A 288358-nucleotide genomic window follows, 5' to 3' on the forward strand; every position below is an offset into this window, starting at 1 on the left:
ATGTCGTTCACACTAAGATTTTATAATGGGTCATATGCGGTTCTAAGGGGTCACGCATGTGTTCTAACACATGTGTGACCCCTTAGGACCACATATGACCCCTAAGGACACTATGTGATCCTAAGGGGTATGTCGTACACACTAGGATGTTATAAAGGGTCATATGTGGTCCTAAAAGGTCACACATTTGTAAACACATGTGTAACCCCTTAGGACCACATATGACCCCTTAGGACACTATGTAATGGACTAAGGGGTATGTCGTGACCCCTTAGTCCATTACACTATGTCGTACACATATGACTCCTTAGGGTCCACTATGTGATCTTCTATGGTCCTAAGTGGACGTATAGTGTCATCAGGGGCATATGTGGTCTTAAGGGGTCGTAAGGGGTCATGTTGTGTGTGTAATAGGATGTGAAAAGGGGTCACATTGTAGAGGATTTATTTTGTCTAATTTGTTTAAATTTGTTATCAAAGTTTTATAATGTTTTTTTAAATTTAAATTTATTAATTTTTCTAATATTTTAATTTATTATATTTAGATTTGTATCATTTTTCTAATTTTATTTTTTTTGCTAATGTTTTTCTAAGTTCTAATTTACTACCTTAGTTTTCTAAGTTTTTCATAACATTTTTTTAAAAAGTTGAAAAAAAAATACATATACAGTTATGTAATTTTAAAAGCAAATTGACAAATTTAAATCAAAACATTAAATTTTCAAACATTTTTCTAAAATGATGAAAAACAATAAATATACAATTATTTAATTAAAATAAATAAATTAACAAACAAATTATTTATTAATTTTTAAATAAATTTAATAAGAAAAACACATTATTAAACAAAAAAAGGGTTATTTTGTGCACCTGAAATAATGTAGGTCGAAAGCTGAAAGGTGAGACGTGCTCGCTGCTGCAGACAGGGCATGGTGATGTGGTGCTAACCTTGGGTTTTCTCTAACCCCCTCTGTACACAGAAAAATACAAGTTTGAAAATGACAGTTTAACTGTCGTTTTCAATTTTTTATAGAAGTTTGAAAAAAAAACAATTTAAAAAAAGGGTTCGATCAAACCCTAGGGGGGGCTCGCTTGAACACCCCTAGTTCATTCGAACCCCACCCCCCCCCCCCAACAAAATTCTCCACCTTCGCCATTTTCCTTCATTGGCAAAAGTGGGAACCATTAGTGTGGGATAGCCCAGTAGTGGCCACTATCACTATCAATCCTAGGAACAAACATTGTGTCACTGCGACCCGCAGATCAAAGGTTACACTACAAGGAGTACCTTCTCATACACCCCCTCAAACAAGAAACTTCATTGTTGTTGATAAATTAAAGAAGACTCCAGTGCAAATCTCTCTCTTTGAATTGCTTCGCATATCACCAAGTTGGGAAACATAGCTACTTCCTCTCGGGTTGCTTTCACGAAACGGGATGTCCCCGCAGAAAGAATCATACACAATGATCCTTTACATATAGTAGCATATATTCATAAGAAAAGAATTAGAAGGGTATTGATTGATGGAGGGGAAAGGTTGAACATATGCACCCTCAAATTGCTTCAAGCACTAGGCTACTCTCATCTTCACATAGACCCTACAAAGAAGATCAACATAAAGGCATATGGTGATGAGGAACATTCTTTAAAAGGGGTAGTCATATTGTCGGTACAAGTTGGACTTGTCACCACCAATGTTATTTTCCAAGTATTAGACAAGGAACTGGGATATAATATGCTATTGGGTTGTCCATGGATACATGTCATGCAGGGTGTACCCTCCACATTCCATCAATGCATCAAGTTTCCATTCAATAGAATTGAAATTATACATGAAGACCTAGATCCTTTTCAGTACTGCAACTACTTGAGAGCAAGTATAGACAACCAAGTCCCAATCAATTAGGAATCCAAAATTACTCCACAGCTGGGTTCCCTAGCATTATCAGATACAGAGAATTTTGTACCATGCATACCCATTGCACATCCATTGCAAATCAAGGATTAGGGGTGTGGATAATATTCTATTGTTGGACCATCATCAACAAGACCATTATCTTTGTCTCCTAGAACTTTTGGGAGACCCTCGTCTAATCTCAAAAAGCAAGATAAAGAAAAATATATTGTCAAATATTTAGACTCTTTCTCATTTGTTAGATGGGAAGATATACAAGATGAATCCCTAGAGGAAGATGTGAATGTTTGGATATACAAGGATGAATAATACTACCATGTTATCAAACTTCCCTTAGACCTATATGGAAATGGATTCACAATGTTACAAAGGCATGGCTATAATAGAACAACAAGATTGGGGTCAAATGCTCAAGGCATCATGGAACCCATCTTACCCATAAACAACCCAAAAAACCAAGGTTTGGAATACATCCATATAGTAAAAAGTCTGAAAAAATAGTTGCTCCAGTAATTATGAACATGCCACCAACAATATCACAACAGTCAACCTGTGAAATCAGAATTATTGATGATGTTACACTAGGGAACTTGTCAACAACTGTATGTCCACCATATTCACATACCAATACAGTGACAAAGACATGCATAGCACCTACCAATGACAACAACACATGGATTGCTTCTTCCTGCACAAGCATAAGACCACCAAATGAGATCAACACTTGGTTGGTATCATCTTCAACTACAAGTACATCAGCATATACTAACATAGAACCAACAAATGTCACAATAACAAGGCCAGAGTCAGTCATCCAATGAATGAATAATATGTTAATAAGAAAAGTTAGATCATCAATTCATGCGAATATTCCATGCATCATCAATACCGCAGAGTTCCCTCTAACCCAAATTGAGGAGGAACAATATGATGATAGATTAGACATATACACCTACGTAGAAACAATCATAGACTTACATGACTACAAATTCCTATCTCTCCATGGCAGTAGCACAAGAGATGTGGACAAATATTATGATCATTGCCACCAATAGATGATGGCATTGTTTACAAAGATATAGGAATAGACCCAAATTCCTTCACAAACCAATTGTTTGCATGATAACAATAAGCCCAAATTTTGATGATAAAAGAGTTTTGTGCCTCATTTACTCGCATTTAATAGACTGGGGAAAAGAAGAGCAACCACAACTAGATTGTTTTGAGAATGGTGAAGCTATAGTAGAGTTCTTGGGTGCCAGAGATGGATTCCCACTTGATGACCACAAGGAAATATTTTCCATAGATCTAGATAAAATGACATACTTGGGAGAGGCAACCTCCTCCTCTATTCTAGATGAATTAAAAGAAACAAAGAATATGACAAGAGGAAGACTGGATGATCTTCCCCTAGATCAAGGGCAATTAACACTCATTGTGGAAGAAACTGAAGAAATCAACATAGGAAATGTCGAGAATGTACATAAAATTCACCTGGTAGAACCTATAAATCCTCTGTAGAAGGAGAAATTCATTTAGTTTTTCAAACAAAGGGCTATCAACTTTGCATGGTCCTATGCCGATATGCTAGGATTGGACCTTGAATGTGTTTTACACCATCTACCATTATTACTAGGAACAAAGCCCTACAAGTAAAAGTTAAGAAAGATGCATCCAAAAATAGCCCTACTAGTCAAAATTGAACTACATAAATTGTTAGATGTGGGTTTCATAAGGCCCATAGACTATGCAGAGTGGATCTCGAACCTTGTCCTAGTAACCAAGCACACTAGGGGCATTAGAATCTGCATTGACTTCAGAGATCTAAACAAGGCTTGTGCCAAAGACGATTTTCCAATTCTAAATATTGATATGATTGTAGATCTTACAGCGAGAAATGAAATACTTTCACTCATGGATGATTTCTTTGGTTATAATCAAATTGGGATTGCAACAAAATACCAAGCAAAGATAGCATTTGCATGTCCTTGGGGAACATATAGTTGGAACACCATGCCATTTGGTTTAAAGAATGCAAGTGCAACATATCAACAAGTTATGATAGCATTGTTCCATGACATGATACATGATATCATGGAGGATTATGTTGATGATATCTTAGCCAATTCAAAAACCAGAGAAGATCACCTGGAAGTTCTAGCCAAAATATTTGATAGCTTAGAACAATACAAAGTAATGCTTAATCCTAAAAAATGTGTATTTTGTGTTACAGCTGGAAAGCTCTTGGGCTTCATTATGTCAAACAGAGGCATTGAAGTAGATCCTGCAAAGGTGAAAGCCATCTTAGAAATTCCAGCACCAACAACACTCAAACAATTAAGAAGTCTACAAGGGAGACTCCAATCTATAGGACACTTCATAGAACAATTGGCATATAAGTGCCACCCTTTCAAACACCTTTTAAAGAAAGGTGTAACATTCAAATGGTCAGAATAATGTCAGGAGGCATTTCAAGATTTGAAAAACTATCTATTGACAACACTGGTATTAGTGCCACCAATCCATGGAAAATAACTATTCTTGTAAATATCTACCACAAATGTTGCTTTGTGTGCTCTCTTAGCACAACATGATGATCAATGGAAAGGGAGAGAAATCTACTAAATCAATAGAACCCTTGTAGGATATGACTTGAATTATACTCCTATTGAGCGTGCATGCTTAGTAGTGATCTTTGGTTTCCGAAAACTCAGACACTATATGATCAGTCATAAGATCTATCTCATTGCTCGGTTTGATCCACTTAAGTATTTATTAAGTAGAGTTGCATTAACCAAAAGACTAGCAAAATGGGTTATGATCCTAAGTGATTTCAACATTGAGTATGTTGATAGAAAAGTCATCAAAGGACAGATTATAACATACTAGTTAGCAGAGGCTCCAATACAAGACAACCAACCAATGTTGATAGACTTTCCTGATGAGTCTATCTTCACAATTACAACATCCAACAATTGAAAACTATACTTTGATGGATCACATACCAATCATGGAGCAAGAGCCGGAATCCTTTTTATAACCCCTCAAGGTGACTTTATTCCCAAGTCATTTAGAATCAGCTTCCCACGTACCAACAATATAGTTGAGTATGAAGCACCAATCATAGGACTCCAGACTACCATAACATGAAAAATCAAGAAATTACAAGTCTATGTGTTAGATTTTGTGAGAAGCGAGAACTGATCCAAGATCCGATGTCGGTCGTAGATCACATGTAGGTCCCTAAGCAACAGATGATAGAAGATCAAAATAGTTGAATAAAGATAATTCTAATATGAGAGAAAAAATAGAGACATAAGAGAATTTTGGAGAAGACTCTCACCGAGCAATCACTGAACTTGTGAAGGTGAGAGTATAGTGCTTATTATATAGAAAAATAATAGCATATACAACCAAGAGCTGCATTAACTTCCATCTCCATAAAAAGTGGGAGGTTTTACCTTCTTGATAAATGCCAAAACATGTGGCATAACCTCATTACATGAAGACAAGAAAGGAGTTGAGAAAGTTGGCACATAAGGCCAAAAGAGGGTGATAAACCCAACTACCCCATAACCCACTTAGGAAATGACAAAATAGTGGTTATGAGAGGTTTCACTACAAGCCAAAAGAGGGAACTCAACTACCCATGTGAGGTGGAGAGTTACAAATGTAGCTGAAGTATTTCTACATGTGTCCTCATATTAACCACTCCTAATAACCTAAGTAAGCTTAAATAATATATGTGTAGGAAAAATAAATACCTCCTAACATAAGGAAAATAAAAAAACATAAACTAATAAATGGATGGTGAACATGAGGTGTTCTTCTGCTGCAAGTGAACCATTGTGGATGAATGTAAGCGAACCAAGGGGATAGAGTGATGGTGGTGTGATGGTTTGAATATGAGACAATAAGGGATCAAGAAGTGGAGTATATGGGATGGGAGGATCTTGACTTGGATGAAGGGATGATAAGGGATTTTGAGATGGAGGAGGCGAAATGGTAGGATCTTGATTTAGATCAATAATTATGTCAACATGCTCTGAAACAAGATCTTGGCATGATAGGATTAATGAAAATGGGGATATGGAAGATAAATAGATAGTCTCTTCAAATAGAATGGATGGAAGGATGGGAGCTTTTTCAACAAGAGTAGATGAAGTGGATTGAAGCATCGTAGGCTCTTCACCTAAGTTAGATGGAGTGGATGGAAGGATGGGAGACTCTTCAACAAGGGTAGATGGAGTGGATGGAAGGATGAGAGGTTCCTTGACTGGGGTAGATGGAGTGGATGGAAGGATGGGAAGTTCTTCAACTGGATTAGATGGAGTGGATGGAAGGATGGGAAGTTCTTCAACTAGGATAGACAAAGTGGATGGAAAGATGGGAGGTTCTTCAACTAGGATAAATGAAGTGGATGGAAGGATGAAATTTTTATTGGATTGAGTTGGAATGATGGTAGGAGTAGGAGATGGGGATTATGGTTGTATAATATCAATGGATGATATGGTTTTGATAGTGGGAGGTCGGTGAGGAATGATAAGTGTGGGAGGTGAAAGGGAAGTTGCAAAAATGAAGGAGGGAATGGAGAGTGTTGGGTTGAGATAAGATAGAGTGGATGATAGTGGATTAAGGTAGGATGGGTCAAACAAAGGTTCTTTGATGTATGGTGGAGTGGAGGATGGTAGGTTGAGATAAGACAAAGTGTTAAGATTGGAGGGAGGCTTGAGGTAAGATGAAGGATTAGGATTAGATGGAGGATTGAGGTAGGATGGAGGATTAGGATTGGATGGAGGCTTGAGTTAGAATGGAGGATTAAGATTAGATGGAGGATTGATATAGGATGGGGATTAGGATTGGATGGATTGAGGTATAATGGAGTGGATGATGAAGGATTGAGGTATGATGGAGGAATAAGATTAGATGAAAGATTTAGGTAGGATGGAGGATTAGGATTGGATGGAATATTTAGGTAAGATGGAGTGGATGATGGAGGATTGAGGTGTGATAGAGGGTTAGGATTGGATGGAAGACTTAGATAGAATGTATTAGCAACAATTGAGGAAGACTGAGAAGGGGGGGTGAATCATCCTTCACCAGAATATAAAACTTATTCATAAAAGGTAGATCTGATAAACTTTAGTTATAACAAGGATAAGAAAATTGAAATCACAACACACAACACCAAGATTTTGATGTGGAAAACCCGATTAAGGGAAGAACCACGGTGGGAACCTACCCACAGTAAGATGATACTCTGCAATAGTATGTGAAAATATTACAATGGGGAATGCACATGCATTCAGGCACACTGCCTAGAGATCACCGCTCAAAATATAATGGCCCAGAAGGCTACAACCCTCAAGGAATTCTCACTGACTTACAACAAAATTCAGACTACAATTCGGAAGAAATGACCTCAAAGAATAGCGTCTCCAAATGCCTGATTACAGTTCCGGTTAAGCACAGATGTCTATCCTGCAGCACCAATCTCTCCTCAAACACAACACTGAAGGATGAATCACTTGTTTTCATATAAACCTCTCTCTTCTAATGTAGACATAACCTCAGTCACCAAATTACATGACAATATCACATATATATACAATTCATCAACCTTGATAACAAGGTTGGCTAAACCCTCAACCCTCAATTACAAAATTACAACGCATGATAAAAAGATCAACCACCAGACCAATATAATGGTTTACATAGCATAACATGGTCCTAAAAAAATTCCCAAACACTCAACTCCACCTAAAATCACGCCAAGATCAACCACAACACGCTACACCGTGAGGAAAACCGCATAACATAAAAATCATCACTAGTTCATAGAGACCACCAAACACTTGCACAACGATCAATGCATATCATCAAAACAAATAGGAAATGACTGGGAAACACTAGAAAGCATGTTACAATCATCAGGAACAACTACACCAACACCACTTATCAAATCTTCATCAGTCAACATCTGAAACTCAAGAATACTCAAACAACAACAACTGTCACGAGGAGAGATAACTTGCGGAGCACCAAATCATGATCCATCTGAAATGAAGATACAAAAGACCATCCCAAGAAATATTCCAAAATCTCAGCACGAGAACTGATCACACCAAAATATATCGGAGGATATACCAAGCTCTGCAAAATAGTGATCAACAAAACATCACCACAAACCAGATCATAAGATCTTCCTAATTTGCAATCACCTGAGAAATACACAGGAATATATTGATATTAATGACAATAAAATATCCTAGCAGCAACAATGAACAACAATATCCAACAATCTCCCCCTTTGGCATTGATGCCATCATATGAATGTGAAAAACAGTCAATGCAAAGAAAGAAGATATCTCTAGCAAACTCCCCCTAAGACCAGGACATATAAAACAATTTTTCACATGATCTCTCTCCCCCTTTGACAACAATACCAAATATATCAAAACAAAAAACCAAACTCACTCTCCCTCAAAATATGAAACATGAATCTCTCTCCCCAAAACATAGAGTACTCCAGCAGAGGAGCAACACCAATTCACCAATCCGGATAAAAGGATAAGACTATGAAGTCCATAGAATTGATGCAACTCAATGCATCTAGTTCTCATTAGGAGGGGTGGATGCCCCTAACTTATTTCTCAAGTAGATAAACGTATTTGCATGCAAAGGCTTAGTGAAGATATCAACTATTTGTTCCTTTGTATATACATACTCTAGCTTCACCTTCTCTTCACTGACTTGCTCTCTCAAGTAATGATATTTGATTGACACATGCTTAGTCTTTGAATGTTGCACTGAATTCTTTGACATCTTGATAGGACTGGAATTATCACAGTATATAACAACAGGCTCATCATAAATAACTATGATATCCTTCAACATTTGCTTCATCCAAACTACCTGAGTGCAATTACTAGCAAGAGTAATGTACTCAACTTCAGCAGTAGATAAGGACATTGAATCTTGTTTCTTACTAGCCCATGAAACCAACTTCTTACCCAAAAAGAATTCTCCACTGGTAGTGCTCTTCCGGTCATCAACATCACCAATTGAATCTGCATCAATGTAGGCTTATAGCATGAAATCATCATTCCTCGGATATCATAAACCATAATCCATAGTTCCCTTCAAGTATCTAAATATCCTCTTCACAACAGTGACATGACTCTCTTTCAGATTAGCTTGATATCTACTAGCCATGCACACATCATGCATAATGCTTGACCTAGTCTAAGTAAGATAAAACAATCCACCAACCATAGAACTATACAAAATTTGATTAGCTTTAAGAGATTCATCATTCTTAGAATATTTACAACTAGTCACCATAGGAGTTCCAACTGGTTTGGAGTCATCTAACCCAAACATTTTCAGTGATTCCTTCACATACTTAGTTTGAGATATAAATATACCTTTTCCAGTCTGTGAAATCTGCAAACCTAAGAAGAATTTTATCTCACCGATCATAGACATCTTGAATTCTTTCTGCATATCATAGACAAACTTCTTGTTCAAGTCATCATCACCTCCAAAGATAATATCATCAACAAGGACTTCCACAATCAGGATGTTATCATTTTCTATCTTAAAGTATAGATTACTATCAGTAGAACCTTTACTATATCCTAATTTCAACAAATATTTATTTAATCTAGCATATCGGGCTCTAGGGGCTTGTTTCAATCCATAAAGATCTTTCTTTAGTTTGCATACCATTTTTGCATCATTTGATAGTGAAAATCCATCGGTTTTCTCAATGTAGACTTCTTCCTCAAGATCATCATTCAAAAAGGAAGAATCGACATCCATCTGATATACCTTGAAATCTTTATAAGCAGCATAAGCAAGCAACAATCTAATAGCTTCAAGTCTGGCTACCGGAGAAAAGTGTCCTCATAATCAATTCCTTCTTGCTGTAAATATCCTTTGCAAACCATTTTAGCTTTATTTCTAACAACTTTACCAGCTTCATTCAATTTGTTCCTCAATACCCATTTAGTACCAATAACGTTCTTATCTTTAGGTGTAGGCACAAGTTCCCAGGTATTATTCTTTTCAATCTGATCTAGTTCTTCTTCCATAGCTCTCATCCAATTTTCATCTTTGCAAGATTTAACATCTTTAGGTTCAACTTTAGAAATCAAACATAGTTCTTCAGCAACTAACCTTCTTCTAGTCATCACACCCTTATTCTTATCACTAATAATCTAATTTTTCAGAATGATTTAATCTTACATACCTCAGAGTTTTCTGATTGTTCTGATTATTAGGTTCCTGCACTTCTTCACCGACAACAGCAATATTCGAATTAACTGTCTCTACCAGATCATTCTTCTTAGGCTCTCCAATCTGAATAGGCGTTAAAACAATATGTTGTCCATCATCATAGCCACATGCTCTAATCTCTTTTCCAAGGTTCTCATCCACCTTCACATTTGCACTCTCCACTATCATCCCCAATCTCTTGTTGTAGCACCGGTAGGCTTTTTTCTTTGTAGAATATCCCAAGAAAATTCCTTCATCACTTATAGAATCAAACTTCCCTATGTCCTCATCTCTCTTGATATAACATTTCTAACCAAATACTTTGAAATATCTCATAGTAGGAACATGACCAAACCAAAGCGCATAAGGGGTCTTACTAGTATCACCTTTGATGTGAAATTTATTGAATGTGTAAACAACAGTGCTAATAGATTCTTTCTAGTAGATCTTCGGAATATTTCCTTCAATCATCATAGTCCTTGCAGCATCCAAGACAATTTTGTTCTTCCTCTCAAAAACTCCATTCCACTGAGGGGTTCTAGGAGCAGATGATTGTCTTCTAATCCCATGCTTCTCACATAATGAATTGAACTCACTGGAATAGAAATATCCACCTCTATCAGATTTCAGACACTTCACCTTCAATCTAGACTCAGTCTCAACCTTTACTTTGAATATCTTGAACTTGTCCAATGCTTGTGATTTCTCCTTCAAAAAGACAACCCACATTATCCTAGAATAATCATCAATTAGTAGCATAAAATATCTATCACCCTGCACACTTCTAACATTTGTAGGTCCACATAGGTCAATATGCACAAGATCTAGCAATCTATCTGATGTATACTGTTTTATTTTGAAAGAAATCCTTGTTTTCTTACCCAACTGACATTCATTACATATCGAATTAGCAAGTTTAAAAAACTTAGGCAGATCTCTAACAGCATGTGTAGAACTTCTCTTAATCATTGAATCAAAATTTACATAACACATTCTCCTATGCCACAACCAACTCTCATCTATCTGAGCAATCAAACAACTTTTTTCACTAGCATTCAAATGAAAAATGTTACCTTCAATCTTAGTTCCAGATGTAATTTCTATGTCAGAGGCATTTAAGATCTTGAATTTTCTATCCTTGAATTATAGATCATAACCTTTATCAACCATCTGCCCAACACTCAAAAGATTATGCTTCAAACCTTCAACATACAAGACATCATCAGTGTTATGCTTACCATCAAAATAAATAGAACCTCTCCCATGGATCACACAGGCTTTATCATCTCCAAATCTAACTATTCCACCATCATATATTTCCATGCTCACAAATTTTCTTTTATCACTGGTCATATGATGTGAACAACCATTGTCAATTACCCATTCATCTTTCTCTTCAACTTTAGCAGCTAAAGTTATCTCCTCAATAGTACAACTAGTGGAATCAACAGGTACAGGTCCATCTTCCTTAATGGCAAGAAATAAAACTTCATCTCCTTCTGATTCTTCATCTTTAATACCTTCATCAGCAGCATAGTAATAGTTCTTCTTATTCCTTTGCTTTTGGTTAGGCTTGTAAGGCTTGTCATACTTCACATGCTTTTCATATCTATCATTCCTATCATGCTTATCAAACTTATCATGTATGTCATACTTAGTCATTCTCTCTGGGCATCTAGAAGAAAAATGTCTTATCTTATAACAAGAGAAACATTTCAAATGCAACTTTACATCATACTTACTGGCTCATTTAGCAATCTCTGGGCAATAAGTGCTTCAAGTTCATCCAGCTCCCTTTCTTGCTCTTCCATCTCTCTTCTCTCTCTTCCATATCTAGATACTCTGTACTCATCAGGATCATATTTCTGGTTACCAGATACAAATGTAGATGCTCTAAATGATGTTTCATACTTTCCATGTGATTCTCCAAACTCACTTAGCTCAAATGCAACAAGATTTCCAACTAGCATATCTCTTGTCATTGTAGTCACACTCTGAATCTCATCAATAGCAGCAACCTTATGTTTATAAGCAGGAGGGAAGGATCTCATCACCTTAGCAACAATTTGATCTTCCTCAATGGTTCCACTAGCAAATCTGATACCTAGGACAAGATCATTCACCTTAGCCATGAAAGAGTGCATGTTCTCATCATCTCCCATCTTCAACATCTCATACTTTCCTTTCAAAATCTGCAACTTAGCAACCTTCACCTATTTATCACCTTCATACAGAATCTCAATCTTCACCCAAATTTCATGTGCGGTCTGTAGTCCCATTACTTTTGTCATTTCTGAGTCAGTCAGGGCACTAAGCAATGCTTCCTTCACTCTAATATTATGTTTAGCTTCCTTGATCTCATCAGGAGTAGACAGTCGATTCAGAGGAATAATATAAGCATTCTTTGTAATCTTTCAATAATCTTCACCAAGACATTTCAATTGCACTTCCATTCAGTCCTTCCTTATACCATAGTTACTCCCATCAAATCTTGAACTATAATTCTTAAAGATAACACTTTGAGTTGCCATCCCAGATCTCCTCAAGTGATTAAGCTTTTATCAGAGGATCTAGCTCTGATACCAATTGTTAGCAGCAACCAAGGAGGAAGACTGTGAGGGGGGTGAATCAGTCTTCACCAGAATATAAAACTTAATCATAAAATGTAGATATGATAAACTTTAGTTATAACAAGGATAAGAAAATTGAAATCACAAGACACAACACCAAGATTTTGATGTGGAAAACTCGATTAAGGGAAAAACAATAGTGGGAACCTACCACAGTAAGATGATACTTTGCAGTAGTATGTGAAAATATTACAATGGGGAATGCACATGCATTCAGGCACACTGCCTAGAGCTCACTGCTCAAAAGATAATGGCCTAGAATGCTACAACCCTCAAGGAAGTCTCACAGACTTACAACAATATTCAGACTACAATCTGGAAGAAATGACCTAAAAGAATGGCATCTCCAAATGCCTAATTACAGTTCCGATTAAGCACAGATGTCTGTCTTGCAACACCAATCTCTCCTCAAACACAACACTGAAGGATGAATAATTTGTTCACACATAAACCTCCCTTGGATAATGTAGACATAACCTTGATCACCAAATTACATGACAATATCACCTATATATACAATTCATCAACCTTGATAACAAGGTCGGCTAAACCCTCAACCCTCAATTACAAAATTACAATACACGATACAAAGATCGACCACCAAACCAATATAATGGTTTACATAGCATAACATGCTCCTAAATGAAATTTGCAAACACTCAACTCCACCAGAAATCACGCCAAGATCAACTGCAACACGCTACACCACCAGGAAAACCACATAACACAAAAAATCATCACTGGTTCATAGAAACCACCAAAAACTCACACAATGATCAATTTGGATCATAAAAAAAAATCGGACACGACTGGGAAACACTAGCAAGCATGCTAGAATCATCAAGAATAGCTGCACCAACACCACTTATTAAATATTCATCGATCAATGTTTGAAACTCAAGAATACTCAAACAACAACAACTATCATGAAGAAAGATAACTTGTGCAACGCCAAATCATGATCCATCTAAAATGAAGATACACAAGACCATCCCAAGCAATATCCCAAAATCTCAACACAAGATCTGATCACACCGAAATATACTCGAGGATATACCAAGCTCTACAAAACAGTGATCAACAAAACAACACCACAAACCAGACCATAAGATCTTCCCAATTTGCAATCACTAGAGCAATACACAAGAATATGTTGACATCAATGACAACAACATATCCTAGCAACAACAATTATCAACAATATCCAATAGGATGGAGGATTAGGATTGGATGAAAGATTTAGGTAAGATGGTGTGGATGATGGAGGATTTAGGTAAGATGGAAGATTAGGATTGGATGGAATATTTAGGTAGGATGGAGGATTCGGATTGGATGGAAGATTTAGGTAAGATGGTGTGGATGATAGAGGATTTATTTAGGATGGATGATTAGGATTACGGATTGTGTAGTGGATTTGGGGATAATGAGAGTGTATTTGGATTAGAAATGTAGGTGGTAATGTTGTTATGAAAAGATGGAGTTTGGGATACGATCATGGGAGAGGATGGATATATGGGTGTTGCATATGAGGGATACATGGATGTGATATATGAGGGAGTTGTGGGTGGAAGACTCAATGGATTTACCTTGTCAAAGGTCATGTGATAAAGATTATAAGTGGATGCACATGGAGGAATGGTAGGGTAGTTTGGATGAACAGTTGGATTTTGGTACCTGACACTTGGTGCAAGCTTTCTAAGGAGGGGGGCATCAAGGTTTTCAATTTCATATTCATTTTGATCAACAAGACTCTCATCATTACTAAAATGAGATGAAGTGGAAGAAAATGAAGGATGACCAAACTCATCATAATAAAATTATGACATGATGATTATTTGATGAGTTGGAGAGATGAAAGATGAAAATGGACAATAGACTAAAGCTCAGAATAGGATGAATGACAAGCTCAAACTAAGATGGGAACTGACTTTGAGCAAGTTGGAAAGAGGATGAAGTTTGATGTTTGATTTTGGATGTTTGATGTTCAGATTGATTGTCTTAGGAAGAAGGTAATGATGATGGATTAAAAATGATAATTATGACGATGCAAGATTGGACTTCAAACGACTGATTTTTGACTTTTTTTTTGGCAAAAGATTGTTTGTGACACAAACATATCAAGCACACAAGTATGGTAAATGCATTAATAATCATGTACTTCCTAGGATAGCAAAGGACAATAGTTGTTGAATCCCACTTCAAAAATTAATCCATACCTACACTTATTCATATTGGATATCATAAAAGTATGGTGACATTGGCTCCACTCCATGGCACACACTTCTTGAGTACATCAAACTTTGAATTCCCAAATATCCAAAAAATCTCAAAGAACTTGATATCTCAATAATGAACTGTGAGATTGTGGGTGGCTTCAAAGGTCCGACCCCTTGTGCCAACAAATAGAAGGTTTTTTAGAAACTGAAACAGATTTGGTTCATAGTGGAGGAAATTCTGGGGTAATCTAGTGGTTATACATGCAATGGCTAGCTCATTTAAAAGATATCCAAGCCCTTAGAACACTTGTTTTTATGCATTTGCCACAAACACTAGGGGATTTTGACTTTCATCGGGATCACAAAGGCATTTGCATGTAGATACTGAGGAAAACCATCAGTATAACATAGCGGCACCAGTTGATTATGGCTTTCACCAAAATCAAGAATATTTGTATAGTGGACTGAAATAAAGTACCACTTGGGTCGTTCCCTCTCACCCAGCCTTATCGGCTACTTGGGAGGCAGACCCTTCTACCTAAAAAGTAAAGATCGAGTGATGTTAACAGTTTTCTCTTGCACCTAGGACCACGAGAGCCAAGGGAGAGGATAGTGTGTATTAACAGTAGGTCCACTCTACATGCGCAAGCATGCCAAACACCAAAGACATTGATTCATTTTAAGCACCAATTCAAAGTTTTTTTACTCTGAAAAAAAGCAAACACTCTCCTAATCTACCTCTGCAAATAAGTAGTTAGTAGTTTGAGGTATTATTTATGTCTTTGACCAATAGAAACACCTTTGTTGCACTCCAATTTGCCACATGCTATAATGTATACTTATGCGAAACAATGTATGTACTAATGTGAAATTTTGCATATACTAATGTGAAACACTATCTATACTTATGCAAAACATTGTCTATACTTACGTCAAATATTGTATATACCTATGTGAAATACTTATATGTGGACAAAAAAAATGACAAATCTGAGCATGCCAATAGAGAGGTTAGTTTTTCATATATTATAACTAGAAATATAAATGCGATCTCGTGAGCATGTTGTATTTTTGTATGTATGCTAGGACTCGTTATTGGTATTGAAAATATTTGATTTTTTTCTTTTGGTTGGTTAATCAGTTGATTTGCTCACAAGGCCCTAACATGTTGTTTTTGTAACCGTTTGAATTCTACTATTTGTCGAGATCCTACACTCTTAATCTTAAGATGACAATCCATATGGTTAAAAAATTGCAAACTTATCTACTTGCTTCATTTATTAAAATTTCTTAAAACTAGAAGCAAATTAGCATCGAAAATTGATAGGTGACCCTAGAAATAACAAAACCAACTTATAAAGATTATGAGAAACACAAAATAGGCTTATGAAAAACTCCAACTGGACGTATGCAAAATTCTAACAAAGCTTATGTGAAATTCTAATCATACAAATGCAGAATTCTGACAAGACTTATGCAAAAAACTGTCAGAACTCATGCAAAAATCCTTAGTTGATCCTACAAATGAAATTCTCCATGTCTCCAAATGCCAAAACCTACAATTCAAAAGTAATATAAAGCAACACCAAAAGATTAAACCGACTCATGAAATGGGTCCCACTAGATGTGCCATTAATGTATGCAGAAAACTGTGATTGTAAACTAAAGAGACTAAAAATATGAACTAAACAATCAACAAACACGAATTTGAACCACAATCATGATTAGGACGTTAATAAAGAAGAAAACTATATAAATAAAATATAAGCAATTAAACTACAAACTCTAGATTGTCCTTCGACCTGATAACTTCCCCTGATTTGATGTTTGCTTGTTGAATGATAGATACTCGATCATGCTCCATGATAGTGAATGCAAGGTGGAAAATAAGCAAGATGTGATACAAAATGCTAAGCTAAATGGATGTGGATGAGTAAAAGATGAGAAAATATTTCAGCATTATGAAATTATGAAAATGGAAATGGGTGAACAATTATGCATTGTGGAAGTATAAAAATGAAAGTGGATGAACAATGAAGGAAAATGAGGGGTTTAAATAGGCTAGAGGGAGATATGGAGAGGGATGAGAGGAAGAAACATGTTCTTGAGAAGGGCATGTGTCATGGATGCAAATGACATGTGTCCTTAAGAAGAACATGTTGCATTTGAAGGAATGGACACATGCCTATTTGGGAGTGAAACACCCAATTTGGAAGGTTCTATTCCAAAAGATATTATAAAATAGGTATATTCTCATGATTTAGGAAATTTGGGATATTTTCCCAAATTTTGGGCAATCAAATTCCCTTCCAAAATCAAGATATTTTCATGACTTAGGATATTTGGGATATTTTCCCCAAATTTTAGGAAATGGTTCCTCCAAAAAATGAGGATATTTCCATGGTTTAAGATATTAGGGATATTTTCCCCAAATTTAGGAAATGGTTTCTCCAAAAATGATGATATTTTCATGGTCGAAGATATTTGGGATATTTTCCCAAAATTTTAGGAAATGGTTCCTCCAAAAATGAGGATATTTCTATGGCTTAAAATATTTGTGATATTTTCCCCAAATTTTAGGAAATGCACATATATGGTGAGGGATAAGGGATAGGGTTGACTAAACCTGTGGTTAATTAGGCGGGTTAGGCTAGAGGAAGAGTTAGATGAGGGTTGAAGTTAGGAGACATGTGAGGAAATAGAATTAATTAATTTAATTACTTAATTCTATGAAGGAATATTAGGAGAAAAGGACAAAAGTGAATTAAATAATTAAATTAGGCATTTGATTTATTTAAATAGAAGAAAAAGGTCATATTTAATTAAATGATTTATGATTGTCAAATAATTAATTAAAGGAGGACTATAGCATAATTAATAAGATTAATTAGCTAGAAGGAGGGAACACCAATTAATTAAATAATGTATAATTATTTAATTAAAGACACACTCAAGATAGCTAAATTCAATTAATTATAATCAAGTTTAGGTGTCTACAAAGATACTTAAAAAAGGTTTGAAAACATGGATAAGTATCACTAGCCCAAAATGGTTGTTGAGGAGGAATTAGACCGTAGGTAGAAGATCTCGAGGAAACAAAATACCAAATTAATGTAGCAAATGGATGGCCAAATAGGACATTAATTTATAAAATGTTGTATCACTAATGAAGAGATTAAAAAATGGTGTTAGAAAAATTTAGGCCTGCTATGTGGATAAAACAAATTGATCAAAAAAATGCGCACTATGTCAAAGAATTCAACCTCACATGGCAGCATGATGAAAAAGCGTATTTGAGGGTTATAATTAAGGGAAAGTCTAAAATATTTTAATCACACAATTGAGAACCATTTCTCATTATCTTAGATGTGAAAATATGAGAAATGGGTATATGGGTAGTCCTCAATGGATTGGGAAGAAAGAACTTGCATTTTTGTAGCAAAGGGGTGGTTGAAATTGAATGGCACTTCATCATGGAGTGTGCAATGTATGAGGATATCCATATTCAATTATAAAACAACTTAAAAATAGATATTTTAAATGAACTATTTGAGGAAGCAAGACTTCACAAAATGACAAGTTTCTTGATCAATATTAATATTGAAATATAAGAGAAAACATCAAAAGGATTTGAAAATTTGTTATTTTGTTGTCTTTCAATTCCTTAAACTACTCAATATCATAGACATCATTAAAATTCCCCATTCATTCATTTCATGGACTTGACATCACTGTGTGCATCATTCCATTGATGGTAACTAAACACTTTTTGGTATCATGATAATCCCACCATGCCCATGTACATTGCATATGCCCAATAATTAATTTTGTTGTTTTGCCTTCTTCACACACGACACAAAACTAGCCATTTACGACATTGTCTATGGTGATTTCATGAATTTCAATGACTTTGATGATACATTTCACCATTAATAAGAACACAAATACCTCATGGAAAGCCTAAAACTAAGGTTGTAAATAATTTTGAATTTCTCTATGTCTATTCATTTACTTGACTTCACATTGTAAATGTATATTAAGCTAATAACATAAATTTGCATGTATCAAGGTAAAACCTTATTTGTTTATCACTCATTCTATGTCTACCTTTCACAAGGATTCTAGTTTCTCTATAACCCTTATTTATTTAGTTTTTTCTATTCTGAATCAATGTTTTATTGTGTAAATTGTTAGATTTGTGTGAATATTGTCATTGGTGTCAAACCATGTGATCCAGTTAGGACCAGATGTAGCATGATGAGAAGTAGTGGAAGAAAAGTATGTATGTGATGTTGAGAAACAGTGTGACAGAAAGGTATGTATGTGATATTGTGCAGCAAGGCATATATGGTTTACAAGAGTAATTTCTAGAAGATTAACAATGTTGTCAAAGTCATGGTTGAATCAAGTGTTAGTATTAGTTGTGACTGTTGAATTGCTATAAGGATATTTGTATTGCAACATAAGCTTTGAATCTTATGCTCTGAAAGTTGTGGTATTCATATTTTGGAGATGGAAGTTGATATGCTTGGAACTCATGTCTATGTGTCCAGTAGACCTTTGTTTTGCTCCGGTAATTGAAGTGTGTGTTTTGGTAATAAAAAAGGAAGTGTGTAGAAGATCAGTGAAGGCTAACTTAGTTATCTATTTTTAGTTAAGGCATGTTTGAATAGCGTGTTGATCTGAGCAATGCATTATTGTATAAATATTTTATGCCTGACCAACATATCGTCTCGGTGTATGTTCTTGCCACTGATACATATACATACACATGTATATTGTGATTCAGTGAGCGTAATGTAAGGGAGAGAGAAGAGTGAGCAGTAAAGTGTGATGTGGGAAGTGTGGGTGTAAGAGCGAAGGTCTATGCAACTGTGGATAGTGTGAGTATAGTGACAATGTTACAAAAATCCCTTACTAGATCTACTACAAGCAGTTGTATTGATAGGTTGGAGAAAGTGTTGTGGAGATCCCTACTGGATTTGTTGGAAGTTGTTTTTTTGCTACCTGAGCTTATCTTGGAACTGACTTCATGCATTTGGAGATGCAATTTTCCTCAGTTCACTTATTTCTATTGCAATGAGCATTTTGGCAATAAGTCATATTGTAATCCATAGTAAGTTGTGTTGTTATCAGGCAATGAGCCAGCTGATAGTGAACCACCCTTTTGTAAACATTATGTGACTAGTTATATTATCCTAAGAGTTAACCCTCTTTGTGGTTTTTCCCATTTAGGTTTTCCACGTATAAACATCTGGTATCTATCTTGTGATTATGTTTTGCATTTATTTTTGCATTTGTTGATTCATGTTGATGAGATTAATTGCTAAGGTTAAAATTTGTGAAAAATTTTAATTGTTGTGGGAATAGTGATTCACCCCCCCCCCCCCCTCTTAGTATTCTGGGCCATTCAACCATTCAACATAAATAAATATAAATGGAAAGATATGGTGAATTTAAGTTCATTTGTATAATTTATTTAATTATCTATTAAGCATATCTTTAAATGTTTAGTTATACCTTATTCACATATACACACTCAAGTATATAATCAATTTATATATCAATTCCATTCACCTACTCTCAAATAGTCATTTGTCACCTAAATTTAGTTAGTATCCAATCATAAAATAAGTGTGTGGATGTGACAAGTGTATGGATGTGAGGAGCAACCTCGCAATTGTGAACTTTCTCCTATCCAAATTCAAATTCAAATTTCACAAACTAGCCCCCTTTTTACCCTTCTACCTTAAGTCAATTAAACACACTCTTGGCATGATTTGATGTTATATGCTAACATTGCCAGAGAAACTTGATATATTTGTTCTAATCATTGAACAATTGGGTAAGTGCACCAAGTTGTGGTACCAAAAAGGTGCCACTTTTTATCTTTTCATAAAAATGCGTCATTGGCATGAAAAGGTCGTCCAAACCTATGGGTTGGATGCCCAAGGCAAATCCAACCCAAAGGGTTGGTATTCTCCCAAGCAAACCATTTGGCGAGTGCCAAATATGGTGCTCGCCAAGTGCACAATTTTGAATTTTCACATTTGGCGCACGCCAAATTTGACGCTCACCAAATGCAAAATTTTGAATTTTCACATTTGGCGCTCACCAAATGTGAAAAGTAATTTTTTTGCATTTGGCATGCACCAAATGTTTTGCATTGTCTAATGTGAAGGTTTTGTGAGTGTGTAGATTTTCCAATTTGGGCACAAGTTATATCCACCCCCAAAGGAGAATATATACATAAAATATAACATTTAAGTATAGCTCTATAGGACTTATAATGTAGATTCTAGTTTTTATAGGATCGTATAAAATTTCAGACTTAGTCAAATTTTAGTAATCAACATGTTCCTAGTAGCATTCTTTAGCTATGTATCTCACTCCCTTTATCTTCCCCAAATTATAGACCTATCTCTTTCCCTCTCTTGTCTCTCTCACTTCTCTATCCTTGACTCTCTTCCTCTCTCTTCTCTCTCACCCTCTTATTGTTTCTCTCCCCTCCCACTCCTTTCTCTTGGTCACTACCTATCCCTTTTATCCTCTCTCTCCCCATATCTAGAGTTGTCCGTTCGTCCCTATTCACCTCACTGCCTCTCCCTCCCTATATTATTACCCACCTTTCTTTCCCCCTCTAGGTTTCTCACTTATCTAATTGTCCATCCTCTAGTTCTCTCCCTCCTTCTCCACCTTTCTCTCCCTTCTCCTTACCTCTATCTATTTATGCACTCTCTCCCTCTCTTCTCTCTCTCTCTCTCTCCAAACCTATCTATCTCTTCATTCTCTAGGTCTCTCACTTCCTCCATCTCTACCTCTCCATCCATCTCCTCTTACTCATCTCTTTGTTCTTCTATCTCTTCTATTCTCCCTCCCTCCCCTCTCTAGGTCTCTACCTTCCTTTCTTCCTCTCTCCCTCTCTGTCTCCCTCTCCCACTCTCTCATATTTTATCTTCCTCTCTTATTCTCAATATTCATTGTCTAGGTCATTACCTCTCCATCCCACCCTCTCTCCCCTCTCTAGGTTTCTCCCTCCCTCCCTCTCCACCTATCTACCTTTGCATATAGGTCTTGTTACTCACCTCTCTTTATCCCCCTCTATCTATCTCACTCCTCTCTTGCCATCTAGGTCTCTCACCTATATATATGCCCCCTCTATAGTTCTCTTTGTCCCTCTCTACCTCTCTCTCCCTCCCCCTTAACCCTATCCCTTTATGAACTCCCTGCTTTTCTCTTCCTCCCCTAACCTCTTTATCTCCGCCTTCCATAGGTCTCTCCCTCCCTCCATGTCTACCTTTCCATCCATCCCCTCTTACTCCTCTCTTTGTTCTTCTATCTCTTCTCTTCTCCCTCCCTCCCCTTTCTAGGTATCTCCCTTCATTTCTTCCCCTCTCCCTCTCTACCTCCCCATCCATACATACCCCCATATATATCTCACTCCCCCACTTTTTAATTCTCTCTTCCTCTTTTATTCTCTCTCTACATTCTAGGTCATCGACTCTCTCTCACCTCTCTAGGTTTATCACTGCCTTCTTCTCCACCTATCTACCTCTGCATAATGTCTCATTACTCACCTCTCTCCCCCCCCCCTCTATCTATCTCATTCCTATATCTTGTCATCTAGGTCTGTCATCTCTCTTTCCCAATATAGTTCTCTCACCTATCTATTTGTTCCCTCTCTAGTTCTATCCCTCTCTCTTCCCCTCTATCTCCCTCCCCCTTTACCCCTATTTATTTTTTAACTCTCTCCTCCTCTTCTCTCTTTCCCCCCACCTCTCTATATTCTCCTTCCCTGGGTCTTGTAGTCCCTCTATGTCTACCTCTCCCTCAATCCCCTCATACTCTTCTCTCTCTTTATTCTTTCATCTCTCCTCTTATCTCTCCCTCCCATTTATAGGCATCTTCATTCTTTTCTTATCCTCTCCCTCTCTATCTCTCTCTCTCTCTCCCTCCTTATCCCCATCTCTCTCTCTCCCTTCCCTACTAATTCTTATTCTCTCTTTACCATCTACATCATTAGCTTTCCATCACACCCTCTCTACCCCTCTCTAGGTTTCTCCCTCATTCCCTCTCCACCTCTCTACATCTCCATCCATATCTCATTACCAACCTCTCTTTATCCCCCTCTATATATCTCAACCATCTCTCTCTCATCCTATCTAGGTCTCTCACGCCTCTCTCCCCCTCTAGGTGTCTTATATCTCTATATAACCCATCTAGGTATGTGCATGAGCATGGTGGGCCATATGACCCCTTAGGAAACCATTGCTATCTATCTTAGGACACCATATGACCTCTTAGGACAACATATGGTGTCGTTACAAGGCATATGGTGTCGTTACAAGGCATATGGTGTGCTAAGGGGTCATATAATGTCTTTACGGATCATATGGTGTCCTAAGGGGTCATATGGTGTTCTATGACCGCTTAGGATACCATATGATCTCTTAGAACACCATATAAGCCCTAACAACACCATATGGTGTCCTAAGGGATCATATGGTGTCCTAATGGTTCATATGGTTTCCTAAGGGGTCATTTGGTGTTTTATGACCCCTAATGACACCATATGACCCCTAATGACACCATATGACCCATAACGACACCATATAGTGTCTTAAGGGGTCATATGGTGTTCTATGACCCCTTATGATGCCATATGGTGTCAATAAGGGTCATATGGTGTCCTAAGGGGTCATATAGTGTCGTTAGGGGTCATATGGTGTCCTAAGCGGTCATATGGTGCCCTAATGGGTTATAGAATACCATATGACCCCTTAGGACACCGTATGGTCCCTAATGACACCATATGACCCCTTAGGACACCATATGAACCCTAACGACACTATATTGTGTCTTGAGGGGTCATATGGTTTCACAAGTGGTCATGTCAGGTACTAGGATATTAAAAAGGGTCATATGGTCTCCAAGGGGGTCATAGAACACCATATGACCCCTTAGGACACCATATGGTGTCATTAGGAGTCATATAGTGTCCTAAGGGATGATATGGTGTTCTAAGGGATCATATGATATCCTTAGGGGTCATAAACACCAAATGCACGCTTAGGACACCATATTACCCCTTATGACACCATATGACCCCTAACCCCCTAGGAGACCATATGACCCCTTTTAACAACTTAGTACATGAGATGACTACTTGTAACACCATATGACCCCTCAAGACACAATATGGTGTCGTTAGGGGTCATATGGTGTCCTAAGGGGTCATATAGTGTCATTATGGATCATATGGTGTCCTAAGGGGTCATATAATATTCTATGACCCATTAGGGCACCATATGACCCCTTAGGGCACCATATGACCCCTAATGACAACATATGGTGTCCTAAAGGGTCATATGGTATTCTATGACCCTTTAGGATACCATATGATCTCTTAGAACACCATATGAGCCCTAACAACACCATATGGTATCCTAAGGGGCCATAGAACACCTTATGGCCCCTTAGGACACCATATGACCCCTTAGGAAATCATATGACCCCTTAGGACACCATATGGTGACGTTAGGGATTATATGGTGTCCTAAGGGGTCATATAATACCATACAATCCCTTAGGATACCATATGACCCCTTAAGACACCATATGACATGTCCTAAGGAGTCATATGGTGTCTCAAGGGGTCATAGAACACCATATGACCCCTAAGGATACCATATGACCCCTTAGGACACCATATGGTGTCATTAGGGGTCATATGGTTTCCTAAGGGGTCATAAAACACCATATGACCCCTTAGGACACAATATGGCCCCTAGCGACACCATATGACCCCTAATGACACCATATGACCCCTCAAGACACCATATGGTGGTCTTAGGGGTCATATGGTGTCCTAAGGGGTCATATGGTATTCTATGACTCATTAGGATGCCATATGACCCCTTAGGACAACATATGACCACTAACGACACCATATGGTGTCGTTAGGCGTTATATGGTGTCATAAGGGATCATATGGTGTTTTATGACCCCTTGGGATACCATATGACCCCTAAGACCACCATATGGTATCTTGAGGGGTCATATGGTGTCATTAGGTGTCATATTGTGTCCTAAGGGGTCATATGGTGTTCTATGACCCCTTAGGACACCATATGACCCCTGACGAAACCATATGGTGTCCTAATGAGTCATATGGTGTTGTTAGGGGTCATATGGTATTCTATGACCCCTTGAGACACCATATGACTCCTTAGGACATTTCATATGGTATCCTAAGGGTTCATATGGTGTCCTAAGGGGTCATATGGTATTCTATGACCCCTTAGGACACCATATAACCCCTAACATCACCATATGGTGTCCTAAGGGATCATATGGTGTCCTAAGGGATCATATGGTGTTCTAAGGGGTCATAAGGTGTTCTATGACCCCTTAGGACACCATATGACCCCTAATACCACCATATGGTGTCCTGAGGGGTCATATGGTGTCATTAGGGGTCATGTTAAGGGGTCATATGGTGTTCTATGACCCCTTAGGACACCATATGACCCCTTAGGACACCATATGGTGTCCTAAGGGGTCATATGGCATCCTTAGGGGTCATATCATGTTCTAATACCCCTTGAGACACCATATGACCCCTTAGGACATGTCATATGGTGTCCTAAGGGGTCATGTGGTATTCTATGACCCCTTACGACACCATATGACCCCTAACATCACCATATGGTGTTGTAAGGGGTCATATGATTTCCTAAGGAGTCATTTGGTGTCCTATGGGGTCATATGGTATTTTATGACCCCTTAAGACACCATATGACCCCTAATGACAACATATGGTGTCCTAAGGGGTCATATGGTGTTCTCTAACCCCTTGGGATACCATATGAGCCCTCAGAACACCATATAACCCCTAAAAACACCATATGGTGTCTTAAGGGGTCATATGGTGTTCTATGTCCCTTGAGGACACCATATGACCCCATATGACACCACATGACCCCTCGCGACACCATATGGTGTCCTAAGGGGTCATAGACCACCATATGACTCTTTAAGACACCATATGACCCCTAACAACATCAGATGACCCCTTAGGACACCATATAACCCCTAACAACACCATATGACCCCTTAGGACACCATATAGTGTCCTTAGGGGTCATATGGTGTCCTAAGGGGTCAGATGGTGTGCTAAGGGGTCATAGAACACCATATAACCCTTTGGGACACCGTATAATCTCTTAAGACACCATATGACTCCTAATGACACCTTAGGGATCATATGGTGTCCTAATGGGTCATAGAATACCATATGACCCCTTAGGACACTAGAACACCCTAACGACACCATATGGCATGTCCTAAGGGGTCATATGGTGTTTTAAGTGGTCATAAGGACACCATATGACCCTTAAGGACACCATATGACCCTTAAGGCCACCATATTACCCCTTAGGACACCATATGGTGTTGTTAGGGGTCATATGGTGTCCTAAGGGGTCATAGAACACCATATGCCCCCTTAGAACACAATATGATCCCTAACAACACCATATGACACCTAACGACACCATATGACCCCTTAGGATACTATATGGTGGTCTTAGGGGTCATATGGTATCCTAAGGGGTCATAGAAGACCATATGTCCCCTTATGACACCATATGACCCCTTATGACACCATATGACCCCTAACAACACTATATGGTGTCGTTAGGGGTCATATGGTGTCCTAAGGGTTCATATGGCATCCTAAGGGTTCATATGGTGTCCTAAGGGGTCATATGGTATTCTATGACCCCTTAGGACACCATATAACCCCTAACATCACCATATGGTGTCCTAAGGGATCATATGATTCCCTAAGGGGTCATATGGTGTCCTAAGGGGTCATAACGCATTCTATGACCCCTTAGGACACTGTATGACCCCTAATACCACCATATGGTGTCCTAAGGGGTCATATGGTGTCCTTAGGGGTCATATGGTTTCGTTAGGGGTCATATTGTGTCCTAAGGGGTCATATGGTGTTCTAGCCCTTAGGGTTCACATGGCATTCTATGACCCCTTGAGACACCATATGACCCCTTAGGACATGTCATGTGGTGTCCTAAGGGGTCATATGGTATTCTATGACCCCTTACAACACCATATGACCCCTAACATCACCATATGGTGTCGTAAGGGGTCATATGATTTCCTAAGGAGTTATTTGGTGTCCTACGGGATCATATGGTAGTTTATGACCCCTTAGGACACCATATGACCCCTAATGACAACATATGGTGTCCTAAGGGGTTATATGGTGTTCTCTAACCCCTTGGGACACCATATGAGCCCTCGGGACACCATATGACCCCTAAAAACACCATATGGTGTCTTAAGGGGTCATATGGTGTTCTATGTCCCTTTAGGACACCATATGACCCCATACAACACCATATGACCCCTCACGACACCATATGGTGTCCTAAGGGGTCATAGACCATCATATGACTCTTTAGGAAACCATATGCCCCTTAACAACATCATATGACCCCTTAAGACACCATATGGTGTTGTTCGGGTTCATATGTTGTCCTAAGGGGTTATAGAACACCATATGACCCCTTAGGACACCGTATAACCCCTAACAACACCATATGATCCCTTAGGACACCATATAGTGTCCTTAGGGGTCATATGGTGTCCTAAGGGGTCAGATGGTGTGCTAAGGGGTCATAGAACACCATATAACCCCTTAGGACATCATATAATCCTTTAAGACACCATATGACCCCTAACGACGCCTTAAGAGTCATACGTTGTCCTAATGGGTCATAGAATACCATATGACCCCTTAGGATACCATATGACCCCTAACGACACCATATGACATGTCCTAAGGGGTCACATGTTGTCTTAATTGGTCATAGAATACCATATGACCCCTAAGGATACCATATGACCCATAAGGACACCATATGACCCCTTAGGACACCATATGGTGTTCTTAGGGGCCATGTCCTAAGGGGTCATAGAACACCATATGACCCCTTAGAACATAATATGACCCCTAACAACACCATATAACACCTAATGACACCATATGACCCCTTAGGATACTATATGGTGGTCTTAGGGGTCATATGGTATCCCAAGGGGTCATAGAACACCATATGGCCCCTTATGACACCATATGACCCCTTAGGACACCATATGACCCCTAACGACACTATATGGTGTCTTTAGGGGTCATATAGTGTCCTAAGGGTTCATATGGCATCCTAATGGGTCATAGAATACCATATGACCCCTTGGGACACCACACGACCCCTTAGGACACCATATAACCCCTAATGACACCATATGGTATCTTAAGGGGTCATATGGTGTCTTGAGGGGTCATATGGTGTTCTATGACCCCCTAGGATACCATATAACCCCTTTTAACATCTTAGTACATGACATGAGCACTTGTGACACCATATGATCCCTCAAGACACAATATGGTGTCGTTGGAAGTCATATGGTGTCCAAAGGGGTCATATGGTGTCGTTAGAGATCATATGGTGTCCTAAGGGATCATATGGTATTCTATGACCTATTAGGACATAATATGACACCATATGACCCCTAACAACACCATAACGTGTCGTTAGGGGTCATATGGTGTCCTAAGGGGTCATATGGTGTTGTTAGGGGTCATATGGTGTTCTATGACCCCTTAGGACACCATATAACCCCTAACAACACCATATGATGTCCTAAGGGGCCATTTGGTGTCATTAGGGGTCATCTGGTGTCGTTAGGGGTCATATGGTGTCCTAAGATGTCATATAGTGTTCTATGACCCCTTAGCACACCATATAACCCCTTAGGACACCATATGGTGTCGTGAGGGGTCATATGGTATCGTATGGGGTCATATGGTGTCCTAAGAGGACATAGAACACTATATGACCCCTTAGGACACCATATGGTGTTTTCAGGGGTCATATGGTGTCTTAAGGGTTCATGTGGTGTCCCAAGGGGTCATAGAACATCATATGATCCCTTAGGACACCATATATTGTCATTAGGGCTCATATGGTGTCCTAAGGGATCATAACACACCATATGACCCCTTAGGACACCATATGGCATCATTAGGGATTATATGGTGTTGTATGGGGTCATATGATGTCCTAAGGGGTTATAGAACACCGTATAACCCCTTAGGACACTATATGAGCCCTTAGAAAATCATATGACCCCTTAGGACACTATATGGTGATGTTAGGGGTCATAGGACACCATCTGACCTCGTAGGACACCATTTGGTGTTGTTATGGGTCATATGGTGTTCTAAGGGGTTATCGAACACCATATTGATGAATACTAAGAAGGGGGGGTGAATTAGTATACCAAAAAATGCTGAATACAAACTCTTAAACAATTTAACAGATAACCGGTACAACAGATTTACTAATAAACCGGTTAAGATAAATGCAAACCAAATAGAAAATAAAGCATTCACCCACAAGAGAACAATCACCATAACACAAGATGTTTTGACATGGAAACCCAAATGGGAAAAACCAAGGTGAGCAGAATCTTACAAGTAACTATCTGCAGAATAGAAACCAGACCGATTAAGGTCAGACCGGTTAAGGTCATACAATGTTCTTCACTAGAACAAATCCTGTTAGGAATCTAGATCTTTGATAGGAGATAAGTCTTGTTAAATACTACCTTGTGAGAGGATTTCAGATTCACAGTTGTGAACCACCTTGTTAGAGGATTTACAGAGGCTTTGCTAGGCCTACCCGGTTAGGGGTTTTAGACTTGTCGAATATGTGAGTAATCAACAAGTGAGTGGTCTAGATACTAGCACAGTATGCTTGGTTAGATCCATGATAACTCATTGTTAATGCATTTTATCATTACTTCAGTCTTCAATATCTCCACACTCCTACTCTTCATACAGACCTAATCTTCTCTTCTGTGATCGCACATACAAAAACCTCATCAACATCTAAAACCCTAGACATGATGTCCTTATAAAGGAGTCTGATTTCATGTCGGTCCAATAGGATTAAATTACAAGTTCCTAGGTTCAGTGCATCGAGACACATTTGGTAACATGACACAAAATCACCGCCAAAGTGTCGGTGGATGATAACTCATCACAGAAATACCGGTTAATAGCTCATCACAGAGTAATACTGGTTCATACAATTTTATCGATTACTGGTTGTCAAAATGGAGACTGGAAAAATGTTAACTACCGCTTTGGAACCACTTGAGATTCTTGAACCGCTTGAGGTCTTCATACTGCTTCAGGTCTTCAGTCAATTTGTGACCAGTAAACATGTTCTGCAAAACACTGATAGTCTAAAGACTATAATACATAATACCGGTTGGAACAATTACTGGTTGAGCATAACTCATACATAAAGAAAGTGATGACAAAACAAGTGTGTGTCCATCAATGACAATCACAACATCATCAAAATGCCAACAATCTCCCCCTTTGGCATTGATGGCAACACAGGAAAATTTTGACATCTAAGTGTGTTAACAACATAAATATGCCATAATCAAAATTACTCCCCCTAAGCATATACACTATCCCCCCCCCCCCCCCCCCCATCCCCCCTTTTTTTGTAGAAAATACAATGTATACTACTCCCTTGAAGAGGTAACATGAAAGTATACATGAAATGGTAACATTCACCAAAATTTTAAATACTACTCCCCCTTTGCCAACAATGACAAAGTACTACAAAATAACCCTTGTTTCCTTATATATTAAAAAATACAGTAAATGTTTATGACAATAAGGAGTGAAACTTATCAAAAATAGATTTAAAATCTTGCATAAAAGTCTTCATGGCTAATGACCATGACTCAAGTAATGAGGTAGCAACCACACTTTATGTTTGCATTTGAGATACTTGTTCTTCCATGGCATCAATGGTACTCATCTCTTAAGTTACCGTTAAGGCTTCCAGATTGAGAAATCACTTTTAAAGTATTTGCAGTCTGGGTAATAAGACCAGTTGAAGTTCCTGCAAATCTCTTGTCCGATTGCTAATCTCCAATTCTATCCTGGCAGACTGAAGTTGATACTGGTGAACTGTTTGCCCATATGTAGTGAAAGAATCATATGGTGACTTGAAGTTGCTTATGTACGTCTGCAGATCTGATTGGAGTTTATCCTTTTGTGTGAGCACATTATCGCAAAATAGATGGGGTTGGCTGATTTTTCTCAACAGTAGTTTTCCCTCATCCATAGCATCTCTTATATCCTTCCGTTGTTTCTGAAGTTGAGATCGGAGCTCATTCAGTTTCTTGACTAAGGCAGTGTTTAGTGCCTTTTGATGCTTCTTCTGTGCATTTGCTTCAGCAACTTCTTCCAGGCATTCTACCTGGTCCTCTACAATAATACATAGAAGTTTCAGTTTGGCCAGAGAGGAATTGGTACTGGGGAGGTTAGTACCTGGAATCAAACTGGTGAGGGTGTCAACCACAGTTTGAATGACATCATGTTCCTTTTTCCTCCTCAATGTTTCCAATCTTTCTTGTGCAAGCTTTATGCGTTGCAACAACTCTGATTCATCTGCAGATTGGAGGTCGATAGGTCTGGTGGTGTCAACTGATTTGTCTTGACCACCGGTTGCCTTTGGAGTCTCCGCTTGTTTGGCTTTCTCTTTTTCCTCCTTCTCTGCAACTCTTTTCTTTTCTGCTTCTTCTTTCCTTAGTTCTTCCTTCATCTTATCTTCTTCCTTCTTCTTCTTTTCTTCCTCCTTTTTCTTCTTCTCCTATTCTTCTCTTCTTTTCTCTTCTCCTATTCTTTCATCTTCTCCTCTTCTTTCCTCTTCTCCTCTTCTTCTTTCTTTTTCTCTTCCTCTTTCTCCGCTTTCTCCTTATCAGCCTTTTCCTTGTCCAGTTTCTCCTTTTCTACTTGTTCTTTATCTTGCTTCTCCTTCTCTGTGTTTTCTTTATCCGGTTTCTCCTTCTCTGTGTCCAAAGTGACATCTTTAACATCCAATGCATCAACATCAATAGTGTCAACCTGTTCTGTAACTCTTTCTCCTTCACCATCAAATACCTCATCCGGTTTCGTTGAGGATAGGTTACGGTCTTGTTCGGCCTTCTTGTTGGCCTCAGACACTTGATGTAACCGGACAACAACTTTGGCATGTAAATGAGTGTCCTTTTCCACTTTAGAGGTTCTGCCTTCTAGCAGCCTGAGTCTTCTTCTCATGAAGAAGAGACCTTTATGCGTGTCCATTATCTCAAATAATTCGGAATTGGAGGCTTTCAGGAAAGTACTGAGCAAATACTTTTTCCCTTATTTCCTGTTCTTTCTCAATGGCAATGCACCATTTATTGTCCAAAGAATTGTATAAAGAATCAGGTGTCACTGATCTAATTTCAGATGGCGACCGGTCATTCATACACAGATATTTTATCGTTTCCTGTTCTACTTCTTCCTTCTCATTATCAGAAAAATCATCAAAATATTGTTTCAAGTCATCAAGCACCTTTCTCTTAATATTCTTTAAAGTCCTTTGAAAATGTGTTAGAGGCTTGTACGAAGAGATCTCTATATTTATCGATGTTGATGATGCAGGTGCAGTACCGGTAGACTTAGCCTTCTTGCTTGATTGTCGGGTTTTCTTAGGCTGCACTTTCGGTTCGGTATCCTCGGACTCCGGTGAGTTGTTTTTGGTCTTCCACTTCCTCTCAAATACTTGAGTGGGTGCAACTTCCGGTTTCTTCTTGGCAGGTGACCGCTTGGTCACTTTTGGGCTGGCTAAGGTAATCGGTGTTGATACCGATGGCACTGCCTTTCCCTTTTTCACTGAAGGTTCTTCAACCGGTGTTACCCTTTCCAAGTAGGTGACGATTCACTTTTTCTTCGCATCAAGAGGTGAGGCAAGCAGGGTGGAGGCATACCCATCTAACATGTCATACATCACCTCATATCCCATAGGTTCTACTTCTTCCTTTCTAGGCTCTACCGCTTCCATTATACATTCATCTACTTTTATGGTAAAGTAGATGTCCTCTTCATATTTCTTAACAATATCTCTAGATATCCTCATCCTCTGACTCATCTTATGCTTGAATTCATCAAAGTATTTATTCAAGACCTTAGGATATCCGATTCCCACCACTTGGAGACTTTCTCTAATTTGTTTAGTAACCGGTTGGTTAGCAGACCATTTAATATCACCAACTCCTGGGAAATAGCCTTAGAAGGAGAAAAATAGGCCGACCAAAAGTTGTCCAAATCTGAACCTCAGAGCATTGTCCTGTTTGATGGACTTCATGTTCCGTAGAAGTTGTTTTTGCAAATAGGTACACAAATCAAATGAGGCGTGTTCTTGAATCATTCTATAGGCGACATTCACTATAGCAGCGGGGACAAAGTTTATTCTGCTGGCATAAAACACCTGGTAGCCAATCACCATGCAGACATACTTGACCAAATCATCTTTGATGGGATTGACAGTCATTCCCCATTGATTGCTCAGAGAACCGGTTAGCTTAGTCATTTCAGTCTTGATGACCTTCCTTAAGGCTGGCACCTCACCAATGTTGCAGAAACCAGTGACGACATGAATTGCTTCAAGTGTTATGTCATGTGTCCTCTCGAGATACATTTTGTCGCCATGTACTCTGCTCAGGATGATGCAGATGAGTTCTTCAATGAACTCTTCAAGAAAATAAACAACATTATGTAGTTTCTTCCTCTCTATGATGTTGTATTCCGGTTTGATTTTCTTGTCATCCCCACAAAATAGACCTAGCTGGGAATGAATCGCTAGGGATCCTAGGTCTTCCAATTTACAGTCAATATACCCTGAAATATCTTCTTCAACAAGGACTTCGACAGGTATTTGGGACAGGGCATTGTATTTCATTTTCCTTTGAATAAATTCAGCTGAGTCCATAGGTACACTAGAACTGGAGTGCGATGCAGAAGCCATGATTAACAAGAATTTTGAGAAATACCTTCACAATTTCAAAATTTAGGGTTTACCATTGCATATCACACCGCACCACTTCGGTTTCTTGATTACCGCTTAGTGTTCTTCACTGATAGGTTGAAAATATTCTGGATTCTTCTACAAGATTTGAATTCTCTCTAAATCGCAAGTCGACTTGCCTTTTGTCTTTCTGCTCTTGAAAATTTCTTCGCTCGTAAACTGATAAGTGAAAATGATGTTAAGAATCCCTTTTAAACAAATTATTCACCTGCCATAATAAATGCTCCACCACTAGGGTACAAACCCTAATTTTGCCTTTTACTGCTTCAAAAACTTCTACCGTTTGATAGGTAACATTTACCGATTTGGGTCTTTACCGATATAAACTGGGGGTTCAAAACATTTCACCTATTTGTTCCCCCTAATCTTTTCTGAAGCTTAGTTTGTTGGTTCAGAGACTTCCACGCTAGGTGCAGAAACCGGTTCATCTTGTGATACTTCTTCAGATTTCTTTTTCCAAGTTTTATTCATTCCCGCTTGAACGGTTTCAACATCAATCTTCCCTTCTGGAGTGATCGGTATATCATCTGATAGGTTCTTTCTCATTCTGTAGGTTCTGGCAGTGTGTCCTAGTTTGTTGCAATGATAACATACCATTCTAGGTGTTCTCCATGGTCCATTATTCAGACTACCATTCTTCCTTCTACATGTTGTAGCAGTGTGACCGCTACCATGGCAGACTAAACAATTTGCTCTCCAACCAGTTGCCGCTTGATAGCCACTTGACCGATGGTCATAAGTATTATACTGGTTGGGATTCCGGTTCATAGAGGGTTCTAGAACAACTCCTTGAGTTCTTTGAGGATATCTCCCAGTGTTGTGCACAACATACCTGCATTGAAATGCTCTATGCCCAAACTTGTTGCATGCATAACAATTTCCATTGAATCTATTGGATCTAGGCTTATTGTTTAGAATAATAGGAAAATTATTGTAGGCCTTATTTCTACACACATTAGGAGTATGTCCTTCTTTGAGACAATTAAAGCAAACAGGTTTGAACTTTGGCTTACCTTTATCCTTTGATGTTTGTTGCTTCTTTGATGCTACATCTTTTGTTCCAGAGGTCTCACCTTCCTCATAACCGAAGAAACCAAGTCCAGTGGTATTCTTTACCGATTTTGCTTCATCAAGCTTTTGCTCTAGCTTAATAGTACTCTGATTGAATTTGGCAAGTATTTCCTTTGACTCAGTGAGTTCCTTGGAAATAACAGCATTGGATTCCTTCAAGGTTGCATTCTTAGAAATAGCCATGTTTAGTTCACCTTGCATTTCTTCTTTTTCCACTTTACTCTCTTGGAGATGAGCGCTAAGGGCACTGATTTCTTGCTTCAGCTTGGAGATCTCATGATCTTTGTCTTTTACCAGATCTTCAGCTTTCCTTCGGTTCTCAATCTCTTGACACATTCTGATAGTCGGTCCTTCCAGTTCCCTTCTCAGGTTGGCATTAGATTCATTCAGTTTTTCAACTTCTTCAACTAGGGCATCCATGTCTGCTTCATCAGAAGAACTATTTTCAGTAAGTTTCATTAGTTTCTCAGCATGCTCTCTTCTTTTTGCCAGAGAGGCTTTATTCTTGACTTTGAGTTCATCATATGCTCTCTTAGTTTGAGTGAGATGATGAGTAAGTTCCCTCACAGTGTATTCCCCCATATTTCCTTCCAAGTGGTTAGACTTATAGAAAGGTTTGCTCTAATACCAATTGATGAATACTAAGAGGGGGGGGTGAATTAGTATACCAAAAAATGCTGAATACAAACTCCTAAACAATTTAACAGATAACCAGTACAACAGATTTACTAATAAATTGGTTAAGATAAATGTAAACCAAATAGCAAATAAAGCATTCACCCACAAGAGCACAATCATCATAACACAAGATGTTTTGACGTGGAAACCCAAATGGGAAAAACCACGGTGAGAAAAAACTCACAAGTAACTATCTGTAGAATAGAAACCAGGCAGGTTAAGGTCATACAACGTTCTTCACCAGAACAAATCTTGTTAGGAATCTAGATCTCTGTTAGGAGATAAGTCCTGTTAAAGACTACCTTGTGAGAGGATTTCAGATTCACATTTGTGAACCACCTTGTTAGAGGATTTACAAAGGCTTTGCTAGGCCTACCCGGTTAGGGGTTTTAGACTTGTCGAAGATGTGAGTAATCAACAAGTGAGTGATCTAGATACTAGCACAGTATGCTTGGTTAGATCCATGATAGCTCATTGTTAATGCATTTCAGCATTACTTCAGTCTTCAATATCTCCACACTCCTACTCTTCATACAGACCTAATCTTCTCTTCTGTGATCGCACATACAAAAACCTCATCAACATCTTAAACCCTAGACATGATGTCCCTATAAAGGAGTTTGATTTCATGTCGATCCAATAGGATTAAATTACAAGTTCCTAGGTTCAGTGCATCTAAATAGATTTGGTAACATGACACAAAATCCCCGCCAAAGTGTCGGTGGATGATAACTCATCATAGAAATACCGGTTGATAACTCATCATAGAGTAATACCGGTTCATACAATTTTACCGATTACCGGTTGTCAAAATGAAGACTGGAAAAATGTTAACTACTGCTTTGTTCCTTCGTACTACTTGAGATTCTTGAACCGCTTGAGGTCTTCATACCGCTTGAGGTCTTCAGTCAATTTGTGGCTGGTAAATGTGTTCTACAAAACATCGATAGTCTAACGACTATAATACATAATATCGGTTGTAGCAATTACCAGTTGAGCATAGCTCATACATAAAGAAAATGATGACAAAACAAGTGTGTGTCCATCAATGACAATCACAACATCATCAAAATGCCAACACATATGACCCCATAGGACAACATATAACCTCTAACGACACCATATGACCCCTTAGGACACCATATGGTGTCATTAGGGGTCATATGATGTCCTAAGGGGTCATAAAATACCATATGACCCCTTAGAACATTATATGACCCCTTAGGAAACCATATGACCCCTTTGGACACCATATGATTTTGTTAGGGGTCATATGGTGTTCTAAGGGGTCATAAAACACCATATGACCCTTTAGGACACCATATGGTGTCATTAGGGGTCATATGATGTCTTAAAGGGGTCATAGAAGACCATATTTCCCATTAGGACACCATATGACCCCTTACGATACCATATGGTGTCATTAGGTGTAAAATGGTGTCCTAAGGAGTCATAGAATACCATATGACACCATATGACCCCTAACGACACCATATAACCCCTTGGGACACCATATGACCCATAACGATACCATATGACCCCTTAGGACATGATATGGTGTTGTTATGGGTCATATGGTGTCGTAAGGGGTCATATGGTGTCGTAAGGGGTCATATGGTATCCTGAGTATCAATACGACCACTACCCTCAACCCTATCTACCCTAAACAAAGTTCCATCGATCTTCTACCCCCATACCATAAACCTTATATCCTACAACCTATTATCTAAATCCTATACAGGGTAGGGAGAAAAAGGAGGGGAGAGGGAAGAATAAAGAGAAAGAGAGATCTAGGAAGAAAGGGAGAGGTGGGTAGGGAGTGGCTGAGAGACCTAGAGAGGGAAGAGTAGATAGGTGAGGGAGAGAGAATAAAATAAGAGAGATAAGTGCACAAAGAGAGAAAGAGGGGCATGGAGGTGGAAATGAAAGAATTAGAGGAGATAGATATAGAGGTGAGAGATCTAGAGCCTAGGTAGAGAGAGGTGAGAGACCTAGGGTGGAAAGATAGAGGTGAAGGAGATACAGGGGGATTAAGAGACAAAGAGGGAGATGTAGATATGTAAAGATGGAGGGAAGGACAAAAATCAGTACGGAAAAAGAGGTTAGGAGGGAGAGGTATTCATTAAGAGAACACAGAGAGAGTGGAGAGAAACAATAAGAAGAGGAGAGATGGAGGGAGGGAAGGATAGATATGGAGATAAGGAGGGAAGGTGAGAGAGAGAGGGAGAGAGTATAGGAGAGACCTAGAGAGGGGAGAGAGAAAAAATAGAGATAAAAAAGGGGGAGTAATAGATCTAGATTTTTTGGTAGATAAAGAGGTGATGAGAGAGATAAGAGAAGGAGAGAGTTCATAAAGGGAGATGGGTAAGGTGTGATGGAGAGAGAGAGAGATGGAGAGGAATGGAGAGAACTAGAAAGGGGATAAATAGAGAGATGAGATATGTAGAGCATGAGAGAGAGATTAAATACCTAGATGGGAGAGATAGAGGAGAGATAGATAGAGGGGCTTAAAGATAGGTGCCTAATGAGATATTAATGGATAAGTATAGAGGTGGAGAGGGAATGAGGGAGAAACCTAGAAATTCGAGAGAGGGAGGTAGAGAGAGTATGAGGGAGAGGTGACAACCTAGACAATGGAGAGAGGGAATAGATAGAATAGAAAAGAGATGACTAAGAGGGGATGGATGGAGAGGTAGACATGGAGGGATTCAGAGACCTAAGGAATGAGGAGATAGATAGGTTTGGAGAGAAATAATAGAGGGAGAGATTTCATAAATGGATAGGGGTAAGGGAGAGGGAGAGAAATATGGAGATGGGGGGAGAGAACTAGAGGGTGGACAATTAATTAGGCGAGACACCTAGAGGGGGGAGAGAGGTGGGTAATAATATAGGGAGGGAGAGGTAGTGAGGTGAATAGGGAGGGAGGAAGAGACATAGATATGGGGAGAGAGAAGATAGAAGGGATATGTAGTGATCAAGAGAATGGAGAGGGAGGGGAGTGAAATAATAAGAGAATGAGAGAGAAGAGAGAGGGAGGGAGTCAAGGATAGATATGGGGTTAAGGAAGGAATGAAAGGCAAAGAAGTTGGGTTTACCTAGAGAGGGGAGAGAGAAGTGAGAGAGACAAGAGAGGGATAGAGATAGGTCTAGAGTTTGGGGACGATTAAGAGAGTGAGATACATAGCTAAAGAATGCTAATAGGAACACGTTGATTACTGAAATTTGACTAAGTTTGAAATTTTATATGATCCTCTTAAAACTAGAATCTACATTATAAGTCCTATAGAGTTGAAACCACTCTCAAACATCCTTTGAGGGTGGATATAAATTATGCTCAGATTGGAAAATCTACACACTCACAAAACATTCACTTTGGACAATGCAAAACATTTGGCGCTCGCCAAATGGTTTGGATTGGAAACCACCAACCCTTTGGGTTGGATTGTACTTGGGCATCCAACCCAAAGGGTTGGACGACCATTTCAGGCCTTAGACGTGTTTTTATCAGAAGATTAAAAAATTTCACATATTTTTGGTCGTGCTCTCCATCAAGTTTGCACGTGTTTCAATGAAACTAAAAAAAAACACCACAAAAACCTCAATCTCTCTCTTAGCTATCCAAGCATGTAATTTTTTTTGCATTTTGATTTCATTAAGGCTTTCATCCATAATTTCTTTTGTTAGTGTTTCCATTTTTTGTCAAAAACCAACATGCACTATTTTGGGTATAGTTTTTTACACGTTCATTGGATTTTGAAGAAAATTATATTTTTAGAAACTAGACTCCATTCTACACAATTCAAAAAAAAAGTTTTTATTTTTGATTAGTTATCAAAGATTTTAGGGGGGGGCCGCTCAAATTTCTATTTTTTAGGATGTGTCCACTTCAAAAATTAGTAAAAAATCATATACTCGTTAAAAAATTAGCTGAAAAATCTGGCATAAACTACAGGGTGTTAGCTAATTTCTCACCGAAGCGATTTAAAAAAAAAATTTAGCGGGGCCACAACAAACGCTATGTTATATTTTTTGCATAAAAATAAGACCACTTTTTGTGGCCCCCTTTTTGAAGCCCTTAATCTCCACCATTTAAAAAAAAAATTAGTAGTTTAGAAACTAGACTCGAAGCACTCTGACTCTTGTTCTCGTCGCATCTTCAAATTTGGAGTGTAACTATCTTCAATTTGTCATTGAAGTTCAGACTTTGCTGATTTCAAAAAAAAGAAAAAAAGTGGCATCTTAAGACCCCCTTTTGGTACCACAACTTGGTGCACATACCCAATTATAACACATAATCATTTGAAATTCAATAGTTCATTCATTCTAGAGAATAATTAATAGCAACACACTTTGATTTGGTGCAATAAGAAGAGAATATACATCATAAGAACTTGCCTATTATTTTTTATAGTGTTCTGATCCTGGCATAATGGGTTCATAGCGTAGACATATGATAACTTGACAAGGCTTTTCTAAATATTGTAAAATAGAAAATTACATATGATACAAAGTTCTACGTTAGAACCTTATAAATTGTCAAGGCAACCCTGGAGCATGGGGACACAATCACGATTGCAAATATATCCCAAAACCATGAACTTGTTTTCTAACAAAGTAGAGATCTAACATAGAATTTTAAAGTAATTACATTGATAGAGAGGTATTGCTTCTAGGTATAATATTATAATTTTTTTAGAATCTCTCTACTGTTTTATAATTTGGTCATTGTAAATTGTCAAATTATCAATCTTTAATTATAACTAATTGTGAGATTATGCTTGAAGCAACCAAGATCAAAGAGACAAAAAGATAGCAGAATAACAAGAGACAATCAAATATGACAAGAATAAACTGTATTCCTATCAAGATGCAAAAGAGATCCACTGGATCATCACAAGAGCCTGCTTATAAAGGCAAGGCTAAGAGACAAGAGAGAACACAATGATGACATGTGGCTCAATGAGCTACAAGGGTAGGTAGGGGTAAGTAGGAGAAATAGTAAAATATTCCACATGAGGTGGATCACCCACCAAAGGTGGAATTATCATCCCACAATAAGTGGATATGATCAAGTAACAACAATATCACACCATAAAAGTCAGAAATTCTCCTAGATACACACTCCCAATGTATGCACATCTCCCCAAGTGTCTCATATGCAAACTAAAATGTTATGCATGTACCTAAGTAAACTTAAGTAAAGTGTAATTATATCCAAGATGAATAAATAATTACACCCACTAATTGACCTAGTTTAGTTTGTACTTTTTGGTATGCATTTGATTAGATTAGGTTAGATTTCATATGTGACTATTATATGAGCAATGGGAGGCTACATGATCAACATCAAATCTAACCCGCCTGGATCAGATAATTTCACATGACTCATTCCCTCATCTTGGACTACAAACACACACACATCATAAAAATAACGAAAAAAATAATTAAAGAGAAAAATGTTTAACATTTTATTATTTTTTTAGCCCATTATATTTTGTGTAGGTTGATTAATTATTTTTGTAAAATAAGATTTGAAGATCATTTTTTACAAGGCTACTTACAATCTTCATTCAATATACTTATTAAAATATCATCAAAAGATATTAAAACCAATTGTCTCTTTTGACCATTAAATACAAGATTCTCTATGAATTAGAAAGTAGTTGATGCACTAATCACCTTGAATGGCATGACCAAAAACTTTGTGTGTTCAATGAGGCATCTTAGAAGAATTACCTTGTGTACACATTCCTTGCAAACAAATATATGATGGTGGTTTGATCTCAAATCAATCTTTCATAATTAAAGGGCAATAATGATATGCTCACAACCATTTTCTAATACAAGCGCATAATGGAGCTCTCCACCTGATAGTTTTCTCGAGGACACATTAATGAATAATACACTATGTTGATTTAGAAGCATTTGAACATCAACATAAAGACTATGTTGGTTACCATAAAGTAAGATAGTATGCATGCCCTTCATCATTAAGCATCTTGTTGTCCAAGCAAATTTTCCCTTGCAAACAATCCTCTTTTATGTGACTACTCCAAAAATTCCATTAGAAACACCACCTTGAAAACCATTTCTTCTTCTTTCACCTTTCCTTCGTGGTTTTCTCCTTGCTTTTTCAAAGTAAACTTAATATTTTTAAAATTATTTATGTAGAAGGTCACCCATGGAATACAATCCTTGTACATGCATGACTATGTCAATTTTCACCTTAATATTTCTAGATTGATTGTTTTGTAGGTCACTCATAGAATATAGTCCTTGTACTTTCATAATCTTGTCAATTTTCACCTTAATATTTCCATATTGACTATTTTGGAAAAGGTCGCTCATGGAATGTAGTCCTTGGACATATACAACCATCAATATTTACCACATAAAATTTGGCTAAATTAATTTGTCTAATTATCCAAGTGAATGGTATGATGAATTTATTAGAAACAATGATATTAAACTCGTTAAATATTTTAACCTTCATATATTTCTCAATATCATTCCTTTGTATTTATTTAGTTAAAACACCAAGTGATGATTTTGCATTGCACTTCATGTCTCTCTAGTTACTACCTAAATTCCATACTCTTTTGGGAGCAGGCATTTAAATTATTTAACCTTTCTAGTGTTGCTTTCCCTATTGGTAACAAGTCAACCGTGATATAGTATGAAGAAACATATCTCTAATAACAAGGTTTTGGCCCTACCAAAAACCCATTTATCTTAATAAAAAACATATTTCTAATAACATAAATATAGTTATTGTAAATGTTTTTGGTTTTGATTGTGTATAATTTTTACATCATTTCGGATCACACTCTATGATCCATCATCAAGATGATAGAATTCTCAAGAATAAATGATAGGATTGTGGAAAATTAATACATTCAACATAAATATAGTCAAATTTCTTACCTCTCTCTCCTAAATTAGAGATCTTGTCATCATCATAAACCTTATTATGGCTAAAAAAATTAATAATAGAATTAAACATGGTACTTCCTCCAAAGACTCAATCATCATCATAATTATTTCGGGTATCAATCTCATACATTTATAATTCAATCTTCTGAAGATTGATGGATACTTCTTGGAAAGGAACATCTTTGTAACATATGTTTCCAAAAAGTGATATATGTTCCTGCTTAACTTCATCAAGGTCAACCATTTTTTGATATTCAATCTTGGAAATAAATAAGGCATTATTTTCTAAACTAAGATCCATACCTTCCATTTGTTTCTTCTTACTTTCCTATAGCTTCGATTGTTCTTCTTTATTTGGTTCATGTTCCATTACTTTAGATAATGGTTAATTGTGTATTCTTTATTGTTGTTATTGGGTCTAGAATAAATTGACTCACCATTGTGATTATTGGAAGAATTCATATTGTTGTTCTTTTTCTAAAGCATCATGCTTGTGCCATCATTTCAAGAACATCATCAAACTTCCTTTCTACCATATTGGCTCCCAAAGAGCTCATTCCGACATACATTAAAGATATAAAGAATCCTACCATGATTCATGAGCTAGTAAGAAAATTAGCTCTAATGCAATTGTAATAAACCCAACAAATATTTTGTGCAAATATATTTTAGATTTGAATATTTTAATAGAACTTGCAAAAATCCATGTTTTCTTAAATGTAAAACCCAAATTTTATTTTATGATTTTTACACTAACAATGATAAGGTGTATATTTACGAACGAGCCAAAAAATGAAAGATTGATTTTATAAATTTTAAATTTTGATTTACAGTGGGCTCTAAAATACATAAAAATGTATAGTAACTATAATAATAACAACAATTAAAAGTGCAATACTTAAAACCACTCCGAACTACAAGTCATACAAACTCATTGAAGTTGAGATTCATCACCATAAAAGTTAATTCGTTTTTTTTTGAATGAGATCATCCTATAGCACCAAAGAGGTTTCTTCTTTTGATCCTATAATTTTTTTTTTCCCTCCAATTTCTAACAAACCCAAGCATTTTTGTCCTCGAATATAAATTTTTTAACACAAGTGCTTACAATAGATTTTCCAAAAGTTTCTATGTAAATTACATAATCCTTCCCACTAAATGCATTACAACAACTAATATTAGATCCCCTAAAAGAAATGCTACAACTAGTATTAGATCCCCTAAAAGAAATGCTAAGATTATACAAGGACAAATCACAGTGGAGGATGCTACCACCACATTAATAAAAGCATGGTCATCTTCCACAGCTGGTACCGTGAGTACATGTGAAATTTGTTTGAGTAAATTAAAATTTATTCATTAAGCTTAAGTTCTACTTAAGTATTAGTTGTCATAATTTGATATTTTATAAGTGCATAGGTATTTGTATTTAGGTAGTTGGATGCTACCTACTCCTTACCTACCCTCTCACCTGCATATATTGTTTGATATCTCAATGCAATTTCATCTCTGATGAATTCTCTCTCTCCATTGTAAAGATTTATAAGAGGTTGATCACTACAACATGGTATCAAGCCATCTTCCAGGAACTCCTTCCGCTCTTGAGAATTTTCATCAGTTGAGACATGTATGCCCCTAATTAATTCCAGATCTAGTACTTTCTTGTGATTTTTCGATTACCGACGTTTTGAATTTTTTTTTGAAAATTTTCTATTTTGTCTACGGGATTTTGATATTCTTTTGCTATGCATCGATTCTTCTTTATGGTCTAAGATCTTATCATCATGTGTGGTTTTTGTTTGAGAAAAAATTATCACATTGGTAGCGGACTGTGTTGATTGGTGCTTGACAAAGTATTGTTGATGGGTTCATGGGTTTCCTTATGCTGATTATTGAAATCGGTCTCCATTATCAATCGGTGTTCCTTTGAAGCAATACATATAATTTGGCATTGCATCAATTTATATTTGGCTGCGTCCTCTCTGTAGCATGTTGTTTTTGTGTTTTCCCTTGCCCTTCATGGTGGTTTTGTTTCGCATATTGCCACTTCATTGGCATTCCATGTTTATAGCTAGATTAGGATGTGTTGGTTGTTATCGGTGCTTTGCTGGGCGAATTCAACATTCATCACCTTGGTCGAGGCTGACTTATTATTTGAGACAGGTTTTTCTTTATTTGACAATTGTTCTTTGAATCGCTAGCTTTATTGCAAGGTAACCAATATACCTTTCATTGGCAGATCAATGCATACATTATTTTCCATTGTTGGTAGCGGGTGACATTATTTGCAGGCCTGTTTGCAGTGGCTAGGCTCTCAGACTCTGGCGGCTTTTTGTTTGAAGCACATCTCTATTGCACATAATATCGGATTAGCCCCTTCATTTTGTGTAGGCATATCCTGGATTAATCCACTAATTAAACAACACTACCGCATTTATATTTGATTTCTAAGGGCTCTCATCATTAAGCTGCACAAGAAAAGAGGTGTAATGCATAGGTTGATTTTTGAAGGGGTCTGTCCCATAGGCTAGGGTCTGTCCCATAGACTATACTTAGCCTCGTATTCTTCTTCCACAAAGTTTTGTTGGCGAGTCTATATCATTTTTTGGTTGGCGGGTGGTATTAGTGAGTTTGGTAGAGCATTATTTGCACGAGGCTGGTGTTCATATTCTCCTTTGCTCCATGTGAAGCTTAGCCAGATTTTGGTATTTGATCAGGCCAACGTAATTTTTATCGCCCCTTTGTTGAATGGGAGATCCTTATGTGATAGGGCTCCTTCATCCTTTGTGCAGGGTCGTATATCTTCATTGGCATTAAGGATTTATTTTGATTGATTGTTTATTACCTTGTTGGTCGTCTTACTGTGGCCGATTTGGCATTGATCTCCATTTGGCATCCCATATTGAGTGATCGACTCATACATCTTCATCCACAATTACCACAATTATTAATCAGAGGTCGTAACATTCTGTTTGGACACAGACTTTATTGCTGATCAGACAGGCATTTTCACTCATTGATCGGTATGGTCGATCGAGTTTTGTATTTGCAAGCAATTTGAGTTGTGGTTGTCTTGAGATCCGATCCTTGTGCTTGAGATCTAAGCTACATTCACATTTTATGTGATCACATCTAACATTGCATAGTAGATATTCGTTGTGTTCTTTGAAGGTGTTGTGTGTTTTTGCCTTGACTGCACACTGGGGTCGAGGATTCCTCTACGGTCTGATCTCCCACTATCGACAGTCTTTAACTATTGCAGAGTTGGCATATGCTTGCACATGATTAGCTTTGGTCGGCTCACAGGCAATTCCTTGTTATCGATTTTTCTTGGTGGGCCTATTTTTTGCGATATTGGTTGATGACAGGGGCACTTTGACAGGTTCGTGGTGTGAGATGAAGGCTTATTCCTCTCTTTGGCTAGGCTCCATTGGAGGCGGATTGTGGTATTTCAATAGAGTTTATTGATTGGAGGAATCTACAAATATTTAATCGTTTCCTAAAGTCTATGAACAAATATTTGGAGCTAGGGTTTTGTGGTGGTATTTAACCCGCATGCCCTGCACATCTGACTTCCTTGTAGTTCATATTGTTTGGAGGTTCCTACATTTATAGTGAGTTAAGCTCACACTTTGAGTCCCCTCCCATGCACACTTGGAATTGTGACCTTTTTTCTAGTTTGATTGGGGTTTGTATGGTTTTACGAGGCTTTATGATTGTGTTTGGTTGTTGGAGGTCACTCATTTCAGTACTACTCCAACTCAAACGTGCTTAATTATGGAGTTTCTTTCAAGATTAAATCCACTTAGCTTGTAACCTCATTTGCCAACATATTTCCTTAAGAGCCCCAATTTTTTTGAAGTAAATTAGGTTTTTTGTTTTCTTGCCTTATAGGCTATATTATAGAGTTTTTTTTTTAGTGATGATACTCTCTTTGGCATTTTCTTTAAGAATCATAGGTTATGGGTTTTTATTTTATTTTGGAAGGGAATTATCAACATTGGCATGATTTTATAGTCACTCATCTCAATGAGCATGATTTAATGCCTTATTTGTACAATCATGTTCCTATTCCTGGCACACCTTGTAAGATTAGTATTTGGAAAGGCTTTAGGGCTCAATTTTTTAGAGTTATTTTTTATCATGTTCAATATGACATTTTGGAGTCATTTATTCATTTTGAGTGCGCACATGTTCTTTGGGATTCACATTCAAGAGTTACATGGTGATCATGACAATGTCATCTCTCGTTGATCCTCTTTCCAACTCCAATGTGCCTCTTTGTTCTTCAGAGCAATTAATCCATGCTTGTGATCCTTTGGAGGATTTGAAAACTTCAAATGAGGTTATAGATGCTTTTGAGGATCCTGATTCTTAGTCAAAGGTAGTTGATCTACCTTCACTAGAGACTTCCATCATTCTTGATTTGTAGGATTATCATTGTCTACCTAATTGGGATTCCTATTTGTCAGATATAGGTTCATTGTTTGTGGAGTCTCACATTTCAAATTTGAAGGAGGTACTTGAGGATTTATCTCTCATATTTGATGATGTTCATAATGCAACTTTTATCATATTTTATTTGTCTTTGTTTCCAATGGTTCCTTGTTTGTCACCTTTTATTATGATTAGTCATGTACTTGATTGGTTCGTGGAATCTTCATCCAAGGTCTTGGTGACACATGAAAACATTTAAGAGACATCATCATCCTACATTTGGATTCCACTTCCTAATTCCTATCCAAAATGAGAAGCATACTTGCATTTGTACTTGGTTTATATCTTCCCAAAGGGAGAAATGTTGTTTGTAGGCATTGGACTATGATTTGTCTCCAAGCACTCACAACTTCTGTAAGACATTGTTCATTATGGGGAGGCTACATCATCTCCTTCTTTCCTTCCTATAGGGGGATAATTGATTTTATATACATGATGTATGTAGTCCTTGGGGGGTGTGATAGAGACCTCCATCCATGCATCTTGTTTTTTTTCTCTCTTTTATAGAGGAATTTTCTCTCATGTCACTCCTTTTCTCCATTTGTCAGAGATTGCATTTCATTGTACATGGGTACCTAAAATGGTTTTGTAGTTGAGACCCATACTAAATCTTGCTCATTTTGCATAATAAGCTTCTCCCTAAGTTGTACTTGAGGAGGTCTGTTGGAGTAAATTAATATTTACTCATTATGAAAGTAAGTTCTAGCTAGGTTTTAATTGTCATAATTTGATATTTCCTAAGTGCATAGGTACTTGTACTTGGGTAGTTGGATTTTACCTACCCTCGCACCTATTTGGTTCTCGCATCCTAGCTCTTGCCTATTTAAGAAAGGCTCTTCTAAATTGTCTAATATCTCAATAAAATTTCATCTTCTGGTGAATTATCTTTCTCTCCATTATGAAGGTTTATAGTTGTTTGTAGGTCTTGGGAAGTCAATCACTACAAAAAAATTATGTCCTTCATATTTAAAAATTGTTTCTTAATGGGAGAGATCCTTTTGGAGTAGTTGTGACATAAAATCTAGCCATTAATAGCCTCTTGGGTCATGCAAGGGGTAGGTCAAAGGGAACACCACTACAAGTAGGAATATCAAATTTTTAGGTCAAGGATACCTCAAGTCTCATTCTATTTGTTCAAGGTTATAGTTCAAGAGTATAGCATACTAGGTACACTAACACAGGAGTGTCGAATGCCACAAATAAGATCCAATGATGGAAGTGTGTGTGGATTTCCTAAGCCTTCCAGAGCGTACAGAGTATGTCACATGATTGATATGAGGCTAGACAACACTCAAATGGGTCCTCACCTATCCATATCTAATTTGCATCATCTTCAAGAATCCAAAGTGAAAACACGCATTAAAATTAGACTTGGACCTAAAGGAAATCAACATTGATTGTTGTAGTGTTTAGAGCTGATATATAGACACTTGGAGAATCTTTGGAAAGCAACATCAGTAGCTACGAAGTAGTTAGGTAATAATAGTTATGGGAGGTAGATCTAGGTCAATTCTTTTTTTAGCATTTTCTTTGTAATAAGCCAATGGTGGACTACACACTAGCATGTGGAGCCAATTAGCCAAATGTGTTGATCATGTGAAGGCCTGCAAGCATGCAATTTTTTGCATTAGATAATAAAAAATCATACTTTCATTTGCATTCAATTTCTTGTTGTGTTTTGTGTGTAATTTGGCTACAAGTTTGGACAATCCATTCTAGACTCTCCAAACTTGATTGCATCAAGTGGTACTAGAGTGAGCTTTGAATCCTAAGGAGGTGCACATTCTTGAAGATCATTAGTGTCGTGAGACCATCAATTGGAGGGAGGTTGGAGGTGTTGTCAACCAATCATTGAAGCAAGCCGGTTAGAATCTCAAACCAGATCCTTGAATTGAGGTAGTCACACCCAACTTGAAAGAAATATGTTGCCAAGAATAAAGTCGGTAGTGGCCAATATTATTGGGAGTGTAGAAGAGATGATGAACATAATGAGAACCATGAAGAATCAATTGGATTCCATGGAAAAGGATCAAAGGAAGGGCATAAATGCAAGAGTGATGATGAGGAGATGAGGGTTCAAGACCAAGATGAGGATAACTAATTGAAGAAGAAGAGTCGTATTAGGTCAAACAGATGAAGACAATTACTAGGATCGAAAAGAGTCCAAGGATCAAGATCCCTAGTTATATTTAACTTCAATATATTATCATGTGTTCACATCCCATAAAACACTCATCATAATATATTCTATACACTCAAAATATATTCCAAGATGATAGTCATGCATTCTGGACTATTTATCAAAGACAGTAGGATGGAAACAAATACACAATTATTTTATATATACAATAGTTTATAACAAACATGTACAAAGTCATTGGATTGATCAAGTTCAATAACAAAGTACAATAAAATAAAATATGGTAATATTTCGAAGCATTTTACCAATAATAAAACAACATCAAATTATTAGCATGTATTGAGAACTTCATAGAGAAACATTAGGTCTAATGTTTCCTTTATTTTAATCCAAGGATGAATATTTTAATTAAATATTTGATTTTTCTAAAATGATGATGATTTGCATAGACCCATGTCTTAGGAGATGAAACTCAACAAGGTGATTGATACCTCCTAATGGTGGCTAAAAATTGTTGTTTTATAGGAAAACCATGGTGTTCTTCAAATGGGTTATTATTTGTATACCCCCTTAGAGTAAATAATGAAAACCTTTTTCAAAGTTCCCAAAATTATCACCCCTTAGCCATTTGTCCATACTAGTTAAAAAATGCATTCAAAAAATAATAAACAACCAATACAAATTGTGATATTTGTCACATTGTTCAATGAAATTGACAAGTTTTCTATAAGTGCATACCGCACCTTCACTAGAATAAAGTAATCTTATCCTTTTCCTATTATATATTTTTTCAGCATTTTAAACAACAATATTAGAAAGTTATTACCACCCTTATACTCAAGGATGATGATTTATTCAAGTAAATTTCTATCTATAACTATTTGACTATAATTATGAGAATTTTAATTGACAAACATCTTGGAAACCTAAAAATTAAATGGATCAAACTCATTACTATTGGGGATTTTCTCATCAAGCGAAATCTATATTGTTATATCGTGAAAATGTATTAGTATAGATTTGAAATCTAATGAATGCTTTTAGAAATGGTTTTAATTTTTGAATTCTTTTTTAAGTTGTTTCTCCCCCTATAAAAATATGACATGTCCCCATGTTTTCTCCTAAAATCTTTTAGCTCGTTTAAATATTTTATTTTCTATATGTGAAATTAGTCAAATTAGGACCTATAGATTACGAGCTCATAATATACTTAAAATTGACACATATAAGAAATCACGATCTCAATTTTAAATAGACATACCAAAAATAGACACAAAACCTGATGCAGGAGCATCCCTATTTCTTGGCAATCTTGCATCAACCGAAAACTTTTGTTTTTTGTTTTGCAGTTTCAACATTTCTTTCCACATTTTCTTGCATTTTCTCACCGGATCTTGCAAAGCTAGATTTTTCTTGTGAACGTGATTATCTTCCTTATTCCTGAGCCATGAGATGTTTGGATCTTTTTCCAACAAGTTATTGCTTCCAGTTTCGAGATAGTTTTCTGGCTTAGAACACCGGAGCTGCTTGGACCCATTTTGCTATTGGTGAATCTTGCGAATCCTTTATGTAGCTTGTGGAGCCCCATTTCAATGATTCCAATGTTCCTTGGCATTTGGCCGATCTTCCCTTTGATCTGCACTTCTTCCTTTGGATTTTCCGGAGGATTCTCTTTGGTGGAGGCCAACCTGATGGTTTTACACATTTGATCTTGTTCTTCAGCATTTGATCCCTCTTGGGGTGATGTGGATCTCTCTTGAGCATATATATCAATGTAATTTAAGATCATAATTTATTCCTGAGAATATAGAAGACATATGTTAAGATTTAGAGGTCCAGGATTGATCAATTCTGTAATTGAGGATGTATATAGCTGTCTAGTGAGCCAAATATTGAATCCCAAATGTTACCGATTATTTGTAATCAATTTTCATGATCTAATTCATTCAGTTATGCATTGCCTCCATAATCTTGTCTTATTTTCATTGTGTTTACTCTTGCTGCACAGTCCAATTATATCTCATTGAGGTCCCTCCTAACTGTGATTGCACCAACTTGTATTAGAGAGAGATTTTGATATGGAGATTGCGTTGTCCTAAAGATTTTGTTGTAGGGTGGAAGACTGTGGATCTAACCTGTAGCTGCAGAGGATTGGCGTGAAGATGGCGCAAAGAGGAAATAGGAATGGTGGAGCGTATGGGAATGTAGACCCTGCTGTGATGGAAATATTGAGAGGAGTTGCAACTCGATTAGAAGTTGTTGAGACATCCTAGAAAAAAGGTTGATATATTGAAGATATGAGTGATGATGAAGAAGAAGAAGCATCGACAAAACAAGTAGCAAAACCACCAATGATCAATCCAGATGAAGAGGGGTTCTTAAGGGTTTTGAGTAGGGCAAACAATAAACCACATTTTACCCCACCAGAGTATAATGGAAAGTTGGATTCAGATGAATTATTGAATTGGATCTCGGAGATGGAGAAGTACTCTGATTTTGAGAACACCACAAAAGAAAGAAAGATGAAATATGCTTGTACTCGGTTGAAAGGCCATGCATCTCTTTGGTGCCTGAATATTCATAGGTTGATAGACAAAGAAGAGGTACAAAGAAGATCAAATCATGGGAACAAATGGTTGCTAAGTTGAAATTGAAGTTTGTGTTGGTTGATTACCAATTAAATATGTTCCGAAAGTTGCAAAACTTGAAGCAGAAAGAGTCTAGTGTGAAGGAGTATACCGAAGCATTCTCGAAGATGAATATCCAATCTGGACATGTCGATGATGAGGTTGAACAAGTTGTGAGGTATTTGGATGGATTGTGGATGTCTATACAAGATGAAATCAATTTGATTAAGTTGCAAAGTGTTGAAAAAGCTTACCAATATGCCTTGAAAGCAGAACATAAGTTTAACAAAAGACGAGAAAAGACAGCGAAGTAGAGGTGGAAGGTTTTCTAGAAGAAGATTTCAAGGAGGCAGAGGATATTCTGGAGGAATAGGAACCTGTATAGATCAAAACAAGGAGAAGGAAGTAAGAAAATATGGTAGTTCATACCGAAAGGATGACATAAATTTCTATCAGAGAAGAGAACCTAATAGTTACTGGAATGAGGGTTTTGGAAAAGATGACAGAAGACAAGATAAGAGAATGTTTAGAGGAACTTTCTCTAAGTGTGGAGAAGAAGGACAACGTGCTTTTGAATGTAAGAAGACATAGAACATTGGGAGAACAACCTTGGTGGAAGAAAGCCCCACTAGATCAGCTAACAAATCGGAAGATGGAGAACCTTTGGTGATGAGGAGAGGTTTATGTCATACCGAAGAGGATGAAGAACTCTTGCAGAGGATAAATTTGTTCAAGACTAGATGTAAAGTACCCAGTAAGTGTTGTAAAGTAGATATTGATAGTGGTTGTTTGGATAATCTTATTTTAGAAGAACTGGTGAATAAATTAAAGTTGGAAAGATTGAAACACCCTAAGCCTTATCAAATAGCCTAGATTCAGGATGATCATAAGTTGTTAGTGAGTGAGCAATGCTTGGTAAAATTGAAAATTGGAAATTATCATGATGAAGTTTTGTGTGATATTATGCCTATGGATATTTGTCACCTTTTGTTGGGTAGACCTTGGCAGTTTGATAGACATGAAATACACGATGGGAGAAAGAACATATACACTATTGTAGAAAATGGGATAAAACAAACCTTGTTACCCTTGGAGGATCCCTTAAATAGTGAAGTTTGTACGAATGCTAGAATCTGTTTGGTGGATAGAATGAGACATGAGAATGTGTGTTTTACCTTAGTTACTAAGAAGATTGATAACCCGAAGCATTAAGAACAACCTGAGGAGATAAAAGAATTGTTGACGGAGTATGAAGACATCATTTTAGATAATGTACCTTATGGATTGCCACCTATGAGGAGCATCAGTCATTGCATGGACCTGATTCCCGGAGCTAGTTTGCCTAACAAAGGTGCACATCGGATGAAACCAATAGAGAATGAGGAACTGAATAGACAAGTGCAGAAATTATTGAAGAAAAGTTTGATCATAGAAATTTTGAGTCCATGTGTAGTAATTGTTTTAGCACCTAAGAAGAATGGAGAATGGAGGATGTGTACCGATTCTAGAGCAATAAACACGACCATAGTGAAGAACCAGTTTCCTTTACCTAGGATGGATGACATAATGGATTGCTTGAGTGGAGCCAAACACTACAAAAAGATAGACTTGAAGAGTGGATATCATCATATTAGAATCAGAGAAGGAGATGAGTGGAAGACAACATTCAAGACAAATGAGGGATTGTATGAATGGTTGGTGATGCCTTTTGGGTTGACTAATGCACCAAGTACTTTCATGAGATTGATGAATGAGGTTTTGAAGAAATTCTTGGGTAAGTTTGTTATTGTATATTTGGATGACATTCTAATTTTCAGTAAGACAAAAGATGAGCATTTCTTGCATTTAAGACAAGTTTTGCAAAGATTGAGAGAGAAGTTGTTGATAAATATTAAGAAGTGTAGTTTTATGAAGGAAGAGTTGGTCTATTTGGGATTTGTGATATCTAGAGATGGATTGAAGATGGACCTTGAGAAAGGTAAGAGCAATAATTGAATGGCCTACACTAAAAAGCATTGGAGAGGTAAGATCATTTCATGGATTGGCTAGTTTCTACCAGAAGTTTATCAGAAATTTCAGTTCAATTTGTAGGCCTATGATTGAGACAATGAGAGGGGATAAGAAGGAATTGAAGTGGACAACCAGAGCAAATAAGAGCTTTGAATTGTTGAAATAGAAGGTGACTGAGTAGCCTGTGTTAGCTTTGCCATGGTGGGAATGAGACCCACAATATTATGATACTGTGATCAAGAGTATAATAATATTACAAGGGGAATGCAAATGCATTCAAGCACACTGCCTAGAGCTCACTACTCAATTACAAAGAAGAGGGCTACAACCCTAGAGGACTCATTGTCCTACAAAAGATTACAAATGATAATTGATTGAATGAACTGATGGATAACATCTACAAATGCTAAAATGCAGTTCTAGTTAAGCACACATAGTCTCATGCCACTGTTTTAACACACTGCTCTTCTCTATCACATACTAGAGCACAAATCTCTCAACCACACACGTGAAATTGCATGCAATCTCTCATACATGCTTCCTTCATCATCACTTACTTACCAAATGATCATATCAATCAAACTAAAATTTCCACTCCATCAAATTAGATCTATTCCATGTCGGCCTAAAAACCGCATAACATGCAACATGAAATGTGTTACCCAAGTTGACTCAATCCGATCCAAAAACAACTAAGCAGACCAAAACAAGATGTCCACATGCTTCTTGTATGTTAGCTCATTGAACTTGAACACACAAGCAACCATCAAAATTACTCCACATGATGCACACAACCAATCTTCACACGCTACTACACCAAAATACTGTTATACCAGAAATACCATCTACCGGATCTTCTAACCAACACCAAATTTAACATCGGAGGTCACAATCCTAGAAAAAGGTAAATTACATATCCACAATACATCTCCCAAATTCACAAGGCAAAATACTCAGCCAGAATAATCCGCTAACCACCAAACTTCACACTCTATCGGATACATTGTTCTTCTTACCGGACCTCACTGGACCTCAATCAATTCATTCAAACGAATGACTTATGAACTGCATATTGGATGTTTGACTCAAGTTGTCAATTTCCATCAATGACAACATTTGATCATTAGTGCAATGTCTCTTGCCAACAATCTCCCCCTTTGGTATTGATGGCAACACTTAGTGAAAAATGACAAAGTGTCGGATCACAACCAAAATCAAACTGCTAGACTCAAAAGAATCAAAGAATCAAGAATCTCCCCCTAGGATCAACATTTTTCACTCATCTATTCTCCCCCTTTGACATCAATGACAAAGGTAGAGTTCTGAAAATAAAAAATTCTATTTACACACCGTCCTTATATATTCACAAAAAATTGAAGATATCAACATAAAAATTCTTCAATGAGTTCAAGTGGTTGTCCCAGCCTTTCTACAGATTCTTCAATACAAATATGAACCCACTAAGAAAATAAGTGTGTGCCTTTGTTGTCTTTATATCATTTAGATCACCACTAGCCAGAGCATCTTGAGCATCTTTGAAAGCACTCTTCATAATGTTCAGATTAGGAGTAATAAGACTCCTAACTTCACTAACTCTCCCAATTATTTTCTCCCCGTCATGGTTCAGGCTTCTGATTTTATCAAGTAGAGATGTTACCTGATTCTCGTGACTAATCAGTGATGCTATTAGGGAATCAACTGACTGAGATATGTGCTCAAGTTTATTCTCATGCACCTTGGACTTTTGCTCAATATCTGCAGTGAACTAGTTCAGAGATAGACATGATTTGTACAAGTTTCCACCCATGGACAATGCATCTTGCATGATCTTCATATATTCTCCTAATGTTTATTTATCTTTGGTAATCATTCTTTTCAAGTTTTGAAGCCTTTTTGCATTAAATTCATTTAGGACTTTTTCTTTAGGTGAGCTTTCAAAAGACAACATGTTTGTCTAGAGAATTAATCAAACCCTTTAATCGCCCGGATGGAGTATCTGAAATATCCTTTTGAAATGAGGGCATCAATTTCTCAAAAACACCAGTTGCCAAGTTTAGAAACATATTATCCTCAACATGGAACTTCAAAAGATCTTTGTTGGCTTTGGCTTTAGCAAATGATGCAAGTTAAAGCTTTTGAATTGAGGATCAAGAATCTAGGTTGATAGGACCTTGAATGAATTCTGGATCATCAATGAATGTCTTTCCCTTTGCTTCCTCTGCAATGTTTGATGTTTCAGTCTTGACTTCAACCTTGATCTCCACTTTTTATTTTTTCTGCATTCTTCTCTGTGACTAGAGGGTCAACTGCAATAGCTGGAGGATTCTCAACCTTTTCTTCTCCTTCCTCTAATTTCTCTATGTCATGTTCTCTAACTTCTCCTTGCACACTGAATTATGCATGCTTAGAAGTGTCATCTACTATCTTCACGACTTCCAGATTGACTTGTGAAGTTATATTTTGTTCTTCTGAATGAAGACCTTTCTGCCCTTTAGCTTTATTTACATCATATCGGTTGTCTGACAAAACTTTTGTCAAAATATTTTTAGTCTCCTTGAAAAATTCATCAGTCTTCCCTAGCATGATTTTTTTTACCCTGTGTTTGCTCCTGAATTTGTTCTTTGTTAGTTTCAACAACCTATCTATCTCCTTTGTAGTAATGACTGAACATAAGTTGACCAACACATATTTGTTTAGTCTCTCATCTTCCTTACTAGTTGTTTGTCTTTTGGAATCCAAAATGTCATACAAGCTCTTGGGTATGACTGACATTAGTTCAATCAATGCTTTACTATACACATTAAGATATTCTACAGTTGCCTCTTCTAGAGTTCTCTTACCACAGTCATTAAAATTGTCATACCACTCAGATAGTGGTGTCAAAATATCATTCTTAACAACTTCATTTACAATTTGTTCTAATGTCATAGGATGAACAATAGTAAATTTTCCTTGTTTCAAAGCTTCATCAAACTCAAATGCCTTAGATTTCTTACCAGATCTTGTTTTACCTATAGGCTTCTCCTTTGAGATCTTGGTAAATTTAGGAGTTTGGGCCTTCACTTCCTTCACGGCTTCATCATATTTTGTCTCTTCTTCATCCATAGTTCCAAATCTTATTGTCTTCCTCTTATTTTCACCATCGGATGACTTAATTGGAAATTTAGGTTGGCTTGTTGACTCTGTAAGACCGAAGGAGGGACCTATGCTTTTGACTTGCCTTGGATTAGGCTTAGATGCTTCCTCTTTTGCTTTCTTCTTCACAGACTGCTCCTTAAAGAGAATATTTTCTTCTCTATCTTTCTAGATAGCTTTCTTAGATAATTTGGTTCAAACCAATAAGAAGGAAGCGGTTAGTGATATGCCACAACTCGCTAAACCTTCTAATGTTGTGTGTAAAGATTGTAAGATGGGAAAACAAACTAGAGCAAGCTTTATATCAAAGGAATTATCCAATACTAGACCTCTTGAGATGATACACATTGATTTGTGTGGTCCTACAAGAACTGCAAGCTTGCAAGGTGATAAATATGTCATGCTTTTGATTGATGATTATTCACGCATGACTTGAAATACATTTTTAAAAGAAAAACCAAAAGCACTTGAGAATTTGAAATCCTTTAAGGCTCTAGTTGAAAATGAAATAGGTCTTAAAATTAAATGTTTACATTCAGATAATGGAGGTGAGTTTACTTCTAATGATTTTATCAATTTTTGTGATAAAAATGGTATTATAAGAAAGTATTTAGTAGTTAGGATGCCTCAACAAAATGGTGTTGTTGAGTGGAAAAATAGATCAGTCCAAGAGATGGCTTGATGTATGATGAATGATTCAAAAGTGAGTGACATTTTTTGGAGAGAATTAATTCATACTGTTGTCTACATTTAGAATAGAGGAATGATTAGAGCAAAGCACAATAAAGCACCATATAAACTGTGGAAAGGTAAGGCTGCTACAGTTAAGTATTTTAGAGTTTTTGGTAGTCCTTGTTACATCAAAATAGATAAAGACAATCTAGGTAAGTTTGATCCTAGAGTGGACAAAGGCATCTTTTTGGGTTATTCATCTAAAAGAAAAGATTATAGATGCTTCAATAAGAGATTACATAGAATTGTTGAAAGTTTTAAAGGTAAAATTCATGAAAATACTAATACTTGTAACAAGAATGAAAATGATGAAAACGGGAATCAAAAAGATGAAATGGAAGATGTTGTTCAACCTTCTTCATCTCATGTACAAGTTGGGATAGCTAGTAGTAGTGCTAAGAATAATTTAGAAAGTGTTCAACCAAAGGCAACAAATACGTCTTCTTCAAGTATTCAGCGTGGGATGGCAGATACTCTTTCTAAAAATGAATATGCAATTGATCATGGTAAGACCACCTCTAAGAATCCTTGCAAATTAATAATTTAGAAAGTATTCAACTAGAGGCATCAAATACGTCTTCTTTAAGTATTCGACGTGGGATAGTAGATATTCTTTCTAAAAATGAATCTGAAATTGATCATGGTAAGACCACATCTAAGACTCATTCTAAATTTTAGAATAATTTAGAAAGTGTTCAACTAGAGGCATCAAATAAGTCTTATTCGAGTATTCAACACGAGATAGAAAATATTATTTCTAAAAATGAATATGAAATTGATCATGGTAAGATCACATCCAAGAGTCCTTCTAAATTTGTTCAGAAAAATCATCTAATCAAATATTGCCTGAGAACAAAACTAGAGTTACAAGGAGAAATGCAAATTATTATGAGGATGGAGATATCTTTTTGTTGTCTATGATTAAAACAAAGAGTTTTCAAGAAGCAACTAAAGATAAATATTGGGTGGCAACTCTGAAAGAGGAGCTTGACCAAATACATAAAAGTGAAACATAGGAACTTGTACCCAGACCTAAAGATAAGAATGTGATAGGCAAAAAAATGGGTCTAGAAAAACAAATTGAATGAAGATGGCCAAGTAGTAAGTGCAAAGGTTACACTCAAGTGGAAGGTATTGATTTTGATGAAACCTTTTCTCATTTGCATGTCTTGAAGCAATTAGAATATTCTTAGCTTTTGGTTCTTTCAAAGGTTTTAAGATTTTTCAAATGGATGTCAAATATGCTTTTCTTACAAGTAATTTTAATGAAGAAGTTTATATAGAAAAAACTGATGGTTTGTTTTGTCAAAGAATCATGACTATCTTTGTAAGTTGTAAAAGGTCCTTTATGGCCTTAAGCAAGCCCCACATGCTTGGTATACCAGGCTTGATAAATATCTACAACAACAAGGATTTGTAAGAGAAATGGTGGACATAAACCTTTATGTTAAAGAAGAAGGTAAACACATATTGGTTGTATTGGTTTATGTTGCTGATTTAATTTTTGGTAGAAATTGTGTAGATATGTGCAAAGTTGTCGTTGCTAATATGAAGAAGGATTTCAAAATGCCAATGTTGGGTGAGTTGTCCTTCTTTCTTGGCTTACAAATTTCATCAATTTGAAAAAGGTATCTTTTTTCTCTCAAACCAAGTACGCTAGAGAGATGTTGAAGAGGTTTGGGATGGAAGATTGCAATCTTGTAAGTACACTTATAGTAACAGGATGCAAGCTTAGCAAAGATGATGAGTCTCCCAATGTAAATCAAACTTATTACAGGTCTATGGTAGGAAGTTTTTTATATGTTACAACTACTAGACCTGACATTATGCAAGTTGTTGGTTATGTTTCCAGATTTCAGACCACTCCAAAGGACACTCATGTTCAACCTGTAAAGAGGATCTTCAAGTATCTTAAGGTTACTATGGATTTTGGTTTATGGTATCCTAGAGGTAATGAATTTATACTTGCTACTTATATTAATACAGATTGGGGAGGTTCAATTGATGATAGAAAAAATACCAGTGGTGGTGCTTTCTTTCTTGGTAGCTGTCTTGTTTCATGGCTAAGTAAAAAACAAGTTTCTATTTCATTATCTACAACTGAAGTGGAGTTTATTGTAGCTTTATCTTGTTGTATGTAAGTGCTTCGGATGAAACAAACTTTGAAGGACATAAAGGTGGACTATGATAATCCTATTTCTATCTTTTGTGAAAATATGAGTACCATTAATATTTCTAAGAATTTAGTCATGCACTCTAGGACTAAGCATATTCCCATTAAATATCATTTTTTGAGAGGACAAGTTACTAATAAACAAGTTAAGTTAGAGCATGTGTCTTCTAAAGAATGAATTTTAGATTTGTTTACCAAGACACTACCAAAGGAGACATTTGAATTTTTGAGACAAAAGCTAGGAGTAATTTCACTCCATCATTGATTTGCATATTGTACTTGAGGGGGGTGTTTATTGTCATATTTTATGCCCCATTTTGAGTTAGGAAGATTATTTTTAGGTATGTGGATCTTGTTATGTCATTGATGTCAAAGCGAAAGTAATCAAATAGGGGGAGCATCTTTTGTTTGTTTTAGCGCCTTTTTTTGGGTTCAAATCGGTTCAGTTTGGGTTGCTATCAATGAAAAAGTGGGCGATTGTTGAGAATTTTGTCATTGATATCAAAGGACATTGGTCAAGGTTGAATGAAGTGTTGAATTGCTTTCTTGTTGGCATAAGCTACTTGTGTGCCTGCCTCTCCCACCTGCTTGCTAGTCATCTTAAGGTGTTTACTTATTTATTTTGGGTGTACACTTCTTCAACATGACTTCATTTTGTATAGAGTAATATTTTATATGCTTAGTGGCCATTATGGAGGACTTTTTGAATCCTTAAGTTTGTATTGGGCTCAAAAAAATATTGTTTGGTGTGTTTCAAATTGTATCTAAGAGCTTTTTACACAAATCTACGACTTTATGTCACGTATCTGAGACTATCTAACGCTTATCTAAGACATATTGTCACATTTATGGTTATACAAAACTATGTATTTGAACATTGTTAATGCACATTTGGACATTATTATCGTGTATCTAGATCTTTATAATGTGTTTGTGGCACATATTATTGTGTATCTGGTATCTTTTCGCATATTCGGTAACAAAGGTTGAAAAATCTTGTTGCCTGATTCATTAGAATTCTGAGTGAATCAACAATCAGTTAACCATTGTTGCCTTTCCATTTTCAATGAATTCAAACCTTCATTCGTCCAAAAACATCAAAAGATTAAAGCATTTCCAAAGTCAAATATGTTGTCTAGTTGTCCTTACTATTTTGCAATCAAACTTTGTTATGACTTGGTGGTTTCCCTCTTAGATTTATCATCTAGGGTGCCATTATAGTCTCTTAAGTTAGGATACCTTACCTTGTAATTTATCATCCCCTAGGAAATCATATCTTGCTTGAGCTATCTATTTGTGGCTATCTATTATAGTCCTAATCTTATCATTATTTGGAACCCCATTTTAAGACCTTTGTAAGGTAAAGTCCCAAATTTGGGTTATTGTCATATCTGTTATCCATCCATCAACCTTGGTCATCACCCAAGTAAAATATTATCATTTATATGGTTGAAACCAGAGCCTAAAGACTTAGAAGAGAAGCCAAGAAAGCTCCAAGATCTCAAGACATAAATACTTACACTTTTGATGAAGAAGAATTTTATAATACTGGGACTTTTGAAAACTTAGTAGCGTACAAGATTAAGATGTTGAGTCATTAAAATCAGTAGAAATTCAAGATGATTTGTCCAACTCAAAGTTCAACAAGTTGTTTGAGACAAATTTACGTAAGAACCCACAATATTATTTCATAATGCTTTCCCAAGAGGGTGCAAATTTGTCTCCCTATTTTGATGTATCTCAACTTATGGAGGACAACCTAGATGGTGTTGGTACTAGCAGAAATAGAAATAGAGATATCCCTGTTTCAGAGTCACCTTCATTTATTTTGCAAAATCTGGATATTCCTATCCACACACACACTTGATAAACCCATGAGAAATCTCATACCAATGACATTCATGGATGAATAACTAATAACTAGCAATAAAATATAAAGGAAAATCTCTTTTTGCTTCTACAAGTGTTCGATCAAGGAGACGACTTCTAGATTTAGGAGCTTCTCATCATATGGCTTCTTCATAGTACATGTTGTCTTCTCTCGATCCTTTTCTTATGCCACCTATTTTTATGGATAAAAATACATATATAAATGTATTGGGAAAGGATCTAATGATATAAAATATAAGACTTTAAATAGTCTATAGTGTGTACCTCATTTATCCAATAATTTTCTTTCCATCTATCAAATTACTCATGGTGGAGTGGGCAATACTATAAAATTCACTCATGATTTAGTTCTAATCAGAGATTTGGAGAGTGGGGAAACTATTACTATTGTGGTGGTTGATCATGCATCTTGGTTATACACCATTTTCATATTTTGTTCATGATGATGGCTTTGACCCTTTGGGAGATGATCACATTTTTAGTGTGGATATTTATTTTGAGGAGAATTTTGGCTGCTTGAACTTGGGAATTCTCACAAGTGATATAGTTCTTGAACCTTGCATTTTATCTCCTCCATTTAATATTGATACTTCAATGTTTAGAGTTATTCATCAAAAGCTACCAATAATTCTTTGCAATAGGACATACACAATCTTTCAAATACAACTTTGTGGGATGACATCTTGATAGGTGTTTTAGATTTATTTGTGGAGTCTCGTATTGTAGATTTTGAGACACTATTGAGTGTATACGTTTTCTCTTTGATGAGGATGATTCTTCTTCAATTGTTGTGAGGGAATACTTTGAATCTCTTGTTCATTCTCTACATGATCATTCCTCACAATTTGATATGAATGTGGATACTTTGGAACAATATTTGGAGGAGGTCTCTTTGTTTTTAGAGAAGATACTTGAGTCCTTGGATTGTGTTTAAATTAGTTTCTAGTACATTCTAGATTGTTATATTTAAAAATATGGCGTAGAACACTTTATTTGATTGTGTTAGCCTTCAATATTGACATGGAGAACATTGAGAAGAGTTCAGAGACACCTTTCTTTTAAATATTTCTTCCTATCTATTCCTTTTAAGAATCAGAGGATCTCCATGCACACACCTTTGGTATTGTTTCTTCCTAAGGGGAGGATTTTTTTAATGATCATGGACCATCTTCTACGTCCAGTTTCAAGCAACTACTATTGGCTTTAGACATTATGGGCAGGAGGGTGGGGGCTACTTAGTCCTTCCACTTATTTTCTCTCTCTGTTTATGGGGGATGTACTTCCTTATTATGGAAGGGGACTTATTATTTGGGTGATTTTTTATGTACATGGGTAACTAACATGGCTTCATTTGTTGGAACAAATAATCTTATCACCCACCTAAGTTGTGCTTAAAGGGGGTGTTAGTGTAGATTTTTATTTTTCTAGTGGGATATTTATTTTACCTTAATCCTAGGTTTTTGGTATGCTTTTATTAGGTTAATAAAGTGATCTTAACTAGGACATGATGTCAAGGTGTCCTCTTCATTATAAAAAGAATAAGGGTAGTGGAAACAATCTCCAAACAATAATCTAATCAGGAGAGGGTTGCAAAACTTGTTTCTTCAAATCTTGAAACTATTATAGTTTAGATGCACATTCATTTACAACTAATAAAAAAATCAACACCACAACACACAAATTTGTGTGGGAAAGACCTTCTAGAAAAAATCCCACACACCAAAGCACAATCTAATTGTAATATCAACAACACTATTAATTATTGTAAAGCGGAAAAATCGAACCCTAGTCGTTCTCCCCTCCCCAACTCCGAGGAGAGAGAAGGGAGAGTCACTAGGGTTGATGGTTTTCACTTAGGAGGGACTTTACATTCAAAAGAGGGGTTGAAACCCACAAGATCCAATCCCACGCAATGCAAGATTGGATTCTATATGAGTTTCAAGGGTTGTGATAGCAAGGATACCCTCTTTTGTAAAGAATGTAGATAGAAAGATTGAACTATGAATGCATGTAGAAGCAAGAAAGATTCACTTATAAATAGAGATAGGGATATGATATGAAGCTGCGGACCTGGAATTAGCAGTAAAATGTCGAGACGGCGCTGTCCTGCAAATTTGAGCAAAAGTTGACGGGACGATGGCGCCCGGTGTGCACACGGTCCTCCGAAAAATCCGTGAAACGAAGGGGGATCTGTTTGTCTCTGCACAAGGATTCCAGATCTTCAATTTCAGCCGCGTACCTGCAACCTACACACAGAAAAGTGCAGACGATTAGGGGGTTAGGGATTAGGGGTTTGCCCTTAGGTCAAACCCCGGTTTTGGAATTAACCAAGAAATGAGAAATGCTTGTAAATGTAATGTAAAACAAGTACTAATACCTTGTTGTAAGGATGTTTGTATCCTTATATGCGAAGGTATAGATGTTGTTGTATGTTGTATGTTGTAGTATGTAATGTGTTGTGAGTGATATCCTCTTCAATGGTTGAATCCTTGTCTTGAATGCAACACTTAGCCTTGAATGGAGACTTAGAATGATCAATTGCTTGAAGGAATGCTTGAATGCTTGAATATCATTTTCGCGTCTTGTACACATATGTCCTTCCTCCTTTCAAATGGGAGAGGAAATGTAGTTTATATACTTGCCAATTAGGGTTAAAAGACTGATTTTCCCGACCTTAGGCCGACCAAGAAATGTTATTTTCCAAATTGCAAACAAAAAGGCCCGAAGTCCCATAGGAGACCGGGCCCAAAAATAGGGCCAGGGCCCAGGGCGCCATGGTCCTGGGGGACCAGGGCACTGGGCGCCCTGGTCCTGAAGGACCAGGGCGCTGGGCGCTCTGGTCCCACCTCTCGGGACAACAGGGTGCAAGGAGGATCAGGCCAGGGTGCTGGAAAAATGCAGTTTTTGATGTCATGAGCAAGTTTCGGGGTCTCCATTCAGGTTCAGTGTTGCGTCGCCATCGTGAAGACCCAAATGCGGTCGAAATTGCAAGTGTTGCAATTTTAGGACTCTACAATTATAAAATAATAACATAGTCTATGCTATTTTAGTTGTCTTCATAGTATAATATAAATTTTGAGTGATTCTTGCAACATAATAACGTCTTCAAGATCTCATACAAAATGATCTATAATATGATGTATATATAAACCTTTAAGATAGGTGCCCAAGATTTCCATGTGTCATCTCCATAGTCTCTGCATGCATGCAAATTAAAACTAACACCATGCACAAGTCCAAATTAACTTATAAAGCAACCTACCAATCATAGAGAAACATGACATAATTTTCAAGGAATGAGCTCCATATTTTATGCAAATAATAAGTCACCTTGACATGAATAGAATCCCACTAGAGAAAACAATGTAAACTACTAATTTTAAATTCTCTTTAACTCATAGTCAATCTAAGTGGTTTTCATAGTTCCATTTTACCAACATTCCCAAATTCAACCAAGTGATATTTCCAAAAGAAATGTTGCATGTTACTGTAATCACATAAATCTGTCCACTTAATTAAATGAATATTTAATATTTATTTGATTATTTAACCATCAATTAATAATTAATTAAATTAATATTTAATTAATTCATCTTAACCCTCTTCTCCTATTAATTAAATAAATTAATCAATTTATTTGATTTAATTCACTTAACCAAATTCAGACCATTAATTAAATAAATAAATCATATTTATTTAATTAAATCTTCTCTCACATTTAAATAAATTAATATTTATTTAAATTCCCCCAAAATCCCACCTCTCACATTTAAATAAATTAACATTTATTTAAATCACGTTTATCCTCTACCCACTTGCATTTTCCTACAAATGCAAGTTGCACAATTATTTTAAATAAATAATTTATTTAAATCACCTTTATCCTCCACCCACTTGTATTTTCCTACAAAAGCAAGTTGCACAACTATTTTAAATAAATTATTTATTTAAAATCCTATTTATCCTCACCCACTTGAAACCTTTAATGGTTTCCCTTAAAGTCTTCAAACTTGATGGCTTCCTTCTATAGTCTTCTTAAGCCTTTAATGGTTTCCCTTAAAGTCTTCAAACTTGATGGCTTTAAAGTCTTCAAACTTAATGGCTTCCCTTAAAGTCTTCTTAAGACTTTAATGGTTTTCTTTAAAGTCTTCAAGCCTTTAATGGTTTCCCTCAAAGTCTTCAAGCATTTTAATGCTTTATCTTCCTTTTTCTCATTTAAATAAATTAATATTTATTTGAATATTTATCCAAATGCAAATTACACCATTTAATTGAAATAAATGATTTTATTTTAATTGAAAATACCAAAATTTCTCCCACTTGCATTTTCCTACAAAATCCACTTGCATGCCTAAACCCTTTCTAGATTCTTCTAAACCTTTCCTAATTAACCTAATCCATCCCCTAAATATTGTCACATTCCTAAGCAAATTGAAGTCACTTCTCAAAGACTCCAAAGTTTTTGAAAATCAATTAATGCTCTATGTGTTCAACAAATTAACCTCTAAAGTCTTCCAAACCACTTATGGCTCTTACATGACCATTAATGGTTAATTCCACTTGCACCCATGGTTAAGGACTTTGACCCCTAACTTAACCCTCATGTAACCCATGTGTCTATTCAAAGCATTTATTTCTTTGACTAGGGTAACCATCATGTCCCCTCAAGCATTTAATGCTCCTTATCTCTCCTCTCAAGTCTCCTCATGGTGACACTTGTCAACATGGGATTGGGTTGAAAGTCTCACATGGATTGAATATCTTTCAATCCTAACCCTTGTTAAGATTACTCAATCTTAACCCTTCATTTCCCCATTTCTTCTATAAATAGAACCCTTCTCCTCAAGCAAAAAAAGAAGCATTAGAGTATTGTTGTTATACTGGCATTAGCATAGAGCTTTTTCATAGCATCACTATCTACTCTTGCATAGTATTTGCTTATCATATTCAACCATCTTGAATCTCCATATGGCATCCATGGCTAGTGCTAAAAGCTGAGAGCTACACTCATTTGGGACTTGGAGAGGAGAGGAACAAGGGAGGAGCAACTATGAGCATCTTGATTAGCTATTTTATTCTATGTTTATATGCTTTCTATTTCATGCTTAATATCTCTCTTGATATGCCTGTTTAGGATAATCTTTTGTTGCTAACACTAACATTTGTTTCTTGTGCTCTTGTGTGTGTTGCCATCAAACAGATTTTCTAATCCTTTTTGCAGAGCATCAGTTACTATGACACACTTCTAAGATATTTTCATGAACTCACCTCTCCAAATCAGCACCCAAGTGACAAGTCGCTCATTCTCATGTTCTTCACCTCACATGAAGGAAGACAACTTGCAATCAGGTTACACAATGTGTTGTGGTAACTTGGAAACATCACTTAGGATTTAATCAATAAAATATGCAATGAAGGTACTAATAAATTAATTAAATAATATTGCAACTCTCTAAGGTTAATACACCTTAACCTCAACATTATCTTACTTGCTAAAGACCTTACAAAAATCAACGTGACATTGTTTAGGCCCCAAGGCCCATAGAACTATCACACCATCTGAACTTATCTATTCTCACTGGCTTTGTTAGTGCATCCACAACATTCAACAAGGTGTCAATATTTTCTAACTTCACCTTTGTGAAACTACACCTCAATGTGCTTTGTTTTGGCATGGAAAGTAGGATTCTTTGCCAAGGAAATGCCACTCTAGTTGTCACAATAGATAGTAATTTGTATTGCATCAAAAAAAATACAAAAACACAATCTCTTAAGCCAAATTGATTCCTTACAAACATTAGCAACGAATATGTACTCTTCTTTTGTAGTGGACAATTTGAATACATCTTGTCATTTACTTATCCAAATAATAGCACCACCAAAATTGTGAGCACATATCCACATGTGGATCTTTAGTTGTTAATTTTACTTGACCAATATGAATCCACATATCCACAAATACTCATAGAATGATAAGGTGTAGTAAGATAACCATGAAAATATAGGGAATACCTGGACACTCTCTTCACTGCATCCCAGTGCACTCGTCTAAGACTAGTCATAAACTAAGGATTCCCACTTCTTGGGAAATGTATATTCTTGTGTAGACCATAGCATACATCAAGTTGCCAATAACACTCACATAAGGACCACTAGTGATGTTATCTTAGTAAGGATTTTGGACAATCCTCCACAAAAAATTTAGTCCCCTATACCACTAGAACAACCATTTGTCTACTAGTTGTCATGTTGAATCTCTCCAACACAAAATTAACATACTTTCTTTAGTTGATCCGAAGCTTTTTGTTAGCTCTATCTCTTTTGATCTCCATTCCTAGAATATACCTTGTTGCACCTAGATCTTTCATCTCAAACTATGCTAACAATTGAGACTTCAAATATGAAATCATACTTTTAATATTCCCAATGAAAAACATATTATCCACATGTAGGACAATAATGATAATGTGATCATTATAAAATTTATAATAGATAGAATGGTTAGATTTATATCTTAAAAATCCCAAAGACAACACATAGGTGTTGAGATTTTGGTACCACATTCTTGGAGACTGCTTCAGACCATATAAATATTTATTTAACTTGCATACTAGATTCTCTTTACCTTCCTCAATTAAATTCTATGGATTTGACATGTAGATTTCTTCCTCAAAACCACCATGAGAGAATGTTGTTTTCACATCCATTTGCTCGACTTCCAAGTCATAACCTATTGCAAGTGATAATAGGAATTAAATAGATGTCATCTCATCTACAAGAGAGAATATATTACCATAATATATTCCCTTCAACTTGGAAACCCCTTAACAACCAATCATACCTTGTGTTCTCAAGACTTCCATTTGGACCTAGTTTATTCTCAAACACCTATTTAAAACCAATATGTTTTTCTCCTTTAGGCAAAGATTCCAGATCCCACGTAGCATTATTATTCAATGTAACCATTTCTTCATTCATTCATTTGATCTAAGAATCTACATTGTACATGCCCATAGCCTCTCTAATAGTCCTAGACTCGTTAGTGTTAGCAATCAAAGAAAATATGCAAATAGAATCCATCAAGAAATAACCAAACCTTTCTAGTTGCTAAAAAACATGCGTAGATCTCCTCAAAGGTTAAGATTCTTGTTCTTCTTCATAACTCTTAGAGTTTCTAAAGATCTCCTCATCAATAGGTCCAATAGGAGTTCATAGTTCATCTTTCTTAAGAGTAGGTGTAACTTGAACTACCTCCTTTTGTTTCTCTTCTTTCTTTGGTTGCAAATCAGTAATGGAAGGTTTTATCTCTTGAAAGATCACACTTCTACTACATATCACCTTCTCTACAACTAGATATCAAAGCTTGTAACCCTTCATATTAACACCATAGTTGATGAAGATAGACTTAACTACCTTATTTTATAATTTATATATTTTCTCATTATGCACATCAGTATATACCTCACAACCAAAGAATTTGAGATATCTCATCAAGGGAATCATACCGGACCATTCTTCCATACACATCTTTTCAAGTAGCACCAAAGTAGGAGATCTATTAATTAGATAACATGCAATGGCTACAACTTCAGCCCATAACTTTTGTTCAAGGCTAACAGCACTCATTATACTCTACCCTCTCCATCAATATTCTATTCATCCTCTCCATAACTCTAATTTATTATGCAATGGATGGAGTTGTCTTGTGTGTCTCAATCCCATGGTCCTTATAGAACCTATCGAATTCTACTGAACAAACCTCTTCAACGTTATTAGTTCTCAAGAACTTAATTTTTCTACTAGTCTAGTTTACAACCAAGAATTTTAAAATTCCTTAAATTGAATGAAAAATTCAAATTTACTTCTAAAGAAATACACAAATGTCCTTATATTATATGAATCTATGAAAGAGACAAAGTACATAGATCTAGATAACAAAGGAACATTAACAGAACCAAACACTTGTAGAATGAATATAGTCCAAAAATTCACAAGGCTTATGAGAATTAGAGTAGAAAGATGCACAATGTTGTTATTCACACACACACACACACACACACACACACTCACACATATAATGTTTGTAAAAGTCAAACTCAAGATTGCAATCATCAAGGCCTTCAACAAGGCTCTTATTTTTCAGGGCTGTAAGATCATTTTCACCAATTTGACCAAGTGTTTGGTGCCACAAAATTGTTCTATTAGCAAAAAAATTCATTTCCAAAGCATTGGTACCCTTAGGTACTCAAAAAGAAATACCATTAAATGTAGAAAACAATAGTATTCTTTTTAGGTTGATTTGATGGTGAAGATGAAGAATCCAAAGCCCTTTTCTTGGGCTTCATAAAAACACTATTTCATTGAATCATGCATGCATCCATCTTACAAGGTGGCAATATAAACACCCTTAGCAAGCACCATATAACCTCTTGTCATCTTGCATCCACTACTTGAGAAAACAACCTACACACCAACATTGCTCAACTTGCTCATTAAAATAGGGTTTTATGCCAAATCATAAATGTGCAACACACCATCAATGTCTTTCACTCTACCATCAAGGAATCAAATCTTGACTCTTCCATGGCCAACAATCTTCAGGTGAGATTCATCACCCAAATACACCCTCCCACCATCATACTCTTCATACTTTGAGAACCAATCAATATGAGAGGTCATGTGGAAAGAGGTACTTGAGTCAATCAACCACACATATTCGATCCACATGTTGCCAAGGCTATGAAAAAAACATCACAGACATCCTAAGAGGATTTTTTTGAATTAGAATCAGAGGCATCCTTATTTTTTATTTTTCTTCTCCTCTTTACATTCTTTCTGAAAATGACCAGATCTACCACAGTTTTTACATTTTACCATGGAATTTTTACCAAGAGACTTAGATATCCTTAGAGACTTGGATTTACCCTTCTTGTTCTTTCTCTTGCATTTCTCCATTTGTCTACCATGAGAAACTAGGGCCTCCTTAGCCATATCAAAATATTTCCTTCACATCTCTTCTAATAACAATAAAGAAACCACATAATTCATCTCAGAAGTAGTTGTTGCGCTTCCAATGACCCTAACAAGGAGGTCCCATGAGTTGGGCAAAAAAAATAACAAAACAATGCATTTATATTGATCGCCAATTTTCATTCTAACAAAATTTAGTTGGACCACCAACATATTAACGCATTTAGGTGATCCACAATTGATTTTTCTTCCTATATCCTAGAGAATGTAACTTATTTCTTAATAATAGGTTATTTTCCAAGTATTTTCCTTGATAAATATCAAGCTTATTTCAAAGGTCATCTATAGTCTTCTCTTCGTGTACATTAAAAAGCAAAGAGTTAGCTAGATAGAGTCTTATCGGACCCTTGACTTTCTAATCCATTATATCCCATACATCTTGAGTTGTATTTTGAGGTTTTATTGAAGAAATCATAGCCCATAGATCTCTATCTATGAGCATATCCTCCATCTTGAGTTTCCATAACTCAAAATTGCTGCCATTAAACTTCTCCATCTCAATTCTACTATATGTGCTTTCTAGCTTATTCTTGAAATAAGATTATTAAAAAATCTTTTGCAAATCTCCCATTGAAACTAAGACTAGTACAAAAACCCTTTCACCCCAACAACAAATACAAACTTGGATAATCTTTTATACTAGATGAAAAGAAGTTAGGAAATGAAAATAACCTCCAAACACTAATATATTTAGGAGAGGGTTGCAAAACTTCTTTGTTCAAATATTTAAACTATCATAGTTTAGATGCACATTCATTAGAAACAAATGAAATAGAAAACAACAAAAGACACAAATTTATGTGGGAAAACCCTTTCAGGAAAAAACCCACATACAAAAGCAAAAATTAATTGTATTATTAGCATAAAAACTAGTTGCAATAAAATAATAGAGTCTATGCTCTTTTAGGTTTCTTCATAGTGTAATATGTAAATCTAGAGTAATTCCAACACCACAACAATGTCTTAAAAGTCTCATACAAAAAGGTCTACAATATCATGCGTTTATAAACCTCTAAGATAAGCATTGCCATGTGTCATCTCCACAATATTTGCATGCAAATTGAAACTGATAACATTTTCAAGTCCAAAATAACCTATAAAGCAACCTACCAATCACACAACATGAAACAACATGCAAGGCGTCCAACTCCATATTTTATGCAAATCGTATGTCACCTTGACATGCATGGCATCCCACTAGAGAAAATAATGAAAATTTTAAATTTTAAATTCCCTTGACTTGTAATCACTCCTAGTAGTTGTCATGGTCCTATTTTAGCAACATTCTTAAATCCCGCCAAGTGATACCTCCAAAAGTAATGTCGCATGTCACCATGTTGCAAATTTGAGAGGATTTCACAAACTCACCTCTCCATATTAGTTCTCAATTGACAAGTGGATCATTATCGTACTCTTCACCTTGCATTTAGGAAGCCAACTCTCAATTGGGTCCCACAAAGTGTTGTAGTAACTTATCAATGTATCACTTAGGATTTAATTAATAAAATATGCATGAAAAGGACTTATTTAAATTAATTAAATAATATTGGACTCTCTAAGGTTGAGACACCTTAATGGTTGGAGCATTCACTAATTTTAGACTACTTGGTGGTCACAACCTATTGGTTAGTTTTGTCACTTCCATTCTAGATCCCTAGTTCTATATAAACCTACTACCTAGGTTGTATTTGACATTCTTTTATATACATTGTGATGTTATTTCATTGGTTGGAATTCATGTAATCATGATTCTAAATATTTTCTTTGAGCTCCTAATGCAATCTTGTCATCTTGACATTTGCACATCTCTTGGAATGACGGGTTTGTAATTGCTTTATTTCATTTACAATTGTAGGAGTTGATGATAAAACCACAAGATCCAAGAATCATTTGCAAGAAAAACACTTGTCACACAAAAGAGACCAAGCAAGGATAATATGCTTTATGACAACCTAAGAGTTTTGTATTTTTGCACACACAATATTGGAGATACAAATAAAATGAATAAATAAATCCTTATAAAAGGATGAATGAAACCCTACATGCAAAACCCTAAAGACTAGATTAAATTAGCATGCACCAAGTGCCACAATCATAATGAATGAGACAACACAAGCTATTATTAGCCCAAATAAATTAAAGGAAAAATGACCTAAGTTTAGCTTAAGTGAAAAATAATTAAAGGACCTCATTGACAAATAATTAGATAAAGTGTCCTAATTATTCCAACACCCCCACTTAATATTAACTTAGGGAGTAGCTAAAAGCTAAAGATGAATGCAAAATGCATGCATGAATGAGTCCCAACAACAAAGGTTTGATTAGGTACTCATGTACAAACCAATGGAAAGCAATGCAACTCTCACAATAAGATAAAAGGAGAAAAAGACTGTGGGAGAAAAATCCTCTCGAAAAGAGAAAAAAAGTATATGTGACTAGCATGAAGGACTCAAGATGTCCCCTCAAGTGTTGAATTTTTCACATATATACAATCAAGTCGGGGGATAGAAAGGAAGAGACGATGTATCCCCCCCATAAGAGAGAAGATCCAATGCCAAAGATGAATGTTCGAGGATGAATATTGATGAAGATCCAAGAGTAGCAAACCACATTCCTCCCCTTAAAAGAAAAATCAAATGGAAAGGGTAGAAGAAACTCCATGAAAGGAGATAGAATGAATAGTCTCATGATGTGTGACATGGAAGAATTCTCAATTTTCCATCTATTTGAATGAAAATATGTCAAATCAGCTGAACCAAATCCAAACTATTGTGAAGATACATGACGAAGAACCTTTGAAGGCACTCAAAATGGGTTGATGAAAATGGTCAAACTTTCATTAAAGAGTAATCAAATATCCTCAATCATGTCCCCAATGTCTAGAGTGTGCATGATGTATCAAACGACCCTTCAATATTTGTCAAGTACTCATCCCAGTCTGCTGAAATTGGAAGGGAACAATCAACTTGTTGAATTGAATAGATCTCTGAAGAAGTAGGAGGTGGAGGAAGAACAACACAAGTCTCAAGAACCATTGTGTATGATTGAAGTACACATAGGTTAAAGTGACCAAAATTCTTGTTAGATTTTTTATCTAGTCTTGATGCATGAGAGATAGGATTAGTCAACGAAACTACATTCTCAATGGGAGCAAAATAAGAGAACTCATATAACTGTGATGCATGATGAACACTGCCAACTGCAAAAATCTCTCTACTATTCAAATATTTGACAAGCACTTAATTAGGGGTGAACTCAGTTGTCTTACCTATCCCACAATGAGTAATCTAGCAGATGGAAAGAAGGTTGGAAGATTAATAAGGGACACAAAGAACATTATTGAATGTGCAACCATCAACCTCAATAGAATGACTCCCATTAACATGTAATTGTTATTAGCCATGAAAAATTAAGGAAATGAATGATGCTCAAAAGAAGAGAACATTCCCTCTAATGATTCCATATGATTTGAGGCTCCCGAATCAAGAATCCACCCAAAGGATTGATGTGTGGATGTGAAGAGAGAATAAACTTTCATCTTTCCTTCACCACATGCCATAGATAAAGACCCAAAATGTCCAAATCCTAAAGTGGTAGAAGAAGATGTACTAGATGAAGGTGATTGAATATTGTGCTTCTATAGAAGATGCATCAACTCATCAATATTCTTTGCATGAGAATTATGCTTATCATGTCTTAATTTGGTGCATTAAGCACACTAAGGCTAGTCCTTCTTGGATAAAGATCTCTTGTAAGAGGTGGAATAATATGAATTATGTGCATGTGACTCTAAAGCCAGAGGTGGTTGAGTCGACCATGTACCCCTATTATTTTAGTTCTTCTTTTGTTTCATTGTAGATGTAGGAGTTTGAGCAACCAAGGCCTGAGATTTGAAACCAAAAATTGAATCAACTTGTGACAAATTGGCTTGATCCCATGTCAGGCGTTCATAAAACACCTTGAATGAAGACATAGTGAATATGGTACCCAAAGCATCCATGGTGGAATAAAAATGGGAAGTAAACAACTTAAATTGGCATCAAGGCTTGGACATAATTAGGAAGATACACTCCTTTTCAATCTTCTTCTTGCCACAACCCTGTAATTATTATTTGATGGATTTGAACTTCTCAAGAAAGTCCTCAATATATGGGAACTTGAATCAGACACTAATGGTGTCAAATCTATCTCAAGTTGAAGTACATGAAACTCATTAATACCCCTAAACATCTACTCAAATTGAGTCACATAGTCATATGAATTGAAGAGGGGAAAATATAAGCTAACGATCAACCACATAAACCAAAGGAAACACAATACAAATCATTCAAACAAAACAAATAACCATTATACCTCAAATTTCTCTTCTTCCTCTAATTGAGATAGAAGTGGATGTGCACCCTATGCTCCACTTGAGTTTCTCCTTGGTGAAGGATATATGGATTTCTCTCCACTACACAACAAGATCGGATTGATTCAAATGATAATTGTGGATGGGATGAATTATATAAGGTAATAATTTGGCATTATGGGGGTATGGAAATTGATTTTGAAGCTCAAATGGACAACATAAGATGGCATGAAATATGGATATGATTATGAAGGGTGGATACTCCAATTTATAGATGGGAGAGGTTCAAAATGGAGGGCCAGAATTGGATGGAGATGAAGGGCTAGGATTGAAAGAAAGTGGGAGAGGATTGAGAGGACAAAGTATAAGATCCAAGAGATTTTCCATAAAGACATTTCTTGTCTCCACACTTATCAAGTACATGGGGAAGAGTTCCCCAAGTACATTGGGAAGAGAAAAGGGAATATAAAATTCCTTGGGGGAGGAGAAAGGAATTAAAAATTCCAAAATAGAAGATTGTGTGGGAAGAATATATGGAGAAAGGAATTAAAAATTCCAAAATAGAAGATTGTGTGGGAAGAATAAAATGAGAAAGGAATTAAAAATTCCTTGGGGAAAGGAGGCATGGGAATGTGTAAGGATTTGACATTCCTTGGAAGAGGCCAAGGTGGTACATTTAAGGTTTTGAGGGTGAGCTGAGAAAGGGTATTTATGGCAAGAGGTTACTCATCCCTATTTAAGGTGATTAGGAGGACAAATTAGGTGGCTTAATGAGGGATTAGAGTGCAAGTGGGAAAGTTAGGAGGATGTGACATGAGGAGGGAGAATGAGTGGAGGAATATTAAATTGCAGGAAATGATAATAATGATTAGAATATGATTAATTAGGCTAGATGACATGATTAGAAAAGGGTAATTTGTAGGAATCACATGATTGTCTTAGTTAATTGAAATTAATTAACTAATAAAGATTTAGAATAAATAATGGATATTGCAAATAATTTTTAGAAGAAAAGGGGATAATTAATTTTTAATAAATTAATTATAAGGATATAGTGATAAAATTAATTCAATTAGATTTAATTAATTTTGGGAAGAGGGGGACCAACACAATTAAATTAATTAATGATGTAGAAATGTTTAAATTAATTTAATAATAATTTTAATTTTAGACGTCTACAAGAGTTATGCAAGAATCAATATGGAACCGGAGTTTGTCTAAAACATGTATACCAATCAAACCCATATCCTCATCCATCTTATCCCTACGCTAAATGATCTCAAACTCACGAGTTAAATTGGGCTAGCTCTCATATAAAGAAGACCATAAACCCCTAGACCTATGCAATTTGGTCATTTTGGTCTTCCAACTATGATATTTATGGGGTGTGAGTATCTCAATAGAGAGTTCTGCCATTGAATTTTGTTTTTAGATTAGGCTAGGGTTAGGGCAATATATAAATTTGAAAGATGATGATTATGCCCTTGATAACAAGAAAAACAACCCCTTTTGCACTTGTATAAGTTGAGAAATCACAAAATCAAGAAATAAAAAAAATTGAGATCACTGATTACTTGGTGAATATTCTAGAAAAAATTACTACATATCTAGATAGAGGACTCTAAGAGCTTTTTGATGATATTCAGTTTTTCAAAAAATGGTGTCCAAATGTGCAAGCTATGGCCCTAAAAGTGCATAACTAAATGCTGAGTTTGGAGGCCTAGTATGGAGAATTGATACAAAATTTGACAGATCCACCTAAATTTGGATTGCTACTAGAACCAAATTTCTAGCGATATCTCATTTATTCATTTTTAACCTCATATGCTCAAGTTATGGTAAAAAAACCATAGGTAGGTTTTTAGGGCAAAAAAGGCTAAAAATAGTTGCAAACAAAATTAGTTAAGGGGTGCTAAAAATAGAGAAACTCCCAAATTTAGCCAAATCCACCAAAAATTGCTAATGTTAGCATGTGATCAAACCTGCATGTACGCCCTCCTCTTTGACCTTGTTTTTTTATTTATAAAAAAATACTTACCCTTAAAATTCCTCACACCCACACAAGACTTAATGAATTTTTTATGAAGAACAAAAATAACAATTGGAAAATAATTTGAACTTGCGATGAATTTTTTGAAACACTTTGGGGTACATACCATACGATTATACATATTCGAATGCACAAAGCATAAATATGTACCCTAAAAAAATCATTTTTTTCAATTGTTCCATATTTCACAATTTCACAGGTGATTTTAGGGCGTTTGAGACTTCTAAGTGTGATGGTGACCTCAATTTTTCTCCAAGGTGCCCATATTTTTCAACTACCCCTAGATGTTTTCCTAGATTTTTTCGCCCTTAGCTAAATTGACCCAAAAATTCAACTACTTTGATTTTGACAAAACAATAGTCAATCTTAGGGTTTTAATATGCTATGAACATGATGGAAACCTTTGTTTGAGCCCGATGTGTATAAAAAAATAACTCAAGGTTGGATCCCTCAAGCATGTGGACAAGAACTTAATAGATTTGCTTTGATACCATGTAGGAGTTGATGATACTACTCCATGAGCCAAGAATCATTTGCAAGAAAAACACTTGTTACACAAAAGAGACCAAGGAAAGATAATATGCTTTATGACAACTTGAGAAATTTGTATTATTACACACATAATATTGGAGATACAATAATAACTAATGAATGAATTCGTATAAATGATGAATGAAACCCTAGATGCAAAACCCTAAAGGCTATATTAATTTAGCATACGCCAAGTGTCACAATCATAATGAATGAGACAACTTAAGCTATTATTAGCCCAAATAAATAAAAGGAAAAAAACCCTAAGTTTAGCTGAGGTGAAAAAGTAATTAAAGGATCTAATTGATAAATAATTAGATAAAGTGTCCTATAATTACTCTAGTAACAATTTTATAGCTTATCTATCTTATATAATGATCTTGATTACACACCTATTTCAAATTTTTAACAATTTTTTATTTTCAAAAAATAAATATTTACAACATTTGAAAACCCTAGGCATAATGGGGAGTTATGTTCACACTTGAAGTTTATTGTTCATTCTTTGAGATCCATTTTCCATAGGTGAGATATGGCTTCATAGAGGAAAAGTGTCTTACATCTTCTTGTCTTCCTTTGTTCTTATTGGTCTCTTGATTCTATTGGAAGTTATATGAGTGTCCCCTAGAGTTTTTGGAAAATCACCAATCCTCCTTGTTAAATGAGGGTTTCTTTCTTTGACCATTTTGTAAATCCTCCTATCACCACGCTTGCTCAGAGCTATGCCATTCTTAGATTTAGACTGACAATCTTCTCTATATCCATCATTCTATAGCCCTTTGCTTTCTTGTCGACCCGGGAAATTCAGGCGCTACAAAATTCACTTACGTGTCATTATTTTAGTTTTTTTTTATAGTAAATTTATTATTTCTCATGAAGACAAGAATATTAATGCATTTATTAGATGCAATTTCTTTAACTTATTTAGCAAATCATTAATAGAATTACAAAATTTGAGCATAAATCTTATAGTCTCTAATTAAATTTCTTATTTAATAATTTAAAATGTTATTTATCTATTTTCCTATTACTAAATGTTGGAAATAATTAAGCACAAATGAAATTATTATTTAAAATTTAATATATATTTGAGTTAGATTCTTGTGATAAATTTTCAAGTGTATCAATAATGTAAGTTTTTCAAATATTAATTCGAGGTTCAAATTTGTACTCTATTAATGTTTTGTTGTTGTTTGAGTGACATGAACACTATTAGGGCCATAACGATAGTCCTTTTGTATTGTGAAGAGGTGATGCAAATTAATATAAAAGTTAATTATTCCTTTAATGAAATCCTCTTCTATAAAATGATATTGTTAATTTTTAATTTTTTCTAGAAAAAGCATTTACACTAAATACAATTATGCACTAAAGATACTTGATTATATGTTTGCAAAAAATGTTTGACTTATTGAAATAGTATTCTATTATCTAATACAATTTTATTGGTTTGATGCAATAAACAACTAGGAAGAATTTAAGTCATCTATGACTAATGACTTACAATAACTACACCAATACACTATATATGCATTATAATGGCCACTAACCTTCAACTACAATTTTAGCTATAAAATGATTGCACGAACCAAATACAATGTAGTTAAGCATATTTCTTATTATCTAAAAATGATGCCACGATGACTTATATTTGGAGTTTTTAAAGTTCACAATTGATCATATTCTAACAACTTTACTATTCTGCTTGACAAAAATAATTACTATTTCACAATCTTTATCTCTACTAAATGCACAATCTTATCAATGATGAAATCAAACACAATGCATCTCTTATTTGTTCTTACTAGTATAGTAATGCATCCATTAGATGCAATTTCTTTTACTTATTCATCCATATTATGTGTATGCGGGAAAAGTGGGCTGATAAAACTCAATATGTGAAAATATGACAAATGACTTATCCACACACACACACATGACTTCTTGATGCAAGCTATGGAGTAATAATGTATTACTCAGCTTCCCAAGGTGGATCCCATGGTTCTCTATCTCACAATGTCCCTCAAACCAATATTTTTGCTCTCAGATCTCTGAGCAAAATGGTTTAGGGATGGCAAATGCAAGAACGAGGGATGCTTTGATAATTTTTAGAATGAAAGGTATGCTAAGCTATGCATGATCTTAAAATGCAATAAAATAAATGATAAGATGACAAGATTAGTATGAATACTATCCTAACATGATATATTAGTCTATGATTGAGCTAAATGATAAAGAAAATATTTTAAACATGCATATTTAGACTAATTCTTGATTCAAAGAGGCTAAAATGATGAGCATAAAATGATATGAAGGCTTGAATGTATTTGAGCATAAGTGTGATACTACAAATTTGAAGGATGATTTAAAATGGAGGAATGAGAGCTCTATTTATAGCACAAACAGGGCAATGGATGGTCAGGATTGAAAGATTCAATCAAGGGTTGAGTTTGAAAGTTGGGGATCCATGTTTGCAATTTGCACCAATGAAATGGTGACAAATGTCAACATAGGGTTGGGTTGAGAGAAGGGGTTGGAGGCATTAAAGGCCTGAGAAGACCTCATGGCTATCTAGAGGGTAAGGGTCAAGTCTAAGTTAGGATTACCCAATGGATTAAGAGTTAATCCAAGGATAAACCTTTGTGCAAATGATTAAGAGATAATCATGGTCAAAGCATTAAAGTCATGATGAGACCCTTGGGTTGGATGAAGGTTGAGTTAAAACAAATGTTTTAACCATGTAAGAGGGTTTGAGTTAACCATTAATGGTTATTGAAGACTTTTGGGGGATTTAGTGGTTGAAGGTTGGAAGCCTTTAATGGCTATCAAAGACTTTGAGGTTTGAGAAGTGACTTCCCTTTGCTTAGGGATGTGACAAAGTTTAGAAGATGGGTTAGGCTAATTAGAAGTGATTAGAAGATTCTAGAAGGGATTAGAAAGGGGTTTAGGATTTTGCAAGTGGATGGAGGGATAATAGGATTTAATTGAAATAAAGTAATTTAATTCAATTTGGTTGCAATTTGGAGAAATTAAATAAATTAGATTTATTCAATTTAGGATAACTATTTAATTAAATTTGAATTTAATTATAAGTGGATAGGGGAGATTTAATTGAATAAAATGATTTATTCATTAAATGGGTATAGTGAATTTAATTTAAATAAATTGAGTAATTTACTTAATTAAATAGAAGAATGTGGACAATTTAATTAAATTGGATTTAATTAAATAGAGAAATGAACATAAAATATTCATTTAGGAATATGGTCATTTTTATACGTCTACAATATGTAATTAAAACAATGAACAATAATTCTATAGTGTATTATTACTTTTCTTATTTAAATATTTTAAAAATATCATTCATCAATTTTTGTAGTAATTCATGTTAGAAATATTCAGTTTTAAAAGAAATTATTATTAAAATTTTATTACATTTTCAATGCATTATGTTGGTTGAAATTTTTGTACACTTGGGGAAATATACAAAATTGTGGTTTCAACCATAGTGTGCGAGTAAAACTCTCCTAATTAAGGGAAGGCTCCCCCTATCTATCTACAACTTAAAATTAAAATAGGATGGGACATCAATCTTTCTTCTTCTTTCAAGAAATGCAATATCCTTTTCTCTTCACAAAACAATGATAGCAATTTAATATAAAACAACAATAACAACTTGTGAAATGAAATGAGAGAAAGAAAATGAAGTTTCCTGAAAGCTAAACGACTTCAGTCACTTCCTTCGAGATGGGACAACAATATCAAGCTCAAAGTCTTGAATATGTGAAGTCCTATCTACCCTTTTCTACACTAACGCTATCAAGAACAAATTATAACATCACAAAGATTGAAATATCTTATTCTTTTCTACATAAAACAGTAGGAACTAGTACGAGCTCAAAAAATCATAGCTATTTCTTACAAAATCTGCTTTTAAACTCTCTTAAGAACAAGTGCAAGCACAAAGTCTTCAGCTTATCTCAAAAGAATATTTACTCTAATTTATATTAACCTCCAATACTTGTAACACAAAGGCTGCAAATCAAATTCGACTAAGCTCTTAAAGAAACACTTGCAATAAAAATAAAATAGAGCACAAACTCAAGAATGTAGCACAAAGACTCAAAACTTGAGCAATTTTCTTCTATTTCTTTCAATTCTTGAATTCACACATGAAAGCTCAAAGATTTCTTTGTTGTAAATTTGGCAGAGTTTTTGCTTTCTTTCTAAAAGATAAAGATTACAATAGACCCCTCAAGTATTTATAGAAGAGAAGTCTTGAAAAAAAGGTGGGAGGATCCTAACTAACTTGAGAGATTCTCTCAACCACCAAGACTTATTCAATAACTAACTATGACTTATTCCAACTACAGTCCTAACTGACACAACTTGTAGTTGATTTACATGTAATTACAAAAGTGCAAGTAAAGACTTGAGTTGCAATTTACAAAAAGTTTTTAAATGTAACTTGTCAGAAGAAAAACCACAACTAAGAGATTACAATTCTGAAAAAATACAACTAAGTGTTGAAAAACACTTAAGTTGCAGCATGTGAAGACATGAATCCTTTGAACTTCTGGATGATCATTCATAGCTCAACAAGATTCGGTTCGTGGGTGTTCTTGGAAACAACCATGGTCTTCACAATGGTGTTATGGCATCAAAGGAGCATATAGTCATTGTTCTCCAAAGTGGACTGGATTTCGTGCAAAAAGATTTGATATTTCCTCAAAACCTGAATTGAGGCAACTGAAAAATTGTTTGCTCCTCCACTCATTATGAATCTTCATCTGTAAATCTGCAAGCACTTCTTCTTCTGGTATCAACTCTCCATTCTGACTCATGACATTGCAAGAGGCCTTCTCACAGTGGGAAACAACACTTTGGAATACTTCAACTCACAATCTTATTGTATCATCAATCTCCTCAATGAGAGATTTGAGAACAAGGGCTTTATTCTCTAGAAGTTCTTCAATTCCAAGTACATGACCCTAGAAGGAATAATGACATGCTCTTGAAAAACACTCAATTGTTGTCGAGGCATTGCACGCCAAATTGTCAAACTAACTTCTACCCTTTCCAAATTTTGTTTGAAATTCTTAGAGGTATGATTCAATTTTTTCTTCAATGGTCTCCAACTTAGACATTATTTGGAAAATGTCTTTCAGCACTTGTGCACACAGATCATGAAGTTGATCCACCCAAGAATCCAATGCTTGTAATTTCTGAGCAACTCTTTCAACTCCCCAAATTGATTCTTGTGAACAAGAATAACTTGTAGGATTACTCCCTTCACCAGCAGGTTTTGTAATTTTATGAACAACTGCAACAAGTTGCCTATTCGCCTCTTCTAGCTTGTCTTTCTTTGCTAGAAGTTCATCGTACCGCTGAACTAGTGAGGCTACTGATTGTTGAGCATCATGTTTGACCACTTCATGCGTTTGTTTACCCAATTCTATCCTTGTAACCCTATAATAAACAACTTGCATTTCCTCACGTGGCTTATCCACAAGGGGCTCAACAATTTCTTTTACTTTCATATTGTTGCTGTCAATAGTTACTCTTGAGATTGACTTGGATTTTTTAGCAACCTTGGGCCTAGACTGCTTTAGTTGCTGATAATGGAAGACATTGGGAGAGATTTCCTACTTCTTCCTCCTTGGGGTAAAAGAACTAAGCCATAGAGGTAAAACAACTAGTTCTCCTCTAGTAGTTGCTGAAGGTGAAGGAGAAGCAGTTTTTGTTTGAACAATAGTGGTCACCCTGGGAGGAGTATCTATTTGGATGGCGACCATGGTTTTCTTAGTAACCAAAGGAAATTAAGATTGCCTCATAAATTCTTCAAATCCGAAAGTAGAGGTATCAATCTTTGACAAATGGATTCATGTAGGAGTATCCTCAAGAATTTCCAACAAACTCGCTTGTTGATGATCAAGAGGTGGCTCAACTGCTGAAATATGAACGATATTCTGAGGAGACTCTTCCACTATTATGTCAGGAGGAGATAGAGGCATCTCCATGGAAAATGAGGGGGGAATCTCATGAGGTGAGTCTGAAGCTAGTGACTTAGGAGCATCATCTGATTACTGTCTTCCTGTGGATTATCAGGATCGATCACATGAACGTGAAGCCAATACTTTTCTTTCCCACGAATTGTCTTCTCCTCAGGAGGAAGCACTATTGCTCGACTAACCCGCAATTTGATCCTAGTGCCTGAAGATGATGCACCTTCCTTGTTGTCAATTTGAATCTCAGACTTACATCCAAGAGGCCTTGTAGAGTCATCTTCTTTTCCAACCTTGATCTTAATGAGTCTAACACCATTACCTCTGATCCAAGTGTTGGTGTTAGCCAAGATAGGTTGAAATATTTCAAGAATGGAAGTGCATTCTTTATGTGACCATTGGATTAAAAGAAGTGGGGCTTCCTCAACCCTTCATGAGACATGCTTTGGATTGAGCACATTCCCATCATCAATCATTCCTTGTGGAATGTTCATCAGGTTCATATCAATAACTTGCTCAACAGTAAGATTGTAGTAGTCCATCTTGAGAGCCTCCATTTCTATACGAAGATCTACCCAAACATCCTCAATACGATGCACATGCACGAAAGACTTTTTGATCTTTTCCTTCATACCCCAGTAATCAAAATATGCCCTGGACTTAAATCTTTTGATTTTAATCTCCTACATCTTAGTCTCCATAGCTTTGGCTTTGACAAATGTGACAAGAGAATACTGGCCAATATTCAATGGGTTTATTGTAGAAATCCCCATTCCAACCTTATGTCTGATAGATTGATGAGCGTGTACAACCATGATCTGTCTTCCCAACTCCATAAGAATGATCTTATCAGTCGGGTATCTAGGAAGCATGTATGGCTACCCACTGTAGCATCCAATTCTCACATAAGTGAAAGTTAGGAATTGAAGAAACAAGCATCCATACTCATTGACTCTTTCCCAAGCTTCATCTGACACCCTTTTTTTTTTAGAGTCTTGTCAAACTAACACATGAAGTAACCAAAGAATGCATCTTCAACCCTTTTGAAATGTAATATGCTGGGTCTCAAAGGTAGTTGATCATAATATTCCCACATAGGAATAAGCGAGCGATCACCCTTGGTAGAAAGACTAGGGAGATGTCTGAGTGACGCTGCCAAATACACTAAGTATGAATTCATATAGAAAGTCATGGTAGTAGGGACTACTGCAAGTTGCTTGCACAAAGAATCACTGATAATCTCTCCCAATGATATATGATGGGACTACCTTATGAACATGGTAAACTGATACATCCAGGGCTCAAAAACATTAGAGTGTTCAAGACCCATCATACTGTTGATGAGAGTAATGATGTCTCCAATTTCCCACTTAAAGTCACAACGATACAACTTATCCCACCTCGTGAAGGTGGCTCATGGCTCATGAATCCACCTGTTAATATGGCGTTTACAGTCCTTTTCCCTCTTGACATAGTACTTAGTTGCTCTATCCTTTGAAATTTCCATATAGATAGGGTATTCTGAAGACTTTCTCAATAGTATCTGCATCAAGGTGGATTATTGTCTCACCATCATCATTTCTAATGGGTCTCGTCTCCTTGTCAAAGTGATGGGCACAAGCGAGAACAAATTCAGGTTCTAGGGCAACCACTAGAAAAGAAGATGCATGATGAATGTGGCTGTCCAACAATCGTTTCATATTACTATCTTGCGGATCCTCCACCCTCTAAATGAATTCTGACATGTCTACATGCCCTATCTCCGTGTCTTTAATATGATCCAAAGGAGAGGAAACTTGCGAAGGTGAAACTTCATTCTGGTACTTGTCATATTTATACTTCATCTTCTTCGGAATGGGAGAGGATGGTAAATCTGACATTGAAGGACAACCTGGTGTACTACAATGAAGACTTAAAAGTGTTAAGGTAACATCATAATCAACTGCAACTAACATTTTTCCTCCTTCAAATGGGAAGAACTCCAGGCCTTGCACTTCACGACTTTGTGAGAGAAAGATGAGAAATAAATGAGAATGCTGGAAATTTGACTTTGACCAATTTCGGATCTTGGGGAAAGTTTCACAAGTATACAAGTGGGGAAGAACGAACATGCAATCGGATTTTTTAAACCTGAATGCAAGTATACTTGTAAAACAGAAAATGGAGAAATGAGTGAAAAATGAGATTTAGACTTGTGGGAAATGATGTGAATGAGAAGTACAGATATAGGCAATATGAATGGATAAAAATGGGAAGATTTTGGGAATGTCATTTTAAGAGAATGGGAAGAACTTTCAATATGCAATCCGGTTCTAAAAAACCCGATTTTGGAAGAATGGGTGTTTTTCATCTTTGCAACTTGGAATTTCAACAAAAGATGGTTAAATTCTTATAACCATAAGGGAAGACCAATTATTTTCATCCAACTTGTAATCGGGATTTAAAATCTCGAATACAAGTAAAGAGGGAAAATGGGGAAGAACAATGCAATTCACAAATTGCTTTGCAAATGGGAAAATCTCTCTCACAATTCCAGTTTTGGGGCAAAACCAACATATATACAAATTTACAACTAGAATAGAAAAACAAGAAAACAAGAAAATGAAACAAGAAGAAAAGAAAACATACCTTGCGTCAATCCGAAATGCTTCTTCAAAGTATGAAACAATCTTTGAATGAAGAAGACAATCCCTTAAGTAAGCAATAAACGAACTTGAAAACCCTAGCCACGTTTTTGAAAAAAGTCTTTAGTAGCAAAAACGTGGCACAAAATGCAAGAAAATAGGATCAAATCATCATCAAACCCCATCGCCTAGGCAAGAGAAGGAAAAACGACTTAGGAGATGAAAGATTCTTGGCATTTTGAAGGAGAAAATCATGGTATTTAGCAAACACTTGTTTGCTGTTAAACACAAAAAAACCACCAATCATGACCTCCAAATGGCATGCAATGTGTTTGAAAATGCATGAAAATAGGGAAGAATTCAAAACGTCTTATACCTCCTAAGATTTATGCACAAAAAATTGCTTGAAATCCTCAACAAAATTGCCTTCCTTGGCTGGTCGGGTTCTTGGAAGTGAACAACAAGTTTGATTTTGCATGTAATAGTGAAAATCGGGTTTCTATTTTCATATTACAAGTTGAAAATTTCACTTTTCTTTCCACAAGGCAAAATCAGGTTTTAAAAACCCTTTAGCAAGTTTAAAATGCCTTTATTTTCTCTTTATGGAGCAAATCAGGTTTTTAAGACTCAATTGCAAGTTTTAAAATGTCACTTTTCTCCATTCTAAGCAAAATCGGGTTTTTGAGAGAGAAATACAAGTTATAATAACTTGTAAAGGGGAAAATAAAATCCCTTCAACAAGTTTTAATAACTTAACACATGTAATAGGGGAATAAAATCCCCATTACAAGTAAAAACACTAAAATAGGAACTTTACAAAAGAATTACAAGTGACTTTTTAAATATGCAATTTAAAATTAACTTGTAACTTATCCAAAAAATCCCTATTATGACTTAAAAAGCCAAAAAACATCAAGGGGGAAATAAAAAGTAAGTTACAAGTTCTTTTTTCATAAAGTGCACTTTTAATTAGCTAAAAATTTCCCTACAAAGACTAAAACAAAGAAAAACATTAAAACTTAAAATTTAAGGAAAATTTCCCACCTCCAATCAGGTAGAAAAAACCGAAATTGAAGGAAAGACATAGCAAACGAACCCAGAATGAGATGAAATTTGAAACGTGGTTCAAGGATAGATTGAGGATTAAGCCAGTCCAAGGGCGAAGCAAAATTCTGCCTCGGGAAGCATGTCATAGAGTAAATTTTTTTATTTTTTAACAATTTTTTTATGTAATAGTCCTTCATTTTTGAAAACAAAAATGAGGACAACACATTAAACTCTTGTAATAAATTTTCAACTATATCAATCATATAAATCTTATTCAAATATTAATTAAAAGATCAAATTTCATCTCTATTACTTTTTTGTTGTTAATTGAATATTATTGACCACAATTATAGATAAATATATTAAAGACATCTCTACTAAGTTATAATGACTACACTTTTTGAAAGTTATAATTAATAAATAACATTTTTTTAATATAAATACTATATATGTAACTTAAAAAAGATTTTATTTTTTTCCATATTTATATTTTAACAAATATTATACTTGCAAGTGTATATATGTTTTAGTGGAAAAAAAATCCTATTACCATAAATAATTTATTCATATTATATAGGGACAAAAATTATACTTCACGTGTAAATTGTTATTTTTTATTAAAATTAAGAGAGAGAGCTGTAAGGACTTTTCTTTTCATATTAAAAAAGTTGTAACACATTTCACATCACATATAATACCTACCTTTGTTGAGACTAAGGTTGTTATGTTACCTAAGACAACGTGTATATGAAGTCTACAATTTTATAGACGTCTTCTTACATAAATAATATTTATTATATACATTTCAATCTTTTTTCGAATAACAACACTTATCTTCTCTTTCATAGAGCATGTGGTCAAATCCACTTAAAAATAGTAATAATTGATATTAAGATTTTATTCTGATAGGTTTTTTTGTTTTAAAAAATTATTAATTGCTTTTTTTTAATCAAATTAGAGGCCAGCAAATCTATTTTGCAGAAGGCCATGGCAGGCAGATCCTCTGCCGAACGCCCTCAACATCATCAGAATTTTTTTTCTTCTATAACGGTACGTACATGCTTTATAATCCGTCTCTGTTATCTGTAAAATTGTACATCTGTCTGTCTTTTTATTTACAGGTATGTACTGATTACAGATCTTGAAGCTTTAACGTTTCTGCATATTTATATGATGATGTTCTGGTAAATCTGTGTTACAGTCACGTTCTGGTTTTCTAACGGGTATGGAGTGATTACTAGATTTTTTAAGTCAGTGTTTGTGGTATGGTCGATGGATTCGCTACATTTAGTTTCCTTTTCTTTTTCCTTTTCCCTGACAGCCTCTCAAATAATGTAACGGAAAAGAAGAGTACAAAACAGAGGAAATCTGGATTGCAGTTAAGATTTCACATAAAATTGAGAAAAGATCATCATTTGAATATTTAATTTCATCCAAGGATTTTCGCAGGAAGACATTATTAATGTTTATTATGTTATTATTATCTTTTCTACAACGACATTTAACATATTGTATGGCGATCTTACGGTACTTTCATGGTTGAATTTTTGTTTTTGTTTTATTGTTGAAAGGTTGGTTTTTCAGTCCAGTGTCTGCTGGGGCCGAGGGGTTGTTCCGCGTTCACTTAAGTTAGTTTTCACTCAAACCTTCCTGAATAAGGTTATTGAAAAGAAGAGACAGTTTAGTGTCTATTCAAAATATTGATACAGAATTATCAGAAGATCGTTGAACAAATATTTAATTTGGCTATAAGATTTGAACAGGAAAACATTTTGAGCAATGTTATTGGATAATACTATGTTGTAATTTTTTTTTTTTAAATGTCTTCAGTGAGTTGTCCCTTTGAAATGTAGCGAGGGGATTGTGCATGTATGTCTCATAGGGTAATCAAGTTTAGGTTCGCCGAGTACGTGCCTTCCAGATGGCGTAAGGTATCTGTAGTCTAAGCACGATTGGGTGCGTAGCGTGCAAGGCATTGTGAACCCTAAAAGAACCTTTCCTCTCTTTGTTTTCCCCATGTTGAGTGAGATAGATACATAGATAGATCTTTATACGTTCACAAGGCTAGAAATGTTCACTAATTCTTGTTTGGGATGAACATTTGAGTCATTGACTAAAAGTCAGATTGTTACCCAGAAATCCACTCTATATAGTGTAATGAGTAGTGCTTTATATAGTGCAGTGAGTAGTGCTTTTGGATTAAACTGTGTTTTGTTATCATCCACGTTTTGAAGGGATTCCAAATGTTGATGATAACAAAACACACACAGAAATTCACTTTATATTATCCTACAGAAAAAATACAGTGTAGTGAGTATGCTTCTGGATTAAACTGTGTGTTTTGTTGTCATCATCATTTGGAGGGATTCCAAATGTTGATGATAACAAAACACACGAAGTTTAATCCAGAAGCATCTGCTCACTGGTATGGACTATGGAAACATCGTATCTCTGATCAATACAGTATAGTGTTATCCAGAAATATTACTTACCAATTGATTGTGTTTATAGATGTCGAGGTTCAAGTTAATTTCTTTGTTGTTTTCTTTTTAGCCTTGATTTGATATTTCATACTGCAAATATATGCATAATTGTGTCTTTTATGGTTGCTTATGTAGCAGCAAAAAGTTTAAAGGATATATGTTTAAAAAGAGAACTCTGTTTCATGCTCTGATAATCATTCTTTCAGTTATAGTAATGAATTGTGGATTGACTGTGCAACAGACAAACCTGGTGGCAAAGATTGGCCCCATAGTATTTCCGCTGATAGTAATTTTAGAGCCTGTGATTGCCATCTTCGCGGGTTGTTTTACTGCTAAATCGCACAAACTCCCTCCTGGCCACGAAGAGCCAGCTTTGCTGGCATCCGAGACTCTCTGTAAGTATAACTTTTATTTTATAATGCATTTAGAGCATTTGTGTTTCTTTGTTATTGAATATCATTTCTGGCGGGTTGAGTCTCAAGTCATCATTTTTGGGAATCAATTGTGATTCTAATATCAAGTCAACCTTCTTGAATCATCTTTAGTGGGTAGTAGCAGTTGACAAGAAACTCTCACAAGTCATGAATTTCAACAATTCATTTGGCACTTATTGCTTCAAGTTCAGTTGATGCTCAGAAGGTTTAACTTTTTCTCTATAACAACAAATTCTTTTTCAAGGCTTAACAATTACATAGTAAGTCCATATCAACAGATTCATTACTCTAGCTGAGATGAAACATGGAATAAGGCTTTTCCAATGTTTCAGATAAAGTGAGCATGCTCTGCAAAACTATGAAAGGCTTTTTGTCAGTAAAAAATATTTGTCTAACTATAAATAATATCGGGAATCAAGTCAAAGAGATTTTTGGAAGGTCAATCCTCCCTCCAAGAAAAATAGAATCTGTAAGAGGCCACTAGCTCAGTGGTTGAGTGGCCTGGCCCAATGGGAGATTCTAGATTCGAGCCTTAACTGGTTCATGCTTTTCAGCAGAGATTATGGATCCTTCAAGGCTCTGGCCTCATACAAGCAGCATATTCTAATGACATATCTATGAGATGATAATTTACGTAGAATAAACTGTACAGAACAACTTTGGAATTAATTGTGCCATCTCCATTCTTGATCAGACCTGCCAAATACAGACGAGGAATTTGATGGCTTTAATGACTTCCTCAGCTTTGTAGCTCTCCTTGCAGCGAGAGCTTGAAGGGGCTTCAAGTTTCTCAATATCCAGATGAGGAGAATAATCCCATTCATTTTTCACCTGAAACCTTTGCATTCTGATCATTTCCCTAACTAGTGCTTGAAACCTAGCCTCCAGCTCTCTAAAAGTGACCATGGAGACTAACCCACAAAATTTCATGGGTTCCATCAGAGAAGTATTCAAACATGTCAAGAGCCTGCTCTAAAGCTCCTTGGTGCTTATCCCTAATGCAGTGATAAGCCTGTTAGTCCCAACCAGTGCTGAGAGGGGAGGGGTGAATCATCACTTTACCAGTTTTACAAAATTAAAACCTTTTAACTCAAGACTGCACTAACTTAATATTCATCAATATAAACAGTTATTGGAGAAGAACATGCATGCATGAAAAGATACACAGTAACACCAAGATTTATCTCGTGGAAACCCAAATGGGAGAAAACCACGGTGTGAGTAGAAACTCACAAAATTTGCACTCTTCTGGAGTACGCCCGGTGAGGAGCCATCCTTGTTAGGAGATTACAAAGACATTGTTAGGTGCCACCCGGTTAAGGGATTTTGTTTAAGGCCTATTAGTGCCTTTACTTTGTTAGAGGTAGCCTTGTTAAAGGTCTTAGGATCATCAATTAAGATGACACCTGGTTAAGGGATTTTACAAAGGGACCTATTAAAGTCCACCTGGTTAAGGCATTTTGAGTTGCAATTGTTAGAAAGCAACAGGAAGTTGATTTGCTGGGATAGCTGCTGATAGCTTGATCAGATCACAATGAAAATCATAATATGTCTCCACCGGTTTTGTCTGCTCTGCACTCCACTGGTCCTCTGCTCATACCCTCGGCTTTGCACTCTGTCGGTCTACTTCACACACACTCTGCTTTGCTAAATCATTTAGCACTTGCTCACTTTTCACTCTGCACTTCGGATCGCCTCTCACAGGATTTGCACTTTGCAAATTTTACGATCAAGAATATTTTGAATGAACTCAAAATACTTTATACATTCTTTGTCGTCACCTTCAGGTGTTTCCTTAATCAATGCAATCAAAGATTTCGATAGATTTAGAATTCAAATCTTCTCGCTCTTGCTCTGCATGCCTTGCAACAATTCTGCCAATTACTCAACCAATTCTGCCACTGCATCCCCCAAAAATAGTGACTTCTGGGTCGAGTTCAGTCTTTTAAATGCAAACCAGAAAATCCGCAAGTAATCATGGCTTAACTGCATGATGACTGAAGTTGACTTCACCAACCTTTAGTTTGGCGTAGACACAAGCTCACCAACTCACCTTTTGCCATTGCAACTGTGTAATCGATCACCGCTCCGAGATTTATGGTGACCGCCTATCTTCCTTCTGCTTCACTGGTGTACCGGTATACCACTGCACTCTTCATTACCGGTTCATCCTTTGATGCCGGTTTGCAGTGCTTCCATCAAGCTTCTTCTCCTGTTTGCCAATGAGGTTCCGGTTTGCATACAACCTCAAGCCTTTTTGCCTAAGTCACCTTTTGTGACTTCATCATCATCAGAATGACCAATTTGAAGATCTGACCTCAACACCAATCTTCTTGAATGACAGACCGGTTAGCTTAGTCTGTCTTCCCTTGAGCTGATTGAACTTTGATCATCTGTCTCTTATGTTGCTTCCATGTTGTTTACAAGTCATCACCTTTGCTATTGAGATACACCACTCCATTGGTACCACTCCATCGGTTAGTGTTAGACATCAATGACAAATCTCAGCAAATATACCGGTTCTCTGGATTAACCGGTTTTGTCAATGCCAACAAAGCCAACACTTTAACCGTCTCTTTGTCCTTGACAAAATCAAGGAAATTTGAAATAAACATGAGAGATATATTAGAGTTGACTGTGCCTATCTGTCACTTCAAGGTAGGCTTTTTCCAAGATTTCTTTGTTTGCTGCCTCAGTTCCTCCTCCCTATCTAATGAAAATCCTCCCCAACCTCTTCAAGATATCTCCCCTTGAAATGCTATTTCTTAATTCTCACCAAACAGAGGGAATTTTGCTTCCATGACAAATAAAGGTAATTACAGTGCAGAGAAGAAATGGTATCTTTGAAATGCATGCTCAACTTAATAAAACAACATTGTTTTTCGTTTATTGATTATCAGCCACCTCTTCATTGAACAAGCCACATGTGTAATAAGGATAAGGCCTTTAAATGGCATGCACAAACATTATGCTTGGTAATCATGATATATAGAGGTAGGGAGATTATTTATACCATACAAGATTTAAGCCTTTCTACTTATCCATCGAATCACTTATGACAAACTTGTTACCATCTAAACCTTGATTAGATAGATAATCCACAACCCCATTAGCCCCTCTATAGCAATGTTGAAGAGAGCAAGTTCTTAGGGAGTTCGGCAATGTCATGTACTCTTTGCAGAACTAAAGAATTAATAATATTTTTAAGAGGGCCGATCACTTTTGGCCACTAAGATATTATTTAGGTCATATGTAATGTTTGAAAACTGATTTCTACATTTCATTCAAGATATAATTAAAAAAGGGATTTTTGGATGTAATTAAAAGCACTTTTAAATGCTTGGAGGGAAAAGTAAATTCCAGTAAAAATAAAATGAAATGGAGGGCCCAAAAAAGGCAACCATAAAAAAGAAGTCAAGGCACAAAGCAAATCATCTGATTATGTCATTCACTGTTGCTTCCAGTTTGAAGTTTGGAGAATTTGAGGACAAAAATCCCTGGCGTTGGAGATTAGAAGAACAAAAACCCTCTTGGTCTCCAAATTTGGATTTGAGGACAAAAACCATCCCATCCATTAGAGGTGATTTCATTCAGGAATTACAGTTGTGCTGATTGTTGAAGATTGATCAAGAATTTGAAGTTAATTTCAGTTATTACAATGCTGCTATGGTGGCACTACAGTGTGAAAGGGTAGATTTGCATATTTTGAAGGGGTATCAGACATGGTTGCTGGTTTGTGAGGTTTTCAGTCAATGTTGCTGTTGTTCATGAAGAGATTTGAGGGTTTGTTGCTAAATAAACTAGATCTACTGTTGTTGGAGGTTTCCAGTCCCCTTGCTGCTGCACCTAGGTCATGCTGTTTCAGTTGGTGCGGAAGATCGCTAATATTTCAGTTTCCAGTTGGTGTGTCATGGTTAGGTTTTCAGGATTGTAGGTTAGAAACTTAGAAGCGTGTCTCTAGCTTGAATTCAGTGAAGTGTTTGCCTCAGTTATTTGAGCATACATTTTGGTGGGAAGTTTCCAGTAATGATTTCAGTGTTCAAAGTTGCACATTTAGTATGGTGGCAAGCCACCTCATTACATGTTAGAACTTAGAATATCAACAAGGCTTGCTGTTCTCCTAATTTCTGTCTATATTTTATGAGATTAATATCTTGGAGTATTTGCTGCCTACATATTATTGTTATTTTTATTTATTCTGATTAGCTGTGCAACGTCATATGTATAAGACTATAAGTTAACACTACTAGTATTTCCTGTATTCTGTGGTTTACATACAGCAGGGCTATAAGCAGATCTCGCAACAGTTAAAAATAGTATCAGGCTGTACTAGTGTTTACAGTCTGTGTAATATTTGCTTGAATTCAAATCTGGATTTCATGTTATATTTGCTGCTTTAATCATCTGCAGTCCGTACAGCCATCATCTGCCTGTTTATTTGGTATATGGAGGTTGCTACATATTGTCATGGTATGCAGCTGTAGCCATTCATTGAATACTTTGAGTGTTTGATCACATTACATTTGATTTATTCAACTCCTCCTTGTTGTTCCTCTAGCAATATTGTTTATTTGGCTAATTCATATTGGAGGGCTTGCTGATATTTACCAGTCTGAACTGTATTAGTAATCTGTTACTTGTTATGATGCAGGAGCATCCAGGGGTGTATGGCAATCCTGCATCATCCAAAAATATTGTTATTTTAATTTTCTGTTAAGATTAGGTGAATAAAAATAAATGCAAGCATCTATACATGGATGGAAAGTGTCCAAGGGGACTTTTGGGGTTAAAATTATTTAATATTTGGGGCCTATGTCTAAAGGCAAATGTAATTTTCATGAGTGGGCACATATTTCTATTATTTACAATGCAAAATCAAAAAAATTCCCATCTTGGTGACACATGTCTTGGTGGTTGCAAAGAAGAATGAGAAAAGACACCTCCTTAGGCACCCACTTTGGAAAATTGAAGAGAGATCACCTTAGGTATGTTGGATTTTGAGTATTAGACCAGCAATCAGACTTTCAATATGTAATTTCAGATTAGGATTAAGTGAATAAGACTGGTAAATGAAAGACAGAAATGAGTGCACAAGAGACCAACTCAATTACCCTGGGAAAATCTCCAAGGAGGAAAAACCCAGCACTAAAGACCCACAGGTCAGATTATGTATTCAATTCTGAATTGTAATAATACAATACTTAGCTCAAAAGTGAGATCTTCAAACTGCACACTTGCATGAATCAGATCTGCCCTTTTTAGACACCAGGTCTGCACTTTAACATCAACCAGATCTGCACCTTGACATGCACCAGGTCTGCTCCTTTTAACAGCTGAATCCGGACATTCACATGCACCAGGTCTGCACTTTCTTGGCAACTGAATCTACACTTTCAGTTTACAATTAGGGCATAGAGGTCTTCACACAAAGTTGAATCTTGTGTTATCAGCAGAGTCTTCAACTTTGCACAATAATATTCGCACTTCTAGGTATCAAGGTCACACTTGGATTAGACTGAATTTGCACCTTGACAGAAGTATTTCACATAGACTGAATTCGCACCTTGCTGGAGTTATTTCGTATAAACTGGGAGCATAAGCAAAACTGAATGAATTTGACTTGTGAAATGTCTTTTATTTATATGCACCTTTAACCCTTATTTGTAAGTCGGCCTCCTTTAAGTTTTGGTGCCAATATTATTATGGCGTGTTTATTTAGGATAGCGTGAGGAATAGGGCAAGGCCTAGACTTGGGGCACGTTACCCTTTAGGGCCCAGACCTAAAAGGGTTCGGATGTTGCCTTAAGGCAATCCGAACCCTATATAGCTCTAGTTACATAACAACAAGGCACTCTCCTAGGGAAGTTGAAGAGTCATCTATTGGCTATGTGTTGCTTTTCTTGATAGCCATTTGTTGTTCATCAAGAGGGGATGTGGGATTTCCAAGAAGCACAAGAGAACTACAAATTGGGGCTTGAGCTAGTTGTTTATTCATCCAGAGTTGAGTGGATCATCCAGAGTGGAGTGGTTCATTCAGTGTTGAGTCCTTCAATACATAGCTTAAGTAGGAAGGCTTGTAGCTTCGGCTTGCAGATTTGAAAAGCCAATTTGGCTAATAAATTGAAAGTCTTGGATATTGTATTTCCATTTTCATTTAAAGTAATAGAAAGCAAGTTTTTTTGCTTGCTTTTTTTGTGTTGTTGTTGTTGGGTGGGGTAGCCCTTCATCACATTATCAGATTCTGTACTGCTGCATATTACATTCTCCACCAGTTTGTGCAGCTACATAATTGTCTGTATCAGCCCGTACAGTTCTGGGATAATCGCAGTAGATCACCAGTTACTAGTGATATATATATTTCTGTAAGGTTTAGGATATGGAATACTAAACACCCATACTGAACTGCAATATGAATAACCCTATACTGCTGAAACTACAACTGAAATATGTATGTGTGTATAGATATATACACATATAAATATATGTATGTATATGCACATCACACACACACATGCGTGCGCGCACACACACACATATATCAAAGTTTTAGGATTCATGCTTAGCGCAGACTTGGCAGCCCAAAATAGGACTCGGACTCAGGACTAGGCAAAAAAAAACGTAGTTTTACAAAAACAAGAAATTAATGCATTTAGAGAACATAAAAGCCTAATTTGACTATCAATTTGTCATAATTCAAACATTACACATGTCATATGATCTTCAAACACTCAATATTTGAAATTTCATAATTCATACTCAATAGCTAGCGGGGGTTTGGGAGTGGAGTATAATGTCCCCAAATGGGAATTTCCTTAATTTACTCCTGAGACAACAATTCCAAATCAAAATGAGAATTGTAATTATATAATTTCATTAAATCTGAAAACATTTCATTTTAAAATTCCACTAAAAGTTCTAAGACTAGTTCTGAAAATAGAACTTATCTTGATGGCCTTATTTAATTTGGCCATGGGACTGTGCAATGATGAATTCTGCTATACTCCAACATTCTTCTTAATAATCCTTCTGTAAATGTTTTCCAAAGTCTGCTCATATTTCCTCTCTAATTCTGCTCATATACTCCCTTTAATGACTGATTAATAATAAACAGATCGATGGAATAATCCTCAGATGTGTATAATCATTCTGGAACTGAAGATGTGTATCTGGTATACTGTGTATGTCTATGAATGGATGGAATCATCCTCTGATATTTATATATAATTATTCTGAACTGAAGATATACTCTGATATACAGAATACATATATTGGATCTGAGTGTAAACCGAGCTTGATTACTTTCACCTGATAGCAAATTGGGCTTCCTTAAATCTTTCTGCCTTAACATAGTTTTCTTCTCTAATCCGTGCAACCCTATACGTGCCGAAAGCAAATGCACCACTGGAGCAGATTCAAATATGGATCTAAGTAAAACCCTTTAGTAGATAACCAATTGGAGATTAGTTAACATCCTTTGATATACTTCTTTGGCAGCAATAATGATGATTTCCTAATTCATGCTTGATAATCATGGTGGCTTCTACATATACAGGTTGCTGTTTGCTAATTACGCTTACTCGATGTAAACATCGATAAATGGATTACTTAATGCCAGATTTGAACCTTCTGATAGTAATTTTTTTTCCAGTAATTACCGCCATTTGTTACATATAAATGTTGACTTGGTAATCACTGTATTTAATTATCATATATTTCGGTGGTCAAGTATGTTGCTTGCATATTATCGTATTAGTAAAGATGACGCATCCTTAGTGGCGCTGTATGTTTGTTTGAAGATTATCAATGCTAGCGGCAGTGGTATCGATACCGATTACTACCTGTTGACGTGTTTTTTATGACAGCGTCTAACACAGACAAATGTTACCAATGGTCATTTCACTCTCTCTTGATCAAAGTACGATTGCATGCTAAGATCGCAGAAAGTTCAAACAATCGACTCCAAGGTTCCTTTATGCTACGGACGTGACTTAGTTGGTTGATCTGATTTTTGGTAATCCAAGGGCCTTACGTTTGGATCATTCTTTCACTTCTTTGCTGTGGCTGGAACTCCATCATCGGATATGGCAATTTTGTGATGCTACTGTTTCGAACGGACTAAAATGAACTGAAAATAAAGGGGAAAGGGTTAGAGGATCTAAATCTACTCCTAAGGGCAGTGATATCAATAGATAATGCTTTAGTGGACAAATTCCAAATAAACCAAGCTCTGCTTCGCCAAGTTTAACTACAACTTCGCAAGAACCGGTGCAATCTTCTGGGGATGCTAGAGGATTTTCAAATTGAGAAAGTGCATTTAAATACCCAAAATGGTGCAATCCAAACGACTATCCACAATCGAACTTAGCACAAATTTAGGGGTTCAGGCTAACTTTACACTGCAACCTACAATCAGCAAGATGCAAAAAGTATGAACCATGGAAATTCATCGAACACCGTTACATTTTCCATTGAAATCAAAGCACTTTATCTAACAACTAAGAAAATAAAATTCTACTCTAAGTGAGGAAGGTGAAACCATGCAAGATTTGAAAAATAATTTAAGTGGACACCATCAGAGAACAATGTTTCACTGTTATTTTCTCAAAAACTTATCGCAACAATTTCATACAAAGCTTCCCCTTGTTACAAATGAGGGGGGTCACCCCTTTATATAGGCCTCAAGCCATGATAACATGCAAACCCTAATTAGGGTTTTCCCTAAAAGATTCCCCACTCAAGATGCAACAAGGTGGGAATCAACTATTAATAACCCATTATGCCCATATACAATTAATTCCAACCCATTACAATTGGTAACCAGAATGCATTAAATGCGTCACTCACTAAATTTGCCCAAAATGCGTTGAATATTCCTCTATGCAAAAATTGTCCCATCATGTCATAAATGCACCATCACCTCCACATGCGATGGCTGCATGCAAAAGAAATCTGCCATAATGCCTTAAATGTGACGGCTGCATGCAAAAGATACTCCATTAATTCATCATGCGTTGACCTGGCTGTCACTTGGTGAGAAACCCTTGGAGAGAGAACTTTATTTGGGAAGAATTTTCCCGAGATTATGAATTTTCCTTGCCTTGGAGAAGATTTTTCATCAATTTTGCACATTTCCTATTTTTTAGGAGTTTTTTCAGATTAGTGTTCTAGGGTCCAAGAGAGAAAATTCTATCACGAATCGAAATCTGAATTTTTTAATGAAATTTGGATGAATTTTTATGCTTGAAATGGGATTTTTCAAAATTTTTCCAGAGGGAAATGTTCTCGTTCTGTTCATCTTTGATTCCTTTCGTGCCTTGGAATTTTCATCTTCAATTCATCTTGGGTGTAGAATTCATGGGATGAAGGAATTTTTTTTATTTTCTTTCCTGAGGGGACTTTTCTTTCTTCTCTATCCTTGACTTAATTTCCCTGCCTCTCTTTTCAACTTCTTCCTTGGGCGGAATTTTCATATCATGGAGGAATTTTATCTTGGAAGGAAAATTCCTTACTTAACTTCATTTGGCGCCTATTCCTTTCCTAGAGCACATTTTCTCCATGGTGAAGGAATTTTGATGTGGAGGAAAGATTCCTCCTTAACCTCATTTTGACCTCGATTCTACTTTACCCTTGAGGAAGGAATTCCTTCATGTCTTAGCCAAATTTCACATTTTCCAAGAATTCTGCCCTGAAGGAAGGAATTTCCAACACTTGTCAATTTTTACTTTCCTGGAATTCTGTCCCGAAGGAAGGAATTTCCAACACTCAGTCAATTTTTCCACTTTCTTGGAATTCTGTCCCGAAGGAAGGAATTTCCAACACTTCGCAAATTTTTTTAGTCAAATTTTCCACTTTCTTGGAATTCTGTCTTGAAGGAAGGAATTTCCAACACTTAGCCAAATTCTCACCTTCTTGGAATTTCTTCTTCTTGGGCGCATTTCTTTCTCGAGGAAGGAATTTTTGTGCTCTTTGAATTCATCACGTCCGCAGGGAGCTTTTTGACCAATTTGCCACAGTTCCTATTTTTTAGGAATTTTCCTAAAATTTAGGGCTTGGGTCCAGAGTCCAAATCTGAATTATCTCATGAGTCCAAATTTGCAAAACTTTTGAAATTCAGATGAAATTCGATGTCTAAAAATTGAAATTTAAAAAATTTTCCTGAGGGGATTTCTGCTCTTCATTCCTCCTCGACCCCTTGGATTTTCATGCCTTAGACAATTTTTTGAGTTTTCCAACTTAGGCGTGGAATTCATTCTGCCATGGAATTTCTTCCTTCCTTCGATTTTCTTTGACAGCCGTTTCATCATCTTTTCCTTGGCCAGGGCGTATTCTTCAATTGGAGGAGGAATTTTATGAAGTGTTCATTTTCCATGCAACCCCCACTTTGGCGCCCTTCATCATCTTTAGGCGCTATTTCTTCATGAAGGGGGAATTCATCATTATTTGGCTTCTCCACGACCCCTCTTCCCTAGCGCTCTTCCATCCTGCCTAGGTGCAAATCTCACTTGGTGATGGAATTTTGAACCTTCTTGGATTTTCCATGCTTGGGCCAATTTGGTGCCCTATCCTTGACTAGGGCAAAATTCTTCAAAGGGCGTGGAACTTACTCTTTTTCAAACTTTCCTTGAACACTTTATTATAGCGCCTTCCTTCACTGCTAGGCACAATTTTCCTTAAGGCAAGGATTTTTACTTTTTTTATGCTTTCCATGGACACCCTTGTTTGGCGCCATTCACCTGGCATGGGCGCAATTTCTTTATGAGGGAGGCATTCACTATTTTCCACGAATTCCATGGCTCCTTCTATTTGGTGCCCTGTGTACTCCTTGGGCACTATTTTTACTAAGGCAAGGAAATCTTGATTTTCCACGTTCTCCATGACCTCTTGACTTTGGCACCCTTCCAACTCCTAGGGCAGAATTTTGTACTGAAGGAGGAATTTCACACTTTGGAGTTCTTCCTTGACTCCCTTGTTTTTGGCGCCCTTTCCTGTGCATGGGAGAATTTTTCACTAAGGCATGGAATTCATGATTTTGGTTTTCTCCATGGCATGGGCACTTTAGCGCCCTTCCTTGTCTTAGAGTGGAATTTTGACTTGATTGTGGAATTTCATACCTTGTTCATTTTCCCTGAGGCCCTTAGTTGGCGCCATGACTTCTTCTTGGGCGCTAATTCTTCATGAAGGAGGAATTCACAATTTTGCTTGAATTCCATGGTGTGGGCATTTTGGCACCTTCATCCTTAGTTGGGCGCTGGATTGCCTAAGGGAAGGAAATTCATCATTTCTTCCTTCTTTGATGCCAGACTCCTTCACTTGGATGTCAAATTGATTTGCTGAAGGGTTTTCACGTTGCTTTCCAGACTTGAATGATTTTTTGAGCTTTCCACTTCAAGACTTGATGCCAACACTTAGTCTTTTTTTTTTTGATCCAACTTGTCTGCCTTCTGACTCTTCCGGATTTAGAAATGATCTTCAGGAATGTTCACTCTTCAACATCTTTAGGGATGTTTAGTTTTCAGTGTTTTTCTGTGAAGAACTTGCCAAAAATAGATTTTCCCAAATAGTAATTCTAAAAATAATTACTCAAAATGTTAGGGTTTGGACAAAATAGGTTAGGAAAGCACTTACTAAAAATAGAAACTTACTAAAAATAGTAATTACTAAAAATAGTAAGTTTGATTTTTGGCAAAATGAAGACATTCCGGGACTTGGTAAAATCCCTAAAAAATAGGAACTTTCTAAAAATAGAAAGTTGCTCCGTTTTGGCTCAAATTTTAATGGGAGGTTCCTTGAGGGGTCTTGATTCCAGTGATATGTTCAGTTTTTCCAAAAGCCTAAAAGAAACCCCTAAAATCTAGGACTAAAGGCAGAAACCCTAAAATTGACAAAATGAGCCCTAGAATTAGCCAAATTTGCTCAAACGAAAAGCAAACTTAATCAAAATGACCCCCAAACACTCGCAAACTGAGGAATTTGACGAGACTACCGCGAAAAGACCCAACAACAAAAATCCAAAAGACCAAGAGGGCCTAAAAAGTAGGGGTCCCCATTTGCAATGGGGCAATGTGTGAAAACGTCACAACAATACCCCGAAGGCTCGAACTTCTATTTGTGTCCACATACTCTAAGACAAAATACTCACACAGCAACGGAAGATCAATTTGCCTCAAAGTCTAGTATTTGAGTCTTATTACCAGGGTGGTAGTGTTTATTCTTCAAATGTCAACCTGGACGGTATTGACATAGGTGGTTGAATGTCTTCATTATAGTTATGTGGAGAATGTAGATGATGACCAGCAGTGGTATTGCTATCAAGATGTATTGATGGTTTTAATAATAAATATCTTTAATTAAATATTATTTTAATCGTATATCTTGATGTCCTAAATTGGGGACATTACAGTCTCCCCCTCTTGAATTTTCTTTTCCTTAAGCAATTTTAAATTTTGTCATGAGGGTTCTTGACTTTGAAACCTTGTACTTAGATGAGTGAAGATTTGTAAGGATAACCTGTCACTACATTATGAACCGCACATGCAAATATATACATATCCCATTGAAAGGATTAAGCAACAACATCATACATAATACAAACATGTTAGAGTTTGGGAGGAAGAGACAGGATGGGTTTGCTTGGAGCCATTTCTACACCAAGCCTAAGAGAGGTTGCTTATAACCCCTTTGTTCTACTTGGTGGCCCCTACTCACTGCCCCATCAAGGCCTCATCTCCCTAAAAGCACTTGCCATCTTGTGAAGTTGGGGGGAGAATGTCACTAGGTTACTTGACTCTTCAATTGTAAGGACTCTCTTCAAGGTCACTTACGAGCCTCTCGCAACCTATTTGCTGCATCTCAAGCCCACAACACAAGACGGGTTTTATACAATCAATCTTTATGCATTCCCTCTTGCAGGATTGGGGGGAAGACGTAAGGGGTGACTTGACTCCTCAGTTGCAAGTACCTGCTTTTAGGTTACTTACGAGCCCCTCGCGACCCATCTATTACTTTGCTCTGCGAGTTTTTCTGACTTTTACTCGCCGAAAAAACTCACCCGAGCTTTTGCAAAAAACTCGCTGAGTACTCATCGAGGTTTTTGCAAAAAACTTGCTGAGTACTCATCGAGGTTTTTGCAAAAACTTGGCGAGTTTCTATAAAAAACTCGGGAACACTAAACAACCAAACACCTAAAAAAATTATATATTTTTGTTTTTTCAAGCCAGTTTCATTCTCTTCAGCAGAATATATACATGAAATATAAAGTGGCATTTCAATATGTCTTTGTCCTTTCTTATACTTTACGTTATATTTCATGTATATATTGGCAGGATGTTTGAGAGTGGTTTTAGATCTCTAGTAGTTATAATGCAAATTCTAGGTTTTAGAAGATCTTTTAATTTTTCAGACTTAGTCAAATTTCAGTAATCAGTATGCTCCTATCAACATTCTCTCGCTCTCTCTATCTCACTCACTTTATCTGTCCCGAATTTTAGACCTATCTATCTCCCTATCACTCTTCCTCTATCCCCCTCTCTACCACACTCCATCTCACTCTCTCCTCTCTCCCCCAAGATCTAGACCTATCTCTCTACCCCTCTCTTTCTCACCCTCAAAGCCTGACGAGGGGTGCTACTCTCAACCTAATTTTAATTTGCAGATGCTTGGTGCAAAGTTGGGGTGGAAATACCCCAAATCTCAAAAAATTTGCCCTTAGAATCTTATGTCAACATTGTAGTTCATGTAGTTGTGAGCGCAATTAGAGCTTGTTTGAGGCCATCGACACAAAGAAGAGGAGCAAGTTAGCTCAAAAATGCCTCAATGACCTTGTCTTTGTGCAATATAATCTTGGATTGCGCATAAGGAAGGTAGAGGAAGCACCAACTGGTCCAATTGATTTGGATGATATAGATCCTTACAGTGATTGGATATCATAGGAGCAACCTCCATTGTTTATAGAGGACGACATCAATGATTTGGAGAGGCAAGCTACGAAGGAGGGGGGTGGATTTGGTTTCACACTGGATGACATTGAGGAGGATGAGGAGTCATTGCCAGTGCTAGGTGCATCTAGAGACAAAGCTACATCTAGGATGGAGGATGAGCCACAACTTGAGCCAGTCATACTGAGCGAGGAGGCACAATCATGCCCACAACAGACTACTAGGACTAGACCCTTTAGTTCTACCTCTCCCTTAGTTTTTACTAGAGTTGGGAAGAGGAAGATGTAATTGTATTGATTTATTTACTTTTAGTTCTACAAAAACTATTTACTATTTTGCTTCCAGCCATCAGCATTCCTCATGAGGATGCGATTTTGTACTCACTTTGCTTTTAAATATATCTAGACTCAGCTTGTGCTTGCCTCTTTTGTGCTCTCTTTTATCGACAAATGGGATGCATCGTCTCATTGGATTTTGCAAAAAAAAATGCATATCTAATTAAATTTAAGCAATTTTTTAAGTTGCCGAGTACTGGCCGAGTTTTTCCCGAGTTGTTTTTTTCAAGCCTTGGTGAGTTTTTGCTAATGGCGAGTAGTTCAACTATGGTATTTAGCATGCACATGAAAACATTAAGTATACATATGAATGCATGAAGACACTGAGCATACACAAAGTATACACTTGTACAAACATGGAGCATACATTTGAAAACACAAAGCATACATATGGATATATGTAAGCATGGAGCATACACTCAAATACTCATATTGTTATATTCCTTCTTATTGACTGAAATGATATATTTATTCATCTTTACCCTGCACGATGGCAGGGTCATAGCTTTGATACCACTGTAATGTCCCCAAATGGGAATTTCCTTAATTTACTCCTGAGACAACAATTCCAAATCAAAACGAAAATTGTAATAATATAATTTCATTAAATCTGAAAACATTTCATTTTAAAATTCCACTAAAAGTTCTAAGACTAGTTCTAAAAATAGAACATATCTTGATGGTCTTCTTTAATTTGGCCATGGGATTGTGTAATGATGAATTCTACTATACTCCAACATGCTTCTTAATAATCCTTCTGTAAATGTTTTTTAAAGTCTGCTCATATTTCCTCTCTAATTCTGCTCATATACTCCCTTTAATGACTGATTAATAATAAACAGATCGATGGAATAATCCTCAGATGTGTATAATTATTCTGGAACTGAAGATGTGTATCTGGTATACCGTGTATGTCTACGAATGGATGGAATCATCCTCTGATATTTATATATAATTATTCTGAACTGAAGATATACTCTGATATTCAAAATACGTATATTGGATCTGAGTGTAAACTGATCTTGATTACTTTCTCTTGATAGCAAATTGGGCTTCCTTAAATCTTTCTACCTTAATGCAGTTCTCTCCTCTAATCCGTGCAACCCTATACGTGCCGAAAGCAAATGCACCACTGGAGCAGATTCAAATATGGATCTAAGTAAAGCCCACCATATTTCCGCCGTTTGGAATGCTATCAATGTCTCTTTAATATGCCTCAGAAGGATGTAAGTTGAATGGTAGCATCTCTTCATTATTAAATCGTACGACTTAACTTTCCATGGTAATTGCACCCTTTAGTAGATAACCAATCGGAGATTAGTTAACATCCTTTGATATACTTCTTTGGTGGCGATAATGATGATTTCCTAATTCATGCTTGATAATCATGGTGACTTCTACATATAGAGGTTGCTGTTTGTTAATTACACTTACTTGATGTAAACATCGATATATGGATTACTTAATGCCAGATTCAAACCTTCTGATTGTGATGTTCTTTCCGGTAATTACCACCATTTGTTACATATAAATGTTGACTTGGTAATCGCTGTATTTAATTATCGTATGTCGGTGGTCAAGTATGTTGCTTGCATATTATTGTATTAGTAAAGATGATGCATCCTTAGCGGCGTTGTATGTTTGTTTGAAGGTTATCAATACTAGTGGCAGTAGTATTTATACCGATTACTACCCCGGAGGCTCGAACTTCTATTTGTGTCCACATACTCAAGACGAAATATTCACACAGCAGCGGAAGATCAATTCACCTCAAAGTCTAGCATTTGAGTCTTTTTACCACAGTGGTAGTGTCTATTCTTCAAATGTCAACGTGGACGGTATTGACACAGGTGGTTGAATGTCTTCATTATAGTTATTTGGAGAATGTAGATGATGACTGATAGTGGTATTGATATCAATATGTATTGATGGTTTTAATAATAAATATCTTTAATTAAATATCATTTTAATTGTATATCTTAATGTCCTGAATTGGGCACATTACATGGAGACCTGTTGTGACCTTTTTCACACATCACCCCATTGCAAATGGGGACCCTCTCCTTTCCTGCTTTCTAGGTTTTTGTTAGTGCTCGTGGCCTTCCGCTTCAGTTCTGCTCGGTTCTGTGAAGCTTTGAATGGTTTGAGTCTAAAAGATTGAAAGTCAGTTTTTTGCGAGCGAAGTGATAATAGAGTCTGAATACTGTTGAAGTGTCCAGAAAGGCCAAAGGACGAAGAACGCAATTGATTTGAACGAATTTGAACAATTAGAAAGTTTGCTTTTTTGCTTTTTCCTATTTTTTAGGAAGTTTCGTTTTTGGCATTTTTAGCCCAATCCTTTGTATGGCTATTTTTAGAAAATTTTCCCTATTTTTTAGGATGCCTGCTTTTTGCTTTTTTAGAGTGGAGACTTAGGGTTTGCATTGATACCACTGACCTGCTTTGATCGTGATTAAGAATTTCCAAGTAAGTTCCTACATTTTAGGGGTCATGGCACTTCAGATGGTTTGCCTGAGAATGGATTTCAAATTTCAAGTTAATCTAGTTAAAAGTGAAGAAATTGTGGAATTTTGAATTTTTTTCCAAATGTTTTCTAAGTCTGGCTAATGATTGATGGTGTGTGTTATGGTAGGTGATGAAAAGTCCGCCCTCATGGAGATGTCTTCAAAAGTCTGCCCTACCCAAGCATGATGATAGAGGTATCTTCAAAGTCCGCCCTGTGAAGAGAACATGAGAAACTCCGCCCTATGCAGAGAGTTAAAGTCCCCCTTGGTGAAGTCCTCAAAGTCCGCCTTGGAGGTAGTTTTAAAGTCCGCCTTGAAACATGTGTTTGAAACTCCGCCATGGTGGTAATCTCTTCAAAGTCTGCCATGAAGTAGGAAGCACAAAAGTCCGCTCTATGGATGAAGTGAAAAGGTGTTCAAGGCTAAAAAGTCCGCCTTAGGGTGGGGAGATAAATAGTGGAGCCTAGGACTGAAAAGTCCGCCCAAGTGATGCTTCAAAAGTCCGCCCTGCTTGGTGAAGTCAGAAAAGTCCGCCCTCATGGAGATGTCTTCAAAGTCTGCCCTCTTGGTAGTCTTTCAAAACTCTGCCTTGGATGTAGATCAAAAGTCTGCCCTCTTGAAGTCTTCCAATAGTCCGCCCTCTTGAAGTCTTCCAAAAGTCCGCCTTGGTGAAGTCATAAAAGTCCGTCTTTGGAAGTAATCACTCAAAACTCCGCCCTATCCAAGGTGATGATGGGGATGCCTACAAAGTTCGCCTTGATGATCACAAAAAAGTCCGCCCTCATAGAGATGCTTCAAAAGTCCGCCTAAGTCAAAGGTGAAGCCAATACTTGCTAAGTATTCAGAATAGGGAATATTCCTTGGTTATGTCATCCAAATCTTCATGGAATTTGAACTGAATCTCAAATTAGAAAGTTTCTAGGAGGATATTTGAAAGATCAAGTTCGGATGTATAGATTAAAATCAATTTAGAAACTTGCACGTTGTAAGCCAAGAAGAAGATTTTCGAACTTAAAGAGATGACAAGCCAACTAAAGTATAAAATGGAAACTTTCTTTGTGGATACAATGAACTGAGGATGAATTAGAAACATGAATTGGAAAAGATCTGCGTGTTTGTAATTGCAGATTCGAACTTCATTACAAATACATTCTTCTCTTCTTCATTCTCACACAAAAGTTCGAACTTTTTGAGCAAGTTAAGAGAAATATTGAGAGTTATTTTGCAGATTGAGGGTTATTTTGAAGAAGATTTTGTAGATTGGAGGTGTTGCAAGGTTATCTCTTGCAGGTTGAGCGAACTTTTTAAGGAATTTTAATTTATCAACCTCATTCTTATCAAGTATTTGCAGATTTTTGGAGTTGAACCAGCTGATAGAAGGCAGACTTGTCAAAACTTCTGAGTTTTCTTGAAATTCCTTCTATCTTCTCATCTTATTCTCATTCATTCGAAAGTGAAGTTGGTTTTAAATACAGATTTATTATATTTTCTGAGTTTTCCAGATTTGTTGGAGGTGATTTTTGTGGATTTATCCAAATTTTCAGTAAGAAAGATTATTTTTGGACTAAATGGGATGAGGGTTTTCAAAGTTATAAAACCTGGTTTTTGGATTGTAATCATAAATATCCTTAGAGTGGGGAGTTTACATGTGAAAATTCCATTTTCATGACTAAGTATGAAAATGAAGTAAAAGCTCCAAACACTTAGCCATTCGTAACCTCGAATTTTTAATCTAAGTTCTGATTTCTAACTTAAGCTTCATGTTTATTCGCAGATTTCAGGCACGATGAAGTTCCAAGTAGACAAGGTTGCTCCTCCCGAATCGAGAATGAACTCAAAATGGAAGAATATCAGCGATACCAACCTCAGGCATATCAATCTGAGGGAGTTCAAGAAGCGGATGTTCGGCTTAGATAACCTTGTGCCTATCGTGACCGCGCGAAAGATGATGAAGAGTGGTATCGTGCATGCTACCGGCTTTCTCTCTACCATGCAGTGCATAGAGTTGGTAGCTCAGTGCGCTAGGCACTACAACCCTATCAGTAGGGATATTGTCGCACCAAATGGAAGAGTGTTGGCGAATATCAACGATGAGGCCATAAGGGAAGCTTTTAGAATTCCAGAATATCATAATGTTGTATATGTGACCAAGGATGAAGCTGATCGAATGTATCAAGACCATTTGGAGGAGTACGATGCCATCATCAATCATTCCTGGCTGGACAAGCCAAGAAAGGGTGCCTCCAAACTACAGAGGAAGAGCTTGGTAAGGGCTTATTTCAAAGAGGATATTGGAGATATGATTGTCTTGTTGAACAAAATAATGGGTAATCCCCAAGGTGCTCCATTTGAGCCTTGGATGTTAAACGAAATAATGAGCGGAGTCAAGATGATAGACTGGGCTTGGATGATAAGTGATAACTTGGATAGCCAGCTGAGAAATCTGGAGGCAGATAGGACCTTTTATATGAGCTCATACTTGTTCTATTCCTTGGCTAGAACCTACAGATACAGAGGCCTCACCTGTAGAGGGGAAGTGGGAAATAAAGAGAATCAATTTCTTGTCTATGATTGTTATCCCTAGCTACACATGGAAGAAAAGTTTCATTTCAAGAGGGTAAATGATACATTTCTGATGCACATCACACGAACACTGCAAGGTGGATTACATCAAAGACTCTCTCAAGAGTCTATGGACTTAATAAGCAGATTCGGGTATTGGTATATTCAATACCTGAAGTTCACCTATATCAGAATTCAGGGTTTTCCGGATCTCCCTATAAGCTCCCAGTCTACCCTACCAACCGAGTTGTGCTACTGGAAGTTGTAAGGCAATTAGAGGGCTATATGACAGTTCAATGAGATAAGCAGAATAAGGAAGGAATATCCTCTCTCACGATTGGAAATGGACTAGAGAAGTACTTGTCATCACAAGCCGTTGCTACTGCAGAGAAAGAGCTAGCTTGGTACTGTTTCTACCAGTACAAAGCAAGAAAGAACTTTGATCCATTCCATAAGATGAAAAGGGTAGAAGGGATGACATTCAAGCACATAGCTGATTTGGAAGATTATTGGGCTAACGCAGCCGATAGTTTCGAAGTCAGGAGAAGATTTTGGTCAAGGATGCCCTTGAGCATGGTGAGAGCAACAAAAGTATTCAGAGTTGCTGATCAAATAGAAGACAATTCTGAGCTTTATCAGCCAGGCTTTGAAAAGATGAGAAATGAGCCACTGGCCTTGGTTGATTGGTTAGAAGGAGAGAAGTCAGATTTGACAGACCTCATGAGATCAGTGGTCGAATACTCCAAGTGGTAGACATCTGAAAAGACAAAACAATTGAAGTCTAAAGGTGTTACCCTGACTTATGATTTAATGGGAATAGATGACTCTCTGTCCTCTAACCCTTGTATCTCTGCAGGCAATGCTTGGAATCCAGAGAGTGTTGGGTCCCAGAAAAGGAAGGAACTGGTTGGAAGCTCTGGAAAGGCCAGGGGAAAGAAAGTTGTTGGGGAGAGACGTGAGTCCAATGAAGGTCATTCCATTCTGAGTGCCGCATCTGCTGTGCTTGACCAGAATGCAGTTGAAGAGTAAGAGATGGATACAGATATGGGGAATAATGAAGTGAGAGTGCCTTCTCCTCCGATCGAAGAAATAATGAGAGAAGATGTCCAAAGCCCGGAAAAGGAACAAGTTTTAAATGCAACCAGAGAAGTTGAAGAGCCTGAGCCCCCAGTAGTTTTCCTTGATGGTATAGTTATTGGACCAGGAGGGACAGATGATGGATTTGATCAAAATATTGTGGAGCAGTCAACCATTCCTGATTGGTTGAGAGAAAGGATAAGGGCTAAGGTTCCTAATGAAACCCATTCTGAAGAGAATACAACAACATTTTTGGCAAAGGTGAACGAACCAGTCGTAGTTAAGCCACCTAAGCTAGCTAGAAAATTCTCTTTGATTCAGAGGGATAGTGCAGGGTTTAGGACAGTTCAGATAGCTGTGCCAAAAGAAGGAAAATCTCGGGACAATATTGCCTCGGAGGATTATAAGATTACTATTGTAGAGTTGGGTAAGCCTACTTGGGACCAAGAAGTCCAATACTTTGACGACTCTTGCAACGCCCTCAAGGCAAGGCTAGCCAAGGAGAAGGAGAAAATAAAGAAGGTTGAGGAAGATAATCAACAGTGGAGGAAGTATGTTCTCCATCTAACGAGGCCACTCAACCATGAGATACCAATCACCCCTCCGCAGCCTCTTCAACAAGAATCAATGAAAGATTATGAGGACATGAAGGGCACATTCACGCAGGCTAAGGAATGGATCTCAGATGCTTCGGCACGTGCTGACATACTTGTAGAAAATTTGGTATCAGCACATGAGTCGGCTTCTTCATTGGTCAGCCGAATTCAGGACTTAGCTACAAATTGGGAAGATGTTGAAGAAATCCAAGATGAAATACTTCCACAATTGAGGGTTATCCAAGGTCTGTCAAAACAAAGCTTGGTAGATGCAGGTGTCATACAGGCTGGGGATAGGTATGACTTTAACACTTGGTATTATGCTTTGGTCACCAGGATTGAAGTCCTGAAGAAATCCGAAACTAAGTGTTTTGAGACAGAGGAGAGTGTCAGAGAAATTTTGAGTAAGGTGTTTCATATAGCATCAGAGATCTGGAAGAAAGAGGGTATACGAGAAAAATACCTGCAGGCAGAGAACCTGAGAGCCAAAATTCAGTCGAGCTTTTTCAAAGACTCGGGGATGATTGATAAGGGTGATCTCTCAAGGATTGCAAGTTTTCTCCTCATTGACGAGAACTTTCTTGTCCAGGCAGTTGAGTGGGAAGGCATCCTCGCCACGTGTATTGATGATGTGGACATCGTCGACTTCCAGATTAGTAACCTGCCAAGTGTCACTATGGAAGAGGTTAGGCTTAACGTGTCCAGATACATTGAATCTGCAAAAAGGGGAAACTGGACACTCACTTCAGTGACAATAGCAGCTGTGCCACTTGTCATGTTCTCATTCTTTCAAACTGATAGAGTCTTGGGAAACCCTAATTAGGGTTTATAACTTTCAATCTGGGCCCTTGATCACTGTTTGATCTCGACTGTTCATTATTTATCCAAAAAACTATATAAGGCTACCTCTCTCATTTGAAGAGTGTGAGGTTTTTGATATATCGTTGCGTGAAGGTCATTTTTCCAAATAATATATTGCATGTGCGCTTTCTCTTAAGGCTTTGTAATCTCTGTTGTTTGAGTGATTAGCATGGTTTCAATTTCCTCAACACATTAGTTAGAGTTAATTTACATTTGCTTTCATGTTGTTAGAATTGAATTAAGGATTTGATAAGTGTTAATTGACAGAGTATCTTTGCTCATACTTTTGGTGAATGGATGATTTCCATTTCACTGTGCAAAGTTAGTTTGAGCCTATCCTCTGTGCATGCTAACATTTCAATCATAAGCACAACCCGTTGAAGATTGCACTTGCTTTGTATAGTTGTCCTCAGTGTGGCGAAGCAAAGTGTGGTTTCCCGAGAGCACCCGGTTAATACTGTCTCTAGAATTCGTAGGCTTAGATCAACTTTCTTAAACCCTATCCCTTTTTTCCTTTTTGAAAGTCTAAATCTCGAAAATCCAAAAAAAGAAAAGAAAGAGAGCCTGAAATCGATAAATCTATCTAAGTCCAGAAGCTTGAAAATACATTCATAAACGTAAGTCCCCCTTGAGATTTTCAGCAAACACTACCCGAGTAACTATCCCACTAAAGTCGCTTGTTCGCACATATAGACCTTGGAATCAACAGTGATTTTTCAGGAGAGGATAGAATACCTTTGGGTATCTTATTCTAATGTTTGGTAGATGATAAAACAGACACCAACAAGACCCAAATAGGTTTGAGGGGCAGCAATAATAAGTTGCACAGAGTGTTAGATGTGAGAAAAACCCAATAATAGAAGGGGTGCGCGGAAATGAACTTTCGTTTCTTCGCAGGATGGAAGTGGGGGTTTGGGGGCTATGCCCCCAAATTTTTTATTTTGTCTGATTGAAAATGGACATGTTTGAGCCAAATTATGAAGAAATAGACGAGTTTGAGCCAAAATATGAAGGAATGGATGAGTTTGAGCCAAAATATGAAAGAAAAAAAACTCTTTGGTCCACTTTGTTTTTGGCTTGTTGGTTTTTTATTTTGTTTCTCATCTTTTTTTTCTTCTTTTATTTTCTGTAGTGTTATTTTTTCATTTTTATATTTATACATACAGATGTATATAGGCATATATGTATATGTATATACATATACATATATACATATACACATATATACATATATACATATACATATGTATGTATATACATATATACATATACATACATATACATATATATGTGTGTAGATATATATGTAACATATATATATATATATATACATATCTATATGTATATATGTATATATATGTATATACATATACATATATATACATATATATATATATATATATATATATATATATATATATATATATATATGAATGGTAGCATCATAGATACATATTGTTGTGCGGATCGCACACCCCACCCCGTCGTTGACAGGGGACCCCCTTCTCCTTAATTCTGTGTGAGAGAAATGAAAGCTTCAATAGTTCAAAGCCATAATGGATTTCGACCTTGCATTCGCTGAAATACTTGCGAAAGTGCCTAGGCCGGACACTGTTTTTCATGAAGAAATCCCGAACACGAAATCTCAGGTGTCTTCACACGCCCTTGTCAACACTGAGCCTAGATCGAAGAGCAAAAGGGAAAAGCTTGGGTGCTTCATTTAAAAGGCTCAACGTTGCAGTCCAAAGGACCAAAGTCATTTTAAAACGAAAAAAATAAATCATGCATTTGCATTCGAAAGTCTGAATTCCTAGGGCAAAGGCGACGTCACCTCAAACAAAATTGCACTATTTTGCACAAAAATCTCGAGTTCTCAGGGTAAAACGAAAAGAGAGGGAATTGTTTAAAATAACAAATCGCTCAAAACCCCTGAAAATCGCGATTTCTCAAAATCACCGAGTTTGGAAGAAAGCCAAGTCTAAATGATCACACATTTTCATCAGGATATCCGAGTTTTATATTGTAATATCCCCACATTTTTTTTATTTGAAAATTTTGCAGTTTACAACACAACAAGGACCCGTTAGGGTTAGCAATGAAAATATAATAATTTTGAAAACTGCAACCCTTCCACTTTCTGATCACCAAGTGCCCAATCTGGGAAGGTGAGAGCATACAATGTTGAGGGGATCGTTAGTTGCAAAATATTGAAAATTATTACAATGCTTGGGTGGCAAGCTAGCCCCTTCTGCTTATACAGCGGAATACTGAAAACACTAAAAATCACTTGGTGGTAAATGTCATGTCCCCTTTCTAGAGTGGACAATAGAGACATGTGAGTTAGCCTATTATGGAGTCTTGTAGGCTGGCAATGGTGGATAGAGACTCAGTCAGGATATTCAGTGTTTGGATTTGGTGTTTCTGGCAGTAGTAGACCAGTTTGGAGCAGTTCCTACTTTTTAGGAGTTTGTGACAACGTCCAGGGTTGGGGTTCCATGAGACCATTCCTTGGTTTTAGTTTTTGGAGATTTGGGTGTGTTTCCTAGTTTCTAGGAGCATCCCTAGATTTTAGGGATGAGACTGCCAGTTGATCCATGATTTCCGACATCAGTCACAGACAGGTGACAGGTTCCGTTTCAGGCTTTTGGAGTCATTTGAGCCTTCTGCAGCTATTTGGGTTATATTTTTTATATATTTAAATATTTCCTAAGTTAGCGTTTAATTAATTAAATAAGGCTATGTTTATAGCCATTTTGGAGTAATAAGGGGTTTTTGGCCTCATCTGGATGCATATGCCCATGTGTTATAGCTCGTTGGAAAGGTCTTGAACTTTTCTAAATGTTTCCTATTTGTCAGGGACCCTTTTGATGAACGGAATTCCTTTATATTAAAAAAGTGGCGTTTTCTCTATACTCGGCGACTAAAAATGAGAAATAAGACTTTATAAGCCTAAGTGCACTTTTCATACACTTTTAGGGTTCGAGCTAGAGGGAAGGAGTTATAAGGAGATGGTAACCTAATTATCATCGATCTTTTACACATTTTCATCTTTGATTTGGAGAATTTGCTTTGGAGAGAGATTCAGCATCTGGGACGAAAACCCTAGGGTCTTGCCTGTCTGGGACGTAGCCCCCAGCACAGTGGTTATTTGGTTCTTGCATTCAGTTTTCAATGCCTTAGAGTTGGTACGACATCTTTTCTAGAGGATTCAGTGGACAGAGTTAGGGTTCAGCGTGGAGATTGGGGTTTCCAGCTTGGCATCACCTAACAGCCGTACGACTGTACTTTGCAGCCATTTCTCTTCCCACGTGGAGCTATGTAAGAGCTTTGGATGTTTGCCGCAGCCTCCTTCTTGATTTCAGTATTCACTCTTCATTCAGGTTGGACTCATTGCTTATTGTAATCCTCCTGGAATTGTTTGAAATCACTATCTGGATAATTATTTGATTTGAATAATCAAAAATCTGCTTGGTACGATTCAGATTTGGCTGTGTATGAACATTTATTTCTAGTACTCTTTTCATGTACTTGTTCTTCAATTATTACTTGCTGAAAAACTATCAAAAATACAAAAATAAACAAACCTTCTGCAACTTCTGTCTATTCTCTAAAACCATCAAAGGAAACACAGGAAAATATAGTTTATTAATTTAAAAACTACAGCAGATCAGCAAGGGGATCCATCAAGGATCTTTTAGTAAACCAACCAAGGACAAGCCAAGAAACTGAAAATAGCAATCACTCAACCGCTTATTCAGTGGGAGGATTAGAAATGAAATTAACAATCAACTCTACTGCTTATGCAGCGGGAGGACAGTATTACAAAATTCAGATATAGGTGGCTAGCCGGCCTCTTCCACTTGTTCAGTGGGAAATGAAGAGCAATTCCAAAATATTACTACTATTTAGCATTACAATAATTATCATGTCTGCAACAAAGGTAAATCACTGAACACAACTGCACATATTGCTCAATCAGCTCCACAAGTACAAGGGACTCTCCACCCAAGAAAAACACTCCAAACTCAGAAATCTCTAAATCTGGTATACTCCCAGCACGCTGAAAACACACAGACCAGCAGCACAAAATCCCTCTCAAACACTCACAACTCGCTCAATTCTTAACCGAATGACATTAGACTGAAAACATATGACTCTTGGGAGGTAGGCAATCAAGCCTAGATCAACAAACTACAACAAACTGACCCAAATACATTATGCACGCATCCTAAAGCACTCAGCCACATGGTACGGCCAGCTAAGGGGCGATTTGCTAAAATAAAATCCAAGACACCATTTTAAGCTCTATAAACCCACCAAATGAATCACCTAAACCAAGTAGAGAGATAGATGAAATACCCAGATGAAGGCGAATAGCACATTGAGACCAATGACCAATAATCTACTTCAGCATATTTCACGACCAACAACATGAACACTCAAAAAACACTCCAAACATCTGAAACTAATACATAAATCTGCAACATTGTTCTTCAATCCACTCCTCTCAATGAAGAGAGGTCATAAGCTCGACTAGTTGCTGTATTGCAAGCAAGAAATCAAGTGGGAGCTAGGAGGTATGCATTCCCCAAAGCTTCATTCCAAATTTCGGTAGCACTTCGTTATCATTTCTTCATGGATGACAAATGAGAAGCCCAACACTCATATTTATAGACTCAAGAGGCTCAAATTCAAATTCACATGGCGCCCAAATCCTCTTTTTTCATTTGAATTTCATTTCATGGCACTCCAAGACTTGGTGTCCCCTCCTTAAGTCCCCTAGTTGAACTTTTCCTTGATCAACATGTTACAACATAAAAACATTATAAACATGAAATACTTTTCATCTTTGGCACCACCTGACTTAGGGAATAAAATTGAGACTTTGGATAAAAAAATCTTTCTCCCCTTCCTAAGTTGTCTCACCAGTAAAATCAAATATTAAAACTTTAGCTAAGGTATTAATATATAATAAATCACCTTTAATTCTAAAATTGATTAATGCCAAACCGAGTCGGAAACTGAAGTGCTGAAAACCATCAAAACTGAACTGGGTTGGAGCTCTTCACTGAACTGCTAAAAATAGTATTGCCTGAAATAGCACTTACTAAAAATAGTAATTTTTGAAAATAACTCCGAAAAGATTGCTCTTTGAACCCTATGGATGAGCTTAGGAAACCCAACAAAACCCATAAATCATGACGACTGCCATCAACTTACTAAAAATAGTAAGTTTTGAAAACTTCCATGAACTGAATGCATGTCACAGCCTTGTGAAGCTCTTAGAAAACTTAGAAGGAATCCACAGTTTGAATTGTACAATTTGAACTAGTCAATCATCAAACAGCCCACGCAGACCTACACATGAATATTATTTTAGAAAATTTAAATACAAATGGCACTCAATTATAAGGCTGTGATGTAGGATATTTGACTCTAACAAAAGGAAAACTAGGTGACTTTGAGAGTAAACTTCACTAATTACACTTAGATCAATTTTATCAATTAAAACTCTTAAAGAGAATGAACTAGTGAAAATGACTAAAAATAGATAAACAAAATGAACTTATAATTACGAATTTGATAAATACAAGGAATGAGAGACCCTTGGTTAAAAGCTGGAGCTCTTGGCCAAGGATTCTAGTGCGTCGCGTAGACGTCCGGGCGTAGTGCTGTTGGTTGGTATTGATCGCTAGGAGCAAGGCACCCAAAATTAGTGAAGACCCAACTTTGCGATTTAGCTAACTTGGAAAACCCAAAAACAAAAAACACACCAGCAAATGTTGTACAACAAAGATATAAAAGAATAATATAGAAATAAGATGTAAATGATTTAAATGAAAGAAATAAATAATAAACACGCACATGCAAACCTCCCTACGGTTAAATGTTCTTGAAATACTTGCACGCATGAAGAAAAGGAAAATGTTTGGGGATTTGCCTCAGTCAAATCTCTGCTTTGTTGTTTCCACCTCCACAATAGCCAAGATAGATAAAAAGAAAGTGTGTTATTCTAAGTGCATCTAGAGATAATAACAATGATAGATTAAAATAATTTGATAAGGGATGCCATAAACCCCCAAGATACTCAGAGATACAAGATAAAAAGAACAATGTTACTTGTAAGGTTTGATAAAGCCAAAGAGAGTTGTGAGAGTAGGAGAGCTGCGAGAGTGTTGTAGTAAGCTGTAGAGTGCAAGAGAGCCAAGTGAGAGAGAGATCCAAGAGAGATTGTCTCAAATGAAAGATATATTTAATAATGAGATGAGGGAAAAGAAAAGGGTTGATGAGCCATTACAAATCATTTCGTGTCATTTTCATTGATTTGGGAAGGTTACAAGTGGAAAGTGCTCGAAAACAACCTTTGAATGACAAATTATCATTTGATGCTAGCACTACGCACAGATATCCATGCTAAATGTTAGTATCCAAACAATTTATGCTAAAAAATGGTCGGAGACGAGAAAATCATAAGGCTAAAACATAAAATGACACAAAAGGGTGATTGTTGAAAGGGAAGCTTGGGCACCTTGAAAAGGAAAAAGGCTAATGCAAGGGTTGAAATGAGCTTACACGTATTCTAAGGGAATGCACACTAAAGTGGGCACAAAATATAGGTGAAATTACCAGGGTATGTAATTTACAACACTACAAAGGTTTACAAAACATTGCATAAAACATAAATAAAAACCTAACTAGAACTTTTATGCGACTAATAGTATGCTTGCTCACAAAGCAAGTCCAAAATACCATTTGTCCAATAAATCAATATAAAATTAGAAACAACTTTTTGAAAAGATTACTGTTTGAGAAATAAATATCTAGTTAATGATCCAAAATCCTTACATCTCATGAAATAAGAGATAAAAATGGAACTCTAAATATAGAAGAATTTTTAGAAGACACACCCAACCAAAAGTTGAGGTAGTTAAAACTAGCTATTCAACTATTAGAATAATATCTTTCTCTTTGTGTTATTAATGGTCATTTAAGTTGTTTCTAATTTTGCCTTTAGTTAACGATTGTTTCTTTTAGAAACATCGTCTTTGTAACTCTATTTAAAGAAGCTTTGTCTCCTTGATTAATTGAACAACATCTATTCTTTGAAATCCATTGCGTGTCTTGCACTGTTTTATGGTATCAGAGCGGTAGTGATCTTGGGCGGATTTTTTTCCTGTAATTCACATTTTCGTGTGAGGACCTGTAATACACATTTGTGTGTGAGGACCTATAATTCACGTGCTTTTTTTGTGTGGGGGCTACCGCAAGGTTTTCTTTTCTGTGTGTTTGTGCCCGCACTGTAACTCCTGCGTGACCTACAACCCTCGGTGTCACGCGACCTGCAACCCGCGACCTGCAACCCTTGGCATCACGCGACCTGCAACCCTCGGTGTCGCGACCTCAACTGTCGGCGACGCGACGCGACCTGCAAACGTGACGTCACACGCGACCTGCAGACTCGTCGCGATCTTTGTCGGGCGGAGTCCGTGGCTCTGTGCGCGACCTGCAGACGTCGCATTGTTTTATGCTCGCTGCTGTGGGTTATAAAACCCGCGTGGACATCTCTGTTGGTGATGCGGCTCCCGTACCAAGTTTCCTTCGTTTGCATTTTTTTTTCTGGGCATCTCATGGCTTCCACGACCCTCTGAAATTTTCGATTAAGGTGTTTACCTTCCAGTTTCCATCGAAAATAAATTATTCTTGCAGATTCTTGGTGGGTTTTTCGAACCCTAATCTGGGTAGCTGTCTGTTTTTTCTGGGTGCCTCGATTTTCGTGCCCGCGGACCTAGATTCTGACAGCAGATTCCTTCTGGGTTTTTCGCACGAATTTCTGGGTTGTCTTTGGATTTTTTTGGGTCAGCCGGGAATTTTTTTTTGAAATCCGTGCCTGTTGCAGTTGTATCTATCTCTTCCTGTCATTTTTCGTGTCTTGGGAAACGTGCAAATGGCTTCTCTAACCAACTTGATGTTAGAAGGCAGTCAACGCTTTAATGGCAACAATTACAACATCTGGAAACAGCATATGTTGACCATTTTTGAATATAGGCATCTTGACTAGCTTGTTTTGGGAAAAGAGCTCAGTCCTGGTACACCTGGTGCAGATCAAGATAAGTTTGATGAACGCAATTGGGAGGCAGTTATGCTTCTCAAACTCTCAGTGACTGATGATCAGTTACCGTAGATTCCTTCCAGCAAGACAGCTTCTGACATCTGGAAGCATCTGAAGGAATTGCATGAGACATTCGACAAGAGCCGAGCATTCTTTCTAAAGAATCAGCTCTTCTCCATTATGATGGACGAACGTATGTCCTTACAGGAACACCTCACGAGAATTAAGGACATTTGAGATCAGCTCGAAGCTATTGGTTCGAACTATGGAGGAAGAAGACATGGTAGTAATCACTCTGAAAAGTCTTCCGAAATCGTATGAACACTTCATTGAGACCCTCAATATTACTTCCACTAATGTTGATTTGAAGTTTTCAGAATTGTGCACCAAACTTCTACAGCAGGATCGTTGGAAACAACAGTTTGGTAGTGGTACTACATCAGCCTCCTCGGAAAATGCTTTCACAGCCCAATCCTTTCACAAGGATAAAGGCAAATTTTAGTCCTCTCAGTCTTCTCAGCAGAAAGGCTCTTCTTAGACACAGGATGGAGCTAAGAAGAAGAATGTGCAGTGCAATTACTGTCACAAGTACGGCCATATGAAGAAAGATTGCCGTCAGAGGCTCGCTTCTGAGCAAAAGAAGTAGGGAGGGTCACACCAGAAGGCGCATGTTGCTGAACATTCCGAGCAGAAGGAGTCTGCCTTTTATGCCTTTATGGCTAAGAGGTCTTCAGATCATGCCAGGTCTTCTGCTTGGTACATCGACTCTGGTGCATCACGTCACTTTTCTCATCGGCGTGACTGGTTTACAGACTTCTCACCTTTCAGTGATTCCGTTGTATTTGGCGGAGGTGAGGAGTATACAGTTGTTGGCAGAGGCACTGTTCAGATACAGTTTGGTGGCAGGACTCTCATTTTCCTGAATGTGTACTATGTTCCTGGAATGGAACTTAATCTGCTCTCTGTTAGTCAGATTATGAGGAATTCTCCTTAGCTAGATGTGGTGTTCAGTGCTCACAAGTGTTCCATCATTGATCGGGAGACTCGTCTTACTGTTGCTGTTGGTCTAGAGGATCATGGCCTATATAGGCTTCTTGACACTGGTGATTCTCCTGAAGTGGCTCTGGTAGCTCGTGTTTCTCCTCTCAGCACTTTGTGGCATTAGAGATATGGACATCTCAACATTCAGTATCTCTCTCAGCTATCTCGGGAGGGACTTGTTTCAGGGTTACCTGATATTCAGACTCAGCATCTTGGAGTATGTGGCGCCTGTCAAGCTGGCAAACAACATCGGACTTCATTCACACATGGAAAGTCTTGGCGTGCATCTAAGGCACTTCAATTACTTCATGCTGATATTTGTGGTCCTATGAATACATCTTCTGTTACTGGTTGCAAATATTTTTTGCTTATTGTAGATGATTTTAGTAGAAAGATGTGGGTGTACTTTCTTAAACACAAATCAGATGTATTTAGTATCTTTCAGAAGTTTAAGTCCTTTGTTGAAAAAGAGTCTGGATGTAGCATCATTACTCTTAGGACAGATAACGGGGGGGAATTTTGTTCTTCTGCATTCTCCAACTTTTGTGATACCCATGGCATCAAACGCCAATTGACTACACCCTACACTCCTCAGCAAAACAGTGTTGTCGAGCGTCGCAATCGTATGGTTGTTGAGATGGCTCGCTCCATGTTACAACACAGGCATGTTCCGAATAAGTATTGGGCTGAAGCAGTGTTTACTGCTGTCTACCTTCTTAACCGTTCCCCTACTTAGGCTGTTAAGGGGAAGACTCCAGAAGAGGTTTGGTCTGGTCGGAAGCCTAAGATCAGCCACCTGAAGGTTTTTGGCTCTGTTGCCTATGTTTGGATTCCAGATGCTCAGCGCTCCAAGTTGGATTCCAAAAGTCAGAAACTCATGATGACAGGATACAGTGATCACCATAAGGCCTACAGACTGATAGATATAGACACTGAACGTCTTATCTTCAGTTGTGATGTTGTATTTGATGAAGACAGAGGATTCTTTCAGTCCCCTTCTTCTGAGCAGAGTTCTGAGGATCAGCCTCACAGTGTTCTTATTACATTAGGTTCGCCTGATGGGAGGGATGATGCAGAATCTATTTTCGATGATGCACTACCTGAGTTCTCTCCGGAGAATAATCCTCCTCCTGCTGCTCCTGTTCCTGATCCTGAGCCTCTTCCAGCTCCTCTAGATGTTAGCACGTCTACTCTCTGGCCTAAATGGTGGGCCAAGACCATTGGTGATCTCAGGGATACTGAGCTCATTGAGGGTAGAACCTCCCGTAATAAGAGCAAACAGCAGCATACAATCAATTTCGCTCTCATGGCTAACATACACAGTGTTTTTGAGCCTCAGACATACTCAAAGGCTAAAGGTATACTTGAGTGGGAACAGGCTATGGAAGCCGAGTTCCAGAGTCTTCAGAAGAATCACAGTTGGGCCCTTTCTGATCTTCCTTTAGGGAAGAAGCCCATTAGCTGCAAATGGGTGTACAAAGTAAAATTCAAAGCTGATGGAACCCTAGACAAGTATAAGGCTCGTCTTGTTGCTCGTGGGTTCTCACAGAGAGAAGGCATTGACTACGAGGAGACTTTTGCTCCTACAGCTAAAATGAGTACCATATGGCTTGTTCTTGCCTTGGCAGCCCAGTTTAGTTGGAAAGTCCATCAGATGGACGTCAAGAGTGCTTTTTTGAATGGTGACTTACAGGAAGAAGTCTACATGACGCAACCCCCAGGATTCAAGGTTGTTGGTCAAGAACATAAGGTCTATAGACTAGTCAAAGCACTCTATGGTCTGAAACAAGCTCCTCGGGCTTGGTACATGAAAATTGATAAGTACCTCACAGATCATGGTTTTCAACGGAGTCCATTTGATACAAACCTGTATATCAAGCATACTAGTAATGATATTCTGTTTGTGGTTGTCTATGTGGATGACTTAATCATTACTGGCAGTTCAGCACATTTGATCACTGGGATCAAACAGGATTTGTGCCGCACCTTTGATATGACAGATTTGGGACTTCTACATTACTGCTTAGGAGTTGAAGTCTGGCAGACTGAGAACAGTATCTTTCTCTCTCAGTCCAAGTATGCCAGAAGTCTTGTGGACAGGTTCAGAATGCAGGATTGCAAACCTGCCTCTACTCCTATGGAACCCGGGCTCAAACTTTCAGCTCAGTCATCTTCACCAGTTGTAGATGAATCTCTGTTCAGGCAACTAGTGGGCAGCCTCATCTATCTTACTGCCACTAGACCTGACATCAGTTTTGTAGTGAGCTACATTTCACGCTTCATGACAGCTCCCAAGGCTGATCATTGGATAGCAGCGAAGCGTGTGCTGCATTATGTGAGTGGCACTCCTGATTATGGACTTCTGTACACTCGGAGTTCTGATCCTATACTCAGTGGCTACATAGATTCTGACTGGGTAGGTTTGGTTGATGACCGTAAGTCTACAACAGGGTATGTGTTTAGTTTGGGATCTGGTGCTGTCACATGGACTAGTAAGAAGCAGTAGGCAGTGGCTCTCTCCTCGACAGAAGCAGAGTATCGGGGAGCAGTTAGGGCATCTTGTGAGGCGGTTTGGCTTCGACGAATGCTTGCGGATATGCATGTCTCCTAGGCAGGTCCTACTCCCTTGTTCTGTGACTCCCTTGTTCTGTGATAATCAGGGAGTGCTCAAACTCGCCAAGAATCCAGTCTTCCATGAAAGAACCAAGCATGTGGAAACTCATTGTCACTATATTCGACAGCTGGTTGAAGACGGATCCATCCAGTTGTTGTATGTTCCTACCTCGGAGCAGCCAGTAGACATCTTCACCAAGCCCCTTGGTCCTGATAAATTTGTAAAATTCAGGGGGTCTATAGGTGTAGTTAATAGATTGAGCATTAAGGGAGGGTAATAGAATATTAAAATAATGTTAATTTTAGTATTAATGCTCAATAGTGTATATTCTATTTTAGTTAGATCGTCTACGATCTTCTCAGCAGTTTCTTATTAGAAACTTGCTATTCTTGTAAATATTCTTGTATTATTTATGAGCGCCTTGCTCATTCTATTAATGAATCAATTCTTTGAAATCCATATGCTTCTCAATAGAATATTCAGGGAGTGCTCAAACTCGCCAAGAATCCAGTCTTCCATGAAAGAACCAAGCATGTGGAAACTCATTGTCACTATATTCGACAGCTGGTTGAAGACGGATCCATCCAGTTGCTGTATGTTCCTACCTCGGAGCAGCCAGCAGACATCTTCACCAAGCCCCTTGGTCCTGATAAATTTGTAAAATTCAGGGGGTCTATAGGTGTAGTTAATAGATTGAGCATTAAGGGAGGGTAATAGAATATTAAAATAATGCTAATTTTAGTATTAATGCTCAATAGTGTATATTCTATTTTAGTTAGATCGTCTACGATCTTCTCAGCAGTTTCTTATTAGAAACTTGCTATTCTTGTAAATATTCTTGTATTATTTATGAGCGCCTTGCTCATTCTGTTAATGATCCAAAATCCTTACATCTCATGAAATAAGAGATAAAAATGGAACTCTAAATATAGAAGAATTTTCAGAAGACACACCCAACCAAAAGTTGAGGTAGTTAAAACTAGCTATTCAACAACCCCACTAGACAACTTTCGTGCTAGAGCAGCATCCTAGATACTTTAAGGAAAATCATCAAATCTAGATTCATCAAGTCCAACCATTGAATCCATTTGAAAAGTTTGCATCTAAAGTGCATAGCGAGTCTCTAAAACTGATGCCTCTAATTCGACTAATTTTTCCTCTTTTTTATGGATATGTACAATGATTTTAGTCAACTCATACATGCTGCTCATATGTTGGTCTTTCCAAATCTGTCTTTATTGATTGCCGAAATTGTCCGTGTACTTCATTTAGATCAATTATTACATCATCCTCACCGACATACATGGAAAAGTAGTCACAAGATTGGAAACAAGCCCTTCTACCTCATTCAATTTATTTTTTTTGTTAGTACAAAGTAGAAGTTTCATCTAGCAGCACCATTGGAAATCTGTATTGCCCCTTCCATGTTAAAATTTTTATTTTTCTTGTGACTATTTAATTAAGGGTGTTGGTAGTTTTAAATTTTTCTACAATTTGTTCATAAATATGAAACTTTTCCGCCATCCTTTTTTCTATTTTGTAATTGAATATCTTACTTCCTTTCTTTTGGGTATGAAAGCATGTAACTTCCTCATAAATCTGATCTAATTTCCTCTACTCATCAATCCATTGCACCAGATTCTGATATAATTTCCTCTACTCATCAATAGATTGTAAAATTTGGGACACAAATCCACTAGGATAAGATTAGGAATAGTCTGTAAGGGGTGAGTTATGAATCCTCATAATTGTTTGATTTTATCCTATAAAGATCTTTTTCTTCTCCATTTTTTAGGACTCTTTCCTTGATATTTTCGGTGATAGTCTTCAACATTTTCATACCGCTATTATGTTTGCTAACCACAAATTAGTCATAGGTTTTGGAAAATTTGATGGATCAACATCTTGGTGTAGTATTGTCCTGGGGAGGAGTAGTAGTCTCCACGATCAAGTTACCATTTGTAATTCTATTCATTCTAAATTATCTTCTAGGTTTTTTTTTTCGATTCTTCAATAAAGGTGGAGAGTTTAGAAAAGTTGATTTGATGAAAAGACAAACAATTTCTCTTTCTAGCAAATTTGAATTTCAGCGACTTTTAATCATCTTTTCCTCTTTCTTGCATTATCTAAGTAATTTTAATGGGAAAATAAATGTCAATAATAGGGGGTTATTTGGGAGAAGTAATAGTATGGATGGAAGATGATGGAACTTGAAAATAGGGTAGAAATGAAGCAGGAGAAGGAACTTGAAAATCCTTCTAAGTGGATGCTAAGGCAACATCCATAGGAATATTAGGAGAACATAGGATTAGAGGGTATGATCTGTGGTTCACGACTATGTTGAATAATAGGAAAAATACAAACACTCTTCTTAGCAACCAAAGTCAACTTATTAATCTTCAAGGCCACCTTTATATCATCCATCATCTTTTCTTTTATCCTTGCCAAGGCCATCTTTTTCACTACCTTTGCCTTTTGCTACCATTATCTTTGTCACTATTCTCGAAGAAGGAGGCACAGTTGTTGGGGGCAAATTTGGAATTTTAACCTTACCTTTTGCTGCTTTTGAAGTTCTTTTGGCCATTTTTTATCGTATTAAAAGCCTACTTCAACTCAAATCCACATTGGCTTTTTCTTGATTTGAAGGAACTTCCTTATTTTTCAAATTTATTGAAGTAGAGATTGTTGATCAATCTTAGATGTTACAAATTTAGGAGATAGAGTTTCAAATTCATCATCCAAAAGGTCTTCAGGCACATCCTCTAGAAGTATATCAACAAATTGTCTAAGAGCCAGCTGATTATAATCTAGGGATACACGGGGATGTGTCCCCAACCGTCATAGGAATGACCTTGTCCTAACTTGTGTTTCCAGGATGGATGTGGCCCCACAAAAACACAAATTGAGGGAATGTCCTTGAAATGTGTAACTGATCTAGGGGATGGTGGGATGTCTCAGAAGTCCCTCGATTGTCTTAGGACTAGCTAGGCATCCCTAATGTAAAACATAATTGTGGGAGTTTGATTTCATGAAAAACATAGTTATAGTATTAAAATTGATTTTTAATAGGGGGTGGGGTCCCACAAATCCTCCCACACCCCTTTTTAGAACCTAAAATGAAAATATTCAAAAGCATTTTTGTTTTCATGTTTTCATACTGCACTTCAACGAGAGAGTAGGGAGTGTTGGCGGCTGCAACTAGAGATTGCTGAGTATCATTTCTCTCAAACCCTAACTTCTTTAAAGTGTGATCGGCTACCACTACCACTGTTTGATTCCTTGAAGTTGGAGATTTTTGGTATTTTTTTTGAAAAGAATCAGTGAAAATCTGGTTTAGTAGCTTGTAGGTAATAATTATTTTAATTGTTTTTAGCTTCAATATTAGTTTTCCTTTGAGTTGTAATTAGTTCAAAGAAAATTATTTCAGTTTGCTCACTGCTCAAAGTCAAGCGAAAAAATCAAAATGAGCAACAATGAGGAAAATTTGAATGAGGTGAGCAGTGAAGATGTTGAAATAAATAGAGCGGATTCTGAAAATCAAAACACAACTATAGGTTCTATTGGAAGTACTGCTCCAAAAGGCCATTTTGCATGCCCTTCATTTGAAGTTCTGAACTTCAGAATATGCAAAAGACCCTTTTAACCCAAATATACCCTTGCTTCAATTTGAGGCTAAATTTTTAGGGGGAAGCAGACATTTGTTGTGTTTGCAGTACTAATTATCATGGGTGTTATACCATGGCTGAACATCATTTCATTGAGTGAGCTTGGCCCTAGGGTCAGAGTTTGTGGAAGTATAAAATTGGAAGAATAGGTTGAAATGCTAAAGCTGGTACAAGAGAGTGATGAAAAACATGCAACTACTACTATTAAGAGTGCGTTCATCTAGAACAATGCAATCTATTGATGAACATCCCAATCTATCAATTGGAGAGCATTGTGATAGAGGAAAGAGGAAGGCCATGTCTATTAAAATATAGTGATGTGGATGATGAATTTGCAAAAGTGTGAGAAAGCTAATCATTCAGTGGTAAATTTTTTAATGCCCATGCCATCCCATTTGGCAAGGTCTGCTTATTTCAAAAGCATGTTGAAAGATGCAATAACAATTGGATCCTCTTATGCTCCTCTTGGAGAGCATAGATTGTGTATCTCCCTCCTTGACAAACAATATTCAAAGATGAACATAATAATGGAGGAGATGAGAAAAAAATGGCTTAGGATTGATTGTTCCATTGTGATGGATGGGTAGATTAATATTTGACATCAACGACTAATTAATATTATTTTTACATGTCTTATTGGTTCATACTTTCTTAGAGCCATTGATTGCTCTAGGAAACGTAAGGATGTTGATTACCAATTTGCCCTTTTGAAGGAGGCCCTTGAGGAGGTTGGGCTATCTAACGTTGTGCAAGTTGTGATAGATTCAACTTGTGCTTGTAAGTTGGTTGAATTGATGGTTGAGAGTGCTTACAATCATATATTTTGGACTCTATTTTGTGTACATGCTTTGAAAGACATTGGAAAAATAAAATGGGCAAAGATAGTAGTGTTCGAATCTAGAGAAACATAAGTTTTTTGTATGCAACCATCAAACTTCACTTGCATTATTTTGATTCTATTCAAAGAAAGAATTCCTCAAATTAGTTGAGACTAGATATGTGACCTATCTTATTTTACTAGAGAGGAAGCTGGACGTGGGGGATGTTCTACAATCCATGGTGGTTTGTTGAGAGTGGAAAAAGTGGGCTTCATCAAATCCAAAAGAAGGAAAGAAGGTGAGAGATAGGGTACTTAATGAGACTTGGTGGTCCAATATCAGGTAAGAAATTTTTACTTAATATGTTTCTAATGTTGTACTTTCTTTCTCTTTAAATTATTATTACTAGTGTTAAATTGTTAATGTATTACAATTTTTAAATGTTTGCAGATATATTTGCTCTATCACATCAACCTATTATGGGGGTGATCGGGTATGCAGATACAAATTCTCCTAGCCTTGGAGAGATTCATGAGACTTTTGATAACATGCTTGATCGAATGAAGCAAACCATTCGTGACAAGGATCCTCAATTAAAATTCTACGAGCAACATATAAGGCCCGTTGTCACAAAGATGTGGAACAATGAACACCCCTCTTTATATGGCTGCCTATCCTCTTAATTAGAAGTGGTATGCACCTAAAATTGGCCGAATGCTTCCTTTTGAGGATGATGAGGTAATGAGGGGGCTTATGAAAGCCCTTCGTAAAATGTATAGCATCGAGGAGGCAACCATACTTTGAGAGTAGTGACTTCAGTTTTCCGATCTTCAAGGTCCTACATTCAACAAACCAAAGGCTAGGATGAATAGGGCCACTATTGCACAAAAAACCCCATTGGATGGTGGAAATTTCATGGGAAGGACACACGAAAGTTGAAACACTTGCTATTCATTTTGTCTCATAGATTGCTAGTTTCTTTGCTACAAAGAGTTCTTGGTCCACCTATGACTTCATCCACTTGATCAAGAGGAGTGTGCTTACCTCAAAACGAGTAGAATAACTGGTTGTATTTCATAGTGCTTGGAGGCTTCAGGATTTAGACTACTGAGTATTGATAGACTCCAATAGCACGTTGGGATGTTGATCTTGAAGATGTTAGGCAGATTGACGAGGAGAAGGTGCAACTGGGAATGGTTGAGCTTCCATTGGATGCTCCACTTCAAGCACAAAGTGACAATGACAGTGTTGTGACCTAATCACACATCACCCCATTCCAAATGGAGACCCCCTACATTTTTTGTCCTCTTGGTCTTTTGGGTCTTTTAGCAGCAATTTCTTCGATCTCCCTAGGTCTGCAAGTGTTTTGGTGAACTCTGAACAATCTTGCAAGTGTTTTGAGCGAATTTGACAAGTCTGGAGCTTGTTTTGTCTATTTTAGGGTTTGCCCTTCAGACTTAGATTTGGCGTCAGTTTCTTAGGGTTTTGAAAAATCTGAACATAGCAATGAAGTCAAAACCCTTCAAGGAAGCTACCAATGAAATTTGAGTGAATTCTGAGGACTTGCTAATTTTTGTAAGTTTCACTATGTCCGAGATTGGCCTTATTTTGCATTTAAACAAACTTATTATTTTTAGCAGTGCCTATTTCTAGTGTCACCCTATCTCCATTTGCCCTAATTCGATGTTTGAAAGTACTTAGTATTTTTAGTAAGTCTATTTTTGGCAGGTCTACCTCGAGTAGTGGGCAAGACACTAATGGTAGAGCATTCCTGAAAATCCAAGTTCTAAATTCAGAAAGTTGAAAAAGCAGGTAGATAATCAAAAGAATGGCTAAGTTTGGATTCCTTTCCAAAAGTGGCAAAAAGCATGAAAAATCTATTCTAAGGCATGGAAAGTTTTCCTTCACTTGAGAAATTCCTCTTAATGCAAAAATGGCATCCAAATCCAGGTGATGAGCTCAAAATCCAAGGCAAAGGGAGAAAGTTCAAAACTTATCAAAATTCCTTCACACCTCCCAAATAGCACTCCAAGGCAAGGAAGGGCGTTGAAATCAAGACATGGAGGAAATGTCCTTTTCAAGGAAATTCCTCCTTCACCTAAGAATGGCACTCAAGGAAGTAGGGCGCCAAAAGCATGAAGTGGAGGAATTTCTTAAATTTCTCAAAATCCTCCTTGTGCAAAATGCGCTCCAATGGGGTGGATGGGCGCTAAAATTGGCTCAAAATATGAGGAATGGTAGGGGATTCAATGTACTTTAAGATTCTTGAAGTTTCTGAGTGGGCCATTGAACTGGTGGAGTTTGGGATCAAGCCCTAGGCTAGGCATCCTCATGTGACTAAGCTGTTTTAACTGCTAAAAGTGGTGCAGAGGTAAAACCAAGCGTGCTGGACCCTATATGACTGTGGTTTTGATGTTTTGGGATGTGTGTAGACCTTTTTCATCTATTGGTGTCTGTGGATCAGACCTTTGGAGTGTGGTTGCTTTGTAAAAGTGGCCTAAAAGCCCTTTTAGCCCCCCCTGTAGCAGCAACGTTTGACCCAGTAAATGCAAGAGCTGGGTTCTAAGTTTTGGAAGTGTTTTGTTTCATCATTGGAGGCATCAAAAAGTGTCAAGAGTCTGTGGTGTCATTAGAAGGATTTCCGAGTTTTGCCCTAAGAGTTCAAAACAGGGCTACTGGGAGTAGGCGTCTTGTTGAGGGCAGTCACCTTGATTGCATCCATACAAACAAAGGGGTGTGGTTTTGGTTGTAATCAATGTTCCTAGGGTTAGACAAAAAGTTCTATAGGGTCCATACCTGTTTTGCATTGGTGGATATGTTATAAACCAAATTGGCCATAGGTGGCTACAGGACAGTTGGTGACAAGAATAGTCTTGATGTGAGAAGTTGTATCTCCATGAGTTGTTCATGGATATAGTGGGGTCCTATTGAGAAAAGGGGAGTGTAGAGGAGTCCTTTCATGTTGCTGTCGGGATTGTCCAAGAATCCATGTGAATGTTGAGACCTTAGTTGAGGGTTTAGTGGACTGAGTTTGTGTGAGAAGCCTTTGTTCCTTGGGGCTCTGCATCATATTGGTATCAGAGCAAGTATGATCATTGGGAGGACAGATTTTGGTATATGACAACATAAGAGAGTCAAGCAGAGGCTAGCATAATGCCTCCAAAGGGGATGTTTGCAGAGGTGGCTAAGAAATTCCAAGAGATGGAAGAGATGATCAAGACTGGAGTCAAGGAGGCACTCAAGGCTGAACTAAAGGCAATGAAGAAAGGAAAAGGGCCAAGCGAGGAGATTGATGAAGAAGGGGAACAAGAGGATGAAGAAGAAGAACCCCAAAGGCAGGAGCCAGAGATACCTGCTGATCAGAGACCGTTCCTTGAAGCCTTCAAAACAATAGGCAAAGACTCTTCTGAAGCCAAGATGGAGATTCCTACCTATAGATGGAAGAACTTATAGATTTGATAGATGCCCTGGATAATTATTTTGAGTACAAGGAAGTGGTTGAGGAGAAGAAGGTGAAGTTTGCAAAGACCAAGCTAAAGGGTGCTGCCTTAACCTGGTGGAACTACACTCAAGGTGAAAGGGTGAAGGTGGGCAAGAGTAGGATTCATTCTTGGGACAGGATGGTGTCCAAACCCAAGGCCCAATTCATGCCTACTGATTATGAAGTGCAGTTGTATAGGAGAATGCAAAACCTGAAACAAAAGGACTTGGATGTGGCTTCCTACACAGAGGAATTCCACAAATTGAGTTTGAGATCAGGGCACCGTGGAAATGAAAAGGAGAAGGTTGCTAGGTACTTGAATGGACTCAAGTTCAACATTCAAGATGAGATGAGTTTGATGACTCCTAAAACAGTAGATGAATGCTTTCAAATGGCTTTGAGGGTGGAAGATAAGTTGAGAAGAAAGAGTGAACAACACGGTAGGGGAAGAGGAGGCAAGAATTATAGAGGAAAAGGAAATTTTGAGGGAAGAGGACAATCTCAGAAACCCCAAGGTGGGTCTAGCCAGAAAGAACAAAGTGGAGACTTGAGTTCAAGAGGAGGCATTAGAGGAAGAAGACCCAATGGAAGGGGTAGATTTGGTGGACCAGGGATAGGTCCTAGTGTCTTCACAGGAAGATGTTTCAATCATAACCAAGTAGGGCACACTACAAGCAAGTGTCCCGAGAAAGACTCAAACTCTCATGGAGGAGAGAGAAGGAACCAGTTGATTCAAGAAGAAGATTGCGAAAGTGTCAATTCCCCAATTGGAAGTGCAGACCCAACTCATGATGGAGAAAGCTTGATGATGAGGAGAACCATGTTGAAGGTACCTCAAGTGAAAGAACCCCCTCAAAAGAAAGACATTATTCAGAACCATGTGCAAGGCCTATGGTAAGCTATGTAAGGTAATTGTTGATTCAGGTTCTATTGAAAATTTGGTTTCCACAGAGATGGTAGACAAATTAAAGTTGAAAAGATTACCTCATGCTAACCCTTATAAGGTGTCATGGCTGAATAAGGGGCAACAAGTCTTAGTAGATGAACAATCTTGGGTAGAATTTAAGATAGGAGAGTATAAGGACAAAATATTGTGTGATGTGATCCCCATGGATGCTTGCCATCTGTTGTTAGGATGTCCATGGCAGTATGATGTACAATCCCAACATGATGGGAAAACAAACTCCTTTCTCATAACCGAAAATGGGGGAAAATTCAAGATGGATCCTTTACTGGATGAGGGTGTAGATAAGAACATTGGGTCAGGTGTCATGTTAGTGAGTGGAAAAGAGTTTCTAGACATCCTAAAGGAGGAAGGAACCCCCGGGGTATGCTTTGATTTTGAAGCCCAAAAATAGTCCTACTATGTCTAGCAACGGTAGGGAAGAAGTTCCCAAGGAGATGCAACAATTGTTGGACAGGTATAAGAGCATAATGGTGGAGGAAATGCCTAACACTTTACCACCCATTAGGGACATAAGCCATCAGATTGACTTCATATCAGGTTCTACTTTGTCAAACAAACCAGCCTATAAGATGACTCCATCTCAGAATGAGGAGATTGCCAAGCAAGTGCAAGAATTGTTGGATAAGGAGTTGGTGAGAAAGAGTCTTAGTCCATGTGCTATCCCAACAGTCCTAGCACCTAAAAAAGATGGTAAATGGAGACTATGTACTGATTCTAGGGCCATCAATAGGATTACCATAAGATATAGGTTTCCTATGCCTAGAATTGAAGATTTGATGGATTGTTTGGGAGGGGCTTGTTACTACTCCAAAATTGATCTCAAGAGTGGGTATCATCAAATCAGAATAAGGTAGGGAGATGAATGGAAGACAACCTTCAAGATAAATGAAGGTCTTTATGAGTGGATGGTGATGCCTTTTGGGCTATCCAATGCCCCAAGCACCTTTATGCACCTCATGAATGAGGTATTGAAGGACTTCATTGGTAAAGTTGTTGTTTATCTTGATGATATTCTTGTGTTTAGCAGGACAAAGGAGGAGCATTTGGAGCATTTGAACTTGGTTTTGAAGAAGTTGCATGATGAAAAGTTGATGATCAACATGGAGAAGAGTGTCTTCATGAAAGGAGGAGCTTGTCTACCTTGGTTTTGTAATCTCCAAGGGGGATTTGAAGATGGATCCATAAAAGGTGGAGGCTATCTTGTCATGGCCAACACCCAAGACAATAGGCGATGTGAGGAGTTTCCATGGATTGGTAACATTTTACAGAAAGTTCATCAAAAATGTCAGTCATATATGTGCACCTATCCTAGACACAATCAAGGGGGGTAAAAAATGTAAGCTTTCTTGGACAAATGTAGCAAATGAATCTTTTGAGTATCTGAAAAAGAGAGCAGTACAACAGCCTATTCTTGTTTTGCCTTATTTTAACAAGTTGTTGATAGTGGAGTGTGATGCTAGTAATCTTGCCATAGGGGCTGTCTTGAGTCAAGAGGGCAGACCGGTGGCTTTCTTTAGTGACAAACTCAATGATGCTAAAAGGAAGTACTCTACATATGATCTGGATTTGTATCCAATGGTACAAGCCTTGAAGAAATGGCGACATTATTTTTTACCTAAAGAATTCATTGTTTATACTGACTATCATGCTCTCAGTTTTCTGAATGGACAGGAGAAACTTAGTCACAAGCATATGAAGTGGGTTAAACATCTTCAAGCCTACACATTCACCATCAAACACAAGAAAGGGCACGCCAATAAAGTGGCGGATGCATTGAGTAGAAGGGTGTGCATGGTGCAAGAAATTTAGTTGCAAAGTGTGGGAATTGATTCCCTCAAGCAAATGTACAAGGATGATGAAGATTTCAGTGAGATATATAAGGTTTGCACTCAATTTTCAGATTCTTACCATTCTGATTTTTCTGAGTTTTTGTTGCAGCAGGGGTTGTTGTTCAAAGGGAGTTAGTTGTGTATCCCTAGATGCTCCATGAGTGAGAACATTATCAAGGAGAAACATTGTGGCAGTTTGGGAGGTCACTTTGGGCTTGATAAAACCTTGGAACAGGTGAAGAGGTATTATTTCTGGCCAAAGTTGCAATCAGATGTCAGGAGGTTTGTTGAAAGTTACAGCATATGCCAAAGGGCTAAGGGAACATCATCAAATGCAGGTTTATATCAACCACTCCCTATTCCTAATAGGCCATGGGGGAGTATCAACATGGATTTTTTTTTGGGTCTTCCTAGGACTCAAAGAGGCTTTGACAACATTTTTGTTGTAGTAGAAAGGTTTAGTAAGATGGCTCTCTTTTTGCCATGTAAATGTACAAATGATGCTTCCCATATTGCTGGTTTATTCTTCAAAGAAATTGTTAGAATCCATGGTTTGCCTCTAAACATTGTGACTGACAGGGACTCTATGTTTGTGGGACACTTTTGCTGTACATTGTGGAAGAAGTTGGGTACTCAACTGTCCTTGACATCAGCCTATCACCCTCAGACTAATGGCCAAACTGAGGTAGTGAATAGATCATTGGGAAATTTGCTTTGATGTCTCACAAAGCAGCTTGGAGAAGCTTGGGATATGATCATCCCTCAAGCTGAATTTGCTTATAATGATTCTGTCAATAGAAGTACAGGAAGAAGTCCTTTTAAGGTTGTATATGGGATACATCCAAGAGGCATTCTAGAAATAAGAGATCTAGAAGGATTGGAGAGGAGTGCTCAGGGAGAAGACTTTGCAGTGGCTATGAAAGACATTCATGATATAGTAAGAGAAACTCTCTAAAAGAACACCGAGAAGTACAAAGAGAAACCAAATGAGAAGAAGAGAGATGTGTAGTATAAGGTGGGAGATTTGGTGATGGCACGCTTGAAGAAAGAGAGACTTCCAAAGGGGCAGCCAACCAAGTTGCTTATGAAAAAGATTAGTCCTTGTAGGATTGTGCATAAGTTTGGTCCTAATGCCTATGAGATTGAACTTCCTCACGGCTTAGGAATATCACCCATTTTCAATGTTTCAGATTTGTTTCCTTACAAAGGTGATGTTGTAGGTTTAGATGCAGGTTTGCAATCAGAAGGAGATGAAGGTTGGGTCAAGGATCTACCACCTAACCAACTCTTGAAGTTGGAGAGCATTTTGGACACCAAGGTGGTTAAAAAGACTAGAAAGAAGACTTATAAGTAATACCTGTCAAGTGGAGTGGCTTACCTGATGAAGATGCCATGTGGATAGCAAAAGATGACATAGCATGGACATTCTGTTGCAGACCTCATTCCTCAAGAGACTTGAGTTTTCTATGCCCCCCGAGAGTATGGTGCAGGAGCACCTTGTAGGATTTGAAGACTATTTGAGCAATGAAGGCTCTTAGAAGTGTTTGTAGGTTCTTTGAATGTTTTTGAGTTGTAATAAGGTCTTTCAAGACCATTCATTTTGTTTTGATCAGCCATGTAAGGCTTTGATGCCATTTTGTAGTGTGAACTCCATAGGACCTATTTGGTCAACCATGGTCAAATGACATCCAAAATGCCTAAATGAGGCAAGCAATGTATTTTGGCTTCTATGTGGCCTATATGTGTAAGGTTTATGATGTATCCTAATAGGTTACAAGTTTTGTTGTCAATTTGTTGTCAAATTGTAACTAATCTCCCTCCAACGACTACCTAATTCAAATTTTAGTTGGAGTCAGTTGAGGAGGTTGGAGAAAACTTGTTTAAAGCCTTAGAGGTCGAGAAGAATGATTATGATGAAGTGTGGATGTAAGATTGTGATCATATTCAATAAACACTCAGAAATTTCTAGAAATTTGTTGTAACAGTGCCTTGTATGGCCATAGTATGGACCCCATGTGCAATCTAAATCATTGATTTGAGTAGACATACGTGTTGATGATCATTTGGCTTTGATTTGGTAGGAAAAGATTATGTAGTAAGGAAGATATCTGCATGTTTGTAACATGCGGTCTGAAAACCCTCCAAAACCAGGGTTTCTAAGGAAATGTTTTCTTAACCCCGCATTCCTCTCGCCAAATTGGCTCTCAAAATTTGAGGAATGGTAGGGAAGACAATGTACTTTAAGATTCTTGAAGTTTCTGAGTGGGCCGTTGAACTAGTGGAGTTTGGGATCAAGCCCTAGTCTAGGCATCCTCATGTGACTAGCCTGTTTTGACGACTAAAGGTGGTGCAAAGGTAAAACCAAGCGTGCTGGACCCTATATGACTGTGGATTTGATGTTTTGGGATGTGTGCAAACTTTTTTCATCCATTGGTGTCTTTGGATCAGACCTTTGGAGTGTGGTTGCTTTGTAAAAGTGGCGTAAAAGCCCTTTAAGCCCTCCTATAGAAGTAACGTTTGACCCAATAAATGCAAGAGTTGGGTTCTAATTTTTCGAAGTGTTTTGTTTCATCATTGGAGGCATCAAAAAGTGTTAAGAGTCAGTGCTGTCATTAGGAGGATTCCTGAGTTTTGCCTTACGAGTTCAAAACAGGGCTACTAGGAGTAGGCATTTCGTTGAGGGCAGTCACCTTGATTGCATCCGTACAAACATAGGGGTGTGGTTTTGGTTGTAATCAATGTTCCTAGGGTTAGACAAAAAGTTCTATAGGGTGCTTACCTATTTTGCATTGGTGGATATGTTATAAACCAAATTGGCCATAAGTGGCTACAGGACGGTGCCAAGAATAGTCTTGATGTGAGAAGTTGTATCTCCATGAGTTGTTCATGGATATAGTGGGGTCCCATTGTGCAAAGGGGAGTGTAGAGGAGATCTTTCATGTTGCTGTCAGGATTCTCCAAGAATCCGTGTGAATGTTGAGACCTTAGTTGAGGGTCTAGTGGATTGAGTTTGTGTGAGAAGCCTTTGTTCCTTGGGGCTTTGCATCAATGAACATTAGGAAAAATTCCTTTAGGACAAAAATCTCTCTAGAATGATTTTCTCTCTCCTAGAATTTTAGATGCACAGGATTCCTTTAGAGGTGGAGAAAATTGTTAAAATTCTTTCAAGGAAGGAAAATCTTTCAAAATATGCTCATGTGCCTAGAATGGAAAGATTTTTGTAATAAATGAGTGGGCGACATGCAAAGGGAATATTTCGTATTTATGACACGCAACTCAAAAATTTATAGAAGTTTCCATTTTTGAACTCAAGATGATGACGGGGACCACTTGTATGGCGAGTTGTTGAAGGAAACATGACGCATGACTGAAGAAAATCAATGCAATTGCTAATTTTAATCCCTTGCCAACTTAGTAGCTTAGTGGGAGACTTCTATTTAAATAGTGATTTGGAATTCATTTCTCACAACAGTTTTTGAAGAAATTGGAAGCTAGAGAGAAGAGGAGAAAAGTCAGAAGCGAAGTTTTATTATTTTCCAAAAGTTCTCATTCTTGGAGGTTTTATTTTATTCTGTTTGGAATCGCAACCTGGAATTCATTCCTCAACGGATTAATTGAATTTCTTTATTACAAATCTAATGTTTATTATTTTATTTTGGAGGTATGGCAAAATCCAGTAAGGCTGCGAAGACCTCCCGACAGACAAATAAAACATGAACAAAGAGGATTTCTTTAAGAATCAAAGACTATTTCGAAGTGGAAAGAAGTCAGCGACACCAACCTAGGTACACAATTTGGAGGTTGTTGTGGGGCATTGGATGATACGACATTGGTATTAGCAGGAGTATTGACCATTCCTTTGTTTACTGCATTTGGTGGAGGGATTCTTGGTGCGACAACTTCAGTAATATTGCCAAAGATTGTTTCCCTAATTTCGTGAATTTTCATCAATTCAATCAGAGGCAGGCTAACTTTTATTCTCTTAAATTCTTCTAATACGAATGCACTTAGCCTTTTCAACTCATCTTTGGGACCATCTTTTGCTTTAGTTTGGATTGGCTCTAGTTGGGGGACCGTTGGTCACCTTTGGTCAACTTGAGGGGAATTGACAGGTTTTGATCCACTGGGTTGGACGTTTTGCTAGCGATATTCAGGAGAATCCCTAGGAGGTGTTGGTGCGTTGATGGCATTGGGATTTGGTGGGGTTTGAAAGTTGTAAGGAGGAATAGATGTAGTCAAAGGCTCATTGTATCGAGTATTCCTCTGGTATACATGGGGTTGGTTTCTAGACGTTTGTTGAAATGCTTGCAGTTCCCTAGTGCCTTCTACCAAAACACTATCATGTAATGGGGGGAAACTTTAGCCATTGATTGTGGTTGGCTGATTTGACACCAATTGGACTTCCGGCTTGATTGGGCCTTGTGGCGCTTCCACTGGGCTATTAGCAGATGCAGGTGGAAACCTTTGACTAGGCTGGTATAATGAGTTGTTCCTGGAATGCAGGGCTGACATTTTCTATGACCAAGGCTTGGTCGTATCTTGTTACAGGAACGATCTCATATCCAGTCGTTGATGCCTCTTCTGCTCCTGAATTCCTTTTCTCACTTTGGAAAATGTCTGCTGCCACCTAGAATTCATGGCATTGTAACTCAAAATGTTGATCAGTATTATGCAACCTACACCATCCCGATAGTGCAGCTTTTGCTAGGAATATTTTGTCTGTGGGACGATTGTCTGCATCAAGTTGGCTATCCAAGGGGGATGGCACAGTACCATTGTTAGGCCCAGTATTCCATGTTCTCTTCTGGGGAACCTGATTGTTATTCTGGAAATTCTGATTATTCCCTTGGTAGTTTTGATTGTCTCTTTGGAAATTTTGACCATCTTTGGATATCCAGAGGAACCTTGTCCCCTATAATTTCCTTGATAATTTCTTTGCATCTGGTTGTTCTGTCCTTTCAAATAGGTTACCTCTGCTGACAGTTTCTTCACTTGATTGATTAATTCTCTCATTTCTTCTTTCTCCTTTGAGGTTCGACTTGAGGTTGTTGCGTTTTGGAGATATATTGGTTGTGGCGGAGGTACCTGAGAGACAGGATTTCCAGGATGGAGGACCAACTGATTACTGGCTACGAGAATCGGGTTCATCACTGACGTATTTTGAGACAATGCTCTGTTGATATTCTGAACCTGTCCTTGTGCAGCGGGATTTCCTACATAGTTCAAGGGTCCTGTAGCCGTACCTACTTCCAGGTTATTGCTAACTGAAATAGCTGAAGCATATGCTTCCTTTAAATTGGTTGGGGGGGTCCCTTTTGTTTTTACAAACATGGAAGTGAGGCAATCCAATGCTGCATAGTAAACAGGCAGTGCGGCAGCGTTATTCAAATTGTAGGGATCTCTTAGCCTTGTATAAGCCTTGTGAAATCTATTATTGAAAGTGCTGATAGGCTCATGTTCTTGCCTTCTTATTTCCACAAACTGCCAATATAATTCAGATGGAGAAATTGGCAATCTGAATTTTTCTAAGAAGATATCTTTCATCTCTTGCCAATTATGGATGGAGTCAGCTGGCAAGTGAATATACCAGTGAGAGGCTTCTTCATCAAAGGTGTAAGGAAACAACCTACAGGCCACATCTTCATGCTGGATATCTCTATTATGTAGGAGATCTTCAAAAATCTTGATATGTTCATCAGTTGAGCGACTTAGGTCACAACTCTGAAACCTAGAACAGAAGTGCTCAGGACTCTTTGGCATTGCATTATAGGCTGTGAAGACCATAGGGGATGCATTGGTTGGACGTCATGCCATTGGGACGTTTGTTTGGGAAACTACTGGTTGAACTTGTTGAATAATTGGTGGACGGGATATTGGAGGTAGAGTGCTTGGGACTTGAGAGGAGGGGGTTTGGAATAATTTGGAAATGTCTTCCTCCTCTGACCTACCTTCTTCTGCTTGACTCTCCTTTCTCTGGTGAAACTTCTCTCTTTTGTCTAGATCTTGTGGGTCGTTCTAACTCCACGAATTCCTTTGATGAACTTTGTGCTGATCTGAGGATTCTCTGAAATTTATCTGGGGAGAAGGAGCTTATGCGATCCAGCGTAGCGTCTATTCTTGTTGAGTTAGTGCGGGAGTAGGTTTAGGAGCTAGATTGACTTCTTGTTGTCCTCGCTGATTCTGTGCGTTAATGTGGTTGGCAATTTCTTCTTCTTCTTTGAGGACGAAGCACATTCGACACCAGTCAGGATAATTTCTTTTCACAGACCAGGCAAAGCTATATAGCTCAGTGATGATGTTTTCTTGTTCATCGTTGAAACCCAAGTCTGGCTGTATCACTGGTTCAGGGTCTCTTCCTGGTTTAGGAGGAATGATGGGCAGGCCCATTTCTTCTCATATTGGTGGAAGAAAATTGTTGGATTTCTTTAAGAACTTGCTTGTGAAGAGCATAAATCCTTTATTTCTCTAGATTCTCTTTGATCTCAGTCTGTATTAACTGACCCTTTTCTTCTTCCTTGGTAATAATGTGACTCACTTGTCTGAACTAAGAATGATTTACTTTTGATCTCTAAGCAAGTTTTCGTAACTGATCTACAATGCACGATTGATTTAATCCTTGTTCAGGTTGTTCAAGAAGCAAATTGAATGGGAATTCATGCGGCAATACCATGCTGCATCATATCTACTATCCAGAATAGGTAGCTTCAGCTGCTTAGGATTTGATAGTGATAAAGCTCTGGGTAATTGCTCACAAGTAGGAATCGGTATGTTCTCAAGTTCAACTATTTGGAAAGTTGTTCTCTTGGTAAAGCCCTCCTTCTAGCGCCATTTTATGTTGCGCTTGGGAGGAGGGTTAAAAAGTCCTTAAAATTACTCCCTCAAGCATAAATTCATAGAATCCGGATATCAATTGTTCAGCCATCCTTCTAGCGCCATTTTATGTTGGTGCGTGGGAGGAGGGTAAACAAAAAGTTGTGGATGACTTCTGCAAATACAAATTCGAGTTTAGTTGTTCAAGACTTGATAGTGATCAAGCCCTCCTTCTAGCGCCATTTTATGTTGGTGCATGGGAGGAGGGTTAAAAAGCTACAAGTATCACTCATTTTGATCATGCCCTCCTTCTAGCACCATTTTATGTTGGTGTCTGTTTTATCATCTACCAAACATTAGGATAGGATACCCGAAGGTATTCTATCCTATCCTGAAAAATCACTACTGATTCCAAGGTCTATATGTGCGAACAAGCCACTTTAGTGGAATAGATTCTTGGGTAGTGTATGCTGAAAATTTCAAGGGGGACTTACGTTTAACAACTATCTTACATTTAACAACTATCTTGAATTGCTGGACTTAGATGGATTTAGCAATTTTAGGCTCCTTTTTTTTAGATTTTCTGGGGTTTAGACTTTCAAAAGAAAGGAGAAAAGAGATAGGGTTAAGAAAGCTAATCTACTCCTACGAACTCTGGAGACGGTATCAATTAGGTGCTCTCGAGAAACCAAACCTTGCTTCGCCACACTAGGGACAACTACACAAGGCCGGTGCAATCTTCAATGGGTTGTGCTTATGATCGAGATGTTGGGATGCACAGGGGATGGGCTCAGACTAACTTTGCACGGTAAAATGGAAATCACCCATTCACCAAAAGTATGAGCAGAGATACACCACTGATTGACACTTATCAAAATCCTTCATTCAAATTAACAACAACGAAAGCAAATCTAAATTAATTCTAACTAAGTGTTGAGGAAATTGAAACCATGCAAATCATTCAAACAATAGGGATTACAAAGCAGCGCACATGCAATATATTATCTGGAAATGACCTAACGCAACAATACATCAAAAACCTCACACTCTCCAAATGAGAGGAGTCAACCTTATATAGTTTTTCAAAATAAATGAATGGCTGAGATCAAACAGTGATCAAGGGCTGAGATTGAAAGTCATAAACCCAAATTAGGATTTCCCAAAATACTATTAACTTAAATGAATAAGAGGGTGACACGTGGCACAGCTGCTAATCTCATTAAGGTGAGTGTCCACTTTCCTCTTTCAGAGATTCGACGTATCTGGACACAATTAGCTTGACCTCCTCCATGGTGACACTTGGCAAACTGCCAATCTGGAAGTCGATGATGTCCACATCATTGGTACAGGTGGCGAGGATGCTCTCCCACTCAATGGCTTGGGCAAGGAAATTTTCATCGATGAAGAGAAAATTTGCAATTTTCGAGAGATCGCCTTTGTCAATCATCCCTGAGTCCTTGAAGAAGCTAGACTGGATCCTGGCTCTCAGGTTTCCTGCTTGCAAATGTTTCTCCCTTATGTTTTCCTTCTTCCAGATCTCTGATGCCACATGGAATACCTTGCCTAGGATCTCTCTAACACTTTCCTTTGTCTCAAAGCACTTGGTCTCGGATTTCTTTAGAACTTCAATCCGAGTGACCAAGGCATAGTACCATGTGCTGAAGTCGTACTTGTCTCCAGCCTGTATGATACCTGCATCCACTAGGCTTCTCTTCGACAAGCCTCAGATAACCTTCAGGTGTGGGAGTATTTCATTCTGAATTTCATCCACATCCTCCCAATTGGTGGCTAGATCCTGGATACGATTGATCAGTGAAGAGGTTGAGTCATGTGTCGATACTAAATTCACTACCAGTATGTCAGCACGTGCCGAAGCGTCTGAAATCCACTCCTTTGCTTGAGTGTACGAGCCCTTCATATCATCATAATCCTTCATCGATCCCTGCTGAAGAGGCTATGGCGGAGTAACCGGGATCTCACGGTTGAGTGGTCTGGTAAGATGGAAAACATACTTTCTTCACTGCTGGTTCTCTTCTTCGACCTTCTTCCTCTTTTCTTTCTCTTGGGCCAGACTGGTCTTCAGAGCGTTGCAAGAGTCGTCAAAATACTGGACCTCTTGGTCTTGGGTGGGCTTGCCCAACTCTATGGTAGTGATCTTGTAGTCATCCGCGACGACATTGTCCCTAGTCTTTCCATCTATGGGCATCGCTATCTGGACTGTCCTGAACCCTACACTGTCTCTCTGAATTAGGGAAAACTTTCTGGCGGGCTTGGGTGGTTTAGTTATAGTGGGCTCATTCACCCTCTCCAGAAATGCTGCAGTGACCTCTTCGGAACAGGCCTCCTTGGGGACCTTGGCCTTTATTCTTTCCCTCAGCCAATCCGGAATGGTTGTTTGCTCTACAGTATTCCGGTCAAACTCATCATCTGCCTCTCCTGGGTTTGCTAGCATGCCATCCAAGAAGACTGTAGGTGCTTCAGCTTGCTCTCTGTTTGGACTTTGGACGACATCTTCCACTACTTCCCTAACTGGATGAGAAGGCACTCTCCCTTCATCATCAATCATGCAAATGTTCATCTCTTGCTCCCCAATTGCATTCTGATCGGGCACAATGGAAGCGGCACTCAGGATGGAGTGGCCTTTGCTGGACTCCCTTCTTTCACCTACGACCCTTTTTCCTGTGGCCTTTGTGGAGCTTCTAATCAACTCCTTCCTCTTTCGAGACCCAATACTTTTTGGATTTCGGGCATCCCCGGCAGAGGTACAAGGATTGATGGACAGAGTATCATCTACTCCGATCAATTCGTAGGTGAAGGTCACACCTTTGGCTTTTAACTGCCTTGTCTTTTCAGACGTCCACCACCTCAAATACTCAACCACCGACCTCATGAGGTCTGCTAGATTTGACTTCTCCCCCTCTGTCCAATCTATTAAAACTAGGGGTTCATTTTTCATCTTTTCAAAGCCTGGCTGTTAAAGCTCAAGGCTTTCCTCCACTTGATTGGCAACTTTGAATACCTCTGTTGCTCTCACAATGCTCAAAGGAATTCTCAACCAGAATCTCTTCCTGATCTCGAAGCTTTCGGTTGCATTAGCCCAGTAATCTTCTAGGTCCGGTCTATGCTCAAACGCTGTTCCTTCGACCTTCTTTATCCTGTGGAATGGATCGAAATTTCTTCTTGCCTTGTATTGATAGAAGGGATACCAGGCTAGCTCCTTCTTAGCGGTCGTAGCAGCTTGTGATGATGGACATGTTTCCAGCCCATTGCCAATTGTAAGTGAGGACGTTCCTGCCTTCTTTTGCTTATGCCTTTGAATCACTATATACTCCTCCAATTGTCTTACAACCTCGAGCAACACCACTCTGTTGGTAGGGCAAGCTGGAAGCTTGTATGGGGGTCCGGAGAATCCCTGAATTCAGAGGTAAGTGAATTTTGGATATTGGATGTACCAATATCCGAACCGACTGATGAAGTCCATAGACTCTTGAGAGAGTCTCTGGTGCAGCCCGCCTTGCAATGTCTGAGTGATGTGCATAAGGAAAGTATCATTCACTCTTTTGAAGTGGAATTTCTCTTCCATGTGGAGCTGGGGATAGCAATCATACACTGGAAACTGGTTCTCCTTGTTCCCTACTTCTCCTCTACAAGTGAGACCTTTGTATCTGTAGGTCCTGGCCAAGGAATAAAACAAGTAGGAACTCATGAAGAAAGTCCTATTCGTCTCTAGGTTCCTCAGCTGGCTGTCTAGGTTGTCGCTGATCATCCTGGCCCAGTCTATCGTTTTTACTCCATTGATTATTTCATTAATGAAATAATACATCCAGGGTTCGAATGGAGCTCCCTGGGGGCTTCCCATTATTCTATTGAGTAGGACGATCATGTCTCCAATGTCTTCCTTGAAGTATGCTCGCACTAGGCTCTTCCTCTGAAGCTTGGAGGCGCCCTTCCTTGGCTTGTCTAGCCAGGAATGGCTAACTATGGCATCATATTCTTCCGAGTGGTCTTGATACAGCCCGTTTGCTTCGTCCTTTGTCATATACACTGTGTTGTGATACTCTGGGATCCTGAAGGCCTCTCTGATGGCCTCATCATTGATGTTCATCAGTATCCTTCCATTAGGTGCAACAATGTCCTTACTGATGGGGTTGTAATGTTTGGCACATTCGACTACTAGTTCATTGCATTGCATGGTGGGTAGGAAGCAAACAGCATGCACGATGCCACTCTTCATCATCTTTCGCGCAATGGTGGTAGGCACAAGGTTCTCCAGACCAAACATTCGCTTCTTAAATTCCCTCAGATTGATGTGTCCAAGGTTGGTGTCGCTGACGTTCTTCCATTTTGAAGTCATCCTCGACTCTGGAGGAGCATCTTTATCCACTTGAAATTTCATAGTGTCTAGGACCTGCAGACAAACAATGAAATTTTAAGTTAGAAAATAATTTGCAAAATTTCGAAAAAAATAATGGGGCTGCGAAATGGCTAAGTGTCGGAAAATTTCATCTCATACTTAGTCATGAAAACTTGAGATTTCATTTGAAAAAACCTTTCGATCTCAAGGATGATCATGATCGTCAATCAACACTAAGCATCAAAACTTTGAAAAACTTTTTATACTTGACCAAAAAAAATGATTTTCTTTCCCAAAATTTCAAAAAAATCATTTCTCAAATTCTGGAAAATATTCAGAAAAAATCCATAAATCTGCATCATGAATTTAGTTTCACCTTCGAATGGGTAGAAGTAGGGCTAGAATTCTCTCAAGAACACTCAGAAAATTCAGAAAAGGTTAAATAATTCTTCCTCGTACTAGTTGTCTTTCTCCAAAAGTCTGTGAAACTTTGGTCAAGAAAGTTATCCAACTTCCAGCAATATCAAAAAAACTTTCTCTAGATGATCTTCAAACTGAAATAATTTACTAAGCTCTCCTTAGTAACTTCGAACTTGCTTGTGTAGAAATGAAGTTTGTAATGAAGTATTTGTAAATAAAATTAACTCCTCAATTGGAAACCCTTAAAATCTTCCAACTCATACTTCCAATTCTAACTTTACTCTTTTAGGAAAGTGTTGTCATGTTTCCAAATTTGAAGAAAATATCTTCCAAAAGTTTCCAATTTGGTTTATAAGTTGAAATATTTACTAATCTTCCAATATTCTCCTTTAAAAAATTTCCATTTTGGTCTTTGAGTTCGAAATCTTGGAGGAGTTTTGTGACATCACTTGCATTTTTGTTGATTTTGTTTGACTTTTATGTGTAGGCGGACTTTTGGAAGCTCACCTTCATCTTCTTCGAACTTTGGCTGACTTTCCTTACCTCTCCAAGGTATGGCGGAGTTTGATGGCCCTCCCATATGGTATGGTGGAGTTTTGGAGGCCTTCCTATTTTGGGCGGACTTCTATGGCATCTCCTTTGGGCTCCCTAATTTGCATGGCGGACTTCCTTGAAGGCTCCCCTTGGCATAGGGCGGAGTTTGTTGATACCTCCACCAAGGCGGACTTTGGTGTTACCTTCTCCTAGAGCGGACTTTGGAGGCTCCTCCTTCCTTGGGCGGACTTTGGTGAGTCCTCTACCAAGCCGGACTTCCTTGAAGGCTCCCCTTGGCATAGGGCGGAGTTTGTTGATACCTCCACCAAGGCGGACTTTGGTGTTACCTTCTCCTAGAGCGGACTTTGGAGGCTCCTCCTTCCTTGGGCGGACTTTGGTGAGTCCTCTACCAAGCCGGACTTTTAAGGACTCTCCTCATGGGTGGACTTTGGAGGCTCTTCCTACCTTGTTGCTTGCCAAGGCGGACTTCTAGATAACCTTGGGGCCTAGAGCGGACTTTTCATATGGCCCTTCCTTCATGACTTAGCATCTTGGGCGAAGTTTGTTGACTATCCCAACATGGGCGGACTTTAGAGGTAGCACCAAGGGACTAGGATAGGGCGGAGTTTTAGGTGTTGGCCACCCAGGCTTCTCCAAAGCATGGTGGAGTTTTGATACCCCCTTTCCTTGGTCTTCTTGACCTATAGCGGACTTTAGAGACTCCTCTACATGGCGGGCTTTAGGCTTTACGCCTTCATGGTGGACTTCTAGACCTCTCCTCATGGGCTCTTCCTTGGCTATCCTCCTTCCTTGGGCGGACTTCTAGAGGGTCTCATGGATAGGGCGGAGTTTAAAAAAGGCTCCCACATGGCGGACTTTAGAGTGTTTTCCTTCATGGCGGTAGGATAGGGCGGAGTTTCAAGGCCATTCCCAAGGCTTCTCCAAGGTATGGCGGAGTTTTAGAACCCCTCTTCATGACTCATCCAAGACATGGCGGACTTCTTTGATGTGACCCCAAGGCATAGGGCGGAGCTTGTTGATGACTCTTTCACCTTCACCCACCTTCCTTCTAAGGCAAACTTTTGCTGAGGCTTCCACATGGCGGACTTTCCACACCTGTCATGATATTCAACCTTATCCATTAGCCATACTTAGACAAAATTCTGGAAAATTTCAAAATTTCACATTTTAACCAAAATTAACCAGATTAACTTGAAATTAGAAATCTATATTTAGGCAAACCTATCTGAAGCGATACAACCCCTAAAATGTAGGGAACTGACTTTTTAGGTCAAAACTTGGAGATTTTAGGTCCCGGTCGAAGCTGGCCAGTGGTGTGGGTGCAAACCCTAGATTCCCATCCCGAAAAAGCAAAAAGCAGGTATCCCTAAAAAATAGGGAAAACTTTCTAAAAATAGCCATACCGGGGATCAGGCTGAAACTGCCAAAAAGGAAACTTCCTAAAAAATAGGAAAAAGCAAAAAAGCAGACTTTCTAAAAATAGAAAGTTGTCCAAATTTGTCCAAATCAATTGCAATCTTCGTCCTCCGGCCTATCTAAGCACTTTGGTGGTGTTTGTATTCTGGAATCACATGATTTGTAAAAACTAACTTTCAATCGTTAGGGCCTGAACTGTTCAAAACTAGGAAAGGCTTGGTAAAACTGAAGCGGGAGGTCATAGGATACTAACAAAAACCCTAGAAAGCAAGAAAAGAGAGGGTCCCCATTTGCAATGGGGCGATGCGTGAAAAAGGTCACAACAGGAAGGTCATCCAGGAAAATGAAATATATGACTTCCCTCGGTGGTTTTATGCAGTTTGCACTGGGAAAGAATTCTTTGAAAGGTTCAGTAAAGAGTCAGCGTCATTGAAGGAATCAGTTAGAAAGGTTTAGGAAGAAATCCACAATGTAGTTGAAGCATTGTTTGCAAGAAGGTTGACTGATGAAGAGTTGACAGTTGACCATCTGAAGGACAGGCTGCACAAATTCTTCTTTGTGGAATCCTTCTCGAAGGAACATTTGGAAAATGTTTTCTTGTTCTCTGGCACAATGTGCAGGACTCAAGAGGCGGCATCAAGTTGGGAGAAGTTTTTCTCCAAGTGTGAAGAGGACATTTCATTGCTGGAATCCAAATTGGAGACTGTGCCATGTGTCTCCGTAGGAGAGTTGGAGGTTGTCATAGCCAGGTTTGTCGGGTTGGCCATAAATGAACGGAATAATGGTCGTCCAATTTTGGAAGAGAATCTATTCATTGCATGAGGGCATGATGGCGCGTGGACGTTTTGACCGGGACGTGGCTGATTTATTGCATGGCGGCTATCATATTCAAGAAAGTCGTGGCTCATTCAATGCATGATGGATGATTTGAGAAGTGATGGGTATTTATTGCATTATGGATGCCTTTTTTGGGAGCAAGGAGCAATTAATATGTAGTGGGCGAGATTCATCATTAATGGCTCTCCCCACTACTTGGCGTCATATTTGGGAATCTTTGGTCAAACCCTAATTAGGGTTTTGCATGTTAGGTCTTGGCCGTTGATTTGATTGTAATCTAGGCTGTCCATTTTCCTCTTGGAGGCCTATAAAAGGGGGTCACCCCTTCATTTGTAACGAAGGGAAAATTGTATGAAATTGTTGCTATAAGTTTTTGAAGTAATAATAGTGATACATTGGCTTTTGGTGTTCACTTTTGTTGTTTCAAAAATTGCATGGTTTCACCTTCCTCACTTAGTTTAGAGATAGATTGCATTGCTTTGTGGTGAGATCATTTGCTCATACCTTTTGTCGATAGATGATTTCTATTTGCAATAGGTTGGACTGAGCTTTTACACGTGTTCTTAACTTAGATTATTGGATGAACATTGTTCTTTGATGGTGTTCGTTGATGGTTTAATATCTTGCAAGCACAATCTCTGAAGATTGCACCTCCTTTGTGTAGTTGTCTAGAAGTGGTGAAGCAAAGAGTGGTCAATTTTGCCTAAGTCTTTTCTATCTGTTGAGTTCTTAGATTTAGATTAGAATTTCTAAACCCAGAAAACTCCTAAAAAAGAGAGCCATTCATTGACAAATCATTCGGGATGTCTCCTTGAAGTTTTAGAATTTGTTCAAGTCTTCTTTAGTGTGCGTAAGTCCCCTTCGATTACCAACAACATCAACCAAACGAGTCTATATCCATTGTAAAGTCGCTAGTACGTAGTTTGAACCTTGGAGTCAATGTATGATCTTCCTATAATCGTAGCATACATATGATTTTGATCAAGAGAGGATAGAGTGACCCGTTGGGAACTTTATTTTGTGTTGGTGTGGTCACAAAACACCCGTCAACAAACAGATACTTCTTTTGATATTGATAGCTTGTATGCTATGTTACCCTGAGTTTCTAGGACGGGGACGACAAGGGATGGGGGATTGCGTTTTTGGGACGTTGATTTTTTTTGCCAATTTTGGGGACAGCTAGGAGGCGACAAAGGGGATGACTATATAAAAATAGGGAAATTTAAAATATTCATATGAAAACATGGATAAAGCATGCACATATACATTATAGAACCTTAACATATAAGAACTAGCAGAGTTCTTATGCCAAATTTGTGTTAAATTGAGAGTCAAAGTCAAATTGCTTATAGAATTCATTGTCAAAATTCACTGTTAATATGCATAATTTATGGGGACGTCCCCTGTCCTTGGGATGTCCTAGGGACAGGGATGCCTGAAAAAAAACCGAGGACATGTCCTCAAGTAACATAGCTTGTATGAGGCATAGAATGTTGTAATTTAATGTTTGAGACTTTGAGTTTAACTTTAATTTTAGGATTTTACCAAAAAAAATCTCTAATACTATTGTCATGAATCTCATGATTAATTTTATTGCTGGTATGCTACTGCTGTCATGATTTCTTCACACATTGATATTCTTGTGATATTGACATCTCTCTCTCTCTCTATCTGTCTCTCTGTCTCTCTGTCTCTCTCTATATATATATATTGACAAATTTATATACATAATTATATATATTTTTTGAAAAAATTATATATTACTGTACCCTCGCCATCCCCCAAAAATGGGCATTGGATTGTTGTCCCCAAAATGTGTGCCCCTTTGTCCCACTGTCTCCATCCCCAAAACATCGTGGAACATAGCTATATTCTCTTCTTAGGATCTCAAATTCATTTAGTGCAATAATCCTTGATCTTTGGAACATTTATACATTCACCTCCCAATATATCAACCGCAAAACCTTTTGGACCTTATGTGTGTTTCAAATCCCAATATATCAACCACAAAACCTTTCGGAGCATATGTGTGCTTCCCATAGACAGGTTTGAAATTGAATCTTGTTTTATCACCACTAATGAATTTGGCATGAAGGGTATTTTGCACAAATTTCAAGTTGGATTGGAAAATCTGCCCCCAACTTATATTGCCTTTTCAACCATTGAAATCTGCCACAGATACTCCATGATGATGACCTATTCACTTGGATATTTTGGCAGTATATAAGGATAGGAAGAGAAGCCAAATACCCTAATGTATCTAAAATCTGGAAACCGAATATACCAATTTTCCCAATCCAACATTACTGTCTTGACATTTGTTAGTACTTTGCGTATGCATTTGTTTATCCATTTTTTGCACTAAGTGCATTAAGAAGGCTCATTCACCTTCTTGAAGTGTTTTAGAGATTAAACATACTCTAATCGTGGCAAATGCTTGTAAATCTGTGTTTCTTAACAAGGCCCTACTATATTCGATCATGTAAATGTTTTTCTTTGTGTTGTGAGATAGACTATGTATGAAGTCATGTGAACTCACAAGTTCACTCAAATTCTATCAATTGCTAATGCGTTTTTCTGATCAAGAGAGCCCAATTGAAATACACTTGTCCCTCGCATATGGCACTCATGAGCTAGAACATCCATGGATTGAAAGTTATTGCTTTCTCTTGCCCTATAACCTGATTGAGCAAGGTTATCATGATGGAGAATTTTTCTTTGAACTCACCTCTCATCAATAATTTCAGCTCTTGCGATTTCTTTTCCTTAAGCCATTTATTGCCAATGTGCTTTTGACACTACAGCAAAATATTATTTAACACTCTTTTACACTACTTAAGATTGACATCTAGTGTTTTGTCATAGAGTGGTAAGGTGAATGCAGTATCTATGGACTCATTATCAAGCTCGCAAATAACTTGATCACTTACCTATCTTATCTCCCACTTTTTAGGATTTTAATGCAGTATCTGTTGATGGTGTTTTGATGCACTATCGAACACAGAATACAATAACAATGGTACTCTATCCTCTCTTGATAAAAAGACTCTCAAACGTTGAAGATCTGCGAAGGATCACTTGAGATGACTCCAAGGTTCTCTTATGTTAGGTCTTAACGTGTCAGATAGCTTCAGTGGTATTGATGTGATTTGTTGTACCTGCGAGGGGACTTACATTGAACACCTGAATGATCGAATGATTGCTGGAACATGGGATGTTACTTGACTTGATTTAAAATAAGGGTTGAAGAGAGATCTAGTCTATGTCTAAGAATGTAGGAGCAATGGATGATCTTTGATGAAACTCTAACTAAGTCTTGCTTTGACATGCTATGAACATCTCCACAAGGCTAGTGCGATCTTCTAAGGATAGCTTTATGATGTTCAAATCACCGCTACAAGCATAGACACCATCAAGTTGATGCATATCAATGAAGAAGCGATAATTGAAGTTAAGCTTAGGCTGAATGATTCCAGTTGACTACGGAAGGCAAGTTTGCAATCAACAAATCGCTAGTAGTATGGATATACAAATTTCACCATTGATCATACAAATTTCTTCCATTCATCTAATAACATGAAATTAAAATTGAGAAGTAGAGACCATGCAAATTGTTGAATCAACATATCAATTTCGCCATATGTTTAATGAAGTTTACATGTCTTCCAACAGTGTCTTGGCAACAATCTTTGCCTTCTCTTTCTACTCTACTCTTAAAACTAATTGCTCTTGAACTACTACTACTGACTACTGACTATTAACCTTACAAATGAAGAAGTGAGGCCTTTTATAGTGCTCTCATTACATTTCAGTGGCTCAGATCGATTTGAGATCAAAGGCCAAGATTACAAGATAGAAACCCTAATTAGGGTTTGTTGAACCCATTACAAAGCATTTAATGCTTGACCAATGATACAATTACACTTGAGACGACACATGTCCCTTTTAGAAAATTTGACCAATAAGTGACGAGGTTAGGTAACATAAATCTCTGTGCCCATATGATAACTACCTGGATGAGCTAATGTGATTGGGTGTAATGATGACTAAGCGCCACCTCATCTTGATTGATCTCTGTAACTCATCACAACTGTGTAATTGAATGCAACATATCTTTTGATACTCAACATGTGCGAGCGCTTGATGTGATGATGACTTTGCTCATGTCGATCTTCTAACTTTGATTAACTCTCCTGAAACGATCGCATGTCTCGATCATCTGCATTCACGAGCTTTCATCTAGCTATACTGGCAAAGATTCTTGGATTTTCGAAGGAAATTCAAGATTGTAAAAATTTCATCTTGAGTGTGTGACGCTAATGCTTATCTTTTGCTTTGATCTTGATAGTTGTTTGTTACGTTGATTGCTTGCATTAGACCTTGTCGTCGCCTATACATGATCCTTATCGTGCCTTGAAGTGCATTGATCCTACTTCTGATCTTGTAACTTGACGATCACTTTCTTTGACAATCTGTATGTCTTTCATCTGTTGCTCTTCTTGCGGAGATGTCACATCTTGCTCATCGTCATCTTCAATGTTTATGTATGTGTCGGTACCTGCTTTGTCATTGACTGGTTTGGGTGACGCTACTTTGTCACGTGCAACCTGTTGTTTCCCTTTGGTGCAATAATCACTCTTCTAACGGGATTGTGGTGTCTCACGCATCCAATGGTGAGCTCGTTGCATTGCGTTGCTAATGTTGCAAGGTGTGTGCCCTTGGTCTCCTTGTGTTGTGCAACATAGTGCCCAGGTTTGTGACATGGCTTAACCACCTCCTCTGGATTCTATAAGTCTAATGGTTGTATTGGGCATTAACAGGTCAGTCTTTTGGTGCAATAGCAACCGCACTTGTAACAAGTGATATTAGAGCTTGGTCACAGGTTCAAACCCCTGGCTTGCACTGGGGGGGGATTGTTGCAAGGTGTGTGCCCTTGGTCTCCTTGTGTTGTGCAGCATAGCGCTCGGGTTTGTGACATGGCTTAACCGCCTCCTGTGGATTCTATAAGTCTAATGGTTGTATTGGGCATTAACAGGTCAATCTTTTGGTGCAACGACAACCGCACTTGTAACAGCTAAATGGGAGCCGTCTACCTTGATGATGCCACTCTCTATCATCGCTCTTGCGGGTCTTGTTGGTTTGGTGGTGTAAAGAATGCCTTGAAATTTCTTCATGTCGATGCTTCCAAGGTTCGTGCCACCTATGCTGCTCCAATATGATGTGATCTTCAACTCCAGGATGACGCTCTTCGAGTCCTCCTTCATAAGCGCGTGTCGCGATCCTGCCATCATGTGCCTGCGAGAATTGACTAAGTTAGTGTCACATAACGACATGTATTTGCAAATATGTAATCGATTATCTAGGCATGAAAACTTAATGAAAATCTTGTAATTTTAAATCATGCCTTCAACCATTGATTAAATGTAATCATCCTTGATCAAATCATAAAAAATTCAGAAATGATATTATAATTGAATGAGACAAACCAAACACAATTTGATCAAGGACATTTAGACAACTTATTTCAACATACTCCTATTCAGTTACTTCCTATGATTATTTTGATCAAATGAAGTGATCAGAATGAATGTCAATTCATTGTCCCCAAACTGACAGCGTTGTCGCCTGATATGTATTTGTTGCCTTGATGACCAACTTCGATAAGAGTATTCATTGTCGCAGCTTAGGTGTATTTTCACTATCACTCGGTCTTGGTGGTCAATCTCCAAAGTTGCAATGCTATCGCAGATCAAGGTGAAGGCGGCCTTGTAGTCGGAGTATGAAGAACATTGCTATTCGTGGATCACTCAAAATGCCTACGCAAAGCGCTCTTTGGAATACTTGTTGATATCAACCAACATTGTGTGCCTAATTCGCTGCATCTCCAAAGTTGTCGAAGATCATAATCTTCAAACATGAATCACCCTATGTCAGAATCGTTGTCTTAAATTGTCGATTAAGTATGCTGATGAAAGTCTCCAATCGGTAGCATATGCGTATTGATGATTACTGACTCGAATTTTCTGATGAAGACAATGAAATTGCCCTATACCTTGATCTGAAACATGATCCTTGATAACTCTAATCGCTGAGTATCGCTTCACCCTGATGGTGTAATGGATCGGTTTGGATGATTCACATTGAATAGTTTGCATTTGAAAAATTGTGACCCTTGCTATTTATTCGACGGTCTCATTCGGATTGGTAAATGTGACTGGTTGAATTGCTTCGTTGGGAGGCTAATGCGATCTAATCGCCACCCTCATTAATGGCGTTTTGGTGACTTAAATGAATGCTTTGCACCGTTCATTAAATGAACACTTCGATTTGCCTTTTAGCGTACCATATGAAATGCGATACCTCTGTAAATGTCCACAACATATATTAAATGGTCGCTTCCTTGGTACAAATTGGAATTGCTTCGATCTTTGCACCCTTTAAATCCAATCGATGAGTGACTGCCATCAAATGTGATCAATAATGCCTTTGTATGAGGCTTCAAAGTTCGTGAGCTTGAATTGAACGGTGCATAGTGATCCAACCAATAGCACAAGGCATCGAATTAGTGGCTTGCATCGCGTATGGTTCAAATGTGGGAATAGCATCGTTGAACGCCCTCTTTCATATGCTTTGGACTGCCAATTGTATAGTTAACCAGGCTCACCACCTTCATTAAATATCTTTGAATCGATCCCCATGGGTGTGTTGAGTCTTGCTTTCAAAGTCATGAGTTAGCTGTCTTGGGTCTTGTGAGCTCCATCCAAATGTGTTTCGCTAAATGTCTCTTCCTTGACTCCTTGAGTCGTCACGTTGAACGCAACATGAAGATACATCGCGCAATGCAAGTGTGGCGAATAGCGCTCGTAAAGCGCTCGCAAGGCATAATAGTTTTTTTCTATTGCATTGACTTCATGACATCATCGCGTGATGCTCCTTGTTCATTTCTTCATTCTTCATTTGCCGTGCAACATCTTCTTTGTTAATTAATTAAGTCTTCAATGTGTGACGTGCACGAGGCATGACAAGCGCAATGCTATCGCGTAAGCGCAAAGGCTTCGCGCGACGTATGTAAAAATCCATGATAAGTGTGAGAGCAACGTGCGACGAGCGCATGACAGTGATGCTCAAAGGCAATGCGTGGCGACTAAGCGCAGTAAGTGCAATGCAATGCGCGGAAGCAACGTGCGAAGCGATACACGACATCGTTGTGCGACAACAACGCGACATCGCTGCGCGACGTATGTGAAAGCAAAGCACGACGTATGTAAAAGCAAAGCATGACGTATCACCATGCCTTGGTCAAAATTTTCAATCTTTCAAAATTTTTCAATTTTTTATTTTTTTTGTATTTTTTGAATTTTGACATTAAGACACCCTATTCTACGACTATGCTTAAAAAAGTGGGGGTCCCAATTTGCAATGGGGCGATGTGTGAATTCTTCACAATAGTGTCTTTTACACTACTTAAGATTGACATCTAGTGTTTTGTCATAGAGTGGCAAGGTGAATGCATTATCTATTGACTCATTATCAAGCTTGCAAATAACTTGATCACTTACCTATCTTATCTCCCACTTTTTAGGATTGTAATGCTTCACACATGTGAGGATGTATTCATGACTCTGCAACAAAAGTGGGAAAGAATCCACTTGAATGAGACCACTATCTATCAACTTTTGTGCCATCCTGTTCCCGTTTTTTATTTTTTCATTCAAGTTCAATTGCTTTACATTCACATGGCAGTTGGTTTCTTGAATCTTAGGAAATTCATTGACCAAAACCAATGCAACCTCAACAGATTGAAAATAATACTGCATCTTGGATTCCGAGGTTTTGAAAATCAAAAGCAAGCTGCTGGTTTGTGTGTTTTGACTGATGAAAACTTTGACACTGCTGTTGTAAAATTGCTATGCTGATGAACAACTCAAAACCACAAAAACTCAGTCATAAAAAAAATGAACAAATACCTCTTGCAAGGTCGATGTGTTCAATATTCAGGGGCTGAAATATGTTAAAAAACTGGGCTGGTGATATGACTGAAATTCAGGCTATTTGAAGTGATAAAGCAGCCATGGGTTTCAATGAAAACAAGAACCGAAGATCAAACCAAAACTGTAGGAGCAGCTGATGTAAATTTATTTTTTTATAAATTAAAGCTCTGCTTAAGGAAGAAAGTCTGATTGAAAATGAATAAAAATAACTGGAAAGAGTAAAAGACCTGCTAAAATAAGGCAGTTGTTGTCAAGAATTGATGAAAAACCCTTTGAAATTGTCACTGTTGCCTGAAATAATGAACTTAGGTGCTGATACCCAATGGAAATCGCTGCACGTCAAAAATATGGCTTGAGTTTTATCATAAAACCCTCTTTGAATGACAAGGGCACTGCTGGTAAAAATTCCTACTGCCAAACAGAGTGAAGGAGGAATGTAGATGGAGGTTTATTTAAACACACAAAACATTTGCTATTTACAGCTCCCGATTGTCTATATATAGCTTCTCTTCTTTTACTTTGATCTGCATTTAAAAAATGAGTTTACTATACACTGATTATGTCCATGTACAGTTTTTATTTTATTTTAAGTAATATATAATCATAAAGGGGTGTGCACCTATTAATAGCTGCCCAAGTTTAAACATACAACTCAATCAGCTTTATACAAAGGCACATAACTATCAATTGGTCTGCAACTTTTACTTGGCAAAAATCTGGTCTGTATGCTATAGTGCACACTCTGCAATGTATTTGCAATTTGACACAAACAAAAATTTCTGACTTAGCGAATCATGTCTACTCCTATGGTGTGTGCAATGGGCATGTGAATTTTGTTTAACAAACTCTTTTTTTATGGTGCATGCTGTTCAACATTCACATAGATTTTGACTCAGAAACTAAAATCTCAGTCGTCTACCTCATGTGACACGTGCTACCTAACTCGCTTACATATTTTTGTTCACTTAATTGTGGACATGCCTGTGCATGTGAAAGCAAACTTTAATTTTGAATCTTTATCTCTGCCTTTAGAAGGGCGTGCACCCATACATAGACTTGCGTATTTTCAGAACACTTAAAATTTTCTTTCCTTTGAAAGGCACAATCCACTCTACACAGACTGCAACTTTTCACTTAGTGAAATCTAGAATCCCTTCTCAACCTTACGCTCTACTCAACTGGAGAACATACTTTAATAACTTGACAAGTTTTTGCTCATTTGAACTTTGTTATTTGTCCTGACAAATGTGTTTGAAAGCCGTATTCTTTGATCTTCTAAGAGTCAAATGAGAATCAACAAAAAGAATATTGACAAACACTACAAACTTTGAAACTTTACTTCTGTTAGAGGAAATGACAAAATTTTAACTTGAAACTTGAGACAATACAAAAATATTCATATATGTACAACATCGTGTATCTTGAAAAACTGGTGTGGTCTTAGTCAATTGTAATCAAACAAGGAATTTGGTGTATTAGCAGGTTTGCTGGACTTTCTGTTTCTTAAAAGATTTTATAGACCTGAGATGCAGATACTTATAATGGGAAATACTTACACCCAGCTTTCTCTTCAAATGAGAAAGTATACACTCAGCTAGTGACTGTTGCAGCATTGGTGAAAGATAATTAGCAACCTTTTAAGCCCAGTATGTGTAGGTTATTTTAATTAAATATCAAATCAGATAAATTTGAACACGTCTTTTTGCTATGTGTGGATCCATAACATGATAATTTGGAATTTCCAGATTATCTCTAATAAATCCAAAAATGATTCTATATTAGTAGCTTGGGTTGTGAACTCATTTGAGTTTGAATATGTTCTCTCAATAATAAATTTTATGTAATAAAAACATTGCTGCAATTTAGTTTGGTTTTTGTGTAGTGTGTCAGTGAATTTGAAGGTGATAAAAGGAATTGTATTTGCTAGCTGTCATTACATGTAATCATTTTTATATTACGTACATGGTAATTGTCAACTTTACTTCTCTATTGTCAGTTTTTTCTCATCCTATTCATCTTCAAGTTTACATGTTTACATTTTTTCAATATCATTGCAAAATCATATTTGCTCTTCATGGGTGATTTACCTTCTATATGCCTAATCATCATATGATATCCTTTTTTTTTGTAAGGTAGTCTGCATAAATGAAGTTGAGGCCTTGTACGTGCTATTTAAGAATTTGAGTAGCTCTGTAATTGATGATGGCTTGATACACAAGGTGCGTTTTTGTATATAATATATGTTCTTTTGTATGATTGCATATTTGTTTGGATCATATCTGCAAAGGTCAATTTTAAAATATAAAATAGAAGTTAATTGGATTAAAATGGTAGTGCTCTGAATTATCTACACTTTTATACAGGGTTTAGTATTCTGGAGATATTGAAGTAGTGGATTACATTGAATATCTTTGGGTGAAGATTTCCTGATATACACATTTTAAAATCATTCTTGATTTTCTCTTCAGGAAGAACTCCAGCTAGCATTGTTTAGGTGTGCCACAAAAGAGAACTTGTTTGCAGACAGAGTAAGTGGATATGTGCTGTTTTTTTTCTTTCCAAAGAAATTGTTTTGCTAAAAAGTGACAATAAACAAGGGAGACAGAAATAAGAAGCAATCAATATAATAAGTACTCTAATGCCTTGAAATATCACCATGGGAATGCTAAGGTGTCTGCGGTATATTGGTCTTCTTGTAATGTGTAAAATACTGCACAAAGTCAACTTCTAAGCACATAGAGCATGATTGGAATACCCCATTAGATTATCCAAAGTTGGAAAACTTGACTTGGCAGCCCAAAACTTTGTCTTGGACTTGGGACTCAGCAAAAAAACACGTTTACACAAAAAATTCAGAAATTGATAAATTTAGAGAACACATAAGTCCATTCTGATTATCATTTCGTCATAATTCAAAGAATGCATGTCATATGAATCTCAAATGCGGAAAATTTGAAATTTGAAATTCAAACAATACGTCGTGTTACTATATAATTATACATATTAACTGTATAACAGTGCTATAATGTTTACATAACTCAAAAAATTGCTACATATGATTTACATCCTCCTCTTCCCCCTTCTAGTGTAACTCAAAATTTTAAACCTTGGACTAGAATGCAAGTCAATATGGAAATGAGGACTTCATTGTTTCCTCAAACGTGTTTGTGTCTTCCTCCAGTGCATCCATCTTTGCTGCTCTCTCCAATTTGGCAAGATCTTCGTTAGTGAACATAATAGCATTGTATTTTATTGTGGCAGGCTAATCAACAAATGGATCAGTGTCAACCAAATTGATGGTACCATGATAAGTACCCTCCATCTTTTTGGTACAAAGGCAAAGGTTTTATTGGACAAAGACAAAGTCATTGATGCACTTCTAGTTGAACTTGTTTCTCTTCTTGACATGAATGCTCTCATATAGGTTCCCAGCATTCACATTGAAAAATATTATAAGGTTGGGACAAAACACGAATAGCTAGCCTCTGAAAATGTGATGTGCCAACACCATATTTCTCCCACCACAAATTTACAAATAGAACATTTTTTTAAAGTGCTGGATGAACCTTTTTAACGTGATCAGTGACACTGGCATGACACCCCCTCCAGTATCACGTGAAACACCCTCCAATACCACATGAAACACTTTTGACCTGGAGCTATGAATTGGTGAGGTCACAAATGGGGGACCTCATCCCCATTTAACAAGGTTGAGGCTCAAACCCACAAGCACGTTGGATTAGCAAAGGCACAAACTTGGGATCACAATGGCCCAGTGGGGGTTTGAACCGTGGTGGCCACAACAAAAACACCACCACATAACCAACACACTATGGGAAGAACCCACAAATAAAACATTTTTTATAAATGTAAGAATTAAGTAAAAAATTTAGAAATTGAAGTTAAAAATTCCAAGTTTCTACTTTCTAGTATTAAGCTAAAACTTAATGGATTTTGTTTTACATGGCTATTGTTTTTTCCTCCAAATGGTTTGAGTTGAAGAAAGATGCTCACCTCAACACATTTGTAGATGTCCAACTCATCAAATATTTATCTCTAATGTCTTCATCTGTTGCCATCCTCTATCTATGGAGTAAGGCCTGCCATGACCTCTTCATCAGCCTTAAATGTATTAGAGAAGTAAATTTTTGGGTTTAGATAGTATGGAAAGGCATTTATTGGCTGTTGGAGTTGGTTTGTCCATCTATGATCAGGGATGCACCAAATGGTCTCATTTCTTTATTTACCACTATATCAATACAAATAGCCTCTTTGGGCCTTGTTGATGTGTATTTTGTACACGACCAAACACAGAATAAAATACCCAGAGGTATCTTATCCTCTCTTGAGTAAAGTTACCGAATGCTGAAGATATCACAAAGAAGGATCAATCGGTGAAACTTCAAGGTTCTTTTATGTAGGTTCTCTACTCGTGGATAAGCACCAGTGGTCGTTGTGTTTACTGTTTTTCAAGGGGCCTTACGTACTTTCAAAGAAAACTTGTTCGTGCAACTACCTTCCAAATGAGGAAACAAGATTCTCTTAATACTAACAGATTTTCAAAAAAGATCAAAAGATAAAGGTTTCAAGGAAGAGATACTTAAACTAATCCTAAGAGTGACTTAATGAGGACTGGTCTTGATAAGATTTTACCAATTTCAGTATCGCCAAAGGATTACAACTCCACTGGAATTGGTGCGATCTTCTAAGGGATTCAACGATTTTCAAATCACCAAGGAGATAGATACTATTAGGGAGATACATATCAATACTTCTAATGATGATTGAACTCTTAATCAATCTTAATGTTTCCAGTTGACCACACAAGGCGTTCTTACAATCAGTAAGAAGCTAGTGGTTTGGAATGTGAGTCTTATCGAAGATCAGGCACAACATTCGTCCTTCAAACTTAAAATTTAAATGCTATCTCTACTAAGAGTGATTCAAGAAGATAAACAACCATGAAAGTAGCCACAAGGATTGCAACAAAACACCATAACTTCAATATTTCATTAATCTCATAGCCAAATAAACAACAACTGTTCAACTTTCTCTCTTCACTACTCAATTCTTTGCTACTAACAAAATTAAACTTGCTTCTCTCCAACTTTCTAACTTTTCTAACCCTTTAAAATGAAATGAGTGAGGGCTTATATAGCACTCTCAAATACAATGAACGACCTGGATCAAAAGAAGATCGATGGTTGAGATTCTGACACCTAAACCCTAATTAGGGTTTGTTACAAAAAAGTCCCCATTTAGATAAACATTATCAGTCCATAGCCAATAAAAATTGGGACAAATAACGAGGAGACATAGACCAATAGGAATTAAGCTGCCACATCATCTTATAACAACTTTTCATCTAGAACTTTGTTCCCCTTTCTATGCTCTTTTCTAGCATATTCAATGAATCTGGATGTAATCTTCTTAATCTCAGCAATAGGAATCTCAGGAAGATTCTTCATTTGTTCATCCAAGTGAAGGACTTGATCAAAAGCTGCAAGAAGGGTCGCCTCCCATCCAGGCTCAAGCTCTTTTGTTTTCTCGATCAGGAACATAGTAGCATGCATCTGATTTCGCTGCTCCTCGATGACTGTGTTCTCCTCTTTGCAAAAGATGATCTTGATCTTGTCTTCCAATTCTTGGATGTCCACATCCGTCTCGATCTCAATTCTTCTGCCAAGGATCGTACACAATACCTCAAATACCTTGTCTTGAATAGGGTGGATAGTTCCCTCAACTTGGCTGCACCTGGAACTGATATCTTCGAAAAGAACTTCCTTTATCTGGAGCAAAGTTGACCACTGCAGAAGACTATGGGCTTCTCCACTCATTATCTTCTCTTGTGCTAGAATTTGTCTTGGTGTCCTTATCACTTGCAAGACGGGGATGACAACCTCTCTAGTGTGAGTAAATGCATCCACAATTACCAATAGATTATGGATGATCTCAAGAACTTGGATAGCATGGTGGACTGTCTTCATTATCCTTGTTGCAAATTCCATGGCCACCTTGTAAGATTCATCAATCCAGGAACTCATGAGTTGGACCAAGCTCTTTACCCTTTCCGCCTCATTTATTGATGCAAGAGGAAGTGCATGCAAAGGAGATATTGCTGGATCCTGTCGTCTCAAAGGTTGATTAAGATGGCTAAAATAATTCCTCTAAGCACTGACCTCCTTTTCTAGTTTCTTATTCTTTTCCATTTCTTCTTTGAGTTTGTCATTAAGTGCTTTCAGTGAATCAATTGCTTCTTCCATGTCTTGCACAGTGGTAAGTGGACCAAGATCAAATGTTTCCAGATCGTATTCTTCTGCTAGAATCTCATCCTCATACTTGTCCACCATTGGTGTAGCTATCTGCACTTTTCTGGATCCTGTCTCATCTCTAATTACCTTTGATATCTTTGTGGCCTTCTTCTTTTCTATTTCTTCATGAGAATTTCCTATGAGGCTTTCCAAGTCAAATACTTGTTCTTCCTCTTTGACCACAACTACCCTTGTCAACCTCTCTTTTAGCCAATCTGGAATGATAGATTTCCTTTCCTTCACTTGTATTTCTTTAGGCAGAAGTCTATCTTCCCTGAAAGGAGATGTTGCTTCATCATCATTCTTTTCTTCTTGTTGCTCATTAGCACCAACCTAGGGAGATTGACTCGATGAATGCTGAGGTGTCTGTCCTTTTCCTTGTTTATCATTCTGTACCATGGATTCCATAGAGTCATCAATTTCATACACTATCTGCCTCTGATCTTCTCCTTGACTTGCTTCCTTTTCATGCCTAGAAGATGTGCTTGGTGGGCGACCAGGATTCATTTTCTGCTTCTTCTTGGAAGGCTCTCTCTTCTCAGGTTCTTCTTTCCTCTTTGAACCTTTGGAATGAGAAGTATTCTCACTCACACTTGCCTCTCCTTCTTCTAGTCTTGTTTCCAAGGTGAATGTCATAGATACATTCTGCTCCTTCAACTTTTGATGCTGTACATCCACCCATCTGCGAGTGCAAGATAAAACAGGAGCCATCGAAGCTCTTAGGTCTAAAACCTCTGGCTCATTCCAATCTACCTTCACTTCTTTATCTTCCTTCTCATAGGATGATTGGAGGTATCTACCGCTGTCCTGGGCTTGATCGGCTATTCTATAAATTTTGCATTTGCTGATGAGATCCAAGGGTAACCTGGAATGCATCTTTCTTTTGACCTCTACATCATCCTGGACATTCATCCAAAAGTCTTCCACTTGAAACTCATGTTTGTACTTCTTCTCGACTGTCTCTTCTATATGACCATGAGGATCAAAATTCTCCCTTGAGGCAAAGGATGTGAATGAATATAGAGATAATTCCTTCTCTGCATCTTCCACGGCCTGAGTATTAGGACACACTTCAACTGAGTTCCCTAGTTGGATGGGTATGGGAATTCCATTTCCATGCTTGTGTCTTGATGCCTTTGCATAAGCTGTCAACTACCTAGTCACCTCAAGTAGTATTATCCTGTCTGTAGGATATCTCGGCAACATGTAGGGAGGTGAAGGACATCCATGAACTTTGATGTATGTGAATTTTGGAAACTGAATGAACCATGCACCATGCTTCTTCACGAGCTCCTGTGCATCCAGAGACAGTCAATTGTGAATCCCTCCTTGCAACGTCCTGGTGATATACATCGTGAAGGTGTCATTGACTAGCTTGTAGTCACTTCCTGGCGGATGATGCAGTTGAACATAAGAATCACAAACTCTTATTTCTCCGGGTCCTCTTCCAACATCTCCTCTATGAGGTAGTCCTACATACTCAAAACCTCTGATCAAGGCATATATAACATATGAACTCATGTGAAATGACTTGGTAGGCTTTAGTCTTCTCAACTGCACGTCCAGGCTGTTGCTAATGATTCTAGCCCAATTGAGCATTCCCTTTCCTTGGACGATCAGTTGTATGAAGAAGAACATCCACTTGTCGAAGAAGAAAGCTTGAGAGGCACCCGTGACCCAATTGAGCAAGGTTATCAAGTCCTTGAATTCTTCTTGGAAGTCGATTCTGTGCGGTGTATTGGGAATCTTGTTCAAGCGAGGTTGACTTTTGAGCAACCAATTCTTGTTGATGAAGTTCATACAGGAATCAGGATCATCTTCGTAGATAGACCTAGCCCCTTCCAAGCTCTTGTAGATCATGTCTTTATGCTCTGGGAGATGAAAAGCTTCGCTTATAGCTTCCTCTGTAAGGTAGGCCAAGATAGTTCCATCCTCGGCTACGATCGTCCTTGAGTGTGAATCATAGTGCCGAGCACACTCGATCATCAACTCATGACACTTGACTGCGGGAGGGAAACCTGCAGCCTTGATGATGCCACTCTCAATTATCTTCTTTGCAACAGGTGACGGCTTGCCGATGTAGGGCACTTCCCAAAACTTCTTCACATTGAAGTTTCCTAGATTGGTGTCTCCGATATTGCTCCACTTGGACATGATCCTAGTCTCCAATTCATCACTTTTTTGATCCTCCTTGATGAGAGCCTATCGGGTAGTGGATCCTCCGGCCTTGGGGGTCGTCATTTGATTCCTACACAAAAGCTTAAAGTTAGGGTTTGAGCATAATACCTTAAGGTATGGGATTTAAGTCCTTTCAAGGAAATAACTAAATATTAATTTGAAAATAATGTGATAAATCCTAGAATTATGAATTTTCAAATTAATATTAATTGAGAATTGAAATCAGATTGTACAAGACTTAGATTTTCAAAGGATTGCTATGGAAAATCAAACTAAATCTTGAATAAACTTTCAAAAATCTTATTATACATACCTCTTCCTTGATTTTTAGCTATCAACCTTTGAAAAATGAATAAAGGAAAATGAGAATTTGCTGGACAAAGATGTTTGATTTGAATTTTAGACTCCTCCTTTGGATGAATTAACCTCCAATCAGCCTTCAATCCTTCTTCAAAATCTGGAAATTCGCCTCCAATCAGCTTCTCAATCAGAAATTCGCCTTTAATCAGCTTCTCAAATATCTTCCAAAATCTGGAAATTATCTTTCAACCTGCTCAATTTCGCCTTCTTAATCAGAAATTCGCTTTCAATTAACCTTCAAGATCTAGAAATTTGCCTTCAACTAGTAAGAAATTCGCCTTATAGGCCTGCTCTTCAAGTTCGCATGAGAGAAAGTGAATGAATGATTTAAAATTTCAAAAGAACACCTTCCCTTTATAAGGCGCTCACCTTGTTTTGCCATTAGGCCGACTTGGTAAAGGTTTAAATAAAATAAAATAAAACTCCTCCACAAGCTTGGCCGACTTGATAAATAAGTAAAAATAATAAATCTTGGGCGCTAAAATGTGAAGTTTTGATTTTTTAAATTAATTTCAAAGCTAAGGTGGATCTTTTTATTTATTTTAAGGCTTAGGAAATTAATTAATCAATTAATAAGTGCCTTAATTCATGTGAATTTGTCTTAGTCTCCCAAATGTGTTTGATTGGCAAATTTAATGGAAAGATTTAGGCTAGCTTAGCGAATGCTAAAGCTTGATCAAGGTTTGATGAATCTTCATTCTCCTTAGGCACTAGAATGTTCATAGTTTAGGTCTCTCCAAGGAGGCTTGTTTGAACTTTTTATCTAGGTTTTGTTCACTTCATTAATCAAAATCCTTACAACCTAGATTTGCCATCACTCCATGTTCTTGTCATCATGATTTTGCAATTTGCTTCTAACAAAGGTGAATAATAGGTGTCCTCAAGAATTTCGCCCTGGACCCTTTGGAAGGGTCACTAGCGATTTTCTTGATTAGGCCTTAAATACAACCTTTTTCTTTCCAAAATCCTCCGGAAGGTGAGCTTACGCTTGTTTTGGCCTAACAAAGCCTAGGATTTCAATTTTTTTAGCCTTTCACATGGGTAAATTAGGTGAAAATAGGAATTTCGCTCTGGACCCCTTGGAAGGGTCAGGAGCGAAATTCACTTTTTAGGTCACAACTCACCTAATTTTTATCAACAACCTTCTTCAAGGCAATCTCCAAGGTCCACTGACTTGGCTCAACACTATTTTGGAGGAAACATTGCATTTTGGGAATTTCGCTCTGGACCCTTTAGAAGGGTCAGGAGTGAAATTCACCCTTCAGGTAAATTTTTAATCTCCTTCACTTCAATTCATCTAGACCCCTTCATTTCGAATCCACTTCTCAACTTGCCAGTATTGGTTTGATCCTTACAAGACCCAAATGGTCAAATTTGCTCAAAAGCCTAGCTAGGGATAGGACCTATCCCGAAGTTCGCTCTCGACCCTTTGGAAGGGTCAGGAGCGAAATTCCAATTTTCGCTCAAAATATGCATCTTTGATGGTCAAGAGTCTATCCAAGGCAATCCAAATGGTATCTCTCACCCTGGTTTAGGCCTTACTTCACTCAAATCTTGAGGAAAAAGGTGGTTTTAGGGTTTTTTCGCTCTGGACCCTTTGGAAGGTTCAAGAGCGAAATTCTTGTTTGTAGCTCCCTTCTTTATCATTTCATCTTGAATTCTCCTCACAAGGCAAGGAAATACTTCTCTTTTCTCATCCAACCTAAGTTTGATTTGATTTTGCAAGGAGAAAAAGGTGATTGAAGGATTTTCGCCCTGGACCCTTTGGAAGGGTCAGGAGCGAATTTCCTCCTCTGGCCTAAAATCATCACTTCTGGAGGCAATAGTCAACTCAAAGGCAATCTCAAGGGCATCTTTCACCTTGGTCTAGGCATGGTTTAGCATAAATTTGAAAGGAATAGGTAGATTTTGGGATTTTCGCTTTGGACCCTTTGGAAGGGTCTGGATCGAAAATCTTGTTTTAGGGCTATTTCTCCATCCTTTCAACTTCAAATTACCTCCAAGACTTAGAACACCTTGCCTCACTCCTCTCTAGGTCATAAAAAACAAAATCTTGACTTTGCCTTGCAAAGAAAATAGGTGGAATTGGGATTTTTCCCTCTGGACCCTTTGGAAGGGTCAGGAGCAAAAATCTTGACTTGAGCTTACTCCTTCATCATTTATCCTCAATCAACTTCAATCAGGGCAAGAACACCTCTCCCCACACTCATCCACACCATAAAGAGTCAAAGTTGACTTGATTTTGTAAGGAAAACAAGGTGATTTTAAGATTTTCGCTCTGGACCCTTTGGAAGGGTCAGGAGCGAAAATCACTTTTTAGGCTCAATTCCTTCATCCTAAATGGTTTTTAGCAACTTAAAGTCACTCTTTGGAGCAACTCCTCCTTGATTTTACCTTAGCTCACACTTGATCTAGCACAAAATTGATAGCAAATAGAGTTTTTGAGAAAATTCGCTCTGGACCCTTTGGAAGGGTTAGGAGTGAAAATCTCATTCTTGGCCAAAAATCATCATTCTTTCAACTTGAAACTTCATTGCAAGGTAGAATCTCATCTTTCATTGCCCTAGGAACAAGGTTTTAAGCCCAGGAAAGGTCAAAAGGGTAGGTTTGTAAGGAATTTTGCTCTGGACCCTTTGGAAGGGTCAGGAGCGAAATTTCCTTTCCTGGCTAAAATCCTTCATTTTCATAGCTACCAAACACTCTTAAAGGCAAGGTCAAGTTCATTCTCCTTCTCATTATGCCTTGGACCTCAAATTTTAGCCAAACAAGGAAAGAAATGCATCTTAGAGAGATTTTTGCTTTGGACCCTTTGGAAGGGTCAGGAGCGAAAATCTTGACTTGGGCTAGATTTTTCATTTCTCCATTTCAAAACAACCTCAAGAGGCAAAGACAAGCTACTTCACTTCAGTCCACGCCATAAAAAACCAAGGACTTGACCTCCTTCAATGCAAAAATAAGAGTTTTTAGGAATTTCGTTCTGGACCCTTTGGAAGGGTCAGGAGCGAAATTCACCCTTTTGGTCCAAAATCCTTCACACTTCAATGCTTCCAAACATTCCAAAGGCTACAAGATGTCCATCCTTCCTTTCAAGGTACCCTGCAAATCAAAATTTAGTCAAACTCAGGAGGAAATGAGCTTCAAGAGGGTTTTCGCTCTGGACCCTTTGGAAGGGTCAGGAGCGAAAATCTCATTAAAGGGTCAGGAGTGAAAATCTCATTTTAGGCTAGATTACTCACTTTTCAAACTTCAAACCACCTTAAGAGGCAAAATTAGATCATTTTCCACCTTAGGAACAAGGTTTCAAGCCCATTCAAGGCAACAAATGAGATTTATGATGAATTTCGCTCTGGACCCTTTGGAAGGGTCAAGAGCGAAATTCTCCTTTAGACCAAAATCTTGCTCTTCAAAAATCCACCAACTCCATCTCAAGGCAAGATCAAACCAATTCATCTTCAAACATGCCCTAGAAACCAACACTCAGCCAAAATTGGGAAGGAAATGTGGGCTACAAAGATTTTCGCTCTGGACCCTTTGGAAGGATCAGGAGCGAAAATCATGATTTGGGCTTGACTCTTGACCTTTTCAACTCTAATTCTCTTTGAGAGGCAAACATAGATCCTTCTTCACGCATCTCCATCAAGATCCTGACTTTAGCCAAGGGAAAAATGAGAATTTTCAAGAATTTCGCTCTAGACCCTCTGGAAGGGTTAGGAGCGAAATTCATCTTCTTGACTAAAATCCTTCATCTTTCAATCTTTACAAGGCTAGAACATTCAAAAACATCACCAAGCATGCCTTAGAAACCAAAAGCTTGTCTTGAATAATGAAGAAATTGAGGTCTTTAAGGATTTTTGCTCTGGACCCTTTGGAAGGGTCAGGAGCGAAAAACACTTCTTAGGTTGATTTTCATCTTCCTTTCAACTCATTCTCACACAAACTTGGCCAAATCAACTTCCTCTTATCGCAATCAAGACAAATCTCCATTGTACTGGGTCTGGGTGAGGTCAAACTAGGTTTCGAGGTCAAAGGAAGGCAAAAAAGGAAGATTTCGCTCTGGACCCTTTGGAAGGGTCAGGAGCGAAAATCTCCATTTGGGCTAAAATCTTCATTTCCCCAAGGTCTAAAACTCTTCATCAAGGCAAAAAATGTATCAACTTTCTCAATTACGCCTTAAAAGTCAACAACCTTGGTCATATCTTTCAAAACTCCACTATTCATCATCAAGTGCATTTGTTCATCAGTTTCTAAAATTACCACTTCCATCTCTCTCTGACCACCGACTCTGCTCAATCGACTCAGACCTGGAGGAAAACATGACTCTGACAAGAAAACCATTGTTAGCAAAAGACAACATTGTTAGCAAAAGAAGCCAGTGATTCCATTGGGCTAGTCTAGCCCTCGGGCACGAATTCCAAAGGATTGTTCAAACTTGTGAAGTCACCTTTAATAGGCGTGTGATAATGAAGCATCCAAGGTCCGCCGAGTAAGGGACAACGCATCTGAAGGTCGCATGAGGACCCAAAGTTGCCGTTTTTCGCGTAAGAGTGATGAGATAGATTACATGAGGTTTTGTTTTTACGAAGTTTACGAGATTTGAATGAATAACGATTTTCGTCGACTGGAGGAGGAAGGGGGGCAAATCTCTCTACAAAGTGCCAAGGTTGACAAACTCGCCCAAGTGCCCAAGCCCGCACTCCTTGAGGAAAAAGTTAAAATCGCCAAAACGCCCAGGAAGGGCGAATTTCGGACTTTCACGCCAAAATGAGAAAATTTGCAAAAGTTGACAAAACTGGCAAAAGGTCTGAAATTCACTTTAGTTGACGAAACTGGCAAAAGGTCCGAAATTGCAAAAGTTGACGAAACTGGCAAAAGGTCCGAAATTGCAAAAGTTGGCAAAAGGTGCTAGAGGTCTGAAAATGCCTTAAAATTCGCAAAAAACTCCTTAAGGTCCAAAAAGGTTAAAAAATCGGCAAAATCGCCCAAAGGGCCGAATTTCGCATCCTGGGGTTAAAATTTCAAAAAGTTTAAAAGTTGCCAAAATGGCCAAAAGGGCCGAAATTTGGACCTTAAGGCCGAAATGCCAAAAAAAAAGAAAGTTTGCAAATGACCAAAAGGGTCCGAAAATTGACAAAATCGTCAAAAGCTCCGAAATTAGCAAAAGTTGGAAAAAGTCCGAACTTAGCTAAAGATCGCGTGAATGTGAAAAGCATGGAAAAGTTAAAGTGTTTGCAAAATTGTCAAAAACGCCGAAGTTTGCCAAAGGGGCGAAAATCGTCAGTGTTTAAATTGGCAAATTGGTCCAAAACACTGAAGTTTCAAACCTCCGAAAACTGCATTATGGAAGAGAAGTAAAGCAAATCGTTCGATAAGGCAAAACATCTCGATTTTTGAGCTCTGCATGAACCCCCCCCCCCCCCCCATTCTCCAGAAATCGCCGGAAAAGGGGCATAAGTGCCGCGATTTTTTTAAAATGCTTGCAATACCACTCGAAAATTTTCAAAAACCCTCATAGCTCCGAAAATCGCGATTTAGGGTGAATGTGAAAGATGGTTTAAAGTTATAAATGGTCTTCAAACTCTCCGATTCATTGAAGTTTGCCATCCGCAGCCCCTCTTCAGAATCACGTTTCAACTAAATTGCCCAAGGTAAATCGCTTAGTCTAAAACTCAAAATGACAAATTCTTTTCAAGCAACAGCTGCGAAAATTTGAATTAGGGAGATAACCGTTGGAATTCAAAATTTGCAGAACTATCCATTCGTTTTTGCACAGCAAATCGGGCAGTTTCTCGCCGTCCATTTTCACCAGGTAAGTACGCTCTACCTGTCTTGATCCTCTGAAATACTTACAAATTGGACAGATGTCTGTGCAAAAAATTGATTAAAATACTTAAATCTTCAAAATTCGCATCTTTTTTCCGATTATTAAAGCGTCATGCAAAGCAATCGAAATTAGAATTTGCTCCTAAGGATCAGCTAGAAATTGCATTTTCAAACTTAGGAAAGTTTTTCAAGCTTTGTCCCTTTTTGAAAATTGATCCTGAAAATGCTTAAATATAAGCCTGCAGTCGAAAGCTTCATAAATATTTAGCTTTAAATCAATCAAGCTCTCAGCTAGCAATATCACGCTGTTTCCAATCTAAATTTTGATTTAATCCTTGAATGCTGGCATATTCTCTATCTAACCCGCCTTACTTCTTTTATATCGCCTCGTAATCCGCATTCGACTGTGCAGGATAAATGCCTAAATCGGCAACGGAGTCATCAAAGATGCCTACTATAGCCGAGACATCGCGAGCATCTAAGCCAGATATTCCTCGCAAGGTCGAAAGGATGAAGTACCAGTATCAAAGAGGGGGATTGAGGGAGTCAAAAGTTCAGAGTGTCTGGGACAATGTCGGTGATACTGACCTAGGCCATATCGATATCCAAGATTTCAGGAGCCGAGTCTTCTCCCCCTAATGCCTACAGCAGGCTTAGGCAGATGATGGAAAGTGGCATCGCCCAAGCGGCAGGATTTCCTCGAGCAGTGCAGAACTATGAGTTAGTGGTAGAGGCTGCTCGACATTATCAACCAGGTTCCAGATTGGTGCTCCTCGAGAACATGACCCTCGCTAACTTCACTCCTGAGGCCATTGACGACGCATTCGACATTCCCTTCCTGAACAATCCCACGGCCATGACTATAGACGAAGCACAGGGGGCGTATGATATGAATCCCGCCAAATGCAGAACACTGATCAACGAAGAGTGGTACAAGGAGAGAAGGCCTCCAAGCATCAGAATTGGGAAAAAGACCCCAAGAAGTGACTTTCACAATGAGCATGGGGATATGGTCACATTGCTCAGCAGGGTTATGGGACTTCCTAAATCCAACTACTTTGAGGAGTGGATGTTTTATTTCACAGAGCAAGTCTTTGCCGGGAAGTCCAAGTTTGACTGGGCCCAGATTATAAGCAACAACATCCACACTCAACTAATTGAACTCGAGACAAAGAAGTACTTCACTATGACCTCTTACTTGGTCTACATGTTCGCCAAGAACTAGCCACTGCCAAGTTTGATAATGAAAGGTGAAATTGGGATTGGACCTGGTTAAGTAAAGGTATATGATTGTTACCCATAGCTTCACTATCAGGATATAGCTTAGAGGGAAAAGAACAACCCGACTTATGCAGTTGGCTAGTATGAGCGCGCCAATGACGCCTTCACAATGCGCTTGGTTAGGCTTATGCAAGGAGGGTTACACATAAGGTTCTCAGAGCAAGCTACTATTCTAGTATAGAGATACGAGGCCTGGTTCATCCAGTTCCCAAGGTTCTCCTATGTCCGGATAGCTGGCTTTGATGGTGCCCCTCTCTGACTTCCACGGTACCCAACCGACAAGATAGTTCTTATGGAGGTCGCAAGGCAGTCACGTCCGGCCGACATCTTACTCAGAGACAACAAGCAGGCTGGATTCACGCTCCCCATGATTATAGGCAACCAGGATGTCCATCTGAAGACCCCCACCCTAGTAGAGGAATCCTTCGCAGAGCTGGCCTCCTATGGCCTATAAGAGCATTTCCAAGGAAATGCTTTGATCACGATAATCTGGCAAAGAGAGCCTATGGCAGGCGGTACAGAGCAAAGGAATTAGTTGAAGATTATTGGAAAAACTGCTCTGATGACTATGAGGTCCGAAGGCGTGAATATTCTTGGCTAAGTGTGCAGCAGATGTGACTCTTTGAATACCGCCGGGTCCCAAATCAACTCGCAGATTCAGGGAATTGTCTGCAGGTCCGGGAATTTGAGGCGGTAAGGCATCTTTTGCCAGGCGTTGATTGGTCACAGGACCCGATCACTGATTTTGAGGCAGTCATGGCAGCCCCAGCAAGATATACAGACCAATGGTTTCATCAACAGATTGAGCGACTAATTCATGAAGGAGTCTAGTTCACCTACCACCTAATGGGTAGCCTCGATTCTCAGTCTTCCGAAGATGAGGGAACTTCCAGTGCACTCAGAGAAGAAATTGAGAAACCTGAGAAGAGAAAAAAGGCTAAGGCTTGCAGAGGGACTCGAACGTCCAAGAGAACAAGAAGGGAAAAGATTCCCATTAGGAGGCCAGAGGTCACTTCATCGTCAAAGGACCCCAGTTCGTCTGAGGATGTAGTAGAACTGGATTATATACCTGTCCTCCTTCCCAGAGTGACATCGATGCATTTGGAGCTGATGATCCTCTCGCACCCGGCATGCTAGAAGCCGAGCTAAGAGCTATTGAATCAGCCGAGCCGGGTAACCAAATTGAGGAAGGAGAAATTCCATCCATCTAGGGGATCGAAGTGCATGAACCCACCCAACAGAGTCGCCATGAACTGCTGCTCCATAACATTGCCAAAGATGACTCTACCGTTGAAGGAGAGCAAAAGACAGAGGAGACCCGCAAGCTTGAAAAGACTGAAGAGCTACCATCACACGAAGGCATCAGACAATTGTTCAGCGAAGTAGGAGAAAACTTTGCTGTAAGCAAAGAGCTTGACACCTCCTCCACTCCTCCGGTAACGGAACAACTGCAAATTTGTGGTGAGACGGCTGAAAACATCAAAGAATAAAGTGAAAATTTAACCATAGCATCAACCCAAACTGTACCTCAGGAATGGTTAATTGCCAGAGCCTAGCGCAAGGCCGCCACGAAATCCCCTATCGATTTGGAGGACATCTTCTGACGTATAGATCAAGCTAAAGCCAAGGGGAAGAAAAAGCCCAAGGCATATTCCAGGATGACCAAAGATGAGCAAAGAAACCGTATTCTTCACATCGCCACCCCGCCTATAGATAAGCCAACAGATCATATCACACTAGCAGATTATAGCATCATGACTGTCCCCATCGGACGAGCCACTAAGGAACAGGAAAAGGAGGAATTCAAGGATTCAGTGCAGAACATACTCAGGCAACTTGAAGAAATAACACCCGAGAAGGATATGTATCGAGCTCGTGCTGAGCAGGCCGAAGGATACATCGATCAACTCCTGAGACCATTACACAATGCTTTCGAATTCCATATTCCCTCGACAACATTAGCATAGAGAACCACTACAGAATTTGAAGGAGTGCGAGACACTGCAAGGGTCGTCAAGGAATGGATACAAGGCATCAAAGGAAGGGGAGAACAAATCCTTGAGGAAGTAAAAGAGATGGCCCACCATCGAGAGACCACCCTGGTCCGGCTATTAGAGGTAAAGAGAGAATCCCTTAGAATGCATGAAGTGACTGCCACTACTCTTCCCCTCATGAGAGCTCTCTTCTGGACCCATGCACAGATTCCTACATTATCCACCATCTTAGATCCTTATGACATCAACACTCTTAAGGAATGGTACTCAACTATCACCATGAAGAATGACACAAGAGAAATCATTGATAAAGAACACGATGTGTGCGAGACAATTCTGAACACCATGCAAGAACTCGGCAAAATGATCCTCTGATCAATGGTCTCGGGATGGCAAAATGCCCTGTCCGATAAAGTGATATGGCCAGACTGGGAAGAAAGACTAGGGACGGATAGAATCACCTATTCCGTTAAGGACCTAAGTTTTGTTGGTCAATTCCAGTCAGACATGTTGTGCTTCGAGCGTAATGGTTCCAGCTGGAAGGATGGTTTGAAGCACGTGGACCAATATGTCGAGGGCATGCAATATAAAATTCGTCATCCTCCTATGCCTCCATTTAGTCTGCTATTCCAATTATGCATCAGGTTCCAGGAGTATGTTCGTGAGGAGCGTGCGACAGGTCGTGATCTTTGGCAGGAATATTTGCATGGTGAAGATGAGTTCTTGGAAAAGGAATCTACAAATGGAAAAGAGAAAGTGCTTTCCTAGAAAGTGCTTTTTCCTTTTAAATCTTGAAAAGTGCACTTTTTGGCAAAAGGGTCATGTTTGACTTCCTAGTCAACCAAATGTAAAACTTTATGTGTATGCACCTTTTTGGATTATTTTTGGATAAGTTCTAATTACCTTTTGGGGTAGTTATTACTCCCTTTGGGGTGGTTGTTGATATTTGCCTCCCATTTATGGGTATAGGCAGCCATGTTTTATGGATGAATTTGGGCCACTTATTTAAATTAAATCTTGGCTATTCATCCATTTTTGAAGCCTATTTAAGGGACTGATTTTCCCTCATTTTGTAAGAAGTTCTTGGATTGTTGTTGAAGCTCTAGCGAAATTTACATGATTTAATGCAAAGTTAAGACTGTTTCAAGTTTCCTTGTGAGTACATGGTCTCCTTCTTCATTAATTTAGAATTTTTCAGTTATGCTTCTTTCTTTTATATAGCATTTTCTAAGTAAACATCTGATAGAATCCTCGCTGTTCATACCATTAGGGAATGGCTGATTGTCTTTCCCTCTGCATGGTTAATCTGAACCTTTCACATGCTTAGTTCAGTTGTTGAATGCTCACTAAATGAATGTCAAAATTCTGATTTTGTATTTGATAACATGAAAACCCAATTTTCCTTTGAAGATCGCACTAGATTGATGCAAGTATTTTGCTTAAATGGCCGGTAATGCTTAATTTAGTTATTTGGAGGTGTCCGTCTGTTTACTGAATCTGCTATCTTAGTTAAAATTTATATTTTTTGTAGCTCTCTCTCTCCCTATCCTTCCCCTTTTCCTTTTTTTTATCAAGAGAATCCGTAGTTCTATTGAAAACAATATCAACTCAACTTAAACCATTTGATAAGTAAGACCATTAAAGTTTTGGGGAACTCATCTAGCAATTACCTATCCTACTGTAAGTCCCCTTGTGTTTCCAGCGAAAAACACATCAAACCACTGAGCAATCCCGCAGTCAAGACCTGACAAATGAAACCTTGAGGTTATCCCCTTTGATCAAGCGCGAGGAATAGCATTAGGGATTTCCTTATTTCAAGAGAGGATAGGATACTCAACAAGTTTATTCTTTTCTGCATTGGCTGTATGGAGTTTGTAGCAATGCGACTTTAGACACGTCAACATTACCCTCCTTATCTTTTATGGGGAGTTTATTTAATAGCAGGTGCCAGCCAAAGAACTGTTTTTTGGTTCATTTTGAGCCATCCAGAACTTACCTAACCTATCTTTCCATTCCTTTGGTTCCCATTTTAGATCCCAGCATCTGTTCAGGTGAAGAAAAATGGTATCTACCTCGGTGAGTGAGGCATATATGCATTTGGCTTTAAGGGAGGGGAGAGGTGTGCCATCAGCCCAGTAGAGTGCAAAAATGGGGGAATGGGGGAGAGGAGGGTGTGCTGGGGGAAAAGCAGAGGCTAAGGCCGTATTAAGGATGTTATAGGTTCTGCTTTGGGAAATCGGGATAGAGAAGGTAAGTTTCAGATCCTTCCACGTTCTCAATTGGCCATTCTCCAATATCTGATCAAAATATTTAATTCCCATATTGTGCCATTTTAGTGCAGAGCAGCCTTGAAGAGTTGCTAATGGTTTCCCATTATGAAATAGATTCCACCATATAGATCTGTCACTGGCAATTTGTCCCTGTATATTTCCATTTACATTGTAGTGTACCAAGTGTTTCACCTGCTCCCAAGCTTTCCATGGGGACTTAAAGACCCCAGACCCAGCTGGGGCACCTCTATCTGTCCAAGAAGAAGGTCAATCATGGGGAGATCCTTCCATTTCTTGGCTTTCTTAGGGATTGAGGATGAAATATTGTTTCTTATTAGGATTTTTCATGGCTCATCTCCATCCATGACCTTGAGGATCCATTTGGATGCGAGGGCAATGCCCTGTATTTTGAGATCTTTTAGACCCATCCCACCATAGAGTTTATGCATAGTGCACCACTCCCATTTCACTGTATGTTGCTTCCTGGTACCTTTTCCATCAGACCATAGGAATTCCCTTATCTGTTTTTGGATATGATTGAATTGATAGTTTTTGAAGAGCCAAGCAGAGGAGAAGTAGATGTTATATGATGCCCAGATCTTTTGACAGACCTGAAATCTTCCAATTAAAGACAGATAATTCCTGTTCCATTTAGAGAGCTTCTTCTCTATCTCATTTCTTACCCATTCCCACATTTCTTTTAAATTTGGAAGGATAGAGAAGGGGATGCCTAGATATTTTACAATATGAGTAGGGCCCAGCCAGTTGAGAGAAAATTTTGAGAGCCAGTTCGGGGGGCTGTCATCCCAGCCAAGTAGGTTGGATTTGTGCATAGCTATCTTACTGCCAGAGGCTAGGCAAAATGTCTATATTTTCCAGCAGAGCAACAAGGTTCTCTTCATCAAGTTTAATTAAAATTGCAGTATCATCAGCAAATTGGACATTACAGATTTCCTTTTTATTAGGTAAGGATATGCCCCTGACAGGAGGAGTGACAGAGGAGTCTTTGAGCAGGTAGAACATTGCATCAACAACTAGAACAAATAGGGCTGGGGCTAAGAGGCATCCTTGCCTGATAGATCTGGTTAGTGTAAAGTTGGGGGATCTTATCCCATTCACTTCAACGGAGGCATTGGCATCGCATAATAGTGTTTTGACCAGTTTGCAAAACCTAGGGGGGAAACCTAGTGATTGGAGCATCTGAATGATATATTCCCATTCTATTCTGTCGTAAGCTTTCTTGAAGTCTATGAGTAACGTAGCTCCATTCTGCCTTGATTCCTTTGCCCAATGGAGTGATTCCCAACATGTGATTAGGTTCTCTAGTATATACCGTCCTTTGACAAACCCTGTTTGTGTAGTACTGATAATCTTAGGTAAGATTTTTTCCAATCTACTTGCTGTCAATTTCGCTAAGATCTTATATGACACATTTAACAATGTAATGGGTCTCCAATTTTTAACTAGGGTTCTGTCACCCTCTTTAGGGATGAGCTTGATCAGACCTTGGTTTATGTTTGCTCCCAAGGTCCCAATGTGAATAGCCTCAGAGTATAGAGCGTGAAGATCATCCACAATCCATTAGATATTTTCTTTGTAGAATTCTATCGGGAATCCATTAGGGCCAGGGGATTTGTCATTATTGAGGGCCAATATAGCTTCCTTGATTTCTTCTTTAGAAATAGTTCTTTCAAGCATCCTGCTATCTTCCTCATCAAGGAGTTTGGGGACCAAAGACATGACTAATTTTCTTGCATTATCCTGCTCCTCCCTATTTGGTTCTGCAGAGAACAATTGCTTGTAGAACTGAGCAAAGCACTCTAGAATCTCATTTGGCTCAGAGAGGTTTTTATTCTCTTCCCATATGGTGCCTATTTTCTCTCTTGCTTGTTTCATTTTGAGCATCTGGAAGAAAAATTTAGATCCTCTATCCCCAGTATCTAACCAGTTTAGCTTAGCCCTTGTTCTCCATCCTTTGATTTTCTGGTTTTGCAGCCTTCTAAGGTCATTTTTGACCTTAATTAGTTGACTAGTGAGTGCTACATTTTCCGGATCCCCTTGAAGTTCAGACTTTGCCATTTGTAAGGCACTGTGCAATTGCATCTCAGATGCTTTGGCATCTTTAGCTTTCTTTTTACCCACCACTTGACAAAGTGAGGTCCAGGTTGTAATATTTTGATTCCATCTATCAATGTTTGTCAACTGGCTGTTTCTATATTTATTATACATTCTGACTAGGCATAGTGCACATTTTAGATCACCATCCTTTAGCAAACTAGTGTTCATTCTAAAGTTCGAGCTAGGGCTTGGTAGGGCCATTTTACTATTAGTTACCTTCAGCCCAATCATAATAGGGTGATGATCAGATAATGTATATGGTATGACAGCATACTGAACACCCTCCTTATTTTTAATAATTTCAAAAAAATCTTTGTTGAAGTAAAATCTATCTAGTCTGCAATAGACCCTCTTATTGTACTGTTGGTGGTTACACCAGGTGTACCATATTGAATTATGTTCCCCCTTTTTTCCTGCTATTGGGTCAGTCAATCTCATTTTGTTAACCATCCTTTCCCAGTGTATTCTCTCAGCACCTTTCCATTCCACCTTGTTCCCTCCTTGTTTATCTTGTGCATTGATTACCATGTTAAAGTCCCCTCCCAAGAGCCAAGGGATGTCTTATAATTTTGCAATCCATTCCCACATCGCCCCCCTTTCTCGGTAATCATTAGATGCATAGATTGAGCAGAGACCAAATGTAGTACTTTCATTCTGTATGATAGCCCATACTGCCCTATCACAAGGGGATTGTCCCCATTTGACAACTTTATTCGCCCATTTAGGGTTTAACAATATTGCAGCTCCACCCTTTCCTTTAGGGTGATTGGTGAAGAAGGGGGTGGCCTCCCTCCAGATGGATTTTAGCCCAATTTCTAGAGAAAATTCCACTGATTTTAGTTCTTGGAGCATAAGGCAATCAATATCCTTGTCATATTTAGATTTCTTTTGACCACATATTTCCTGTCAGGGGCCTCTAATCCCCTGATGTTCCATGAGATGGTTTTCATCATTAGGAGGTTGCTTCAGGAGTGTCCCCTAAGGATTTAAACCCTTCAAAACATTTGGGCCATTCCTCAGGTTTAGAAAGATGGTTGGCATCAAAGGCCACAGTTGAGAGTGGTCTACCTCTCTTCTTCCTAAGTTCAGAGAGCTGTTCAGGTCCCAATGACTCCTTCCTAGCTATATTGTCTTTATTTACCTTAGGAGATCTTTTCCTCCTTTTTTTTTGGTTTTATTACCAGCTAGGTCTTCTCCCCCATCATTAGCTCCAACCTCAAAGGTTCTAGGATCAGGGGAAAATGAAGTCTCGCTCTCATTATTGCTAGTCACAGTTTCATCAGACTGCAACCCAGGTTCAGTACCATGCCCTTTCTCTAGGGGTTGGTCAGAAGGAGAAGTGGTAGGCCCCACCTCCCCATCAGTGTTATCAGAGGTCCTTTCAGGATGTTTGTTGGGGTGTGGTGCTGTATCCCCTCCATCCTTAGTCTCCAATGGAGTATTTTCAATTTGAGGGATGCTCATATCCTCGGAAGGGTCATTTTTACTATCTTTAGGTCCATGAGGGGAGTGACTAACCACCTCGGTAGCATTGGTGGTAACATGAGTACCACCATCTTCCCCTCCGATCAACTCTTGGAGGAAGGGTATGGTACATGATTCAATCTCCTTTTTTGGTTATTTAATGTTATTTCAAGCTGTTTTCTATGTTCTGCAGCCATTTTCAACTTTTCAAAGACGATTTGCTAAGCATTTTGCTTCCTGGGTCCACCTGTATTAGTGGAGTTTTTAATAACATCTGGCTCCATTGATTTAGGTTCACTGGCAGCCAAATTAGCTTCTTTTAATGCCAACTGGTACTTGAGTAAAGATTCGGCAATTGAGGGAGGAGTACTGGTAGGACAGGGGTGGGTTTGTGGTTGAGAAATTGGGGGAGTAGGTTCGGATGAGTGTAGTGATTCAGCGACACTAGGCTGGGAAGATGGGTCGAGAGGTGGGGATGCAGAGGGAGTAGGATCATTCTTTTTAGATTCTTCCGAATCCGGGTGAAGGTGGTTTCGAATAGAGGTCTTCTTGAAGGAGGTACCATTTTTCTTCACCATCAGTGGGCAGTTTTTAAGGTAGTGTCCACTTCTTCTACATCTATGACATGTATTAATCCCTCCCAAATATTCTACGGGGCATGAGAATAGTTGGTTTTCAATACAAATATCTATTCCAGAGGGAAAAGTTGCTCCAGGGTTGAAAGCAATGAGAACCCTCGCATCCATATGGGGTAGTAAAGCAACCGAGGAGTCAATTTTAATTACTTTGCCGAGAGGTTCCGTGATTTTAGTAATACAGTTCCATAAAAATGGGGTGACATTTTTAATAACTACCCATTTAGGGTTGGAGAGTACCATTATTTCCTCGTTACATGCAAGAGGGGTCCAAGGAACGGCCCTAAAACAGGTGTTACCTATACTTCAAAATTGTTTCTCGACAACCTTCCTTTGCATTTCTTTATCATTAAAAAAAAAAAGAAATAGTCCTTTTTGCAACATTCTACAGAACGAAAACTGAATTCCAAATTTAATACACCAAGTATCTTGAAACCATTTATTAAGATATTGTCTAGATGGTATTTTATCTACATCAAGGGCTGCTAAAAAAATCGTAGAATCCCTAAGCCTAGCAATCTCTTTAGAAATGCATTCAGTCATATAGGAATTAGATTTAATGATGACTCTTGGGGCCGAGGCAACCTCACCTTCTTCGCGATTTTGGGTTGCTGCTGCATCTTGGGCTGCCTCTGGTTCGAACCTCGCCTCGTTTGGGAAGGCCATGCGGAGCCCTTGAATCTGGGCCACTTGTTTAGTTTAGATCTTGGCCATTCATCTGTTTTTGGAAGCCTATTTAAAGGGGACTGGTTTTCCCTCATTTTGTAAGAAGTTCATGGATTGTTGCCGAAGCTCTGGCGAAATTTACACAAGATTTAATGCAAAGTTAAGGCTGTTTCTATTTCATTGTGAGTGCATGGTCTCCTTCTTCACCAATTTGAATTTTTCTGTTATGTTTCTTTCATTTCTCTATAGCTTTTTCTAGATAAACATCTGATAGAATCCTCGCTGTTCATACCATTAGGGACTGACTGATTGTCATTCCTTTTGCATGGTTAATTTGAACCCTCTCACATGCTTAGTTCTGTTATTAAACAATTGGTGAATGAATATAAAATTTCTGAATCTACGTTTACTAGCATGAAAACTTAATTTTCCCTTGGAGATCGCACTAGATTCATACAAATATTGTGCTTAAATAGCTGATAGTGTTTAATCTGGTTATTTGGAGGTGTTTGTCTGTTTTTCGTGAATATGCTATCTTAGTTAAATAATTAGATTTCCTGTATCTCTTTTCCCTATCCCTCTTTTTCCCCTTTTTTTTCAAGAAGAATCCGCAGTCCAGCTGAAATAGTATCATTTAACTGAAACCAATCGATAACGAGACTGTTAGAATTTTAGGGAACTCATCCAGCAATTGCCTATCTCACCGCAAGTCCCCTTGTGTTTCCAGCAAAACACATCAAACCACTGAGTAATCCCGCAGTCAAGACCTAACAATCAAAACCTTGAGGTTATCCCCTTTGATCAAACGCAAAAACAGCATTAGGGATTTCCTTATCTCAAGAGAGGATAGGATACTTAGCGAGTATATTCTATTCTGCGTTGGCCAGATGGAGTTTGCAGCGATGCGACTTTAGACACATCAACAGGGCGCTTTTCAGAAAATGATTCAAAGCATTCACATTTCCTGCTTTATTTCTTCTTTTTACAATTGGTGCTATTGTTCTTCATGAAAACAGACAATTTGTATCATGGAAAAGTCCACAGATTGAAAAATACAAATTGCTTTTCCAACACTAGATTTCAGAACTGAAGTAAATTTTATGGTATAATCCCAATTTGAGGGATTGGATTTAACAATTGAAAATCTCTTCATTCAGAAGTATCATTTTCCTAATTTATGATGTTATTAGAGGTTTGCATTTATTCCTTGGAACGAGAATGATGAGAATCTGACAAGATGGATGTCTCAGATCTCGAGACAAATGAACAACGTAATTAACGAAGTTGGCTGGCTTGAAATTAGGAATGAATTGTTTATAAATTGTGGAGTTTCAACATGAAGAATACTGGCACTTCATCCACACTGTGCTGCTTTCTTTCAGATTCTTTGCTGCCAGATTAATGTGTTCGGCTTTGTTTTTGTTGATAACTCATCCTTTACATCTGTGTTATATCTTTTCCTCTACATCTATGTTATAACTAAACTTTTAGATCTATGTTGATAAAAAGACATAACAGATGAGTCTAGTGCTCTGTTAGGTGACAGATATAATCAATATTGATTGGGTAGTCTATGGAGATTATTTCACTAAAGTATATAATAGCATCTGAAAAAAGGGTGCATATTGTTTTGTCATTTAGTAGGAAGAAAGTGAACGCCAACACGTAGATCTAATGAACCAAAAGAAACCAAACCAACAGTCAAGGCAGTTTGAAACCAAATCTAGCCAAAGGGCTCTGAAGAGGAGCAGGACAGGAATGAATAGTTCTACCGTTTTTTTTTAAGCTTCTGATTTTATTTTTTCATTGCAAGGGGAACCACAAACCACAATTGAGTAGACCCCCACAGTGGTTTCCATCACCTTCTCACTAGGAGGAGGGTGCAACCGAACATGCACCTTGACCTCAAAGGATAGCCCAGGGGCATCCAAAACCTTTCCTTCTTGCCACAACTTGGAGTGCTCTTCAGTTGACGAAGAGGACTCAGAATTTTTTTCATGTTCCCACCATAAACACTCTCAGTTCCATAAGCAAGAAGGGAATAACACAATAAATAAAGGCAGAAATTGATTTCTATTGTCAGAAAAATTGTCTTACCAGTAAGACTTCACAATTTTTATAATAGTGAAGCCCAAATTAGGAAGTACTAAGCCAACACCCAGACGATCATTACAAAAGACTCATGGGAAGCGATAACCTTTACAAGATGAAATTGCAGCCTTTAAAGGTCACTTTGTGGTATTTATATCGATTAAAGACTAGGTTGCTGGTTCAGATATGGGTTCAGGTTCGGGTTCGAGAACCCAGTTCGTTGGTATGGCAAAATTTTGAAAAGGGGTTTGGGTTCGTAGTACAAAATAAATGTAAAAATTATCTATATATATATATATATTCAGCCTAGAAGCATGACTTAAGATTAGAATGTCACATGGCATCATATAAACAATGAAACCACCATAAACTTGTAATCATAGCATCATGATCATACCATCGTAGCATCATATACATAAAGTTCAATATCAAAATAATAATATCGAGTTCAAATATAGGATTAACTTGTGTTGACACCTCCTATGCCTTGTGTTACAGCCTTTTCTATGGTCACCTGGCACTACCATTCTGATTTGAATGTTCTTCACCCCGATGTAGTTCTCTGATCATTGTACCGGTAGATTGATGCCCATTCACATTGATTAATAATGCTCCAGTTTGGGATCTTGAGGATATTTTGAAGCCCTTGGTGGTACTCTTTTAACATTTTGGAGTCTCCTCTGTCACATTTTGGTATATAGTAAGGCAAAACCGAAAACATGTTATTTGCTTTTGGAGGAATGAGGGTATACAAGATTAACTATAAACCCCGTGGTAAGGAGCAATAAGGTTGTTTTTGTATGAGGGTGCATGTTAATGGTACCCAACACCTTGATCAAACTGTGTGTGTTTTGTAACTTGAAAATAGGTAGTTTGCACTTGAACATGATTATGCATGCATCCTTCACAATCCAATCCTCACCACAAATTTAATGCTATCAGTCAAGTCAGAGACATATTTGTAAGATTTTGTGTTACCAATAGATTTCAAGTGGCAGATTGCAAAAAAAATAAATGTTTTTGGGCAGCCAGGCATCCTGGTTTGCCTTGGGTTCGCCCCAGACAAACCGGCTTGCCCAGGCACGAACCCTGGCCGAACCTATAGGCGAACCGGACCAGTACCCAAACCGAACCAGACCAGTACTAGGCCCTCAGACCAGCGAACCCTGCAACTTAGATTAAAGATTTAAGAGATAAGATCAGAAGTAGAAGGGTCGACTAAGACTAATTGACCAAGATTCATTGAACAGCCAATGCATGAGGGGCCGATTAAGGTTATATAAACTACAAGTTAATCAAGGGGCATCGAGTACTACACTAAACATAATTAATTGCATCGATTCATTAATGAAAGGGCAGCAAGACAAGACCCCACTTCTAAAAGGGTTGTGACCAAATAAAAGACACAACCCTTCACTCCCTCTCAAGGGTTATAAAAGACAGATCAGCGTTTCAAGTAAGCCATCAAGAAATCAAGGAATTTGGATCAGATCATCTCTGATATAAGTAACCTGCATTTTCAAACAGCAATCTGTTGTGATAGCAAATATTGTGGTATGCAATATGATAGTATATTTAATACATATATTTTGGTATAGGCAATAATATGAAATGCCATTCGAATTTGATTCCTAACTTATTCATTAAGTTACTTATTCTCCTACAAACAATCATGTCAAGGTTAGTTAGAAAAATACAAGGAGGGAGAGCAGAGACGAGACCCCTTTCTAAGTAGACCACCCCATGTTGGAGGCACGAATTTACTACCACTTGTGGGCCAAGGGGTGTTGTATCTTGCCCTTGGGCTTAGATAAGAGGAATCTTCTGGGCAGCCTATTGCAATTTCCTCTCCAACCTCTACGATAGTTGATTGCAGGAAATGAATTAAGAATAGACACAATCATAGGTGGGTTAATAAGGTGACATGAATAAGGAGGGCATAGATGGGCTCCCCTACTAACTAGACCACATGTTGGATGGATGAGGTGCTTGCCACTTGTGGGCCAAGGGGTGTTGTATCTTGCTCTTGGGCTTAGTGTGGGGGATGTTCTGGGCACCCCATAGTGCTCCCCTCAATCAACCCCTATTATGGTTGAATTTTAGAATCGAATTGTAGATCTAAGTATGTGATGTTAATTGCTTATTCACTTTTAAGTTCAATGGACATTATATGATTTAATTATGGAATGCCATTTAAATTAAGGGATATTGCAGATGATTATTAGTACAATTGATTATATGTGAACATTTGTATACTATTAGATCCCTAATTGGTCTTATAAATTACATTTCAAATATTGGCTAACATTATTGCAGGTTTTACACCATAGTTTATGTTGGAAAGGAAATTGTTAACTAGCAAGTTTGCCTTGAATTTTTTGTTTTTTTGGGCAAAGGTAGGAAATCTCCCAAGAGGGGACATTACAATTGGTATCAAGGCATTGTTCCTGCCAGCCTACAAGATGAAAGATTGTTGATGCCAGGCTTGCAAAACTCGGCGAGCCATTAAAAAACTCGCAAGTAATCGCGATCCAGAATGGCGCGCTAGTTAATCGCGGAAATACTCGGCGCGATTTTTTCATATAGTCACCGCGATTTTTTTGGCAAATACTCGCCGTTAATCGCCAAAACCCGCTCGAAAACGCGGCACAAAACGCGAAAAAAATGCGACTTAAGTCGCAGGCAAAAAAAAAACCTAAGTCTTTATTCCATTTCGCGTGACTCCGGAAGGCAAAAAACGCCACGCGATTTCTGATTTCCAGTAGGGTTTGCATTTGCACGCGCGACCAGGTTTTTACTTGTTTATTCGTGATCTTTTTGTATTGTTTTATTTCGAATTCACATTCATTTTAAATTTTAATCGAATGACTATGTAATACACAGTCATTTGAAATGACTGTGTATTACACAGTCAAAATGACTGTGTATTGTTTGCATTTGCACGCACGACCAGGTATCTTTTTGTATTGTTTTATTTCGAATTCACAGTCATTTCATTACACAGTCATTTTGATTGTGTAATATTACACAGTCATTTGAAATGACTGTGTAATACACAGTCATTGACTGACAAATGACTGTGTATATTACACAGTCATTTCAAATGACTGTGTATTACACAGTCATCATTACACAGTCACAGTCATTTGAAAATGACTGTGTAATACACAGTCATTTTCAAATGACTGTGACTGTGTAATGATGACTGTGTAATACACAGTCATTTGAAATGACTGTAATTACTAATTACTAATGATTGTGTATTACACAGTCACAGAATGACTGTGACTGTGTAATACACAATCATTAGTAATTAGTAATTAAAGTCATTTCAAATGACTGTGTATTACACAGTCATCAGTCATTTGAAATGACTGTCATTTGAAAATGACTGTGTATTACACAGTCACAGTCATTTCAAATGACTGTGTAATACACAGTCATTTCAAATTTTCAAATGATTGTGTATTACACAGTCACAGTCATTTCAATTTTCAAATGACTGTGTATTACACAGTCATCATTACACAGTCACAGTCATTTCAATTTTCAAATGACTGTGTAATACACAGTCATTTCAAATTTTCAAATGACTGTGTATTACACAGTCATCATTACACAGTCACAGTCATTTCAATTTTCAAATGACTGTGTAATACACAGTCATTTCAAATTTTCAAATGACTGTGTATTACATAGTCATCATTACACAGTCACAGTCATTTCAAATGACTGTGTATTACACAGTCACAGTCATTTGAAATGACTGTGTAATACACAGTCATTTTCAAATGACTGTGTATTACACAGTCATTTCAAATGACTGATGACTGTGTAATACACAGTCATTTGGAAATGACTGTGTATTACACAGTCATTTCAAATGACTGATGACTGTGTAATACACAGTCATTTTCAAATGACTGTGTAATACACAGTCATTACAGTCATTTCAAATTTTCAAATGACTGATGACTGTGTAATACACAGTCATTTTCAAATGACTGATGACTGTGTAATACACGGTCATTTGAAATGACTGTGTAATACAGTCATTTTCAAATGACTGATGACTGTGTAATACATTAATCATTAATGTACATTGTAATTAATGACTGTGTATTACACAGTCAATTGTGAAATGACTGTGTAATACATACTCATAGTCATTTGAAATGACTGTCAACTGTGTAATGTCAATGTGTATTAAAGTATTTCATTTAAATTTAAATTTGAAGTTAAAAACTTAAAAAAATACACAAACAATTAAAATTTTAATTTTAGATAGTCATCTATTAATAGATGACTGTAAATAAAATACAGTTATACAGTCATTGTAATTTTTGGATGTTCGTGATTTTTTTTGGTAACAATGTTATTTATCTTTAAATGTTGTCTCTCTTTTGCTAGGTTCTTTTCCACATCTTTTTGAAAGAAAATGGATTCAGCTTCTACAGTTAAAGTTGGTGGCAAAAAGAGAGACCCTTGTTGGAAACATGGGAGACCAGGTCCAAAACGAGGAGATGTTTTTTGCAACCATTGCAAAAAAATTGTAAAAGGTGGCATTAATAGGTTCAAATATCACCTTGCAAAAATTCAATGCCGAGATACCACAAGCTGTATGGAATGTACTGAAGAGGCTACGAGAGATGCAATAGCAACGCTTGAAGCATATGATCAAAGGAAGGCATCAAAAAAGAGAACAGCAGAGGCAATGGCAGCCCCAAGGGCAGATTTGAGTTCCATAGGGTCACATACAGATGTGGCGACATCTGGTTCTTCCCTTGGGCCACGGATACGAGCAAAGGGAACTTTGGACAGCAACATGGAAAACTTCTTTATTCCACGTAACACTCCTGGTGCACAACCTGGATTGCTTGGCACTGCATGGAATAAAGAGGCTCACCAACAAGCCAAGGTGGCGTGTGCTAGATTTTTTATCTACAACGATGTTCCGTTCAATGCTATTTCTAGTCCATCTTGGGACCAATTGGTCACCGCGTTGACTGTGGTAGGTAAGGGGTTCAAATCCCCAAGCCGTTACGAGGTAAGTGGACCGTTATTGCAGGATGAGGTCCAAAACACTGATGCATTAGTGGAAGAGCAAAGGACTATTTGGGAAAAGAATGGCTGCACCATTCTTTCTGATGGATGGACAGATGGTAGGAATAGGACACTCATCAACTTTCTAGTTGCTTCAGGAGGACAGTTAGTATTTTTAAAATCAATTGATGCCTCCAATGAAGTGAAGAATGCGGAGACCTTGTGCAACATGTTGGATGAGGTGGTGATGGATGTGGGAGTGCAGAATGTCATCCAAGTTGTGACTGATAATGCAGCTGCATATGTGGCAGCCGGCAAACTTCTAATGGCTAGACATCCGACATTATTTTGGAGCCCTTGTGCTGCCCATTGTCTTGACTTGCTCCTTGAGGACATAGGGAAACTAAGTTGGGTAAAGAAAGTGGTTGAAGATGGAAGGAATATCACCAAATACATCTACAATCACACATGGGTCCTGAATCTTATGAGAGAGCACACTGAAGGTAAGGATCTTGTGCGGTCGGGGGTCACACGCTTTGCTACCAATTTCCTCACCTTGCAGAGCATACTTGCTACATTGCCCAACCTGAAGCGGATGTTCGTGAGTGAAAGATGGTTGGGGAGTCCTTATGCTACAAAGCCTGAAGCAGAGAAGGTTGTGATTGCCATTTTTGATACTAATTTTGCCAAGATAGTGGAGGAGATCATCAATGTAAGTTTTGAAACTTTAATTGATGATTTATTATTTAATTTTCTAATATTTCAATCTGCTGATTTTGTTAGATTTTTTATATCTAGGTGTCGGAACCGTTGGTGAGGGTGCTACGAATAGTGGATGGGGATCATAACTCCATGGGGTATCTATATGAGGCCATGGATAAGGCCAAAGAGGCGATTCAACACTTGTATGGGTCAAACAAGACCAAGTATGAACCCATATGGCACATAATTGATCGGAGGTGGAACCATCAACTCCACCAACATATTCATGCTGCTGCCTACTTCTTGAATCCCAAGTTTTTTTACTCTCCGAGTTTCAGAGCAGATGCAGAGGTTAGAATTGGCCTTGACACATGCATTCGGAGATTAGTTGATGATGAGATCCTTCGAGACCTGATACTTGATGAGTTGCAGAGTTATAAGAAGGCCTTAGGGGAATTGTTTTCTTCACCTGATTGCAAACGTAGGAGAGCCACCTTACGACCAGGTAAAAAAAAACATATGTTCAATTTTTACCATTTATTTCTCTCTTTAAGATTATTGAAATCTTTACAAGTTATAAATCACATTTTGTATCCTTGCAGATTTGTGGTGGGAAGATTATGGTGCCACAACGCCTAATCTTCAAAAGCTTGCCATCCGCATATTATCACAGCCTTGTAGTGCTTCTGGTTGTGAGCGCAACTGGAGTGTTTTTGAGAACATCCACACAAAAAAGCGCAATAGGTTGACTCAACAATGCTTGAATGATCTTGTCTATGTGCGGTACAACATTCGATTACATGAGAAGAAGGTGCTAGGGCAAGATTCACATGAAGCACTTGACTTGGATGACATTGATCCATATGCAGCAGAATGGGTTGCTTCTCCTGATGATGTTGATAATGATTTGGATCCATTCATTACTAATGAGCAGCTGAGTGAGTTGGAGAGGGCAGGAGAGGAATGGGATGCGGAAGTGGCAGCACGTGAGGAGGAGCAGGAGGTTGATCATGCAGCAGAGGCACCTGTTAGTGTTGAGGATGTTGCCACTACTTCAGCACCACCCACCCAGCGGCCACAATCTGTTTTGAGCTTTAGTCGTAGATGCAATTTATGATTTCTTATTTTCATTGATACCAAACTTTGAACTTGATATGTAATCAGAATTTCAGAGGTTCTTGTTTTGTGGTCTATGACTCTATAACTCTATGAGACTGTCACTATGATACGTTGATATGTATTGAACTCTTATTCATATGTTGCACTTGATTTTTGGTTTATGCTATGATACTTGCATTTGTTGCTATGTATTACCAAAAAAATTTGATTTATATATCATGGAAATCATATATGTTATACAAATTTGGTGTAAATGTGTGTTTTTGAATTATATATAAAAAAAAAATGTATTTTCAAATGTTCGATAAAGTTGCCGAGTTTTGCCGAGTTTTTCGCCGAGTTTTGGCGAGTCCTGAGTTTTAAAATTTTTTTGGCCTTGCCGAGTTATTGCAAAATCCGAGTTTTTCAAGCTTGGTTGATGCAACTAAGCCAAAGAGCTCAAAGTGCATTGGAGAGGGAAAGGAGACGACTTACAACAAATAATAACCCCACTCAAAGAAATAAAATGGGTGAACAATTAGGATATAAAATGAGGGCCTTTATGGAACACAACGAAAGGACAACTCGAACCCTCCTCCAAACCCTACAAAATTTAAATAAAACAATTAATACCCTTAGAACCAATCAAACAAATAGAAGGGATTTAAACTCTAATCATCCAAAAAATGACAACATACCACCAAGGGGATCAACCCCTAGATTAACAAGACCTTTCATAGGGGAGAACACACAATACAGGAAGAAAGAAACAATCCACCCATTAATAATGTTGACGAAATTACCGAAGCATACTTAAGACTAGATCACCAAGTTAGGAGAAATTTTTCCTTTAAGGATTATTATGAGGCTAAAACATGGAATGCCCCTAGTAGGGGAAGAAGACAACCCAACAAAGATTTAAGACAAAGGGTAAGTAAAATGACCTTTCCCAACTTTGATGGATTTGGAAGAGTCGTGGTGCATTGATGGGTCCGAAAGATGGACAACTATCTCCCACTTAGTCCCATGATGGAGGAAGATGCTATTAAATTCGCAATACTACACTTGGAAGGAACTGCCCATGATTGGTGGCATCATGGCCTTATTACCCAATGTCACCTAAACATAATAACCTATGATGAATTCATCTACATGCTTATCAAAATATATGATCAAAACATCCTAAAAGATACTTAAAAGGAAATAGCACAATTGAAACAAGGAACCATACAGGACTATGTAATGGAGTTCCAAATGTTAACTCTGGTAACGTCGGTCGTACAACATCAAAATTCCGATGCTTACTTGTTAACATATTAGTTTACATGTCAACAATAAACAATAAATAAATCGAATTTATTGTGGTGATTGCCACCGGTCACACCCCTTTATGTTATCGGGCCGGGGATATTATTTATGCCACCAGTTACACTCCTTAATGATAACGGGCTGGGTTAAACAATTTGTAATAAATCACGATATGTTTGTTAATGTGTTGAGTGGTACGTAGGGAGAGATGTGTCTTACCACGTGGGAAGACATATCTCTTCCCACGTGGCAAGACATATCTCTTCCCTACATACCCTCTCATTCACTTAGATATATAACACGCATACAATGGGGAGGAGGACAGTACCAAAAATTTATAAGTGCCGTGCTTCCTTCATTCACACTACTGCAGTTTGAAGTAAATTCCAGACTATACCTTTCATCTGTTCTAGCCTCTTGATCACAGAATTTAATTAAAACTAACATGGTATCAGAGCTAAGTTAAGGAAGATCAAATATAATTCTGTAACGATCAGATAGACATTCAGCCGACTCTTAGTAGATCACATTCCTATAATCCTAATGGCAACTAGAGTTAGGTTTGAAGATCGACTAGATGGAGCATCAAATTTTGTATCCTAAAAATTCAGGATCATGCTTGTCTTGAAAGAAAATAAAATTGACTCCCATGTCAAAAGTGAAATTCCTGAACCCTCTGATGATACAGAGAAAATTCAGTGGAGCAAGGACAGTGAGAAGGCTCTTAAAATAATTGTGGATTCAGTGAGAGACCATATTGTGCCAGTTATTTCTAAATATGAGACGGCCTTCCAGATGTTCAAAGCCCTAGTTGACATTTATGAAATCAACAACACTAGTAGGGCTCTCACCTTGAAGAATCAACTACACCATATAAAGATGAATAAAGGAGAGACAGTTACATGCTATTTCTTGAGGTTCACCGAGCTTAGGGATCAACTATCCACTATTGGACATCTAGTAGACAACAAAGAACTTGCTATGATGGCCCTAAGTGGACTCCCTACCTCATGGGAATCGTTCATTCAAGGAATCAGTGTTGGTTCTAAATTTCCTAAGTTTGATAGATTGAAAACCGATTGCATTCAAGAGGAATCTCGGCTTGTCACCAGAGGAATAAAACAAAACAATGGCAATGAGGACATTCAAGTTCTAAACTCAAATTCCCACAAGAAAGGAAAGAAGAAGAACTTTAAGAGAAAAAGGGTCAACGACTCAAATGGAAAGAGGTCTTCAAAGAAGAAGAGAGACATTTCTGAAGTACAATGTCTCTGATGTGACCAATATGGGCACTATGCAATGAAGTGTCCAGATAGGATCAAACAACAGGCTTCAATGGTAGAAGTTAAGAAAGGGAGTGATTTCGAGAGACTAGTCTTCTACTTTGCCCTCTCTAGTCAAGTCACCTCTAGTTCCAACACATGGGTGATTGACAATGGAGCATCTCGACACATCACTGGATTTCATGAGCACCTAGATACACTTGTGGAAAATTCAAATGAAGAAGTGGCAATTGGTGATGACTCAAATTATCCAGTTATGGGAATAGGAACCTACAATATCAACCTAAAGTCAGGCATATCCCTAAAGCTGACTGGAGTTCTATTTGTGCCTGGTATAAAGAGACACCTTGTCCTAGTTTCTGCACTTGAAGATAAGGGTTACAGATTAACCTTTATGGAAGGAAAGGTACTTGCTTGGCCAAAGAACTCCACCATCAAGAAAGCCCACACCATTGGAGTAAGACAAGGGAGCCTCTACAGGCTTTGCACCACTCCACCTCAAGCCTTGATTCATGAGACTACAGATTCGAATGAACTTTGGCACAAAAGATTAGGGCATCTTCATTTCCATGCCCTACCTAAAATAGAGAAGATGGTGATTGGCCTACCCAAGCTAAGTCATAGTTTTGAAGGAGCTTGCAAGGGGTGTGCCTTGGGAAAGAATACTAAAGGGTCTTTCAATTCTAGCAACAGTAAATCCAAAAATGTATTAGAATTAGTTCATTTTGATCTATGTGGACCCATGTCTACACCCTCCTTAGGAGGATTTTTATATTATGTAATATTTGTAGATGATTATTCTAGGAAGACTTGGATATATTTCTGAGGTACAAAGAGTCTGAAGAAATCCTTTCGAAATTTAAGGAATTCAAAGCTCTTGCAGAAAACATGACAAGTAAGAAAATCATAACCTTAAGAACAGACAATGGGGGGGAATACACTTCTGATATGTTTAAAGATTATTGTATAAATGCTGGGATTAAGAGGGAGTTAACTGTACCTTATAACCCACAACAAAATGGGGTAGCTGAAAGAAAGAATAGGACTATAGTAGAAGCTGCTAGGGCTATGTTGTTTGACCAAAATATAGAAACCTCATTTTGGGCTGAAGCATCTAGGACAATTGTGCACATTCAAAATAGATGTCCTCATTCTCTTCTTGATAATAAAACCCTTGAAGAAGCCTTTACTGGTAACAAACCTGACATAAGTCATGTCCGGATCTTTGGGCGTCCAGTCTATATTCATGTTCCCAAAGAAAAGAGATCAAAATTAGAACCTTCTGGAAAGAAAGGGGTATTTGTTTGGTACAGTGAAACCTCTAAGGCTTACAGAGTATACATACCTGGACAAAGGCAAATTGAACTAAGTAGAGATGTCATCTTTGAAGAAGACATAGCATTCAGGAGGTCCAAAAGCTCTAATGAATTAGAACACCAAGATCCTCCTACAAGCATGGATGAGGATCCCACCCTCGAGATTCAGAGGGAGACCCCTGAAAATGTTGAGCATGAAGTTCAAGAATTACCTTTAGAAGAACATTATCCCGAAACTAGGAAGCAACCACTTTGGGCTAAAAAGATGCTTCAAGAAGCTGAAAATTATGTTTCTCCAAAGGGGACCTTCAGAGAAAGTAAGAGACCTAACCTATTTTCCAGTTATGCTGCCTTGATGAGTGAGACCATTGATGTAGAACCTTCCTATGTTGGAGATGATCTCAAGCATCAAGTTTGGAAAGATGCTATGTAAGAAGAGTATCAGTCAATTCTGAAAAATGATGTCTGGGATATTGTGCTCAAGCCTAAAGGAAAATGTGTGGTATCTTCTAAATGGCTCTTCAAAATCAAACATGCAGTAGATGGTAGCATTGAGAAGCACAAAGCAAGGTTTGTTGCCAGAGGTTTCTCACAGAAAGAAGGTATTGACTATGAAGAGACATTCACTTCTGTTGCCAGATACACTTCTGTCCGAGCAGTTTTGGCTATATTGCAACATCTAAAGGATGGAAAGCCCATCAAATGGATGTTAAGACTGCTTTTCTGAATGGTAAGATGGAAGAAGTTTATTTGGAGCAACCTGAAGGTTTTGTGATTCATAAGGTTGAATCACATGTTTGCAGATTAAAGAAAGCCCTATATGGACTGAAACAGGCCGCTAGAGCATGGTATGAAATAATTGATCACTCTCTCTTGGAATTAGGGTTTTCCAAGAATGAAGCAGACCAAATCTCTACTACAAAGTAATCAATGGTGAATTATCAATTCTTATTCTTTATGCTGATGATCTACTAATCACAGGAGAGGATAATCGTATTTCTCGGTGTAAGAAAGAATTAGCCTCTGAGTTTGATATGAAGGATTTAAGAATTCTTCACTACTTCCTTGGATTGGAAGTTTGGCAGCAGGCAGATGGTATAATCCTTAATCACTATGTTAGAGATATGGTGGAAAGGAATGTGATCCGACTGAATTATATTATTACAGGTGATCAGATTGCAGACATTCTTACCAAGCCTCTCTCCAGGATCAAGATTGAACACTTTAGAGATAAAGTTGGTATGGTTGAAAATGCTATTTAATTTTGAGATAGAGTCTCATTTATTCTGATATACTAATATATTTAAGATGTTTAATGTGTAAACTCTTTTATTTGTCATGTGTGTGACTCCATGACTTCATGGGCCCTCCTGTGAACATTATTGAAGGGTGACGACTTTTCAATAATGAACATTTGTTTCAAATTGATATTGTAAGGTGGCGATTTTACAATTATCAATTTATCTATCTTGATGGATATCATGTGACTTGATATCTGTGGACATGTCATGATAGTATATATCTCTAAGACATTATGGTAGATATCAGTTGGTTGGTATCATTAAATAAACCATAATTATGATAGAGATCTTCATGGTGAATATTATAATTCTTGGACATGCCATGAATCATTATCAGTATGGTAGGCATCATGTGACTTGATGCCAATGCACATACCTTACTTGATAACTACGAGTTATGGTGAGTATCATGAGACTTGATATTCATTGTTGAACCACATCTTTGGATATCACTATGGTGTGATATCTCTTCTCTTCACAATCAATGGATGAATTGTGATTTTTTCTCTAACTGTGTCCTCCCTAGTTAAGAGGGAGTGTTAATTCTGGTAAAGTCGGTCGTACAACCTCAAAATTCCGATGCTTACTTGTTAACATATTAGTTTACATGTTAACAATAAACAATAAATAAATTGAATTTAATGTGGTGATTGCCACCGGTCACACCCCTTTATGTTATCGGGCTGGGGATATTATTTATGCCACCGGTTACACTCCTTAATGATAACGGGCTGGATTAAACGATTTGTAATAAATCGCGATATCTAAGTGAATGAGATGGTACGTAGGGAGAGATGTGTCTTCCCACGTGGGAAGACATATCTCTTCCCTACATACCGTCTCATTCACTTAGATATATAACATGCATACAATGGGGAGGAGGACAATATCGAAAATTTATAAGTGTTGTGCTTCCTTCATTCACACTACTGCAGTTCGAAGTAAATTCCAGACTATACCTTTCATCTGTTCTAGCCTCTTGATCTGTCATGTCCCCTCCTTGATCGTTATATATATCCTAAATGAAGTAACTATTATTATTAATTAATATAACAATAACAACGAACTTCTATTTAAAATTTATTTATTTATTAAATGTATTATTTAATAAATATCTATTCATATTTATTACTAATAATATTCCTGAAATATTCAAATTAAAGTAAATTAATATTAGCTCTTACTTGGCATCAAAATACAATTGGAGGTTCTAAATCAATTATCACAGGCATAAGGGATCAACAACTCATCACAATCACCTTGAAATGATATTGCCAATGATGTATATATCTTCTGTTACACTGTAAAAAGTATATATGTCCCGATCATGAGTACCAAGCCAAAACAATGAACCAATAGGTGTCATTGGACTGATTCATATGAATATGAAATACATTTATATCAAGTAATCATCAGATTAAGTTTTCTAAAGAACGATAGAGATTTATTAGGTGGCAATAGTTGAGTTATTTGGTCGTTACATTCCCATAATATCAGCAAACAAAAATCGCGTTGAACAATCATTGGTTATGGAAAGACTTTGACCAAATACAATGATATTGTCGATAGCAATGATTCAAGCACATATATCCCAAAGTGATTAAGAGAGAAAGTAATGCCCAGCGATCCATTAACAAATGAGTTTAATAGAAGACAAAGCAAGCAAGATCCATAGATCAGTAGGAACATTCCCGTAATCCACCATCGCAAATGGAATATCTAACAATAGCAATGATATCAAAGAAATATATAAGAGCGGCGGCAAGTCAAGAGGAGCTATGATAGAAGATTATTCTTGACAACAACTGATCATCCAATGGCAATATGAAGAGCATCCTCTTATTGAAAGACAATAACTATCACTGTTATTCTATCTACAAGAAATAGCAATCGGTAATAATAATGGCATCAACTAATAATATCGATTACGATATTGCCAACATGTCAAATGATTGATTTACAAAGGAAATGTGGGAACAACGATAAAGGAGATGCCTATCAAAGCACCGATCTTTAATGACAAAGAACATTAGTATACAACGATAAATATGATAATTGTGGAATAAAGTATTAATGACCAAGCGACAGTTCAACAATCACATAAAGTCAGTAATTAAAGGATAATAAACATGTGTCTGAGTTAACAATTATGTTTATTAATAAACAAAGATATATGACTCCTCAAATGAAGTGAGGCGACTCTTATGGAAATTAAAGATATAAAATAGAATGAGAGACAGGGGGAAAGGGAGGGAAGGGCTGCTGGGTGGATAGAGGAAGAGGTCTGGAAGCTACAGCTGCAGGTTACGAGAGGTAAGTAAATAATGAATGAATACTTCATTATATAGGTTAATAAACAAAAATAATGAACATTTTATTATATACGTTAATGAATGTAATTAATGCTTATCTAATGTATATATTAAGGAATATAAGTAAGTAATATTTTAATATGAATATTAATAATGAATATTTTAATAAGTATATTAATGAATATTAATAATGAATATTTTAATGAATATTATTAGTAATAAATATTAATAGATATTTATTAAATAATACATTTAATAAATAAATAAATTTTATATAGAAGTTCATTGTTATTGTTATATTAATTAATAATAATAGTTACTTCATTTAGGATATATATAACGATCAAGGAGGGGACATGACATGATCACAGAATTTAATTAAAATTAACACCAAAAATTTTCAGTCTTGGTACCTTGGGTTTAGGAAAGTAGACTAACGTACCTATTCATTGAAGGGTTAAAGGAATCAATCCAAGGTTTGGTAAGTGTCCTTGATCGTACAACACTTGAAGATTCATTTCAAAAAGAGGTTGGAAACCACTTCATCAAAAGATAAACCCTACCCAAAGAATCTATAACATCAAACACACATACTAAACCCCCGCATAAAAAAATTGGCATCAAAAGGAATTTTCTCCTAGAAATGACCTCGAAGAACTTCAAGAAGGAAAATTATGTTTCCATTGTAAGGAAAAGTGGAAGTATGGGCATGTTTGTAATCGAGAAGACCTTAAAAGGCAACAAGGAGACCTTAAAAATAAAAAATTGTGCTACAAGTGCAAGGAAAAATGGGGGCTAGGACACATGTGGAAAAAGAAGCCAAGCACGTAATATAGAGGCAATGTCCGATGAAGAAGAGTGGGAAGAGGAAAAGGAAAACCCAAGCAAGAAAATAAGACGCAATGAAGAAGAACATGGAACCCTAGCTGCCATCTCTAGAGAATCCAAGCATAATCCTTTCCAAGTTAGAAGTGTTATAAAAGGACAAAAAGTAACCACCCTTGTGGATAGTGGGGCAACCCACAACTTTATCGATGAGGGTCTGGTTACAAAAATGAAATTAGAAACAAAGGATTTTAAGGGCTTTAAAGTAGCCTTGGCTGATGGTTCCACTTCCCCATGTACTGAAAAAATTCCACAACTATGCATCACCTTGGGAAAGCATCCAACCTAAGAAGATCTCTATGGTGTAAATTTGGGAGATACTGATGTAATCTTAGGCACCCCATGGTTGCACTCTTTGGGACGTCTCTACCTAGACTTCCCAAAATTAGAACTTTGTTTTAAACATAATGGGCAAGAAGTCCTTTGACGAGGGCTAGTTGATGGATCACCAAGAGTAGTTTGATGCAAGAGGATGGAAAGAGTCTTCAGACATGGACAAGGGGAATGGGCTGCTCAATGCATGATTCTTGACAAAACCTCTTCTCAAGGTAAAACTATACACATTGATATCCAACCAATGTTAAAGAAACACAAGAATGTATTTGGCAACATCCCACCAAGATTTCCCCCCAAGAGAGGTTTTGAACATACCATAGAACTTGAAGAAGGGGCCAGGCCCGTAATCACTACACCTTATAGGCACCCCTGAAAGTTCAAAGAAGAAATAGAGAAAACTATTAAAGAGCTTCTTGAATTGGGTCACATTTAGACTAGTTCTACTCCCTTTGCTTCCTCTATGGTGCTAGTCAAAAAGGACAACACTATGAGAATGTGCATAGATTATAGAGCTTTGAACAAGAAAACCATAAAGAACCGTTATCCCATTCCTAGAGTTGATGAACTAATCAATGAACTTCATGGAGCAGTTTACTGCTCAAAAATTGACCTATGTACAGGATACCATCATATTAGGTTGAGAAAAGATGTCCCCAAAACAATTTTTAGAAGCCATCTTGGACACTTTGAGTTGTTGGTCTTACCTTTTGGACTAACAAACGCCTCTGTTACCTTCCAATCATGTATGAACCACATTTTCAGGAAACAACTAAGGAAATTTCTCTTAGTCTTCTTTGACGATATTTTAATCTATAACAAAACTTAAGAGGAACATCTAAGACACAGGTGAAGTGCTGCGCATACTTGAACAACAATCATTATTTGCCAAATTATCCAAGTGTGAATTTGGATTGGAGGAAATTTTATATGTGGGAGACAAAATTAGTGCTCAAGGTGTCAGTATTGATGAGAAGATTGAAGCCATAAGGAGTTGGCCGAAACCAAGGACCTTAGCACACCTTACAGCAATACTTACAATAGAGACGAATAATAAATCGGACCCACCAATATTTTTGCCGATATCACACTCAGAAATAAATAATCATTATTTGAATCGTTCTTAATAACAATATTTGCCTTGCCTATATAATATAAATCACCAATATTGAAATAGCCACATATGAAAACTCACTGCAATATTATAATTCAAAAATTAGCCGATTGACTCCCATAATGATATCTCTTGGCATAAGTGTAGACTCCATCATGAGTCCACTCCGAGGAAGAGTTAGGGTTTAATCAACTGAAGGCTTCTGTCCTCAGCTTCTGATAAACCATCATATCAAATCAAAAGCATGCTTTACTTCTCCCAGTCAGCCTCCTTATAAAGAGCTCCAAGAAACATCTAGAAGATTAAGCTGACTTGAATATTGGAGAATTTTATTTAAAAAAGTGACTTATTTTATTTTCACTTTATTTAATAATTAAATTAATTAATTAAAGACATCCTTTAGAAACTAAATTAATTTTTGGACAACTCAATCAATTAACTCAATTAAGCCACTTTATTTAAATTTGGGGACATTACAAAAGCATATTGATGGTAGAATATTATACTCTTAGTGAGTTGAAAGCCAAAAACATACTGCTTGAATACATTATTATTGTCTATGTGACAAACATTTATCCCTGAATTAAATTAGAATTGCATAACTACCAGTTAAGCATTAGGCATATGACCTTTATCCACTAATTTTCAGTTGGAAGTGGAAGTAGAAAGTCCATTTATGTGAATGTTCATATCATCAAATGCTCCCATGATTAGAAGAAGCTGGGAGGCTTAAATCATAGTCAACATCATTTGTGAGACATTTTTTCTTAAAACAATAAAGCTCAGTTATTAAGCAGAAGAAGAACAAAAAGATTAGAAACGAGGGTAAAAGCATAAAGCCTTTGATATCCCAGCAAAAGCTTATTGTTTTTGCAGAATTAACCCGTTCCTCATCCTTTGCATCTTTTTGTTAAGTGAACATCACCGGGACCAAACCATTTATAGTGATGAACAAGCCCTAGTCCTAGATGTGTTAATATATATGCATTTCTTCAAGTTGTGGAGATCCAATATTGTGATATCAGTTTTTGAACTGCTATGACTCTCGTTATGAAAATGCCACTTAACCATTACAAGTACAACACAACGTATTTCATTTTTTCTGGAGATTTTCTCTAGGATTAATTTGTAATGCCTTCTTATTAAAACAAATTGTGACTCAAAAGATGGTAAGATTTCTTTCCATCCCTAGTTTTCTGTGGCATGAAAGGAAACCAATGTTTCCATTTTCATTTTAGGTGAAGGGAGGCAACTTTTTGTTTTTTGCTACCTTAGAGCAACAATGTGATGATTACTATTGAATACTTTCAAGCAGAAAATATAGTATTTTGTGAATAAAGTGGAGATAGAATAAAGATTTATCATAGGATAGAAGTATCCAAAATACTGCTTTTCAGGCTTGTTATAGGATTAGAGTTGTGTATATTTAAGAAATGTTGTAACTCGTAAGAATTTGAGGCACAACAAACAAATGTCACTTGGAAAAATAAAATCCTTGAATTGCAGCTACATTCATTAAACTTTTGTGGGGAAAGGTTATGTATCCACAACTTGTTCTGGTTCTCGACAAAAATTAGATGTGATGAAAGCAGAGACTGCACTAATCTCCTTGACAAGTGGTTAGTAGTAGGAAATACACTAATTTAATTTTAATCATGACCTGTCCAAACATTTGATCTCCTGTAGTTTTGAAATTGCTAAATGCCAACCAAACTTGTTTTGTTGCTGTATTGTCTCCGCTCTCGATAGTACACATAACCTGTTTTTTTTGTTTTATGCCAAGAGTTCCCTTGTTTTGATGAGAACTTGTTGGCAATTCCAGGTTAAGATTTGTAGCCTTTATACCCTGAACTTGTATTTCGATTTTTGATGTTGAGTGGCATTGACACTGCATTATGCCATACAACCTGTTGGTCTAATGTCAGTTTTGGTGTACCCTTAGATTGGTGCTTTGGACATGATAAAGCACATGCTAGTGAACTTACGTAATGGACACCGCTGAAGTAGAGATCAATTTAGATTATGTATTGAGGATTGTGAAGTATCTGCCTGTTCTGAAGTTTTTTGAGGTGGATGCTTTTTGTACACTAGTTTAGAAATTTGTTGATGTTGAATGGTATGATAGAAGTTTGTGACTTTATATAGTCTGCGAAATTGAGTAGAAGATTGCCAATCTTGCTGAAAGTTCAGTCATCACAAAGTAATCTTTTCCTCTCATGGAGTCAACACCATCCAATATTTTTACATTGGAAATTATCTACTCCTTTTGTTAATTAATCCCACTTCACAATAATTTTGGACATCTGAGGCTTCAGGTCTATTCTGTACTTATTATGGCGCTACTTATGCAGCCTTGTTTGAGCTTAGCTTGTCTATGTCTACAGTGCAGTACAGTAATGACTATTCACAGATATCCATTGCACAATTTGACATTCATAATAGTTTGTAGACATTTATGGTGTATTCTGTTTTTCAATGCAGCTCTGTAAAATCTGAGTTTATCTTAACAATATATGATGTATTAGATATTAGAATCTCGTAATTACTTATCCTGTGTATTATTCTGTGCACAAGTAGTTGAGATCAGCTGATGATATTGTTTCATTTGATGCATTTATATATCATTAACAGTTGATTGCTACTTCAATTTGCTTCATGGATGGCGCTTATTTGAGGACATGTTTATTGCATTACTTAATAGGTCTTCGATCTATTCGATAAAAATCACAATGGAGTCATTGAGTTTGGAGAATTTGTTCGTGGCCTTAGCATATTCCATCCAGAAGCATCCCGAGAAGACAAGATTGATTGTAAGTAAAGAAAGATGTCTTTAAAGTCGCATTTGATACTACGAGTCTTCTGTTCTATGTTATTCAACCCAAATTCCATATGTTCATATGGTGTACCATTTAAAAAATGAAGAGCAATTTTGTTTTTAAAATTGACAAGAGAATTCTTACTGGAATTTCACTCGCAGTTGCTTTTAGACTTTATGATTTGAGGCAGACTGGCTACATCGAACGTGAAGAGGTAGGTATCCAATCTTTTTGGTAAAAGTTAATAAGTTCATGTATGAACTTTGGAGATTAAAACTTTCCAATAGTAAAATATTAATCTAACTAGGGATTTGTGATAACTTTAAGATTGGTTTTTAATAAAATCTTGGCAAAGTAAATCAATTTTGTTGGCAAATTTATGCACATCGCTAGAAATTTGTATAAAATTCTTGCGGATCTTGGTGAATAATAGGTAGGTTCATTAATTACTATGGCAAATCCTTTCGAAAAATAAAAAATTTCTATGGAAAAGCAAATTATAAAGTAGGGCTAACCATAAAATCAAGTGTTACCTGAATTGTGGGTCTATCAATATCCACAATTGGTTGACATAGTACCCCAATATATTCTTTTTGTTTTCTGTAATGTTCAAGCATGGGGCCTAGGGGCAGCAGCCATAGGGGCAGCAGCCATTGCTGGGGTCGAGGAGCAGCATCCCCTGCAGGGATCAAGTACTCTCTTGTGGGGTTTGGGGACAACAGGCTTGGCACACTCTTGTCATGATATAGGTGGGGTTGAGGGGAGAATCCCGCAATAGAAAGCACAAATCTAGTATTGGGAAAACATTGGAGCGCACACAGATTGAACATTTAAATCAACACCATATAAAGAAGATGCTTATATGATGCCCTATTCAAAGTTAATAATGAATCTATACCATTGATTTCACCTCTAATCTAATGGTTTTCATTACTTTCTGAGAAGTAAAATGGACTTGTGCTTTAAAATATTCATTGAGCCCATAATTTCTTTTGAACCATTGATCTCCATTTAATCTAACCATTCTCATTGCTTTCCTGAGAAGTAAAATGCACTTACCCCTTAAAAATGTATTGTCCAATTTTTGGATTTTCAAAAAATTGACAACCCATATGAATTTTTACTCAAAATGTGTCATTTTTGTCTCTAAAGAACGTTTTACGAGGTGAAAAACCCATATTTGTTAATGCCAAATCATCAGGGGGTGCGTTTGCCATTGTTGTCCAAGTTTTGGTTGGTTTTTGCCTTCATTTTCCTAGCTTTTTGTGCAATTTCGGGTTTCAGATCACTCACTGCAAGTAGGAAAGTAGGAAATTTTAGATGTCATTGCAAGTAAACTCACTGCAAGTAGGAACTTTTTGACCTCACTGCAAGTAGTAGGAACTTTTGGATGACATTACAAGTAAATGCACTTAGTTGTAATCGGGCCTCTGAGACCCGATTTTAAGTTAGTTCATTGTTTTAATTGTCAAGTTACTTGCAAAGTTGGGTCTCTAGAGCATCATTACAAGTTGTATTATAATGCTTGCAATTGGTTCTTTAAGACCTGACTGCAACTAAAGTCTCTTTAGTCGAGTTTTAAGTCTAAAATTGCAAGTATGTGTGTGTTGTCTTTCTTTTTGCAAGTTGTCATTATTTGCAATCGGGGTTCCAAGACCCGATTGCAAGTCCTTCCTTTCATATTGCAAATGTTTGTTCTTCCCTTTGCAATCTTGGTTACTTGCAATTGGGTCTTCAAGACCCGATTGCAAATGCCTATTGTTATGGTTCCTCCTTATTATGCTCTCATGTTTCATTTCGGGTTTCGAGTGGGTGATTCCAAGTTCACTATCCATGGCTTTCATTACTTCCAGTTGGGTCTCTGAGACTTGATTGCAAGTGATTTAAAAAGTTTTAAAACATTGCTTGCCTCCACAAAATTCTCATGTTCTAAAGACAGATTATGAAGGCTTTCCCACAAGATTGCAAGCTTATACCCAATCAAATTGCTTACTTGTAATTTGGTCTTCAAGACTCGATTACAAGTGGAAGTGTAAAAGTTTTTCCCTACATTGCACTCGCATTTCACCTCCCAAGATCCGAAATTGGTCCAAAATGCACTCAAAAACTCTTAAAAATGAGTCTCTAGGATCCAATAACAAGTGCAAACTTGTATTTTCCCATTACACATATGAAGTTGCATGTTCGTTCTCCACAATATCAAGTCAATGCTTTTGTTTTTCCACACATGTAATGCAATCTTCAAAACCCGAAATTGATTGATGAGCCCATTTTTTCATCAATTTATCCCTTACCTTGTCAGTCTTGTTTGCACACACGATCTATCAAATCAACAAATCAAGGCATGGGCATTGTTTTATAACAATTTCATCTTGAATAAGGTGTTATGGGTTCTTCATCAGTGAACACAAGAAGAGTTACAACAGTAATTCATGGGGCAGCACAAGGGTCAATAATCCTCATGAAGTCATCTGTAAATAGAAGTCATCCAGTGACAAAGTGAATCAAGCATGGAGAAAGAACACAATGAAGAGAAGAATTTCCCTCCTGAAGAAATGGTACTACCCTAAGCATGTGATAAGGTTGAAGTTTGCTGGCCAAGGACACAAAGACTGTCAAGGGTGCAAGTTCTTGTTCCGGTTCAAGGTGCCATTCCCAAACCTGAGTACTTCAATCACAGAGTGTCTTATAATCGCATGAAGATCAAACAAAGAATGATGTAAATAGAGTTGTCTCTGGACACTTAGTTTCAATTATGCATTTGTAATTTCATTTTGACAAATTATATGTAATGTAACAAATTTTAAGTGTCGGAGATCATATTACTTGCATTGTTGTAAATTGTAATTGCATGTATAAGCAAATTACAAGTCGAAAGACAGTAGGACTATAATTTGTATAAGTCATAGTTAGTTAGTTAGTTAGTTGTGGAATAAGTCTCACTTGATTAGACTTCTCCCACATTTTGCTCTCAGACCCTCTTCTATGTATAGATGAGGGTGCTCTATGTAATTTTTATCTTTTTGGCAAGCAAGAAAACTTGGTAGAATTTTGCACTCATAGAGACTTTGACCTTTCTAGTTGTAAACTGTTTTCTCTCAAGTAATATCAAAGAATTTGGAATTTCAGACTTTGTGTTGAAGCCTTACTTCGTGTCCATTGTGTTCTTATGTCATATTGGGACATTTATTTGTACTTGCTTGAAGTTGTGGAAAGTAGTTAAGAAGAACTTCACTCTAAATATCTGCAGACTTTGTGCCGCAAATATTGAAGATTGGAACCTGAGAAGAGTTGCAAGGCTTTGTGCTTGTAGTAATTCCCATTTAAAGTTACTTGAAGGTGCATCATACTCGTAGACTTTGCACGACCATATGCTGTATATAGTTCTTAAGTTATCATTCTGAAAAGGGTAGATAGGATTTTAGAAACTCAATATTTTGTGCTTGGTTGTTGTTTTCCCGTCCCGAAGGAGGTGACAAAAGTTTTTGTGCTTTCAGGAAACTTTATTTCCTCTCTTGGTTTTGATTTAAGTTGCTATAATTTTTTCCTAAAATTGTTGTTACTTTTCTGTGAAGAGAAAAGAATATAGTCTTTACTTGAAAAAAAGAGGACAGGTTGTTGTCCTACCTGTTGTGACCTTTTCACACATCGCCCCATTGTTAACGGGGATCCCCTCTTTTCTTGCTTTCCACGTGTTTAGGTTAGGGTTTTGGTAGCTTAGTGGGCAATTTTGTTTTTCCCGTGCACGAGTCTCGTAGTTTTGATCATGCCTAGTGTCGTTTAGGGTTTTGAAGTTATAGGATCAAGCGCGTAAAATTGAAATTTTTAATGATCCTAGTTTTGTCTAAGTGTTGACCCTTTGGAGTGTTAACGTGTTTTTGAAACGTCCTCGTCGATGATTTTAAGTGCTAAGGTGTTTTTAGACCTTTTGGAGTTGTTTTCTTGCTCCTAGGAAGTTATTCAAGTTGATTTCACACTTTATCCCAATAGATTTCGTTGTGTTATGCTAACTTTTGATGAATTTGCCTAGGTCCAGTTGAGTTTTATTGAGTTTTGAAGTTTCCTAGTGATTTTGAGTGGAAAAATCATCATTTTCCGGATGAAAATCCATATTCTAAGGGTTAAAAGGTCAAAATTCCATACTAGATGGCAATTGTCTTGATTCTGCACCTGGGTCGATTTTCCACTAGGTCTTTTGTGACAAGTTTTGAGGATTTTTGTGTAGACTCTCAATCCTGACTAAAGTCGATTTTCCATTTAGAGAGATTTTGAAGGTTTTGAGTCCGGATTTTCATCCAAACTGGGGTTGTTTTTCCACTGGAGGGGTATTTTTGTGTGATGACTTAATTTTAAGTGGAATTTTTCATTCCACACGTAGATTGATTTTCCCCTAGCCCCATTTTGGATGCATGTTTGATGATTTTCAATGGGATTTTTCTATCCCTACTGGGATCGATTTTCCCCTAAGGGGATATTTTATGATTTTAAGCGATTTTTGTGAGGATTTTTTAATCCTTATTGGGATTGATTTTCCCCAATTGGCCCATTTTGGATTTAAATTGAAATATTTTAATAAAGTGAGCCCCATTTAATTGTTTTTAATGAAAGGCAATGATTATTATTAAAAAATAAAAAAAGCAATTAATGATTTGCAATAAGCATTTAATGTTTTCAACCTTCTAGAAGCAAATCGGTTTTTTTGCCAGGCAAGTATAAAGATCAAGTTTTTTATCCCACATTGCTTGTGTGGTAAAAGTTGATGGTGAAAGCAAGTTTAAAGAGAGAAGTCCAGCATTATTATATTATTAAGTTTGCCAGGTGTCCCCATGCAAAGGCGATTTTCTCTCTTATAGACGATTTTTGATGAAGTGTTTGGTGAGGAGGTTGATTGAAGACTTATCCTTTTCCTCCATCGCTGCCATTGAAGTTCATGACTCCATTGTTTTCAGATTCTCGATTTTTGGGAGATAGCGATTTCTTCCTAGGTTGGCGACTTTGGCGACTTTGGTGATTTTAGAGGATTCTTACCTCTAAGTTGGCGATTTTTCCTCAGGTCCGCCATTCTTACCTGCTGTTATCAGACTGATTTGGCTGCCATGCCACGATTTTGGTGAAGGGTGATTTTTTGTGTTGAGGTTTCAACTCCAAACTTTGATGATTTTCCTTGATATTGCCTTGATCGCTTGCTGCTCTCAGACCATTGTTGGCAGATTGCATGCACACTGAAGACATTTCTTTTCAGATTTGAAGGTGGCACCATAGTTGGGAAAATATGATTTTTATTTGGCAAGTGTTTGTGGCATATTTTGGTGGATTCCATGCATGCTTGATACCGCCATTGCTCCCTACTTGCTGTCATTACCTCAGATCTGAGCCTGAATGCCATTGTCGCAGCGAGGGTGACCTCCATTGTTGGCTGTCCATCTATTTTCAGACTTAAACTTTCATTGCCAGCCAACTCCAAATTTAACGATTACCTTTGGGAATATTTTGAAGTCATTTTCAGTCAATCACTTGACCATTTGAGGGTTGTTACAGGTCTGCAACTTCGCCATGGCTGCTTGTCCTCAGAAAATTCAACTCTTACCAGCCATACCATTATTCCTGGATTTGACTTGCTTTCGTTGTCTAAGTTGTTTTTCATCAAATTTGTGCACATTGCAACATGTTTCAAAAGGTTAACTTGTATAGTTGCAGGTTGTCTTCATATTTTGACCTCCATTGTTGACTTCGGAAGGTGTCCTCAGACGTAATTTTGTGTGAATACACAATCTTTCACTCCTTTCCTTAGTCACTCTTGATCTGGTATACTCCTTTGCACTTTCATTTGCACAAAATTTCTAAGGAGGTGTTGATTTCATGAGTGTTTCATACCCTAACCTTGTCACACTTTGTATTTAAATTGTTGAGATCTACCTAGAGTGTGGATTATTTTCCTGATTTCCATACCCTAAAGAGTCTAAATCATTAAAGGAGTCAGGAATTTTATTAAGAATATTTTTATTTTTCCTAAGTTCTAACTTCAAGCTTCATATAGGTGCGATGTCGAAGTCCGGACTTAAGGAAAGGAGAGAAAAACAAAAGATACTGGAGACTGCGTTCTATCCAGAATCCAAGATGTCATCCAAATGGAAGGAGATAATGGACACGAATATGCATTTCCTGAACCTAAACTTGATGCGACAGCGGATGTTTGGAGTTGGAAGCCAAATTCCTTCCCCAGCGTATGTGAACATTATGAAGAGTGGTATTTTTCAAGCCGCTGGATTCGCGTAGTCCATACAGTGCAGTGAGCTTATCCTGGAGTGTGCACAATGTTATGATCCTCGCTTGCGAATGATCAAGACTCCTAAGGGCGTTGTCATTGCCTACCTTGCTGAGGATGCGATTGTTGAAGTGTTTGGAATTCCACGTGGAGCAGACATGAAGGATGTAACCAAAGACGAATATGAAGATCAATGCATGAAGAAGATGGATGCGTGTAAGACCATGGTGAATAAGGAGTGGATGATCAAGCCTAGGCCTCATCATTCCAAGGCTCCCAAGACACTCATGTGCACAGATTTCAAAGAGGAATATAGTGATTTAGTATTCCTACTTAACCGAGTGATGGGGATGCCGCAGGGTGCAATATACGATGGATGGATGTTCTATTTTATCCAGGATTGTCTTAGAGGAACTATCTGCCTCATAAAACTGGGATAACTTGCAACATTCTTGTAGGGAGGTGTTATTAGCAGAAGTTTCAGTCTAAATCTGAGTTTCAGTAGTACAAGTGAATGTGTTTCAGAAAGTTTTGTCAATTTGAGTGACTCTGTGCCCAATTGATAGCTTTAGGTAGTTGGTTTGGGTACTTAGCAGGCAAGCACCATGCAGATGTCGCCATAAATGTTACCCAATTTCATTCTCCAGCTCAATCAAGTGGAGCTGGTCAAGTTTTATAGTTTTAAGGGGACATGTTTGTTGTTTGTGTTTTGCCAAGAGATACTATAGAATACCATAAAAGCGTTCCAGGTAAATGCAAGTGTTCACAACCAATCAAGAACCATACAACATTGCATATTTGAAAAGGCATTTTTCTTTATTCATAAATGTCAAATGAGATGCTCCCACACAAGCCATGGGAATGACTACCTATGATGCATTATACAAGAAAATGATGCATGTAAAAACAAAATATAAGAAAGATAAGGGATCCGTCATTGCCTCGTAATGATGGACCCCCCGCAGTTGAGTAGCTTCATATCCAGCTCCTTCGCAGAAGTCCCCTGCTGCTCCAAGTGTCTGCAAAGAGATAAGAGAATTGTATTAGAGCTCGGGATACCATATCCTTGCATATACATCATCAAGGCATGCACAATCCACTCCTACAATGCATTATACCACTCCAATCATTGTGTACGTATCAGAAACAACAAGAAACATTTTTGAAAACTCATAGTGCAGCAGAAAGGCTTGAACTTGAGGCACCACCAACAAATGCATTAGTGGGAATTTCTGAATTTGAACAATGTGATCTCGCTAATCTCTTCCAAGAGGAGGAAGTAGACATAGCTGGCGACTCTCATATCTAGTTAGTGCATTATCAAGGAGTTGTTGAGCAAGATACCATGGACAATACACAACAAGAGATTGAAGGCCACTTTGGTAAGGTGTTGGTGAAGGAGGACAATCATATCATGAGATGTGAAAAGATGGACATGCATGAAGAAGCTAGCAAGGAACTTGATGAAGACCTTTCCACAAGCATAATAGAGGAGTTTTGCTCAAGTCTTGATGACAATTCTCCCAAATTTGAAGTTTGTAAACAGCATGATGAAGCAAGCTATGCAGCCATGTTATCACCTGGCTCACATGAGGAAACTCATTCTATTCAGCATGAGGTTATGAATGAAGAAGCAACTGATAAAGGTGTAATCAGTAAGAAGAATTTTGTTTTTGTCTGTTCAAGAGGATGTCCTTTAAGACATCTAGCTTGGTTGGAAGCAAACAATTCCTCAAAGGTTACACTTGCTCCTAAGCATGAAGATACAATGGAGGAAGTTATAAAGGATGCATCTATGGTTGAGCAAGGGCAGTCCAAATTCATTGATTCACTTTGGAGCAACATTATGTGTGATTTATTTGAGGAGGTAGGTGAATTTTTCATCTTTTTCAAGGAGTTGTGCATCAAGCTATGGTTCAATTGTTCGTGCTTCAATTGGTTATGGTTGCTCATGATCATGCAAGGCATCACAAGTTGCTTAAGAAAGGCAGCTACTTTGGTGAGCTATGAATGGTTTCATTTAGGAGGGTTTCCATGGTCAGCTAGTTTAGGCTAGGTTAGTTTCCTTTTTCAATAAGTGCAGTTGCACAAGTCCATGTCTTGTTTTAGTTAGTTTGCTTTGTGTCAGTCATATCATCCTTCTTGTCGTCTATGTCTTTATAGCTTGACCATGTAGCTGAATGGATGATAAAGGCATTAAGTGTTCTGGATTCTACTCCCTTCAATCATTCCTACAATCAAAGGAAGTTCCCTAGTCAGAGCTAATTGTTGTCCCAATTTTTGGATTTTCAAAAATTGACAACCCCTATGAATTTTTACTCAAAATGTATCATTTTTGTCTCTAAAGCATGTTTTACGAGGTGAAAACTCATATTTGTTAATGCCAAATCATCAGGGGGTACGTTTGCCATTGTTGTCCAAGTTTTGGTTGGTTTTTCCCTTCATTTCCTTAGCTTTTTTGTGCAATTCCGGGTTTCAGATCACTCATTGCAAGTAGGAACTTTTAGATGTCATTGCAAGTAGGAACTTTTTGACCTCATTGCAAGTAGTAGGAACTTTTGGAGGACATTACAAGTAAATGCACTTACTTGTAATCGGGCCTCTGAGATCCGATTACAAGTTAGTTCTTTGTTTTAATTGTCAACTTACTTGCAAAGTCGGGTCTCTAGAGTATCATTACAAGTTGTATTATAATACTTGCAATTGGTTCTTTAAGACTTGACTACAACTAAAGTCTCTTTGGTGATGTGTTTTTGTGAATGTCAAGTCGAGTTTTAAGTCTAAAATTGCAAGTATGTGGGTGTTTTGTCTTTCTTTTTGCAAGTTGTCATTATTTGCAATCAGGATTCCAAGACCCGATTGCAAGTCCTTCCTTTCATATTGCAAATATTTGTTCTTCCCTTTGCAATCTTGGTTACTTCGATTGCAAATGCCTATTGTTATGGTTCCTCTTTATTATGCTCTCATGTTTCATTTCAGGTTTCGAGAGTGTAATGTCCCCAATTTTAATAAAGTGACTTAATTAAGTTAATTAATTAAGTGGTCCTAAATTTTAAATAGTATCATAAGGACTTATTTAATTAATTAATTTAATTATTAAATAAAGGGGCCCAAATTAATAAAATAATAAACTATTGTCGGCCTGCTTGTAACCCTTCGAGAAACTTCTCGGAGCTCTTTATAAGGCTGAGTTTGGCATAGTTGTAGGTATGGTATGGTGAATTTTATATTTTATTTGTATCTACGAATTCCAGTTGGAGTTTGGCACTGTTGCAGTTTCGGAGGTGCAAGATCCTTCCTATTCTGTAGTCGTAGTTTCAGTGGTTAGTAGCCACCCTAGTTTGCCGTTGGAGATATCATTTCTGATATTTCACTTGTACTTCATTGTCGGATTTATCTTTGCCATGTGGAAATATAATTACATATATCTAATTCTTGACCATTCAATGTTGTTGGTGTATACTGTGTATACAAATATAATCTTATTGACGGGTGCATACTATATGTGGTCGGGAGTGGTAACCGTACGGTACTCAGTACGGAGGTGCTAGTAAGACTTCATCGTATGGGTGAAGTATTGGAACCCACTCACCATACGGGTGGAGTGTAGCCACTGTATGGACCGGAATGCTGAGTGTAGTCACGTACGACTATTGTTGTATGGAGTAGCACAAGGGTTTGTTGTACGGTATGGTATAGCATCGTACACTGAGTTCTTAGCCACCGTACAAGGTGAGAGTGTTCGGGGGAGGTGTTGTACGACTGGGGGTGCCGTCGAGACATTACAGTGGTATCAGAGCCAAAATCCTGCCAGCCTGTGGAATGCTTGGGATGTCTACAGAAATGGAAGAAAGGGATAATAAAATTGCTGCCAATAAAATCTCCAAGTGGTATAACAAATATCAAAAAAGGAAGAATTCTTTGACATTTCAAGAGTATCTAGTTCTGATAGGAAAATGTATACCTGTGCATGAGGAGGTTATCAGAATCTTTGATGAATACTCGAGTGAACCAGAGGAGATCAAGGCTATTGAATCCTTTGATAGGTATAATGTAAGGAAAAGAAAAGAGGAGTTGGATCCTGAATTAGGAACTTAATCACAATCATTTGTCAAGCCAGCAGTGGTTGATCAACTTCATGGAGATGCAAACTCTAGCAATGATCCTTCACAGGAGCAATCTCTACAATTGGTTGAATACGAAGTTTCCCTTTTGGCTAGGCATGAGGCGTGCATGATTGTCTTCTCTCCTTGTGAGTGGCATCTATATGAAGAAAGCAAGTTGGATTTTGATGAGTTATTTCTCAACTTCGAGCAGGGCAATGTTTATATCAGAGTGGAGCAGCGCAAGCTGATTGGGGATTTGCAGGCGGTGCTTGCAGTCACGGTGCGGCGTCAAGCTTTCAACGGATATGACTACTAGCATCCGCGCATGGTCTGGGATCCCGGAGCTTGTCAAATGGCAGGTAGTTGCAGATTGTTTGAGGGCAAGCAATCTTTTGGCCGAGAGGACTGTAATGTCTCCAATTTTAATAAAGTGACTTAATTAAGTTAATTAATTAAGTGGTCCTAAATTTTAAATAATATCATAAGGACTTATTTAATTAATTAATTTAAGTATTAAATAAAGGGGCCCAAATTAATAAAATAATAAACTATTGTTGGCCTACTTGTACCCCTTCGGGAAACTTCCCAGAGCTCTTTATAAGGCATAGTTGTATGTATGGTATGGTGAATTTTATATTTTATTTGTATTTGCGAATTCCAGTTGGAGTTTGGCACTATTGCAGTTTCGGAGGTACAAACTCCTCCCTATTCTGTAGTCATAGTTTCGGTGGTTAGTAGCCACCCTAATCTGCCGTTGGAGATATCATTTCTGATATTTCACTTGTACTTCATTGTTGGATCTATCTCTGCCGTGTGGAAATATAATTACATATATCTAATTCTTGACCATTCAATGTTGTTGGTGTATACTTTGTGTATGCAAATATAATATTATTGATGGGTGCATACTATACGTGGTCGGGAGTGGTAGCCGTACGGTACTCAGTATGGAGGTGCTAGTAAGACTTCACTGTATGGGTGAAGTATTGGAACCCACTCATCATACGGATGGAGTGTAGCCACCGTACCGACCAGAATGCTGAGTGTAGTCACATACGACTGTTGTCGTATGGAATAGCACAGGGATTTGTCGTACAATACGGTATAACACCGTACATTGAGTTCTTAGCCACTGTAAGGAGTGAGATTGTTCGGGGGAGGTGTCGTACGACTGGGGGTGCCGTCGGGACATTACAGAGAGGGTGATTGCAAGTTCTGTTGGTGTTGGAAATAAGCCACACCTGGACCGACGATGGACTGGTCCAAGAGGGGCCAGTAGCTCAGTGGTAGAGCACTCCAGCAGCGTATGGAAGGTCCTAGGTTTGAGTCCTATTTGGTCCATGTCTCAACATGGTGTCAGAGCCAAGTCTAGGCTAGGAGCCCCAAGCACACGAGAGGTGTGGCTTAAGGGGGGGTGTTGGTGTTGGAAATAAGCCACACCCGAACCGACGATGGACTGGTCCAAGAGGGGCCAGTAGCTCAATGGTAGAGCACTCCAACAACATATGGAAGGTCCTAGGTTCGAGTCCTAGCTGGTCCATGTCTTAACAAGCTCATTATCCATGGCTTTCATTACTTGCAGTCGGGTTTCTGAGACCTGATTGCAAGTGATTTCAAAAGTTTTAAAACATTGCTTGCCTCCACAAAATTCCCATGTTCTAAAGACAGATTATGAAGGCTTTCCCACAAGATTGCAAGCTTATACCCAATCAAAATGCTTACTTGCAATCAGGTCTTCAGGACCCGATTACGAGTGGAAGTGTAAAAGTTTTTCCCTACATTGCACTCGCATTCCACCTCCCAAGATCTGAAATTGGTCCAAAATGCACTCAAAAACACTTAAAAATGAGTCTCTAGGATCCAATTACAAGTGCAAACTTGTATTTTCCCATTAAAAGTTGCATGTTCATTCTCCACAATTGCAAGTCAATGCTCTTGTTTTTCCACACATGTAATGCAGTCTTCAAAACCCGAAATTGACTTATGAGCCCATTTTTGCATCAATTTATCCCTTCCCTTGTCAGTCTTGTTTGCACAATCAACAAATCAAGGCATGGACATTGTTATATAACAATTTAATCTTGAATAAGGTGTCATGGGTTCTTCATCAATGAACAAAAGTAGAGTTACAACAGTAATTCATGGGGCAGCCCAAGGGTCAATAATCTTCATGAAGTCATCTGTAAATAGAAGTCATCCAGTGACAAAGTGAATCAGGCAAGGAGAAAAAACACAACGAAGAGAAGAATTTCCCTCTTGAAGAATTGGTACTACCCCAAGCATGTGATAAGGTTGAAGTTCGCTGGCCAAGTACACAAAGACTATCAATGGTGCAAGTTCTTATTCCAATTCAAGATGCCATTCCCAAACCTGAGTACTTCAATCACATAGTGTCTTATAATAGCATGAAGATCAAACAGAGGATGATGTAAATAGAGTTGTGTCTTTGGACACTTAGTTTCAATTATGCATTTGTAATTTCATTTTGACAAATTACATGTTATCTTTTTAGCAAGCAAGAAAACTCTACAGAATTTTGCACTCATAGAGACTTTGAGCTTTATAGTTGTAAACTGTTTTCTCTCAAGTAATATCAAAGAGTTTGGAATTTCAGACTTTGTGTTGAAGCATTACTTCGTGTCCATTGTGTTCTTATGTCATATTGGGACATCTCTTTGTATTTGCTTGAAGCTGTGGAAAGTAGTTAAGAAGAAATTCACTCTAAATATCTGTAGACTTTGTGCTACAAATATTGAAGATTGAATTAGTTTTGTTTGTGATTAGAATCTAAGAAGAGTTGCAAGACTTTGTGCTTGTAGTAATTCCCATTTAAAGTGATTTGAAGGTGCATCATACTCGTAGACTTTGCACTACCATATGTTGTATATTGTTCTTAAGTTATCATTTTGAAAAGGGTAGATAGTATTTTAGAAACTCAAGACTTTGTGTTTGGTTGTTGTTTTTCCGTCCTGGAGGAGGTGACAAAAGTCTTTGTGCTTTTAAGAAACTTTATTTCCTCTCTTGGTTTTGATTTAGTTGCTGTAATTTTTTCCTAAAAATTGTTGTTACTCTTCTGTGAAGAGTAAAGAATATAGTCTTTCCTGAAAAAAAGAGGAAAGGTTGGTGTCCTACCCATATTAGATTAAGTTAGGTTTAATTAAGTGTTAGAAAAGGGGGTGCCTTCCCTAAATTAGGATAGTTTTATACTCACATACTGTGGCTGAAACCACAATTTGCACATCTCCTAGGTGTACAAAATTTTCAAACAACAAAATGTACATGGAGCCCAAAATTTCCTTTGGATTGTTGATCTTCAACCATTAGGTTAGAGATGAATTAACAGTGGGAAATTAAGATTGGTGATATGGCTAAGTGAGAATATAATGTCAAGGGCGAATCAATTAAAATTTGTAATGTCATTTATAAACTTAAGGTAAATAGGCTCTAATCACAAATTGAATATTGTGGGGAAACATTGAATTATAAAGTTGAATAAAATAATGCTCAAGCAATTTAACCAGCACTAAAACTAAAAGTTTATAAAAATTGTGGCAATTTAGTTTGCCTTACAGTTTCTACTATTTTCCAAAAAATGAATCCCTAATTTTAGCAATTAGTCATTTGGCAAATATTTGCCACTAAAAATATCTCTGTAGCGGAGATGTGATTTTAATAGTGTTACAGTTAGACATTATAGATTGGCATTTCTATTTTTTGGTTAAAGTTAGAGGAGATTTTTTTTTTATATAGGTAATGGGCCGAAGCCGATAAGGTGTACATACCCTACACCCTTTGTGGTATTTGAACTTGTGACCTCTATTTTAAGAGCACAAGTTCTCCACCACCAGGCCAACTCAGGTTGTACCAAGTTAGAGGAGATTTTACAGATGTTCTAAATTTGAATTTTTTTGGAGACAATCCCCTGATCAATTATTATTTATTAGATGAGTCCATGTCTTGTTGATATCTATAAATGATAAAAATTTCTTTTCCAACCTGGAAAAATAATTCATTTTATTGAAAATGATTGGTAAAACTAATTTCGTGGTACTAACTATTGAAACAAAAAATTGCTGCAAACATACCCTCCATATAATGTTAGCCAGGCTTTTTAACAAAGAGAACACATATAATATAACCCACTAATAGTGGTTACATTCCTTATTCATTTCTACTTTCATGTCCTTGCTGAAATTGTGGGCGTGCTGTTATATTAACCATTTGAAGCATCCTCCTCAAGCTTTTATAACTAGTATGTTTTCCTAGTTTCCCTCATTTTGCTTGTACCCCTTTGGGTTTTCATGTCTATGGTTGAGCTCTTTTTACCTATAGATCTAATCAATTTTTGTTCAAGTTTTTTGAAACATTTGTAGCAAAAGCTTTTTGTGTACTTCAATTATAATCCCCACATATGTTGACAACCATTAACTGAAGACATTTTTCAAACAATTGATTATGTTCTTGGATATTATATTGAATTGACAAAAGATGATCTGCACCATAGTTGAAAAACTCAGGCTCGGCAAGCCCAAATTTTTTTAAAACTTGGGACTCGGCAAAAACTCAGGAGAAAACTACATTCGCCCAATCTATCTTCCCGATGTCCTTCAATGTATTGTTGAATACATGAACACATGGGGTCCAAAAAAGTTCTTGTATGCACCCTCCACCATCAAACCAACTTACATAGGCTGAACAGGTCACTACATGTACAATAATAGAGGCTTCAACCTCTTCTATGGCATCTTTCAAAATTTGAAATTGGAAGTTTGCATCCCTCTCTTCCTTGAACAATCAATAGTTCTAAGAAAATAAATGCCAGCTGAACTTGTGACAATAATATTGATGAGTGGCTGATGTTTGATACCGGTCCACCCATCCTTGATGATGGAGTATCTATTTCTTAACGAAGATTGTCTCATCTCTTTCATCAACACACTCACCTTAGAATATTCTCTACTAAAGAGGGTATTGTGTAGCTTATGTTCTCTAGGTGGGACAAATAAGGGACAAACAACTATCGCATCTTTGTACATTTGTTAAAAAATAGGGTGAATGTGCCACATGAAATGGTATGACATGAGCATAAATAAACATAGCAATAGAAGAATCGGTCATATCTCATGATTGTAGTAGTTCTTTTCTTTCTCTTGGTAGAAGTAGAACCCTCTCCCCCTGAATTACAACAGCTATGGATCTTGTAGGCAATGCCACACCAAGCTGCATACTCTCCAATGTAATTGCCTTCTTTCTTGCCTCCCCCTCCATATGCAATCTAGTTGTCTCAGCCTTCTCAACTAGAGTTATAGTTTCACAACCTTTTACCCCTTGACCACCTATGCACAAAAGATGACAATAAACTCTAGTATATCTGACCTTATAGTCTTTTTTGCATAAATGACATAGCCATACTCTATTCCCCCTTGAATTTTTTTCCTTACCTTTGTCTATTTGTACACAAATCGTAAGAGGTTTGTTGGGGTTAAATGAACCTTTTGCATGGATTTTTGAGGAGTTCGGAAGGATATTCAAATGGTTTTGTTGTACTTGTTGGCCTTACTACACTCCCACTCTCAGAAGAATTAGTGGCAGCCATACTTGTATGACTTCTAGCTGTACTTCTTTGTTGCATTTGAACTTCAACCTTTTCATTTTCACTACTCTCACTACTGCTCATTGTTTGTTTATATTTAGAATTTACAACAAAGCTGTAAATTCAAATAGAAGAAAAAAAAATGGCCTCCCTATGTGCTTAAAATTTTGAAGAACTTTGAAAAATGTGTAAGAACCCTTACTAACTTTGCCCTTATATCATTGATTTCTACCCTTGGGAATTTTGTCAAACACTTGTCTTGCAAAGTCTGTACTTGCTGTTATGAGTTTTCTGTTTGTATTGTTTGGGTCTTGTACACTGCAATTAATGTTTTGAATGCCTCTAACCATGAAAGATTGACTAACAATGTCATAGAAATGATATGCCAATTGATTTTGATGCATATAAGTAACTAAAAATAACAACTACAGCTGCTTGACAAATCATCAAACACTTGGCATGCAAACTATAAATTATGTGGCAGCAGCATAATGAAGTTTTTATTAGTTATTCTCACACCAAATAGTTACAAAGGTATAACATGTAATTTCCAAAACTTATGACAGCAAAATTAGAGAACCTGATATGTAAAATGCTTGCTGCAAATGATGGTCTCCACTCTTCAATGGACTGCCAATTAAACACGTTCCTGCTGTAGCTACGAATAATTTGCCAATTAAATGCCTGATTTCTTAGTACTGTAGCACGTCACTATTCACGCCACTGTAGCATTTCACTATTCACGGATTACTGTAGCGCGAGTACTGTAGCGCGGTTACTATAGCATCTACTGTAGCGCGGGTACTGTAGCAGCAATTGTATCTTGAAATGATTGCTTCAATTCTGATTTTTAATGGCTGCCAAATGAAACTGTAGGTTTGCAATTGATATATATTCGAAAATCTGCATACCCTAGATGTCTTCCCTTCTTTTTAAAGCCCAAATAGAACTCCAGAATGAAGCTCTCCTGAAATGCCAAATTCAGTGGATATTTCACCACCTCAAATGGTTGCAACACTGAAGAATTGTCGCTCTCCAATGGCTGACTGAATCAGAAACCCTTGGCTTCTTCTCCCAAGTTCATAACAAACAAATATCAATTCTCTGGATGGATGATATAAAATGAGCTCTTAAGTCCCTTTTTATTCTTTCTTATGAGAGCTCGAACACTTTCTTGGCCAATGTGGGATTAAAGACATATTCACACATTATAATATTAAAGTGACTTTATTATTATAAAGTTACTTTATAACTTTATAATAACATTAAAATATTTAAATAAATCACTTAAGTCACTTTTAATTAAATTAATTAAATATAAAGTCACCTTTTTTTATTTTATTTTATTTAATGACTTAATAAGAAATTAATTTAATCAATTTCTCCTTATTTCTCCACTTAGCCTTCGGAGAATGTAAAGGCTAAGAACTCCACTGAGATGCTAAAAAGGTGGGGACATTACAGTCCGCCCTCCCTGAAATTGCTTGTCCTCAAGCAACTTCAACTCCAGATGCTGCAAAATCTCCTCATTCTCCCAAGTAGCATCCTCTACTGGCAAATCCTTCCACTTCACCAAATATTCCCGGATGGTACGTCTCCTCAAGTTCCTTTCTCTGAAATCAATGATAGCCTCTGGTATCAAAACAAGTTTTCCCTCATCATCCAGGGGTGGTAGTACTGTAGAAGGCACAATATGATGTCCTAGCGCCTTCTTGAGGCGTGACACATGAAAAACGTTGTGTACCTTGCTCTCTACCGGTAAATCTAACTCATAAGCCACCTCTCCCACTTTCCTGATAATCCTAAATGGACCATAGTGTCGTGGCTTAATTTTCTCGGCACCACTCTTCTTGAGAGTGGATTGACGGTAAGGCTGCAACATAAGATACACCATATCTCCAACCTCAAAAGTCCGCTCAGTCCTCTTCTGATCTGCATACTGCTTCTGCTGATTCTGTGCCTTAGTTATATTATCCTTGAGAGTCTTAACAATGTCTTGACTCTCCTGTAACAAATCACCTGCATTGGGCACTCTACTGTCACTCAAAAGCAGATCCATAAAATTGGGTGCCTCATACCCATACAGGGCCATAAAGGGTGACATCTGAATAGACATGTGATAAGTGGTATTGTAGCAATACTCACAGAGATAAATCCACTTTACCCATGCCTTTTGTTGCCTTGCTATATAATTTCTGAGATATCCCTCCACCCATTTGTTCACTATCTCCGTCTGACCATCTGTCTGAGGGTGGTAGCTAGTACTCGGAGTGAGCTCTGTCGCACACAACCTGAATAGCTCCTGCCAAAAGTGACTCATAAACCTGCTGTCCCTGTCACTCACAATGCTTCGAGGTAAGCCATGTAATCTGAATATCTCCTTGAAGAACAACTTTGCCACCTGCGTAGCAGTGATTGGAAAAAAGTGTGCAAACTTCGTAAGGCGATCCACAACCACATATATGCAGTCCCTGCCTTGGGCTCTAGGCAGTCCTGTGATGAAGTCCATAGACAAACACTCCCACTTCCTATCAGGAATCGGAAGTGGCTGAAGTAAACCGGCTGGATAGGAGTGTTCTTGCTTATTCTGTTGGCAGGTGGGACACTCCCTAACATACTGAAGTACCTCTGCTTTGAGCCCTTTCCATGTGAAGCGCTCTCTAATCTGCCGGTATGTCTTGTAGAAACTAGGATGTCCTGCCATAGGTGAATCATGAAAAGATTTCAGAACCATCCTCCTCACTGCTGATCCTGGAACCAAAAATATTCGCCCTTTGTAAATGATGAGCTCATTCACAAGGGTGTATCTGCTGTCCTGAATAGTCCCATCTATGAATCTAGCTGCCCAAGTATCCTTTGCATACTCTGCAAGGATCAAGTGTCTCCAATCCTCCGATATGTCTGTCAATAAGCTCAAATGGGGCCGACGTGATAAGGCATCAGCAACTACATTCTGTGTCCCCTTAAAATATGTAATGTCAAAGTCATAGGACTGTAACTTGCTCACCCACTTCTGCTGCCTATCATTGAGATCTCGCTGCCCCAAAAAGTATTTTAGGCTATTATGGTCGGTTTTGATAGAAAATTTGCTACGTACCAAATATTGCCTGAATTTAGCCAAAGCATGCATAATAGCTAACATCTCCTTATCATAAATGCTGAAGCTCCGCTCTGGCCCTCTCAATTTCCTGCTCTCATAAGCAATAGGGTGCTTCTCCTGCATAAGCACCGCTCCAATGCCCTCCCCGGAAGCATCACAGTGTAGCTCAAAAGGTTTGCTGAAATCTGGTAATGCTAACACTGGACAAGAAGTCATCAACTCCTTAAATTTCTCAAAACACTCCTGTGCCTCAGGAGTCCACAAGAAAGCTCCCTTTCTCATCAAATCTGTCAAGGGTGCTGCATGCCTAGAATATCCATCCACAAACCTCCTGTAGAAACCATATAATCCCAGAAAGCCCCTCAACTGTGTAAGGTTCACCGGTGAAGGCCACTCCACAATGGCACAAATCTTTTCAGGATCCATGCATACGCCCTCTGCACTGATGATGTGACCCAAGTACAACAACTCTGTCATGCCCAAATCACACTTTGACTCCTTTGCATACAAGGACTCTCTGCCCAATATATCCAACACCGTGTCAAGGTGAACCAAGTGCTCCTCCCAATATCTACTGTACACCAAGATATCATCGAAGAAGACAAGAACAAATTTCCTCAACTGAGGATGGAAAACCCGATTCATTGTTGCCTGAAAAGTAGCAGGTGCGTTAGTTAGCCCAAATGGCATAACTACAAACTCAAAATGGCCACAATGACATCTAAAGGCTGTCTTCTCAATGTCCTGCTCTCTAACTCTAATCTGGTGATAACCTGATCTCAAATCTATCTTCGAGAAGAAGCAAGCTGCATGAAGCTCATCTATCAACTCATCGATCCTAGGAATGGGGTACCTGTTTTTAATTGTCTTCCTATTAAGCACCCTGTAATCAATGCACATCCTCAATGTCCCATCCTTCTTCTTCACTAAGACCACTGAAGAAGCGAAAGGAGACTTACTTGGTCTAATGTGGCCCATAGCAAGTAACTCCTTTACGGTTTTCTCAATTTCATCCTTCAACCTCTTCGGATGCCTGTAAGGTGTAATCATGATGGGTTTAGCCCCCTCCTCTAACTCAATGATGTGCTCAATACCCCTGTCTGGTGGTCTACCTGGTGGAATGTCACTGAACACCTTAGAGTGTTTAACTCTAAGCTCCTAAATATCAGGAGGATATTCAATCTTCTGCTGTCCCTCCTGTGATGGCATCAACATGCACTCTGCTGCCCACTCTATCTGATCATGTCGAATCAATCTAGCCATCCTCCGGAAAGAAACCATCCTGAGATCACTGTCCCTGATTGCCTTAAGAATATGTGTCTTCCCATTCACTTTAAACCTCATCTCCATCTCCTTGAGGTTAAGAGTGAACTCCCCAATATCATGCAACCAACTCATCCCAAGGACTATATCTGTATCTCCCATAGGCACAACATAGAAATCTGCCTTAAAGTCATAATTATTAACTTTCAATGGGAGTCCAGTGATCTTACGATCACATTTGAGGACATAGCCATCAGCTACCCTCACTCTAATTCCCCTAAACTCCTCTGTTTGTATGCCACGCTTCTCCACCATCCTAGCATCAATGAAATTATGAGTGGCACCTGTATCAACCAAAGTTATGACTTGCTGTCCAGCAAGCACTCCTCTCATCCGGAATGACCCTTCCTGCCTAATACTTGTGAGACGAGCTTCCCTAAGTTGCCCATCTCCTTCCCCATCCTTGGACTCCATTTTAGACAAGTTTTCAGCCTTGTCTTCCTCTTTTTCACCATCTATTTCCTCTATATCAGACTGCTGGTCTAAATTATCTGATTCTGATTCCTCATAGTATGCCCACATAACTCTGTTAGCTTTGCCCTTTGGTCTAAGAGGACAATCATGGTTTGCATCATAGGGTCCTTTACAGTAGAAACATAATTTTTTTTTCCTCAAATCATTTAATGTTTCCCTGTCAAAAGGTGCTGGAGTTTTATCTTTAGAATCATTTTTAAAATCAGTCCTCTCTGGTTTTTTATAAAATGGTTTGTTATCCTTACTAGAAGATCCTCCTTTGGACTGAAATTTGTTTGTTGGGACTGTGTTGTGCGTTGCGCACGCCCCCTGTCGCCGACAGGGTCCCCGTTTCCAGTTTTGAGTTTTTTGATCGTCATCCCGAGAATCGAAGCAGAGTTTCTCGTGTCTCCTCGAGCGAGTTCGTGATCAGTTCGTAAGCTGATCGACGTTGGAATAATGAACCAATGAGTCCTCTTGACTGATCTGGCTTTCGGGCGTAAATGCCGAAAGTTTGTTCCAAAATTTCAAAGTTTGACATAATGCATCTCCTTTTCGGACCCCAGGTCCGAACTTGGCAAAAGTCAAGTTAAGGTAAAAAACGTTATGCGCTCCTCTTTTTGGATTTAAGTGTCCGAAAGTGAAAATTTAAAAGTTAAAACATAAGGTGGAATACCATTTTCGGACCCCAGGTCCGAAATGTCCAAAATCAAGTTAAAACGTAACACTGCGCGACCATTTCGGACCTTAGGTCCGAACTTCAACAAAAGTGAAGTTTTAAAACATAGGGTGAATGCCGTTTTCGGACCCTAAGCCCCGAAAAGGCAAAGTTGAAGTTAAAATATAGTGCAAACATCCATTTCGGACCTCCGCGTCCGAACTTCAACATAGGGCGAACATCGCATTTCGGACCCTAAGCCCCGAAATGACAAAGCGAAAGTTTAAAAGTTTTAAAACATAGGGTGAATGCCGTTTTCGGACCCTAAGCCCCGAAAAGGCAAAGTTGAAGTTAAAATATAGTGCAAACATCCATTTCGGACCTCCGCGTCCGAACTTCAACATAGGGCGAACATCGCATTTCGGACCCTAAGCCCCGAAATGACAAAGCGAAAGTTTGAAAGTTAAAACATAAGGTGGAATACCATTTTCGGACCCCAGGTCCGAAATGTCCAAAATCAAGTTAAAACGTAACACTGCGCGACCATTTCGGACCTTAGGTCCGAACTTCAACAAAAGTGAAGTTTTAAAACATAGGGTGAATGCCGTTTTCGGACCCTAAGCCCCGAAAATCCAAAGTGAAGTTTTAAAACATTGTGCAAACATCCATTTCGGACCTCCGCGTCCGAACTTCAACATCGGGCGAATGCTGTTTTCGGACCCTAAGCGTCCGAAAGGGCAAAGTGAAAGTTTAAAAAAACGAAACAGAGTGCGATTATCGTTTTCAGACCCTAAGCCTCGAGCGCCGGCGAAAGTCGAGGAAATTAACACTGTGCGATCGCATTTCGAACTTTAGGTCCGAACCAAAACGAGGGCAAAGCCGAGTTTAAAATCCAACGCATCTCCTCTTCGGGCTAAAGATCCGAACTTTGGCACGCAAAGGCACAGTTTGTAACGCGGAGGCCAGGGCGAGCAGAAAACGCAGAAAACGAAGTCCTAAAAGAAAGCGAAGTTTTAACGTAGAAGGCACAGTTTTAACGCAGAATCTACTATTCAGCGCAAACCACACCCCTTACCCCAGGTCCGAAGTCCGCGAAGGCTAAATCCGAAGCCTCCAATTTGTCAAAATTCAAAGAATGCAATTCAAAATTTGAAAGAACTCTTAAATCCGAAAACAAGGAGGTAAGACACCGCATCATCCTCCCATCAACCATTTAAAATTCAGGTTGCTAGGCACAGAACCATGTGAAATTGATAAATCCTCTTTCATCCTCCAAACCGCGAAAATTTAAACAGGAAGGATAACCGTTGGGATTCAAATTTTGCAGGATCATCCGCTCGCCCCGCGCAACAAGGTCGGGCAATCACCCATCATTCGCTCCAATCAGGTAAGTACGCCTTATCGCGTACGGTCATTTAAAATGTGTGAATCAAATAAGCAAATACGCAAAATTTGAAATGCTTAGAGTCTGCATCTCCGTTATGCGAACATCCAAAATTTAGGACTCATTCCCGAGGTTTGGCCGGAAACTGCATCTCTTTTCAAAATTCTCATGTTTTGCCTTTGTTAAAATTAATCCAAAAAATTCGAGAGTAAGAATGCTTAGTCATAAATCTTCAGGAATATGATGCTGTAGAAGTTAATCAGATTGTTAGCTCAGAGTGATATTTAAACTAATCTCGGTCTGTTGAAACACTTCTGTTATTATCTAACCCGCATCGTCATTCTCGTGTCACCTTGTAATCCGTGTCTGGCTGTGCAGGATAAATGCCTAAATCAGCGGCAGAATCATCGAGAACACCCGCTGCAGCAGAAACCTCACGAGCATCCAAATCAGACATCCCACGGAAAGTTGAAAGAATGAAGTATCAGTATCAGAGAGGAGGATTAAGAGAGTCAAAGGTCCAGAGTATCTGGGACAACATTGGTGACACCGACCTTGGCCACATTGATATTCAGGATTTCAGGGATCGGGTCTTCTCACCCAATGCATATGGCAAGCCTAGGCAAATGCTGGAAAGTGGCATCGCCCAAGCAGCAGGTTTTCCTCCAGCAATCCAGAACTATGAATTAGTAGTGGAAGCTGCTCGGCATTACGAGCCAAAGTCCAGATTAGTGCTTCTGGAAGATATCACTATTGCCGACTTCTCCCCTGAGGCTATCGGCGATGCATTTGATATCCCCTTTCCAAATAATCCCATAGCTACAACGATGGACGAGGCACAGGGGGCGTATGATATGAACCCAGCTCGGTGCAGGGCACTAATTAACGAAGAATGGTTCAAAGAAAAAAGGCCTTCAAGCACCAGGATTGTGAAAAAGACCCCCAGAAGTGACTTTCATAATGAACATGGCGATATGGTCACCTTACTTAGCCGAGTCATGGGACTCCCTAAGTCCAACTACTTTGAAGAATGGATGTTCTATTTTACAGAACAGGTCTTTGCCGGAAAGTCTAAGTTTGACTGGGCCCAGATCATAAGTGATAACATCCACGCTCAGTTGATTGAGCTTGAGACAAAGAAGTATTTCACCATGACCTCCTATTTGGTCTATATGTTCGCAAAGAACCAGCCACTGCCAGGATTAATAATGAAAGGTGAGATCGGGAATGGGCCTGGTCAGGTAAAGGTTTATGATTGCTACCCGCAGCTGCACTACCAGGATATAGCTCAAAGGGAAAAGAGCAGCCCGGCTTACGCGGTTGGACAGTACGAACGTGTCAACGACGCCTTCACAATGCGCCTAGTCAGGCTAATGCAGGGAGGGTTACACATAAGGCTCTCGGAGCAAGCTACCATTTTAGTGCAGAGGTATGGGGCCTGGTTTATTCAGTTCCCAAGATTCTCCTACATCCGAATTGCTGGCTTTGAAGGTGCCCCCCTTCGACTTCCGCGGTACCCAACCGATAAAGTAGTCCTCATGGAGGTGGCAAGACAATCACGCCCTGCCGGCATATTATTACGAGAAAGCAAGCAGGCTGGATTCGCATTTCCAATGATCATAGGCAACCATGATGTCCAATTGAGAACTCCCACCCTAGCAGAAGAGTCCCTTGCAGAGCTAGCCTCCTATGGCCTACAGGAACATTTCCCAAGAAAATGTTTTGATCATGACAATTTGGCAAAGAGAGCTTACGGTAGGCGCTACAGAGCAAAGGAGTCAATTGAAGATTATTGGAAAAATTGCTCCGATGACTACGAAGTCAGGCGACGGGAATATTCTAGATTGAGTGTGCAGCAAATGCGACTCTTTGAGTACCGTCGGGTCCCGGATCAGCTCACAGACTCGGGGAACTGTCTCCAAGTCCGGGAATTCGAAGCAGTAAGGCATCTCTTGCTAGGCGTTGATTGGTCTCAAGACCCAATCACGGATTTCGAAGCAGTCATGGCGGCCCCGGCAAGATACACAGATCAATGGTTACAACACCAGATCGAGAGGCTAGTCCATGAAGGGGTCCAGTTTACTTACCATCTGATGGGCAATTTCGACTCTCAGTCTTCCGAAGATGAAAGGACATCAGCTGAAAAACCAGAGAAAAGGAAGAAAACTAAGGCTTGCAGAGGGACTCGGACGTCCAAGAGAACAAGGAGGGAGAAGATTCCCATAAGAAGGCCAGAGACCACTTCATCTTCAGACCCCAGTTCGCCTGATGATGCCATAGATTTGGATTGCATACCTGCTCCGCCTTCCCAGAGCGACATAGAGGCATTCCAAGCCAATGATCCTCCTGCTCCAGATATGCCGGACACCGAGCAAAAGGGCCCCAATCCGACTAAGCCGGGTGACCAGATAGAGGAAGGAGAAATCCCATCCACCCAAGGGATCGAAGTGCATGAACCTACCCAGCAGAGCCGCCATGAATTACTACTCCTCCATGCAGCCAAGGACGACTCAACTGTCGAAGGGGAACAAAGAACAGACGAGATCCATGAGCTCGAGGGAACCAAGGAGCCACCATCACAGGAAGATGTCAGACAATTATTCAGTGAGATAGGGGAGAATTCAGATGCAAACAAAGAGCTTCCTCCTTCTTCCACGCCTCCGATGGCGGGACAGCTGTTAATTTGCGATCAGCCAGTTGGAAGTACGGGAGCACAAGGTGCTAACTTAACCCTATCCTCAACCCAGACGGTGCCTCAAGAGTGGCTGATCGCCAGAGCTCAGCGCAGGGCCGCCACCAAGGCGCCCATCGACCTTGAAGACATCTTCTCACGAATGGATCAAACAAAAGCAAAAGGGAAGAAGAAACCGAGAACATACTCTAAGATAACCAAGGATGGGCAAAGGAACCGCACTCTTCATATTGCTACCCCGCCCGTAAACAAGCTAGCAGATCAAATAACCCTGGCAGATTATAGCATTACGACTGTCCCCATCGGACGAGCTACAAAAGAGCAAGAAAAGGAGGAATTTAAGGACTCGGTGCAAAACATACTCAGACAGCTCGAGGAAATCACGACTGAAAAGGACATGTATCGGGCCCGTGCTGAACAAGCCGAGGGATACATCGATAAGCTCCTACGGCCACTACACAACCCCTCTGAATCCCATATTCCCCCAATGGCATTGGCGCAAAGGACCACAACTGAATTTGAAGGAATCCGGGATACCGCAAAGGCCGTTAAGGAATGGGTGCAAGACATCAAGAAAAAGGGAGAACAGATCCTCAAAGAAGTAAAGGAAATGGCTCTCCATCGAGAGCTCACTCTCGTCAGGCTGTTGGAAGTAAAGAGAGAATCCCTTCACATGCATGAAGTAGCGGCCTCTACCCTTCCCCTCCTAAGAGCTCTTTTCTGGACACATACACAAATTCCCACACTGCCTGACATCTTGAATCCCCATAGCATCAGTGTTCTCAAGGAATGGTATTGGACCGTCACCATGAAGAACGACGCCCAGGAAATTATTGACAAAGAAAATGACGCGTGTGAGGCGATTCTGGGGAACATGCAAGAACTAGGCAAGACCATCCTCCGATCAATGATTTCGGGGTGGATAAATGACCTGTCCGACAGTGTAATCCGGCCGGATTGGGAGGGAAGATTGGGAGCAGATAAGGCTTCTTATTCCGTTGAAGACTTGAGTTTCGCTGGTCAGTTCCATTCAGACATATTATGCTTCGAGCGTAATCGCTCCAGCTGGAAGGACGGTTTGAGGCACGTGGACCAGTATCTCGAAGGCATGCAATACAAAATTCGCCACCCTCCCATGCCACCTTTTAATCCCCTCTTCCAGTTATGCATCAAGTTTCAGGAATATGTCCGCGAGGAACGAGCAGCAGGTCGTGATTTATGGCGAGAATACCTGCATGGCGAAGACCAGTTTCTGCAAAAGGAATGTGAAACCAGGATAGAGAAAGTAGTTTCTCAAAAATGCTTTTTTCCCTCCAAGTCTTAAAAAGTGCACTTTTGTCCCAAAAGGGTGACAGTTGACTTTTGGTCAACATATTGTAAAGTTTTTTGTGCACCTCCCCTTTTTGGATTATTTCAAAGTTGTAATTATCCTTTGGTAGTTATTGCTCCTTTTGGGGTAGTTGTAGATATTTATCTCCCTATTTATGAGTGTGGGTCCCTCTTTTTGTAAGGATGAATCTGGGCCACTTGTTTAGATTAGATCTTGGCCATTCATCCATTTTTGGAAACCTATTTAAGGGGACTGGTTTTCCCTCATTTGGGAGGAAGTTCTTGAATTGTTGCGAAAGCTCTGAAGAAATTTTGCAGGAATTAATACAATGGATTGAAATTACCTTCAAATTTCCTTGTGAGTGCATGGTCTCCTTCTTCATTTAAATTAGAAAGCTTTTAAATTATGTCTGTTCATTTTACACAGCAGTTCTTATCAAGCATCTGATAGAATCTTCACAGTCCATACCATTAGAGGATAGCTGATTGCTTTTTCCTTTCTGCATGGTTAATCTGGGCTATTTTATGATTCAGTTCGATTATCAAAAGTACACATATCATGAATGTAGAAGTTCTAATATTGTATTTGGTAATATGAAAATCTGGTTTCTCCTTTGAAGATTGCACTAAGTTTATGCAAACATTGTGTCTGAATGACTGATGATGCTTAACCTGGTTTCCTGGAGGTGTCTGTCTGCTTGGGTAAATCTGTTGTCCTAATTAACATTTACTGTTCTCTCTCTCTCTACCCTTCCTTTCTTTCCTCCCAATTTTATCCCTTTTTTTAGAAATCCACAGTCTTGCTAAATCAGCTTCAAATAAATCAACATCACCTGAAAGAAAACCAAAAAAGGTCCCTGGGAATTCGTATATGAAATTACTAATCAAACGTAAGCCCCCTTGTGTTTCCGGCATAAACACATCAAGCCACTGAGAGATCCCACAGTCAAGACCTGACAAAAGAAACCTTGAGGTAGTCTCCTTTGATCAAACTTAGAAAACAGCATTAGAGACTTCCTTATCTCAAGAGAGAGTAGGATAATCAGTCGGCTATTCTATTCTGCGTTGGCCGTATGAAGTTTGCAGCAATGCGATTTCAGACACGTCAACAGACTGCATGTTCCATACTTCTTGCCTTTTTCATAGCTTCCTGTAAAGAAATAGGATCAAATGCCTTTATCCAACCTCTCAGTGGTTCGGATAGGCCCTCAATGAAAAGAACTATCAATCTACGCTCTGAAATGTTTGGCACCATGAGTGCCAACCGCTGAAATTCACCAATGAAATACTCCAAGTTGCTTGTTTGTTTCAGTTGTGCTAAGTCTCGGAAGTAAACCTCTGGATCTTTCTTGTCAAATCTTTCAACCAACCTTTCCACGAAGTCCTGGTACTTTGTCACCTGATTATGCTGAAGTGTTACCATACCATGGTACCACCAATCATGTGCTACTCCCTCCAAATGCAAAGTGGCGTATTTGATAGCTTCAATCTTTGTCATTGGCCTCAGCGCCAAAAATGTGTCAAGCTTATGAATCCAAGCTTGAGCTGTCATCTTACCACTCCCATCAAATGTAGGCATAGTAAGCTTGCCTGTAACTCTATTTAGCTCACTATTTTGACCTCTAGGCCTCCTATCCTGTCTGAGTGACCTGTAATGCTCTCTCCTCTGATTAACAAATCTCTCGAATGTCATCCTCTCTCGCACCTGTGGAGTTAATAAATCCCATTCGTCATTCGCAGCCATGAGGATATCTGCGAACATCTCCTCTCCTGGTTCTCCTGTAGGTGCTACCTCAGGCTCATCTCTAATGAAGGTAGGACGTGTAGGCCTGTCTGCTGTCCTGGAATGAGTCCTATGAGCTCTAGGTGACCCCACTGCACTCCTGTTATCCCCTTGCTCCTGATTCTGTCTGTCTTGTGGGTTCATGCTCTCAATCATGGTGGTGAGTGCCTGCAAGGCCTGAGCCATCTGCTGCTGTCCTGTAGCCATTACTCTGAAAAATTCCCTTGTTTCTTGCTCCTCATTCCTATCGCCTCTGGGTGGGCTACCCCCTTGCCTGTCACCCATGGTGCCCGGCTGCCTGTCAAATTCTTGTTCCCTGTCAAACAAAGCTCGCCTGCGAGTGTAATATCTGTGAGAGCCAACCTCAGGCGGCTGCATGTGATTGCTAAACCCTCAGGATGGCAGGATTTAGCTCTGATACCAATGTAAGAACCCTTACTAACTTTGCCCTTAAATCATTGATTTCTACCCTTGGGAATTTTGTCAAACACTTGTCTTGCAAAGTCTGTACTTGCTGTTAAGAGTTTTCTGTTTGTATTGTTTGGGTCTTGTACACTGCAATTAATGTTTTGAATGCCTCTAACCATGAAAGATTGACTAACAATGTCATAGAAATGATATGCCAATTGATTTTGATGCATATAAGTAACTAAAAAAAACAACTACAGCTGCTTGACAAATCATCAAACACTTGGCATGCAAACTAGAAATTATGTGGCAGCAGCATAATGAAGTTTTTATTAGTTATTCTCACACCAAATAGTTACAAAGGTATAACATGTAATTTCCAAAACTTATGACAGCAAAATTAGAGAACCTGATATGTAAAATGCTTGCTGCAAATGATGGTCTCCACTCTTCAATGGACTGCCAATTAAACACGTTCCTGCTGTAGCTACGAATAATTTGCCAATTAAATGCCTGATTTCTTAGTACTGTAGCACGTCACTATTCACGCCACTGTAGCGTTTCACTATTCATGGATTACTGTAGCGCGAGTACTGTAGCGCGGTTACTGTAGCATCTACTGTAGCGCGGGTACTGTAGCAGCAATTGTATCTTGAAATGATTGCTTCAATTCTGATTTTTAATGGCTGCCAAATGAAACTGTAGGTCTGCAATTGATATATATTCGAAAATCTGCATACCCTAGATGTCTTCCCTTCTTTTTAAAGCCCAAATAGAACTCCAGAATGAAGCTCTCCTGAAATGCCAAATTCAGTGGATATTTCACCACCTCAAATGGTTCCAACACTGAAGAATTGTCGCTCTCCAATGGTTGACTGAATCAGAAACCCTTGGCTTCTTCTCCCAAGTTCATAACAAACAAATATCAATTCTCTGGATGGATGATATAAAATGAACTCTTAAGTCCCTTTTTATTCTTTCTTATGAGAGCTCGAACACTTTCTTGGCCAATGTGGGATTAAAGACATATTCACACATTATAATATTAAAGTGACTTTATTATTATAAAGTTACTTTATAACTTTATAATAACATTAAAATATTTAAATAAATCACTTAAATCACTTTTAATTAAATTAATTAAATATAAAGTCACCTTTTTTTATTTTATTTTATTTAATGACTTAATAAGAAATTAATTTAATCAATTTCTCCTTATTTCTCCACTTAGCCTTCGGAGAATGTAAAGGCTAAGAACTCCACTGAGATGCTAAAAAGGTGGGGACATTACAAAATGTAAAAGCAATTGAACAAACAAATGTTGGATGACGAACATACCTCAAATGTAGTGGATTTGATGCCCTAGTGCCTTCTTTCTATTGTTGTTCTCTCCTACTTTCTCTGTTCTTTTGATGGTTCAATTAGGTTTAGATATTGTTTAAAGGGGTGGGCAGCTCCTTGTGGGCTTGCCAATTCCATTTTTTCATTAAAAATATCTTTTTAAAATCTACATTTGGGATAGTGTTGGGCGATAGGGGATGTCTAGCTGTCCTCGGGACAGTCGATACTTGTTTTCAATGCTGCTTTTCTACACAAGTTTGAAAATGTTAAAATGAGATAGTTTTTTTGTTTCAGTTCTTCTGAGGGTTCAATTAGGTTTAATATTGTTTAAAGCATAGATAGAAGACTTGGGAAAAACTCGGCGAACCATGAAAAACTTGCAAGGTTTTTTCGGCCCTGAGTTTTCCAACTAAAAACTCACAGAAAAAATCAGCAAGTTTTTCACAGTTTTTGATGAGTTTTCCACAAAAACTTAAGTGAGTCTATGGCAAAAACCTGGTTGCATAGAGAAAAAGGCTCATGCACCCCCTCTATTGTTGGGTTGTCCTCACATATAACACCTTCTGCAACTTGCCATCACTATACCTCAAACCCATTGGGGTCTCCATTCCCAAATCCCCACGAGTTATTGGGATCTCTTGACATATAAGAAATTTGATTACAATGAGGGTCTGGGAGTGGAGACCAGAATTGAGAACTTAGACAACTAATTTTATCACTATCATAATATCATTGATCAATGATGAAATATGATATTATCAGTATCGAAGATTCAAATGTAATTATTAGAAATTTAGAACCTCTCCCAAAGTTTTTACTAGACCAGGAAAGAGGAAGATGTAAAATTTTGTAATATGCAAATTATAAATTATGATGAATCATGATGATGTTCAAACTTCAAAGGCAATCATCTTAAATTAATAATAGTTCTCAGCTAACTATTATATCAAGATTCCACACGAAGATATGATTTTGTACTCAATTTGCATTCAAATCAATCAAAATTAGTAGACAACACTTTTGTACTCATTTATGGACTCATTGGATACATCTTGCCATTGAATTTTGCAAAAGAAAAAAGTGTTTCTAATGAAATTTAAGCAATTTTTGAAGTTGTTGAGTTTTTGTCAAGTTGTATTTTTTGGGCTTGTTGAGTTTTTGCAGTCTCTAAGTTTTCCAACTATGGTTTAAAGGGGTGGGGCGATCCTTGTGGGCTTGCCAATCACTTTTTTTTTTAATTAAAAATGTGTTTTTTCTTAAAAATTGCATTTGATAGAGTACTAGGCTAGAGGGGGTGACCAACTGTCGTTAGTATGGTTGGGGGACACTTGGAAGTCCCTTGGCCATCTCAAGGACGGCTAGTCGTCCCCTAACATCCCCTAACCAATGGGGGATGTACTTGAAATGTTCCTTGTATTTTTTTCAAGAAGGGGATTAGAGGGGAACATTTCTAGAGTGTCCCCGCATCCTCGAAACATCCTCTATAGCGGATGAGGGCAAAAAAGGCAGGGATGCACCCCTAGCGATGTAAGATCCCTTTGCCAATTCTGACCTCAAAATGCTGATTAGAGGCTCTAGAAATATCGTCAAACACTTTGTATGCGAAGTTGTAGCTTGCTGATATGAATTTCAGTTTGCTATGTATGCTCTTAAAATCAAGTAGAAATGATGCAAATGCTTTGAAATGAATGTCAAAAGATCTAACAATAAGCTGAGAATGAAATGCACTTGTTTTCACTCTTTTCAAATGCAAATACATGAGTTCCTAAGGTAAAATGCATACCTACAGCCAAGTAGCATTTTCACAAACACTTGGCATGTAAAGTAATGTGCATCTACAGCCAAATACCCAAAGACAAATAATGATGTGCAACTCTTTCCTTGTATTAATATGAAGCATAGGCTGAGAATAAGCTGATTTGATTAGCCAAGACTCTTGGCCTCACAATGACATGTAAATCTGATGAAAGCACACCTACGGCAACAAGCTAATATGACTGATATGACAATGCAAACTACATCTTAAAATCATGAAGAACCTGGTGTAAATAAGTGCCCTTATCCGATGAAGAGGTGGCAGCTCTTTACTTGACAAATGGTGCCTTCTCCTAGCCAAATCGAACTTTCCTTCAATCAAGTGTGAAACCCTTGTGTAAATTTCACCATATTGCCAAAGTACTGTAGCATTTTACTGTTCATACCACTGTAGCAGCCAACATAAATTTAGATTTGCAAATGATTAACTCTTAATCTTCCACAATCTTCAGATCTGCAATGTTGCCCTTTTAATTTGCTCTCAAACCCTGCTGTAACATTCTGGGATAAATATGCAGCTGATAATTTGAATTTGTTTGTGTCCAAGGGGTTGAGCTTAACTGGTTAAAACATTGGTTCTCATCGTGGAAACCCAAGTTCAATTCCCAATAGAGACATTTGAAGTGGAATTCTAAGCTGGGACTCTTGGCTTTCCATAGGATGGGGAAGGTCTTGGGGTCAATCTAATCAAACATAATAATAATAATAATTCAAAGATATGTAATGGGGATGGGGCCCTCTACTGTGTCCCCACTGGTTCATGGCTCCAGTCAAAAGCTATTCAGGCTTCGGCCAATTACCGATCAAAAAATTTAAAAGAAAAAAAAATATGAATTTGTTTGCAGACCTTAGTTGCCATTATGCTAAAAACATGAATTAAGAACCTGCAATAAACTCCATAGTGATTTCTGAGTGAAACCACCTCACAATGGTGCTTGGGTTTCCATCCAAGGGACTTTGTCTTTAGAAAACACCAATAAATCCAAGGGACTTTGTCCTTAGAATAGTCCAATCACTAATTATCAGCAACAATGGAGGAATAACTCAATATAATATTCTCATAACATGCTTTTGAAGGAAGACAAGGTTTGTTTATAAAGACTCCTCAAACTCCAAATCAAACTCCACGCTCAATGTGGGATAAATCCTCCTTTACTTTTAATTCCTCTTTATGAAGTAGCTTCTCGAACAAGCTAGAGAGTTTTATTAATTAAAATGACTTTATATTGTCATTTTATAAAGTCACTTAATGCTATAATGGCCCCACTCTTAATGACATTTGTTGAAACAATGTAGCTTCGGTAAGATAAATGATTGAATGAGAGATAAATGAAGTCTCTCATTCAATCATCTATCCTATCGATAAATCTACATACTAATGGTAGACATCATAATCATCCTTATAAGCATCAAGATATGATCATATTTATGCAGTGATTTCATTTATATGCTGTGATTGTAATCGGTTCTGCATATCTATTCTAGTTGTCATATGACAACACTAATTAGTGTTGTCATATGATAACTACAATACTTATCACCTTAACATATTTTTGCTCTTATACCGATTCATAATCGGGTTACATTTACCACCGATTACCACAAAATAGCATTAAGTATAAACCGATTGGTGATCGGTTAATGATTAAATTGCATTAGAATCTAACCGATATATTATCGGATACAATGATAAGAAAACCGCATTTAATCACAAACCGTTTGGCATTTGTTATAAATCGGCTTTGACATTAACCGATAGTTATCGGTTTGCTCCACAAAGAGGCACCACCCTTGATCAAGACATGTCTTGATCGGACATGTCATGAGACATGTCCGGTCAAGGCATGCCTTGATCTCAAGGCAATGCCTATATGTGTCGTGAAGCATGCTGAAGATAATATCGAAATCAATAAATATTATCTACAGCCACCTACAACCAAAGAAGTTTAAATTCATGATCAGAAATAACTAAGAGAGTGCACATTAATAGCATTGAATATTGTCTAAGAAATTAAAGAAAGATAAAATCCTTAACATTCCAATTTTGAACATAAATTTGAATACTTTTACAACATTTTATAAAGTTAAATAATAACTTTATAATATAATCATTAACAAATAATATCATTAAATGCCATTATAATTTTAATATCTCGTTGATTACTCATTATCTCTCTATCTCGTCTGAACCTGGAGGTCAACAATTGTTCCCACTACGCATCCAACTGCCTTACTAAAAATAGTAAGGTGGGTCTCTAATGTAGCACTGACTTACTATAAATAGTAAGTACCTCAAAACATAGCCAGAAACCTCTGAATAACCTAGCCTCAGAACATAAGAAAGATTTGGAGAAGTAAAGGCTGACAATTGCCACTTTAAAAGCTCCGTGATGCCCAAACTGGACCCTCTGAACAACTCCATTTGCCTATGAGGGTCAGGAAATAGGCTAATCCTCTGAAAACTGATGCTCACAAAAATGGGGACATTACAAGGGAGCACTTTATTATGAGATTTTTCACTACTTCAGGGGTTACTTCAGCTTTGAATGTTAGGTGTGATCCCAATGGGAACCTCGTAGAGCTCGAGACTTCTTGCTAAGCATTACCAGATCTTGTATTGGTCCCTTTCACAGTGATTGATGATGCCACTAGTACCTTCACCATTTCTAGTATAGAGAGTGATACTCGATGATCTTCAGTTTTCCTCTATGGCTGGTTTTGGTCTTTGGGTGTTTTTTGTAACACTTCTTGGCTATTTGTATCTATTCTTTCAACAATTGTTTGGTGGCCCCTTTTATTTTGTATTTTTTTAATTTTGTTCTTCACCCTTACGAGGACTTTCTAGCTATGTTCCACTGAGTTTCAGGGACAGGGACAGCAGGGGATGTGTTTCCGCTATGGGGGTACTTTTGGGTCATTTTCACGGGGATGATAGGGGACAACTGTTAAAAAAATAGGGGGAGTTCTTACAAATATAGAGAAATTTCAAATTTCAAACATGCATATCATAACAATGGTAAAACATTCATCATAGCCATTAATACATTACATTGAACTTGATTTGAGATTTCACAAGAGAATTGACAACATTTTACCAAAATTCAAATACTTTCATTAATCGTTGCCAACAAACATATGTCATAAACATCCATAATAGACATAAAAATTTAAAATGATAAATATTAAACATCCATAACTATGAAATGACATAATGACATCCATAATAGACATAAAAATTTAAAATGATAAATATTAAACATCCATAACTATGAAATGACAAACTGTAAATAGAAAAGTTAAAACATAGAAGTCTATAATCAGCTGTCCATCATAATGTCAAGATAAACTAAAAAAATATATGGCTGTCCATAATCAGCACATGGTAGGTCAAAATGCCAGGGGATGCATCCTCGTGGAACATAGCTTTCTAGGTTTCTCTTCCTAGAAATCTCTATTGTCATATGTGGACATTAATATAATTTTTTTCTTTTTCCTTCTTCCATTTGAAACTAAAATATGGTTTTTATGAATCATTGGGCGGGTGCATATTTTATTGTTGTGGTTTGTTGCAGCTCATCTTCTCACAAATTCTTTAATGTGGACAAATCTGGCAGGTAAAGCAGATGATAGTAGCTCTTTTGAATGAATCAGACATGATATTAACAGATGAAGTCCTTGAAGCTATATTGGATAAGGTGGCACTGAAATATTCATCTATATGGTTAAAATCAAGAAGCTTTAAGTTTTATTAAATTGCTTACCTAGTTTGCAGTCAATTTATCTAAACTGATTTTGTTTGCTGGATTGGTACACAGACATTTTTAGATGCAGATTTTCGTCATGACAATAAAATTGATAGAGAGGAATGGAGACAGTTTGTTGTACGGCACCCTTCTTTGTTAAAGATTATGACTCTTCCATATTTAAGGTAAGCATTATTTCTGAACTGCATATTCCTGTCTCAGTGTTCAATAATTTTACATTCAAGGGTGCACAAGTTCTCTTGATGCACCAAGAAGGTAGTGTACGTTGCATGAGAAAATTTGTACATATTTGCATTTAGGTACTCATGATTTTCACAAGTTATGTTTGCAGCTTCATTGATGAATAATGGTTTGAAGGATCGTTAGTTTTGCTGACATCTTTTAAAATTTCTTTTGGTATGAAGTCAACTTAATTTCGGAGTACTTTTTTCTAGTAGTACATGCCAATTATCTTTTGATTCATCGACTTGTAAATAAGCTATGTTGTGTTTTATTCCATGCACTTGATTTTCACAAGTTATGTTTGCAGCTTCATTGATGAGTTATGGTTTCAAGCTAAGATATTGGTTCTTGGCAAAATGGGCTGGGTCCGGGTCTTGGTTCTTGCCCGGTCCTGGTTCTCCCAGGGTTCTCCCTGTGTTCCTCCCGGGTCTTGCCCAAGTGGCTGGGTTCTCTGTGGGTCTTGCCACGAAGGACCCACAGAGAACCCAGCCAATTGGGAAGGACCCGGGAGGAACCCAGGGAGAACCCAGGCGGACCCAAGAGAACCAAGGCCCATGGGTTCCCAAAAACGGGGCCCATGGGTCATAAAAACACAAAAAACAATAAAAAAACACCTTTTTTAATATTTTTTTTACATCTAAAGTTAAACCCTAATTTCGCCCCTTATGATGCATGAAATGCATCAAAACATGTATATAATTTTGATGTTTGAACACACATATATATATATATATATCTATATATATGGGCGTAACTGTACCCATACACAAGAATTTTTTTTTTTTTTTTTTATTCGAATCCGCGAATCCATACCCATATCCGTACCCGAATTGGTAATTTAGGTTTCAAGGATTGTTAGTTTTGCAAATCTTTTAAAAGTTCTTTTGGTGTGAAGTTAACTTCATTTTCAGAGTAATTTTTTTCTAGTAATGCATGCCATTTTCTTTGCTTGTAAACAAGGTATGTTCTGTTTGATTCCATGCAGAAAAGACACGAAAATTGTTATAATCTATTGTGTTGCATATAATAGTAGTGCAGCTGTATATCTTTTTGGTGCATCATGGCTATATCAAAAAGTCTATGAATAAATGGTTGATTTCCTGTTTGTTCAGTTCTTTCCAAGCTGACAGTGCAGGGACATTCTGTAAAAAGACTTTATGAAACAATGTAACACTGATATAAACTAGGAATCCCTTGCCCAAGTCGAAAATAGTTAAGGCAAGCTGAATCTTAGCTTTTTCCTTTTTGTTTGGTTTTTCTACAGCAAGTAGGATTCATTTCCTTCTTTGTGTACTTCTTGGGTATAAATATATATCAGTCTAGATGTGAGTTTTGTATTGTAGGAACATATTTTTTCTATAAGATCCCTAGTACTTTAGGCTCAGGCCAATTGCGTTCACAACTTAAGTTCTGATTTATTATCTGAACTTAAATATTCGCAGGAATATCACGACAGCATTTCCAAGTTTTATCTTCAACACTGAAGTGGATGATTTAGCAAACTGAGTCTCCATTGACTGCTGAAGAAACCTTTTGGAACAAAAGAAATTCTTTTCAAGACGGTTGTCCATTGATTTATTTATCCAATTTTTTTGCCACTCAAAGAATGGAAATGCTTGAATATTTGAATGATTATGGTGACAGAAATGAAGAGAGAGTGCGGTTTTAGCTGAGAACTATACTGGGTGGCTGTGGGCGAGAACAGATGGCGACATGCAACAAGAATAGTGAATTTATGATATGGGTTACTCTGTATGTATATGCAATGTACATGGATTTTGTTTCAGAGTTGAAGCAGAGCATTGATGTATAGTAAAAATCACATCATCTTCAAATATGTACATTGTGTACTATGAATTTATACCAAATAAATTCCATTGACAGAGTACTGATATTTTATATGCAATTTTTTTACCATTTTTGGATGCTGTATATATTCATTTTATAAAAACAGATTAAAATTCTACTATAACAAGTTGTTGAGGACATGATGGCTTATTTGTTTTGGGGAAAGAAGGGAAGCTATTGGATTCGTAAAATTGAGTGTTACAATAGTGCATGCATGGAAAATAAGAAGAAAACTTTGCTTTTAACCTCGTCTATTATCGATGAATATGTTGCAATTGTGCATAATCCACTTCTGCAACCTATTTAAGGGAGATTACTGATGCTAAAGGCCATCACATCTCACAATTACATAAATCAGAGCAGATAATTTATGAGGGTGACATGAGAGATGATTAATCTTTGGGATATTATTCACCCACGTCCTAAAATCCAGCCTGAAGATCTGTGCAAGATTCACAATAATAGCTGCGTGGAATACAGTATAATTCTCCAGTACAGTCATTCGGAAAGGGGTAGCTCTCTATAGTTGTCATTTAACCAATCTTCCCAACTTTAATTCTTGTTGAGAGCTGGAGAAGCATCAGAGGGTGAAGCACCATATTTATCTCACGGTGCACCCCCTAAACTCTGCCATGCAGATAATTTATGAAGGTGATATGGGAGATGATTAATCTTCGACATACTATAGTTGTTACATATTAAGAATAAGCGATAGATTGGTGTTCTTACGCTAATACTAATGTGTTCTAATTCATGGCCAGGGATTCATTCGCCATGCTAAGATTGATTGTTGCACAATTCACTTTCATGTTACTAAATGTTCATCCAATTATGTGGAGTCACTGTAATAGAACTAGTAATAGCACCTTTTAAGTGCTTATAAAAGCTCAACAGGCATCAATATTTAAAGACCGTTTGATGGTGTTAATAATGCTATGTGCATATTCAAAATATAAATACAACCATTATTCATCAGATGACATTCAAAATATTGTCAAGTTATTATTAATTATTATCCAAGAATGTCTTAAAACTTAAAAACAGTCAGTCATTGAAGCCATATCATTCTATCCTTTTTCTTCTTTTCTCCTAAAACAAACACAAACTTTATTAAACGAATTCAATTTACAATAAAATATTTTTGGTTGCCAAAAAGTGATAATGAAGGTTTTCTTGTAATATAGAACCTTTTTAGAAATTACAAACATGTAAGATTTTCTATTTTCTCTAGAATAGAGTCAGATAAGTTTGATATCTAATAAATTGTTATAATCATAATGTTAAAAAAATGTGTTTTCAATATATGGTAATGTGATATAGGATTATAGTAGTATGCATATATGACTAAAACTAATAAATTGGGTTGTTATATATAACAAGTAATGGGCGTGCTTGAGAATTAATCTTTTGTTAAATCACATATTAAATATTAAATATTTTTATAATGAACATACAAAATTAGTAAGTAATTTAGTGAGATGTTTTGTAATGTATCATTTTCAAAGCAAATGAAATTGTATGTGATGTAATGAGTATTTGTACAATTGTCATAAAAAAATGTAGAATTTAACTATATATTTCATTTGTTATTTGTTTTAATGATAATGCAGTTGTTATATCCTTAGTCTATGCAACCTTTTCAGTTTAGAAGAATTATATATATATATATATATATATATATATATATATATATATATATATATATATATATATATATATATATATATATATATATATATATTGAAATGTTTACATTTACAGACAAAGTGAACCGATGATAGTCAATTGAGATTAGTAAGAATCTCAATATAAATGCTAACTTTGTTTTTGCGTTATAGTTGCAAACACACAACATTTGCCTATATTAAATCATAGGCATGTGATTTTTTATTTGTACCTCCAAGGTACACGTATTAAGAAAAAAATTTGAAATAGATGAAGAGGCAATATTATTCAATGTAACTAAGGCTTTTAAATCTCCATAATAATTATACTTGAAGCGGTTTGTAGCAAAATCTCCTCAATAGGATTGACTTGGTTGTTGATATAACTAGATTATTGATGGCTAGCTAGAAATTCGTTTGTCATATTAATGGAAAAATGTGTTGTTCACCTTGCATAATGTTATATTGTAAATTAATATTATTTTTGGCACACATAGGGATCCAAGGATATGTGTATCACATGGGTTAGACATTTTTGGGGTCATTTTGTGTTATGTCTTATTGAGAAAAATATTTAATGTGGGTTTGCACATTGAGAAAATATTTCATATTTGATAAATTTAGTATCAAAAAGTAAATGAAGGGGAAATGGTCTATGTCGATTTGCACACCTGACCGACACTTTTAGGTTGAATTGTGGAGGGAAGAAGCTATAGAGCATCCTAATTTGGAATATTCATTTTTAGTTCATTTTAGAGCCTCTAGGTTTAGGGTGCCGAATTGTTAGAATTAGGATCTTAGGATACTAATCATTATAAACAAGAGTATAAAGTAAATGAAATATGAAACATACATGCAAAATGTACACATTACACAAGATATACATGGGGAAAACCCTTTCGGGTAGAAAACCCCATAAAGCATCATTTAATTAAAACACTTACAAATATAGTCTATAATAAAATAGACATGAACTTGGGGACACTCCTCCAATACTTCCACATGGCCAATAATACCTCATATGCATAGTGATACAACTCACAATAAAGCTCCAAATTTACACACCTCTCAAATGAGAGAGAACCTCTTTAAATATAGGAGGAAGGGTGACTTCACTAGTCACACTTTTTCAATAACCCCCACTTATAAATAATTAATAATCTAATAGTTATTAGATTATAATTATTTCAAATGGGATATGCTTATAAAGCATATAATATATAAGGTTTTATAACCTTATATTAGAACATTATATATAAATGTTATAAGGATGTGATTCCTAATAACATTATGTTCTAACACTCCCCCTTAATGTTAATAGGGGATCACATGTCAATTTCCATAAAAGAAAAAATGAAGCACCCCAGTAACGTAGGTCTTCTTTGACAGTGATAAACAGGGACACAAATATATGCCAACATGAAGATCATGCATTTCGAACTACATGAAAGTCATCTTGTCATAATTTATAATCCCAGTGTTTTAAAAATGATGTTGTGAGGTCTTCAAAATTATATTGGAGCCGTGGTCCCCTCAAATTAGCCTCTCCCCAGGTTCATTACATAGTGCCCGTAGGTCTTAATACAATGCTTTTACAAGTGGAAGTTTTACAAGGAGAAGAATTTACAATATGCCTGTAGGACTTTAAAAAAATTTGCCCGTAGGTCTTACGATACTGTGCCCGTAGGACTTTAAAAATAAAGGATTTAGCCACTAGGTGGTGTCATTGACATGCACACTCCCCCTCAATGGCATCACCTAAGGCCAAGCATTATTTGAATTTGGAGCATATAATGCCTAAAGATCTTATGCCTATTAGGTCTTAAATCTAGGATTTAGCCACTAGGTGGTGTCATGTACACTCCCCCTTAATGGCATCACCTCAAAGCCAATCACTGCATAGAGGATTTCAAAGTGATGGCTAAAAATATAATATATAGTATGTGCTCATGATCTTCAAAGTGTCTTTATTATAAAATGCTTTCACTTGAGTGAGGTGCCCATGATCTTCAAGGTGCCTTTATTATATAATGCTTTCACTTGAGTGAGATGCCCATGATCTTCAAGGTGCCTTTATTATAGAATGCTTTCACTTGAGTGAGGTGCCCATGATCTTCAATGTTTATTTTGATCTTTAGAAATGATATTCTCTAGAAAGAGTAAAGTAACTTCAAGTAATATAGTACTTTCATATGTATCCAAATGGAATTCTTCAATAAATCTTCAAGGCCATATTGATTCTTCAAGAGCTACATTCATATTTTGTCCATTTGATTCAAAGACACATAGAAGATATTCTTGTTAAAGTATTGCAGCATCCATGTAATAGCACTTGCACCATATGTTTTGAAGGCATAACCTCACCATAGAAGAAACAATATAGTTAGTAACATAGTAATCAACTTCATTTTTAGTACAAAGAAAGAACATAATATTATTTTTTTGTCATTTGCCAAAGATCATATAACATTCCTTATAAAAATATAGTCCAATGATTGGTAGAAAGGAGATCAACATATATTTTCATGTGAAATAATTTGTTGTCTTGCTTAAAATACAAAAATAGACATGCTACTACATATAGTAAGGATCCACAAAAAATTAGGTAACGGGTGAGCTATCCTTTCTAGGTTTGCTCCCCAGACAGTTTATAAGGGCGATAGTCACCCATTTTAAATAGTATGATTGAAAAAAAAGAATCAAATATAGAATAGAATAATAAATCACTTGGATCTCCAAAAAAGGATGCTAATGAGAAATTTTTAAATTTACTTATGAATATTTAATAGCCTTTATATTTTATCGGTAAATATTTTATCCTCTATCTATAGATGATCATTGTGATAATTTGATAGTAAATCATTCGTACATCAAACATAGTACAAGTAGGAATATCCTCAATGATAATATAATGCATATCCTTCATCAAATACTAAAAAAATTAAGATAATTCATGATGTTCTTTCCTTTTATTCCTACTAGTTCGTATGTGACATTTTAAATACAACATAAGCACTAATATAGTTAATAATAAGTAATTTGGAAGGTCCACTTGAAAGGGTATGTTGACACATTGAAGTAAAGTTAGTTGATTAAAGATTCAAAATTCATTACACGGGTCTTAAATATATATGAAGTGAAAAAAAATAAAAAATATTGAAAGTAAATGGGAAATGTCATAAATAGATAAATTTCATGATAATGACAATGGATACCAAAAATTACCCTATCAAAAATGTAGTTTAAGATATTCTCCTAATAATTTCATGCCAATTAGAATGACAAAGAGACCTCAAGTATATGGTTTACTTCTAGATATTATCATGTCAATTTATATGCTTAGAAGGGGTGTAGAGAGTCTTCCCTTCTTTTCGTCCTCATATCTTAGTGAAAATGGAATTAAGTTGTCAAATTTAATATAACAAGAGTCCAAGTTCTTTGAGAGAAATAGTGACCTCTTTAGATGGTTGTGTGGACCACTTATATTCTCAACTTTGGTACATAGAAATTATTGATTTCTAGTTACAAGTGTGAGGCCAAAAAAGGATTACTCTTTTAACATACATTCTCAATAAATGTCTTTAAATATTGTTACCATGGGTCACTTAGTTGCTCACCAATTTCTATATAAACCTCTTTGCATTGGTTAGTTAATTATTAATGATCACCCAAATGTGTCTCTAAGTGTCTCTTTTCTTCTCTGAATTAAGATTAAACTTAGAGGCTTTTGTTAATACAAAATTTTATGATCTATTTACTCAAAGATAATATATAATGCTTAATGACATATAATTGTAGATGTGAATGGGATAGAAGATCCATCCCATAACATTTATAAAAAAATATTTTTGTTCTCCAAAAAAAGTTGATCCACTTTATGTGAATACAAAAAATTAAAAAAAATGATCTCTTGAAAAAAATGGTTCTACTCTAATGTATATTCTCTTTTCCATATAGTAGAAATATACAATTCAAAGAATTTTGATCCTTTAAACATAAAAATAGCTTCTATGTTTTCCCAAGTTAGAATTAGCATTTTGAGTCCATAACTCTAAACTCATATTTAAGAGTCATTTGATATGAAAGATCCCCACAGAAAATAGTCTCATTGTAACCCAATATAGCCATTCAAGATTACTATGGACCCATATATGAAAATGTATTTTATTATTAATTGTAAAAAATCTTTCCTCTTCAAGCCATCCATATTGAATGAGAGCTTTGAATTGTAAGAGTCTAAAAACTTGTACTATGGCTGTTCATTTTAAATAGACAATTTCTATTGGCCCTTTACATGTTAGATGGAGATGTTGAGGATAGGCAAAGTCCTCCCAACATACTGAAGATGAAGACTTTACCCTCACTATTGAATGATATGGAAACAAGGAAACTAGTGAGCAATCTTCAGGACAAATGTTTCTATACTTTACATTTAATTAAGGAGGTGCGCCAAGCCCTGGAATTTAACATGGAAGTTATGGGGATGGGAGAAGAAAATCTTGGTGTCTTAATTATGGAAGTAGTCTCTTTGCCTATTATAGTGGAATTTGAATCAAGGAAGTCTTTGAAAGGAATAACCAAGAACGTAAATATTATGTGTGGTTGACTTCCAAACAGATGACAATAATGAGAACCGTTAAGAATTCTAAAAAAAACTGTCAAATAACTCCAAACATCGAACAATTTATTAAGGTTGCATATCATATAATGCTTGACAATGGCTATGTTGATATTATGCTTGATAATGTCTCTCTTGATAGTGGTGGCTCTTGCTTTCAGTATTGGAATAGAAGCAGTGGGAAATGGGCGGCAGGAAGTGGTGAGGCGAGGCCGGTTTATAAGTGTGGGTCACCCTGCCCAAACTTTCCTTGCAACATGCGCTCCTAATCTCTTCCATATGGACGAGTTTTTGCAACTTACCCATTTTGAGTTCCAATACTTCTAAATACACATCTGGTAAATTTCTTACCTACTATTAAAAGCAAATTTCAATACTTGTTTTGGTTCCACCGCAAAACTGTGAGACCGGGCCACATGACTTAACCACTACGTTCCCTTTACTTGCATTCGCCCTTCTCGTTTTAGTCCAGGACGTTTTAGTGTGCTTGATTGGCAAACGATTATCTACTTGGATAGGCATCAATTGATACGTTGGGCAATATCATGCCAAAGGTCATGACTTATTTACATTCGAGCGGTTGCAAAGAGAGTCCCTTTTTTACTATTTATAAGATGAGTACTAGTTCCTTGAGTAATATAAGTACACAAACTTTTATGAAGATAAGAAATTGACACAAATGAGGGATTCAATAAGTGATTTGAGTTATTTAAAGATTTCATTTAAGGACTCTTATTTAAATAATGGTTTGATTAAGTTTATACTTAACAAACTTAAATATAAAGATAAATTATAATTTTGATTGAATATTGTGATATATTTTTCATAATAAAAAAATGGCAATGATCTTATATCAATTGTGATCAAATTGCAAGTGAAATGGTGTTTGCTTGAAATGTCATGTTCAAGAGCTATGAATTTTATTTCCCTTTTATAAGTTGAAAAAAAAAATAAAAAATTGGCTTTTATAAAGACATGAAATTTATTAAAAGACTTCATGAATTCAATTTTAAGGTTAAACAAAAAAAAAAAAAACTACGGTTTCTATGCATTATATCAAGCTATTTTTTGAAAATTTATAATCTCACATATCTCTCTAAGGAGAAACAACATCCAACTTTCTATAGTACTTGATCTAGTACCTAAAGCACAACTTTCTATATAATTGACACTAAAAAAGGTTTTATAAGGGAATATTTTTGAGTTAGTAAGATTATGAAATTTGATGTTATTAAAATATAATTCACAATCTTATGCTATGTAAACATTAAAAAATTTAAAAATATCACTTATAAAAAAGAATAGTTAGAATTTCCTTACTTGGCCTTGATAAATTGAATTTAAATGAATGGAGAAGGCATACTAAATGCATAGCACAATTGGCCTTGCACGTGTGTTGATTTAGCATAAATACATTTTCCATCAAGTTTTATATGTCTTCTAGTATAACCTGTAAAAATGATTAGTACTAGCCTAACCTGCTCTGATACCATGTTAGAATTAGGATCTTAGGATACTAATCATTATAAACAAGATTATAAAGTAAATGAAATATGAAACATACATGCAAAATGTACACATTACACAAGATATACATGGGGAAAACCCTTTCGGATAAAAAACCCCATAAAGCATCATTTAATTAAAACACTTATAAATATAGTCTATAATAAAATAGACATGAACTTGGGGACACTCCTCCAATACTTCCACATGGCCAATAATACCTCATATGCATAGTGATACAACTCACAATAAAGCTCCAAATTCACACACCTCTCAAATGAGAGAGAACCTCTTTAAATATAGGAGGAAGGGTGACTTCACTAGTCACACCTTTTCAATAACCCCCACTTATAAATAATTAATAATCTAATAGTTATTAGATTATAATTATTTCAAATGGGATATGCTTATAAAGCATATAATATATAAGGTTTTATAACCTTATATTAGAACATTATATATAAAAGTTATAAGGATGTGATCCCTAATAACATTATGTTCTAACACTAATGCACTTGGTTGATACTTTTAGTTCCATATTTCAGTAAGAGGTTCTCCTATGTATCTCATTTCTAGATTTGTACTTCTGTGTTAGCTTATTGTTCTATATCTATTTGTTTTTGCCTTTGCATCACTTTACCTAGTTCTTGCATCTCATATCAAAACAAATCAAGCACAAAAAGAGGAAATAATCACATAGTATATCCAACTCTCCTTTATGACTAAAGTTAGATCTTGTTGGCTATTTACTCCAATGACTGATATTAATTTGGACCCTATTTTATTAGGCTAGGATCAATTTCCCAATCATCTCAAGATGGTTTGCCTACTCTTAATATGCACATAGATTTTTGTTGACTTTAGGAGTAATCTCCTCATGATGACATATGCCAACTATGGCAATTAATGGTCATTATTACCAAATATGTGGAATGGTAGTTTACCTTTAAAATTATTGGCAGACAATAATGTCCTAAGTATGGTTGGTACTATATGAAAAATGTTAGGTAGTCATAACTAGGATATTGTTACTATTATGGGTTTAATCTTTATTAAATAAGTAATATTTTTTTAATAACAATTGAATGAAATGAATAGTTTTTTATTCTTTATGAGTTTTTATTGATTTATATAAATGTGTTTGGATAGACACCAACTCAAGTGGTTTCAATATGTTACTTATCTGTAGGTAAATTGACCCCAAGACCTATAAGATAATTGTATAGTGTAATGGATCCCTTTGGAGTAACATAACTAGATTAACTAGACTAAGGTGTAAACTTTTAATACAATTTATTTTAGATCAATGTTCTTGTACCGTTTGATGTCACAATGTTGAACTATGATCAATCTAAAAGTTCTTGTTGGCATCAAAATTAGGATTATGCAAGTGACTCTACAAGGGCATGGGTAGAGGATAATTATTCTCTTAACCTAACTTGTTACTCTCATATTGAGGTGATCACAAAAATTGTAAACCTATGACTTACTTATAGGCAAGCTTATAGTTGCTCAAACATGACATGAGTCATGGAGTGTTCTCTGCAAAATTAAATATTCATATGTATCATAATGTTAGTCTACCAATAGAATTCAAGTGAAATATGCTAAGAACTACCTGATTTTTTTAATTTAGACAAGATTTTGCTAGTAGCATGTAGGTGATGGCCATTAAGATCTACCCATCAAAGTTCAATATCAGTATTGGTGTATTAGAATAAATGTGTGATTTTTCTCTGTTTTTTTTTCTTGAGGTATGGTTTTCATGGTTTTGATTGTTAATTCAATCCAAGTGATTTATTATACAAGTACTAGCCTTGGGTATGGGGTAAGACTATAAGACATCCTAATTATGTACCATTAAGACTTTAAGACATTGTAATTATGTACCATATATAGTTGTATGATATCATAGGTGATTATTATTAACAACCTTATGTGATGAATGTTGTTGCACCTTTGACCTTGTTGGCGACAACAACAAGTAGTTTCCAAGATGCTTTATCATCATTAAAGCTTGTAGTAACTTAAAGGAAAGGGTGGGACCCATGATGTTGTATGAGATGCACCAACATTACTCTCTTTAGCTTAGAGGTACTTAAATATTTTGTATTAGTGAACCAAGTAAAGAGGAAGATCCTTGAAGCAAGGTTTCCACAACTTCCCAGTTTTTCTAGGTAGTCATTGTGTGTGCATGTGATGTTATTTAAATTATTCACATTCTGTATGTTGTGTATGTATGATTTAATTGGATTGTGTATATATGATGTATACACAAGTTAATCATCTTGTTTATATGTGATGAATGCATGAAGTAGTCACACTATATTTAGGTGATGCACATGCATAAGTTAGTGGAATTATGCACATGTATTCAATAAATTAATATTTATATGTACGTATTTGAAGTATAGATAAGTTGGTCCCAATGTAAATTATGTAGATGAAGTCTTGTTATTTTGGTATGTGAATTACAATGCTTCTAATTCCTAGAAAGAGATACATAAGTAGGGTTGAATCTTGAATGAACCCTTGAGGATTAGTTCTCAATCGAGGCATTTATCTTATTGCATGAGCTTATCTTATTCAATGCAAGATTAGATAATTGTGGTGTAGAGCTACAACCCTTTTTGTGGTTGGTTAAGTTTATAGAACAAACAACTTCTTTGGTGTTGATAGCGTATAATGAAATTTAAACAAAATGGTAGCAACCAAGGTTGCATGTCAGACTGATCACATAAAGGAGTGCAATGGATAGCTATGTTGAAGAATTCTTGAATGGTTATAGTCTTATTATATCGTAACCATATTTTATTGCTAATATAATTTATTCTCTTATATTTTCTTAATGAGTTTTCTCTTAGAAGGGTTTCCCTAGGTGAATTTGATGTTGTCTTGTTTGATTTCTTTGCTATGTTTTTCAATGTGAATTCAATAACCAATTTAGCAAAGTTTATTACATAAATACTATGTAAAAAAATATTAATTCTTCATCATTATTGCTATAATTTCCTAACATTGATCTCCCTACCCAAATGTTGTTTATTGATACCAACACTTGCATTGTTATTAATGGATCCTTCACAACCTCATTCCCTTTTCAATGCTCCATCCACCAGGTTTCCCCTTCACTCCCATCCTCAATGTTCTTAATATTAATTCCTTAGGTACCTTCCCCTCCAATCCAAGCAAGTAGGGTAGGTCTCAAGAATATGCCTACGAAATTACCCCTTTGTTCTCAATTCCCATTTTTCTATGAAAAACTCATATTCCTTAATAACGATGTAAGTGAAGTGCCTAATGATTTTAAAGTTTTAGAGATCTGGTATAGTATATTAAGCAACATAGTTTATTACTATATATAGATCATTTTCTCCTTACATAGATGACTATTAAATGGATTCACATTAAGCATGGTATGATTAATTGGTTCTTGCATATTCTCTTTATATTGGGAACACCTTTAACTAGTATACATGGAAAATATTTATCAATTAGTTGAAATACAAACTAATGTACTGGAAATTCACAAGTTTCTATCATTTATGAGTGGAGTCTAGGTAGCCAACATAATCTTTCTTGTCATTCATGTTTATTTTTCCTCCTATTAGATGTTATCCAATAGATGTTATGAGGATCTTGCTAAATTCATTATAATCTTTGTTTTGTTTAAATGGGATGATAGTCCAAGTTACAAATCCACTTTATGACTTCATTGTATTTAGCCTTAGCTAATCATTTTCAAACTCAAAGTAGATTCAATTGTTGTTGAGGGGAAATGGTAGATAGTTAATTGATAGGATAATCTTCTTCTAACACCCCTATTCAGCATTAAGGATTTCCCACCACTTGTTGGCATGTGGAGTATCTAGCAACTAGTCTCCAAATTTCTATACTAGAAAGATTCATTTCTCAAGCATTGGCTCAAAATCTTAATTCTTCCATTTGGTGGAACAAATTGACTTTGAACAACCAACTTTGTTTCTCTCTCCACTCCCATACCCATTGCATCTTTCATAAATAGATTTGCATATTTAGTGATCCATAGAACTACCCAATCCTAACATGGAACTCCTAAAACACTTTCAATTCTAGTTTGTCCTCTCCTCTTTTGATAAGAAGATGATCAACCTCTTTATATATCTTATTCTTCCCAAAATGACTATCAATCTTTCTACCCAATGTCTTATTATATCAAAGATCGATATCAAATTTTCTCTCATCATTTCTTCTTAATTACCTTCAAGAAAATCTACTTGCAACTTCTTCCTAATATTTTCCTTGTTCCTTGTCCTAATGTCAAGTGAAGTTACCACTTGCGCAATGCCCTTTAGTCCAAGCTAAGTTCTGACATTGTCATTGCGAATATGGTTTCGATTTTGAATTCCTTGTCTAGAAAATTTTGCATGTTAAAGTTCTCATGGAATTAAATTAACTTTCTTCAACAAAAATATATTTTATGCATGTTTATTGTTTCCCCAAACATATGTTAAACATCTCTTTTAGGATTGTACATTTAGTTCTCCATTTGCAATGCTATCTTTAAGGATTTCCCAACCATCTATGGTCACCCCCTCGGTTAGAAAGTTTATCTATTGAGATTTGGTGAATGCTATTTATAAATATATTGGACAAGTAATAATCAATCATTCTCTAGTCCAAAATCTCTATTCTAACATCGTTTTCTAGATGCTTAATTTGTCAAATCTTCTACTAGATACCATCAAAGCCAACCATCGGTTGAAAAATCAAATGCAATAAATTTTGAGGAATATTTCTAAGATTGAAATTACTACAACAATCTTACATATATTGATATGATTACTACTATCAGAGCCTCCTTAATAACCTTTAAATCCACACTTCATAACCAAAACAAAATACTTTATAATACCATAGACTACATTCAAACCATAAATGAAAAACATAGTCAAACTTGATATAAACTATTTTATATACCAAATTAATACTATTTTCAACTCATTAGCATTACTTTAAATAATTTAAATATATTTTTAATATTTAAATAACTATAACCAACTTAACCCTTTATATTCACCATAATAATCACTTCAATATACTAATTTGATGTCCCTAACCTTACTTTAAGTGACTACAAATCTTCAAAGGGCAATTATTATAACCTTTCCTTTCATATCCTTATTTGGAAAAATGTGTACTCTATAATGGATGGGTACCTTTCATATTTGACCCAAAAAAAATCCCATTATTATATTTAAACATGTAATGTAAAAGTTTCCGAAATCATTCCATAATATTTAGAAACATTGTGTATGTAAGGCGACTAAGAAGGATAGCGTAAGGAAAATTCTAATTTGATTCGACGACTTTACACGTGTCATATATGGTAGTTAGCCATTGCATTTGAGTCTTTTTCTAATGTAAAATCACTTCTCTATCTCTCCTAGGAAATGACCTTAATGATTCTTTGTCGAAAAAATTTCTAGCACAATCTTCTTTTGGAATTGATATTTATCTTGTCTTTTTTAAGGCTTCTAATTATTTTTTTATTTTTAAATAATAGACCGAGAAAATTTAAATCTTTTTGAAAAATTGTTGTGAAGTTTTGTTAAAAGAACATATTAATATATCAACATTATAATTTTATATGAAATTAAGATCATTTTATATAAGATTATTTATTTGTTTATTTATTTATATGTTTAAATTTTTTTATTTTTTTATTTTTAATATATTTATATATATTTGATCTTATTTCATCTATTTTTACACATATTTTCATACATTTGACATTTATTACATTCATCCTATTTAGATATTCATCCATAGGGTTTGTCTTGTTTGCACATCTGGATTGGTGGAAACAAAATGGTATTACATCATGACCTACTCTGCTTTAATATTCTAAACATTGAGTTTCTAAATACTTTCAATTGTAAAGATGGCAGATTCCCTAGTCAAAATTCAGAGAGAAGAAACTTCATCATAAAAGATTAGTGACCCTTGATGTTTGCCTCTGTGCTATGTTGGTTAGTTATAGATGGTGAAGGGTTTTTTCAATTATTGATTGTTTTTACACAAAAAAATAAATTCTACATAAAAACAAAGTTTGGCATGAAATTAAAAAACAAATTTAATCATACCATTGATAGTTAGGACATAAACATTTGATATGGTGATTGTGAAAAAAAGTGAGAAAAACTATATCAAAATTTTAAAATATATATTAAATATGTAATATTTATTATTTTTAAGATAAAAAAATAATAAATTAATTTAAACAAATAGAAATGAAATGAAGTGAAGTTTGCTAAAAGTAAATAATGATGACAACATGATGTTAACATCAGCTTGCTAATGTCAAACTGAATTGTGTTTATAGAAATATGAAAATAACAAATAAACAATAAATATATCAAATATGTAACACATTTTAAGAATATTTTTGGAGAAAAGGCCAAGATTCAGGAAGAAATTGAGCAGCTTAATAATAGCATTATTGCTTCAGGGATGTCCTCTTTATTGTATGATAAGCTTAAGTTGTTGAATCTTCAGTTGAGTAAGGTCTTGGCTAGGGAAGAATCTTATTGGAGACAAAAGTCTAGGGACCTTTGGCTCTCCGAAGGGGATAGAAATACTAAATTCTTTCACTCCTCTTCTAAGCTTAAGAGACTTCGCAATCGAATTTCCTGTATTATTGATTCTAATGGTGACAGTCTGATTGACGAGGATGATATTGCTTCCGAAGCCGTTAGGCTCTTTAAGTCTCTTCTTACAGCGGAACCGGTTGCGGTAGATAATGAGTTTGTGAACTCGATCCCCCCATTAGTATCTCAAGAAGATAATAAGATGCTTATGGCCCCCTTTTCGTTGGATGAGCTGAAAGAGATAGTCTTTTCCATGCATCCGGAAAAGGCGTCGGGCTCAGATGGTTTTACAGCTCTATTTTTTCATAAGTGTTGGGACTTCATAGGAAATGACGTGCTATTAGCCTTGGAGGAATCCAGAAGAAATAGGTCAATATTGAGAGAACCTAATACTACCCTTATTGCTATCATTCTGAAAGTGGACAATCCTAGCTCTTTTTTGGACTTCATCCGATTGCCTTATGTACAACCTTTATATAATTTTTTTACTAAGGCAATTTCGGTTAGGCTTTCTAGGCTCCTTCCTCAGATAATTTCCTTGGAGCGCGGTGGTTTTGTGCTTGGTCGGGAGACATCTGAAGGTGCGATTGTAGCTCATGAAATTCTGCACTCCATATCTCAACAAAAGGTCTCAGCCATGATTCTTAAACTAGACATGCTTAAGGCTTATGATCGTGTTAATTTACAGTCCCTTGTGGCTATTTTGTGCCGGTTGGGTTTTTCGCGTTGTTGGGTCAAGTGGGTGTTTTCATTTATATCCTCTGTCCGCTTCTCAGTTTTGATTAATGGTTCTCCCTCGGGGTTCTTTGCCTCCTCCTGGGGAATTAGGCAAGGGGATCCCTTGTCTCCTTTTTTGTTTATTCTTTTGGCGGAAGCATTAAGCAGGGCCATTTCTAGTGCTACGTCATCTGGTTTATGGTCAGGTATCAGAGTGGATGGCCTCCCTTCTCCACAATCTCATTGCTTGTTTGTTGATGACACGCTTCTGTTTGGAGTGGCCTCTCTAAGGGAAGCTTGAGTTATAAAGAAAATTATCTCTGATTATGCTTCTTTTTCTGAACAAAAAGTTAATAATCAGAAATCCAAAGTCTTTTTTGTAAATGTCCCCCCTCTAGTTAGGGACAAACTTGTCCTCTTTTGGAGTTTCCAAGTAGGAACTTTTCCATGTATGTACTTGGGCATTCCTTTCTTTCTGGGGTCAGAAAAGGCCTCTTTTTGGGATAAAGTTGTTCACTCAATAACCTCCAGAATTTCCTCCTGGAACCACAAGTGGCTTACGATGGCTGGTAAGATCCTTTTAATCAAATCAGTTTTGAATGCCATCCCTACATATTTGATGTCTATCCTACATGATCCCTCTCGAGTTATTAAGGACATTAAGGTTTACCTTAGGTCCTTCCTTTGGAATGATAACTTGGGAGGTAGAAAGAAGATCCCTCTTCTTGCTTGGGACAATATTTGTCGTCCCAAAGAGCTGGGGGGTGTGGGTATTCGTGATTTAGCTATTCAGAATAAAGCATTGGGGGCAAAATTGATATGGAAGCTATATGCAGACCCTCATAGCAAATGGGCTTCCATCATGCTCGCTAAGTATTTAAGAGGAGCATCCAGAGAAAGGATTTTTACTGCTACATCTCTTCCGAAGGGTTCTGCATTCTGGAACTTTTTGGTTTCTTGTAGGAAGGTTGTCTTACCACATTTATGTTGGGTTGTCCATAGTGGGAAAAAGGCCCGGTTCTGGGATGAAGCTTGGAATGGGCATCCTGCTCTTTCAGCTATTCGTGACTGGTCCCCTTTGCTCGGTATTATATCGGATCTTTGGGGGCCTCTTGTTGCAGATTATTTTAACATTGTCTCCTCAGGTCCATGTTTAGTGGCTAAATGGAAGGATATCCCTCCCTTGTCTATTGATAGCGATCTTATACTTGCTTTTGTGGAAGAGCTTCACAAAATACCTCTAGTCTTTCACAATAAGGAGGACTCCTTGGTTTGGATTAAGAATGCCGCAGGTTCATATTCAGTAAAAGATGGGTATAATTCTTTGGTTCAGTCCTCTTCACCTTCTTGCTGGCCTACTAAGCTATTTTGGCATCCTGCTTGTCTTCCAAAGGCAGGGTCTTTTGCTTGGTTGGCAGTCCAAGATAAAGTCCTCACTGGGATGCGATTGGACAAACTTGGGATTACAACAGTATTTCCTTGTGTTTTTTGTGGTTATTGTATGGAATTTATGGATCACCTTTTCCTGTAATGTCCATTTGCTTCTGAATGTTGGTATTGGTTGTTTGGTATGCTTGGTTGGTCTTCTGCTCTTTGTTTGAATCTATTTTCACAATTCATGACCTGGCCCTTGTTGTTTCCCTCTTCATTCTATTCATCTCTTTGGGTTGTTGCCCCATCTATGGTGGTCTGGAATCTCTGGCTTGAAAGGAATTCTAGAATTTTCAAACATAAATCTTCCATCCTGATTGATGTAATTGGTAAAATCCAAACCTCCATTAGTGAGGTGGTTCTTTCTTTCATCCATAAAAATTTAGATCACCTCAGGTCTTTTTCTCATTGGGATAATTGGGTCACTTGGAAATGGTCTTCGCTTCATTTGAGGCCTTCCCATGGGGCTATATCAAATGGACTATCTTCTCTTGTTAAACGCAAGATGGCTAAGTGGCCTCCCTTCCCTTCATTCAAACTTCAATTTGATGGGGCTTCTAAGGGGAATCCGGGAAGGTCTGGTGTTGGGGTAATTATTTTTTATCATTCTTCAAAAATCATCAAAGTCGTGGGAAAATATATTGATCAGGGTACCGATAATGTAGTTGAGTTTCAGGCTTTATCCTTTGGGCTTGATCTCGCTTTTTCATTAAACATTAAATATATTGTTATTGAAGGAGACTCAATGCTGGTCTTTCAGGCGGTTGTTGCCAAAAAATGTCTCTCTTGGCATTTGCAGTATTTTTTAGATCACATTCTTCTGCAATTAAAAGGCTTGTCCACTTTCTCTATCTCTCACTATTTTAGGAGATCAATGTCTTTGTAGATTTTCTACCAAACAAGGCTATTGTTGAGAGTGCTGATTTCTTAGAGGTTGCTCCTTCGGACTTTCATGTTTCTTGCATGAAGCTTCTTTCTTAGTAGGTCTTCCTTTCAGAAACCTCCTTCATTTTCTATACTTGGTGTGGTTTTCTTTCGTAAGTGCCTGAAGTGAAGGTGTTGGTCTTCGGACCAATATCTTTGCTGCTGACATTTCCTGGTAGAATTTCCTCATGGAGTAGAGAGATTGTTGCGGCTTCTCCTATTGGATTGAGTTTCCCTTATGCTATTGTCCTCTCTCATCTCCTTGCTTTGTGTGTTTTTTCACTTCCCTATATGGCTATAGAGGGGATGTTGTCCTGCCTTATGGCAGCATCTTTGTTGTAGCTATATTTGGTAGTAGCTCCTCATTAAGTAGGAATGATGGAGGGGCAACTTATGTTCAGCTGACAGTTTTGGTATTGAATGGGCTTTTTGTTTTTGCTATATGTTTGTCCTATGTGGCTGCGTGCTTGGTTATTGTGGATATCTTTGTTGATGGTTATCTCGGTTTCCATTTGATATCTTGGGGACTGTTTTGGTACCGACCTTTATTCATCTCCACTCATTTCATGCTAATCATTAGCTAGGCAGGGGTTTGTTAAGTTATATCTGTTAGATCTGCTGCTTTATTGGTAATCATGTTTCTTTATGGTCGGAAGTGGGTGCCTTTGCTATGGGATTTCGTATCATAATGGCAAGAATTGGTCCTTCTTTTGGCATCATTTCGCATCGTGTTTGTTCTTCTTTTTTAGGGAGTTGGTTTAATGATTGGGGTTGTTGTGAGATATGAGGTAATTTCATCATTGGGTGAGCAACTTCTTGCTCGATGGTTTCTCTTATGATGGACTGATAATTATGATCCGGTTATCCTGCTCTCTGTTATATTCTGGATGGCCTACAAATATGGCGTTCATTCTATCTTTGTATTTTTTCTTTCTAACACAAAATGCTTTGTTTTCTATGGAGAGTTCTTGCCAAAATTGGTGGATGGTGGCTTTTTCTGAGGAATTGGAAAGAGCAGTTAATATGGTGGTGCAGATGGTCTCATATCCTGCTGTTACTTTTGTGGCTTTTGCTATGGACTATTCTTTGGATTGGTCTCATCTTGCTTCCTGAGGGTTTTCACCATCCTTCTCTGCTTCTTATCTGGATGGGCATATGTTTGCTCACCATTTTTGTGCTAGCATGATTGCTTATTCTTGGTTCCCTTCTGGCTATTTGTATTGTTCTCTTCAGAGCTTTGGACTCATGTGGTGTATAGGCAGATTGGCTATTAGGGTGAGGGCACTGATTATGGTTGGACATCGTTGGCTCCATTTTGGGATTTTCTCTTCTAGACTGGCTCTCACAGCTTCCTTTATATTTAATGTGGTTGGATACGTAACTGGGGGGTTTTATTTTGGACGCCCATGGGCCTTTGTAATGGGTAGATAGGCTTATGTTCTCTTGAGCAATACTGAAGGGTTTTCTTACTGGTTCTTTCCCTTCAGTGCTCCTTGAACCAGACACGATGTTAAAAAAAATATAAAGATTTAATATAATTTAAATGGTGCATCCACTTTTATCAAAAAAAATAAAATATATATATCAAATTAATCATAGAGTTTAGTACACACAAAAAATATATGAAACTTGTCAAATCAAAAACCAAAATATACGACTTTTTAATGCTTATCACATTAAAAAAACTTCTATCCAACTAAATACAAAATTAAGTGAAATTATTCACCATTAGAATTATAAATATATGTATCAAACTTAAAGATAACAAATATTACAGACTAGAGAATCTATTTTGCAGAAGGCCATGGCTGGCAGATCGCCTCGCGAACCTCCTCAATATCATCGGAATTTTTTCTCTTCTATCACAGTACGTAAATATTTTATAAATCTTCTCTGTTATTTGCGAAATTTTGTAGCTGTCTGTCGTTCTTTTAACTGTTATGTACTGATTAGCAGGATTTTTTAAGCTTTCACAGTTTTGCACATCTATATGATGATGTTTTGGCAATTCTGTGTTTAAGTCATTTATTTTTGTTTATTTTTTATTTTTGTTTCTGATAATTGAGGAATTCTCTAAATTTAGTCTTCTCTTTCTTAATAAAGCCTCACAGAGAATAATTTAGTCTTCCTGTTTTTCTTTTTTCCCCTTAAAGCCTTGCAGAGAAGGTAATGGAAAAATAGAGGAAATACGGATTCAAAAATAAAGATTTAATATAGAATTGTAAAAAGTAAAGAGGAGATTATTTAAGCTTTAACCGTTAAGTACTGATTACCAGATTCTTTAGGCTTTCACAGTTTTGCATATCTATATGATGATGCTTTGGTAATTCTGTGTTACAGTCATGTTTTTTTGTATTTTTTAAAATTACTGTTTCTGATAATTGAGGAATTCGCTAAATTTAGTCTTCTGTTTCTTACGAAAGCCTCAGAGAATAATTTAGTGTTCCTGTTTTTCTTTTTGGCCCTGAAAGCCTTGCAGAGATGGTAATGGAAAAATAGAGGAAATACGGATTAAAAAATAAAGATTAAATATAGAATTGTAAAAAGTAAAGAAGAGATTATTTAAGCTTTATCTGTTATGTATTGAATAGCAGATTCTTTAAGCTTTCACAGTTTTGCACATCTATATGATGATGTTTTGGTAATTATGTGTTAAAGTCGTGTTTTTTTGTATTTTTTAAAAATTACTGTTTCTGAAAATTGAAAAATTCCTTAAATTTAGTCTTCTGTTTCTTCCCAAAGCCTCACAGAGAATAATTTAGTCTTCTTTTTTCCTTTTTTCTTTGAAAGCCTTGCAAAGGATGTAATGAAAAACAGAGTAAATACGGATTACCCCTAGAATTGTTAAAAGCAAAGAAGAGATTATTTGTTGGAGAAATTATAATTGAATTTGAACTTATTGATTGGAAGTTTGGTGATTCGAAATCATGTTCAAACTTGACATAAAGCTACTTTATATCTATTATTAAAAATAATATATTTTATCATAATTTATAAATATTAAATTAATATTATTTCAGATTCATTATTATTATTCTAAATAATTGTAATATATTTTTTAATATTTTAAACAAGTGCTATTTATCTTTACAGTATTGCAATAATAATAATATAAAATTATAATTAAAAGTAAAAATATTAGAATTGTAATCTCTAAATATAATTTGAATTCTAATTGTAATCTCTAAATATAATTTTAATTCTAATTTTAATAAATTTTTTATATTTGGTTAAATATAAAATTATATAATTATACTTGTAATAATAAATAAATTTTATTTCAAATTATAATTATTTAAGCGATTTCTTTTTTGTTTGTTTGAGAAATTATAAATAAATAGTAATATTTTTTAAAACATTAACAAAAACAAAGTGTAATTAAACTTGGGTTGAAAATATTTGAAACAGGATTTGAAGGAAAAAAAAGAATGAATAGGATATAAAAATTTGGACTTAAATTAGCATAACCATTTTTTAGCAATAATAATTTAATTTTTTAATTGTATAATAATAATTATAATTTTTTAAAGAAAAGAAAAAACTTGTGTGAGTTTTTTCTATGAGAAAGATAAAATGTCTCTCTTGGCCAAATCATGGTATGACACTTTGATTTCAACCCCCTTTCTGAGAAGTTCAACAAAATTCCGGTTTGGGTTCGACTCCCTTATCTTCCTCTCCATTTGTCGGCTAATTCTCTCTTTGAGGAAATTGGTGATGCTATTGGGAGTTTCATCATGGTGGGTAATGAATCATTTGAGCTTTATCACACTACTTTTGCTCCCATTCTCGTGGAGCTAGATGTGTCTAAGGGACTACCAGCTGAGATTGTCATTAATTCCTCTTTTGGCAGTTGGATCCAAACTTTGGATTACAAAGGTATTCTTTTCAAGTGTCGTAAATGTTTTAAAACTGGCCATGTGGTTGGGAATTGTGGGCTTGAGAGAAAAAAAATTGCAACTTCATTGTGATCGGGGTCTCTTACCAGCATTACACGGTTAAGAAATCTTTGGACTCTTCTATTGAGCCGTTGGATGCTGGGGCTTTGACTTTGGCTGGTTAGGATTCGTTACTGGCGAAGAATGATTTTTTGGTCGCCACTAAGGATGATTATGTGAGTAAAAATGTTGGGATACAGGATGTTGTTGTCTCTTCTGCTGAAAATGGTTTGATCTCTCTTACCTCGCCAACTGCATCACTGTGTTTTGATACATCTTTTGCCCCATATGTTGATTCCGATACTATTCCCACGATGGCTACAATTGCTCCTTCGTCCATTCCAGATAGATCAGTGTTGGGCTCTTTGGATTGGTTTGCTACAACAACTAATGTTGAAGAGGGTTGGATTACTGTTAAGGGGAAGCATTCAAAGACGTCCAAGCCTTCTTTTGATATGACTCTTCGTTCCCATAAAGCTAATTGTAAATCTTGAGGGCCCTTGTAGTGGGTTGTTTGGGCTGGTTTTTCTGACTCTGTCTTAGGTTGGGTTGTCTGTTGTCTTTTGAGACAAAATTTGTTTTTTGGTTATGGCTCTCCCCTCTTTGTTGAGCAGTCAAGATCTATCCCTTGTTTGATTTGTAAGGGTTTTGAGTCCCTTCAAAACCTGTTTTTCACTTAATCAAAAAATTATAATATTTCAAAGATTATAATAACTATATTAATTATGATAATAATAATTGTAATCAATAATTATAAAATTAAGATTATCAACAATCAACTTTTCTATCATGTTATACAATTAATTAATAATTAATAGTTATATGAAAGAAATTAATCTAAATGACACATAAAAAGGTCAAAATAATTTCAAATAATCAAACAAACATAAATATGATTAAAATAAAAGTTAATATGTATAAAATAATCCTTCATTTTTATGTAACCAACACTTCAATGCATATCTATTTGCTATATTAATTGACTTAGATTAAAATAAGGTTTAAGACTCAATTAAGGTTTAATATATAGAAATATCCTATTTAGAATTTAGAATTTAAAATTTAATATTAATTTCAATCATTATTTTTTATTATTTGTTACATTTTTAAATTTTTTTTAATAATTATTATTATATTTAAAAAAATTAAAGACAAATTTTATGATGATTTAGATTCTTAAAATAAAAATTATATAATTAAAAAATACGATTACATATATATGAAAATGTTAATATAATACAATCAATTTATAATTATTTATATTAAAAATTTAATTAATTAACAAATATAATATAATATAATTTTATTATTTTTAATGAATGATTTCAAACTTGATCTTTGATTCCATAGTTAGATAACCATGTTATTCTGAAATTAAGTGTTAAATTTATTTTTATTTCATCTCCAACTTTGTCATAAGTTTTTACATACCAACTTTGCTTTGGTGGGCATGGAGGTTATATTTAACTATGTAGCTGGCATTGATGGAAAAAATGTGGGAAAAGGTTAAAAAACTTGCATACAGTCTATAAAAAAATTCAATTTTATAAGAAAGTAAAAAACATAATTTAAGTCTCTATATATTCACAATAATAATCACTTTGATGTCCCTCTCTACTTTAAATAATCTAATCTAATTATTTTTTTATGTTTAAAAATGTGTATTCATAATGTATGGATACCTTTTATACATGACCCAATAAAAAATATTCTATATTGTTGAGAAACATTAAGAAGGGTAGTGTAAGTAAAATTCTAATTTGATTCTGACTTATAGGTGTCGTTTAGATAATATATGTGGTAGTTAGCCATCGCATCTCTGTTTTTTTCTAATGTAAAATGACCTTTCATTCTCTTGTACGACATGACGTCAACTAATTCTCTCGAAAAAAAATCAATTCTTATATTGGAATAATATTTATGTTGTCTTTTATAAGGCTTTTAATTATTTTTATTTTTTTTTAAAGAATGGACAAGAAAATCTAAATCTTTTATGAAATTTAGATATTAGTGTTAATTGTTAAAGAACATTTTAATGTAATTATATATGAATATAGTATAATTTTATATGAAGTTAAGATTATTTTATATAAAATAATTTTATTTTGTTTATTTATTTATATATTTAATTTTATATAATTTTATTTTGTTTAAGTATTTATATACATATTTTCATATATTTGATATTTACTACATTTATCATATTTGGCTATTTATTCATAGGGTTTGTCTTCTTTGCACATCTAATTCTCTAAATACTTTGCTCAAAGTCAAAGTGGAACAAATTGTAAAGATGGTAGATTACCTAGTTAAAATTCACAGCAAAAGAAACTTGATAAAAAAAGATTGGTTTGCTTGTGTGGGTTGTTGATTGGTTCGTTTTTTAATGATCATTGAGTTGTTCTCATATTTGAGTCCCATCATTAAAAATCTTCATTTAGTCATCCATTCATTCATTCCTTATTTCAACATTAGCATTTCATTGTTCTAGCTAAATCTTGTACCATGCAAAACTAGTTCTATATAGATAAATAAATGGTGAAGGGTGTTTTCAATTATTAATTGTTTTTACACAAAAACAAATTTACTAATACCACTCATTGAGTAATTTAAATAAATAAAAATGAAATGAAAAAACAATTGGTATGCAATTAAAAAATATTTTTTTTCATACCATTGATAGTGGAAGACAAATATTTGATGTGGTGATTGTGAAAGAAAATGTGAAAAAACTATTTAAAGCTGAAATTTATATTTTAAACATATAGATATCAAAAAATTTAAAAGTATATATTAATATAAAAATATAAAAAATATACAATTATTATTATATTCTTAAAGTAAAGACAAAAATAATGAGTTAATTTAAACAAATAGAAATTAAATGAAATAAAGTTCCACAAAAGCATAAATATTTTTTTTGATAAAAGTAAACAAATATTTTTTTCTAAATCATTTAGGCCAATTGAAGAAGTATAAATAATAAACACATATTTAATTTAGATAAAGGTACATGCTTTATAATCCGTCTTTGTTATCTGTAAAATTGTACAATTGTCTGTCTTTTTTATTTACTGATTAGCAGGTTTTTGAAGCTTTAAACAGTTCTGGAAATTTATATGATGATGTCCTGGTAATTCTGTATTACAGTCAAGTTTTATTTTTCTGATTATTTGTTGGATTATTTAGTGGATACTGATAGAGTTGGGTAATTTTTCTTTGCCCTTCTTGTTTTGTATTTCTTTTTTTATCTATCTTTCTTTGATCTAATAAATTTTTATTCTTCTTTAACAAAAAAATAAATAAATTAAAATATTATAATTCAATTGATTATTGATAACTGATAAGGACACTAGCATATTCCTTGATTATATCATTCACCAAAAATGTACTAACATTTAAAAAAATAATCAACATAATACAAAAAATAATAATAATCACACTGAAGGCTACACTGAAGGCTGTCATAACAAAACAACAAGCCACTAGAGGGAAACAAAAATGATAATTTTAATCAAACCAAAAATACAGAAAGTATAGAATTTTTTATTCAAATCAATACGGTACTGTTAGCATCAAAATTAAAAAGAGAACCTATTTAGCAGAAATCATTGCAGGCAGCTCCCGTGCCATACCTCCTCAACATCACCAGGATTTTTTCTCTTGTATTGCAGTACGTAAAATTTTTATAAACCTTCTCTGTTATTTGTAAAATTGTGTACCTGTATGTCTTTCTTTAATTTGATTAGCAGATTTTTTAAGCTTTCACAGTTCTGCATATCTATTTGATGATGTTTTGGTAATTCTGTGTTACATTTTTTTTTAATAAATTAATGTTTCTGATAAAGTTGAGTAATTTGCTAAATTTAGTCTTCTGTTTCTTCCCAAAGCCTCGCAAAGAATAATTTAGACTTCCGTTTTTCTTTATTTCCCCTGAAAGCCTTGCACAGAAGGTAATGGAAAACAGAAGAAATACCGATTAAAAATTAAAGATTTAATATAGAGTTGTAAAATGTAAAGAAGAGATTATTTGTTGGAGAAATTATATTTGAATTTGAAGTTATCGATTGGCAGTTTGGTGATTAGAATATTTTGAGAGTATTACAAGAGATCTTAGGTGTTGATCCGATGAAAAATTCAAGATTGATATTGAAATCAAATTAAGAACGATTTCAATTTCTGTTTTATTTTTTTTTAATTTTTGAAGGTTAGAGTTTCAGTTCAGTGTCTTGTGAGGTTAAGGGGATGACCCGTGTTTTACTAAAGTTAACTATGTTGAGGACGGGTATAGAAAAGAAGGGAGAGTTTAATGTTTATTAAAGCAATTTAATACAGAATTAGCAAAGATTGTTGAACTAATATTTAATTTAGATTTAAGATTTAAATAGAAAATAATTTTAATAATATAATAAGTACAGTCGGGTAGTGGAGTATGGATATGCGTGTTTTATAGACTAAGTACAGTTGGGGTTGCGGAGTATGTGATTTGTATTAATGAAAATAAGGGAAGAAGATGTTTATACGTGTTTTGTTGGCTAATTACAGTCAAGTTTGTAGAACGTGTTTTCATATATTTACTAAATTGAAAAGAAGGGAGGAGTATGGATATGTGCATCTTACAAGTTAAGCATTGTCAAGTTTGTAGAGTATGTGTCTTCCATATATTATAATGAAAAGAAGCAAAGAATATGAATATGTGTGTCTTGCAGGCTACAGTCAAGATTCCATAGTATGCCTTCTTTATATTGTAATAAAGGAAGGAGTATGACTATGTGTCTTAGAGGCTAAGCATGGTTTAGGATTGCAAGTGAGGAGTATAGGTATGTAGGTATGTGTATCTTTCAGACTAAGCATAATCAGGTTTGTGGAGTATGTGCGTTCCATGTAATGTAATGAGGAGGAGGGAGGAGTATGGGTGTGTATGTCTTAGAGTTTAAGCACAGTCAATTTCACACTGTATGTGCCTTCAATATGTTATAATGAAAAGAGGGAGGTGTATGTGTATGTGTGCCTTGTAGACTAAGCATAGTCAGGTTTGTGGAGTATGTGACTTCCATACATTGTAATGAATAGAAAGGAGGAGTCCTAAGAACAATCAAGTTTGTTGGGTATGTGTCTTCCATGTGCTATCATACTGTAGTTAATAGCAGTCAAGTTTGCAGCGTATGTGCCTTCCATATGTTATAATAAAAAGAAGGGAGGTGTATGTGTATGTGTATGTGTATGTGTACGTGTACGTGTACATGTATGTGTATGTGTGTTTCACACTGATCACAATCAGATTTGTTGAGTATGCGTATTTCATATGCTATTAGATACCCGTAGTTTAAGCAATATTAGATAATAAGTATGCTAGTTATCATGGACTTACAAAAAAACTTTTCCTTGGTTATTAAGTGAGATAACATCCTAGATATTATAGACTTAAGAAGATCAAATCTTTCTTTATTTTCCTTGTTTTGAATTGAAACTTTAAATTATTAACTAAAATTCTTATATCATTCACTATAATAAAATATAAAATATTTATAATTTAAATTTAATTTATATAGATAAAAATATTATATTAATAATAATTTATAAATTACTTAAATTTTAATATATAATTTTTATAAGAACTTAAAAATAATAATCTGACAGTTAAATTTTTTTTAAAGAGCGAATTAATCTTTTCAGTTTGCATTCAATCCACTGAAGAGATTCTTGAAGAAGATGACAACGCTCTCACTTGATGGGAGCCAATTGACGATGCTGTCCCTGGATATGCTCAGTATCCTCTCTCTACTCACATCACTTTAACTATTTAATGCTTTTTGAACTTTACCCTTTATTCTTCTATTAGATTTTGTGGGTGTGCTCTCTACCCCAAACTCCTTTTTCTTATATATGCATAACTGTGTCTATATGGTTCCCTCAAAGGAAATGTGTTTAAAAATGGAACACTGTTTCATGCTCTGTTTATCATACTTTTAATTATGGTAGTGAATTATGGATCGGCTGTGCAACAGACGACCCTGGTGGCAACGATTGGCAGTATAATTTTTCCGCTGATAGCATGTTTAGAGCCTGTGATAGCCATCTTCAAGGATTGTTCTACTGCTACCTCTCCCGGCTATGAAGAGCTAGCTTTGCTGGCATCCAAGACTGCCTGTAAGTTTTACTTTTAATTTTTAACGCATTTAGTGTCTTGGTGGTGATTGGTTTTTTTTTTTTTTTGGAATGAATTCTGATTCTAATACTATACCAACCATCTTGAATGTCACGATGAACAAATCTTTTGGAGTAAGCAAAATTAGGATCATTTCTCATTTCAAGATGGGTTAGGATGGGGTTGATAACTTAATGATGAACCACTAGTACCGAACCGGTATTGAGAGGGGGGGTGAATCAGTACAAACACAAATACAGTCCAAAATCGGTTTGACAGCAAATACTCTAAATGACTGATAAACAGAGATACCGGTAAAACAGAGTGCAACCGGTAACATCTAGTATAGCTCAATCAGTCATGAACCGGTCACTCAATAAGCTTTTCTCTTAGTTCAATACCACATTATCATTATATTCTTGTCCATAAACTAGTAAACTTAACCATCAAATCTTCACAACAGTGAGTTCAATATGTTTTATAGACAGACATAAAACATTGAACCTTCATGTGCATAACAGATAAAACAGAGCATCACAAGACAAAAGCATTACACATGACATACATATTTTTCATGTGAAAACCCAACTAGGAAAAACCACGGTGGGGATGAATACCCACAAGCTGCTTTTTGAAGTCTTTAGAAGTCCGCTCTATTAGGAGCCTTGTCCGGTTAAGGACATTACAATAGGTTCTGGTAGGAACCGATCCTGTTAAGGATCACCCGGTTAAGGGTTAAACCCAGTAGGGTCACCTTGTTAGAGGATTTTAAGAACTCAATAGCTAAAAGGATCTCCTAAGCTTCTCTGGCTTCTGAGAACTCATTAGCCTCGAGTTACCTGGTTAAGGGATTTGAAACAAGCCGGTTAAGACCACCCGATTTAAGGGATTTTGAATCAAGCCAGTTAAGGCTACCCTGTTAGGGGATTTTACAACTATTGAAATGGTTAGAGATCAACAGGTATTACAATGATCTATTAATAACACTCAATGCTAATGCAGATCCGTTTAGGCTCCTCTTTTCCTTCTACACATTCACTTTGCAGGTATCTCTTCTCTCCTTTGGTCTGGCAAGAATCACGTATCACTTTCCTTGGATACACACTCACAACTTTTGCCAACAACCTTAGACAAAAACCCAACATCAACCTTATAGGAAACATACAGGTCGGTAGCAAAAACCCTAAACCCTAAACCTGTTAGGTTGAGCAATTCAAACGGTTCAATCCTGGCCATTGAATCATACTGCATTAAATGCACTAGTCTTGAATCGATCTCAAGACATTCTCCATCGTCCATTATCCACCATTTTCATGGCGGCTGATAACTCATCACGCGTTATCACCGTTTGACAGACTTCGCACATTCCCGAGGTAGATAGGAATAGTCATCTTCATGCAAGATCCTTCACGCACACAGAGCTTACGTGGCAACACAATCTGTCCTCCATCATATTGCTAACTCACCACACAAAGATCACCAATTGAAACACACAGACTTGAGGTACTCCAACTGGAAACCCCGAAGTGGAAGCTACCTACCAACCGGTAGTCATACAATGCTTCCATGTGCCGGTTCCCATAACTACATGTTGGTTCACTTTGAACAAATATGCCACTTCACTTTGGCATATAAACCGGTTCACACATATGCCGGTTCCTCTCTCTTCACTTATCACATGTGTTGGTTCACACTATGTCTCATATTGACATCAATGACAACATACAATATCATTATATCTTCATGCCAGTTCACATAATGCCAACAATCTCCCCCTTTGGCATTGATGGCAATATACAAAAGATATCTTCTCCACTTCACATCTTCTCCCCATTTGCTGCAGATATCTTTTCGCTTCACTCTCACTCCTTCTCCCCCTTTGACAACAATGTCAAAGTGGAGGTACAATCATCACTGTTTCATCATGTTGCTCCCCCTGAGGAGTAGCATCCATAAACACGCCAATCAACAAAAGATTTGTCTTTTCAGTACCTGACTGATGTGGAACATTCACTTTTAGTTCACCTCCTGAAGGGGCAATACCCCTAATTCACCTCTCAAATGCACAAATGTTGTCTTTGGGAGAGGTTTGGTGAGTATGTCTGCTAACTGCTCCTTACTGGACACATGCTCTAGTGCAATCTCTTTATTTTGAACCTTTTCCCTCAAGAAATGATACTTAAGCTCAAAATGCTTGGTTCTAGAATGTAAAACCGGATTCTTTGATATATTGATAGCACTTGTGTTATCACAGAATATACTTACTGGTTCAGATACAAGGATCTTGAAGCTTTCCAGTACATGCTTCATCCAGATTGTTTGAGTGCAGTTCATGAAAGCTGCAACATACTTCGCTTCTGTTGTAGATTGAGAGATGCAACTCTGCTTTTTACTCATCCATGAGACCAGTCTACCACCGAGAAAGAATGCACCACCGGTTGTGCTCTTCCGGTCATCCACATTACTGGCCCAATCAGCATCTGTGAATACTTTCAGATTGAAATTATTGTTGTATGGGTACCACAATCCATAGTCAATTGTTCCCTTTAGATACCTAAGAATCCTCTTGACTGCACTCAAGTGAGATTCTCTTGGACTCTTCTGGAACCTTGCAGTGATGCCAACTACATGTGCAATATCCAGTCTGCTATGCACTACATAATGCAACTTACCAATCATTGACCGGTATTCCTTCTCATCAACCAGTGCAGAATCATCCTCCTTTGTCAATTTGCAACCAGTCACCATTGGTGTACCAACCGGTTTGCTATCTTCCATGCCAAAAGTCTTCAACACCTCTTTGACATATTTGGACTGAGTGATGAAGATTCCATCATTCATCTGCTGGATTTGCAGTCCAATTAAGAACTTCATCTCCCTTGTGAGTGACATCTCAAACTCTTTCTTCATTTCATCAGCAAACTCATGACTCATCTTGTCATCTCCTCCAAAGATAATGTCATTAACAAAAACTTCACAGATAAGGATCTGATCTTCTTCAGACTTCAAGTAGATATTGCTATCTTCACTTGTTCTCTCAAATCCAATCTTCACAAGATGGGAATGTAGGCGCTCATACAATGCCCTAGGTGCTTGTTTTAGACCATATAATGCTTTACGTAGCCTACATACCATGTCGCTGTCTTCAAATAAGGGTAAACCCATCTAGTTGCTCAATATACACCTCCTCTTCAAGTACACCATTTAGGAATGCAGATTTTACATCCATTTGATATACCTTGAATCTCTTAAAAGCTGCATATGCAAGAAGCTTACAAACTCCTTCCAATCTGGCTACAGGAGCAAAGGTTTCCCCATAGTCTTCACCTTCTTCTTGAGCATATCCTTTGCATACCAGTCTGGCTTTATTCCTAATCACTGTGCCATCCTCATTCAACTTATTTCTGAACACCCATTTGGTGTCGATGACATTTTTATTCTCTGGTCTAGGTACCAAGGACCATGTACCATTTTTCTCTATCTGGTCAAGTTCTTCTTCCATTGCCTTGATCCAGTCTTCATCTTTATGAGCCTCTTTGAATGACTTAAGCTCAAATTCAGAGATCATACATGAGTTTTCTCTGATCTTTCTTCTAGTAAGGATTCCTGGATCCTTATCACCTATGATCTGCTTGGGATCATGATTCAACTTGACATACCGAGGAATGGTCTTAACTGGTTCTTCTTGCTTTTCTTCTTCATCCTCATCTTCATCAGTATCAGCATTCACTGGTTCAGAAACACTGTTACTAGTACTAGGTTGACTGACAACCAATTCCCAGAAGGTTGCAACCGGTTCATTTACAACTTGCTCACTGCCGGTTTTCTCAGTCTTCTCAGAGGACTCATCAACTCTTACATTGATGCTTTCCATAATTCTCTGAGTCCTATTGTTGTAGCACTTGAAAGCTTTACTCTTGATGGAATATCCTAGAAATATTCCTTCATCACATTTAGCTTCAAATTTGCCCTGAGGTTCACCCCTCTTGATGTAACATTTGCTACCAAATACCTTAAAGTAGTTTACCATAGGTGTCTTACCGGTCCAATACTCATAAGGAGTTTTGTCCTTACCTTTTTTGATGAGTACCCGGTTCATAGTGTAAACTGCAGTGCTCGCCGCTTCTCTCCAAAAGGTGTGAGCAACCTTTCCTTGGATCAACATAGTTCTAGCTGCTTCAACCACAGTCTGGTTATTCCTCTCTGCTAGGCCATTCTGTTGTGGAGTCCAGGGGGCAGACAGTTGTCTCTTGATGCCAAATTCTTCACAATACTTGTTGAATTCAGTGGAAGTGAATTCCCCTCCTTAATCAATTCTAAGACATTTGATCCTTTTACCGCTTTCCTTCTCCACTAATGCTCTGAAAGCTTTGAATTTCCCAAAAGCTTCATACTTGTCTTTCAAGAATGTGACCCACATCATTCTTGAGCAATCATCAGTGAGAATCATGAAGTACCTATCACCTTGCACACTTCTAGTTTTCATAGGACCACATAAATCAGTATGCACAAGATCAAGCAAGTTGTCAGCAGTAAAAGATTTACTTTTAAAGGTTGAGGAAGACATTTTCCCCAATTGACATTCTCTACACAAGGTATTATCTGATTTGCTCAGCACTGGCAACCCTCTAACTGCCTTGATCTTACTAGCCTTCACAATGTTATGAAATTTCACATGGCAGAACCTCCTATGCCATATCCAGCTATCATCAAGCTTAGCCATAAGACATGTACTTATATTTGCATTCAGATGAAATAGGTTACCTTTAGTTTGCATGCCGGTGGCTACCAATTTACCATCTTTACCTTTGATTCTGCAAACTCCATTCTTGAATTGCAGAGTGAGACGACTGTCATTTAGCTGGGCAACACTTAGAAGGTTGTGTTTGAGACCATCAACCTAGTACACATTGTCAGCACTACTCTTTCCATTCAGAGAGATGGACCCTCTGCCTTTGACCATGCATGGTACATCATTGCCAAAGCGAACCACACCACCATCATATTCCTCTAAGGATAGAAACTTGCTCTGGTCACCAGTCATATGGTGAGAACAACCACTGTCAATGATCCACTCATTGGAATCATCAAACTGGGAGACAAGAGCCTTCTTGTCTGCCACATCTTCCTCTACAGCAACAAACACAATGTCTTCATTCTCTTCATCTTCTAATTCCTCATCTATGACACCTTCATCAACTGCCACAAAACAATTTCTTTGGTTTCCTCCTTTGAATTTCTTGAACCTTTCCGGTTTATCTTTGTTGTCACTATTAGGACAGTTCATAGCAATATGTCCTATCCAGTTACAGGAGAAACATTTCAAAGGAAGCTTACCTTTGTATTTACCAGTCCCTTTTGGAAATCTCGTGGCTAGAAGAGCTTCAAATTCCATCAGAAACTCTTCATCCTTCATTTCTCTGTTTTGACTAGGTTCCCACTAGTGCTAGCCTCTTTTCCTTTTTTGGATGGTATAGCAGAAGCTTTAAAAGCTAATTCTGACTTTTGAACACTACCATCAAAACTATTTAGCTCATAGGCTGTCAACTTGGCTATGATGGAGTCCAAGGATGCCTTAGACTTGTCTATTGATCTCAGCTCCTGAATAGCAACAACCCTTATTGCATAGACCGATAACAGGGATCTCAAGACTTTACTTACCACAGTGGAATCTTCTATTTTGCCACCTGCACTCTTTATTTCTCCAACAATTGTTTTGATTCTTATTCCATACTGTTGAATGGTCTCTCCTTCAATCATCTGCATGTCTTCAAACTTTCCTCTCAAGCTCTCTTCCTTAGCCTGTTTAACATGCTCATCACCACCATAGATATTTTCAAGAGCATCCCATACCTCTTTGGGATTTGTCTTGTCCTGAACATCAATAACTTCAATGTCAGATAGATTACTGATGAGGGCTTCCATGACTTGCCCATTTTCTTGTATATCTCTCTTTTGGTCATCGGTGAGAGTATCGGTAAGAACAACATATATATTTTCAACATAACTCCAATGTTGAACACCCATGCTTTTGATGAATATCTTCATCCTGTCTTTCCATATACCAAAGTTTTCCCTGTTGAACTTTGGACCTTCCCTCTTCATCATTTGGCTAGGATCTTTTTCTCAAGCAGTTAAGCTTACAACACAGAGGACTTGGAGGGCTCTGATACCAATTGATAACTCAATGATGAACCACTAGTACCGAACCGGTACTGAGAGGGGGGGGTGAATCAGTACAAACACAAATATAGTCCAAAACCGGTTTGACAACAAATACTCTAAATGACTGATAAACAGAGATATCGGTAAAACAGAGTGCAACCGGTAACATCTAGTATAGCTCAATCAGTCATGAACCGGTCACTCAATAAGCTTTTCTCTTAGTTCAATACCACATTATCATTATATTCTTGTCCATAAACTAGTAAACTTAACCATCAAATCTTCACAATAGTGAGTTCAATATGTTTTATAGACAGACATAAAACATTGAACCTTCATGTGCATAACAGATAAAATAGAGCATCACAAGACAAAAGCATTACACATGACATACATATTTTTCATGTGAAAACCCAACTGGGAAAAACCACGGTGGGGATGAATACCCACAAGCTGCTTTTTGAACTCTTTAGAAGTTCGCTCTATTAGGAGCCTTGTCCGGTTAAGGACATTACAATAGGTTCTGGTAGGAACCGATCCTGTTAAGGATCACCCGGTTAAGGGTTAAACCCGGTAGGGTCACCTTGTTAGAGGATTTTAAGAACTCAATAGCTGAAAGGATCTCCTAAGCTTCTCTAGCATCTCAAAACTCATTAGCCTCGAGTTACGCGGTTAAGGGATTTGAAACAAGTCGGTTAAGACCACCCGATTTAAGGGATTTTGAATCAAACCAGTTAAGGCTACCCTATTAGGGAATTTTACAACTGTTGAAATGGTTAGAGATCAACAGGTATTACAATGATCTGTTAACAACACTCAATGCTAATGCAGATCTGTTTAGGCTCCTCTTTTCCTTCTACACATTCACTTTGCAGGTATCTCTTCTCTCCTTTGGTTTGGCAAGAATCACGTATCACTTTCCTTGGATACACACTCACAACTTTTGCCAACAACCTCAGACAAAAACCCAACATCGACCTTATAGGAAACATACAGGTCGGTAGCAAAAACCCTAAACCCTAAACCTGTTAGGTTAAGCAATTCAAATGGTTCAATCCTGGCCATTGAATCATACTGCATTAAATGCACCAGTCTTGAATCGATCTCAAGACATTCTCCATCGTCCATTATCCACCGTTTTCATGGCGGCTGATAACCCATCACGCGTTATCACCATTTGACAGACTTCGCACATTCCTGAGGTAGATAGGAATAGTCATCTTCATGCAAGATCCTTCACGCACACAGAGCTTACGTGGCAACACGATCTGTCCTCCATCATACTGCTAACTCACCACACAAAGATCACTAATTGAAACACATAGACTTGAGGTACTCTAACTGGAAACCCCGAAGTGGAAGCTGCCTACCAACCGGTAGTCATACAATGCTTCCACATGCCGGTTCACTTTGAACAAATATGCCGCTTCACTTTGGCATATAAACTGGTTCACACATATGTTGGTTCCCCTCTCTTCACTTATCACATGTGCCGGTTCACACTATGTCTCATATTGACATCAATGACAACATACAATATCATTATGTCTTCATGCCAGTTCACATAAGGCTCATGCTAGTTCACATAATGCCAATAGGGGTCTTATGGATCTATTTCTAAGGAGTAGGGAGTCTTATGAAACAAAAAAATTATGTTATGATATTATTTGAAATCTTTTTTAAAAAAAGTAACCTCTATTTTTTATGACTGCATATCAGTGAAATTGGGGTGGAGCTTGAGAGGCTTAGGAATTTTTTCTGCCACTTATCATTTAGCTAATATTTCAGATTTCTATCAAAAACGAAATAGAAAGAAAACTATATTTTTTTTATTAATTTTTTATTCCCAGCATTCTTCATGACCACCAACTTCCCTAAATTAGCTGAAAATTTTAAGCTAAACTCACTACTAAATTAATGAGATCACCAGCTTTAAAATATTCTAAAAACTCTCAACAACACCCACTGAATTTTTTTAGGAAGCCCCACTCTATGAGACCTTACTATTAAGTTGGATCTAGCATCAAGGAGCAGCGGTCTCATGAAGCAAAAAAACATATCCCACAAGATTAATTGGAATGTTTTCCTGAACAATAACAACCCCTACTTTTTATGGCTTCAGATTTGAGGGGGTGAAATTGGGATGGAGCTACAAATTGCCCCCTCCAGTTAAGAATTTGCCACTTGTGAATTAGCTAATATTTCAGATTTCCACCAAAAAGAAATAGAACAAAAGTTATATTTATTTACTAATTTTCTATTCTCAACATTCTTCATGACATGAACTAAATTAACTAAAATTTTAAGCTAAACTGACTACTAAATTAATTTGATCACCAACATTAAAATATTCCTAAAAACTCTCAGCAACACCTACTGAATTTTTTTAGGAAGTCCCCCCTATAAGACCTTACTATTAACCCGGGGTCTTAAGGGAGACTTTAGGATCTTGTTTCATGGATCATGCATCTCACGAAGCTGAAAACATATGCTACAAAATTAAATGGATTTTTTTTCCTGAATAATAACATAATAACAACCCCTACTTTTTAGGGTTGCAGATTTGAGTGAATGAAATTGGGATGGGTCCACAAATTGTCCCACCAGTTAGAAACTTTTTTTAACACTTATCAATCATATAAAGTTTCAGATTCCCTCCAAAAAACAAATTGAAAGGAAAATATTATTTATTTATTTATTTATGTTATCTCTATATTATAGTTCATTCTACCAACTTCCTTAAATTCTAGAACTTAAAATTTTAAGATGAACCATACTTCTAAATTTGTGGGACCACCAACTTTAAAATATTCTAATTTGTTTTAGGAAGCCCTCATCCATGAGACCCCCAACCTTACTATGACTTTGTCTTATTGGTAACAACCAACAAGAGATTAATTTATGGTGATTTAAAGCCAATCACTATGTTTTGATTCCAACTTTACCATGGTCCAACTGAATGGTGTGAGCTCAAGGAGGAATTGGCCAAAGCAAATCCCTAGAAACTTTGGCTTGAGTACACAAGGCATTTTAAAAGGAAAAAAAAGCTATTGAAATTATATTTTAAATAATTTTAGTCTAAGTTACTGGTTCAAGTTCGGGAGTGAGTTTGAGGATGCAAACCGAGTTCGTGGGTTGGGTTCATCCTTATATATATATATATATATATATATATATATATATATATATATATATGAACACATAAACCTTTTTTTAAAAAAGAAATATACAAAATTACAAATCTAAATACATTTAATAATACGCTACTTCATCATTGATCAATGCCAAATGCCAATTCAATTGACAGTTCAGAATTTCATTAATATCATATTATGTCATATAATATATACCAATGTATCATAAATATGTGTCCAGGTTCACAATACAATTACAAAATTGACAATCAAAAACAATAATTGTCTTCTATCTTCAATGCTCATTAATCATCAAAAGGATCTAGATCGACATCATCATCATTTGCTCCAAGTTTAAATTCAAAATCATTTGAACCCAAATAAGTGTCACTCCCACTAGCTCCATCAGCAGTAGGTATCTCATCATCATCATTTAAAGTGACTCTAACCAGATCATCAACAGTTGCATCTAAGTTGGTACACTCAGGGGTTACATCCCAAAGCTTCATTGCCCCTTCCTTATATTGTTGTCCCTTATGTGTTAGAAGATGCAAATTGCAATGAATATAATCCAAGTCTTTTGCTCTTTTTGAAGCAAACTGGTTACACTTCATTGAGTGGATAAAGGAATATGTACTCCAATTTTGTTTAGAAGTGGAAGAACTTGCAACCTATTGAATTTGGAGAGAAAACCAATAAAGCTTAAAATTAAAAAAATGCAAAATAAATTAAAGAATGTTATAAACTTAAAAGCTAAAGTCTACAATACAAATGTTAATATTTGAAGGTAAAAATACTTACTTGTGATAGTATCTTGATTGCAAGAGGTTGGAGGAACATAAAATCTTGACCATGGAGGTACCACCATGTAACTCCATCTATTTTGGATTGGTCATTAATGGCACAAGGACTATGATTTCTTCCTAAGATAAACAAACCAAACTCTTTCCTAACACTTCAGGATCATTGTAGAGTCTAGCAAATGCCCACTTGTACCTAGTAGCAACTTCAGAATCTCTATATGGTTTAGTTCTCCCTGGCAAAGAAAGTACTTCATTGCTATAGTACATGGGAGTTAAAGCATATGCAAGGAGGTGCAATGGTGTGGTCATCTTGTTCCATTGATGATGAATGATTTGTTCCACCTTTTTGAAAAATGTTTCTTGGGGGTCCTTGTCTCTTTTTGCTATTATGACTTTGATTTTTTCAATCATGGTGTCCATACCGTCATAGAGCTCCCCCAAACATGCTGCATCTGTATCAGTATACCTGAGAATACTCATGATAGGATCAATGAAATTCAATACATATTCCATATCATCCCACCAATTGAGACTCAAGATCAATGACCTAACCTTTTCGGTCCTCACTGAATTTGATTGCTTCCAAATTCTCCATTGGTTACTAATAACTATGGCATGCAATGCCTCTTTCACCTTCAAAAGATGGCTCAAAACTATTGTATGTAATGCAAATCGGGTCTCAACAACCTAGGTTCATGTAAAAAATATGTCAATAACACATTTAAAAAAATATTAAATAAAATTAAATATGACATAAATAAAATTAAATAGATAAATTAAATTTACCTTCAACAATTCCAACCTCGAGAAGCTCCTAAAAATGACTTGTGGCATATGGTGTTTTGTCACAAACATTTGGATCTCCTCACCCTCTTGGTAGATATCCTTCACCCACTCTATTTGAGTTTCAACTGCTTGCATCACCAAGTTGAAGGAGTGTATGGGCATGGTGTCCAAAAAATGTGTGAATATCTTTGTTCAACCAAAGCACTTGCAGCCCTACAAACCTTTGCATTGTCTGTGATGACTTGGACAACATTTTCATTTCCCACCATATCTATGGAATCAAAGAGGATTATGGAAATGTATTCTGCATCTTTGAGCCGCCCCTCACAATCAATTGCCCTAAGAAACATTGTCCCTTTGGGGGACACTACAATAACATTTATCAATTGACGATTTTTACAATCCTTCCATCCATCAGAAACAATAGAAACACCTGATTCAACCCAAGAATCTCTAATCAGTTTCAATGATTGCTCTACAAAATTCTTCTCTCTTGCCAATAAGGTGATGTGCACCTTTTCATACCCAGGACTTGTGAAACTAGTAGGTGCATTATTGATTGCTATCACCATCTCCCGCCAATATGGTGATCTTACCAAGTTGAAAGGAAGACCATTGGCATATAGACAACATGTAATTTTTTTCTTTTCAATATCTCGATTCTATTTTGAATGTTTTGTCCAATGGGCCTCTATTGCATGAAAGAAGGGAATTTTCTACTTCAACTTCATCTTGCATAGTGGGTATCTCCAAGAAAGGGTGATGAAGGGCCTTTTCTAGTAGTGTATGATCATCAAGTAAAGTCATTGGTGTTTTGCTTGCAGATGGATTAACTCTTAGTTTTCCTCTTGCTATAGCTTGATCAATGCCTTCTTGTTCTCTAATGAATGATACTATTTGTATTGCAGACAACTCTTTCTCATTTGGCCCTACACACATTTTAATATCTTCCCCAGCAGGGCCACAAAAGTGACGTTTCACTCGATAATACAAGCACCTATAATTGGTTTTACAAAAATTACAAGCCCATTCATATCCCCCACCTCTTGGAAGTTGTTGATGCATTGTAGTATAATTTCATAAAGGAGATCATCTATCAACTTTAAGTTTTTGGTTTTGAGTCTTGTAACCCCCACCCACCAAACTCGAACTTGTTGCCATTTTGTTTTTTTGCTATTATAAAAAATTAAACATTTTTAAATTTGGGAAAAAAAATAAAAAATGCAAGATTACACAATGTAAAAGCTAATGGAAGTATGAAAAAACATTATAAAAAATAATAGAATTTGTTTAATTTTTCTATTGAGAAATTAAAAAAAAAACATTACACAATGTAAAAGCTAATGGAAGTATGAAAAAACATTATAAAAAATAATAGAATTTGTTTAATTTTTCTATTGAGAAATTAAAAAAAAAACTTGAAAAAAAACATTAAAAGATCAGAGAATAGGGATAAATGCTTACCTTAAGTGCTTTAATCTCCTTTGTGCAAGCTCTCCACTTTCATCAAGCATTCCACAAACAATCTCCTTCAAAAATAATCACTTGCTCTTCAAAATGCCAAAATGAAACCAGGAGAGAATAGATGAGCAAATAAAGTTGTTTTAGGTTTCAAATGTATTTAGCAAGGGGTGGATTAGGATTTTTTTAATTTAAAAAAGGCAAATAAATAAATAATGTTTAAAAGTCATTTTAAGTGACTTAACCTAGCCGGTGAACCTGGGTTCGCTCAGGTTCGGACAAGGTTCACCCCAGGGCCCCTGGGGTGAGCTTTACCTGAACTAGTGATGAACTCAACACAAACCAAGACCCACATGGACTTGGTTCGTGTTAGGGGCTCTAGACAGGCGAACCCGATAACTTAGATTTTAGTAGAGATGATATTAATTGGGGAGAGTTTTGTAATAAAAAAATTGAGTTTCTAGTAGCAAAACTTTGAATACAACTGACTATACAATCTCCATCTTTATATTGATTTTGAAGATTACCACCAATAGATTCCAAAATTATGAGATCAAAATCATGAGCTAAGTCTTAGTCCAGTTGCTTCAAGTTTAGGGTGCGTGTCCTCCAAAAATAACCCATCTAAGAATAGAATGTAACTTCCCATACCATTGACTCCTATCACCAAGGACGTCTAATGTAACTCTCAAACACTCCAAGATGAAGCCTTAATTATACTTAAAAACCTTTTACAACTATATTACACCCAACAAATCATATTGAATGGAACTCCCAAACACTCCAAGATGAAGCCTCCACCTAACAAACCATGTTCAATGAAACTCCCAAACACTCCAAGATGAAGCCTCCACCTAACAATATTCAATGACTTTGTACATCTAGTGTAAAAATAATAAAATGTAACCAAAAATACCAATTAAATTTTTTAAAATTCCTTTCAACTAAAATACCATTTTTCATATAAACATATTATTTTTAATAAAATAATATGAGAATTTTAATATGTGGTAGTAAAAGTAAATTTAACTAGCATTAGAGAGTTTACATTCACCTTTAAGTAGGCGCTAACACACTTTGAAACCACTCAATTAACTAATTATATACATCAATAACAAAAAGTATACAAAGGAGTGAATATTGCCTTGAAAAAGGATATATCAACATACAACCACATAGGGAAAATCATCTTAATTGGAACCTTTAATGCTAGAACAACAAATAACTAGTCTCTTTGCCTCAGTAATGAAGAGGGAATATAAGACAACCCTTTATGGTTGGAAGAGGAAGGGAGCCAAAAATGAGAGAGTATCGCAAGATGAAAAAGGAGCTATCACACAATATGGGGTAGAATTATTGAGAATCTTCAGCTTGTATGATTTGATTATATGAAATGGTTTAAAATCTTGGCCAAGCTCAAGGAACATTATGTGCCACACCTACAATGGTCAAAGCGTGGTGTATTATGTTATAAGCTCAAAGAAACTCATGACAAGTTTAATAGACAAAAGTGAAGGATTGTCCCGTAGAAATCAAATCAAATCACAATCCAATACATGTAAATATCAGCATACAAAAAGATAACCAACACCAAGAAAAGATGCAACAAAATGAAAAGAAAGAGGCTACTCAAGGTACAATCCTTTTGATGCATGAAAACCAAGAAACCTTTCAAACAACACTTGAAAAATAGTTGCATGAAGAGGGAACCAATGAGAGGTCAATTCAATTGAGAAAACAATAGGCAATATCAAGCCAGCCTTTATTATCTTCAAGGCTCTTAGCTCATGCAAAAGGTCCAAGCCTAAAGGAAGCAACAAAAGTAGCTTTCTGCAAACCCATAGTATGATGAGGATTGTAAGGCAACAAAAAAAATGGTCAAAATATGGGTTAATAACAAGGAATATGCAAAGGTATTAAGACTGAAAAAAGAAGTCTATATGCAAAAAAGAAGAAAGGAGTTGATTTCACTTGGAAGGCACAATCCAAGAGTCTTTTGGAAAGAATTGCAGCAAAAAGACACGAATAAAGAGAACAATATCAAAGATCTTCAATAGCTAGAGTATTCAAAGTAGTTACATGAGAGTGCAAGATAAAGACAACCCTTCAATAATCAATTCAAGAGCTAAAGTCTTCTCTTCAAAAAATATTAAAGAAGGAATAAAAAACTTGCAATGGGTATAGCTCAAGCCATAGATGGTCTACAGGCAGAATACTTAAAATGGGGTTTGGAAGCCTTCACACCTAATTTTAAAAGAATACTCAATGGGGTCATTCAAAATGGGTTTATGACAAATTGGACGACTAGAGTTGTCATCCCGTTGCTCAAAAGTGGCAACATCAACAACCCTTCAAATTACCGCATTATAATGATCAATCCTCTTTGTGGTAAATTTTTTGGGAGCATGATAGAAAGATGAATTAGTATTTGGGCTGAAAAGGAGCGAAAGCAAAAGGGCAAGCAGGCTTTAGGCCAAAGCATTCTACCATCGACCATTGCATTACACTTAGGTACTTGATTAAGAAGGTTTGGGATAAACAAGGAGGGGAGGTCTTTTGCTACTTCGTTGACTTCAAGAAAGCTTTTGAAACGATACCTAGAAACAAATTGCAAAGTGGAATGAAAGAATTGGAAATTCCAAAACAATACAGGGCTACTATTCATAGACTGTATGACCATCTCTGGGCCAAAATTCGAACCAAATAGGGATTTTCAGAATGTTTTGGAAGTGGCATTGGGGTCAAGCAAGTATGCATCCCCTAATTTATTTGGGATTTACACTGACAAATTAGAGGAAAGGATAGACAAGTTTGGTGGTGGGGGGGTTGACTTGACCAATTATGTTATGAAGTTGGTTCTATATGCTAATGATCTTATTTTTAACAACAAAAATAGAACAAGATTTGAGGTTAAACTTAAAAGCTCTAGAGCAATTTTGTGATGAGGTGGGGATGCAAGTGAACACTAGCAAAACTAATGTCATGATCTTTACCTTGAAGACAAAGAAGGTTCGTAGCAAATTTATTTTTGAATACAGCCCCTTATAGGTGGTCAATGAATATAAGTACCACGACCTTGATTTCCACAACAAACTCAACTGGAAAGCATGTAGAGCAAAAAGGATACAAGGGGGATGTAAAGCTTTATACTCATTGCAAAATAGATGTAAAAGAGCTAAGCTATGGGATTGGAAGACTAAGAAAACTCTTTTTGGGCTTTTAGTGGTTTTGGTGGTACCATATAGATGTGAAGTATGGGGTAGCAACACTTTAGCTAGAAAGTGGAGACAGGTAGAGAGATTACAAAAAATATTTAATCACAAATAGCCTCAAGATTAAATCATTTATTCCATAAGATATTGTCTTGGTAGAAGCCATGACTTTCCCCATTCAAGCATCAACTATGTTTTGGTGGTTGTCCAAGAAGATTAGAGAACATGGAGACACATCGTTGGCCCAAAATGGTAGCTAGAGAGAGATAGAAAGAAGAGCACGTGGATGAAATGAACATCAAATGGATGAATAGTGGAGCATTAGCATAAGAGAATGCCCAAATAACAATGGGGGAATAAAAAAGTATGTGGAAGGAAAATTCAAAGAAAGCATGTGGAAAGGGCCACTCGAGAGGAAAAAGGAATACTATATCAAACATTTCAATCCTACATATGACCATACACAAAAGACCTACATAGTAATGGAAATAAAATGGAAATCAAAAATGTTGATCTCTCAAATAAGATCTAGTTCGCACCAACTTAGATGTGAAACAAAAAGATGGATAAAGAGGAGTGGGAAGATAGAACGTGTAGTTATTCCACTCAAGAAGTGGTGGAGACGGGATGACATTAAGTCATAGTGTGTTCAGCTTTCAATGATATTCAGATCAATTATATTGAGACATTAAAAGTAAACTTAAGTAATTTATTTGAGGAAGAAAACATAATAAGAGTAATAGTAGATTTCCTGACCAAGATACAAAGCAGAAGATCCAATATGTAAAAGGAAAAGGAGATCCAGGCACGATGTTTTGGGCTACACATGCATTTCTTTTGCTAGCTACTTGTGGGTCCGATAGGTTGTTTGGCATTGTGGACATACTTCACAATTGGAAATACTTTAATAAATATATAGAAGCATAGAAAAGGCACTTGAACTGTTGGATCGAATGTCTCAAAGAAATAGGGTTTCATGAATGCTTCTGAAGAAGTCAATCTTACCACTAACAATTTGAATAGGATGTTGTGTATTCCCCATCAGAGGGAATTGACACTGAAGATTAAGCCACAAAAACTATACGCCCAAACCAATACCTTTGTTCCTTGCTCCAATCCCATGGAATCGATGAGGAGCAAGGGAGACCAAATCAATGATGCTTGGGATGTGATCTTTTTATGTCATATGATTGTAGGATATACACAAAATACATATTTTGGAAAGGATTTAGAAACTTTCAACCAAATGCGATTGGCGGGCATAAAGCCAGCCTCTGCAATCTTTGCAAGCATCCTCACAGATTGTGCAAAACTGGGGGGTTTCAAAATACTTCCATCACACAATAAACAGTAGAGGAATATCATAAATGTTGGATCTGCAACTTCCCTTACAAACATGTATGAAAAATGTGTAAGCATAGACAAGGAATGCGGAGTGTTTGATAGAATAGCATCCAAAAATTGTTTGAGAGAAGGATATGCAAAATTTGCAATCATAGACAAGGGACTTGAATTGTTTGATAGAATACCTCAAAGAAATGTGGGCTATTTGATAGAATGCCTCCAAGAATTGTTTGACAAAAGGGTATTCAAAATGTGTAAGCATTGGCAAGGCACCTGAATTGTTTGATTTAGAATGCCTCAAAGAAATGTGAACTGTTTGATAGAATAAATCCAGGAATTGTTTGACAGAAGGGTATGCAAAATGTGTAAGCATGGGAAAGGCACCTGAATCATTTGACGAAATGCCTCCAAGAATTGTTTGACAAAAGGATATGCAAAATGCGGTAGCATAGACAAGGCACCTTTAACTGTTCGATAGAATGCCTTCAAGAATTGTTTGACATAAGGATATGCAAAATGTAGAAGCATAGACAAAGAACCTGAACTGTTTGATAGAATGCCTCCAATAATTGTTTGATAGAAGGAGATGCAAAATGTGGAAGCATAGACAAGGCACGTGAATTGTTTGATGGAAAATTTCAAAGAAATGTTTTGATTGTGAAATATTAACAGATGGATTGAGGATCTCTTCTTAGGTTCACGAAGTGTCAAAACATCTAATGATGGGTTGTAGAACTCACCAAACCTTTGAGAATTTTAAATATTTGCAATTTCCTTTCCCAACATCATGAATTTAGTCTCAATGTCATGAGTAATATGAATCAAAGAAAATCCATAGCATTCAAATCTTTTGAGAGGAAGAGTACTCGCTTACAAGAGCAATGTTATCAATAATTGCTTCTAATGAAGGTATAAATATTGGACACAAACATGAAAGAGATGTCAATGTTAAAATTGTGTCAAATAAATCCTTTGATGAGATCCATATCAAGAACTACTAAAATGGCAGTCGGGATATCACCACCTTGGAAGAAAACTTTCTCAATCTAACTTTGTTGATCCCCACAAGGATCGTCATCTACTATAATTTACCACCAAAGTGAATGAAAAACTCCTTGTGATTTTTTTAATGCCACAAAGACCCTGGAGAGGAGAAAAGTGAAATAAATTATGATCATATTGCCAAAGGAGTGAGAATCGTCTGGAAAAAAAATAATGAGAGGCCCAAACCCTCTTGAACTAAACCAAATGTGTGGGAACTGTCACTCCAACATAGGAATGTGGAATAATTCATAGAAATATCAAGATTAGATGTGTTATTGGTCCCATATCTTTCTAAGGCTAGTCCAACCATTGATGACAATATGTGGCAATTGGAGATGTTAAACTAACCAGTACACCACAAACTTCATTCAAAGTGATATAGCATATTTTCTATATATATAGAATGATCACCATAAAATTTCCCTTAACTATTATAGTGTTAATGCTACATGATTTAAACAATAAGAAATTAAGAAAAAGGGCTTCAACTAATACTTCATTCTAAGATCAATTCCCTCAAATTATCATAAAACCCAACTTTGTCTAGGATTTTAATGAGGAACCTCCAACATATGGTTTGCTTTAATATTGAGAATGATTGTCATACTTTTTTATTTATATTGGAAATTAAGTGATTGATTTTATGTATAGTGTTGATACCACCAATGATGAATACTTCAAATATTAAACCACTTTGTTATCGAAAGAAATTAGAAAAGGAAGTTCCTATCTTTAGATGGTTCTTCATTGACTTTTATAGGATTTTATATAGTGTGTTATAAAGGGA

General features: G+C 37.2%; 1 protein-coding gene across 2 annotated transcripts; it reads left to right on the top strand.

Moving 5' to 3' along the window:
* Positions 1-88457: 88457 nt before the first annotated feature.
* LOC131027669 (calcineurin B-like protein 1) lies at positions 88458-242123 on the top strand. 2 transcript variants are annotated; one of them, XM_057957749.1, is made up of 9 exons: positions 88464-88623; positions 90298-90451; positions 159404-159486; positions 159736-159795; positions 203852-203960; positions 204128-204180; positions 239831-239911; positions 240032-240144; positions 241645-242123. In XM_057957749.1, exons 1-9 carry the CDS (start codon positions 88561-88563, stop codon positions 241706-241708), a joined length of 780 nt encoding a protein of 259 aa, XP_057813732.1. In that variant the 5' UTR covers positions 88464-88560; the 3' UTR covers positions 241709-242123. The 2 variants fall into 2 exon arrangements, with proteins under 2 accessions (XP_057813739.1, XP_057813732.1); XM_057957756.1 differs by lacking the exon at positions 239831-239911 and having other exon boundaries at positions 88458-88623.
* Positions 242124-288358: the final 46235 nt, after the last annotated feature.

Source organism: Cryptomeria japonica, chromosome 1 (assembly GCF_030272615.1).
Source record: "Cryptomeria japonica chromosome 1, Sugi_1.0, whole genome shotgun sequence".
Classification (NCBI taxonomy): domain Eukaryota; kingdom Viridiplantae; phylum Streptophyta; class Pinopsida; order Cupressales; family Cupressaceae; genus Cryptomeria; species Cryptomeria japonica.

Bases quoted from the DNA above. Each gene is read 5' to 3' on its own strand.
- LOC131027669 (XM_057957749.1), top strand. From the start codon at position 88,561: ATGGCAGGCAGATCCTCTGCCGAACGCCCTCAACATCATCAGAATTTT. The intron at 159,796-203,851 runs GTAAGTGGATAT...ATTACTTAATAG, and splicing joins AGAACTTGTTTGCAGACAGA to GTCTTCGATCTATTCGATAA. The intron at 204,181-239,830 runs GTAGGTATCCAA...CAAATCTGGCAG, and splicing joins GCTACATCGAACGTGAAGAG to GTAAAGCAGATGATAGTAGC.